The 216,977-nt window shown below is 41.8% G+C and overlaps 6 protein-coding genes across 7 annotated transcripts; 3 read left to right on the plus strand and 3 right to left on the minus strand.

The window, feature by feature from the left end:
* Window positions 1-28,210: 28,210 nt before the first annotated feature.
* tdrd5 (tudor domain containing 5) lies at window positions 28,211-39,583 on the minus strand. Its single transcript, XM_070909272.1, has 17 exons — window positions 39,340-39,583; window positions 38,960-39,168; window positions 38,205-38,487; window positions 37,667-37,842; window positions 37,178-37,261; window positions 36,962-37,018; window positions 36,445-36,607; window positions 35,796-35,935; window positions 35,342-35,556; window positions 34,510-34,719; window positions 34,319-34,385; window positions 33,746-33,946; window positions 33,382-33,516; window positions 31,790-31,855; window positions 31,120-31,305; window positions 30,820-30,973; window positions 28,211-28,278 (listed from the first exon to the last, which is right to left on the minus strand). The coding sequence occupies exons 1-17, from the start codon at window positions 39,581-39,583 to the stop codon at window positions 28,211-28,213; spliced, it is 2,658 nt and encodes an 885-aa protein (XP_070765373.1).
* Window positions 39,584-41,972: 2,389 nt separating this feature from the next.
* On the plus strand, window positions 41,973-44,805 carry nphs2 (NPHS2 stomatin family member, podocin). Its single transcript, XM_070909273.1, has 7 exons — window positions 41,973-42,276; window positions 42,593-42,696; window positions 43,121-43,193; window positions 43,449-43,531; window positions 43,692-43,951; window positions 44,442-44,514; window positions 44,596-44,805. Exons 1-7 carry the CDS (start codon window positions 41,973-41,975, stop codon window positions 44,803-44,805), a joined length of 1,107 nt encoding a protein of 368 aa, XP_070765374.1.
* A 615-nt stretch (window positions 44,806-45,420) lies between these two features.
* axdnd1 (axonemal dynein light chain domain containing 1) lies at window positions 45,421-57,828 on the minus strand. Its single transcript, XM_070909481.1, has 26 exons — window positions 57,759-57,828; window positions 56,940-57,097; window positions 56,740-56,843; window positions 56,537-56,630; window positions 56,108-56,193; window positions 55,957-56,013; window positions 55,663-55,771; window positions 54,780-54,901; window positions 54,426-54,566; window positions 54,126-54,230; window positions 53,712-53,832; window positions 53,187-53,288; window positions 52,900-53,060; window positions 52,609-52,678; window positions 51,862-52,096; window positions 50,659-50,875; window positions 50,156-50,249; window positions 49,178-49,368; window positions 48,781-48,871; window positions 48,197-48,340; window positions 47,573-47,647; window positions 46,787-46,828; window positions 46,306-46,407; window positions 46,110-46,201; window positions 45,643-45,782; window positions 45,421-45,539 (listed from the first exon to the last, which is right to left on the minus strand). Exons 1-26 carry the CDS (start codon window positions 57,826-57,828, stop codon window positions 45,421-45,423), a joined length of 3,042 nt encoding a protein of 1,013 aa, XP_070765582.1.
* An 887-nt stretch (window positions 57,829-58,715) lies between these two features.
* Window positions 58,716-78,271, plus strand: crb1 (crumbs cell polarity complex component 1). The gene is made up of 13 exons (XM_070909098.1): window positions 58,716-58,791; window positions 62,290-62,526; window positions 63,760-63,955; window positions 64,145-64,284; window positions 64,793-64,975; window positions 67,196-68,161; window positions 69,463-70,016; window positions 70,177-70,342; window positions 71,158-72,100; window positions 72,811-72,855; window positions 73,529-73,651; window positions 74,112-74,238; window positions 78,032-78,271. Exons 1-13 carry the CDS (start codon window positions 58,716-58,718, stop codon window positions 78,269-78,271), a joined length of 3,996 nt encoding a protein of 1,331 aa, XP_070765199.1.
* A 5,941-nt stretch (window positions 78,272-84,212) lies between these two features.
* Window positions 84,213-183,167, minus strand: dennd1b (DENN/MADD domain containing 1B). The gene is made up of 23 exons (XM_070909083.1): window positions 183,037-183,167; window positions 182,342-182,406; window positions 162,497-162,540; window positions 143,725-143,774; window positions 142,583-142,702; window positions 137,228-137,297; window positions 135,379-135,459; window positions 134,001-134,060; window positions 130,629-130,682; window positions 129,936-130,046; window positions 122,241-122,341; window positions 120,085-120,130; window positions 118,447-118,548; window positions 109,467-109,592; window positions 105,542-105,643; window positions 99,760-99,850; window positions 98,557-98,597; window positions 97,151-97,186; window positions 96,486-96,542; window positions 94,967-95,056; window positions 86,802-86,887; window positions 86,178-86,400; window positions 84,213-85,207 (listed from the first exon to the last, which is right to left on the minus strand). The coding sequence occupies exons 1-23, from the start codon at window positions 183,051-183,053 to the stop codon at window positions 84,341-84,343; spliced, it is 2,640 nt and encodes an 879-aa protein (XP_070765184.1). The 5' UTR covers window positions 183,054-183,167; the 3' UTR covers window positions 84,213-84,340.
* Window positions 183,168-201,302: 18,135 nt separating this feature from the next.
* On the plus strand, window positions 201,303-211,005 carry lhx9 (LIM homeobox 9). 2 transcript variants are annotated; one of them, XM_070908818.1, is made up of 5 exons: window positions 201,303-201,482; window positions 202,393-202,595; window positions 203,645-204,000; window positions 207,525-207,727; window positions 210,949-211,005. In XM_070908818.1, the coding sequence occupies exons 1-5, from the start codon at window positions 201,303-201,305 to the stop codon at window positions 211,003-211,005; spliced, it is 999 nt and encodes a 332-aa protein (XP_070764919.1). The 2 variants fall into 2 exon arrangements, with proteins under 2 accessions (XP_070764919.1, XP_070764918.1); XM_070908817.1 differs by lacking the exon at window positions 210,949-211,005 and adding an exon at window positions 208,361-208,615.
* The last annotated feature ends 5,972 nt before the right edge of the window (window positions 211,006-216,977 follow it).

Here is a 216,977-nt window from a genome sequence, read left to right on the forward strand (position 1 = left end):
TTAAAAATAGCAAAAAAACAAAACAAAACAAAAACAAACACCGACAAGCATGGATGATGTCTTTGCAGATGAGTAGGTTCTTGTGTCAGGGTTCAGGCATCCTCTTGTTGTCAGTAATCAAGGCATTCAGTTGATCATATGGCCTGTTAGTAGAAACTACAGCCATGTGGAAATTAAGACCTACTGACAAATTATTACCTGTGCTGTGACACAAATTATAGAAACCTGTTAAACCTAAACTATTAACTGCACCTAGCAATCTCCACTGCAGCTTCCTTGTCAAAGACGTTGGCTTGGCAGACACATCCCTTGCTATTGATTGGTTAGGGCAAAATAAAACAAAATGACCCTCCCTCCCAAAAGGAAATCTCCGTAGGGCAGGATGTCAAGCAGAAGGAATGAAGAGAAACAAATCGACACTTTAGTCCAACTAAAAACATTTGTCCAAATTCAGGTGAAAATGGGTTAAATGGGCCTATTCTAGACTGTACTATGCTACACGACACATTTAGTTATGCTGCATTGAATTACACTATATGTCATGCTGTGCTGTAATACCATACACTTCACTGATATATTACATATGATACATGTTATGTTTTCTTTTAATATACTGTAAACTGTTTGCTACACTCCATTATGATAGACTATGTAATGGTATGCTGCAATGCACTGCACTGTGTTCGACTATGTGGCTGTTTAAAAGCTTTTACACCTGCAATCATTGGTCTTTCATATTTTGTGGGTTTTATCAGCCTGTTGCATCAGCCTGTTGGCACTCCATTGTGCCCACTTCCGTTATTGCCTTCCTTTGTCTCTGTCCTGTAGGTTGTTTTGTTTGTGGGATAAAAAAAACCCTTCATGTTGTAAAATTGCAGGTTTCCAATATGCTGTTTTTGGCAAATCAGAGTAATGAGAATATCTCATGAGCGTCCTCCCTCCCTCTCCCTCTCTCTCTCTGTCTGATGGAGTGCTCCTTCTGGAGTCTCGGCCATCAGTCTTCAGGAGCATCTGAAGGACCTTGACTGCCCTGAAGGATATTTTACAAGATTGATTCTTTGGATCTTAAATTGCTCAGACCAGCAGTCAGCCAGTGTCAGTCTCTCCTCCTCCAAACACACAACAAACACCATCATTTCTTGTAACATAAATGCCACATGTTCGATCCCCTCAATGTATCCAACAAAGTGTGTTGGCGCAAGACACAAAACTGCTCACTCATCGGCCAAATGTTCAAAATGGCAAAATGGTCCGATCAGCTGAGGATTTGAATTTTTTTAATTTCAGATGGCGGATTATTAAGTAACTTTCAGTGTGAAAATCCCCAATAAAACCCTCTGGATCGTAAATATGTACTGTAGCTGGTGACATTTTGGAGATGTAAGAGCAGCGTCCCTAACCTGTAACTGCCAAGAAATCTTCAAAATGTCAAATCTTCAGAAATGAATGTAAGTCATTTCTTAGTTATGCTCACGTAGTTCTGAAAACATACAGCTGGATTTTACACTATATTTCCTGTTATACGATTCTCAGGAGCAGCAAGAATGAAAAGGTTACAGAAGTGAATTTGTGACAAATCCTTGAAAAGCCAGACTCCATCTTGAAGGCAATGTTTGGTATCGTTTTGATTTGAGCGATCAGATTCAGATTCTGCTGATTTTGGTTCCTGTTCATATTTCCAGTTCAGAACTAACCCTCAATACCCAACCCTTGTTTGCATCACACAGTTTAAGTCTAGGAAGTAAGAATCAACGGTGCAAACCAGGTACCAAACTAGTGAACACTAGGGAGTGTTCAGATGATGATACTGTCTCACCTGCAGCTGGTGTTATCAATATAAAATGACATATGATTCAGCAACTGTGCGACCTGTTTCTCACCTCAGTGTTATTCAGAAAAGGATTTTGGTAGAGGATTGAAAGAAAAGACTCACAACCACAGTGTTTTTGCAGTATTACAGTAAAACTGCATCAGAGACCACAGACAGCCGGCACTCAGTGTGTGCGTCACGTCAGGTGCGGGAAGAGTTCATGTTGATGCCTGATTGAAGGCGAGAACTGTCAGTCATCCTCTGTACGGTACTTGAAATGCACTTTTGTCCATGGCCTTGTCAGACCACAATGACAGATGAGAAAATAGTGGGCTGCCTTTGCAAGGTTAATATGATAATTAATATGATGAGTCCCCAGAAATATGCATGAGGCAAGTGGAAGACTGACAATCTTCCCTTCCTCAACGCCAATCAACACCCATTCAGGGTTGCTTGGGAATTGAAGGGCTGTTGAGCCATGCCTAACCCTAACCCTAACCCTAACCCTGACAACTTCAGGTGTTGGTCTCAGCTCAGACCCAGAGCCAATCTACCCAGGCAATAAATCATGCAAAATTTCAGCACATTATTATTTTGGAAAATCACCATTTTGTCACAGCTCTATGGCTGCCGTTGTAAGCGGAGAGAAAACAAGTCGCACATCCAAACGGGATTCATGGTCACAGTTGAAATGTAATTTGTCTAATCCTGTTATCTGGCGTTCCAAAGGCTTTCCTCTATCTGTTTCCTCTCTGTCGTCTCTGTTGCGGCCCAGCGTGGGAGTCTGTGTGTGTGTGTCTGCATATGTGTGTGTGCGTGTTTGTTTGTTTGCATGCGTGGGTGTGAAGTAAACACAATTTACGGGGGTGGGTTTAGAAATTGTGGTATTTCTTTTTTCATGAAGATTATTCACCCTAAAAGTAGAATCACGTTTAGAGTGTCAAAACAAAAGGACCCCAATCTGTTAAAGCTGTACGAGGAAACTTTTGGATCATTTGATTTTACTTAATGTTGTAAGGTGACAAGAGCAGATTGTACACCACTCACTCATGTTTGGTGGTTGCAGTGCAGCTCTGACTTTAAAACCAGGGGAAATGTACAGTAACATCTAGCAAAAAATGTCTTTGAACCTCAGCCTCACTCATTAGCACTATATTATATGATATGTTGTGTATTTCACACATTACACATATGACCAGCTGAAAAACATCAGGTGGGCTGCTCTACAAAAAAAAGGAGTGTGCGCTGTCCTTGGTGCTGAAGTGATGTCACTGGAAGCTCAATGTGGATTTCTTTTCTGTCCTAATGTGTGTATGTAATTTTGTCCATGTTGTTTAACCCAGTAAATCTATTGAATGGTGAGTCCTGATGGATTAAACGGTATGGTAGATTACTGTGTGGATTATTGCTTTGGTTTGCAAAAACAAAAATATTCTGTGTTTAATTACTTTACTAGTTAAATGTGTTCCAGAAGTAATAGCACATATGAATGCATATACTTTTCATTTTGTCCATTATTACTTTTGGTTAAGTGGGGTCCTTCACAAGAGCTCCACTCCCCCTCTGCTGATTTACCTGACCATTCATTATGAGGAGAGAATAACATCTCCAGTCTTAAATGGTTCATGTTACATATCAGCTGTTCACAAAAAATGGATCCTTGATAACAAAGAAAAAAGAAGAGGAGCCGCTGAATGCAGAAAAATTTGAGAATTTCATGAGCTCAATATGTGCACAAATACAGGCACTCAATGGCACAAAGAAAACAAAAAGGCCTGGACTGGCAGCTACTCTGTACACTACTACGCTACTTTCTTCTATGTGATGTGACATCAGCTGTTAAAATTGTGGATTTATTTCATTTTTGCACTTTTTTGCTTTTCTTTTGTGGGACTGTCAGAGCCAGTGGGAAACACCCTGTACAAGCAAAACAAACTGAAATGGAAACGATGAAACAACATATACTCATGACCAAGGAATGATTCTAACTTTTGGATCTTTACGCCACTGTGCTAAAATTAAAGACATAAATCGTCTTTCACTTTTACAACTGCATGTTTTTGATAAAATAATGCTCCAGATTAACTTCCAGGATGCAAACACTCACATTTGACCTTGAAAACCTTCCTCATGTACTGAGGGACCTACAGGAGCTCAACCAACCGTTATCCCATCTTCCCTCTAAAGCTGTCGCAGCAGTTACGGCCCAGTAGGCAGAGATTGATGACAGTGAACATTTTAGTTCAATTACTTGATTTTTGCTCGAGGTCATTTGGGGCAAAGAATGCAATGAATGTGAAGAACCACTCCCCAGAATGATCCTCTTGGCCCTATAAAAGCACATGATCGATACAGGCGGTAAAACGCCTTCGTCCCCGTGAAGATGGAGAGAGATAGGACGACAGAGAGCTGGAACACAGCTTCAGTCTTTTTCTCCGTCCAATCTGGACCATGTTCTGATGCCGTATATGCTGCTGGCAGATTTATAACCGGTGTACATTATGCTGTTATGCAGCTCTCCAGGCTACTGTACTCCAGCCTGCCAGCTCCTGATTCAGCCTTTCTACACACTCGCTGTGACTCAAGATGTGGTGATTACCTTTATCACATGGCAAGTGAAAGATTCATTACTCACGGCCCATCTGTAATTTTTATACACACGTCAAATTCAATTTCCTCCGTTTCCATATAGGCCTGTCACCAGATATCCAGGCCAGTGGGATGGCTATGGGTCTCCCAGCTCACTTCTACCCTCTATGGCTCTGCTGCACTTTTACTGCTGTTACAACCACGACACCAGCTGCTAGTAATACTTCTACCATTGTAACTAAAACTGCAACTTCTATGATCACAACTATTACTACTCCATGACTACTTCAAAAACTGTTCAAAAGATGCTTTGTGCATGTCAACAAATTCTCGAATACACCTAAGATGTTCTAGATTCACTGCCAGTATAGCCATATCCACCCACCACAAACTCAGTTTCTCTATTCTCATATATCTTTGTATTTTATAAACCTCTCTCTCACATTTTCATTCTAATTAGACTGCATTGTTTTTTACCTTAACAACTGTTCTCTTATCTAGAAGTATTATATTATGCAAAATGTTTTATTCTTGTTTGTTAGAGAAAACAAAAATGTATAATTTGATGGAAAGTAGCTTAGGGCAACTGTAACCACCTACGACAGTAGATAGAACCAGCTGAACAAATGGCTGCTGGCAACAGAGTGGGGTCAGATAACGCACATGACACAAAACACATAACGACGCTGCATAATTATTTAACATTTTCTCAAAGTCTATCAGCTCAGATCACATCAGTGACAAAGCTACTGGTGTCTGCAAGGGCTTTCTGGTGAGCCCATTAAAAACCACAATGGGCACAAAGCCTGCAGCAGAGAGCTAATAAACTACTGCATGAAGGAGATTTTGCTCAAACACGCGTCACTTAATAACAGTAATGATTAGATCTGATGAGGAGCCTGTCACAACAAATGACAGAAACTCTGGACTGACTGTGAAAGTCTCTGTGCCACACCGAAAGAATAAAACCCTCCTGTAATGCAACAAAAGCTGTGGTTGTGACCTTAGGCAAGGCATCGGACTGGAGTAACTGCTGCAGCTGGAGCCTACAGTAGCAGATTGTGTTCACACCAGTCAGCTCCCGGGTTTGACTGTGCAGACCAGATCGAATGTAAAGCAGGATGGTGTCGGAACAGAAGATGAAGCTCAGCCCATTTCCCCGGGATAAACATCCCCAAACACATTTAGATATTAAACTGATGTATAGACACAGCAGCCTGCAGCAATGCTCAGCAAACACAGAGGGTAGAGCTCCACTCGTGGTTGTTTTGTTCAGACATCGTCTATATCTGTCCGATATTGAAACATTTTTTACCATACCAGGAGAATTTTGTGCTGGTTTGGGTTTATGCTGGTGCAAACAGATATCCAGAACCATCGCTGTTGTTAACAACAACCCAATGAAAAGAAGGAAGAGGAGCACAGAGCAAAAACACGACGCGAGAAGGGCACTGTGTGATGCTATCGCTTTCAGCTAACTAAGTTTTGCAGAATGCTTTTATCCAGCGCAACTGGCTGCAACAGTGGAAACAACTTCAATTCATATATCATCAACATTAAGAACAACATAATGAGGTCAAAGGTCAAACCCACTCAGACATGAAGGTGAATATGGATAATGTTATTGGAATAGCAGTTTTCACACACTAATTGTTCTTAGCAACACTTGTCTTATCATGATTTGATCTGCAATATACATAATCAATCACAAGAGTCCTCTTCAATAAAAAGCTGCACTTTAAAATGATAACCTGAGCCCATTGTCTATAACCACCGGATGTTTATCAGTCACAGGATGAATGTGCAGACAAACATTCAATCACAACCACGGAGTGTGTATGTGCAGGTGTACTCTAGGACTCGGTGGCATCACTTTTGTTTGTGGTTACAGTTGCAACAGAGTACATTTCTGAACACCACCAACCAGTCAGACGTAAAACAGCCTTGAAACCTTCATCCAGAGACAGCAGCCTGGTATGAAGTTACTCTTTAAGATTATTCACAATCTGAACCCACAAACTACTACCTCTGGCTTTGAGGGGACAGCTCTAGCTACTGAGCCACTGATTCGCTCAACTGGAAGGCTTGAATTGATTTTCTAGTTAATTTATGTCCAGGTCAGACAGATTCACAGTGAAGAACTTGAGCAGGCAAAGGACTTGACGTTAAACATGCATACAGCTCTGCGTCTCCCTGCTTTACGAGGTTTGCAGAGGTTTCATTATAGCTGCTCAGCTCCTCCTCTGCTGTCCTGCGATATGCCAGCCTCTCTTTCACACTTGGCAGCAGTGCAGCCTCGTTGAACGCACACCCAGTACAGGGCAGCGGGCAGCTGGGGAAGCTGTAATTACTGTACCTCCATTCTGCTGGTCAGCACGGCAGTCTCGTAAAAGGAAATGAAATGGTCCAGCTTCTATCTTTGAGGGAGTAATGTACCACGAATATTACATTAGCATACATTCACATGGACGTTTTATCTGTGACAGTTAATAAAGTGAGGGAGCGCGGCTGCAGATGGCAGAGCCAGCAGGATGTAGGCAGGGCTGTTGAGGTGCCTTGCTCAGGAGCAAAAGAGCTGGAGTACAGGTTAGGGTTCAATGAGTTGTCAGCTTTCTCTAAAGGACCAGTATATATCCTTGTTTTCCCATGAAGAATTAAACCAGCAACCTTAGAATTAGCCATTTGCCTGTGGACTGATGTTACTGCTGTGACCAACATTTTCAATCCATTGGAAGGAGATTTTCACAGCTTATTTCAACTACATACATTACTGGTGGTTTTTAACATTTAAGCATTTAAAAAAACATATGACCCTAATGACATAGCAGTTATTGTAAAGTAAAGCTACCACTGCTTCCCAGGGTCTAGGGATCAAACAAACATACATACTGTACTTCCAACTTTCTAATTATATCCTGAATGATGTCAAATATGAGGTTGTACTGTAAATATAAAACATGGCCGCCTTGAGCAATATGTCAACAGAGTCTGCGAAGCCGACACAAGACAAGTCTTTGTCAACCTTTGATCCCTACCTTTCCCACAAACCGTCCTGATAATCATATGCTTTGCCACCAGTCTTGCAAAGAATGAGTAGGTGTGAGTTTCAGAGCGCTGCTCAAGGCCATTTCAATACATGGCTGTGCAAAAAACTGAACCAATGACCTTCAGCTTACAGGACTGTAACTGAATCCACTATGTCATCCTGCTAACAGCCAGGCAGACACAGAGAACGGAAAACGCTTCCTGGACAAACAACGACTCAGATCTCCTCTCATCCCTCTGCATTAGTTCTCAGGTTATTGTTTTTATATTTTAAACTTTTACCGATGATTTCAATAGCCCATTGTAAAACTCCAGAGGTAATTCAACAAATCTCACAGTTCGGTTTTAAAGACGTACATAATTGCAATCATTTCTTTTATGCAGCCACAAAAATGTTCTCCTGAGTAAACTACTGACCTGTTGCACATGATATGTCTCCATTCTTTCACCCAAGCAAACATGGCAACTGGAAAGCAAGCAGCTATTGTTGAAAAGACAAAAGACAACCTCCTCATCCACCTTTCATCTTCAGAACATCAGCACCTTTACATGCACAGCAATGGGACTTTAGAGGGACAGATTAAAGGTTTACATTGTTTGAAATAATGTGATTTCTCTAATAATTTGTTTTATATGGATTACTTTAAAAATTGGTCTCCATGTACTTCACTATGTTGTATTCTTTGTGAATAAAATATCTCAATTTTATTGTGATGACCTCTCTGACAGACTTTATGAGGGTATTTACTTGCCCCAGTAATGTCCACAGTATAATTAATATTATGACTTGGAAGTATTTATTTCAGTAAAGGTTTTCTCAAAGATACCTTCTCTTATGAAATGCATGTTATTCAAGTGCCATCTTAAAATACATTTGTTAGATTCCAATAGTTTTTTTAGCTAAGCTTGCTAATGAAATTCATGCTGCAATCATCCTTAGAAATGAAACCCTTATATAGAATTTAAGATACTTTGCAGCCAAAATCATCTGGACAAACGGATTAACTGTAAGAAAAGTGTTGTTGGAATGTGTACAGAAGAAGTTATATCTCATATTAACTGATTTTCATGAAGATTTTTAAATAATGCGCATTATGGTTGAATGAGAGAAGGACCGTGGGTGAAAACTGGTAAGAGAGAGCAGCAGAGTGGACTGAATGAACACAATCATATAACATCATGAATAACTTTATCATTTCCAGATGAAAGTCTTAATGTCAGCAGGATTACAGTTGAATCTCAGCTGTGTGACATGTTTTATTCATACTGAATATATCCTAGCAAATATTTCTTCCATGTTCAACTTAGGTCACAAGAATATTATCTGAGTTCCGTGACCTCCAACCTTTTCTCTCCTTACTATTCACTGCATGTGTGTTGGTGATCTAGGGACTTATTGCAAGCGTAAATGTTTGAATTTCAGCTTCAAGCAATGCTTGCATAAGAGGCCTTCTACACGATCAGTTCTACATTTCAATAAAGATGAATAAAACAGAGTTGGGGAGCTGGTTGACAGGGACGACAAAGGGCTGCAGGTTTATAAAAGAAGACAAAAACAAGGAGGTCTCTGCAAGGAAAGTGAGAGAAGAGCGTTTTCTCAGTGGGAAAAGGTTTAGGATAGACACAAGAGGTAATTCAAAGTAGAAATATGTGGTCAAAGCAAGGGTGTGAAGGTGTAGAAAGTGATCTTAAGCTCAAATGACCCTTGTTCAATTCCCAGTTGAAATTCCCACTTTTACTCGGAGGGAAGGACAAAGGTTGCTGTGCTTGTATCACATTTCCAAATTGTGTTCTTGAGCATAATCTTATTATCAGTCTGTATTACAGGAAATCTGTGGTTCAAAGTTAGGTCATATCACAATATTTTTTGTTGACTGGGAGGAAATGCCACTCTGGCTTACAGTACCAGAAGGCAAAGAATGTGTATATGATATGTGTTTGTGTTTGTCAATGTCCATTGTGTCTCACTATTCAGAGGATTGTATTTGTCTGTTTATGTCTCAAGGCGCACATCTAACTGTGTGCGAGTATGTAAATGTCAAAGAGTATTTTGTGTGCGCTTATGTTTGTCAGTCTGATTATGTCTGGAAGTGTCTCTGTAAGTGTGTATGTCTGTATGTGTGTGTGTGTGTCTGTTTTTGATGAGTCACCACAGATACAGCAGCCAGCAGCAGTAGAGCTACGTTAGCAGATAACAGCGTTTCTGTTCCAGAGGCCTCCGGCTCTGCCAACAAGACTTCCTCTCGCTGGCCTCAACCTCACCCAGCCTGGCTGCGCTTCAGAGCTGCGTTCACATCCACGCGCCACACATCACCTTGTGCAGCGTGCATAGTAAGAGACACAAGTTGTGATCCCAGCCACCTAAGCAACTAAAATGAATGCAAAAATTGACTGAATTGATTTTTGGTGGTTCAAATATTTAAACTTGGCGCTGTCTGGAGATTCCTGTTTCATAATAATGTCTAAATGTCTAGAAAAGCATGGCTACTGTAACTCTAGGCGTTTTGAAAATGAGTAAATGCAGTGGAGCCAAAAAAAACAGTGGGTTTGGAGTAAGGGAGTGAATCATTAATACTACGTGACCACGACATCCACCTCTTCCCCCTTTTTTCTCTTCGTGTTTTTTTTTTATCATTGTCTACTACGAACTAATAACAACAAACTACAATATTTTAAATGAAAAAACGATTACTTTTCCCTGTTAGTCCATGGCAACTGGACAAGTGAGGAGTTATAATTTTCAGGACAGGTAGCCATCTTTGTTTGGGTCAAGCAATGGGGACATTGCATCCTGTGAAATTGGCTCAGATTCTGATTCCTTGTAAACAAGAGGGGATATTTACTGAACCAGCAGGATGGAAAAGTCTTAAAGGATTGTGAACGACTTCAAAAAACGTGGCATGTTTTGATAAACAACCTACTGGGTTTTTAAGTTTATTTTTCATAAACGCAGGGGCTTATTTCATCATGATCTATGCAAAAATCTCAAATGGGAAAATAAGTAATAAGTATATCAGAGACTCTTAGAGCATTACAGACTATTTTGTAAGAACAAAACATAATAATAATCAAAACTAGAATCAACTAAGCAATTATTAGTTGACTAATTCATTATCGACTGACTATTTCTTCACTAGTGACCAGCCATCTTCTGCAATCTGCTCTGAAAACTTGAATGGTTGCAGAGACGGCTGGTGGCACTGGGATGTGAGGTGATTTTGGCGTGGCAGCCACAGTTGGGGAAAAAATCTAAAATGGCTATATAAATCATCATAATTGTCACGGTCAAATGGTTGTCATTTGTCTAGCTGATTGGTTGCCGAACGTCTTATCTAATATCAACCTGTGAAAGCTGGCACGCTGCGGAGTGGGGAGTAACTCCTTTGTTGAGACCATGGAGGACAATAAATAACAACCTCGTCCCTGAAGTATTCTGGTTTGGTTTCTGTTCTGCAAAGGAACTGAAACCAACACAGAGCTGTGAGCAGTCAGTGCCATATTAGCAACGCAAGAAGACACAGAGCACCGCAGGAGACGAGTCGAGCTCACAGGGGTATAGGAGGGCCAGCATCCTTTCTTAGGCAATGGCCTATGTTGAGGCCTATTAGTAGCTATTATCGTCACAAGGCGCAGTGTTGATTAATTGCCCTAGACATGACAACAAATCCTTTCTCCAGTTGAACTGTGTCACAATTTTAACCATTAGGTTTAATGTACAGTATAGTTTAAAGCTGTATCAAGAGCCGTACATACCAACATATTATTTTGGTGTCATTCACATATGGCAATCTGCCAGACTCAGCCAGAGAAACACTAATGTTAACTTGTTATATGCATCTGAGTAGGAAGTGGGAGACATTTTTTATGTGCTATGTGGGCAACTTCTCCTGGAACAAATGGATTCCTTATTCTTTGTTTAACACATCCATGTGTAAAAGTGTCTGATAAGCTATTTTTCTCTGCTAGCCACTTCAGAAACCAGCCATCATCTGGAGATTCAAATCTATTCTCAAATTAAAGCTAGTAGGTCATGGTAGACCTGGAGACGGGCTGGTGTGACTGACGCCAGCGTTACGTTTCCTGTCCTGCTAATGCTGCAGTGCAGTTTGGACACATCTCGTCTCACCTTTAAAGTGTGACTACAGTACACTCGACTCGCAACTGTATGGCAAGAAATACTGATCCAGCAGCCAGAAAAACCTTCAGGGCTTCTCAATAATTCACACACCACTCCTGAAACACTGAAACACTTTCCCAGGGTAGTTTGAGACTCTTCCCACCCACCCCAACCCCAACCCAACAAACACACACACACACACACACATACAGGATATACACCACTACTACAACTTTAAAACACTCTTCCATGCATGTTGTCCCAGAAAATACATTGAGTGGAGTGTCAGCAGCAGGAAGCAAGACATGACTTTGCAACCAAAGGTAGGCTGAGTGCAGTAGTCTTCTTCCAGAAAGCAAGAGACTAAATCAACCATTTCAACCATATGTGCTTCACTAGATGACTTCATTTTGACCAGCCTGCCTTGAACTTCGGTTTGTGGTTCTTTGATGTATTTTTTAGTTGCCCGGCCATGACTCAGATACTTCGAAATGTTGGAGGAACATTTATCCATGCAGACCATAAAACTTTTAAAAAGCAGACGTTTATACGAGGCCAGTTCTCGGTGTCTGCATTAGGACACAGATTAGTACAGCAATAGCATTATCATAGTAGAAATATTTCCAGTGCTTAATAACATATAACATCTGCAGGCCTGTGGCTGAAATCACAACACCAGACAACTGAGTTTGTCCAACAGGTTTTGAAAAGGTTTCATAAGTCTAAACAAGGTCAAATTGTCCCACAATTTCTTTAACTGAAGCAAAGACATGAAAATCACCAAGAAATTGTCTCCCAGCAGAGATAATGATGAACCATGATGATGATTTGTCTGGGTTAATAGGGCAGCTTAGGCTAACTGTTTCCTAAATTAACTGAGGCCGATCAAATATTTAGTTTCCCAGCCAGAGAGGCTGTTAGCGAACAACTTAGCACTGACAGACCAAATGTTGCTGTCACCTGGTTATAATTTCCCTGTGGTTTGAACTGTTGGCACAGCACACAATTATACAACCTGTGTATTAAATACATTTTGTCTGTTGCTGCTGTGTTAGCTGTGACAGCCCTGACTGCAGACTCCTCTGGGAAATCAGTCCACTTCCTGTTGTATCACAGCCAGTGTGTGTGTGTGTGTGTGTGTGTGTGTGTGTGTGTGTGCGTGTGTGTGTGTGTGTGTGTGTGTTTGGGGCAGGGTGGAGACAGGAGGATATAGAGAGGCTGCTCAACAGTTATTTAGTCAAGCTGTATTTTCCAGCTTCCTCTGTGAGAAATGGGTCAGAGCAGCACAGCACCAGCGGCTGGCTGTTGATGTGGGAGATCAATACTCTGCACAGACTGTGCTTTAGCTGCCATGTGCACATAGCGAAGGAGTACTCGACTTGGAGGGTTTTGTTCATGTGCTTAATATGAACATATTTGAGACAGAGACAAACAGATGCAGTGACGACGCCACATACAGCTTCAAGTGTAGTCAGAGAGGTTTTAAACATGTCAATTAGTCTAATTATTATTATTATTTAAAGGAAAATAAAACTCAGGATTAGAGAAATTACATTTTTATTTAATCTTTAGCAGGATGTATATTTATAAGAAGTGCATCCCACTAACAGCCAACAAGAAAACATATGAAACCAATATACAGTATTTGTATCGTTATTGTAAAGTGGGACTAGAGATTTCTCCTAGCCTAAAAGTCTGCATGATATAAATGTATGAACCTTGAAGTTTTATAGCCAGGAAGTGGCTCTGCTTGTTTTGTTGCTATGTTCCATTAATAATAATTTTTCCTCATTTTCTTTTTTACGTATAAGCAATCCTCCATCAAATATTGTCACATTATCAAGATGTATTCAGTGTAAAACATAATGACGCACTTTCAACTGAAGCATTTTCACCAGGAGTGGCTCCAGTGGGACCCCACTGAGACTCAGGACCTTCACCTGTGCCCTCTTCTGTCCAAAATGCTTCACAATTTATTGAATGTAACTTAAATACAGGTGACCCATGTGGGTATTCATCCCCTATAGCCCTGGCAGCCACTGCCTGACTTTGCCCATCATCTTTTCAATTAAAAATGATGCAGTCTTTTCTACCAAATGCCAGCAGCAGCAGGCCACCCAGACCAGACTGAACCAGTGGGAAAGAAGATCACAGCACCAGCAAAATGGCAAAACCCCCAAGACTCCAGCTCCTGCTGAGCTGCTCCACTGTCACTTCCTCTCCTCTGGCAGCCTTAAAGGCACATTTCACGTGGAATTGAAAAGAAATGACGAATGTCTAAGCAAGGCGATGTGAACATTTTCTTCTTCACATCAAGGGTCCGAGTGAAAGAAGCGTCAGCCACCTCTGACATTTGAATCCAGAGCCTGGAGCATTTAAAAAGCTTTTCCTCAGATATAACAAACATCAAATGTGACCCCCCATGTCCCCCTTTTCATCATTGCACATACCTGATCTGGTTACATGGTCCGTTTGTTCAACTCAGGCTAATCCTGTGGAGTTTGACCATGAAAAGCCACCAGCATCCTTCGCAGCAGGAGGAGTGCAGAGACGCGCCGTGCACGGGACTGCGGCGGAACTTCTCCAAGGATGAGCCGGAGCCCAGAGCGCACAACGCCGCCAGGAACACCCAACACCACCCCCGCTGTGGGACCAGCAGACTAGAGGTCAGAGGGACGGCAGCAGAGACAACCACGGCGGGTAGAAACCGAAAAACGGAGCATAGTCACGGTACGCAACCGGAGCAAACAAACAGGTGAGGACGAGGACAACGCTTCGGGATAAGCGCTTTTTACGCGCATGTAACCTGTAAAAAACACTTTAACCTTCACACACAGCAGCGGTCTGCTCAGGACTCCAAGAGAGCAAACAACCACCAGGAAGCTTCAACCCACAGAAATTCAAACGGACACATCCAACAAGTGAGGGACGAGGAGGTGAAATGACGGAGTCCGCTGCTGGGCGGACTGGGAGGAGGCGGTGGGAGGAGAGGAGCCGCCCCGTGGTGTGGTACATTTCAGAGGGGTGCTCCAGAAATATTTCTAATAATAAGGTTGTTGTCAGAGGAAATATGACCAAGATATGGCTGAAGTGAGATCTCTACAAGCTTGAGTTCCACTTCACTGTAGATGCCTGGCACAATATTACAATTGTCACAGATAGAGTATACACATATACAGTATAAAGCATATAATAAAGTACTGTGTGACCGCTTGTAATCCCCCATTGTGTGCCATAGCTACTAGAAATAAACACAATTGTACTAATATAGGCACAGACAGTAGTTGCTACAAGTATTATAGAAACATTTAAATGATAAAATACTATATGAGGAAAAATATATAATATACAATAAATTACCCAAATATTACAAACTACAAGTCCATATATGGGCATAGTAACAACGGAGATTTAAAACACACTGTATGTGTTTTTTCAAATCCTCTATTAGGTGATTAGGGAACATAAGATGATTATAAAGTCACTATTGATCACTAGGGCGGATTATAACCTGAGTATTGTAGTGATGGTTCGTTCAGGATGTTCCCATTAAAGAAGGAAAAGAAGGCTGGGTAATGTGGTTGTGCCCTGCACACAGTAAACGAATGCTACAGTAACCCCCCCCCCCCCAAACACAGACCACTGAGCTCCAGTAATTGATTTGCCCTCAATCACTGGTCCCTTAATCTACTTACTGTTGCAACCAAGTCAACGCAAATATCGACAGAGAGGGAAGGTTTGGCTGACCAAACATGGCTGAGACACTCACAGACTCAGGCTGAACTACAGTTGGGAAGATGAGGGTGGTGGAAGTCAGGGAATCTGGTTTGGGGGGCACACAACGCAGCATGCGGCACTATTTAAAAAGCTTCAACTTTCAGGTTGAGAGGAAAGAGAGCAAATAACACTTTGGTAAGACATGTTGCACAAAAGGAGAATATAAAGTGAATCTCTACACTGAAGATGACCTGATGAAACGTGCTCCTTTTTCTTAATTAGGAACTCTGCACCAACTGAGCTTTCTGATGTCTTCTGAAACTTTTGGCTAATAAATTAAACAACTTCTCTGCGAAAGGCAATGCACAGCTAGTATTCTAGTGAGTTCACTTTCATGCATGCTGATAAGTTGATCTTTACCTCATCAAGGCAGTCATTTCACACTTGAAACTGCTATAAATGTCAAATATTTTACTACTATGACTAAATGATGTTGAAAGGCAACAGCTTATGCATTTTTAATTCATGAGGTTGAGCTGTTGTGACAGGACACGGCAGAATAACTGCTTTTAACCATGTCTGGAGTTACCACAGGAATTTAACTGCTGTCCATCCAAGTATGTTTTTGAAATATCATCTGATTTAAAACTGTCTGGAAGGTACGAACAGGATAGACATTTTTATAAAGCCCATTCTGATTTGATATTTTTCAGAGGCAGATTCCTGCCCCAACAACTGCTATTCAACGTAATGAATAATGAACTGTCATGTGTTCTGAGGCTGATGTTGAGCATGCTGAACTCTTGTCTGCTCATCTTTTCCTTCCTGCTCTTTGTTGCTGGGACTCTAGCCTCACACTCACAGCCACTCCCATCCGACCCTTAGCCTATGACGGCATGAGAAACGAAGGAGAGAAAACTTTCCCCTGAAACAGCAGCTTCTGTTCATGATAGTTCACAGCTACACAGCAGATAAAGCTGCAGGGAGTGCTGGTTGTACGGCGCCATACTTCATCTGTGTTCATTCAGCTAGAAAACTGCCTTCACTGCTGCAGCAAGTGATTTTACCCTTAGTTGCCCAAAATACAGACAAAGATTGGGTCGAGGAGGAATAGCAGGCCTCATTATCTTCAAAATGAGTCACTGGTACAAATGTTGAAGCAACAGGATACATCTAGAGGGAAAAGTGAACACAACATATATGCCTGTACTCTGTCTGCCATTGGGCAAGGCACTCACCGCCAGTCACTCCACTGGAGCTTCCCAGTAGACTCTGGTTATCCTGGACAGCTCCCAGAGTTTATAGAACAGGGTGAAGGTGACGAAGACAGGAGCTTTTAATTCAGCACAGAATAAAGAAAAATACACAGTTTAAGCTGCAGTGGGACCCAAACTTAAAAGAATAATTTTCAGGAAATACAATTATTTGCTTTCTTGCTGAGAGTTATATGACACACATCTGTGTGCTATAAATGAAGCAACAGCCAACAGCTGGTTAGCTTAGCTTAGCATAAAGACTGGAAACGGGGGGAAACAGCTAGCTTGGCTCTACCCAAAGGTAAAAAAACAAGTTATATCTTGTGTGTTTAATCCAAACAAAAACTGTAAAAAAACAAAACAACAACTTTATTTTAGTGTGGATTTAAGAGAAGTTATGTGCCAAACTACTTATTGGCTGGGAGCAGTGACAAATAAGTGTAGAACTATTCACTGAAATGTCAACACAAGTTGTTCATTTCAAGGATTCAATTTCAAGCAACAACAACAAACCGTTTGGCTTAGACCCCAAACTCTCACAGTCTCATCTGAAAGCTACCTGATCCAGCTCATCTGAAGAGCAGGAGAGCATCCACAGTGCAGAACCGGCTGGAGCAGAGGTATTGCCAGTATTTTGGAGGTGTATGATTTAACTGATGGCAGTGCAGTGAACTGCCCAGGTGTGACACTAGATCAGGGCTTCAAATTGCTGGGTCAGTCAGCAATGACCTTCCCTCTTTGCATCCAGGACCAAACTCCTACAGTATTACATTGTAGTCCAACTGGCAGAGGCTTATGCTTGAGTTAGTTGAAACTTAGAAAGGTTATGTACGTTGGGAGAAGTTAAAGTGCTGGTTTGGTATGGTGGTTAACACTGTTGTAGGGACCTGTCAGGAAGCAGGCGAATAGTTTGTGATGAGGATTAATGAGACTGATTTTAACCAAGAGCCGCAGCAGATGAGCTAAACATTGGCTAGTTGCAACTGTTCGATCGGTCTGCCAGACAAGCTATTCATTACAGGTGATGAGCTCGAGCCAGAGGTTTGAGTTTCACGGTCAAGTTGAATATGGAGACGGAAGAGGAGAAACAGGAGACGCTGTTCCGTGTAGGACGATGTGAGATTCTCCTCTGTGCACGTGTTACAATTATTATCTATGTTGTTTTGATTAAACAGAAGAAGAAGAACTGCGTGGTTGGCATGTGATAGTCAGTGATAGTTGCTATGGTTGAACAAAGAAAATCTAAAGTCCCACCCACTGACAAGTGGATTCTGGGAAGTGCAGTGCTGAAACACCATCCAATGAGTACTGGCCCTGAGGGTGGAGCCTCTATAAAATCTAATAAAGCACTGTATCTGGTGCTGCATCCATATGACATATACAATGAACATACAACCATTAAAACTGATGGAAGCTCATACACACATGTATGCACACACACTAGCCTTCACAAGGCCAGCTGTTTGGCAGTGTGTAAAGAGCGAGCAGTATCTCTATGGCAACCTCAGGAGGAAGAGGTCACTGTGTGTGTGTGTGTGTGTGTGTGTGTGTGTGTGTGTGTGTGTGTGCGTGTGTGTGACAACAAAGCTAATGCTATTTCCTGTGCTGTGAGGCAGCTCTGACTTGATGCTTATCGGGACTTGCCCATCCCTGGTATTTTAGTGTACTGACTGTTGTCCTTCTGGCCATGTCCACACAAATGTGAATAGAGATCAGTTTGCATGTCAGATCTTTCCGTCCAAACAAATTTTTTAAGAATACTTGCTAAAAGTTTGCCATCCACACTGAAAAAACACAGTACAAAAGTGCTTAAATGTCTTCTATTGGGCACGTGCCAGGCACTCCTCTAGACGCTTTACTCTACAACAACCAAGCTGCTCTCCACTGTTTAACTGTGATTTGTTTACACAAACAAATCAAGTGTGCCAGCAAGTCAAAACTTCCAAAGATGAATCACATAGCCGTCAATCACCTGACATCATATTAAAATGAACAGAGGAATGAATGGTTTTTACATATTTTCCACATTAAGCTTAATTTAGGCTTGGTCTTACCATAAGGACACTTATTATCACACACTTAACTTTCCCTCATGGATGGGCATGGAAATGAATAGGACTAAAAGCACATGTTTATATTTATGAGGATGAGTCATTTGGATGACTTAAGGGATTCAAAGTGATGCTGTACAAAACCTTTTGGAATTTGGAAATCCCAGTTCCCTCAGCACTGTGGTCCTCATCATGGACCAGGAAGGTGTGGACAGGCTTTGACCTTCCCCTGTTAGTCATGGACTCACCAAAAGCTTCATTTTACCACTCAGCAAAGCGCTTCACCAGTAGTGTAAGCGCTTTTCAGTGAGCTTCCATCTGGTGAGCCTAAAAATGGGTCATGTCTTTACAGTACTTTACTTGCTTTTTCCAGACAACATGCACTCACATACACGAACTGAGTGTACAGCAAAAAAAATGCGGATACTAAACTAAACTGGGAGATGGAGGCAATGCATGACATTGAGCAAAGTTTGGGTTTGATCCAACCATCAACTTCAGAGCAAGGTCTGAAGATTAGCGCTCCATAAGGATTTCTACCAGTTATCATATTGTACTATATACACAGTATCATTTTATTTAAATATAACTTAATAACACAATGATTACTGGTGATGTTTAATTTTCATCTGTCCCTGCAAAGATAAACCTGATAAAGAGAAGAATAGAGGAAGAGGAGAGAGGAAAGGCTGAGAAAAGAGGAGGGGAGGAGAAAAGAGGGTGAGAAAATAAGGGGGCCAAGAAAAGAGGACAAAAAGTAGAGGGGAGGGGAGATGGGACAGAGAGAGAAGGAAAGACGAGAGAAGAAGACGGAACAGAAAAGGAAAAGAGGCAAGAAGAAGAGGAGGTAGGATCCGAGGCATGTGGGAGATGATTGATCGTGACTAAGCATTACGCTGCTGGCTGTAAGTGAAACCATTCATCAGGTGACCTGCTGCTCTGCCTGCTCTTCAGTCAGCGCTGCTTTCTCTAAACACAAAGTTTCATCACTTAACTGAAGACAGACAACATCGGGTTAAGATCGATTACACACAGCCAGTTAACATCAATATCGATCCATGCTAACTCCAGTGCAGATATGCAACTTTTCAAATCACAATAAATGAACAGAGTATATTCTACGTAATCAGTCAGCAGCAATCTAGCATAGTCAGGAACTAGCAGTAACAGAGGGCACTTCTTCAGGGAATACTTCTGAAATACACAAAACAACATCCCTGCAAGAACTGCCCTCAAAGTTCAGAAATTACACATTTTCATTCTGGTTATCATCATGTCCATCCATCAATCAGTCTACATTGATCTACTTTCTCCACCATTATGGGTGGAGGACATTGTGGTTACAAACTAACAAGCACGGTAGCCAGACGTCCTTTTCCCCAGACATGTCCTCCGGCTGGGGTCTCCACCCAGTTAGACATGCCCAGAATAACTCTACAGGGAGGTGTCCAGAAAGCATCCTGATCAGATACCCAAACCACATCGACTGGTTTCTTTCAGCACGATGTCAGAGCGGGTTCAGCTCCAAGCTTATTGAAACTCCTTGTCCTGTTTTCATGGCAATAGGTGAGGGTGGTCTTGACTGATGAATCAAACGCTGTCTCCAGGCTCAACAGTCAATGTTTTCATCTCTGCTGAGGCCACACAAACGTGCCTGTAGTAGATCTAATATTTGTTCAATTTTACCGTCACTCGCAAACAAGACCTAAGGTACTCTTAACTCTTTAACTTGAGGAGGCAACTCGCTCCCAACCCTGAGCAGGCCATCCAACATTTTCTGGCACCAATGGCCTCAGAATTGGCACATTGTCCCTGTATTTAAACAATATCGTATTTTCCCACTCTCTATGACGGCCGGCTTTCACTGCGCCTTCCAGAGTGGCCATTTAGAACAACTATAAACACTTTTGACTTCTGACACGGCCGGACAACATGTCGTCACCAACCTACATGAAGAACACAACCTTTCTGTGTTTTTCAGCAAGACTGTGCAAAATCCTGCATACAGATACCTGAACCAAACAGTAGTGGACAAGGACAGGATCTCTCAGACGCTTTCCACTCAAGAAAACTGACCATCATGTCTAATGAGGTACCCGACCAAGCTTGAAGCACCATTGCTTGGAAGTGAAGCTGGGTCACTGTGGTGGTGGATGACTGCTTTTTACACTTGTATGAACACAATCTTTAGTCCAGTCCAGTATCCCGAGACATTATGTTCATGTCCGACAACTCCGCAGCGCAAGATTTACGTCCAATGACAATATTCAGTGGCAAAGCAGAAAATGGTGTCTTAAATGAAGTGCAGCAGAAAGTAACGGTGTGCAGGCTGCTGTGGTTGGTCACAGATCAGCAATTAATGTTTTTAATTTTTTTCAGTACAATCAAGTGTTTTAACCTAACCATTATTAGTATATTTGCCATCAGCACAATCTGTCCCTAACCTTAACCATACTGCAGTTGCCAATGTGTCTATATTGTAGAAATCTTGTCATTGAATGTAATCCAAGAATTTGCAGACACATCCAATATTGATGTTCTGTCACCCTTGACTCCAACTATTTTGCACTTCTTTAACACTATATAGTTGTCATGTTGATAGTAGTGTGTCCCTCCCAAGGGAACTGTCTTTGGTGCAAAAGCTGCAGAAAGTAGTTTGATGTAATGACAGTTACTGCTCAGCGGCTGTGCTGGTTGCTGACGTTGTCTATATGAATGGGTCTTAGCCTGCTCATCCCAGATATGTTGTACAGCTGAGTGTCTTTTGTTGTACAAAACCCTGTCTAATGCACCAAGGGGACTGACAATGGAGTGAGCAGAGAGGGTTCAACTACAGATTCACAGTACTTACTGGAGGGCAAACATTCATACATAGAGTATATCTTTCTACCTTGCCTGTTTAATGGACATATTTCAATTTCTTCTATAGAATTAAAGATTTTCAGTACAAACTTAAGGGTTTCTTAAAATGGAGGAGCAAGAAAAGACAGAATGAGGGAGGATGGGGTCAAGAAAAGATAGCGATGGAAGAGGAAACACAGGATAAGAGACAGAGAGAGAGGGGGGGGGGGGGGGGGGGGTCTATGGGGACAAACAATACCCAGTGATGGTGTATATTGTCTCTGTTGTCACTGAGCATGGCAGTTTGATGCATTGCACTGCTGGACCAAAGACAATTGTGCGAATGCGGACAGCCTGGCGTATCTGCATATCGATTACTTGTGGCTGCCATAAATACGGTTTAATGGAACTGTCAGTGTGTGCCATCGCATATTAACTGAGCCTGGAGCTCAGCTGCAGCTGGATGCGGCTGGCAAAACAATACTGGCCACATCTGCATCCAGGTGGAGAACAGCAGGAAGTGTAGCAGGTGGTCTGAGGGACCTGTACTGACTTGAATATAAGAAAGACTCACAATTAAAAATGTTTTCATTTCAACAACTATCCTGTATATTTCCACCATGCTGAATAGAAGAATAACAAAGCTGCTTTGGAATTTGCTGTAATTTGGGGGCTTTTCACACTGCATCTGTGAGCAGTTGAGAATGACTGCAGGTGGAAGTGGAGGTGGTGTGGGGTTTTGCTACTGGTCAACAACCATATCAGTCCCCACAGATATACAGGAGATGGACATAATAAAATCAACAACTTGTAAAAAAAAAATAAAAAATAAAATAAAAAAGCCCTGTAATTAATACGTATGTGTAAAGTTAGGTTTCATTTGTTGTTTACAAAATAATACATAGCTAAATAATGTAATCTACAACGACCCCACCCCAGATCAACACCCCGCTGTAAATATTAAAACTTTTTTCAGACTTTGAATTTTATATGGCCACACTGATCCACTGAGGAAGGGGGGCTAAACGGTCACTTCAAGGAGCAAAGTTTAAACTGGGACACCACAACATTTAACAACAATGTGCAATGTTAAGGGGGATCATCGAGGACAAGGGTGAGGTGAAGAAATGGGATTCAGCCCTCAGTTCTTCTTCACCTCTGTCCTTCCAACAGGCAGCGCTCCTCTGCCCCTCAGTGTCTCTTCAAGACCTCCATTAATTCACAGAGCCATAAATTCTGGAATTGGCAGGAGGCAGGGCTGGAAATGATAAGGGCAGGGTCACCAGGTGGCAGGATGACCTTTCTTTAAGTAAAGATCTAAGACATAAAGAGTAAAAAACAAGTTATGTCCAGGAAGTCACTGTGCCCGGCCGCTAGTTGCCAAAAAAATGTACGGCATGCAATTTCAAATAGTCTCTTTGATATTTTTGTTTGTGTTATGAATGAAACAGACAAGATATAACATGTTCATTAGTGCAGTGTAGATGTGTTGGTAGGTGTATTTTTGAAGTACGGACAGAGTCAGGCAGTTGTGATGAGAGTGGTATTGATCTTGTCATCTAACTCTAACTAATTTCTTTAAAGTTGAGGAGGATGTCATTGTTTCAAATATGGGCCTGTGAAGCCCTTTTAGAGTATTCTTTTGATTAAGAGCGACACAAATAATCTTGACAGTTCCAACAAGACAGATTCGTGTTCATGTAGTGGTGATTAAAATGCTGTGTGGAGTTGGTAGAAGGAACAAGGAAACTGTTAACCAAGCATATAAATCCAATGTGTTGAGAGGAAAAGCTGGTGCTGCAGATACATGTATATGCGTGTGTGTATGTGGAAGCAGCAGAACTAGAGGCCTGAGGGATTAGCAGGAGAATGAAGCTTCTCTCAACTCTTCTTTGTATTGTCCTCAAATGAATACAGCAGATAAGAATTTTGACACAGGGATAAAAATAAAGGCGCCTCTCTTCCAGAAATTATGTCTCAGTGGTTGGGTGTGACTTAATAGCCCCACATTTACACACAGCATATAAATTCACACACGCACAGCTGCTCACACACAAACCTCCTCAACACCTTCACATCCTATTAGAACGCACACGTGGACACACTCGCACACATTAACATCCAGAGTCACTCACCACGTAAAAGAAAAGCAAATAAAAAGCTTGTTGCTAACGGAGCTGGGCTGCAGGGAAGACAACGAAACGATGCAATGTGGGAAGGACGGTTGGAAGGAAAGAGCAGATTATGAAGCTAATCATTCCTGAACATTCTGGTGAAAAAGCTGATCCAATAAGCAGCTTGAAAATCCACCACCAACACAGACAGACAAATACAAAACATACAAAACTGTAGATATTCCTGAAAAAAAAAATGCAGTTAAACAAAAAAAAAAGACTGGAGAAGAGAGAAAATACTAGTCTGCTGGCCATCTGAGATATGATGTTTCTGCCCAATACAAAGACAATATCTAATGACATTTTATAAGATCATCATCAAATATTCTGTTACCTCCAGATTTTCTACTTCTCAAAAGACACTACTAATACTATTACTAGTCTACTACCAGCAACTACAATTATGATTGAAACCACATTGTCACAAGACTTGGATATCATTTTACTATAACACAAAGCCATATTTCAAGTAATAAAACACATCTTCTAGCAGTGGAAGATGAAGTATTCAGAAAAACACTGCATTCAAAATCCTACTTAATTAAAAGTACAAAAGTATCATCACTGAAATGTACTTAAAGTACCAAAAGTAAAAGAACTTCTGCAGGGAAATGTCCCTTGACTTGCATTATAAATCACGTGACTACTTTTTTACATGTGCATCAATGTGTAAGTAGCATTTTACTATAGTAGTTGAGGTGGAGCTAGTTTTAACCACTGGACTAAACTACCCAACTTTATACATTTGGCTAGTTTAGACCAGTGATTACCAATCTAGGGGTTGGGACCCCCTAAAGAGTCACAAGATGTTTTTTGTGAAATTTTAGATACTTTTACCTCTTTGAGCCTTTAAATGAAACCACCTGACGAGTTTAGAGGGGAAAAGTCTCTTTGGGAGACCTGCTAACAACTCACAGACTTATCAAACCTGACAAGGAGCCAAAACTGCTTTTTTGTCCGGGGTCACGAGTCAGAAAGGTTGGGAACCACTGGTTTAATCTTTATCAATGAAAACGTATCAGCTTATGTGTTTTTATCAAAAATCTTAATCTGTAAAGTAACTAGTAACTATAACTCTCAGATAAATGCAGTGGCTTCCCCCTGAAATGTAGTGCAGTAGAAGTAAAAAAGAAAAACTAGACCAAAATCTGTCCACAGACATATAAACACCACACGCAGACTCACAAGGTGAAACCAAAAACAGCTACACGCTGTCGCGGCTGGGAAATAGCAGAAAATGAAAATACTCAAGATTGTACTTAAATACAATACTTATTAGTATTAGTAAATGTACTTTACTTTCCACTAGTGCTCCCTGGCGGCCATATTTAAGTTCTTTGTCTTGCACAGTTAACACCTGACTGTCTCAACAGAAGTGGGTAGAAATGGTTAATTTCTGTTGGACTGTGAACTCATCAAGTCATCACGGATCCATCTGATTGATTTTGTCATTAGACTATGGCAGCTTTTTAGCTAGCTCACTGCTCCTGCTCAGGGGGAAATAGTGAAGGATTCACGAACGCGTGAATGGAAAATGGAAAACATCCAGATGATCAGTAGCACCCATCTCATACTCTGCTAATCAGTAAACCAGCGGCTGTGAAACAAAAGCAGTCTTCTTGTCCAGTTCAGGGACTCGACTGTAAATCAAAGCCATCCGATCTTCATGCTTCATTCAGCACGCTGACGCTCTGCTGCTGTTGGCTGCTAATTCAGCTGCAACCACATTACTCTTCCCCTTAATAAGGTTTACTGTGCGTCTGCCTTACCAACCCTCACCCTCCTCCACAGACACACACACACACACACACACACACACACTCTAATGGAGCCTGTATCATGTATTTGTAAAAGCTTTTTGTTGTGTATTGGTGTTGAAAAATTAGTGCTGTTAAAGCATTGTCATTTTATGTTGGCTTGAAAATAAGGACAAGTTGAGTGTGTGAAAGCCATAATGTATGTTATTTTGTAATTGTCCTAAGAGGCAAGAGTGTGTATATGTATTAGATTAGATTAGTAATTAGAGATAAGGTTTGTGTTACAAAACAAAGACAGGTGTGTTTACGCAGTACAACATTTAGTTGTATGCAATATACACGATTTGTTGATCTGTGTTGTAAAAGCAGGAAATGTGTGTGTACAGTATGTAGGTTAATGCTCTTCATTGCGCTGCTGTGTTAGAGTGAGAGGAGGAGCTATTCTCATCAGGAGCCTGTTAGAAAGCTAATTGGTCGAGCCAGTAAAGGTCAGGGAGCCCAGCAGGATGCAGACTAATGATCCAGGACTGCACATTCTGCTTTAACCTTTATGAGTCCGAGCACATTTTGGTAACTGAGCTCTAGTTTCAAGTTCCAGCCTCTCAATCGGTTTCAGAAGGATACATTAGCTTTTTAAGAAAGTAGGTTTGGGAATTGTTGAGAGGCTTTGAATCTATACTGGTTTGTGTGGGCGGCTCTGCTAAATAACACAAAAACATTTTAGCCGTCAGCTCTGCTCAGTAAAGTGCCTTGACTCAGCAATGAGCGTCATTTGAGTTTAGGGATGGTCTCCTTGGTGTTTTGTTTTATTCATTGTTTCTGTGCGCTGATCTTGTCTTTTTAGTCATTCATATTCCCTCAGAGATGCGGTTTTGAGATGCAGCTCTTTGCATGTAGCCTCTTTGGAAGAGCTGAGTCACAGAAGTCAAATGCAGGAAAGCAAATTTGTACAAACAAAATAAGTTTGAGTGACTCAGCAGGATGAGGCAAAGTATGGATTAATTCCCTCGCTGACAGTCACATTGACATTGTCCTGATGAGCTAAGTAAAGCAAGAGAAGAGGAAAGGCACTACAGCTGCAGAACTACTGGACCAGCACAGAAATCACTAAACTGACTGGAGCATTTTCTGCATTAAGTTGGAACTTGCTCTACACTGCAGGATTCAGCAGGGAAACAAGAAAACAAGAAGTCTACAGTAATGTTATCAGCTCTGTGAGACTGTACAACGTTACAGTGCTGCTTTGTGCTACATGCTAATGTTAGCATGCCAACCATGGATACATTATAGGAACTAGATACCGGACTCCAAAATGTCGCGCATTCACTTGGCCAATCACATAAGCCAAAAACATCTGTAGTTTCCAGGTTTACTTCCGTGTTGTGCGGCACACTGCACATGTGCATTAGTGTTCCTCCTGCTGGATTTCACATTGTGATGAAAGCACACAGAAAGCTGCTTTTTGGGCTCGAGGAAAGTTCTACAAACACAAAACCTTCATGGATTAAAATGATTCATGATACCAAAAGTAATCATTTACCTGCGCAGTGTCCTGTCAAAGGTTTTACAGACGTCCCTCTTATAATGGTGGTCTATAGGTAAAACTCTTTCTGGGCCGTAGGGGATTGTTTCGTTGGGACAAATTGGCAGCAAGGCTGACATTTTATATCCAATAGTTGTTGAGACATTTCACAAATGTCCTTATGGTGGTGCTACAGAAAAAGTCAGGGGATTACCAGGTTTCTGCCTCTTAAAAGGAAATTTTTCCTTGCCACTGTCGCCAAAATGCTTGCTCATGGTGGGAACTGTTGGGTCTCTGTAATAACATTATAAAGAGTCGGTCTAGACCTGCTCTATTTTGTTAAGTGTCATGAGATGACTTTGTTGTGATTTGGCGCTATATAAATAAAATTGAATTGAATTGAATTGAATACCAATGTGAGACCAACATCGCCATCCCTGGCAGCACACCGCTAGTATTAACAGACATGTTTTGCACTGCTCCTTTTTTAAGCAATATGTAAAAATTTTCACAGCAAATATAAACCAGAGTTCCACAGAGTTCCACAGGGCATCCTCTGACAAAAAAACACCATCTCTGAGGTGACTTTCATTAGTATTTTCCGTCTGACATTTCCTAGCTGTCGAGTGTTTGAATGCCTATTCATTTACAGCATGTGAAGAAGGAGGAAACAGTGGAAAGAAACTTCCACTACCCACTACTAAGAATTACATGACACAAATTAAAATACTAAAATATTCCATCAAATAAGATTTATTTTCCATGACTTACATGTTTCTGTAATGTCCATTATAACAGCATTTTGAAATGTTACAAAAAAGAAATTGTAAAGAAATGAAAGTATTTAACACATCACAGACATCTTGATGGCTTCTGAGAAAATGAGAAAATGCTTCATACAAAGAAAATTAGTTTTTTTTTTATAAAACAAAAAGCATTCACAAACTTTTTCACATTTAGGGCAGCCATCCATTTCCTGTTTTTTTTTCTTCCAAGACTAAACTGTTAACAATTACATACAATTACACTGATATCAAAATAACAAACAAGCCCTAACATACAATTTAACTAATCTAGAATAGAATAAAATGACATGAAAATTAACTTCTTATAAAAATGCTTTTAGCATTTTTTTTTTTACAAGTCAGTACATAACTCAAGTGCTTGCTGACAAAATGATTTATAAACTGGAATCAATCATTCACTGAAAGAGTGTCAAGATATTTTATCATTTGAGTCGTTATAAAGGAATAAATATTCCTTCCTTTGTGTTTTGACTCATTCAGGCGGTTGGCTTGGATTTGGTTTGGGATGGATGAAGGAGGCTCGACCTACCTGGCCCCAAACAGAGGAAACAGGATGCTAGAGTTTCGCAGATGGAGCGGAGAAACAGGCACACCTGGACAACAGAATAAAACAAAGACATTACTATTACCATAAGGAGGTCTTTAGTGCATATACAAACTAATCTTTATCAAGGAATTGTCAAAGTGAACCGACGATACTGAATCATCATTGTCACTGTACTGTGCTACTGAACTGAGGACTGAATCTGTGCTGAACGCCGCAGCTGTATGAACGGTGATGCGTTCACCTACTGTTGTACAAATAGACGTGCCTTCGAACGGTGATACAACTGCTTGGCTTGGGGGAAAGGGAATGACCTACATAAAATGTGACTATGAATTTTATGAAACTACTTCTACTAAATATTACAATATTACAACACATTCACCATAAATAGCTGCATAAATATATACTCCCTCGACACTTGACTGATAAATGAGATGCGATTCATCATACATAACTCCATAATTAACATTCATTCACTCATTATTTTATTCTTGTGTCACATCAGAATATCTGTTGTGCTACCAAGACATGTTTAAACAAGGTCCTCTGTAGCTCAACCTTCATCATTTAGCACTGCCACCATAACAGCTAATGGGCCATTTTAATGAGGTCCCTGGCTAAAAGTGAGTCGCTGTGAGATGTAGTCAGAGGTGTGCTCTGTTGGATCTGCACCCACACCTGACAGTGATGTATGGGTGTACCGAGAACACCCTGAGTGCACATTTCAGCAGTAAGCGTGAGTAAGAGCTTTAACCACTGGAGGTCAGCAAATGTCATGTTGTAGTTTACATCCAAGTCTGTCCTGACTCATATAATACATGTAGTGAATACTTTTACTTAGTTAATAGAATAAAAAGTTAGAAATATATATATTATATTTCTAACTTTTTATTCAATTCCAATGTGAAAGGTCTGGCCAACTGTAAAATATGGTCACAATCCCCCCTTCTGTTCTTGAGTTATGGTGTTGAATAATGGCCAAAAACTTTCTTGCAGGACATTATGATGTCACAGTGAAGTTGACCTTCATCACTTCATGGTTGTATCCCATTAAACATATGTGAGAGATTCTGAGTTATGAAAAAACGGGTTTTGTGAGGTCACAGTGACCTTTGACCACCACATTCTCATCAGTTCATCCTTGAGTCCAAGTGGGCATTTGTGCCAAATTTGAAGAAATTCCCTCAAGGCGTTCCTGAGATATCGCGTTCACGAAAATGGGACAGACAACCCGAAAACATAATGCCTCTGAAAAAAAATTCTGTTCTGATCTCTGCAAAGACTCCACACTGTGTTTTCTCTGAGGAGCAGCTCTACAACAAGCAGAGTGCTGACCGCTTCGTATGTAACAAATGAGCAGACAAACTCAGCTGTAGATGCATCAAGCGATACAAAAGAAGCGAGGGACAAGCGCCGACTTTCCATTTTCGAGTGGTTGTGTAGATTTTTTTATTTTATTTGAGTCAAGTTTCTGCAATGTCAGGTTTCTGAGGGAAGCCAGCAGACAAGTCTCAGGGCATGCTGGGAGACAAGATACAGAGATGAGATGCAAGTATGAAGGGGAAGAACTGCTATTAGCAGGGAATATTGTCAGCAGATTGTCAAATTGTGTCTGTATGTAGTCACGTTTTCAGAACACACACACACACAATCACACACTCAAATATCATATCTTCTAATCTGTTATGTAGTAATTCTTGTTTCTATCTTGTGTTTTTATCTGTATTTGTGCAGCTGTGTAAAGCACTTTGTAACGCTACAGTTCACAAAAAGCGATTTGTAGATAAATCTGCCTTGACCTACTTTGTTGTGCTTTTTCATTAAAACTGTGAAAGTAGAAGCATGGTGGAGCATCAGTGTATCAATATCAGGACAAATGCCATGCAATGAACGCAGCTTGTTGGGTCAAATAGCTCTGGTAACAGGTCTAATTGAATCTGTGTCAGGTTCTCAGTGCAGGTACATCCACCACTGCAAGCAGCAGGATGGAAATCAATATGTCCTCTCTGCATCCATGGACACAGTCTAATTTCATTGAAGGCTTCTCTCTGTGTGTGTACATGTGCAGGTTAATGAAGGTCATTGTATAATCCTATTAGAAAATGAGAGTGTGTGTGTGCAGGAAACAAAACAAGCCTTTGTGTGTACATTAGGACTTTTGTTCCACAGTGTTATTTTTCTACAATTTGGAGGAAATGCTAACTACTCTTACAAATGATAAAAGCTGTATGTGATGACTTGTAAAAATCAAATGTTTATATATTTGCTATGTAATGAAGCATTTTGCTTAATTTAGCCCTCCAGAATTCATATCTTGATCTATGGTTTACTTGAACACTGGCACACAAGTGCCACATGAAAAGTGGTACCTTCTTTTGTTTATAATGAACAGAAATAAAAAACAACAACAATGTTGCTACATTAACTGAAATAGCTTCATAATAAATCAAACTGACTTATCCTTCTGCAACAACGAGGCAAAGTATTTATTTATATGACTCTGTTGCAGTTACTTATTTGGTTCATGACTTCTGTGCACATCGCGTACTTCTCTCAGAAAAGTAAACTGGTATGCGTGTATATGTACCCTGGCCCAGGACAGGGGTGTGGAGGCTCAGTGTCCTCAGGAACGGAGATGGTCTGACCAATGAGGGGGCGGCGACCTTGGGCCGGTGTTGCTCCTCTTCTGGTGTTCGACAGCAGGAGCTGGATGGAGTTGGTGGAGGAGTCATGCTCAGTGTCTGAGAACAGAGTTTCAAACAAAGTTTCTTTAAAGGACAAAAAACTATCACTTATTATTCTGTTTTTAAAGTGCTTTACAAAAAAACAAAACAAATCAACAGTGACTTTGCTTCCATAAAACCAAACGCAACTTATGTCTTCTCACTTTAAGATCAACTTTACAGTGAGCTGGGGTTGTCTTGGTCTGGATCAAATCTGGCGGGGCTAGAGGGCTGGAGATGAGACTGGAAGGGCTGGTAAGAGCCGATTTATTGGTCAAGGCCCAGCCCAGTTCACTACAGCTGAGGGGTTGGTCATTCGGCAGAGCATTGAATGGGTTGGCATTCTCACCCTGGACGAGACACAGATATAAACAAGACTTCAGTAATGTTTGTTCATAAAATCAATTTTTGTCCACATAGAAACAAACAGCACTATCTGCCATTATCTCTCTTACCCCATTTATCCTTTATTTAAATGAGGTGATTGCATTGGAAAAGCAGTGTGAATCAGCAATCCAAGACAATAACCTGCTTTGTATTCCACAGACAAGTTAAGATTAACATGATAAGCCAGTCTTAACTCTATTAAGGCAAGCCTCATATATTGTAGTATAAACTGTTTGGTTTATCTATGTTCATTAGTGTACACTCACAATCAAATCAAACCACTTGACAAGATTTCTGCTCAATTGCTGCCTTATAGATGTCGAACAAAGAAACCGACAACATGGCGATGTGCCATACAGAAACTGAAATCATCTAACTTTAGCAAATAGATGGAATGAAGGCAGTGGTGGTGTGGATGTGCACAAGGTCAGTGTCAGGTGGCCATACCTGGATGTGGGAGCTGACCTCATTGTCCTCAATATACTCCAGGGCGGGCAGCGCTTCCTCTTTAACCTGAGACACCAAGAAACTTCCCGTTTCCTTCTGATTCATAGTTCATTAACAAATGTAACTGTACAGTGATCTTTTGTTTTTTTACTGCACTTTGATTCATTTGTTCCTAAACCAACATACACTACATCCTGTAATTGTATGTTATATTACACATTCTGTTCATTTATTGCAATAGATTTATGACCATGATAACTCAGATGTGGTTCTAACAACTGCAGGGTTTCCGGAAATACCCACATTAATGTCTGCCTCCATTACCGTCAGAAGAAAATATTACGTATGAAATAAATCATTAACCTTCATGGAAAAGGGGCACTATCTAACACTGCAAAGGTCACATTTTCAATTAAGTTATTTTTAGACCTTCATTTAATATACACATTGTATAGATAAACAATAGGACATACAGGATCTGTCAGACTTAGCAGCTGAATGTGATTAATGGCTTACCCATACAATATTCACATCAAAGTAATTATTCAGAGCAGCATGTTGCAATGTTGGGTTACAAAAAACTCTCTACAAATGGTAAATAAGACAGCTAGGAAAGCACAACTGACTGAGACTAAAGGCCTCCCAAACATGATACAGCAAACAAGCACTTTTCAAAATCAGTTTGGGCGTTATTGTAACTGGTTTATTCATGAGGGTTTACCGTTGTCTTATTGACTTTGTTTCCTTTATCATTTCACTGTTCTGCCATCGTTGTGCTTGTAGAAGTATATTTTTCATTTCATCATTTTGCCTCCAACTTTTAAATCAATATAAATTAAACAATAAACTAAAAACCTCTTGTGCTTTTTTTATGCAGTCATAGATAGTAACACTGTAAAATCTCCTTTCCTATATGTTCAGTTTAACAACCATTCACTCATTAACATAAGAGAGACAATCTTGTAATCCAGCATCCATTAAACAGCCCACTGATTGGCTGTCATCTTATTTATTGGCCAACAACATGCTGTGACCTTCTGAACAGTATGACTATACATTAAGTAGCATTGGACTGTGAGTGTGTACAGTGACACTGTGTGTGTGTGTGTGTGTGTGTGTGTGTCAGTGTGTGTTGATGGTGCGTGGTGCTGCAGTGGGCCTGCAGCACTGACAGTATGGCTGGTAAGATAAGAGCTGTGGACAGCAGAGAACAAAAGCTTTACAGCAACATTAAAAGATTGGGTGAGAAAGAGGAAGTGAGAGCGGGAGGGAGAGAAGAGACAAAGAGAGTGCACTCATAGATAAGAAACAATTGAGACATAAAGCTGCAAATCCAGCCACCACAAACACACACACACACACACACACACACACACACACACACACACACACACACACACACACACACACACACACAAACACACACACACACACACACACACACACACACACACACACACACACACACACACACACACACACACACACACAGTACCCCAGAACTGACACTAATGTTTTAGTGTCAGTTGTACTGAAACCTCAAAGATTTTACATAGAACAGCAGCAGCTAGCTCTGTGTGTGTTTGCAGCACCTCTGGTGAAGCAGACATGGACTGTCCAACCATGTTTGCTGGCTTTAGGGAGGAAATGGTCTCCTCTTCTACCTCTGGCAGGTCAACCATTCCCTCCCCCAGGTAGAGACTCACTGGGCTGACCTGGTCACAAAGCTAAGGAAAGAAAACATAAACATCTCTGCAGTCAGACTGACCAATACTTAGGAATGAACTAATAAATAACCTGAATTATAGTGGGTTAAAAGTTGACTACATACATAGATGTGTGATGTGCGCTGGTATATCTTTAATATATTTTAAAAGACACCTAACAGCCAATCAAAAACTGAAAAAAAACATTTATCATGGCCATGGTACAAATAAGTTTGTGTGTGTGGCTCACTGCTGCACTGGTTGCAGGGCTGCAGGCTGTTCCGTGGCCTTGGCTCAGCAGGACAGTGTGGATGTAGATGTCGTTATCAGTATGTGTGTCACACAGGTAGAGCAGCAGCACATCTCCAGTGTAACAATCCAAAGCGCCCACCAGGGTGCGATCACAGCACAGCTTCTGGAAACAAGCCGTGGCCTTAGCAGTCCAGCTGCCCTGCAAGACGCAAACCAGTCTTATTCATAAAATTTCTACTGCTTCATACTTTTTTAAAACAACATAGCACCAATATTTGAACATAAATAATCTTGAAGGGGTCACTGGAAAAAAGGGAAAATAATTCAACTCTGGCGGCGACTTTACAAATAACCTGTCAAGTCAAAGGCAAATATATACACTAGGACTATCAGTCTGATAACTATGCAGTATAAATGCATGAAGGGACATGAAATTCAAAACTGTCTACAGTACTAATTACAAGATGGATGCCAGATACAGCTGACCACTGTGTCAGTGCAGGCCTCTGCAAGAGACCTCACATTTTCCAGGTAAAGGTGAATATATTATCAGATATACTGTCAGACTCACAGTGGTGGGTTTAATTCCAGTGAGTGATGATGGAACAGCTTGTGCTGGAAGAACCGAATAACATGACCTGAGAAACACAGAGGGATGAACTGTAGAGAGCACAGCAAAACACAGACGCTGATCAGCTTTGTAGCAGCTGTGGTAGTAGTAGTTGTATTGTTTAACTGCTTAAATGTTTGAGATGCCCCTACTTGAGGAATTTGAGGTTGGCAGTCTGTACCACGGTCATGTCGCCAAAGTCAACATAGTACACCTCGACCCGAGTGGGGCTGATGATCTGATGGATCACCACCCGGTAGAACCACATTCCTTTGGGTGACACGCAGCAGACCTGACCCTGTCTGACAAATCGTTCAGGGAGGCGGTAGCGCCTGGACACCTCAGGACAGGTGTAACATCGTCTAGAGGAGACAAGAGAAAAGAGAGCCAAGATGTCATTGCTCATACAGAAGCGTCAGGAAGCACAGTTTATGTTGAGACAGTGTTGACTAAAGTTTGTGATTATTTTAAAATAATGTTTCTATTAACTATCAACCAGTCCCAGCTTCAGCTTTGCAGATGCTGTCAGTGTTTGGTTTTATGCCGTCTTCCAGACAATACAATATCAAGACTGAATAACGGGGCTGATTGTTCGGTATCTTGTTCAGCTTCTTTTCACTTCTTTTTACTTACAGTCTTGCAGAAAATTCTCAAGTCTCAAGAGAAACTAAATTTGGGGGGAAATATTTCAAAGAACTACACAACTAAACTCATGTTGGTCAAGCTAAATGGCTAAGTGTTGGTTCACGTAATGATGAACTTTTAGAAAATATATAAATATTCTCACTGCCTATCAGACAGAGCTATATGGTTTGACAGTGTGTCGGGCATGATGAAATGGTAAATATTGAAGGACATTCTGCATTTCATTGGTGATTATATTGCAATTCCAAAGGGGGCCCATAATAATGCAGCGGGAACAATACATACAGGAAGTGTTAGTACATTATCTTTTGACTAAACTGCCACTAAAATGTCCACCACCTCATCTCAATCATCATGTCCTCCATAGCTCGGGCCTCCTCACTCCCGCTGAAGCGGATGTGGAAATGTCCAGGCGACTCCACCTGTTCCACCATGACTTCCACCAGCTCTCGAGCACTATGGCGTGTCGGCCGTTTGAGACGTTGACTCTGCAGGGCATCGAGGGGCACCGCAGGGGTGCAATGCACCTGAATGGCAGGGTACGTCTCAGACATCTACAGGCGGAAACATAAAAAGCAAAGAGAGAGTGGTGAGCGGTACACAGCAGGGTACACTGACAATGGAGCATTGACACCTGCTTGTTAAGTTCAGTGAAAATTCATGATATGCAAGGGCGTAACACCATGTGATGCTCTAATTACTTAACAAAATCTTTATTAAGGTCCGTCTCTTTTTGATTGTCCTTAGAGCCTTGTAATGTAAAATGATATGATGAAAAAGATCATTGTCTAACCATTTCATGGGTCTTGGAATTGTTGCTGGTCTCAAACTCCTCATTCTCGTCGTCTGCTGTGATATTATTGTCGTCTTTGCATTCCCAAGGAGACTCTTCACAGCTGAAGTAGTAGCTTGTAAACGGCAGCTTGTTTGAGTCTACAAAATAAAAAAAAATAAAATCCTGCTTAGTGGAAAGCCATTGTGCCACAAGAATGCTTTGTCACATGATATCTCACACACCATTTATTACAAGAGGTCATTGATTAAAAAAGCATTGATTACAGAGACGAAAACAGACTGGTGTCCCAATGAGACACCAGAAAAATAACTAAAGAAGGAGGAAAAAGGGGGGGGGGGGTATTCCAATCTCAAGAAAACCTCCATAAACATAACATATAAATTTACAGCAACATTAATTGGTGATAGCACTGAGTGTAACCACCAATTTGTCTGTGTCAGTCTTCAGCCAACCTTATTCCCAGTGCTTGGTTACCCATGCAAAATGTCATGAAAAGTCTGATGATGCAAATGAAAAGCAAATCATTTTCACAGTAATATATTTCCAGTTTTGTTTATCAAACTTATATGAAATACCTGGCATTCCACCAACTGAAGTAAATAGGGTGATATTGACGGCTGGTATTTGAACACATGCACATACACACCTGATTGTGTAATTTCACTGTCTTGTATGTCCATGACTATCCAGTGTTGTCCATCGTCACTCCCTGCAGGTTTCAGGTGGAAGGTGTCACTCATGGCACTGACCAGTTCAGTAACACTGACAAAACCGCTCTGTAGCAGCGGCAAGTCCTCACCAAACAGCCTCTGTGGAGCAAAAACCAACACAGGTGACATTCCCCAGTAAGGTCACCGTACATCTTTCATTATCACCTGAGCTCTGTTTGCTTCATTGCACAGAAACTATTACTAAACTATTAGGGGCAGGGAGGCTAAATGTGAAGGGGTTACTTTGTAGATCAGTAAGGTGCTCAAAAAAAGCAAGAAACAAAACCAAAACAGTGAAGCCAATGCTTTGTATTTAGCTGGATCTGGAAAGACTGAATCCAGTTCCTCAAATGAATGGGTTCTTAAGCTCCCAACCCCATGACTAATTTATCTTAAACTCTCATGTGACACCATGGAGATGAACAGGAACACTGCATGACTACTTTTTTTTACCTTGTACTCAGCAGGCAAATCGTGCACCGATACTCCACCACTGGCCTGACCTACAACCTGCAGAGAGTCAAGAACATGTGAAAGGTTTCATTACAAGACTTGTGTCTTGGTTACATTCTGTACCAAAATAATTCTTACCATGAAAGCAAAGCATGTTAGAGGCTTGAAGTCACTAGTGACACAGACATCAGCTTATAAACCAGCAGGAAGTCTGACCTTTCGTAGCTTGTCCTTCAGCTCCTGACTAATGGTGCCAGCAACTCCATTCTCCAGGATTTGCTGGCGAAGCTCCTCCTCCAGCTGATGTAGAATTTAAGTAGTAAGAACAAAAGATAATTGTACTTAAAACAAATATACACACAATATTTTCCCCACACTTCTTAATGATGTAATTCAGTGATATAGAAGTATTTGTTTTATTTCTGCTGCTGTATATCACAATTCATCCTGACCAATCACATTCTGAATGCTTAACAAAGCTCCATTTGACCAAAAAAGTCTTTAGGTTGTAGCTGCAACACAAAACTAAAGATGTAACAAACACATGCACAATTTTCCAACACCAAATTTCTATTGTTTCTAGTTGTCTGTATTCTGCCATCTCATAAAGTTTTGTCTGTGTATCCAGTTTACACAGTATGACCTGACAATAATGGCATAAATGCTCCTTCAAATAGAAATATTTGTTTTAAAATGAGGACAAACCTTAAGGACACGTTTCTCAAAAAGCTGACCTTCCTGGCAGAGCTCTGGCCCTACTTCCTTGCTCTTCTCAAACATCTCTTCCTTGTTACTGACAGTTATTGACTCTTTATGGACAGGATCCAAGGTAGTCTCAGCAGAGGGCTGGTTCAGAGGACTCTGCTTCACTGGGACTTCAGCTGTAAACCACAAAGGTATTTCAAAAATTAAGATAACAACAAGGCTACAAAACATGAGGAGCCCTGCTCAGTGCTTTTCTGTGCAAATCTTACAATAAAATGGAGTATGGAGTTTGAACAGTGTGTTAGGTTGTTACTGACGTAATAACCCTATTAACATGTAGCCAACCCATGCACATTGGGCAGATTAAATAGCCAATCTCAAAAAAGCAAAGTGTAAATGCAAGCAAAAGACACTGGATATGGGTTGCTTTTAGAGACACCTTCTAGCAAGATGTTCAAAATGTGTAAATGCATCAGCGTCTCCAGGAACTGATGGGTTTACCGCCTGTGTAAACCCACCCACCTCTCCAGTAACACACCTGGGGATACGTATTTTTGGTGTCTGAGCTCTGGTGTCGGAGGCATTTCTGACTTAATTGGTCCAGTCCTCCTTGGTACACTAGACGGTCTGAACACCGGCCTGGGCAGCATCTGTTCCCTCAGAGTCAGAACTGAGCCTAGCCGTCCCTGGTGGACAAGGACCAGATCTGTCGCTGCCTGCAGCATCTCTCCAGTAGAATAGAAGCCATAGTTGTGGACATGCAGCGGGTGGCCGAAGCAGCGCAAGAAGCTGGCCTCCAAATCAGACAACCTGAGTGGACCCTGGGAGAGCGGCCACAACATTACTTGAAACAAAACAACATTTTGCAGTAACAGAGCTACATGATTTTGTTAGAAAAACCAACATTAAAAAACATAAACAGTCAGTCAGGCAGGCAGGACTCTACTTCTCTGATGTAGGAGGGTGTGTTTTAATAGTGCACTGCAAAAGAAAAAAAACAAGAATTCTTCAAAATTGCTCTCATTTTGATTATATTTGTCCCATTTCAAGGGGAAGGAGTGTTGGTTTAGACCAGTGGTTCTTAAACTGGGGGGCATGTAGCCACTGCAGGGGGGGCATGGATGACCAGGGGAAAAATATGGAGAGGAACTAAATTGAATGAACAGGATTTATGCAGGGAAATAAAAAAAACAATTTTGCTGATGCTATTGTGTTGACCTAAATAATTTAATTTATTTCAATCGATTTTGTTGGCTTACAATAAAAACTTCACAGGGTACGTTGAAGTCATACCTGAGAGAGCAGTAGGCGCAGCTGTGCCCTCAGCTGGGCAGGGAGAGCTAGAGGAGCACGACCTCTTCTGGGAAGTACCACAGAGGGGGGCAGGAAACCGTAGCGAGGCGAGAAGTAGCTCACACCTACCCTCCTGACCTTGTCGGCCTTTGATGTGCGCTGCTTAGCTACCAACCCCTCGATGTTTCGGGTGGACTCGTCGCTAACAGCTGCAATGCCGGACATATAAAAGGTGAGCGCATAAAGTATAAGACCGTGTTCAGGTGTTTGATAGGCAGACGTTTGAGAGGACTTATGCATCAGTTTATTTTTATCCTCAATAATTAACTGAAACACTATTAAAACACAAATACATGCTTAAATGAAAAAAGGGACCCTACCCTTTAAGAATATGCTCCCATCTGCCCTGAAGTTAATTGACACCACGTCAGGCATCTCCTTCACCATATCCATGATGTTCCTGAAGCCCAGGAGTTTCAGGGGCATGGGATGTCCCAACATGGCGACATAGTCTCGCCTGAGCTGCTCAGAGTCCAAGCCCATCTTAGATGAAATGAGTAAGGAACGAACATCCTTCTTCAGCTTTGCCAAGACGTCTTCCTGGTTCATCATGCCTGCTGACATCTGGAGAACACAGCAAGAGGACAGACGGAACAAAATATACTGTTCATCCTGAACCCAACCACGTGGTTAGACCAACACAGAAGAGAAATGTAGACAAGTCCACAATGCTGAGATAAAGTTAACACTGGAGTATTAATTACATTGATTCAGTCTTGCTTCCAAAATAAAATGTCTTGAAGTACCAATACAAATCGATGCGGTCGAATTTTGCACTTTAATCACCTAAAATCATCTTTAAAAAATATAAATGTCAGTTGAGGTTATGATGTAAATGCAACCTATTCGCTTTCGTCCATCTTTAATTGTTGCCTTACACTTGTACAGTAGCATGCTACTTGATATTTCATGTCATTACAGGTATAAACGTTTTTAAAGTAACTTAACACGCTCACACCATAAACAAGAAGTTAGCGTGCTAACGCTACTTGAGCTCCGCACAGACACAGCACCGCTCATTGAGCATGACTCAACCGTTAAATTAGCTAAAGTTAAGGCTAACGTTAGCTTCCACCAGCAGGTTGAGCACGGACTCCAGTAATTTAGATGCCGCTGCTGCCTTTTTAAATACGTTAAACAACAATGTCTCGGAGAGAACAGTCTTGTCTTGTTAAAATTGGTCAAAAAGTATTGTGGACACAACGTTACCCCACGTCTTCAATATCTTGGCTGCATCCTTTCATTTCCTCCACTCTCTCTCCTTACCTGTTGCTAGCAGACAACCTGACACGTTGTTGGGTAGAACAGCAAGTGTAAAAAAAAAACCCGGCTTAATGCTTGTATGCGCTTTGTTTGCAACAGGTAACTTATATTCTTTCAATTAGCTTTCTGGCAACTGTCTAACTCATCTTGTTAACTTTCACAGTAACGTTACCTTGGCAGCACAGCGAACACAGATCGTTTATTGTACCAGTGAAGATGACTAGCTCAAACGAAAACCGTGGCTGCTTTTCTGATCATCAGTTACAATTGGACCATACGGCTAAAAATATAATTTCAATATTTTCAAGCCAATACAAACAACAATATTAACACTTTGGTTGCGTTTTGAGATAAATTATATTTAAAATATAAGTTTATGCAGCATGTAAAGAATGTCTGCTTTGCTTGTACATTTGCATTTGGGTTTGCATTTATGCATGTGAAGCATGTATTTTTCACATTATTTGTATGTGCAAATATGTAAATGTATATGACTGAATATGGTTAAATATGGTTGATACTTTGTAGAATGGGTTTGTTCCCATATATCAGGATAACATTATTCAGTTACAGTATACTATCATTTATCCACTTTGAATCAAGTCCCATATACACATTTGGCATGGTCCTGGACCACAAGGAACTTGGCCCCCAGGTCAGCCAAGTCTCACACTGCATCATCTGTGGCCCCTTTGCCTGGGTGCACAGACAATTAGACTTATGACTTCCACAGCAGATGAACATGTGCGTCATTTTCAGTTTAATTAAGGATGCATTAGGGAGGAAACTGTGTGTCTTTTCCTGCAAAAACAGAGAAAAAACAACCTCAGCTCTTTGCAGAGGAGAGGCCCGAGTCTGCACATTCCCACTGAAGACACACTGTGACTCCCTGAGCTCCACTTTACCAACGCAATTCAAACAAATTGACCCAGAGACACAAACATTTAGGGGTATAAAAGTTTTGATGCATGTGCATGTTTTAATTTATATGCATTCAAATAGCATGGCCTATGAATGATTTAGTGGCATAAATGGTCCCTACAGAACACCCACTGGTTACCAAAAATGTGAAACTATGAATTTTGTACTTGAAGATCGGTAAAATGTCGGCTTATCTTTGTTCTCTTTAGAGGAAAATGTGGAAATGCATAGGATTATTGTTGGCTTGGCCTCCAAGCTGTAATATCTTAAAAAAGATAGGATTGCGTGAATAGAACATAAAACCTGATACGGCTGCAATTTTTGTTTTTACCCTTGTAGGACTTTTGGATAAGAATCAGCAAAGAATAATGCAAATATTGCTGAAAGAAACTCATCCAGCAATCCCTGGATGTTTTGATTTTGTCTGCTGAGGCCATTCTGAATCTGGGAAAAAAAAAAGAGAGAGATGACCTTTTTTCTTTTGGAAGACCAAGAGATGACCTGTAAATGAGAAACATCATTATTACAGTATCTTTTTGTTTTTCACTTTATTATCTTGTATTTTAGTTTGCTGCTTTGACAGTAGATGTTGAATAGCATGCTCACACAAGTTCACTGACCTGAAAAACAGAGAGGGTGGTAAGTGGTCCTCCCACTGCTGTCCTACTCCCACATTCAAACAGTCAGCCTGATCTCCACTAACCCATCGAGCAGAAACATCCCAACAGCCATCACTCCTATGCTCTTTACTGCAGAGCCTCCAGCCAGTATGGAGAAGTCCTCCAATGTCCACCACAGATCCAGAACGACGCCCAGGAAGGAGAGGGAGAGGGGAGCCTTGGTGCCTCCCAGAAGTCACCGACAAAGGCCATCGAAGGCAGGCCGGGTCCCCGAGGCATCATCAGGGAGGAAAGAGAGGCTACAGAAGGAGAAGCCAGAGACAAATGAAGGGATGGTGGAGCAGGAGACAGAAGTGAAGGGGAAATCCACTGTGGTGGACATAGACAGCGTGAGAGAGGATGAGGTCAAGGAGGAGAACCTGGGGCTCCTGGAAGCAGCAGAGCAGGAGGACGGTAAGTCGAAGCCTGAAGAAAGATTAACTGTGTTTTTCCCAGTTTATTGTTCTCAGGATAAAGAAATATGTAATTCTGTGACCTGAAATGTTCTTTATGTTGAATTTCTTGAAGCATGCATTCTGGAAAGCAAATTACAGATAATAAAATAAATAGTCATGTAAATTCAGGAATGTGATGATACAAATAAAGTCAATTACAACATTTTTCTTGATATTGACAAATCATAACTCTTAGTCACTTTTGCAAAATTACTTCATAATCCTATTTAATCTTGGTTGGATACCTTCATACTAAGTACTGTGGATCTCTGCAGGTCTGAAGCGCAAGAACCTGGGAGTGTTTGAGTGGCTGCTGATGGTCTTCGTCTTGGTTCTGGTTCTCCTCTTCCTCCCTCTTTCCATCTGGTTCTGTGTCAAAGTACGAACTACACCACAGACCAAACAGAAACCAAACACTGTACAATAATAATAATAATAATAATAATAATAATAATAATAATAATACAGTGGCCATTCAAGCTTAATCAGGTCAAAATGCTGTTTCCACCTTTTCCACCTCAACAAGAAGTAAAATATTTAGAGAACTTAGTAAATATTGGAGATTTTTAGCATGAAAATGGGCTATTTCACCTCATAGCGCTTGTTCAATTTATAGTCCAATGTGCTTAATGTATCCATGTACACAGCCTACGCAACAAGTGTTTCAATGTCCTAATACTTTCTAACTACACTGTATGTTATTGTACAAAAGTATTGAATAACAGCTGGCCTCTGTGTCAATTGGACAGATCACTGTCGTCCTTTCATATGGACTGACTGATGTCCGTCATTGTGATTGACAGGTAGTGAGGGAGCATGAGAGAGCTGTGATCTTCAGACTGGGTCATCTCTTGCGTGGAAGACCCAGAGGACCAGGTTGTCACCGATTGCTGTAATCCTTTATGCTCATCTGTCAGCTGTGATTTAAAAACTTTTTTATTTGTATTTTGACGTTAAGGATGTCTGTCAGTGTTTGAATTGTGCGATACGGAGTCATGAAAAAGCCCACAATTAGTTTAAATGTTTATCTATCTATCTATCACACAAAAGTTATAGCAAAATAAAATAAAAAAACATTAATCATGTTAGAAATCTGTCCTTGGATCAAACCCTTCTCCCTCCTCTCTCCAGGCCTTCTTTTCCACCTCCCACTCCTTGATGTGTGTCACAAGGTCGACATCCGACTGACAATGCTGAGGGTTCCTCCTCACACGGTAGAGAACAATAAGCAAAAACACAACTGACATGTTCACATTTAGCTCCATATGTAAAACTGATAACGAATGAGCTGTTTACTGTATATTCCCTGAACGTACAGTAAATATTTCATTGTCCATAAAGAGATCAAACTTATTTGTCATTTCTCACACCCAGGTGGTGACAAAGGACTTGGTGAGGCCGGAGCTGAGTGCAGTGTGTTATTACCAGATAGAGAACGTGACTTTGTGCAGCGCTGCTGTGTCCAGTCTGAGCACAGTGCTGCAGACTCTGGTCCAGGCAGTGGTCAGAGACATTCTCGCCCAACACACATTCACCAACATCCAGCTGCACAGGAGGAAGATCGGACAGAAAATACAAGCAGCTGTTGACTCGGTTGCTTGCCGCTGGGGCATCAGGGTGGAGAGAGCAGACATGTAAGACTGGACATTTGTTGTAATTTATCTTTTATATTTCAGCTGCATCTACTTCAGTTAGTGAATAACTACATTTCACTGTGAGTCAAGACTAGAAATCACAAATCACACTACATCCTGTGGCAGGAATGCGTGCTGGTCTACCTTTTTCTGATGATGTCCTTCCTACTCTGGGTGCCCATGTATGATTATTGAACAAAACAGACACTTTGATTCTGAGGGCCTGACAGCAAAACCTGATTTAACAACTGGCGCTTTAAATGGATAAAGAGAATCTAGATGATTTTTGAAGAAACCCATCAGCCCAAAAGAAGAGGCTGATTCGAATACGAAGGGGTAGTACTTCTGAGAAATTCACCACTTTCTGTGTGCAAATGATTTTTCCTCTGCAAGCAGTGATTTTTCCTGGTAAACAGCAAAGATGAATGTAGAGATTTGCAGTGGACTGTGGTCTTCCTGCTGACCAGGCTTGCGTTTGATTTTCTGTCAGAGACGAGCTCAGTTTTCCTGTGGAGTTACAGCAGAGTCTAGCTGCCGAGGCCAAGAGACAACACCAGGTCAGAGTGAGTAACTATACCAGCTTTTTATGATCTAAAATGTATTGTTTTATTTTCTAATGCTTCTATGCTTCTATGCTCCTCCAGGTAAAAGCAGCAGAAGGGGAGAGAGATGCCTGGGAGGGGTTCAGGGCTTCCCTCCGTCTCCTCCATCCTGCCCTGGTCCTTCCACTCCCCCCAGATCTCCTCAGCGTGACCCCTGACCTCTCCTCCCTACCACCCCCTCCTCCCCCTGCTGTGGAAGGAGACGGAGAGATGACAGAGGGTGATCCAGAGACAGACTCACCAATGATGTGACAGACGAGACAAAATGTTGTTATAGTTCAATGAGTGAGTGTGAGCCACTAATTCTCAGCTTATGATAGAGTTTCAGGAGATTTTGATCATGATAAAGAAAGTAATATCTGAGACAAATTAAATTATTTATGTGCAATTTAAAACGGAGTAAAGACTTCATGATAAATGTTTTCCTGAGTACACAAAAAAGTCAAACTTTTTGAAATGTCTGCAGAAACTTTATTATTTGGAGGGAAACAAAAACTAACTTGGAGTCAAAGACATGTCACAAGGTTAAACAAAGCCACGGCAAGCCATTATATAAATGGTAACATCATTATATTCCTTCACATACAACAGCCAAGCAGTCTGAATATTGGACAATCTCCTGATACTGGAAATGTTTTACACTACACTGGTAAATCATACTTTTGGTTTATTCTTGTTTTTTATTCCCGTTTCTTTTACTGGTTTTATGGGTGGGACTGTGGTGGAGTGCAGGCAAAGAGCTCCTCTCTGATCTTGTTACAACAGAGAAAAAACATGAAACATAAAAACCTAAAAGTGATAACTGGACGACTGTCCATACACTATACAAACATATAAAGTTGTAACACCATCAGATCACATGTCAGATCATCGTTTCTTGGTCCTTTTGGTGCTGCTTGTTGGTTTGGCTTCAGCAGCAGTGGTTTTCTTTGGAGGAGCAGGGGGTGTTACAGGTGGTGGAGAGGGTGGTGGTGTTTTCTTTTTCTCTGCAACACAAACCAAGGCATGTACCATCTCTATTCTTTAATAATATGTTACTGTCTCTCTGCCTCGGTCATAAGTTTATAGAAGTTTTTGTTCAGTCGGTACCTTCACTACTTTTGGGCTCCAGACTGGGCCGACCCTGCAGTTGTCTCTCCAGGTCCTGAATCTTCTCCAACGCTGCCTGCAGGGCTTCCTCAGCCTTCAGGGCTCGCTGCTCGGCACTCTGAACTTGCAGCTCTGAATCACTGACAAACACATGGAGGGAAATCTAACCTAGATGTCCACCGTCCATTTCTGAACAACCACAGAAACTCGGCTAATGTGTGGACATTCAACTGAACTACATAACTGTATATAAAGTAGTTAAAACTGGCTCCAACTCGAGTAGCTACAACAGTAAAATGCTGCTTGCACAAAAGAGCTAATAGCCAGCAAGTGTTTAAAACAGAACAAACTGGATACACATTGATGTCACTGCCATCCTTTTTTGGAGCAGTCATGAAAGAAACACAGTTTGGGAAAACATAAGGCAAAAACAAGTGTTCCACTCAACAATAAGAAAGTTAACTTACTGCAATTCCTGCTGCAGTAATCCTACTGTGGTCAGATCACTAAAAGCTTTCTGGGCTTCATCTGTCCCTGGAGACACAACCAGCTCCTCAGTCTGACAGACAAAGACAGACAGACGGACGGTCAGAGGGACAGACAGGCAGTTTGTCCAGTTCTATACATCAAAGGCACTGAAAGTGTGTGATAAAATGTTCTGACCCCATTCAGGTGGACACTGCTCTCTCCCAGCTTTCTTTGCGTAATGTCTCCATCATAGCCAATCAGCTTCACCACTGGGCTATCACAAAGCGTTAGCTCCTCCTGCAGGACAATAACAACACTGTTCACTTTTGGCAAGTTAGTCTGGTTACTACTGTTCAATGAACATCCAGGAAACAAGCTGTGTTCCTTTGATAAGACTCAGTTGTAAATGTCCCTGTATCCCTCAAGAGTTTATTTAATTCTTTAAAACCAAATCTCCAAATTCCAAGATACTCCAAAGATCTCCTGACCAAAGGGAACAATTAATATAATGCACAGAAATACTGTACATGTTTATCATGTTGTGTCTTCACAATGAACCATACGTCTAATTTCTCTGTTCCAGACAGGCCCAGGATTTTATTTTTTCAGATCAGACTGCAGACTACAATTTATCGACATACAATCCATTATATTATATTATTCACTTTATTAATACCTGCCCAACCTCTTGTTGTGTTTCATGTCCTTCAGCAGTGCACTGTGGAGAAACAAGAGGACCATCACTGCCCTCATCATAACATTAATTTGGTAACAGTTGTTGCTTACCTTATCTATTGCACATTATTATTATAACAAATTATGATGCATGTTATACAATAAATGGAAACCAAACAGTGCTGGTCAGGAAAATAAAAGTGTCACTATTCAACCTACATAATAGGTATTTTATACTGTAGTCATGGCCACACTAATCAAAAGTGAAAGTGTACCCCTTTCAGACTTCACAAAACAAAACATATTTTAGCAAACAATCATCTGAAAAGAGGCTTAAAGAGACTGACAAAGGGTTCATAGATTTGTTGCTAGACTCACTAAAAGCGCAGATGTCCCACACAGTGGAACCTTAATGGCTCTGGGTCTCAGTGCTTTGCTTAATGAAACTTTCGGAGGGCAGATATTTGCTGAGACAGGAGCTTCAACCATGATCCTTAACCATGAGTTTGTTAAATGACACACTGTGTAACTACTGGAACAGCCTGCTGCTCTTTATCATCAACAGCAATGATGCCTTTTATCTTCCTTCAACCTTTAACTCACTAGAAAATGATTGCTTTCTTTAAATGATTTAAACGTTTGGATAACCTTGTACATCTACAGTGTGTCCAGTACCAACAGACAGACTCCAAAATGACACTGTTCTGTTTTCTAAAGAATAGTCTAAATGGTTGCAGGGTGTCATTGAGCATTTCACTCCCACTCAACAGCTGTGAATATGACTCACTTCTCTTGGTTCTGCCTCAGTCTCATCGTTGACCTCACTGGCTGCTGTTGGCTCTGCAGAAACCTCTTCCTTCACCTGTAAGCACGCACACACACACACACACACACACACACACACACACTCACACACACTCACACACACACACACACACACACACACACACACACACACACACACACACACACACACACACACACAGCAATGGCCATCATCAAAATCACAAAAACAACACTGACTTGCTTTGGTGTCTGTCTCACTTCTCTCACCATTTCCAGATCTCAAACTTTGTGATGAGGTGATCACAATTTCATTACTTGGTTAGTATTGGTTACTGATGGCAGTGTCAGACCTAGACTGCAGTAAAATGGGATACTTGATCAATGGCAATCTCTCTTCTGATGTCAGCTCTACACTGTCATACTACAGTGAAGTCACTGTAGTATCAGTATCATTGTCAGTCACCTGACATCAGGCTTTCAAGCCATTTCTTCAATAATAAAGATATAGCGAAGTTAAAATATATAAGCAAATCAGCACATTTGTTTTAAAGTCATAATTTCATCATTAATGAACTATAACAAATTAGGTCTATCCGTGTGGGTTGTATTTTGCTCATCTCCTCACCACAGTCTCCATGCTGTCTGCTGGAGAGACCGGGACATCACTGTTGGAGGCGGGGTCAGCGTGTTTGACGGGCAGCTCCACAGGGCCACCTTTCAATCCTGAGAGCAGGATTATACAGGTCTCCACACAATCAATGCACTCCCTCTGAGGACGGACACAACAACACACACAAAGCACATGTGTAGGTGGTGCATAGCTTAAGTCTGTAACTGCACTATGGCTCCCTCTTCTGGAGTTTGCTTGGACAAACAAAACAGAGCTGTGTTTTTGGCTTTCATGGGTTAATTAAGCTCTCAAATCAAATCAAACTCTTTATGAACACATGGGTATGTGTACAAGTATTAACCTCAACATGAGATGGTCAAGTGAAATGTTAATGGTATCTTTAAGAAGGCAGTCTGATAAAGAAGAGTTGATAAACACTTGTGTTGGCAGGTAAGCAACCACCATTACAACCCTGCTCTATCCTAAACATATTGTTGTGTGCTAAAAAAGTGGGTGATTGATTTCATTGTTCAGCAGAAAAATGCTGCCAGTTGTACACATGGAAAACACAACAAGCGATTCGGTCTCAAAATGTTTACCTCCAGCTTTCTGCATTCATCCATCTCATTTTCACCCTCAACCTCACGTGGGTTCTGCAGGATCTGCTCCTCCAGAATCAGCTTGCAAGAGCTGGAGTCAAAAGCAAACATTTCCTGATGAGTAAATCCTGGAGAAAGTCCTCCTCTGCTGATCCTCTCCCATCATGTGTACTTTCAATCTTAAAGAAACTAAACATACTTTAGCCATCATTTAATTTATGTGTGTTGTTAGGTAGTATCTGTAGTGTCAAGAGGTTATCATTGCACTCTGTTGTAAAATTCAGTTCGTAACTTGTGTAAGACAACAACAATTGTACTATGCACTAGTTGTTAGTTACTCTGGTTAAGAGCATCTGCATAACTGTTGTTTGTAAAAACGGGTAAAAACTTCTGGTACCTGGTGATGTATCTGGAAAAGTAGTCCAGTTTCTCAGCCAGCATCTTGGCATCCTCATCCAGTGTCTGTAGTGAGATGTTCATAATGTAGTGGTGTTCCTGTTCTTGGTTGTGGTCCTCGCTATGGTCGGGTACCATGAGGAGCAACAGATCCAAAATCCAGTGGGTCAGAGCCTTGTGAATAGAACTGACCTGGTTGGAGAGGAAACACTAAAACTCAAGACAGCAACTTTACAGCAAATCTTTTGAACCAAAGAAGAAGTGAAAAGGGTAACTCAAATGAAAAAAGAAAATCAGTTTCCTCTCCCTCAACAATCATTGAGGACATGTCCCTGATCAAGGAACCACATGGACTGAAACCACAACTGCTCTGGTAAAGCTGCTCAGTGATAAACACTGAAAAGAACAGAAGTCATCATACTGGGCAGTTACATGTTATCAGTAACTGCATGAATGTGAGGCACAGCGTTGTTGGAAAAGCTTAACAACAAATAGGCTATACAAAGAAAAAACAATGAAGCACTAAAGACGGCAGGAGGTACCTGGAATTATGTGGGGTAAATGGCAAAGATCCACAAGAGAAGTGTGATTTAGAGCCAATGCTGCAGAAAGAGGAAGTGAATATGGCAGTAAAAAGGACAGAAAGAGGGAAGAATTGAAAAGTGAAAAAGAAAAGTGGACTGATAGATGATCTTCCACTTCCAACTCAAAATAGTGATACATCAAATTTTAAAGTTTAAAAAATGTAGATATGAAGAACATCTTTGCCCTCATTTGTTGTAGACAAATAATTCTGAAAAATCAATCAACTCATTAAATATTTGATAATGTAGTGTAGGAGGGATCACATTCATGGAGCTGATATGTTTGTTCCAAATACTTGATGGAAATGTACTTAAGTGACTGTAGTTTTTGTAACATTTTCAAAATGTGTGTAAACCTCCGCTGACAGTTTGACTTGAACCTGGTTGGTACTCACCTCCTCACTGAGTCTCTGGTTCTCACCATCAGTGAAGTTGGACAGGCTGGTTATGAACTCCTGTACTTTTTCTAACACCTTTTCTGTGTTCGTACTGTTTGAACAAACACACAAAACAGAAATAAAGAACTACCGGAGAATATTTCAGTTTCAGTATTACAACACATGCAGCCTTGATTTCTCTCTAAGTTGCATCTTTTATCTATGTGTTCATAAAAGCTCAGAGACTTAGATTGTCTAAGAAACTACACATTTTCTTGAGTGTTATTAAATTCAAACAAAAGCCTTTCCCCAAAACGTATTAATGGACAATTATTGCAATTAGAAGTAAAGTAGAAATTAAAGGTAGACTAAAAAGGCAACATGGAAAAATCTGCTTTGATTTTTGTTGATTAAAGACTTTCTCATAATAGGTCATTGCATCCATAAATTTAAACCCTGGAGAGATATAAGTCTTGTGAGAACTCAGGATAACTAGTAATGCCACTGAATGAAAAACTCACTATATGTCAGGCTTGTTTTTGTCCTTTTCGTTCTCTGTCTGCATGCTGAAGTCATCCTTCAAGGCTTCGTCACACAAACTCTGCCAAATGCGCAGTGCCTTCTCCAGCTTCAGCCAATCAGAGACAGACATCATTTCTGGCCGACCAATCACTGCGCCAAGCTTGGAAACCCAGGACTCCATCAACCCGAGCAGTGACGTGATCTGTCTGTGGATCCCTGTAACAGCATGGCTGGAATCAGTTTCAACACTTTAGTCCATATTTCAATGATTATATCCCACAATTAGACCCATTAAAACATGAAGCTAGAATTACCACCCTGCAGTTGTGTGCCTCCACCTACCAGTCAAGTTGCAGTTTACATCCATGCCTAATGAATAATTGGAAGGAATTGAATAAAAGGTATAAAGTGTATTTTTTTTATCTGGAATCACCAAATTAATTCTTAAATTATGGCTAAAAACAGATTTTGAGGTCACAATGACATTTGACCTTTGAGCCAAAAGTGTCACATAACGGTAACGTAATGGTCTCCTCTTCTGTTCCTGAGTTATGGTGTTGAATAATGGCCATAAAAGTGTTTTTCCAGGACATTTTGATGATGATGATGAAGTTGACCTTTGATCTTTTGGGTGACAAATGCCATCGCTTCATTGTTGTATCTCATTAAACATCGGTGTTAAATTTTGTCATAATTACTGCATCAATGTTTGAGTTATGGCCAAAAAAGTGTTTTGAGAGCTCACAGTGACCTTTGACCTTTGGCCACCAAATTCGAATCAGTTCATCCTCAGTCCCTCAAGGCGTCCCTGAGATATCGCGTTTGTGATAATGGGACAAACTGACAACCCTAAAACATAGAGGCTCTGGCCAGACTATCACTGGTGCAGAGGCATAAAAACAAGAGACAGATATTTTAATATCTCGTGTGATTCTGTGTGTGTGTGTGTGTGTGTGTGTGTGTGTGTGTGTGTGTGAGTCAGGACCACACACCGTGACACTCACCAAGGTCCTGATTTTGCAGCTGTCAGCAGTTCTGTTTGTTTACAGATATCCATTTGGACTACAGTCAAGCAAAAACTAAAGCAGTGCCAAGTGGAAGTGTGTACTTTACTTGCCTGTCTGTATGCCTCAAAATCAGTTTTTTGCTTATTTAAAATTTCTCAGAAAAGGATTCAAAATCGTGTTTCTATAATCCCTTACCACCCTCTCCACTGACTTGCGTGTCCAGCTGTTTGAGGAGCTCAGATAAGACCCTGTCCAGCTCTCTTCGGGCCTGCTGGCCTCCAGGTGGTTCACCATCAGGAGAAGGGTGTCTTCTGAACAGCTCAAGGCTCATTTCCAGCCATCTTTCCTGGACACGGCCAAGCTCGGCCAATATCTGCTGGCAGCAAAGCAACTTCTCACCTTGGTAGCGCTCGCACTGGAGGGCCAACGTCTGCAGAGAAACAGAACACAAAGGAAGACTAGTGTGTGACCAACATTTCAACATATCAATCAGATAGTTGGAATACAATGTAAGCTGCCAAAATGGCCCCTACCTTAGGAGACATAAAAATACTTGGTCTAAAGTCTAAAGTGTTCAATTCTCAGCTAAGACCAATGCAGGTAACTTTTCACAGTTAATTCATTTCCAATTACTAAAATATTTTCAAACAGATGACACAGATGAGTGATCAGTGGTAGACAGATATGAGATGTGATGAAAGAGACAGATGACAGAGGTGAGAGACAGCAGGTGTTGAGGTGACAGCAGATCAAACGTGACAAGTGATGATAGATGGAAGTCGTAAGATGATGTGATTAGATCAAAAACACGACGATGATGAGATTATTGTCAGAAACAAGAGACATGAGACAGACGATGAAGGTGAGATAAATCAGGTGGATAACATCAATGAAAACTGATGAGAAAAACAACACACAGAGGAAGTAAATGTACTCTCTTACATTTGACCACTGCTTCAAATCAGCATGAATCTGTTCCAATGAAGCTTTCTCATATTTTGGGTCAGGACACCTTGAAATAGAGAAAGAGCATATTTGGCAGAATACACACACAGAACAATTCAACTCTTTAATAAATTGCTATCAATGACTGTGCTGATCATGGACACCATACTGGGCGTAAAGTCTCAATAAACGTGCTAAATTAGGTTTTCTGTAACTGATGGCGCTTTATAATAATAGATAATCGTAAAACATTAAATAATCTCCTTTGGTATCTTAGCTTTTCCTTACTTGTTTTGTGTGGAACAGAGCCACTTGGCGATGCCTTGCTGGATGGCACTGATCTGTTCACACTGAGCATGCTCAGTCTTCTTCAGCTGGGACATGAAAGCAGTCAGCTGCCCTTTCCAGTAGCCAGTAAGCTCCATGATGATATTCAGGTCCTCTGTGTCCTACAGCAGGATGGTACATTCAGAGTGGAACTGAACCACCAGTGATACTTACAAAGAGCCACCTGGTTTAGTGTTTTCGCCAGGAGCAATACAGAAAATGTTAAGAAATAGGAACTGCATTGTTACCTTTGAAGCGAGGTAAAGGCTGCAGTGCTCTGCTGTCTTGGACCAGCTCTGCTCGCTGATGTGCAGCCGACTGATCAGCTGCAGCTTCTTCACACTGATAACCTAACAATCACAGAGAAATGTACTGAACTTGTTTGGATCAACCTCAATTAATATTGTTTGTTCTGAGCATCTTTAAGTAGAAATTTTATCACTACAACCCACAAATTATAGTGATGATAAATGTGGTGGGGACGGCAAAGTCTTTGTCATACTATCTCCTTCAACACTTTACGTTGTCGGCTGGGGCCTCTGACAAAGCGGGCTATAGCTATCCATATGCTAAAACAATCCATATTAAAAACTTTCTCATTCCTTCTGATTCCACAGCTAAAGCCAGTTGACCTACCATTTCAGAATCAGAATCAGAATAAGAAATACTTAATTGATCCCCGGGGGGAAATTATACTTTATTCAGCACCACCATCACATGAAACTAACACACGAGGTGAGTTGAAAGAAAAAACTACATTATGGCTCACACACCTTGAGGGCGAGGCAGAAGGTGAGCTGGCTCCAGTAGTCTCTCTCCTCAGTCATCTGGAGCAACTGAGCCTCAAGGCGACCCCTCTGCAGCTCATACAGCTCATGGTAACCCTTGACCACACTGAGAAGAGCACATGGACCATTTGAGAAGGAACACCTGGTCACATTTTGTACTTTTGCACTGTTCGCTTACTGAACTCCGGCTCCATCTCCGGAGAAAATGTTTTTTTTCCCCTCTCATAATACTTTGTATTAATAGTTGTCATTTTGTAATCAAGGTGCAAATTGTTTCGCTTGAATAAATCACTCATATCGACCAGATAAATAAGGCTCATAATGCTGGTGATCAACTTGATGAAGATGTGACTTGGACTGAATGAGCAGTAGTTCACTTCAGTCCTACGAGGGACTGACTCTGTGTTGGTGTGAGTCTGATCGAGATCCCCAGCCAGCTGCCGGTGAGCACGCTCCACCTGCTGGGAAACAAGGGCATCATGGTCTCTGATTCTGGACAGTTCCCTGTGAAGAGGACGCACACCCATAAACACACACAGAAATGAGCGCAGACATTTCTCTCATATTCACACATTGTAACGAGTGCTATTATTTTCATTTCTTGTATTTATTATTTCCTCTTTAAATAGAATCACTCTATGAACACGAACAGTATATTCATTCATCATGACCCAGCAGCCTGACCCCAGACCTACGTACGTGCTGAGCAGCTGGATGGATGTCTTGATGCGGTGGATCTCCTCTGTGAGCCGGCGGTCCACAGCCCGCTGCGCCACTGCCTCAGTGTGCAAAGCCTTCAGGTGGCGGGGGATTCGCTCGAGCAGGGACTGGTAGCGCTGTCTGGACACACAAACACAGGAGCTGCTGGGAAAAAAGGCTTCCTGGGGTCATTACTGGAAAAGATTTTCTGAAAATGTCATATTTCTCCCAAACTATGTGTCAAAATATGTTTCAGAATTCACTTGAGGTAACATAAAAGGTAATACAGCTGAAGAATCTTGCTTCATTTTATATGAGTTCTTATTTACATGTCCTAATGTGACAGCTGCTAACCTGAGTTTGGCAAGCAGCTGTCCTCTCTCAGCACAGCTCACGGTGACCTGCCTGATCAGTTCATGGAAAACAATGTTGTAGATGTTCTGCTCAACCTGCACCAGCTCCAGCAAACCCTGCATCTGTAAGACATGTCATTGCACGTGTTTATAACATGTATAGGTGGCTATACTTCTATAAGAATCTCTGAGCTCTTTTGTTTTTCATGCATACATTTTACATCTAAATATGTTGTGGTTATGACAGCAGAAAGTAACACACTCTAACAGTACGCTCTGCACATTGTGTTTTTGATGAGGCAGGAAGTAATACACATAAATATTCAAATCCCTATAAAAGCAGCACAAAAGCCTACTCTTAGTTAGTGTTAATAAAATATCCTCCATCATATTTTCATGGGTTGAGTGTGTGGTCACTACCACAAACATCAGCACTGGTTTATTTTTTATATTCAGGATCGCCCTGGTATTTTGCACATTTTGGTCCATTTAAAAGTTTAAAAGTTGTATCAGTATGTGTTATTCTCTGTACATGAGTGCAGCACAGCAGTAGTGTCAGCCGAGTCTGACTCACCGGATGTAGGATGCTGGGATAAGTCTGCCATTGGCCGACTATTTCAGTCGGAATTCTCCTCCCCTTCCGCTATCTGCGTGTGACCGTTTTACTGCACCGCCGCTGCATCCTGGGCTTAGCGCTGCCCAAGACGATTGTCATTGGTTTAAAGAAATACAAACACGCCAGATTTTTGTCCCCCTATCCCAGAATGATAATGGGTTGAGCCAGACCTTTCTCCGAAGTGTGGAGATAGGTCTGGCTATGCGAAACTAGTGTCAGCCATACAGGCAGAGCGGCCTGTGTACTTCCTGCATGTCTGTCTGCCTACCTGGGAGAGCTCAGTCAGCTCCTCACTCTGCTGATCCACTCCGGCCTTCACCAGCATGTCGTCCATCATCCTCATCAGCTGGACCACTTCCAGTCTGCCACTGGGCTTCCTGGACACACAGAACACACACACAAATCTGTATTACTACACTTTTAAGGACTTTCCTTGACAACAATGTATCTAATCTACTATTAAACTGTACCATTACTAATCCAGACAACAAAATCTCCCAATGAAGACTACTCGAATACAGTTTATATCTGTAATTAGATTAATTCTTATTTTTGAACTCACAGTGAAGGGAAGACCCGCAGCTTCTGCTCGTCATCCTGCAGCTGCACTGTGAAGGCACTGACAGAAAAACGAAATTCCAATTTGACAACGATAATATGAGGGTGCAGAGTTAACATGAATAAAGTGGATGAACATAATGAAGTAGACTCACTCCTCATAGAACTCAAGGCTCCGCAGCCCTTTGTTTTTCACAATGTGATATTCTTCCGGGATCAGATTTTCTGAGACACTCAAGTTCTGAAAGACAGAGTGGCTGTGATTGTCACCTCACACTGTATACTTCTGTACATGTACAGATGAATGGCAATAAACGTTTTAATAATTTGACGTCAGTATTATCGCTGTAAATCACAGTATTTTTTTATTGCTTGCTGAGCTGGGACATCGTCTTCATTTGTCACATTGGGTTGGTTTTGTTATGTTGTAAAGCACTGCTTTTGATTTTGTGTCATACCACATATGCTGCTAAGAAAAAATACTCAATCAGGTAAATTATGACAAATTAAAAATGGAAATTAGGGCACATTCTCAGGCCCCTAAAAGACCTGAAAGTCAAAACAGGTCGGATGTGGCAGCTCACCTGTGTGTCGCCAATGCCACTCCTGTCAGTTAGTGGTGGCAGGGGTGTTGTCTTCCCCTGGGTTGGCATAGCATCACATAGAAACGATATATCCCTGTATGGACACCGTAGGAACATAAAAGAAAGAAACATGCAGTCTAGTCTCCTTAGATCATCTGCACATTGCAGAAAGCCAAATTTAAGACGTTGTTGGTGTAGCTGACCTGCCGGCTCCAGTCAGGGACGTTGGCTGCTCCAGAAAGTATTTGTATTTCTTGCGTCCGAGTGGGTGATGCCAGACTGCATCCGGCCGTCTGATTCCGCAGCCCTGTAAACACACTGAGTCGTCTTAGGAACACCGGTGAAAACTGATTTCAGAACAGAAATATTAACCCTCCTAGATATAAGAGGGGCTTGAATATACCTTGCAGTGCCGATGGTGCGCAGTGTGCCCCAGTGTGCTCCTGTTGCAGACAGTGGAGGTAAGGCTGACCAGCAGTTCATCTGGAATGATCGGGTTGCTGACAGGAGGAAGCTGTTTCTTTCTGCTCTCCACTGGGATGTGAAAATTCAGTTCCGCCACTGAGAAACAAACCAGTTGATGTCTCACAGTTTGATGTTTCCATATATAACAACGTGTCCGTATTGCATCATGCACAAGGAACAAGGAGATATGTTAACGTTACTTCATGCTTCCCATATTTGGTTTATCAGAAAATATTGTGCATCAGATGGAATATTTTTGTTGCAGCTGGAGGAAGAGTGAAAGAGTGTTTGGGGAATCTGGAAAGCAGTGAGTGATAAGACAATCTGCAGAGTATTTCAAACAAGCTGTGACTTATTGGTTATTAGTTTTCCTCAAGAATATATAGTCCCAGACTCTTTCAAATTAAACAAAAACAAGTACATACACAGTCAAATATCATAATTGTACTTTTCAAAAGATTTAATATTCATTCAGCCATCCACCGTTTTTAGTTTACTGATCTGTTCTTTCATTTTATTTCCCAGGATTGTAACTTCCATCTTCCATCATTGTCAGTCAGGTTTGTCTTGTATTTATCTTTGAGGTGGCTGTGTGAGGCTGTTTCTATCTAACTTAAGTTACTGTATGTGTGTGTACGTGTATGAGTAATGTTTTCCAAACATTAGCTAACATCATTTTGTGTGTTTATCATCCACCTGCTAGCTGAGCGCTGTAACGTTAAGCTAGTCTCCCCCACCGACCGCACAGTAACGTCACCTCTGGTGTCCGGTGTTTGCTCCGGCCTCGATGAACTTGGCGCTGAACTGGCTCTCATGGACGCAGACATCCTGGACTCACGGTGGAGACGTTACAACGAGGTTTTGGCAATACTATTCTGAAACTTTGACAAAGTCGAGTGGGCGAGAAGCCGGTTGTATTTGCGAGAAAGAGAAAAAAAAAAAAGAACCGTCACTTCCACTCTCCTCTGGGCTTCAACTTCCTGGTCGCGTTGCCATGGAAACGCCTAGCGCTTGCTGAAGTTTGTTTATGTTGTCTTTATCTTCATCTAGACATCTGTGTCCTTTGTTTTTTTTTTATCCAGTCCATCAGTGCAGCACACTTTTACTTTTATACTGTCTGACGCCTTTGACATATGAGTGTGAGACAGAGGTCAAGCAGTTTATAATACTTTTTCCATATCACTACATTTACCGGAGTCCCAACAGCACAGAGCAATAACAAAGAGCATACAGAGTAATATGGATGAGATCACATCGACAATATTCACTGGACGAAGTCATGTTGAAGACAAGCGCCAAAATTCGAGGCGTTTTGTATTCTGTTCTTTCATTTAAATTTGGAACTACATAATATGGCGAAGATTAAGTGACAGCTGGAAGAGTGTGTGTGTGTGTGTGTGTGTGTGGGGGGGGGGTGACATGCAGCAAAGGGCCCCAGCCGCAGTGAGATTGCTGTAACTCCCTCCCCTGTAGTCCGTCACTGCTCTGTGCGGGAGGGGTGTGCCTGTAGCCTGTTGAGCGCCCCGCTGTAGTCTTTTTTTTTAATTGCATGTGTGATGGAGGCTCTTGATGGCGCTCCAGCAAGAAGAGAAGTGTGCATCAAGTGGATCTGGAGCTGACAACAGATGAGTCGCAGCAGGCAGAGGCAGAAGCAGAGAGATGCGTGTATGACAAGACCTCAGCACAACGAGCAGGATGATTTCCTGTCACGATTATGGATTTAATTCGTTTTCATAATTTTGAATTACTTGCATGCACAATCCTCATCTCATCACTGTTTGTGATAGATGGTAAGTGACTCTTCTCTCGTGGCTCGAAGTTGAGTTTCAGTTTCCAGTCATTGTTTACAATGATGTAGCTATATCATCATCATACATATCTTTTGTTAACTAATAATCAGTCCTGTGTCATTTGTAGTAGTAGACTCACTGGGATTTTTGCAGTTGCATCTCATCATTTCCCCATGCAGGCTGCATTCTCTCAAGCCTGCAAATGCAATAATTAAAAACACGTTTGTTTTATTAATGCTTTTCTTACAAAAGTTTCCTAAAAGACTTGAAATGAAGTAGAACAGTGTTAAAAATTGATGTTTGGAATTTGAGTCCAGTAATTGGCTTGCATTTTAAACAGTCCATGTCTGGAATACCAAATAAGACTGTGAGGTGACATCATTGCTTATAGTGAAAGATGACAAAAAGAGATCTAACAATGGGGGGCAGAGTAGTGACCCAAGGGGGGGGGATTGGGGGTGTGTGGATAAATGATGGGACAAAAGGGGGGAGGCACTGTACGTCTCTGTGGCTCTACAAAACACCCAATAATAACACGTCTTCTTATCACCACTGAAACAAACAGACAGACGCATACACATGCATCAGTCGGGAGGAGATGTCAGGTGTCCCACATGTGCCATTTGAGGGCCTCCAGATAGGACCAAACAAAGACCCTTAGAAGTAATTTGCATATGAAAAAAGCCTTACATGCTGTGGGAGGGGATGTGTGGTTGGCTGGAGCTGTGTCTCAAACCGGCAACAGGCCTGAATCCTCTGAACTCTGCCTCAAGGGAATACTGAAAGACCAGTGGATACAGTAAAGAGCAAATCTTGCAACAGACACCACCTGTCATGGTTTCCTAAAAAATACAAGGGCAGTTACAAGCAATTTCTTTCTCCACGGATAAAAGCTGTTAATTCTGATAAGAGTCTGCCTCTGTGTTTTTGTAGACATTACATATATACCATAGCCTGCTGCAACATGTTCCTCTAATCTGGTCTGAATTTACCGGTTGATCCTCGTAGTAATGAGAGCTAATATAGGCATATGGTCAGAGCATCACCACTGATACCCATGATCTCCATCACACCCCCGGGACACTCTGCCCATACCTCCAAGTCCAAGTCTAGACACATATAAGCTGCTCCTGGAGAACCCTGCCGACTGGCTGTGAAATTGATTGACCTCCCCCAATGACAGAAGATTGGCGCTTGAGTTGGTGAAGATGGAGCACCAAGTGTAATTTCACTCTTCTACGTCTTTGTAGTCTGCACTCTGCCTGATTGCGCTCTTGGGGCATGATTACCGTGCACGATTATCATCTGTGAGGAATATAACTGGAATATCTCTCTTCACATCAGTGTGTCCCCCAGCTTCATAATGATGTTGAATCTTTCTTGCGCCCATCATGCAAAACACTCGTACACACTTTCAAGTGTTGCCATATCCATCCAATATCTTTATATTGTTTTCAAGGCTTTTAGAAAAGCGGCACAATCTGATTATCATCTAATAGAAGCAACACTTTTTCAGCTGATTTGAAGCCTCCTTTTTGTGGCATCATGCCTCTGTGTCCCCTCATGCACATTCCATGGATTACAAGGATCATTGCTTCTGAGATGGTCCCATTTGTTCTGCCTGGAGTACAGCCGTTTTGAGATGCCTCAGTGATAGCTGTTTGCCTTTGATGTTTTCTTGCATGTGTAAGAGCTGTAGGGGGCAAGTCTCAAGGTAGATGTGATATATGATATGAGAGTTAGGAAGAGTGAAGAAATAAGCAATGCGTCATCGTATGGTCGAGGTTCTCAAGAAGTTTGATTTTCAGGTCTCAGTGAAACTGTTTAACCTTTTAAATCTAACCAACTCGGGGTTACATCCTTATTAAATCATGATGTGCCGCCACACACTGCTCAAACCCACAGAACTTTGTGTTAAGATATCAAATATACCAAGTTGGATTTTGAAGAAATGTGACCAAAATAATTCACAAGTGATTTATTACATCATGGGTTTGAATATTTTACTGCCAAATCAATATGTGATATTGTCATACTGCATGGGTGTTTTTTCTAAGTTAAAGAAACTTCATGAAGGTTTAAGAAGTTAAGGACATTTCCCAAAACTATCCTAAAAATGCAGTTTTGATTTGAGAAATCAGCTGTCAAGATGATAGAGAATCCCATCCTACAACTAATATCTATTCCGATGCCTGAGTTGGTGCTCCCATAACTTCCTTATTAAACATACCATTTTCAACATATAACATAAGATAACAACAGTTATACACATCTTAAGGTTTGGAATGACCTTTTTTCCTAGAAATCAACAGCATCAGCTAGTTTATAAAGCTAATATTAACAAACGGCTACTTTTACAAGGGAAGTCTGGTGCAGTCTGCATTTAAAATGAAGTTGTAAACACTGGAACTTGGATCTCACGTGCTGACTCTATTTATTCAGCGTCCTAACAGAGTCTCTTAAAACACATTTCTATTTGTATCAGTGTGAACAATATGGTGCATTAATGCTATGTCTATGATGAGATGAGAGTCCTAGAAATTAAATATTTTAATTAATGAATTAATCTTTTATTTTTGCAAACGTGTGATACAATTTGTGATCATGAAAAAGTTCAAACTAAAATTACAAAAAACACTAAATTTACAACAGAAAAATAGTAAAATGTGATTTAACTTGAATGTGGCTAACATTGCTCTACATAATATTTTTTAGTCTTTAAATAGAAAACAACATTTAAGACACACATGAGAATTATTTCATTGTGGTTACTGGGGAGGATCAAGTGCTGATCCTCTAATTAGTATGTATTGCATGTGTTGACTGAAATGAGACCTAAACCCAGAGCTCTGGCAGCTTGGCATAAATGCCCCGCTGATTAAAACACACCATAGAGTATAGTGGAGTAAATGCCTCAAATCTTCGGTCGGATGCAGTCACCATGGAAATAGATTGAATGCTGAAGCCAAACAGCGGAATTGGTTACCATGGCAGCCAGCCATGACGCCTTGAGAGGCCCTCAAATTTCAAGTCCTTGTACTGTCAACTGCTAGACAGAGAGTTTTTAATCAAAGCTGAATAGAGATAAAGGGGCTTCTTACCAAACATGACCCAACAAGAATAGCAATTGAAAGCACATCTGCCCCATTGATGATCATTGATGTAAACAACTGTTACGTTAATAGAGTCATTCAAGGGATTGTTAAATGTCACATAGCTTCTTGAGGAGTTTGACCTGCTGATAGAAACTGAGCAACTTTCCTAATCTAATACTGAATACTTGTGCAATTTTACATTCATGTAGATACAATCAGATGTTATAAAGTAGAGTGCATTAGATCATATCTGCTCCAAGACTAAAACAATCAATATGAGAAGTAACATATTGCAAATATTTGTTATCATAAGGAATGGAAATGCTGGTTTTGCTTATCTGTAAGTAAGTACCACGAACAGTGATGTTCTGTGCTAATATTTTAAAATGTGATCTGTTCATAGGTGCATCCCCTGACAGGCTGCCTTCAACAGGGGACCAGTGCTCTTCAAACCCCTGCCAAAACAGGGCCATATGCAGAATCCGCGGGGACGGCTACTCGTGCTTCTGTGTGCCGGGGTTCCAGGGTGCTCACTGTCAGATTGATGTGAATGAGTGTGTTTCACAGCCCTGCAGGAACAGAGCAACCTGTGTGGACAGAGTGGGCAGTTTCTCCTGTCTGTGTTCTCCTGGGTTCACTGGTGAGTGGGAAGAACAGTGCTGGGTCTCCCAAGAGTCATTTTCATGTGCTCTGTCCAACCTTTTTAGCCATGGTTGGTCACTCGGTTAGTCCACCACTTTGGTCCAGACTGAAATATCTCTTGCCATTGCCATGACATTTGGTACACACATTCATGGCCCTCAGAGGATGAATCCTACTGACTTTGGTGATTCACTGGCTTCTCCTCTGGCGCCACCATGAAGTTCACATTTGTTGTTTTGAGTGAAATGTCTCAACAACTATTGGATGGATTGCCGTGAAATCTGTCACACAAATTCATGTCCCCCTCAGGATGAATAACTTTGGTGATCCTCTGACTTTTCATCTAGCGCCATCATCAGTTTGTCCAAAACTGATTTATGACCAAATACCTAATCAGCCTCAGCTGTACTTTGTGTTGATTGCTGATTAACAAATGTTAGCATGCTAACACACTATGGTGTTACATGAACATGGTAAACATTATAACTGCTTCACATCAACATGTTAGCGTTGTCATTGTGTCTATGAGCATGTAAGCATGCTGACGTCTAGCATTTAGCTCAAGTACAACCTCACAGAGCTGCTAGTTTGTCTGAGGACTTTTTATTTTCATATACGTCTGGCCATATAATTCATGATTATTTTAAAGTAATCTGAAGTAGTAAAGGGTAACTTCAAAGACCTCAACCCACTACAACTAATGTAGTGATTAATTCAATCTCTCACCTTTATTCTAAATATCTGCCCTGCATCATGCCTTTACCTTATTTTTATTTTATCTTCTTTTATGTTTCAAATCTCACAAAATCTACCAGTTTTAATTAGTTGAACTAGCTAATCCCCAATGAATCTTAAAGATTCAGAGCAAAAAAGATTCAGTGAAGTGTCACCTATTTCATTGCTCATATGGTTTACAACTCTGTCTTGTTTGTTGTATTTATTCATGTTAAACTTTCATTCTCTTCTTTCATCATCTTTCTCCCACGTTACATGAATATATGTATTTCATATATGATTTTTTGTGCATAATACTATAGTGCAGGGATACATTTAAAGAGATATTGTATCAAATGTGCTGCAAGTACAGAAGCCTTGTTGTGAGATAAAAGAGCAGTCCAAACATGATCACAGCCAGTACACATGAAAGCTTTGTTCATTTTTGCCCCCTGCCCTCAGTCTATGTAGCAGGCTCACTCGCCCTCTGACATCTGTACTGCTTTGATGTTCACAGGGGCCACTTGTGAGGTCCAGATTGATGAGTGTCAATCACAGCCATGCCTCAATGGCGGCAGTTGCCATGACTACGCCGGTGGCTTCACTTGCACCTGCCTGCCCGGTTTCCAAGGACAACGGTGCGAAATCAACATTGACGAGTGCCAAGAGCAGCCATGCCAAAATGGGGCTCTTTGTATAGATGGGGTGAATGAGTAAGTAGTCCAGCTCCACTGAGGAGAAGACAGTGTAGCCCTTGCCAAGTTTAGAAAAAGAGCAAAATCATTTTGTACAGTACAGTACAGATTCCTAATAGATCTCAATTTTACACCTGTAAACACAGACTGGAGGAAATACTGTAAATAATCTCCTTCATGTGATTTCTGAATCCTCGACTGTCTCAGCTACAGCTGTGACTGCTCTCACACAGACTTCACTGGCAGACGCTGTGAGACCCCACCACCACCGTGCCACTCTGAACCCTGCTTCAACAGCGCCATCTGTGAGGACAACCAGGGTAACTACACCTGTGAATGCTGGCCAGGTACGTGAAGCACTTTCCTGCCCAGTTAACAGGGAAAATAATATTAGTATATTAGTATAATAGTATTTCTGAGTTACAGGTTATGGTATTAAGGTATTAGTTTAAAGGAGATTGTGAAAGGTCAAGAGACACAGGTATAGCAGAGACACAGATGGATGTACAAGTAAAAGATGAGAAATGAATTTTTGCAAACAGAGAATAAGACAAGTGCTGGTGAATGTGAAATACAAGAGTGAGCAAAGACAGAAGTATACTTCAAATAGTTGTGGACTTGCATACAAATTTGTATACTCACTGCGGTATAAAACTGTTCATACTGTGTATGTTAACGTGTCTAAGTGCATGTGAATGCATCCATAACACGAAGCAGACATTTATAAGAACAACTGATTGGGGCAACAAAACCATAATGCTGACTCTATAAATTCATTTATGTAGGATGTCATGTATGTGCTGTCTATCTTGTACATGATTCCCGTCAGAAACACTGTCTGCGTCCTCATTCCAGGGTTTGAGGGGCGTCAGTGTGATATTGACATCAATGAGTGCGGCAGCAACCCCTGCTTGCATGGAGGCCGCTGCATTGAGAGGTCGTGGCAGGTCCTGTATGGCAGCGAGCCTCTGCTGCCTGAACGCTATGACCAGCAGCATGCCGCAGGCTACATCTGCAGCTGTCCACTAGGAACAAAAGGTAATTTATTCTGATGAACCACATGGAATTCATTATGTCTTACACAGGTCTCTAATGATGGTTATACAGTAGTAAGTAGTTCCCAGTACATTCTGCAGTACGTAGGGACTTGTGTTGTTCGCACTGACACGACTACAAAAACATGCCTAACATGACTAGAACAGTGTGTATAGTCAGACGTCTGTTTGAGCAGTTCCTGATTGGAGCAAAGGCAGTGCGAAAGTATTCATTTAAATGGGAATATTTTGCTATTATATTTAAAATATATATATAAAAAGAATTTACATATTACACACGTGCTGCATATTAACACAGTCTTTTCTCTCTCATCTTTTGAAGAAGTAAAGGCTCACTGAGTTCACCCAAATCACAAATCACCATATCCCTAATGGTGTTTTGTCATGCAAATAGTTTGAGTTGACAGAACACAGTTGGCTGTGGTGTCTGACATTGACTTTGGGATTTTGGTGAACTAACTTTAAAGGCACTCTCTGTCGGGTTTGGCATTTTCTGATTTTAGTACCCCCCCCCCCCCCCCCCCCCCCCCCCAGTGCTAGTATAAAAAAACATAAAAATAATAGATGAAAGGTGCCATTATCACACAAGTACATGTAGTAACTTTAATTTGAGTCACATTGTAAGGCTGTTTTCATCAGAATCAGGTTTATTGCCAAGTAGGTTTTCACATACAAGGAATTTGCCTTGGTATACTGGTGCATAACAATAAACATAGAAATATAAAACAATATAAGTACTGCAGGTCAAGAAGCACAAGTATAGAATATAGAATTGACACTAAAATATGGAAAATGTTTATAATAACATTTCAATATGACTGTTATCTAAAGAGCTGTACAGTTTTGTGCAGGGATGTGCAAAATCCATCTTGTCCCCGTCATCGATGTGTAATGCTTGAATAAGAAGGCTGAGGGACAACTGGCACTAATTGGCTAAAAGAGTAGTTAGGTGTAGGACATTTGGTCTGCAGGTAATATAATTGATAATAATCCATATGATACCATTCACATATTCAGTATACTAATATTATATTGTTGGTGCATTAATGTCCAGAGAAACTTTGTTGCAGGGATGTTACATCAAATTCTACTTTTCATTTGCAAAAGCAGAAAAATTCCTGCTTACACAAGACTTGATCTAGCAATGTAGGTAAGACTGTTAGCTGTTGCCTGCTGAGAGTTGTGTTCTAAAATTGACTCCCTGCCAGTCGCAGTGGCACTGACTCAGTAAGGTGGCCAAATAGCATTAGTTTAATCCCCAGGATCTGGCTTTGCTGGTCTCCTGACTGGAGCCACTCAGCTCTACATGGTTGTAGAGAGGTATACAAGGAGCAGACCTCCACTGGGATGGCATGTACACACACAAACTAATATGGTGCAGTTAGACAAGTTTGGGGCTATCCTGGGGGAAACAGTGACGGCATGATGTGGACACCTGCACCATGGATTTGGGGGATTTTGTTGCTTGGAACAGGTAACATCAGAAGACGTTTTTTGTATAAATAGATATTTAGTATAGGTGTTACATAATAGGTATTTAATTTCTGTGTTCTTTTGTCTTTTATTACTACCAATAGAAAACAAATAAATAACTCAATAGTTGACCGAAGTGCATTGAATCAGCACCTGTTGTTACAGTATTCTGCAATGTGCTGTGTTGTACTATAAAACTTACAGTTGTTGCTCCATAAGACAAAGTGCAGTGTTTCAAATGCTGATAGCATCTAAAGCTCAGCAACACATACAAAGATTTGTGGAGACAAACACAAGCAAACAGACAAACAATGTGACGAGGATAATACAAGGATAAGTAATAGTTCAGTATACTGGTATCTGGGCGGTGTAGAGAGTAAAACACACCACCAGCATAGAGAACTGGGACTAATGCCTGACAGTGTGGCTCCAGGTGGGGCTAACATGACTTGACATGTGGATCAGAGGAGGAACATGGTAGTCCACACTATTTCCAGCTCCATAGAAATTGGAGAAGACAGGAACCATGATACACATAAGAACAGGCGTTGACAAAACATGGAGGAAAATTGGTCCAGTTTGTCCAGTGTTTTTCTCACTTGCCATCATTATGTAACTTGTAACTTGTAAGTATTTTAATGACAGTAGTAACAAAGTTAAGGAGGGCCTTTGTCTTCTCTTGCTAGAAAAATATGAGGAACAGGACTTTATTGTATTTTTCTGCCAACAGGTTCCCTCTGCCAGGAGGTGAAAAACCAGTGTGACCCCAGTCCCTGCCAGAATGGGGGCAGGTGTGAGAGCCATGTTGGAGGCTACATTTGCCACTGCCTCAAACAGAGACATGATGGCTTCCTCCATGGAGGTGTAAACTGTGATGTGAGGCTAGTGGGCTGTGAGGGACATGAATGCCAGAATCAAGGATTCTGCTCTCCTTTCCTGTTGGATGGGACTCACGGATACACCTGTTCCTGCTCACCTGGGTACACCGGACCCCTCTGTGAGACCTCCACCACCTTCTCCTTTGAACGCAGAGGCTACCTGCTGCTGCAGAGTCCACTGGTGGATGCAGAGGTGTCCTGCAACATCACCCTCAGTTTCAAGACTGCTCTTCCCAGAGCGGTGTTGTTCCAGCGAAACAGCAGGGGGCTGCTGCTGAGCCTTGAGCTGGACGAAGGGCAGCTTCGTTTCACACTGAGGAAGGAGGCCTCTGCTACGGCTGCAGCAGAAAGCCCAAGCCAGGTCCTGGAGCTTCCAAACAATGTCACAGATGGAGAGTGGCATTCTGTGGAGGCTGCGCTCGGAAACTGGGTGCTCAGTCTGAAACTCTTGGATGACGCTGGGAGCTGTGGGAGCCAGTCGTGCCACAAAGTGGCCCCAGTCCAAAGAACCCTGGCTGGGCAGGCGTCACCTCCTCAGAACACTTTCATTGGAGGAGTCCCTCAGGACTCAAATGGCCCCAGTGAGGACTCTCCTCTTCCAGCATACATTGGCTGCATGCGGGATGTGTTTGTTGACTGGCAGCTCGTCGTCCCTGAGGAATGGCTGAGCGACTCTGCTGTTAATGTGTCCCCTGGCTGCAGCCACAGGGACCGCTGCCTGGACGTGCCTTGCCAAAATAGAGGACAGTGTGTCAACCTGTGGCAGAGCTACGAGTGCCGATGTCCAAGGCCTTATGAGGGGCAGGACTGTGAGCAGGGTATGTCCACAACTATGAAATAATAGACTTCAACTGGAGAAAATGGATAGTTTAAATAGCAACAACACAGTGTAAAAATTGGGAGAACATTTTAGTTTTCTAAATCTGCTAGTCCCATCAAGCTGTTTTCAAACTGTCAAACAAAAAATGAAAGGAAAAGTTTGGTATAGCTAATCACCAAAACTAGATATGAGACTCACCAGAGCCTTTAAGCTTTAAGCTAACCTGATTAATTGTGATTGGAGTACCAGGTCATTCTCACCAAACTCAGTGACTGATGTGTAACAGACGATGAGGGGGTAGACATGAGGCCAATCAAAAGCCACGGAGATCCTCTTATCTGACGCACTGGATTAAGGATATAAGGGAATCTATTTTGGAAATACACAGAACATGTAAGGAAATTTCACACCATTCAGTAGACGGTGAAATACATCAGAAGCAAACTATTAAGTAGAATGAAAACGTTATAGTTTGTTTCTCCTGAAGTACTGACTCGTTCTGTTTTTCCACCGAGGATATCTATAGCCTCTTGAGTCTATCAAAGCAGATTACTGATCACAGTGTCTGATGGGACACATTTACTCACATGCGCACACATGTACACACTTGAAGTATCCACACACAAACAAATTGAAGCTTTCGTAGGGTTATTATATGACCTGTCATGCACCGTATGTCCTTCCTGCTTTAGCTTTGTGTGTTCTCAATGTCCTGCCTGCCTTATAAGGTGACCAACCCACAGTGGAAAGTGCTGACAGTGGACATAGAACATACAGAACATGAGGGCTGGTGGCTGCTTAAATTTCCTATCCTGTGCCTGTTCTTCTAGGCACCTAAATATAAAATGCTTAAATGTCTTTTCCTCCAGTCAGTTAGCTCTGCAAAAACTCAACTCTATCATAAAGCTCATTTAATAGTAAATGTTTGCTTTCTATGCTCAGCCCAGATGAGAAAAAACACCTCTATCTTGAACATTAGACTTAATAAATAGTATTAAAAGAGAAATCTGATAGTTTTGGGAGTGTAAGCTCATTAGCTTTCTTTTTGTCTTTGGTTGAGTACAATGTTTTTTTCTTCTTCCTTCATGTTTTCACTACAAACACAGGCCTGCAAATAAATTACATTCTCGAACTTATAAAACCCTTTTGAACCCCAGAAATGAATCCCATATTGCATGCTGGCCAAGCTGAAAGGTTTTGAAGATGTTTTCCTGATGTTGACACCCAGCCAACTCACTTTTCTCTGGTCTTTAACCTGTCGAATCATTTTGTTGTCTCACCTTGTTCACCTATTTGCAGAACATGTGACTGCACGCTTTGGGAGCGAGGACTCTCAGAGTTATGCAGCGTTCACTGTCACCGATGATCTGGGTCACGACCTCTTCATCTCCCTCTTCCTGCGTACGCGGAGGCACAATGGACTCTTCCTGGCGCTCGCCAACAGCAGCGGCAGCCAGTACCTGCACATGTGGCTAGAGGACGGCAAGGTCACAGTTCAGCTCAATAACTATGAGAGCCTGAAGGCGGAGAGTGCGATTGACGACGGGGAAGTCCACTTTGTGAGAGTAGAGGTGATGAAGGATCGTATGGCGCTGTATGTAGCAGCTCAGAAACAGGGTGACGTGGAAGTCAGGACAGTCGATGTTCAAGCAGGAGATACTGTGTATGTGGGAGGTCTGTTGGAGAGTAGGACGACATCAGTGTTTGGTGGATATTTTAAAGGCTGTATCCAGGACCTGAGGATCAACGACAGAAGGCTGCAGTTCTTTGGGTTGGAAACCTCAGTGAGATCTTATCCTCTGGACATCATGCACAATGTGACTGCTGGATGCTCTGGAGACAACGCCTGCAGTGTGAGTGTAAAGCCTGTTCACACAAAGTTTCCTTTCATCAATATTTGTTAACATTTACCTTTATCACTACAGTGTCTCTCTGTAGTAGTTTCGGGCATGCTAAAATGGATTACTTAGCATTTGGTAAAAGTAAGCCCCTGTATTCATTTCTCATCCTCAGAGGAACCCTTGTCTGAACGGTGGGATGTGCTTCTCCACGTGGGATGACTTCAGCTGCACCTGCCCTCTTAGGACAGCAGGGCGGCGCTGTGAGGAGGTCAGGTGGTGCGAGCTGTCACCTTGCCCCGCAGACTCAGAGTGCAGGATGCTGAACCAGGGATATGAGTGTAAGTAGCAACCAGGAGGTCATGTCATAAAAATGTGACAATAATAATCTGAAAGTTACATTAACAGTTACATTTAAAGCTTGAATTACATTTTCGACCCCTTAGATGGATCTTTTTGTCCATTATGTTATTACACTACCAGTCACTATTAGCATGCTAATATTTAACAGCATCAGTGAGGTTGGATTTCCCAAAAGCTCACTTCTGTCATTAGTGGTTAAGTTTGCGGCCTTTTTCCCTTGACATAATTTCTTAGTTGCATAAAACCCAGACATGGAATAGTTTACCTCTCAGACTTACAGTATATGTACGCTACTTAATCTTTGACCTTGTTTGGGGAATTGGTCATTATTGGCCACTATGCAACCGAGTGATACAACATGATTACATACTGGCCTCAATCCGTCCACACAGAATACTGTATGTGCTCCGTAAAGCAGGATTGGCTTGAGGCCAGCTTATCCTTTTTTTGCTGGGATTAGTGATGATTTGCCGTGTAGTCCGTCTGCCCTGTTAGTTACCCCATGTTCAGTGATTAACTCACTCTAACACTGAGGATACCTGCTCCTTATGTGTATTTCTGACAATTGACCTCATCCAGTTGCCTAAAAGGATTGTAGCGTTACCAAACAGGTAAATGCCATGCTGTAATAATGCCTGTTGTTTTCGTAATCTTTGAATAAGAAATCAGTGCTCTTGCCTAATGCCCTTGTTGTACTCTCATGCATAAGGCCAGTTCAGTTGTGCGTGTGACAAAGTGAGTGTGTAAATGTGTAAACAAATATACACGACAGATATTTTCTCTTATCTCCTAGGCTACTCCAATGTGACTTTCCTGAATGACAGCACTGTGTTGTCCTACCGGGGAAACGGCCACATATTCCGCAATCTAACTAACCTCTCCCTCAACCTCCGCACACGAAAGCGTAATGCAGCTATACTCCACGCAGAGAAGGGCTCAGCATTCATCACACTCTCTGTCCAGGATGGTGTCCTCTTCATGGAGCTTCAGAGCACCACTGAAGACGACAGAGAGGAGGAGGAGGGGGAGCAGGGTGTGTCTACAGTCAGTCTCAGCAGCAGGACGAGTGTTAGTGATGGTGAATGGCACAGCGTCCACCTGTTCATGGCAGCGCCATGGGCCCAAACCTCCCGCTGGACTCTGGTGCTGGATGAAGAAATAGAGGAAGCCAGCACTTCCAGGAGCCGAGGAGGCAACCTGGATTTCCTCAGGCAGGGGGTGGACATCTTCTTAGGGGGCCTGGCCCCTGATGCTGGCTGGTCCCTGGCTGGGTGCCTGGGCACAGTAGAGCTGGGTGGCATTGCCCTGCCTTACCTCAGCTCCTCCGATGTGAACCTCCCACGCCTACAGGAGGAACAGTTCATCCAAACATCACTGCATCCAGCGCTCCTCGGCTGCAGCGGGGGCCCCGTGTGTGAGCCCAACCCCTGCCTGAACGGAGGGGAGTGCCAGGACCTCTTCAACACCTACAACTGCAGCTGTGCCGAGGGCTGGGCCGGGAGACGATGCGACTTCTTCACTGACACCTGTGCCTCCAGCCCCTGTGTTCGGGGCAACTGCAGCGTGAGCGGGCTGACCTACAAGTGCACCTGTGAGTTTGGTTACGCAGGTGTGGACTGTGATGAAGAGGTGGACATGTGTGAAAACCACCTGTGTGCCCATGGAGGCACCTGTCTGCATGGGCCCGACAGGTACGCCTGCCTCTGCCCTGAGAACTACACTGGACCCGTCTGCAAGTAAGTTGAGGTGTTTGCTGGATAAACATAGAACGGATAGAATAGAATAGTTACTTTCTGGTGCGTGCAAAAGGCTTGTGGAGAATATAGACCAGCAGCAGAGGAGGAAACATTCCCAATATGAATATTTAATGCTCCGAAAATGACTTCTCTCTGCTATGAACAGTTTTGAGAGCTTAGTTAGTTAGTTAGTAAACACAAAATACACAAATAAATGATCCAAATTGCACAAACAAAGGGCCGCACCACAACACAAACAAAGCCCTTCACTGTAAATGTCTCCACATTTCTGCCTCTGTTCAGCATTTCAACCACGCCTGCAGTGAGCGTCTCAGATGCTGCATTTCTATTCTAGTGTCAGCCAGAAAAGGCCTCAGTCTGCTGTGGTGTCTCACTACACAAGGCTCTCTGGTTCAGCGCCAGTTTTCTTTCCCCTGTCATCTACCGTTTGCCTCGGAGAACCAGCAGGGGAACGCCTCCAACCATTTATCCTGTAAACACACAGCCTCTTGCATTTTGCCTCTTTTTTTGCACAAGGAAAACCTTTGCAAGTGTCTCGCTGAGCAAGACACCAGACAAGCTGCACATCTCCCTTTACTGGGAACATCTACGCTGCAAAGTTTTCATCAAAATGACTTCTTTTTGTTTGTGTCTCTTGTTTGTGTCTCTTTCTACCCCCTTTCCCCGTCTTTCTTTCTGTTCCTCTCCAGTGAACGCATTGAAGAAATTCCGTGGTACATTGTTGTCAGAAAAGTGTAAGTTGTTTTGTTTTGTTTTTTCTATTTCTCTAGGTGTTCGCTATTTGTTTCCTGTTAGATATTTGTCTCTCAAATGTCATGTACGATGTCTCCTGTTTTTTTTGTTCAACTGCGTGCAACAAAATGCCAAGCAAAGCTAATATTAACGCTCCCTGTGACATTGTTTGTCTTAAAATGAGACACCCACTGTTTCAAATGAGTGACAGCTGTAGTTCAAAAAGGATTCCTGACATCTAAATTAAAACTTCACCTACTCAAAATTGTACACAAAGTCTACATTTTGTAACCATTGAGGGATGATTTCAAGTTGCCAACACAGAGCTGCTGTGCTTCAGGTAAATACAAGGTTATAGACACCAAAGAGAAATAGTTGGCTTTTTCATTCCCGTACATGTGATTTGACGTCCTCATGGTGAATAGTTGCCAGAGGTCTTTAATCTTATTATCCTGTTCCCCTCCTAAGCCTATTTGTCTCCCCTGTGGGGAGCTGTGAGAAGCCGAACAATACAGCTCCTGCCTGGCTGATTCTTCTGCTTCCGGCGGACGTAAAGACGTCAAACTCTGCTGCACATGACCTACAGCTCAATACCTCTGATAGTACAGCTTAACACAATAAAACACAGACATCGCATGTATTCATCCTCTTACATCTCTGACTGCCTTCTACCAGACGTCCTAAGCTGCCTGTTTCTGTGTGCGGTGACAACACCAGAAACTACACCTGCTTCAATGGAGGCAACTGCACTGACCGAGAGCTGTCCTGTGACTGTCCACCTGGCTTCATTGGACACCGGTAGGAAAGAAAAGGACATGAATGTTAAATTAAATAAAACCTGTAATTAAGTAAAAATGGACCCAGAGCAGACTGAGATACTAAGACAAAATGTACTCATCCCCTGATCATTATCTACGGAGCAAAGCATTAGTTGAGGCAGAACACTTAAGTCACACTTTCATTCGCTGAATGGCATTATATCTCTGCTATTAAACTCATGCAGACGTTGTTGCTGCAGCAGCTTCCTCCACCACCCCAGCCTTCTCCTTATGTGCTACATTTTAAGTATTGACTTAACTAAGATTTAATGTTTATGTATGCTTGCTGGGGGGGGGTTTCTCCCAGCAGAGCTCTGATTCTTTGAGCGCTCCCTCAAAGAGCAGAGCCATTTCTGCCCCCAATGTAGTGTATGACTATTTGTTATAAGTGGTCACTTCCTTGAAGCGTCTCTGACTGATCTGTGATTCTGTGTCTGCAGGTGTGAGCAGGAGGTGGACGAGTGCAAGTCCAACCCCTGTCTGAACGGAGGCTACTGCCGCAACCTCATCAACAAGTTTGTCTGCGTGTGCGACATGAGCTACGCCGGAGACACGTGCCAGACGGACGTAAGCGACATTTACTTTTACGTGGCCGTGCTGCTGTGGCAGAACCTCTTCCAGCTGCTCTCCTACCTCATCCTCAGGCTGGACGATGAGCCAGAAATAGACTGGGGAGGCAACGACTGAATGCGTGCGTGTGTGTGTGTGTGTGTGCACTTGTCTTTGGGACTGTTGGAGGAAGTGGATGCAGAGCGGGGTTTGCAATTTTGGTCATAAAAGATGAGAATGGCCAGGGGTTTCCCACACAAAGCACAGGGGATCAGGTATTTGTGACAGCACGCTGCACACGTCAGGGTTTTCTCTAGTTTGACGTTAGGTTAATGGTACCACAGAGCTGTTTCTGTGCCTTAAAATTATACTTTGATAATCAGGAGCACCTTATTCAATATAGTTATTTATGTATTACCACTCAATTTAATATACTTATTTAAGTAGCTATAGATCACAGATACAATAATCTCCCTAACAGGCAAAATCTGGTTTAGGGTTCCAACTAAAGATCATTTTTTCTATCGATGAATCTGTTGATTATTGGATTATTAATCTATAAAATGTGACCAAATGTTGATATCTCAGGGCCCAGAGTAACACACTCACAATGCAACGCTATGAAATCATCATCATTGTCGGCAATGAATTCCCTGTTGACCGACTAATTGATTAATAAAAGAATAAGCTGCGCAGGATAGATACTGCGACCCAAAGGGAAGGATGGTCTTCAAGCACCTTTTCGATGCAGTAAAGAACATTATAAAATGTGTTATTTATAATGTTTCTCATTGAAGATATCCTGTCAGTCTCGTCTGAACTGGATTTTGGGAGCTCCACGCGGATGAATGTGTGAACTATCAAAGGCAGTGTTGTAGGTACAAAGGCACCTAGAGGGGCTAGAAGACGTCTCACTTTGTTCTTGATGTTCGTTCAGAGCACTGCGGTGACTGACTGACTGACTGACTGCTGTGTGTTGTTTTGTACAAAAGAAGAAGTTTCTGTCTGTCGACCTTCCTGCGTGAGGCGAAGATATTTTAAGCCTAAATTCTCTGCGGCTCCGCTCGAACAACGTTCACCACGCTGTCGTGGTCAACATTTCATAACGCTCTAAATCGCTACACTTGTCTGCTCCTCGTGGACTTGATTGTGTTTTTGTCTGTCTTATAGTCTTGTTGTGCTGACATCATGCTGGATGATCCATGCATGACCATAACTTCTTGTTTGTCTGTCTTTCCTTCATCATATTCTGTCCTCATGTTCTGTCTCGATTTAAATCCAGTCTTTGTTGTTGTCAAATAAAAACAAAAAAAATCTTATCAGCCTTTGTCTGTCTTCTGTCCTCTTTTCATTTCTCTCAACTAATTCTTCACTTCCATCATAACACATTTGATTTCCCTTTCCAATGTCTTTCCTCCATTTTCTCCTCCAAACACTCTTCAGTTAAAGGTTAGCTGCAAAGCCTTTCATTGATTTCCTAACCGTGTATCAGTGTGTGTTTGTTAGTGAAGGAGCGGACATGCTGAAGTCAGGTGGCTACCGTGACACCAAACATAGACACGTAATCTCTCTTAACAAGATGTAGTGTGAGTAGATTCCAGAATAGCCCAAGTTCATAGACACACAGAGCCACACACACACACACACACACACACACACACACACACACACACACACACACACACAGTGAAGACACAGCGCTACAGTGCATGGACGTTTGTGTATTGGTCGGATATTTTACCTTGTCTGGCGTCGGCAACAGTTTGAGGAAGGCTCTTTCCTGTTTTAACGTGGCTATGCCCCTGTGCACAAAGCAAGGTTAAAGGATAGATTCACACATTTCTCAAGTCTGTCTTAAAACAATAGTCAGGTGCCCGAATGAACACTGAACACCTCCTGCTCACACTGGCCATTAAAAGATTCCTGCTTAATACGCTTTCAATGTAAATGACCGCGGACAGAATCTATCGTCCTCGCTTTGAAAAAGTTCATCTGAAGCTGATATGAGATTATAAAAAAATTGTGTATAAGATTCCGTCTTTGTCTTTTCCTGGTCAGTGTTTCCCTGTTGAGCCGCAGTGGAGGGATACTAGCAAAAAGAGGGGATTTTGAACTAAAAAGACGCTTAAATATGCTTTTAAATTTACATTTTTGCACCAAAGGAGGGCTGTAGCTGTGCTGTAGGCTCTCAGCACAGAGCCCTGACCTCAACCTCAGGCCTCCTCGTCACCTGACATCAGTGCCCGACCTCACAAAAGCTCTTGTTGGTGAAGGGGAGCAAATCCCTGCAGCCATGTTCCAAAATCTTATGGAAAACCTTCCCAGAAGAGTGGAGTGTGTTGTAGCAGCAGCAGACTAATGCCCATGGTGTAGATTGAGATGTTCAACAATCACATATGGGTGTAGCGTTTAGGTGTCCACAAACTTTTGACCATGTCGAAAAAAGGCAGTTGCACTTCTCTCTCGTACACCTGCCTCTTCTCTTCCCTCTCGTATTTTTCAAGTGTGTGTTCATGTCTGTGTGTGTGTGTGTGTGTGTGTCTCTCCTTTGCAAGCACAGGTAGCCCTAATGGTGGTGGTGGTGGTGGTGGTGGGGGGTGGTGGAAATGGGAAGCAGTTTTTCAGTGTCGGCACTGATGTGGCCATCCTTTGAGAGCGAGAGAAGCAGCGAGGGAGAAATGTGCTTCGCCAGCGAAAAAGCAGCATCTGGCGCTGAAGTGCAGTTTCAGCAGAGAGCTGGTGGCATTCACAGAAGTTCGGTCTGCTTCACAGAAACATATGAGGGCAGCTTATCTGGCAGGCACACACACACACACACACACACACACACACACACACACACACACACACACACAGCAGGTTGATAGTGCTGACAGCAGGCAAGCATTGCTGCTGTCTGTGTGTGTGGCTTCAGGGTGGCCTTGCTGTGTACCTTAGAGACTGGTTAGTTAGACATCTCTGTGTCTGTGTGTGTGGCAGTCGGTGACTGATGGCGGGTCCTGGCTGCAGGCTGCTCCGGCTCGCTTGTGTCACACTCGCTATGACAGCCAACTGTGCTGCAGTGACAGGTAAGCACTTTCCAGGAGTCAACAAAGAACCTGTAGCGAGGGAAAGAAAGTGTAATGTCTGCAGCGTCGAGCACGAGTGCATAAGTTATTTTTTGCCTCAGGATATGGATGGTTGTATTTTTATTAGAATTACGTTTCCATGTTGATTGCTCAGTGTAAAGTTTGCTGACTTCTGAGATTTTTTTCTTTTTCATAGTCTTGTGTAGCCTGACAGGTTCAGTAAGAGGCTTTAGTTGTGAAGAGGATGGTGTCAGCACAAATTGTAAGTGTAATGGAGTGATACTTACAGCTGTTGTGCTGTTGGTAACCTTGTAGCAGCCACTCTGAGTGTCACGACGATCACAACAACCAGAACTACTGATGTAAGTGCATCCGCTGCTTCGTCCTCTGCTGCTGGTTAATGAACGTTAACAATCATTCACCTGCTGCACTGGAAGCTTTGATTCACCTTGATTCACTGGGTTCATCTGCGTGTTTGCATGCAGGGTAATTGTGTTTCTGGTTGGTCGAGAAGCTGCTTGTGTGTGTTTGGTGTGTGATGATCAAAGGGCCACAGGGCTGCAAGTTAAAAACAAATGTTAGCAGGTTTCACGTCATCAGATGCTTGAATGTAAAGCAGCTTTTCTTCCTGCTAGAAAATAGCTATTTTTGGTGTGTTTCAGGTGGTGTTTGCTGTGTATGTGCTAATGGGATCATCAGGCGGCATCTTGCCTGTGTGTGTGTGTGTGTATGATCCTCTACAGACGGAGCGTGCTCCATACAGCTCGCGGGTGGCTGCCGTGCTGGCACCGTGTCTGGTTGTCTTGGCGATAGTGGTGATGCTGGGGCTGGCACTGGCCGTAGCCAAAGTGCGAGAGAGGCGGCAGACGGAGGGAGGTTTCAGTCTGCGGCAACTCGAGGCTCCTGGTGGTCGCAACCCACCTGCTGAGCTGGGAAACACATCCATCAGCACTTTGGCAGCACGCGTGGAACGCCTGGTGTAGTGTAAAGCAGTGAGGAGAGGAGAAGTGTGTGTGAATGAGAGAAACAGTGTGAGAGAGACAGAAATAAACCTGTGTGTGAACTGCTTTAAACCAAAACATTTGTTTAACATTTCCAGTAAGCACCTTTTGTCTGATTCTGTCTCTTTCCGTCCTTCCCTCCAGTTGACCTCTGAGGGTTTGACCTCTGACCTCTTACTGTCCATCAGTCTGGTGTCTGTCGTCCTGCTGCTGGTTCTCATCCTCACCTCTGTCGGCCTGGTGGTGGCGCTAAATCGGCGCGCCACCCACGGCACCTACAGTCCCAGCCGGCAGGAGAAGGAGGGATCACGGGTGGAGATGTGGAGCATCACCCAGCCGCCACCTATGGAGAGACTCATATGAGAAGCAGGCGGGGGGCTGTGTTGACATGCAGAGTGATAATGTGGTTATTGCAGCAATGGAGGAGCTAATGCTAATGCTAAAAACGCTGCCGAAAAATACCTGCGACCTGCACGTAAACGTGCTCTTCCCCTCACAGTGCCTCCATTTTGAATGACTGCTGTCTTTCTTCATCCTTTCTTCATCCATTCTTCCTGCGATGTTTCGCACCTGGCTTCACCATCCAGCTGTACATCCATCTAAAAGAAAAGATTTGAGTTCAGAACGTATCAAGTCTGTCTGAGTATTTGTGTCTGATCCATATTTTGAGGATTGATGGAGCAGTGAGCATGCAAAGGAAAATGTGATCAGAATTTGGGACACAAAAGCCATTGTCTTAAAGCCTCATCCTCGTTTAAATGATAAGGCTAACGTTATTCTACATTGTTGTCATTGTCAACAAATCCCATGAAAAGATCAAAACCAACAAGGTTTGTCTCTCAAAAAACCCATTGGTTCCTAAAACAGCTGGGCTTTGTAGTTTTTAGCAAACGTTGCTCAAACAGGAGTACATATTGTATTTGTTGGGGACTATTTTCAGATGTGGATGAATACACAAAACTACCCTACAGTGCCTAGAATCACTGGAGTGAAGGAACATGTGTTTTTAACAGTTTTTGGACGACAATGGAGCTCCATGGCACAGAGGAATAAGCTACAGTATGTCAGACTTTGGCTACACACACGATACTTGTAAGGAGAATCAGTTCATTGTTGGTTTTTATCTTTTAATGGGATTTGACAATAAGAAAAATACAGAAGACATCATTTAAGTTGATGAAATTCCCTCCATGTGTATTTATTACAGGAAAACGCCTTTCTAGTTCTATACGTTGAGTCTTGCTGCCAGTATTGATTTTTCTGTTTCATGTTCAGTGAACATTCCCACCGGCCTTTTCATACTGTAGCTCCTTACTGACAGAATAACGTCCTTCAAGTGTCAGGTTTCAGGACAACTAGCGAGTCGAGAACAGTTTCTTAGTTTCTTCTAGGCTGACTTGTATGTTGTTGTGTTGTTCAAGTGTACATACTGGAAGGATGATTTTGCTGATTATTTTTGAAACTGTTCAGTTTTATTTCTACTTTTAATCGTTGGCAACTGTACATAGAGAAATGTGTCGGTTAATTAAAGTGAATTTATTTGTGTTAATTTATTTTATGTCAACAAAATATTAAAGGCTTATTTAGCAACAGAGCGGTTCTACTGTGAGAAAGGATGAGCATTACTTTAGTGTTTGCCAAATCAATAAGCCAATGCACTGATATTCACACCAACACACACACACACACACACACACACACAACTACACAATCCTATTCAACAAGCCCTCCTCTCTGTATGTATATCTATGTTCATACAGACGTTTGGTATAAAAAAATAATGAGTCCAGAGATGCATAAGCATGAAACAGTATAATTTATTTTCAGTTCACAGTGCATACATTGTGTGCAGTTGTACCACGTCACTCATGAATAGCACATTAGATTGACCTCAGTTGTTTTCTCTGCAATGAGAACATGCAAGTGTGCACAGAATCAGGAAATCAGTAAATGGCATATCATCATTACAACACCCCCAAAAATAGAGACTGAAAACAACAAAAAATAAGTTGCTTACTGTAACTTTTCTGAAGTCGTCACTACACTGAGCACACACACTTCTTTAATGTGTGCTTAAGGGGAAGTGATATAATGAAGTTAATAACTTTGTAAAGTTGAACCTGTGTTCTCACTCAGTAAAAGCTGCTACATAATCACCTCCCACTCACTCCAAATCTGTAATTTCAGGACAATTATACATGTATTGATTACACTCTATTGTTAGCATCAGGTATATCTAGTCGTCACAAGCCTGCAGACACTGAAATGCAAATCCCCTGACAATCATTTCTTCATTGTTGTACAACATTAGTGTAAACAGGACCAGAGTTACTGAAGCGTTTCAAATCACCCTCAACAGCAGCTGACTACTCAAGTTTCTTCCCACAAACCTCTACGGTTTAGATTTACAGTAACCAGCAACCAAAGTCAAAAGTTTTCTTCCACATAAAATGCAAGGCAGATGACATTTAACTCTACAATACCCAATGCAAGGCAGAATGAGTGTATTATACGAGATCCAATGTTACTTCCATCATTCTCGATTTGATGGAAGTGCGAAATACTGAAATAATAATTAATACCAACAGAATAGACCACATCTGTAAAACTAAACAAAACGAAATCATAGCATACAACATGCACAGGTACACACATGCAGATACAACAATAAGCATTGTTGCACCATGTACAAGCAAGCGTCAGTCTCTGCTTATTAGAAGGTGTCAAATGCTTCTGGACATGAACGGCTACACCGGACATTTTGTTAATATTCTCTCTACTTTTTTTTCTTCCAAAAATAAAAATCTAAAACATTCAAATATCAGGTGTCATTTTTCTACAACATTCAACACCAATCATATATTATCCATGTAAAATAAACTCAAGCCAGCAAAAATACACATCTATTCAGGTGAAAATAATTTTATCATCAATATGAAATCAACTAGAGGAATTCCTCTGAGAAACTCTTTTTCATTACAGTTAGCTCAGAATAAGTGTTTTTTTGTTGTTGTTTTTTTTTAAAGAGAGAAATCAAAAGAGAGCACAAACTATACAAGTAAATCAACCATTAGTACAACCAAGGAAAGTACCTAATTTACAAAACATCAAATAACCCAGAGAAATTCAGACATCTTCTCTTAAATGCAGGCAGGAAGATTCCCACCGACCACCGCAGCAAAGAAAAACAGTGAGAAACTCCAGCTGGACTGCAGCCGAAACTCAGAAACAAAACAGCTATAAAAACAATGCTAGTACCCAAGTTCATTTCAGGTCAGTTTCTAAAGACCAAAACAGGTTTTGTGTGTGTTTATCATATAAATACCATAAAGTTCAAATGTTCGATTTAAGGTTGTCTGAAAACATTGCATATACCTCCTTTCTGTAATACTGTTACCTTGTTCTGATTATACTGGGTGGTACTCTTATTGTATAAGGCACACCATACACACCATTCTGTCATTAACACCCACAGACACACCTCAGCTCACACACACTTAAATAGACTTTGATATATATTTATTTAGGGACACGTGTGGCTTACTCCCACTAGAAACTACTTTGATTGGGATTATTTTTCAAGTAGACTCGTGCATTATAACGTAATTACTGTTAAAGAAAACTGACCTTTTTTTTTGTTGATCATCTTAAATATTTGCATAGTACAGAAGTTTTTTAAAGTGTTTACAATGAATAAGGCCAGTGCAGAGATTGTTCTGGAGTCTGTTTTTTTCCCTCCTTTTTGGAATTACTAGGACTGATTCCTGGGCTTTTAGAAGCACGCCAAAGACTTTATGAGCAAATCGTTAACGCAGAGCAGCACTCAAAAAGCAGAGAAATAGCTGCTATTAAACTGCCACACCGACTGGCGTCTGGCATAAATCATAAGAACAACGAACCATAAATGCAATAATCCCAACACAAGCACATGAAAAAGCTTTCTTCTTTTCTCGGGGTTTGTGGCGGCGCTGAGAATGATGGGAACCCACCATTGTGTGTCCTGGACGCAGCGTTTCTCTCCACAGGAGAGTCTGTTATAGAAATACTTTTGACTCTGGACACATTACATCCAAGTAGCTACTCTCTGAGGAGAACTGTATTGCTTCATTACAGTACAATCATCAACCACTGCATTGCATTACAGTGTGCGACTCCAACCTACAAGGACAGAGATTTGGATTTCCTCCTGTGAGCAAAGAAAGGGAGACAGACTGAAAGACAAAGACCGCCTTATGCGATAAGTCTGGTGATATTGTGTATTTTTCTTAACATGAACAAATATGAAAACAAAAAGGAATGTATCCCACTAACAGGTAATCTGCGGCTGAAAATAGTCCCCAATAAATGCACTATTCACTCCTGTTTGAGGAACATTTGTTAAAAACTAAAGTTCCTTTTTTAAAACTGAAACTATATATTTGTGACCTATTGTCAGTTTTTAATAGGAACCAATGGTACAGAAGTCTGAAAGCATCGAGGGACTGAGTTATTGCATTGTTTCACGGGATTTGTTGACAATAAGAAAACGTAGAATATCACCAGCCTTATGCTTTAAAGTTCACCTTTTCAACATCCACTCCAAACAACACTAGCTCTGCAACAACTGGCCACCGTCGTTAAGGTCGAGAGTGAAAGTTAGATGTGCTGAAAGGACTTAAAGGCAGGAAATTAGGAGATACAACATGAGGGGAAGAGTGATGATGGTGGAGAAAGGAAAGGACATGGAGCATTGACACTGGCATTTTTAAGATCACCCACTTTAACTTTGAGAGTGACATAGGTGTCCTGAGGAACACAGGAAGAGGACAGAGACAGGTTTCTACATGCACATCTCATTATCTGGAATGCAATTAAAAACAGCAGCTTAAAGCACATCGTGTATATATATATATATATATATATATATATATATATATATATATATATATATATATATATATATATATATATATATATATAGTATATATTAACTATTCTATTAATCCAGAGAAATACAGTGCTGTTTAAGAACTATTAATTGTTGCATTTAAGGTCTAAGAGTATCAGAGATTCGGATTACAAAGTACCTGTTATGGTATCTATAGATTAAGACACCAGAGTATCAAAAACAAATCACATGTCCATTTAAGGCATGGTGATAAAAAAACAACAACATTTATATTACACAGTGTATAATTAGTTTCAAAGGTCCGTGTGGACTTTGTGTCTGAAAAATCCTGTTTCACTTTGTTGTTTTTGCTCAAATGATTTTAGTACCAAGTAGTCAAGACTGAGTACAATTGTTCATCTACACGTGCAAATTACAGGAAAAAAGATTAATTTGATCGTGTGAAATGTTTGGGACACTGTGAATAAAAGACTGACGTAATGGTGTGTCGAGGAGATATCATCCCTTCTTAATCCCGACAAAGTACTGAGTCATTTCTAAATTCCTTAAAGTGAAGATGGAAAATTCCTCCATAACCGGCTGGCTACTTATATTTTACCCCAAATGTAATTCATGGGTCTTTTTTCAGGTAAATACGTTACAAGATGAAAAAGACAGTTATCCATACATTTAGATGATTACAGACAGAAATACTATGATGAGCAGTGAACACACTGCAAGTCTCTTTCCTATTTGTCTTTTTTGTTTGAAATTAAACAAGTGAAAAATCTTGCAGCACCTCAAGCAAACAAGAAAATCTTAATACTATGGCTTCAGTTTGTGTTTTTGAAGTGCTGCTCTCTCAGCTCACAAGATAATTCACTTGTTATAACAAATAACGCACATCTTGTTGTCACTTTAGCAGAGTATCCAATTCACTCAGTTTTGAAGTTTTAATTTCATCATAAATTCCTGTTTTGTTTCAAGACACAAGAAACTTCATATCTTTTGGAAACGGGTTGAAATATTCTTACTACACTGGCAAATTCTTTGACTTGCTTTAAGAAAATAAGTTTGAGGCGGCCATGTTCTCTAAGACTGCGGCTAATAGTAATAGAAGAATTACAGTGAATAGATTTCAGTAGAACCTGTGGCATTTTACAGACACCGAGTCTTTGACGTGCCTACGACTCGTCTGTGGCTTTGCCCTGGACCTGGTGGTGACTGTTGTTGCAGTGAACCTGTGAGAGCTGCAGGCTGTTGTGGAGGACTGAGCCGAGGCAACACATGGACTCAATCTCCTCGAGGAGGCCTTGATCCTGCACCACAGCCGCCCCAGAGCCTTTACCTTGACCCAGACACAGGCCGAGCCCCAGGAGCCCCTCCTTGGACACCTCTTTTTCCCACGGGACCTGCATAGCTGAGTGGCTGTTCCTTGACGGACCCCCCTGACCATCCTGGTGGCCCTTGCTGCCCTGCCTATGGAGGGCCTTTTCCTGGTAGTGCCTCACTGTCTCCTTGGACAGCACCTTCCTCCTCAGGATGGTGGTGGAGGAAGTCTGGTTCTGGGCCTGAGGAGGCTCTGTGCTGGCTTGGGGGTCTGAGATGGTCCGAGACCGGCCCGCTGGTACAGGAGAATAGTTAAGGTGAGAGACGGGTGCTGGAGAACTGTAGGTGTGAGAGAGAATGGGAGATGGTGGTGTAGGTGTAACTCCATAGGACAGTGAGGGCGAGTAGGAGAAGCGGTCTCCTGGTTGTCGCCCTGGAGGTAGAGGGTGGGGGTCAGAGTTGGGTGGATGAGGATGCGACTTGGAGATGTCAGGGTACTGATCCAGGGGTGTAGCTGTGATGATGGACACTGCAGGAGCTGCCGCGGGCTTCTTTGGCACCTTCAGGCTGCTCTTGTTGGGCTGTCTGCGCGGGGACGGGGGAAGGTGTTTTCCGTGGACCGCGCTGTCATCCTGGCCCATATTCCAGCCTCCCTGATCCACGCCTCCACCGCAGCCACTCTCATCTGCAGGTTTAGATTCGCTGGAAGGTGCAGGCTTGCTCTGGAGCAGAAGAAACAAGGAAATACCTTTAAGAAGAGACCTGGGTGCCATCAAATATCTGCCCTCCTGAAAGGGGTGAAAACAATATTTCCTGTGTATCTTAACGCCAGCATGCTGCACACAGTTGAAGTGAGGCTGGCATGCAGCGATTGGTGTATCTCCCTATAAGCTGTTATTCCTTGCGTGTTGTTATGGTGATCTATGCAACATTAAAGTTTGGTTGAGTCCCATTCTACTTCATGGGGGAACGAGTCTGTTAGAGTTTGCTACATAGATGCCCTTGTTCTTTATTGGTTATGATGTTTTCTACAGTATGAAGTCAGAGAGGTTAGTGACGTGTGTGACAAGGTTACTTTGAGTAAAAGTAAGAGTTTCCTATGTCATACATTGGTTATGAGGCTGAGCACTGAGTTTCAGTCAGTTGAACCAAAAACCTTGCAGACTTAACTGATTCTGATTTTCAGATGAATGTTCTGTCTTCATTCTGACATCTTAAGAAGTGTGATAAAAATGCATTTTCAGCCCATCATTTTTCGAGGTGAACCTACACTCTACATGTGAATAATCCATCATAAATCTTGAAGGCAATAACTCAAGTATTTCTTCATCCTGAAAAATAACCGTTCCATATTTGAAGCTAATAAGAGACTTAAGAGGCAGATAAATGGTACCTGTAGCGCCTGTAGAAAAAAACACAAAAACACAGCTTTGGGCCTGGGACTGACAGGGTTAATAGATATAACAGTACAGATGCTGTGCACAAAATGTGAAATTATTTTTAAATAAGACATGAGAGACTGCAGATTTCATGATTGTCTGTCCCATCTATCCTCAATCCATCGATGTATCTTCACCTATCTGGACACATTTCTATACTTTCTATAATATAAACTCATTTTGTTACATCTCCCTGCCCTCTTTCCTTAAGTCCTGAACCTGCACATGATGACAGGCCGTCTCTCTTGCGTACCGGGGCCTTGTAGTCTAAATCTTCCATGGACCTGAAGAAGTCCAGGCTCTTGGCAGCGCTGAGTTTGCCTTGCTCCACCGTTGTGGTGTTCAGAGAGTCCAGGATCTCCTCCAGCAGGTTCATCTGGCCTGAGCGAGAGGAGTTGATGTCGAGTTCTAGTGAGTAGGAATCATCGCTGTCCTCGATGTACGAACGGACATCGCCGCTGTCCTCTGAGGAGATCCTGGGAAGACACAGAGACGGGGTTTTAAGAGAGCATCAAATGCTAATCTACGGTGGGAATTTTTAAACATAATATCTAATATATATTATGTATGACTGTGAGACAACATTTACACTGTGATCACCAGTTCCTTTCGAAGAAGTATGAGTGACATTTCTGTCAACTACTGCTGTTACTAAATATGCCCACTTGGGGGCAGTATTATCATGAGTAAAAAAAGATTGAATCTGTTTTGGGAAAGCAACTTTGAACCAGCTATCAACTTTTTCTTAAAAGAATGAATCAGCCAGCAAAACTTCTCATATCTTAACATACAGGTCATGCATACTTGAAACAACATGAAGATGGCTTCAGTGACTACATGTTGTGAGGCGATAGATCATAAAAATAGGAGTACTTACTTGCTTGCACTGTCCAGCTCATCATCATCGAGGCCGAAGCCGAGCTCTCGAGGGCCCATGCTCATTGGAGACTTGTTGAAGTTTTGCTGTTAATGAGAACAACACAGCAAGTGGATGTAGTTAGACACAAAGAATAACATGATGAAACGACAAAAGTGGACCCGGGGGGTGGGGGGGTCTCAGCTTAAAGATACGAGACAGAATATGGCGTTCTGCTGAGGTGCACCTTTTCATAAAACTACGACTTGGAACCCGATAGAGAAAAAATGCAGGTCTGTGTCTGGTGGGTCCCCATAAGACAGCAGTACAAGCTTGTTTTAATGAGCCTGGGTTGAGACTAAATTTGTCAAATTTGGGTCTAGGGATAAAAATCTTTAAGATCCCCTGCAGTATTTTATCAACTTACACAAGCTACTTACGCACAGTGAGTTAAGACATCAGGAGCTACATTAATCATTTGCATCGCGACACCGGTGCATGTGATTGTATTTGTCATTGCAGGGCGCTGAATGATCAGTGTGTACTGTAGTTGTCTGACACAGTGGGTTTAATAAGCCACCTGTGTACCATATTTAATAGGCGGGTTAAAGAAGAGACAGAAGCTTCACAGAGCAGGGCAGGACTCGCCCCATGGGAGCCCAAATCTGCCCCAGGCCACTTATTAACATGCCTTCCACTCCGACGCACATGTTCCCCTCTCACTGCATGTGCATGTTCACTTATGTTAACACTATCTCTCACTTTCTAATTTACACTCTTTGCATTTTGCCCACACACCTTCTTACACATTACTACACACCTCCTGTGTCTGTTTTTGTTGTTGTAACGTCTCTGTGTTTTTGTACACACACAAGCACGCGACATAAGCTACAGTTAACACGCTAGCACTGCTAACAATCAGTGTGTGTTAGCATTAGGGGGCATTGCAATGTTTTTCCTGTTTTGTTTTTTTCACATGGGCTTAGCTCCACCTCTCTGATTTCTCTGCATTTTTCTCTGTAAACTCACTTTAGCCACAATATCAAAGGGCAGCACAGAGAAAAAGGTTCTTTACCAGCCTAAAACTGAGCGGAGCTCAGGGGGGGGTGTTTAAGAACTGAAGATAGTAGTGTTTGTGTGCTTGTGTTGTGGTTGTGGTAGAGGAACACACGCACACACACACACACACACACACACACACACACACACACACACACACACACACACACACACACACACACACACACACACAAGGTGAGAATAGTAAGAAACACTTATGATGAAAGGCAAAGAAAAACAACAAGACCAAAAGAACATAGGAGGAAGGATATGGATGAAAAAAGGAAGGAAGGAGGTGAGGAGAGATTCCTCCTAGTATTGGAACCGTGAACCAAGCCGGTCTTGATTAGCCGACGCAATGCCAGCCAGACAGGCGGAATGTAACGTGTGGCTGGCCTGGCCTCATTTAGGGTCTGCGTTCGGCCAGGGAAGACACACACACCAACACACACACACTTACATATACACACCGAGTCACATACGCACCCTATTACAAAAAAACACAAAGAGTTAAAGTGCCATTTTCTCCATAAAAGTCAGCGGAGGAGATGTGTGCAGTAGCCACTTAAGCCTCTCAGCCATCGGGCTAAACACGAACACATGTGGTGGCACTGCTGATTGGCCAAGCCGCTCCCCTTCCATGGTAGCTTGGAGCTATAATGAAAGAGATTTCAGAGGGGCTCAGGCCTGGGATCCCTAAACAGCCTTTAATGGATTCCTGTGTCAGGGCAGTAAATCTGGGGCCAGGCCGACATGCCAGCCAGCCAAAGCGGGCTGGCCGAGCGGAGATGCACCTGTGAGACACTTGGCGAGGGTGGGGTTTGTAACACAGTTACACACAAACACTGCAAACACATGCGCTGCATGTTCATGTTATTCTCACTGTGCAATTGTGCAAGAGAGCTGTGTTTAGGGAAGCAGGGCCTCTCTCTGCGTCTAGGTGTTTATTAAAGCAAGGTGAAGCCAAACACAACCAGACACAGGTCATGAAGCCTGGCCCTCTGATCTCTGTTACAGCTTTGGTGCCGTCTACGAAAGGAAGTTCCATAGGGAGCAGTAAATGGATGGTACCTCACTTCACGGCTTTATCAATTTGTCATTCCCTCTCTTCACTGTGACCCTTTAGTGCAGCAGTTAAGATTAAACTATTTAAAACAACCGAGCCTTTTACGATAGAAACTCCAAATTTGGCGCAGGAGTGGGTTTATCACACTTTTTTTTTTTTTTTTTTTTAAATGGCCAACATATTGCATCCATTTCACTGGTAATGTGAGATGCAACGTATGCTTTTGTCAGTTACTTGAACACAATATTACTGCTCCTCAACAGCTGTCAAAACCAAGCACAGCAGTTAAATCTGAGATCTTAAATTAGATGGATTGTGTGTCAATGTAACAACAACAACAACAACAATACAGAGCGACTCTTCAAATTTTTGACATTCACAATGAGATATTCTCAACCAGTGCAAACAGGTCCCGTGTTAAAGCTGTGACAGCTCTGCCACCATCCCATACCTCCCCAGGCCTGACAGAACAGTGGAAAGCATGAAATAGCAGAACAGCAGATTATCATACTGCTCCTTCATTAGCTTCTCGCTGTTGGCTAATGGGAAGCTGAAAGGTGAAAATGAAAAAGCGATTCTCATGCCTTCCTGTCTCCCCGTTTTCTCCCTCCATCATTTTGCTGTCAGTGACAGATGTCACCGTTTCTGTCTGCCTGGCTCTCGCTTCCCTTCCTCTCCGCCACGTCGCCACGAGTGAGACTGTACAGAACGCAGAGAGCGAAGGAGTCAGGAGGAGATGCAGCAGAGGAACAGGAGTCATGAAAATAATAAAAATGGTCAGGTTATTTCAGTAAAACTACTGTAGCTCAATCCAGTATTTTGGAAGAGGGAGAAAATCCTCGTGAAGATTTGACATCTGAGCTTCTCTTGAATGAACTCCTTTTTCTTTTTTTTCTTTTTTACTCTGAAGGAAAGATTTCTTAATTATCTTTATGTGATTTTATAATCTTTTTCACTTTGATCCGAGTCCTTGGCTAAAGAAGTAAGAGAATTCTGATTACCTCCAGTTTCAGACATAAAAATCAACACGTACACTCCTGTCGTCAGTATAGCGTACAAACCTTTACAGTCATGGATTGTGAGCAAATGAGAGTAGACTTGTAAACATGACTAACTTATCCTTCACTCTAACCCTTTATACCCTGAGCTTCCTAATGCAATAAGCGCAGGTATGAATATATATCTAAGGGGCCTGAAAAAACATCTTGAGATTTGATATGACAAATTACATTTCATTTCTGTGGTTATGAGGGGAAAATAGTCATCATCGTCCATTTTAGTAGCTGCATTTGGAGAAACAAACTTTCCCCTCCTCTTCCCTTCCTTCCCTGCATGACCGGTAATGCGGAACAACTATGCCTCTCTGTGACAGGGCCAAACGCTAGTGGACTTTAATAGCCAGTCTTACATTATACATTTCATATGGTATTTCTGAGTGGGCACTGATCTCACAGCTTGGCAGTGTATGTAAAGAGATGCCGGTAAAATGCAAACAAACCTTGGGGAGAGGCAGAGCCTTTGCAGAAGTACGGCCAAGTCTGTGTCTGCCTGTTTAAGAGCTGCTCATTCCAAAGGGGGGAAAAAAACAGCTTTTGAGGCAAGATCTACTGCTTGTCTGTCCAACTGGCTGTTGCTGAAAGCCCTCTTCCCTTTCGCTTGAAACAGGAACCATATAAAAGAAGGAAAATGTGCATTATGCCCATTCTGTTAAACTAAACTAAACTCATCCACTAAAATCACCAGGTGTCTTTCTGTGAATGGGTGCGGTGCGGTGCAGTACTTTGAAGGTGCCAGGAGATGGCACTTTGGTTTCAGCGAGGAGGCCAGTTGGTCTCTGAAGTGGGGAGAAAATAAGCGGAGTGGAGACTACAAACGTATACAAATAACCATGTAAACACACACACACACACACACACACACGCGCATGCAGAGCTCTGGACAGAACTACTGTACTTAAAGTTCATTGTGATGCATCCTAACTATTCATCTAACAATATTTATCCACAATATTAATCTTATAATGAATGTTATGAGCATATTTGAGCTATTTTCCATTTACAATTACATGGAAAATGTCATTATTATGAATTATAACACACACGCACTGTATGGTCTATAATCTAAAGTACATGAATATGCTTTGAAAGAAGTCATTAGCTATTCCGTTTACCCAAAAATAATTGCTTTTGCATATTGTTCACATCATAGCATTTTCAATCATGTACTGAACATAATGCACACACAATGTCTATGTAATGCTGTAATACTTCAAGTTAAGTGTTACTGTAAAAAAAATACACATTAGTATAAGCATGTCTGAACTCAGAGACGAATGATAGTCTTTCATCCTGAAATCAAAACCACACAAAAGTACATTTTCCCCTGTTGTACCACAGACACTTCACAAGTCATGTGTACAGCGCACATATGTGTCCACTGGCCATGAACACATGAGCTGTCTCCCACTGACGGAGCATCCACATCCACCCATGCGCACGCACACACACACGCACGCACGCACGCACGCACACACACACGCACACACACACACACCTTTGTTCCTGTTTTACATCTTTGTTAGCTCCCTGTTTTTCCCCCTCCACCCCGAGCTTTGTGGTGGTGTTTTCCGGGCTGGCATCTCTCCTGCCTCACCAGGTGAAGAGTCCAGAGCCTGGGGCTGAGCCCGGCCACAAGCCTGCTGGCTGTCATTGTCCATAACACTGCCCCAACCTCTCCTCTCCTCTGCTCTCTTAACAGCTGTCATTCTGTTGCCTCAAACCTGAGGAAAACTGATAAATGCATGCATGTTTGTGTACATACACACTCAAATAAATGCTCATGTACAGACGCACTTTCTATTTGCAGATGCTTACAGCACAATACCACATAAAACACACACACACCCCAGATATACTAAATCTAAAAAAATAAAAAAAAAAACCCTCAAAAACAGACGTGGCACTCGCACACAAAACCATACAGGATCCAGAACAATGGCAGTTTTTTTTGTTGTATCAGACAAGAAGTCAGCAGTCCAATTCACTCTTGTTTTTGTCAAACGAAAGGATTACTCCTACATTCTTAATCAACAAGCTCACCAAACATAACAAATCCCCCACACTGCCAGATATGGCTGAAATACGTGCGCAAATGACAGCAGCACTTTCATTTTGGTACATGTGTTGGCTGATCAAATAGAATATGAATTTCATAACTTCTGATTATTTTGCTATGATTAATTAAAAAAGGAGCTACTCCACGATCATTCATTTCATTTCAAGGACAGACAGACGGGTTTGCAAAAAAAAAAAAAAGAAAAAAATGATGAATGATAAAAACGTTGCAGGATTTTTCTTTCGTACAGGAGGATGGAATGTCTTTAATCAGATCACCTTTTTTGGAGCGTCAGATAACAACAACATGTTTGTGAATTTATTAAGCAGCTGAATGAGCCTTTGTTGGTCATTTGGTCATAGGTATGGGCACGTGGGAAGGACACAGGGAGCAGGTTTTGAAGTATATATACTGTAGCTGAGGACACAATCCCAAAAATATGTCATTTGGTGTATGATGCACTAAGTCTTGAAGGAAAATAAATATCTTATGTTTGCTGTCAATGAAACAAGGCAACAGTTTCCTTTCACTTATATCGTTCAATAAGCAGGGATCATTGCACTTCAATATGCACTCAGTTGCCAGTTTATTAGGTACACCTATGGTAGCTACAACTAATGCAATACAGTACTACCTTTATGAAGGTTATAATGTTCAGTTTTTGATTAAGTGTTTTAAAGAGGGGCTGATTCAACTTGCTCATTTTGGAGGCTGTTTTTTGGGGTGCTGTGTTGAATCGTATTGTGTTATACTGAGAGGTGTTTCTAATATTAAGTCCACCCTCACCGATATAAATGGGGTATGAGGATAAAGGTACGTCTTTTTTATTTTTTTCATTTTACTTAACCTTTATTTAACCAGGTTAGTCCCACTGAGAGCAATTTCCTGTGCAAGGAACACCTGGTCAAGACAGTTGTGGGCAAGATTTCATAGGAGCTTATAGCAATCGTAAAAAACAATAAAAAATCAGACATAGAAAGGTGAGAGACGGGGAGATAAGAAAGAGCAGGAACAATAGGTATGTTTTCCTCCAAAATTCTTTTGAACTGTAACTGAAATGCAAATACAGTGTGCTTTAAACAGTCAAGCGAAAGTAAATAAATGGCCAGCATGGAGTGAAAAAACTCCAGAAGCCTAAAAAGAGTGATTTTCCAGTGGTATTTTATAAACATAAAAACATTCTTCCTGAACTGGACATACACACCTTTTTGTGTAAGAATCTGTTATTTTTATCAGCTTCATTTTGAATTTCCAAGTAATGTACAATAAACCAGGCTAATATGACTATCCTAAAAAACAACAAAACATTGAAAGAACCAACAATTTCCTTCTAAATGTTCTGAAGAGTTTCAATCTTTCAGGGGTTACTGCACACTGGCAGGCCATAAATTATCAAGGCTTTCTTGGCTTCTCAATTTTCAGTCTTAGTTTCAGTTGACAGAAAAAAAAATCTTGGGATGTTTTGACTGCACTCTCCTCCTGGGTTTTGTGTGTAGGGGTTTGGGCAATATAATAATATCCCTGGGTTATGAACTATAAGTATTATTAAGAAAGGCAATGTGACAAGAGAAGAATGGGAGGAACATTGTGTATGGCTGAAAATAAAACTAATACACTATATATAAACACAAACACACACTAAAGCAGTGCTGTGGGACATGCTATACTGTGTCCTGTGTGTCCCCCCTCCAGTGGTCTCCAGGGACCCGTTACTGTGGCAATGAACAGGCCGCAATGGCAGGGACAGGGGTTTGAGTGCGTGTGTATCCTGAATACCGTGTGTATGCGTGTTTGTGGGTGTGTGTGCGCACATCTATCGCATGTTAACTCTTAATCTGTGTGTGTTGGGTTTGGCCCGTCTTTGTGTGTGCACTAGCTGGGGGGGGGGGTCCGAGGAGGCCTTTAGAAAAGCCCTAATTGCCGTTCCTCTCCTCTCCCTGGCCGTCACACCTTCCTCTGCGCTAAGACTTTCCAGCCTCATCACACACACAGGAAACACAACGCTAATTAGAGACAGCACAACCTCTCCTAATCACACTCTTACATGACTGTGACCAAAATGTCAGTGTGTGCATGCAGGCATGTTTTTTTTTTTTTGTGTGGGTTGTTTTTTTGTTTTTTTTTAAAGACAGAATTGAGAGTCCACTTGCCGTTTTTTATTCTGCAATAAGAGGTGGAAGATCTCCAGCTGGGAGGAGAGAGGTAAAGATATGAGGTGGGAGATATAACTAGTAACCCTGAGGCTGTATGCATGTGTTTAATACTGTACAGAAGTGTGCAGTTTTAATTACACAAAACTAAACTTTCCTACACCAAGAAATATATGTGCACATTTTCACGACACTGCTGTGCTTTATAATTTCTACCTCTCTTGATATATTTATTGATGAATGTGTGTTTTGTGATCGTGCATGCGCTTGCACATTGAATGCCAGCTCTGCACACAACAAAGACAAAAAAAACAAAAAAAAAAACGTGCTATCCACTTATGGTGCACAAGCAAATTCTTCAGAGGAAATGCTGACCAGCAGATGAGTTGCTTCTACTGTCCGTGCTGTTCAGAGAAAAATACTGAATGTACAACACAAGTGCGTTGAAAGAAAAAAATGCTTATCATTACATTTGGCACCTTGACAAACTACTGCACTTCCAAGTGCTGTTACAAGAGAGGGAGAGAGTGTGTGTGTGTGTGTGTGTGTGTGTGTGTGTGGGGGGGGGGGGGGTTGGAAATAAAAAGAGAGAGAGGAAGATGTGGGGATGAAGGGAGGAAGAAAGGAAGAAGAAGAACTAAAAGTGGACAGAGAGAGTACAGAAGTGGAAGACTGCATCCATGTCGGTCAAGTGAAAACTGAGCTCTGGTGTGATCAGTCAGTGTACATGTAGTTATCTCATTTGTTGATGTGTATCTGTGTGTGTGTGTGTGTGTGTGTGTGTGTGTGTGTCATACCCGTCTCATCTTCTGCAGTCTCCTTGGAGACAGGCTCTTGGTGCTGGTGGGAGACCCCGCACAGACCATCATCCCCTCTTCTTCTTCTTCCTGAGAGAGAAACGATGAGTGTTAAGTTAACTAAGCTGACCGTGTGTCAATGTGCAGTTGCATTCATGTGAAAGAACCACGTCACAACGCATTCAATGCATCGCTCCGTCACCTAATCAAATGAAAGAGATTACTGAACTAAAGCAATCACCATTTTTCAGTGACATTTTTAAAAATTAAAGGATCAGTCTGGTCATATTCTATATTTTTCTTACTGCCAACAAATCCCATGAAATGATGAACTGATCATACTTACAAACACTGTGTATCTAAAGCCTGACACAGCTTATTCATCTGTGCCATAGACCCAAAGTTCAAAAACTATTAATGATGAATGACATATTTCTTCATTACGATGAACAAGGGTACTGTAGTTTACCGGAGTCTATCCCACATACTCCGTACTGTTAGTGTAAATGCTCTGTAGCGCACCATCCGCATCTGAAAATAGTCCCTAACAAAAGCACAATTTACTTGAGTGTTTGAGTAACATTTGCTAAAAACGAGTGTCCAGCCGTTTTAGGAAATTGCTGAGGCTTTTTTAAAGTTTACATTCATACTTTTTGTTTTTTTGTTTTTTTTTACAATTACAGATATATAGAATATCACCATCCTTATCCTTTAAAACAATTACAATGATATATATATATATATAAATATATACATATATATATAAACCACTGCTGATGAGCTTCATTTCCATATGTTTGTGCATTGAGGTCCTTGCGTAGACATCTGTGGCTGGCAGCAACATAAATGCACTGCAGATTAAGGGTGATCCTGAGAAACTTGAATTAATTCATGTGTATTTGTGAATTAATTTATGAAATCTGTTTAGCGTCAAAATCAAATAGATCTCAACTCCTCTATTTACCTCTACTGTGTGTGTGTGTGTGTGTGTGTGTGTGTGTGTGTGTGTGTGTGTGTGTGTGTGTGTGTGTGTGTGCATACACATTGCAGAACACTGCGTTCTCCTCTTGTTCATCATCAGTGCCCTCTCTCCTCAGTTTCCCACTGACAGATCAAACTGCTATTGCCTTATCAAATCCATCAGGCTTATGGAAACATACACCTCGTTACATTAGCTTTGAGGAAATCACAGGCTCACTGATGAAATATGCAGACAATAAAAGAGAAAGAGGGGCCGGGGCTCGGATGACATGACAGGCCATAGCCAGAGGGGCGTTGGTTAAAAATGTACAGCCCTGAACAAAGCGCTAAGCAGGCTTCAACAGTCATTAAAAGGCCCCTGCGTCAGAATCACACTCTCCATGTAAAGCAGCCTTCCTGTCTGTTTCTATGAGGGGGTGTGTGTGTGTCTATCTGCGTGCCACAGAACAGAACTATGTGTACAAGTGTGTGTGTGTATGCATGCTTCCACGAATGTGTGCGTGTGTGTCAGAGAGGTGTGAAGGTCCGGGCTGCTCACCCTCGCTTTAAGTCTGCCCTTAATGTCCCGGATGCCCCTCCTGGCATGACTCTTGGCCTAGGAGGAAAAACAACACGCACACACACACACGCACGCACGCACACACACACACACACACACACACACACACACACACACACACACACACACACACACACACACACACACACACACACACACACACACACACACACACACACACACACACACACACACACACACACACACACACACACACACACACACACACACACACAGATTACTAATCAAAACATGTTGCATTAACATTCTGTTCTGGTTTCATGTAACATCAAGAAATGCTTTGATCCCTGTGGCAAAAACACGGAGACAAAAGGCTGGATAAGAGAGCCTCGCACACTAACAGGAGGCGATAACATGAAAGGGCACCCTGACCACCTATTGTACAGCACATAACGACATGGCACTGCTCATCAAACACAATGTTCCCATTCCTTCCACTGTCAATTCCAAATCAGACACACTTTTAGATTACATTAGATTCAATCTTTTACAAAGCAACCTGCAAAATGTCATCTGAGGTCTGTTTCAATGGAATCTTTCAGGACTTGATGGTTCAAGTTATGTACATATTGAAGACAACAAGCTACACTAATGTGACTGCCTATTAAGCATTAAGAACGTACCTTTGTCACAGCTGTGTTGAAGAGTGCTCCTCCTCTCTGTAATAGACAATTATCAGTCACTTAGAGGCATTTTGGGTGAGTTTCCACACATAAAAACACATTTTTATATTAAATATTCATATATGCACACAGGTAGGGCGACGATCTCCACGAGTGATTCAGTGCAAATTAAAATCTAACAAAAACTGATATATTGAGGAGTGTCAGCTCATGTAAAGCATAACAGGTGAACACTATCCATTGTTTGGACAATCAGTTTGATTCTTTTTTATGTGATTTTTGCATACATTTGTCATACTGTGATGTAAAGTATCCTTATAAATAAGGCGATGATTATTTCTACCATATCACCCGACCCCCACAGTGGTCACACAGGGCTAATTTTCGAAATCAAAAACTCCCTCTGCAGCTGCAAATAGTATTGCAATACAACTTCAGTGTATAAATGGTGACACCAGGCAAAGTATCATATCGCTGAGCCACGATCAACTGCACGATTCATAGCATTCAGGAGGTTTTATTTAGAAGCAGCCTAAAAGCGATGGAAGGGACTGTGCGTGATTGATTTCTACTTTGAGTTCTGCAGACTGACATTATGGCACCCAATATCTCTCTGTGTCTGTCTTCTTTTCTCTCTCCTAGTTGCTGCGTCTCTCTTTGGGCGTCTCACTCTTTTCCTCTGTTTGGTCTTTAGTGTAAGCACAAAGCGTCGGCTAAACGGCTAAACAGAGTAAATGGCAGACGGCGTTTCAGAAGTCGGCAGAGGGAGAGGAGGAGAGGGGCAGAGGTGAAGGCCCCTCTTATAGATCCCTGTCAGTCAGGAAATGTGAACTTTAACAAACCTTTGAAGAGCACTCTAGAGAACTAATTCAGCCTTAGCTGACGGCGTGGGGAGAGAGGGAGGGGTGAGGGAGAGATGCTCAGTGAGAGAGAGAGAGGGAGACAGAGGGGGGGCTGTGACAGAGATGAGAAGAGGGAGAGAGAGAGAGGAAGATATAGAGAGATAGATTGGGGGAAGAAAAGGAGAGGAGGAAAGAGACAGGAGATGAAGAAGGAGGGAGAGATCTATGTTCTTGGGTCGGTTCAGCGGAGTAACGCCTGTGTTTGCTGCCAGATCAACATGTCATGTCGGAGGACGTCTTGTCACGTCAAATCACTTCTGTCTCCCTCCCTGTCTGTCTCCACTGTCCTGTTGCACGCGCCGCTTCACACACCAAACTGCTCTCGAGCTGGATCTGTACATTCAGGCAGCCCCTTCATTCCAGAGGCAACACCAGGACTTCAAACACTGAGTCGTGTCAATCACACTTTCAATTAAATATAACTCGGGAATAAAATGATTGAAACATAAAAAAATACCCACAGATAAAAGCATTTAGGTACGATATGCAGGACTCAGTGAATACCTTTACAGTGTGCATCCATTGCTGGTAAGACCTTGAATTACCTGAAAGGATATATAAAACACAGGAAGTATGAATTAATCATTTTGCACTCGATAGCATTGTATTAGCATCGCAAAGTAAAGGTAACTATGTATATTACACTGTGACACATTTTAAATTGTAGACAAAGCCATTTCTGTATTGAACAGCACAAACAGTGACAGTGACAGGTAATGTGGTCAATAGAAAACTGTAAAATATAAATATATTTAGCCTTAGGCATTATTTGATTTCTTCTTTTGTCCCTTTTGTCATATATCCAATAACGATTCAGTAAAATATTTGCAGTTGAATGTAAATTTAGTATTAGTAACTGGACACAATGGACCTGTGAGGGCAGAATGGAGGACTGTTTTATAGTCGATACTTTTCTATGGTATCCAGGCTTTCCAAATGTTTATAGAACAAATTACAGATGACAGTGTCATGTAAATACGACTCAAACCTGAAGTGTTTTGATCAAATTGATATAATTTGTCTGAGCACTCGTGTGGGATTTCACTTCTGATGTCTTGTGTTGTCTCCACATGTAATAATGCTCAATCTTTCGTCAATCTTCTTTTGCCACATTTAATCAGATTAACCAGTAACCTGGGTATCGGTTCCAATAAAGATTTTTTTTCTTTTTCTTTTTTTTTACAATAAATGACACTCAAGATGCATGTCAAATATAAAAAATGAACCAATTCATCATGATAGGATGATGTTAGAATGGATCACTTGAGTGACTTCATTCAAAGCATAATGTTGTAGTTCTTCCAAACAATACAGTTCCTTAGTGCTTTAGTATTTAAAGAGCTTTATGTGGTCGCAGGTGTGTTCAATTTGACACCATCCTTCAAACATGACTTAAACAATAAAGGAGTTAAGGACCAGAAATGTTTTAAACTTAACATGTTATAAAAGATGTACAAGAACACTACAGTATGCTATGTAAATCACTTTTTCTACATTTGATTGTTTGAGAGTTTTGAGAGACATTGTATTTAGGCAGTGGAAGGCTCTTAGTGCCTCTTATTTTCCTTTTCATAACTTTAAAGGTTTCTCCTTGTTTTGTTCGCTGCTATTACTTCTTACTTTTGCACAGTAACTACTTCCTAGTGCATGAAATATGGCAAATAAATATAATGTGGCTAATTGATAGACAGGCCTAGCACTACTCACTTCCACAGAAGCCCCCCTCTGTGATCTCTTCTTCAAACACGTCGGAGAAGCCGCGGCCTGCGTTCAATTTGGCCAGCCGTCCGTCGATGAACTACAACCATAAATTACAACGTGCTTATTAAAGAAGGGAGGGGGGTGGGGGTGGGCGGCGTGGACACACTTAAACAGATATACATACACTTACACACAGATCCAAACACTCAGGCCACAGTGGGGTGTTATTAATCCTACCTGACAGAAACTACATCCCAAGATTAGGTGGGTTGCAGGTAATAGGGATTTGGTAATGTGGAGCAGGTGAGGGATTAGGGCAGCAGACTACATGCTGCACACTGTCTGAGACATGAGGAAGTTTCATTTCCTCCCTTTGTAACATGGAGCGCATAAAACTCCATCTCATAAACATGAGACCTAATAGCCAAGACAGCTACACATTTCATGAGCACAGTCACGCAGATATGTTACGCAAGTACAAGCAATCACAAAGCTCAACATTTGTGATTAACACAATAAAAAATAACAGCATTCTTTAGACATTTTAAAGCATGATTTTTTACAGGCCACGACCAAGTAAAAGCAGGGATGAGAGGGGAAGGAAAAAGAACACAAAATGGTGTTAACACACTTCTTATCTATTAGCCCATTGTAAAGCCTCTGGTGCCTCCTCCGAGCAGTTTACAGCCGTTGTATTGTAGTTTTTGTAGAAATGTTTTTTCTAAATATTGAATGTACATCACTCAATCGCACATATGGCGTACTGTTTTCTGTTAGCTAAATCCAACCACACTGACCCCCGAGTTGCTGTTTGTTTCGTGTCCCATCGCTTATAATATCAGCAAATCTCTGCGTGGAAATAAAACTTTGTAATCTTTGGGCTAATCTAAAAGTTAAAAAGCTTAACGTTTCTGGTGTAAAAAAACAAACAGAATGCAATATAGTACTTTTCTTTCATTGTCATGATGTGGGGCCATGGTCTGCTGATGTCCTGAAAAGCTGTCTACTTTTGTTTGTGGGTGTGTTTTTTTTTTTTTAACCTGTTCAGAGTGTATATGTGTAAAGGTAGGAGGGAAAAGCAGCTAACAATCAGTAATTGTGTCATTCAAAATAATTAGTATATATAAAGCATTTGGATTTGAAGCTAAAATGTATTTTGACTGATAATTGCATTAATTAAAAATACAAAAGAGTGCTTGAAAGGTAGGAGGTGTTGATCGTTAAGAACAACAACAACAAATGGTACACTATTCTTTTTAATAAAAATACTTGACAGCAACATATTGTCGGATATTTTTTTAACTGTAGCAAGCCTACTCCCACCTCTGCAAGTGTGTCCAAAGTGTAACAACAGTGTAGGTTGTTTTAGGGCGCGTGTCCTCAGGGACAGCCTGCTAACTAGCGACCGACACGGCCACCCGCTCCTCTGGTCAGAAGAGCTGGAAACTCATCATTAGATCATTTTAATGAGAGGTGAGACTGCAGGCTCCAACCACTGCTCCGCTACTTGGCTGGCCCAATTAGTGCACATAATCAACCCAAATCATCACCTAGCCAAAGCCTCCACTTATCTACCCCCGTCTCCCTCCACACACCCCGGCCAGATTACCTGCCTCACTCTGGGCCTTAATTAGACATTACTCAACAATGGCAGACTGTGATCACCACACACTCATTCACATTCACACACACACACACACACACACACACACACACACATGCAAACCAACACTTAAAAACAACTAGCTCATACACATGCAAGCAGATACACGTACACAATCACATGAACACAAACACAAGAGCTCATTTTCTTTGTTTTGAGAAAGACACCACAACAACAAAAAAAGCTGTCTCAAAGAAACCAAAAATAATTTCAGGTAAATTAAACTGAATACATTTTTAAAAAGCATTCAGATTTTGTCAATATTACACCAATGACATGAAACACAAATTTACATTAAACATTCAAATAATGCTTAAATGGTTTTTGGCTTTTACAAAACAAACTCAACCCAAACTACATGCGTAAGTAAAGTCCAGGCAAAGCATGCAGAACAGATTCAGGCACACTGACATTTCCACATGTCATTTTGTTTCTTGTTGCTGTTGAAGCCGCAGACAGTAGAGAGGGAGAGTTATTCCATCTGGCTTCCAGCACATTGACTCACTCACGGGTCGGTCACAGTGGTCTACATTTATTTAAACTCTGGAATTGTGGAGCCAGAAATTGGGATTAGGACTCTACAGGGGTTCATTTACAGAGATATACATGGAGAGCTTAAAGGAAATGTAATTTTTTTTCCCAACCTGGGTCTCATTTGTGGAGTTTTAGCCCATAAACTGTAGATACTCAGGGATCTAGCGGAAATCCTGTCACTCATAGGTTTCTGAGGGGAGGTTTGGAAGGTTGGATTTGGGTTTACAGCTCACCACCATCTTTGCTAGTTATTACAGCATGGAAATCCAAATTTGGCCAGAAGGAAGGAAGGAAGGAAGCCTAGAGAGCGAGTGGCAACCACTATCACCGTTTGATAGGCTGCGACGCATGTCAATCAAACGTAGGCATAGCAAAACATACTTCTTTTTATTTTTAAGCCTTAATATCTATTAACAAATTAATCAAAATTGGCACAGAGACACACATCTGACAACTTCAAAAGTAGGAAAAACTGATTTTGTATTTTAGTAAAGAAGTACAGAAAGAGAGTAGACGGAGCAACCACACAATCACATTTTAAATCAAATAATTTGGTTTTGCAAGTGCACACCTTTCCCACTTTTCGATAAATGGCTCGGCTTTTGCATTCATATACACAGAGAATGACAGATGATTATTGATTGATGGGACGCAGATTGTCTGCAAAGGCTCCTGGCAGTAAATCATCAGAGCACGAGTCCCCCTACAGACTCAATAAAACTGTGTATGGCTTAGTTTAGTCAATAAGAGGAAGAGACTTCATTGAATCCGTCCACACTGTCATGTGTGTGTATTGTGAGTATGTAAGTGTGTAGGAGCTGAGGATGGTTGATAGGAAGCAGGTTAATGTCAACAGGCTTTCCCCCGCATTCTTTCGGAAGACTTCTCCCACTTGTTCTGTTCTGAACACAGGATGGGCTGATGGACCGAGCAGAGAAGACAACGTCCAGGAACAGAACAGAAGTGTGATAGAAGGTGAAACTGTGACTTGTTAAGAGAAGTGTATGTGTATATTCATTTTAGGGTTGGCTTCGAGTCTATATTTAGTGGAGGCACCAGATAATAGGACTTTCGTTTCTGCTTTTCGTCTTCTACACATATAACTCAAACATACTTAGCTTAGATCTGTGTGGATTAGAAAAAGGAAAATATTTAACCTAGGATTATTTTAAGATTGAAGATTTAGAAGGTATGCTTATCGAAAACAACTTAAGAGTAAGTAATTTGTTACAAGAACACATTTCAATAGGGCTATTGAAAGTTATTGGTGGCCCTCAATGTCATGTGACAGCACACAATAGTTTCTCTGTACACTTGGCCATTCAGCTCCCAAAGTAGTAATAATGTTTTGCTGAATTTGCATGAGCAACTCTGTGCTGTTCCCGCTAAAAAACTGGAATCACTTGTGGCTGATCTTGAAGCGAAAGAGCTGCTTTACAAGGAATGAAAACAAAATCACCTGTAGAAAAGCAATTTCCTGCTGCAATGGTAACACCTCAAACTCAGGTAACACCTCGACATTATGCATGTGTGATTCACCGTGTGTGTAATGTGTGTTGTGGTCTACCAATTCCAATAATGTGGTTTGAATTTGGCTCAAGTTTGACCTACTATTGTTGACATATGGGTGACAGTGACAAATCCCACACTTTGGCCATTGTGTGGAAGTGAATAAATGATATATAATCATTGAATGTATTGTATTAGACATGTTGTTTCAGTCGAGTCTAGCACTAATGATGGGTTGCTTGATAAATGAGCAAACCAACCTGTTTGTTTACACTACCCAAGCTTAAAAATGGCAGCGACTGTATGACGCCCTGTGGTTCCCCCCTGTCTACAATCCCATTGGGAAATAAAGCAGAAACTGTTTACTTTAGAGAGTAGGGAAAACAAACAAGCTAAATAATTAACTACATTTAAAAAGTAAATGTAAAAGTTTCGAAAGTATGTTACTGTATTTGTGAATTTTAATATATTTTTTTATATATGACATAGCAGCCAAGGTTTATTACTCACTGTATGTGGCCAAATGCTATTTATGTTTTTTAATTAGAAGGAACACCAATAAGACACTTACAGGCCTTTAAATGATGTGCAATATACTGACAATGAAGACAATATATGTAACAGTTGGTAAAGAAACAATCAATAACAAAACAAGGCGCAGAAGAACATCTCCAGTCCCAGAGTGTGCACTTATGTATATAAAAATGAATGTGTGCATGTGTGTGGCCACGCAAGTTGAGTATTGTCTGCGTGTTTGCGAGCGGATATGGGTCATGGCCAGAGCAGAGCTGGGGCGGACCGCTGGCCCCTCTCACTTTAGTCGAAAGAGGAGTGGAGGAGATAAGCTCAACCCCATCCCCCGTGCTGGAGAGGAGGAGGAGGAGATAAGGGCCTGTTTCCCAATGCTACCGCTGAGGCAGGAGCCAGCCGGGAGGATGCTTTGAACTGCTGCTCGCTATCTGCTCTGCCTGGGAAAATTATAGACGGGGCAGAGTGTCCAGAGAAACAAAAGGCTGATTGAGGGCCGCTGTGCTGTAACTCTCAGGGGTAAATCACACTACTATCACGGGTCAGAGAGCACAAAGAAAAATTCAAGGGGTGAGAGGAAATTTTCTTTCGGAGCCAGAGGTGTCTCTCCACTCGACTCTGGCTCGGGTAAGTTTAGTGCTGCTGAAGGGATTTGGGGGGGAAAACATATTAAGAATACATGAGTGATTTTAAGGGAGACTCGTGTAACTACACATGAATAAAGGATACCTGCTCACACACTCAGAAACACACAATGCACATAGATACACACATAACCACAGTGGAGTTGACAATACTGTAGCTACTAGTGGTGGATATTCAATTTTCTGAGGACCAAGTCAAAATTCTAATTTGCTTTTACAGGCTTGTGCATTCACATTAAAGACAGAAGACAACCTTGATATGATTTTATACAGTAAAAACACTTTTAACAGGCCTGACCTTTTTTTGCACATGAGGCAAAATTGAGCAAACTGAGACATTAAGACGTGTGTTAAAGGAGATAACCACAGTAAACAGTTTCTCGGGGTCAATAACCGTGTATAATCCCAGGCCTCTCTCTCCTCCATTTTTTCTCCCTCTGAACAACTGAACTGTCAAGATACTAAATGCTAACTTTACCCGGCTGACAGTTTGCTGAGCACAAGGGGTGCTGAGAAACTTTCATCTGTAAAAATGAAGACTTTCACCCTTCTAAATAAAAAATCAGCTCAAAAAATAAACAGCTCAAAAATAACCTGACATTGATGGGAGAGGACAGAGTAACCTACCATATAAGCACTCAGTCATCTTTTTCTATTTGTGCTTCTCTATAGCTTACAGGACAGAGCTGTGCATCTGTCAATGTACCCATGAAGGTGACAGCAGATTTTTTATATATAATTATGATCTCAGGGTGAGTGAAGGTTCTGTTTTTATGCATGAAGTGAAATATCGTGTCCAGTATTGAAACATTTTCTAGGGTCAGATCAATTTTACTGGTTAGGGGTTCATGTTGGTTAAAAGAAACTCTAACACCCACAGTCACACACATATGCTGACAGCTGCTTGTACCTGTTTGAAGAGCTGCAGGTTGACAGCCATGGACAGGAAGTTCCTCATGGTGCTCGAGCGATGGTTCACAAAGCTCTCCTCACAGAAAGTGATTGGCTCCCCCTGAGGAGTCCACAGAGACATTATTGGCAAAAATTTAAATTTAACAATTAATACTAATTCAATTTGGCTCACTTTTCTTTATACCAATCTGTTTTTCACCATGTTTACTTAGTTCGGAAATGAGCCACAGGAACGAAGGCAGATGCGTCTGGTGCCTTGAAAGGCAGGGGGTCTACACTAAACAATGTTGTTGATAATATGATTCATAGCACGGAGACGCTCACATCATGTCTATTACCATTATGCACTGTAAAAAAGTCTTCTCTAATCAAGGAGTATTTCAATTGATTTCTTCATTAGTGAGCTAAGTGGGCCTGAAAACAGAAAATGGGTCTAAAAGAGAGTCAGGAAGGAAAGAGGAAGGAAGAGGAAGAGTATTGAAAAAGAAAAAGAAAAAGAAAAAAAAGAAAAAAACAAAACCCAGAAAATAGTTCCCCTGGCACAATCTCCCCTAGACCAGAAGACAGTGTCCCAGTAAACTCCCCAGTACTCCACATTAACACATTATCCCATTATTACTATTTCTTACATCATGTCTGTTGGCCTGTGAGCTACAGACACAGAGGATGACAACAGAACCACTGCAGGCCAATCACACGCAGCCCCACAGTCATTTCCAATTCATGTTTTCTCATAATTAACATAATTCTCACATATTTCAATGGTGCTCTAAATTCTTGTGGTGTAAAACAATGTGCTTTGTCTGTTTGAGGCTGTGAGCACAGTGTGGCACATAAAAACAACTTAACAACACCGGAGACTAACCCCATTTCTGAGGATGGGCGGATGATACCAGTGGCCCAAATTACATCACAGGAATACTGTTCCACTTACATCACTAAAAGTTTTTAAGGCGTATTCTCTCGTAAAAGCAGAGTTGAAATGAGCTTGTTGTAGTTTAATCAGCTTTGCAGTCTCCATCTTGCTGCTTCAGCCTCGGACTGCAGCTAACAAAACTGAATAGCATGCTGAGACTAACAACTAACTGCTACTGAAAAAACCCTCCGAAGTCAACTTTAAGACTGGGTCTGTGTACACACCAGTATCCAACAAAATCCTTTGGTTCACAGAGACCTGCACTGAATGCCAACTGCTACTGCCGCTGAAATCTACTATAAAAGACTAAAGGAGAGCCACATTCATTTTATCTATTTTAAGAGGGTGTTCCCAGCACAAGAAAGACCGACAACTTCCAGCTTAAGCGCAAAAAATGATGTCTTTTAGTGGATTTGGTGAAATGACATGGGCTGCTACTGTAACTGCATGCAACTCACACCTTTTACCTCCATAGTACAAACACAATATCACTCCAACACATTTCTTTGGATACACGGAAGGATTTGGTGCCTTGCTTAAGGTTAAGGAAATTTTACAGTAAATGCAGAGTGATGAGGGAGCACTTGTTAAGATCCAACGCTGCTATAATCAGAACTGGCATTGTAAATCATGTGTGTCATGTACATATTGCCCAACAGTTCTGGTGATGAAGATAATACAGACATGACACATGACATGTGACACATACATTCAGTGCCAAATGAAGGACTCCAGACTATAACAATGGATCACACACCATATATGTGAGCGTGAAACTCATCTTATTTTATCTTTTCTTAGTTTTTTTCAAAACTAACACTGGAAAAAACAGAAGACCCTACTTTACAGATGTGGAAAGAATCTATAAAATGTTATTTGGTCATCTATGAAGACAAAACAAAGGGGAACAATATTCTGATCTAGGAGGAACTGAAGTCGCAGTAAGTGGAAATCTATGAATAAGATATTTGGTGTGTTACGTGTAGGTTGTTTTATGACTGAATCAAACAAAAACAAAACAAAAGGAGCTGTCAATTAATATTTGAATATACTGTGCATGTTTTTTTATATTATTTGGGCATTTTTGCCTTTATTGGATAGAGATAGCTTGGAGAGTGACAGGAAATGGGGGGGGGGGGGGGTCCAAAATTATCCTTTTCCAAAAGACCATTGATACAGACCTGCATGTTCTTGTGCAGGACTCCTACTGCATGTGGACACTTTACATCGATCTGCTATACGTGAGAATATGCAAGGTGTAAGATTTTGGGTCTAAAATAGTCTTCACTACTTCTGAATATGTGATCGCACCCCGACCTCGTCTTCCCAGAGTTTTCACATCTGGTTGGATGATACGAACAGGTTACATGCCTACTTGAGTAGAACTTTGGCTAATTCTGCCCCTAAATAGTACACACAGCCATGGAATAAGCACACCCACCCACCCGACTTGGCTTCATCAATTGTGGTGAAAACTAATTTGAATTGCTATTTCAGGTTCTTTTCCAGACACGTGTGATGCTCTGAGCTGGTGAGAAGTACCTGGGGGAGCATCAACGTGAACTGGAACTGATGACCTAAGAAATGCTGCTCTAATCAGCTGATTGCTTTTCAACTCATTATCATTTTCCAGTATTGTTTCATTTACAACTCAGCAAGACTCCCACCAAGCATCCACACCCCTCCTTCTGTCGAGGCATATGGGCCTGTGAACCTCAGTGCTCGGCTCAGCTCTGTCTATGAAGATCTTTGCCTCAGCTCAGAAAAATAACTGGCAGAGTGATATTCCACAAATATCAGAACACAGGGAGTATTATCAGTATCTTCATGAAGGCAGATGTGCAGTTTGAGCATGCATGTTATCTCCATGGCTTTTATACAGAGCCTGTCTAAAAGATAACACGGTGTGAGCGTGAGGGAACTGAGAAATTACTGCATGTTGTGCTCACACATATACAAACACACATACACACACACCGAGTCTCGGTGCTTGTGTCAGAGGGGAGGCAGTTTGTTCGTATACTGTCTGTATACAGAGAAAAGAGAGACAGCATCAATAATGTAGCATCTTGACTCCGGGAGTCCACAAAGTCCAATTAATCTCAAAGCCAAAGGAACAAAGGCTTCGCTATTTGACAAACAGGACATGCTGTAGTTTGCTCTGCTCTGACTCAGACTTGATAAGCAGAAAAGATCCAGAAAAGAAATGTTAGGGGGGCTTAGTAAAGGAGAGTAAAACACCAAAGGTGGCTAAAAGGGATCTTCAAAGGGAACGTCCTGACTCTTTTCAGCTCCTCTGACATTTCACTGCCTCAGACAGGCCCACCTTAGCTCTGCACTCCAGCTGAAAAGTACACCTTTTTACCTTCAGTCAAATCTGCCCCAGTCTAACCAGACTCCAGTGAAATTTGACTCAACTCACACAAACTGAGATTTCTGCTGCATGCTACCCATTCTGAAGAGCAAATTTATTATATCATATTTCTGCTTATGAATGAAAATACAATCTGTGGCCTTTATACTCTTAATATTTTTTATATGCCATCCAACAGAGCATGATCATTGTTGAAACATGGTCTGAGATGTGTTTAGATGGTCAATTCAACCAAATTACAAAAGAAAAAAGCCCAATCTCTCTTACTTACCATGAGGTGCAGATAGTTTTGGTTTCAAGTGTTGAGATATCCATCAGTGAGATTTCTGCTGCCACACGGTATTGAAAAAACAACAACCTTTATTTGGATAATTCGAAGAACTCACTGTGAACAGCTCTCTTTGGAAATATTACTAAAAAGAGATGTTGCTGTTGAATTCTTAAATTATTTACCACAAACAAATTCCATTTACATCCATTGTATTGGCGTAGATGCAAAAATCCTAGGGACGGATATCTCAAAACTATTAAAACCAAAACTCTGTGTGTATGGCTAATACCAACAGGATGTACAGTATATAAGACACTCTTACACAAGATGATTGGTAATGATTGATGACACTGGATCCTTACAGGTTTATATCTGAGGGCATCTCGGTAGGATCCAAAAAGAGCAGCCTGCCCTCTCAGGAAGGCCCTCGCCACACCACTTCCTGTTGCTGTTGACTGCTTCTTCAGCTTGCTCTTCAGAGAGGACACCTGGTGGAAAACATAAAAGAGAGAATGCAGGAGAGAGAGACAGAGACAGAGAGAGACAGAGAGAGAGAGGGAGAGAGAGGTGGGAGGGGGAAAAGGGAGAGATGGAGGGGTAAAAGTTAAATTATCACCTCTGAAATTGGTGGAGGAAACAGCTAGCCCATTCGGGGTGTGAAGTATCACATTTGCAGGTCATCTCAAAAAAGGAAAGAAAAGAATAGAAAAAGCTTCAGCCTTTCCTCAAAGCTTATCTGTTGTGCTGCTGGGAGCACCTGCTGCTTTGCTAATTGAGCAGAGGACGGGGGGCGGCGAGAGGGAGGGGACAGCAAAGAGGAAATGGAAACTTGCATCCTCGCTCTTCCTCTCTCACCCTCTCTCTCCATGCTGCCAACCCCGCTCTCCTCCCACCACCTTCTTGCTTTTTTTGCTTCTCCCTCCATTTCTTACTCTCCTCCTCTTTCTTTCCAGTCCTCCTGTTTTCCCCTCCCTTGTTGGCTCTCCCGAACTCCCTCTAGAAAGGGACTCTTGACATAAAATGTCTTTAATTATTTTCCCCTCTCCTGGCTCTGTCTCCAGGACTCCAGGCGAGAGTGGAGGAGCAGCAGGCCCGGGCTTGTTTTAGGATGACAAAAGATTCACCCTGGCCACCGGGCCCTGGGGAGTCGGGAAAGGAAGTTGTCAAGAGGCTCTCTTCACCTGCTCAGCAGTAGTCTGACTGTGTTGTGGCAGAGCGAGGAGGAGGCAGAGATAGCGAGGGACTGGCGCTCTCTGTGTGGGCTGTGCCAGCTTAGCACAAAAGCACAACGATTGATTGGGTTGCACAGGAGGTCTAGATTACTGTAATGCAGTTTGGTGTGGGCTGTTAGCAGTAGTACGGGCTTAAATCACGATTATAAAGAAAAACCTATAAGTTTAACCTTCAACCTCAACTAGTAAAAAAAAAAAAAAAAAAGATTAATTGGAATTCATCACTGAATAACTGTGCACTGTTTTATCTTATATTCTCTACTGTATACCAACATATAATAAACTCTCTGTATAGACAAGTGTCGCCCACAGAACTGTGTCTGTGGGCGGTAAGGGTTTGGTGTTTTGCTCATGGGCAATACAACAGGGCAGATTAAATCAAAGCTTTCCAGGTAAGGATATTCTATCTTCTTACATCACCACTCTGCTGTCTGAATATGGGCCGAGAAAACTGACAGCAGTCAGATATTCTTGTGTTAAGCAACACAGAACGTTTACAACAAATTCTTTATAACAATGTAATACGTTTTAATGCTGCCATTGGTAGCGGCAGTATTTGTGGGCAGAGAAGAAAGAAGATGAAAGGAGGAATAAATTTGAGGTTGTGTCTCCCATTAAATGACCCCAGTTCTTCTGTAATGTGATAAAATTTTCATCAGGTCTATTTCAATCAGAGGTGGCCAGAGAGATCATGCTGTGTAGCTGCAGCGTGAGAGGGATATCGTGGTCTGGCGTCTGCAATTAGCCTATCTGGAAAACTTCAGGGAGGAGAAGCGAAGTGTTAGCACAGCTCGTACAAAGGACGGGCAGAAAGAAACAGAGAGGCTGAGAGAGAAGGAGAGAAAGCGAGACAGAGAGAGTGGCAGTCTTAAACTGGGACAAAGACAAAATGAACAGCGTCGATTCCTCTCCCCTGGGCTTTCTCACTCTCCACAACGTCCCCGTGCTGCCATTGCAAATGCTCCCAGGCATCAAACAGGAAGTTTATCACGGATAAATTAACAAGTGTCATCTCCATATTCACTCATTGTGCTAAATGCTTTTATGTTTATGTAAAGCCCTTTCTGGAATTAATATTTCATGCTTATGTGCGTTTTCACAGATTTTTTTCATCCTTGCAAATCATTAAACTGTCTTTTTTTCGGGGGGAGAATCAAAGTGAACACAATGTCAGTCTAAATGGGGGAGGCATACCCCAAAGACTGTCAGAGAAGACGGGATAGCGGAGTTTACTCTGCACACAGAGTTCTGTACAGCAGCTTTGAACGGGTGAGAGCATTGCAGTGGCAAACACTTTTTAATGAGGTGGGGACACCACTTCACTTGTGTTTTGTTTCCCAGTGTTGGAGAAAAATGGGTGATAAAGCACTAAGTTCAAAGTTTCACATTTATTCACAAGTAAAATTCAGCATGATGAAAAATATTCGTCTTCAGTCACATGTGGCGATTAATTAAATTGTCACATATAACAAATATAGTGGTAGTGCATAAGAAATACCAGGATATTGTTTTGGTTAATAGAAAAATGAAGCAGAGCCTACAGTACGTTCCTTCACATATCTGACACAAAAAAAAATAAATGTGTGTTTAGTAGTTGGATTTTGAATATGGCGCCTACGCCACAATCATCAGGTATGCCTCCACGGTAATGGCTCTGTCAAACTAATTAACTTCTACAGTTTGAGTGAAGCTAACGAGATGCGTACAGGCATCAGAGGAAGGCCAGGCTCTACAGGTGATAACCCAATTTGGCAGTGACATTTTTTAGTGTAAAGTCACAGTGGCGGTGATGAGATCAAAGGCAGAGAGTCCCCCAATGGGTCCAATTAGAACTATAGCATTGTACAAGGGAGGGGTGGCAGGAGGAGAGAGGGGAGTGGGTGGTTGGGAGAGAGGGAGAAAAAAAAACTGTTGAGTTATGATATTCATAATCTATGCAGAGGGGCCTTTCCAGTACAGGTCTTCTCCCCATAGCTGTGATCTTTTCAATTTACATCAAGGGAAGATGGTCGGGGATGAAAGCGGGGCATCCAAAGCGCACAGCCACAGAGGGCAGACATGGGGCCTCATTAAGGCCCAGCCCAACCAGGCCCAAACAGGGTTTGAAGTGCGTCACATAAAGAGCATAGGGTCAAAGGTCAGACATAGAACAGATCTCCATTTAACTCTCCAGCTGGAGATGGTAATTAGCAGGTGCAATGATGATCCCTGCCTGACTGTAAGGGATGATACCACTGTAGGTGACACCAGGCATCTGTGTGAATGTGTGTGTGTGTGTGTGTGTCCGTCCAAGCATGTGTACACACAGACACAAAAGATGCAGTCATACGAACACAAACATGCATGTGAATACTCAGGTACTGCATATATAGTATATTTACACCTACACCAGCTTTTGGAGAATTTCAAAATAAATAACAATTCTGATGGTGAGTTTGAATAAAAACACAAACCCTCGATGTCTTTTAAAGACACGGGGTAGATACAACTGCTACTGCTTTACTCTACCTGATAAAATGATTTGAAGATAAAGTTTTATCACTATTGTGCATGACAACAAGCAATATTTTTATGCAAAGTGCTGATATAATCAAGACAGCCCACACAACATATGAAACCTAGTCATTGCTGTTAATTAACTATTGGACATATCATTATCTTCCACTTTCAGTTAACAAAAAACAAACAAACAAAAAAAAAAAACATGGCAAAAGGTAGGAACCTGGCTGACAATGGTATATGAAAAAAAAAGGTTTCGCACAAAATTCTTAAAATATATTTAGAATTTCTCTCTAAATTTTCACTTAAGCATAAAAAACCCTCCCAAATAACAACCCTGACACTTGTCTTGGTGTTAAAAAAAATAAATAAATAAATAAAAGTTGGATTTTCTTCTCACAAAAAAAAAAGAATGTTTTGTTTAAGATTCTGTCCAGGGAAAGAAAGCCATGGGGACGCAATTAAAGAACTACAAAGAAAAAAAATAGTTATGAAAATCTCCCACTTTCTTTTGATGTGCTGCAGTCTGAACTGTACACACAAACACACACACACACACAAATCTGAACAAAGACACAGAGAACCGGCATATACTCTCAAACATGCACACACGCACACACGCACACACGCACACACACACACACACACACACACACACACACACACACACACACACACAATGAGCATGCAACTTGGAATCTATGAAATTCATTAATTCGTTCAATTTAAAACAAATATTAGATATTTTATGATTCCTTATAAATGAACCTCTATTTTCAGTCTTACAGTAAAACTGCACAATAATGGAGATATTACTTAAGTTGATGGGGTGGAGCCAACTACAATCTCCACTAACCACATAAGATCACTAACTTCTAGTCTTCTAGTCAAAATTAACTTCAGTGAATATTACAGTGATGTGATGAAATAAATATGTAAAAACGGAGAAAGACTATTAAAGCACCAGTGAGACTTATAATTCTTAGTTATTCAGTATGTTGATCTGCTGTTGAGTACATGCCACACAATACATTAGTCAGGCGAAATGAGAAAGAGTGAGAAAGCAAGGGGGAAAAAAAGTGTGTATTTGTGTGTGTGTGTACGTGTGTGTGTGTGTGTTTTAATAGGGCTATCTCATTGCCATGAGACTCTCCCCGGTGTGGGGTTACTTTGTCAAGCTGACCTCTTATAGCAGCTGAGCGGCTGAGTTTTGCATACATAATTAACTACAGCTAAATGTCATCTCTCACTTCAATAACTAACGCAGTGGGTGATGCTCCTCTCCCTTTTTGACTTCCAATCCAGAGTGAACCGCCGGCAGAGCGAGTATGTGAAAATGAAGTGCAGCTTTTAAACTCCACATGAGTAAATGAAGGGCTGCTAACATTGCAGAGAGAGTGTATGCACAGTTCAGCGCCGTTTAAAACAATCGCAACCTTTTACATGTTTTAAATGAGCAGATCTCATTTGGCAAAGTACGGACTCGACAACAACAACAAAAACAAAATACTGTGGAGGTTGTTTTTATATGTTGTAGACACCGAGACTGTTTCTGGTAAAGTACAGTATGTAACTGAGGTGGAGCAACTACATTCCCAGCACTGAGCTACCATCTAGTTAGTACAGCATATGAGGGGCTTTACTGTAGGTGGCTCCGCTGTACTGAGAAGACACCACTGAAATGAAACACACATGGCTGCATCTGAACTGAAAATGGGGGAAATCTGGTGGACAAACCAAAAATCTGTGAGTAGCAAAAGTTTACTCCTGAACTAGATCTTAATGTCATAGATGAACATTCCTGGCCGACAATGTGTAGGTGTCTCTGTGCGAGTCTGAGCATCTGCATGTGTGAGTGTTTGCCTGCTGTCGGCTGTACTCTGTTGTAGATGATGATGTAGATGTTGTTTTCTGGGAGCATCGAAAACTGAACACCAAATTAAAGCCGCAATGTTTGATTAAGTGTGCCAGGTGATCTCAGGAGAGGCGTGCAGACACAACCGCAACCCCCTCATTCATTTGTAAACCTCCAAATGCAGGCTTGAAATACAGGAAGTAGGAGTGTACGCTGTAAATTTCCCCCTTTATTGGGAATACAAATGATCAAATGTATGAAGGCTACGAATGTATGGGTACACGGTGTCAGCAAAGTAGCGAGAGGCAGAGAGGAGGAGAATAGAAGGAATTAGGCTGTGATGTGAGAGAGAGCATCTGAAAATAAAGATGTAAGCTGCATTGTAGCACCTCACCTTGAATATGTGGCACAGAAAGAATAATACATGAAAAAATTCTTCCGTCATTGGTTTGAGATCAATTGCCGGGATCAAATAAAAATCAGATTCAGTCACACACTGTTTGTTTTCAGAATTAACAGACTCCTAATTTGCTATTCTTGGATACTTTTAATGACTAGCGCGGTAAACAGCTGCTCCGCCAACCAAAAGCCAATTATAACTTTATCAGCACAATTTCTGTGCAGAAGAGGAACTGTGGATCTCAGAAAAAGAAACAAAAATACCTTGATCTTCCAGGGAAAAACTACAGGTTTCTTTTTACTTAGTATTTCTTTTCAGTGTGCTTGTCAACATATTGATTTTACTGACACAAGCACAGTCTCTCTGAGATTACTATGATTTATTAATGTGTAAAAACTATTGAAACTTTCAGTTCAACTTAGGAAATCTTAAAATATATAATAAAATCCCACTAAAAATAATACTACAATGTTTACATAAAAAAGAAAACAAATGAAAAGCACCAACTCAAATAAAACAACAAAAAAGTTCCTTGATGTGCATTATTTTTATACAAAGATACCAAAATGTACTGGTTAAAATAGGACATATTTAGATCGACTTTCAATAAATATAAGAGCATGTTACAACTGAAAAATGATAAAAGGGAAAAAAAAAATCTAAAAACAAAAATTTAAAGATGTGTTAATTTATTTCCACTGTCAAAATGTGCGTTTAAATGGCAAATCCAGAACAAAAGTACAATTAATGTTGGACCTTTGATTCACATGACGTTTCCAATTTAAAAAATGTCAAAAGCTTTTGTCAAAAGATTGTTGCATCCTTTTTTGACCCGATACCAATTACTCTCTTATTCAGATCTTTCCTTTTTCTGCTAAACGGAACCGCTACTGGCATGGTAGCATTTGTAATAGTCAATAAATCTAAAATATTATGTGTGAAGTGAAGACCATTAAGGGGCGGGCACTAGTGGAGCCGGTGTAGGGGTCCTGTCTGAAAGAGGGCGGCTAATTCAGGACAACTGTGAACTCTGAACCTGCTAAAAGCACGGCCACTGGTCAGCCGAGCCACATAATAGAGTCCACATGTGCTCACAGCCTGCGTTGCCATAATTAGACGGATCTCTAAAGGTTTGCTTAAATCAACATCAGAGTGCTTTGTTTTCCCTCTTAGTTAGACCTAGAAAATATGCAGCAAAATTGCCTGTGGCCTTTACCTTTTAATCCATTTCATGCTTTATATATTCATACAAAGTGATGCTGGGCTTTTAAAGAATAATCATTACTTCATAGGTTGCAGGGCTTCTGTTTCACACTGAATATAGCCTGAGTGTTAAGTAGCCAGTGTTACAGTGAGAATTAGAGAAATGAAGAGTGGTTTTAATAGCTCAGACACAACGCGCGGCAGCTCAGCCCAGGCAGAGAATCGCTCAGCATTAATCAAGATTTCAGGCCTCTGTTTGACAAACTGCACAATGCCTCAAACATCTCCTTGTGTGTAAACACAAACATCAAATGCCATGTGGCATGTCCTCATCACTAACAAGCAAACTAACAAGAGACCTGGAATTCCACTCAATTAGTACCTGCTCGCTTCCTTATTAATCTACTAGCCCCGGTGAAAAGATGAGAGGAGACAGGAAAAAAATATCAATAGGAATAAAAACAACAACAACAATTTGTTGCAATAAATATATTAATGCCAGTGAAGTTTCCGTTTCAGGTGGTGTAATTTGACATGATATGCGGGCTATGTTCTGTCATTAGTCAGGAAAAATGGTGAGTAGGGGATCAAAGCAAAAAGGCTCTGAGCCTGCCACTTAATTTATCACACGGCAAAGACAAAGGCTTTTCTCTCTGCTTCTGTCGCTTTTCAAAAGCCCTGACTCCTTTTTATGACAAACTCAGTTTGCAATTTAATTTGGGGCTTAAGTCCCTGGGTGCAGAAAAGCAAGCAGGGAGGAAGTGAGAAGAAGGTAGTGTAGCCAGACAGGCACACAGGCAAAGAAGCATGAGACGCAAACAGCGGGTGCGGGAAACGTCCAGGCTGGCGGTACTGTGAGAGAGAGACAAGAAGGCAGACAGGTGTCATGAAACTCGAGCAGCCAGGCAGCCAGGCAGGCGATAAGACAGGCAGGCAGGCAGGCAAACAGGCTAAAAAGTAGGCAGGTAATTGAATAAATGTAGGAAAGATTGCATCATTGCAGGTAGTAAGGAGGCACTGATGCACACTAGCAGTCTTAGTAGGCTGAGCAGTGCTAAATCAGGAGAACCAGAGAAGAGGGGGAGTGTAAGCAGGTCTGGAGTCTGCTGGGCAGCGGATTGAATTATATACTGCTGGTAGGGCAGGAGTCCGGTAGGCGGTGGAACCTGAGAATATACTTTTAGCAGTGTGGGTAATAATGCGTCCGCAGCCTCAGCGGGGCCTCAGTGCCTCACAGAGGAGCTTTAATACACACACCCAGAAAAACAGCTAAACAAACAGATTCCTGCTTCGACAAAGACAGAGAAGACAAACATGTGTGTTGTTCTCCAGGTCTGTGAGTATATAAGAGTGTGTGTGTGTGTGTGTGTGTGTGTGTGTGTGTGTGTGTGAGAAAGCGTGTGAATGTGTGTAAATGTGCGAGTGACCCTGACGCTGTGGTGATGCTTCCTGTAGCACTGACCAGCGTCAGTGCTCCATTAATTAAAGAGACGATGCACTGGCAGGTGGCTTCACTGCCCACACTGGTAATTGGCCCCCTTCTTCCCACTCTCTCCCCCTAGAAAATCACCCATCTCTGCCTTTTCTTTTCTTTTCTCTGCCTCGTTCCCTCCTCCTATCTCTCGTTCTCAGAAACGTGCCAGTGGGCAGGCAGAAATGCAAGACTTTGTGAAATAATGATTAGAATGGATGGAGATGAAGGGAAGGGAGTTGCACATTTTCCCACAAGCCTCTGATGGTCGGGGAATGCTGTTCGCCTTCAAGCGTCATACGACGCGACGGGAGTTTACTTTAGACAGCCACAATCTGAGGAGCCAGTACTGCAGTCATTAATGATGTGGGGAGGGGACAGAGCTACACTTTGACAAGTTTCTGCATGTGTATGTGTTTGTCTGTGTGCATGTGTGTGCACGTGGGTGTGAGTGCGAGTATCTGAGTATGAGAGTACATTGGAGGACAAGAAAATGTGTGTTTATGCAAGTGAGACTCGACGTGAAAGAGGAAAAACGAACCTTCTGTGTGTCATGTGTAATGAGACAATAAAGGTTGAGAAGCTCTGCCGAGGTGTGTGTGTGTGTGTGTGTGTGTGTGTGTGTGTGTGTGTGTGTGTGTGTGTGTGTGTGTGTGTTTGTGCATTTGTGTGTGTTTCTCACCACGTCACTGGGCAGGTTGTGCAGGTCATCAAAGGGGCTCTCCAGGGTGTTGGTGTCCACATTTAGAATGACCACATCCTCCAGTGATCGACTGCGTACTCTCTAAAAGGAGGAAATGTCCAGTGTTATCAGCAACAACGCACAAACTGCCTCAGTCATTTAAAACAATTCTAATCACTATCTCACAATATTGAACAAATCTCCACCTGTAAATATAATTACATGTCAAGTTCGGCACGCAGAAATTCTTGTAATATTGATAATCTAAAAAATGTTTACTGCTTTTATATAAAAGAATTAAAGCATATTTGTTTTTCCTATCTTACATCTCATGGCGTTTAATTGTGTTTACTTTTGAACAAGTATGTTTGACATATTTTAAATAATAAAGAACCTGAAAATATAGTTTTTTGGTTAATCATTAAATCATGAAATTAAGTTAACGTTTGAAATTCTTAGTGTGGCCCAGTTGTGTTTCCCAGCAGACAAAGTCAATTCTGTCCTGAAGCTTCAGGAAGGAGAAAACACAGCGGCCACATTTAAAACTGTCATCACACTCCTTTACGATGAATGGTGAAAAATGGTGTGTAGGGAAAAAAAATATCAGAACATCTTTACTATAACACAAAATGAAGAATGCCACTGAGAAGAACATTTGGATGGCACAAAGATTTTCCACAGCACCAAAAGCTCATGCATCAACAACAACACAGTGATACTGTGCTGTGCTGTGTGCATCCTGATGGCGACAAATTCAACAATTATTTCAGTGTGGTGCAGGATGCAGGCAGGTGTGGGGGGGAGGCGGCATAGTGTGTGAATTTCTAGTTTGTCACTTTTGTGACAGCCTGTGCAGTGGAGGCTCACATGCTGATCTGGACTAATTATGTAGTGGCGGAAAGGGGGTCTGTCACGGATGCAGAGTGTGATAAATACTGCCACTGCCGCAACTGTCAGACAAATATCACACACAAACACACACACACACACAAACACACATGTGCATTACAACATATGCATTTGCACAATTACACACACACACGCAGACAAACACTTACATACTAACACTTACACACAAGTGCAAATGTGCACGTGCTTGCAACATGTATTCACACACAACAGCAGTGCTGGTGACGGCCTGCCCCCCAAACCAACACACATGGTTTAACAATGAAGTGGAAAAGCTCTTTGTTTGCAGATACTTTTTCTCCATTTCTCTCCCTGTCTTTTGTACTTCTGGTTAAGAATGCACACAAGCAAAGACAGGGAGATAAAGAGGAAAAAACATTCTGTCCATTTTTTTTGATTCAATGTGTTGAAGATGCCAAACATTGCCTCACTGAAATTTCAAACACCAAAATTAAGAGCACAATTCACCAAACCAGGTGACCATATATACAGAGAAGAAAAACTAGGAGTTTACAACATAAATCTACCGCATCCTCCCTGAATGTAATTTGGTTAGAAAATCCACTGACAAGGACACTGAAATTCATTATATATATCTGACGCAAATTAGGAAACATCAACACTTGACTTTTGATAAACAGTACAGAGTTTGCAAATATATACATCAATCTGCAGCAGCATATATAATTATGCACATTTATATGCATACACACAGATCAGCTAACGTACCTCCAGCAGACTAAGATGAACTCCCACAAAGTATGGCATGGGGGCACTGTGGATGGAGAGAAGAAAAGATGTGAGCAATATCAACATCAGATGGTAAAGAAATATTCATGGGGGCCACAGTAGCACAGACCATTTCACACATCCACATACTGTTGTGGATATTCTTTGATTAACTGATTAGCTGATCTACAGAAATGTATTCAATTACTATTTTGATACTTGATTAATGTTTAGTTATTTATCAAGCTATGCACTAGCTATACACTAGCATACATCACAGCTTCTTCAATGTGAGCATTTGCTGATTTTCTCTGTATTTCTTTATAATTGTAAACTGAATGCTGTGAAGGTTTTGGACTGTTTGGTCAGAGAAAATAAGCACTTTGAAGAGAGGACCAGAGTGTAATATAGCTTGCTAAAATAATCACAAATGCCATCACATCTTATAGACTAAATTATTAATCTGATAAAAACAAAAATTCAATAGATCATTAATAAAACATTAAATACCCCAAAATGATAAAATATAAGAACAAAGAGTAAAACCTATTTTATCAACTGCTAGAAATTATGCAAAAACTACTGTACTGCAACAGCTGTGCAACATCAGATTAACTGGTGTGTGTGTGTTACAAGGCAAACAGACTTTTTTTAAAAAAACATTACCAGTTGACTTGAATTCAAATGTGATTTGTCTAAAACTGCCACACTCAGCTATCAGTAAGCATTAATTTGCCTTGAAAGACATTTGCCTTGAAAAATACTGAGAAATGTATACTAATGCTACAACTTTACTATATTACTGCTACTATTACTACCGCTGTCTATTATTATGATAAAATAATATTAACCATAACAACACTAAATGCTTCTGCAGGACATTTAATGGAGTTTTTCCCACGACCAAGATGGTAGAGACAGAAAGTATAGAAATACTTGGAACACTTCCTAGAAAGCTGAAGGGTAGATGTGTCAAATGTTTTCTTTTTACTCTACAAAAATATGCTTTGCATGGTTATTATCATGTCATTCTTATTTTATGTGATAGTTATCTTCACATTGAAAGTCAGTGGCAAGGAAAGGTTGAATCATAGAGTATGTTTCCCATCCACCAACATGAATAAAATCAACAAAAACAGTCAAATAATAGAAACCATTTTTATGATGAGGTTTGCAGAGGCAGCAATAATCGGATAGCTTTGGGTCAGTGTATTCCTGGTCCGAATGATTCAGAAGCCACAGGCTTGTAATCAACTTAAAGCAACAGCAAAACAAACAGCAGGCCTCTAGCTTTGCACTTTGGCCACTGTCTTCTCCGTTTCATGAATATACAGTACTGACTTGCATCAACATCTACACGCATACATGCACATACACACACAGAGCATCTAATATAATTTAGTTATCTAATCAGAGCATGGAGGACACCCCTGTGATTAAATAAGATAATGATGAGTCTTCACAGAGTGTTGAAAATCACATTTTACTGTCAGTGATGAATAGCTTTTTGAAGCTGATGTGTCCCTTATGGTAAAGAGCTGTACTGTATGAGCTATCAGCACTGATTCGACAAAAAACAGCTCCTTTTACATAAGCTGACGTCCCCACTCTGCAGGGTTTTTTTTTGTTTTTTTGTTTTTTAAAAAATTTAAACATATCTGAAGTTGACCTGAACACATGTAGATTTGTAGATGAGCTGTTTCTTCTGCTCTCCATTCAGTTTCAATCAAGTCCATTCAGATTTGTTGGATTTGTGTTGGATGGGAGGTAATGAACCCCTGAGAGGGCTAAGATGATGAGAGCGTGGTGCTAGCACTGGCATGAAATATGGAGCAAGGTGATCCAAGCCGTTCATTATGTTGAGGGGCCACACAGGAGAGGGAATCGTGAGAACAACTCAAAGAACGGGTGGGAGAATGTGTGAACATGTGTGTCTGCACTTTTACACCGAAGTTTTAGCGGCAGCGCTCGATTCATGACCAGCGCACATGCCGTGGTGTGTGTTTATGTGTCTATGTGTCAGGTGTGGATGAGCGTGCATGTGTTGGAAGGTGGCTGAAAACTGAGAGAAAGGAAAAGGAGGGGGTGTAAACATATATTATGATGATCCTGATGGTGTTCATGTATGTGTGCGTTTCAGAGGAGGTCAGCCTTACCAGCAGTAGTCCAGAAGATGTGGGGGCAGCACAGGGATGAAGATGTGCTGCCAGTACATAGGAAAGAGCAGAGCAGCCGCACCGTGGACACATGCAGTTAACTGCAGAGAGAGAAAGGAGGGAGAGGACAATCTCAACACAACTTTACGGCGACACCAGAACAAAAATACCCTTCTATGCTGTATGTTTATTGGTAGTTTCAATTTTCTTTAACTTAAGGTTTATGTGATTTCAGTCTCACGAATTGCCCCAAGGAAAGAACTGCAACAACTTAAAAAATACAACAACTTACTCAACTAAGATTTCTGCACTGCCAAAGTCTATAAAAGAAGACCATTCCCTCCAAACAATATCCTGTTAATATCCTGTTTTAAAAATCTAGAAGTCTGATCAAGGTTGCTGCCATGGTGATGCTTTGTGTTGATGTGTCGATGTACTGTATGTTTGATGTCATTGAGTTGGCCTTTAATCTTGCTCACAAATAAAAGCCTTTGGAAAGAACATGGAGCACTGACATGTCTGGTGTTGTTGTGATGAACACGAGACCTGCAAGCTATTGTTGGAGGAAGAGAAGAACAGACTGAAAGCTGCAGATCAGCCAGCTGACAGGAGCCTGGTCTTAAACTAATCACAGAAACACTGTAGAGGAGAGAAAGATTGACGAGGAGGTGAAAAGAAAAGTATTGAAAAGACACTTGCTTTACACACAGAGTGCATGAAACCAAAGTTTCCTCCATATTGATTTGTTTGTGGTGCAATAATATTGCTACTATTGCCCTTGGCATTAAGAAATTGAAATACAAAAATAATTCAACACAAAAATGAGAAAATACAAGCCCAGTGTTCATAATTAACTGCTTTTCAATTCAATGTCAAAGTGAGAATTGTGCTGCGACCTGCACAAAAGGAGCCCAAAACAGTGCTGACAGTTACCATAAAAATCAAAATTATCCCAACCACTATGACCTAGAAATTAAAGAGAAAATAACCTCTTTTTTAACAAATAATGAGAAGCAATCACATGAAGATGACATTCCTTTTCAAAGGAGCTCTCTCCATTGTCAAACCAACATTACACATAAAATTAAAGTCATTGTCTCCCATTGTCTTAAAGCCAGCATCCCCCTCTTGACATCACATCTCATGGAAACCCAGCTATAGTAATGACCTGCAACACACAGGCACACACACATGCACGCACACACACACACACACACAGACATACACACACACAGACACACACACACACACACACACACAGACACACACACACACACGGCAGGAGAAAGAGGCGTTAGCTCATCCCCCAGATTAAAATAACATGATTAAATATGGAAAGAGAACAGAGGTCTGAGGGGCTCCTGCGGGACTTCATTAGGGCAAATTGCCAAAGAATGAAACATGAGTTAGCCAAGAGAGACTGCGGGCTAGGCCAATACCGCCGGGACCCCGGAGCAGCAGCCGCTGTTATACTGCTGCAGCTTCACAGTCAATGTGTGAAGCGGACACACACTATCACACACACGCGCACAACTATCAGGAGACCCCCTGCTCACTGACACACACAGTGTCACAATTGACCGGCCAAAAGCGGGCGAGCTTGGCGGCTGAAAACCACCGTTGCCAGAGAAAGAGTAAGGGCCCCACCCTCTGAATCCACCCGAACATCAAGCCCGGACATCTGAAAAGCTTACAACAAAAAGTGTGTGTGCTTGCGTGTGTCCATGTGGCTCCCACCCTGCATGTTTGTTTTAACTGCTTTCATTTTTCATATTGGCTGGAAAAAAAGCAATGATCCTTTTTTTTTATTGTCTCCGTGCAGTCTCTCTTACACCCAGTCCCACAATAGTTAGGACTTAATCAACATTTAATTGGTGTCTTGCTCTGTGTATCTGCATATGCATATTTCCGCTGCCTGCCGTCTTCAAATAAAACACAACAATGCCACGCTCCTGTCAGGATTAATTCCCTGGCAAACAGTTTGTTTTTTTGTTAATTCTGAAAATAAATCAATGCTATGAATATTAATGTGTGAAAGTGAAGCACTTGGTGGAAGAGCTACTATCAAAACCATCACACCCTTCTCCCTTTTCCAAAGCGATGACGGTAAGGGGCCATTAAATTGTGATGAAGAGAGGTCAGCGATCCGGCTGTGGATATACATACACACATACGTACACGAGTCACACGCGCACGCACGCACGCACACACTAAGTGGAGAGCCAACAGGCGAGTGTGTTCCTCCTCTGGGAGTGCGAGACAAGCCCCAGCCATTCGCTGGTACCAGGAGGTAATGGCACAGAACACCTCGCTAACCAACTCCAATTATCTCCACCAGGCCTCAAGGTGAGCCCCCCAACTGGCATGATTTACTCTCAGGTTGAAAGGGAAAACAGGAGTCTCTCTCTCTCTGCTTCTCTTCTTCTCAGGCTGGGTGGCTGGCTTGGGGGAGTTGGCTGTGAGGGGAGGGGGGTTAAGATAAGAAGATAATGATTTATAAAGCAGATCTAGATTTCTGTTTTCTTTTATTTGCTATCTCCAAAGCGATAGAGATGGCAGTGTGCCTGAGATAAGGAAACTTGGAGGGAACTCCAGAGGAATAGTTCACATATTTGCTTCTCTAATTCAGCTGAATACAAATCCCCGTGTCCTTGTTCAGGTTTTAGAACGAATGAGGCAAAAAGTAAAAGGAAGATAAGTGGAAAAAAAAGAGAAATCGTACCACTCTTTTTTTTCTTCATTTATGGAGGGGGGGCTTCACATGAGAGTGGGTCATGAGAGGCTAAGGCTGATAAAATATTTGCCAGGCTGATAAATAATAGATGAGTGGAGCCAAATGGCTTACACGCTCCACAAAAGACCTGGGTGCTTAATATTCCATTCAATGGAGAATCACAGATACAGTCCCCAAGAACAAATACAGGATTAGGTGCTGGGTCCAGTCCTCAGGGACCAGGGCTCTGCCCGGTAATGAGGGGCTGCCTGCCTCTCACACTGTGTGTGTGTGTGTGTGTGTGTGTGTGTGTGTGTGTGTTGCCCCTTCCTCTGAGAGAAGCTAACCGATTATACAACGACAGCCTGCTTCAAAAAGCAGTCAAGGTCTTTGGTTCTGCCCTGAGAGCTTTCTTAGTGCGCTGTAGCCGAGACAGAAAGTGTCCACAGTAACACTGGTTTTCCCAGATCCATTCAACGGGACTAAAGGAAGCAGAGACAGACAGAGAGAGACAGAGAGACATCTAGAGATGGAGAGGAGGAGGTGAAAGTGGGAGAGGAAGAAAGTTATGTTAAGAGATAAACTTGTTAAGAGATGAAACTTTGAAGTAGCAAAACGATAAGCTAAGAGGTCACACACCAGTTTTGTCAATAATGGGGTCTGCGTGTGTCCCATTCCATACTACATACTAACAGTATACAGTAAGCACCACATGTACTAAATGTCTTAGTATACTGTTTTTGCAGTTGGTTAAAATTTACAGAAATTAAACCATGTGTGTGCCACTGATGTCAATCAAGCTGTGACTTTGGAATCAAACGTCACTACCAATTAAACTCCACAAACAGACATCAAAATATTTTGCAAAGCTTTAGTAGTTCTTTTTTGTTTTCTGCTGTGTTCGCAAAGCTGTTTTACCACCATCAACAATTTGTTTTAATATTTTCCAGCTGTGAGCAGCTCCTAATGTCCATCAACAGCTCACTAAAAGCTCTAGTGGTTTGTTTTGTTTTTTGCACACACACTTGTTTGATATACTTAGATGTGTCACTTTTGCACTATGGAATAGGGATACAGCAAATGTGTTTTTTTCTGCAGGAAATTAACCAAAAGGCTGTATTATGACACATAGTTTCACACAGTTAACAAAAACATTGTGAATTACAAAACATTGGGAAGCTACCCCAATTCTTCTGACAGCTCTCCATATTCATACATCATCATATTCAGATGAGCTCGTCCCTCTACATCCTTGAACAGCAACACAACCTTTCAACAGTGATGTTTCCTTAAAGAGCTGGACCCGACAGAGACCTCAGATGTGTTTCCACCCACACCATCCCTCTTTACCTGAGCAACTGGACATGTTCAAGTGAAACACAGACAGAGAACGGAGAAACTGCTGGTGTGGGGGTGGGGGGGGCTACATGGACCTCTTTCACATATTAACAATGGCAGTGTAACAGAGATTTAGATTTTCCTGGACTCACAACATAACACTCATTCCCTCTGCTCACATACTCTAAGATGAGGGAGCCTATCGCACATGTTAAATTACAGCGAGAGCGGAGTGTGAGACAAATAGCTGCTGCTGCAGGCAATGTGATTCAATTTGACAGGAGGAATGGTATCAACAGAGTCGCTCTTGACCTCTTCACACCAGCCTCAAACACTCATTTCCCCTCCCCTAGCCTTTTCTTCCAACTCTGTCCCTACACACTCTCCAAATCCAAATACTCTCTTCTGCTTTCCCAGCCTCATTTTCATCATAATTCTTCATTTCTTATTCTGTTTTTCCGCCTCTCCTCCTGCTGTCCTTCTGTCCATTGCCGCTTCTCCTGTTGGTTTATTGCTGTGTTAGCCTTTCCCTCTCCCCTCCCCTGCACAGGGTAAGTCACCAATTACCCGCGCTCTGCTTCTCCCTCTGTTGACAAACACTGGTGTCAGGCCCGGCACAACGCAGGTGTGCCACAAACAAGTAGGTGGCACAGGGAGAGAGAGAGAGGGCACACAGGACGACACAGGAAACAGCTAACGCCAGGCCTCCCACACATGCACGCACAGTCAGTGACTCTCTCACAGAAAGACATAGGACATAAGGTACAAACACCTGTGAGAGCAGAAGACACACAAACAGATGCATGCAGAAGAGACACAAACACCCACAACATGCACATATGCACATCGGCACATACACGGTCACATCGGCACAACGCACGTGTTAAGTCAGACACATGGCATGGGGCTGAGATAAGTCTATTGAGGGGAAGGAGGGGAGGGAGGGAGATGGGTGTCCCGATGGTCGGCAGATGCCCAACAACAGAGAGACGCATTAAGACAACCAGGAACAGGGAGGCAAAGTCAGAGAGAAAGAGAGGTGTAGCCAGCGTGAGTGAGAGACAGATGGACAAAAAATAATATGTCAGTGAGGAAGAATAACTAAGATAGAGAGAAAGTGGCGAGACAGAGAGAAGTCCGGGTAAGAGAGGAGAAGAACAACAGAGGATAAGGCAGGAAACAGAGAGACAGCTGGCACTCTAGGGCATGGTGGATGGATAGCTCCTTGTTAGCATAGGCCTGACAGGCTGATGAGAGGGCTGCTGTCAGCCGGTGCTGGGGCCGGGGCTGTGTGAGTTTGGGCGATAGGCAGGGCAGAGGCTGGGCTCGAGAGCTGGGGGGCCTCGGCAGATGAAAGACACGGAGGGTGGTGGGGCGATGGCTGTGGTGGTGGTGGTGGTGGGGGTCCTCCCAACTGACTAGTTAGAGGAAGGGCCGATGCAGCCCTATTATACGGCCCTATGACAAGGCTGCACGCTCGGCTGGCTCCCGCCCCTGCGCCACCGCCGACCGGCCTTTTAAAACAGTGGTACGATTCACCTCCGGTCACGAAACAGCAATAAGTCAACTGACGCATTGTTGTAAGATCATGATTTATTCCTTTGCTGTTGGCTGCTTGCGAGACGCGCCGGCCATGTACCGGCAGACTGACACACTGGGTTCACCGGGGGCTTTAACACAGGCAGCACCTAGAGCAGGCAGAATAAATGCAGTACGTGCATGTGTGTGTGTGTGTGTGTGTGTGTGTGTGTATGTCTTTCTCCCTCTGTTTCCACTTTCTATTCCCTGTTTCTCTTTGCTTGGCTGAGAGGCTGGACAGGCGGAGGTGGTGAAAAGCAGCTGGATGGTACTAACGATGTTACTAACAATACCTTCTCTCATACATCCTCTATCTGTGGCAAGCAGACTATAGAAATATTACCTGTCCATCCAGTGACTGCTAACACTGACTTAAACAAACATTTTGACAAAGTCTGACGTTAATTATATATTTCCCAGCCTTTAAGATATTTGATCACAAGACAGTGGTGTGGATAATGAGCTGGGCTCTTTGCAGTTAAATATGTATACACTTAGATGGCTGGCTCCAAGAATCATGGCAGCCATTTCCATTTGAACCAGAAGGTCAATCTGCCTAAAAGCAAAAAATAACGCATCACAGGAGCAGTAATAACATCAGGCCTGCTAGTAATCCCAGTGGAGATGTGAAAATACCTTTGTACTACAGTGCCTGACATATATCGCTACCAAACCAAAACACATCTCCCTGAGGAAGATGGATGGATAGACAGATGAGTGGATGAAGGATTGCAGAGGATAAAAGGCTTACAGAGGTAAAGGTCTGACGTGCAAGCTCTTAAAAAATCCTGTCGGCATAAATTTGCTGGAGAAAAAAAAACAACAAGGCAACATTAGTCTCTGAGCCGCTGAAAACTGTAAATCACAGACAAAAATCACCTCCACCCCCTCTTCCTGCTAAAAAGAAAAACACCTTCACCCCAGAGTGTGATAATTTACATCGTGTAACCCTTGTGTCACAGCAGTGTGTGCAGCCTAGACCCTGGGTGGAGGTGCCGCTGGTCTGAGGAGCTGAGGGGAGACAGGTGAAACTCTCTGAGGGCTGGGTAATTTTTTACAGCTCTTCCTGATTATAGCTCCTATGGGAGACCTTGGGTACCGTTCCCTGCAGCACCCGTCACCACCACAGGCCCCTCCGGCTGTTCAGTGTTCTGCAGCCTTGTAGATACCGAGGCAGGACCAGCTACACTACAGATACAGATAGGACTTGGATGACATCACTTCCCTCTCCCATCTCATCTGTCATAAACATTTGGCTCTGCCTCATCAGCCACAAAGATAGCGGGGGGAGGATGGAATGAGGAACAGAGGGAGGAAGAAGGGGAGAAAAACAGAGAGAGAGATTTCCTCCCTTATACAGACAGACAGAAGGGACTTTAAATCATGTGAGAGAGTTAAGACATGTAATAACGGATAATTTAAGGCTTTTTGGCCATTAATATGTTGCAGTTATAAGACAAACAGTCAAATATAATCCAGCTTTAGTGTGGATTTCACAGCTTGTCAGAGCATGGTGATTGCGCGGCTGTCTGACTGCAGGCCGCCTGGGCAAAGAGGTGTGGGGGGGCCGAGAGATCAGTTCAGCTCTCTCTGCACAAGTAGCGTAGCCATGTCAGATAAATATTCTCATCGTACTACTTAGGGTTTGATATCCTGCTGGAATATTGATGAAGAGGATCATGTTCAATCTAGGAAACAGTCCCAAGATTTGAGCTATATACTTTTTTAAGAGGGCAAATCGGTATCTGAATTTGATATGAAGCCAAAAATAGCAAGCGTGACTCTCTATGAGAGTCTCTGTGTAAATTTGCAACATTTTCTCATATTATATTATTTCTTGGATGAAAGTGAGATAGCCCACAAGAATCCTACATTATCTAACATGACGTACTTAACTTAAGCTAACATTTTATGACTAAAAGCTTCACCTCAACTTGAATTAAATATTTAGGAAACTCATCCTTCAACTGGCTGAAGTGTTTTCTAACCTATTTTCTCGTTGTGCCTGACAGCAGAGCTGATAACTGACTGCAGCTGAGAGAATAACTTGGAGGGAATGGACTCACAGTGCTAAGCTTGCTTGAGGTAATGATGATGCGCCGTTCATGCAGCATACTGGCGTAGAGCTGGAGCATGTTGTTGACATCCACAGCCACAAAGTACTCTGTCAGGTTCCTCTGGAGATAGACAGGAACAGAAGAATATGCAGGTACATTACAAACTGTCCTTGCACAACTTGCTAACAATAATGCTACAGACTGGTCAGAGTGTCAGAGTGTGACATAAAGAGAGACACAGTACTCGCTGAAAAAGGACTTGGACTACCATCTCTGCACAGTAAAAATACATGGATAAGAAACACAGATTTAAAAGACATTCATGCCTTCATCTGACAGTCATGTTTGGAAAAACGATCACGCATCAATCAATGTTGCTTAAATTTGTCCGATTATTGTTTCCGGTGTAGCTTGCCATAAAGACTTTGGCTGCTCGACTTGAGCTACAATTTGAATTCAAAATCAACAAAGAACATGTGTTCAGTTTGAATCCTCTAATACCTATAGCAATCACTGAACTTCGACATTAAAAGTACAAGCGCCACAGGAGATAAAACTGAAACAAGAGGATGATGCAATCATTTCAAAAGGTGACAAATGTATCTGATCAAAAACGATTAGAGGCAGACATGTTTCGAGAAGAGAGGGATCTCTCTTTACCTCCTTCTGTCTCTTTTCTTTTCTTTTTCCATGAATACTTACGCTCTCAGGGATCGTCGGCAGTCCATTGATATCCGGGGCGATGAAGTAGGAGTGCTGCGAAAACACAAACATGCAGGAGAAAGCAGAGGGAAGGTCACAAGTGAAGCATACCACTCACACAGAAGAGAATGAGGGGAAGAGGGGGGAAAAAGGCCGTTCACTTTGTTCTATGATTTATGGCTCATCTTCAGCTCTGTCTATATGAATTGCTGAGCTGGTGTCTGAACTGTGGCAATGCTTTTATCAGGCCTACAGAACAGAGAGAGCTCAGTAGCAGCTCGGCTCCCCATAGACACAGACTGGGGTGATGTCTCCGGTGGAAAACTGAGTCTTTATTTAAGCATTAAATAGGCCTGCGGAGCACCAACACACAGACAAAAGCATACGTGCACATGTGCGTACGTGTGTATCCACACACACACACACACACACACACACACACACACACACACACAGGTTGTTTAAAGGATCACAAGGCTGCCTGTCTCACTTTGGGAGAGCAGGGCAGGTTCAGTGTTCAGATCAAAGGGGCCTGAGAGAGGTGCTGTTTGGAGACAGGTAGACAAACCACCAACTGAAACACACTATTGTGCCTCTCACACACACTCTCCTGTATCCTTGGTACACCTGCGTTTCTCTAGGCCTTCACTCGACCATCTGTTGCAGGTATTCACTTAAATCCACTGTAGCATCTACAGTAGTCTCTCACACTGCGAGCACAGTATTTAAAGTCAAATAATAAAGTTAATTTAAGACTTCAGTGTTTAAACTTGTGACTACTTTTTAGATGTTACGCAAATCATCTGACAAATAATGTCAGGCTAATACACAGTTGTGGCCTCTGTGGCAGGAAGAATGACATCTAACACCCGAGCAATGCAATGCAAAACAGCATTGCATTCGAGGCCTAAGTCTGATACAGTCTTCACTTTGAAAGGAAGAAATAATACATAGAAAAAAAAAAGGAACTGCCGAATAAATTCCATAACAGTGATACATTATATAACAAGCAACATAATTAAAAGTATGCAAACATAAGAGGAGCCATTCAATATCAGCAACCACAGCGAAAGTACCACCACCAAGAAAGAAAAGTGTCTCTGATTATAGAGACATGAGAACACGAGAGAAGGGAGGAAGCCTGTCACACACTGTCACACAGTAAAAATACGGAATTTAAAAACATCAGTTTTATGTGTCGAGCAGGGTCGTGACAGTTCGTTTAGATGTGACATGATACAAGTCCAAACAACGTGGCTTGATTTTGTGTCATTTTGAACCCGAACCCATCACATTATTTATCTAACTGATTCAACATTGTTCAATAACTACAATGTTTAGCCGCGAGCACATTTCACTACATAAGGAGCTGCGGGTCGGTATTGTTCTGGCACCTGACACTGAAATTTGCTGTTATATTCAGACAGCAGTGGGAAATCCATTACCACCAGTAAAAAGACTGATGCTAATTAGTGTTAAGTGACAGTGTTTGAGGATATAAAACATTAATAGACTGTAATGATGAAGAAAAATAAATGGCAGCACATAACCACTCACTTTTTGTCTGTGGTTGACGTCGGAAGATTTGGTTTAATGTACAACAAACTAAATAATTTCACTCTCGAAGTACGTAAGTGTGAAAAATGTGAAAACAATTATCATGAGTAAACTAATCATCATATTCCCAGAGGAGGGTCATTGTTGTAGTTGAGCGAAGTTTAGAGGAGATGAATATACAGCACAAACAAACACTCAACTGGGACCAACATCCAAGGCTTTGCCTTTTGAGTTTTCTTTTTTTCATAGGCAAAAGATACAGTACCTGAGCATAAGCAGATGATTTGTCAACTCCTACGCCCTTCTTTATGGTAAGTGACTTCGTTTAAATGTTCGTATTACTACAGCCGTATTTATATGTATATTTTGCACAGCTACCATTACTCTACATGGATCTTTGCAATAAAGGAAAGTAGGAACATTCGTTAAAAAAAAAAAATGTTAGAATTGAGAAGAGGCTCTCTTCCACCCTGTTTCCAGCAGCAGCAAGCTGCATATGAAAGTTAAATATATAAGTACATTTTATGTTGAAAGTATGAATGTTTGGCAACAACAACAGACAACTAATTGTTGTATTTACGGTGTGCTTTTTGCCAGTAAACCAGACAGAAACAACATGGCCAGGTTTTTCTGCCCTGGAAGGATGTGCAAAGGGAAATAGCAAAGTACTATTTCATGTTTTTAATGTGCTTATTCTGATGACAGTTACTGTGCGTTGGGTGGTGATAAATGTGAATTCTGGTGCAGTGCAACACATCTTTTTGCTTTTTAAGGAAATGCTGCTGGTTAGTTTGTGGTTCTACTGTAGCTGAGAAGCAGAGGTAGGCTAGTTTAAGCTAATGGTTTACTGTCAAACAATTACTGCTGTTACACAAATAATTACAAAAATCATTACACACAAATAACCACCCAGCACAGAAGATGGCTGGACAGTTAGCTAGTTTAAGTGGTTGGCCGTCGACTTTATAAAACACAAATACACTGAACAGATATGGACATAAAACGCTTGTGAGAGAAAGTATATTTGAATTTGCGAATTTAAATGATTTACACTCGAATGAAGTCAAACTTTTCACAGTAAACCTCACTAATATTTGCCTCCTTTCTGGAATACGCACTTTCCTGAAACATTATCAGCCAAATTCTTTTAATCCGCTCAATTTACAAGTGGCTTTCCAGTGGCACTTGTAGGACTGCTTAGTTTTTATAAAATCATTAAAAGAAGATCATAAAACTATAGATTTGAATAACATATAATATCAACCCTATATACAGTAACTACAGGATACTGTATATCTCTCCGTCTTTCTTTTCCTGAGCTCTGTGTGCTAAATAATGTTGGTCTATTAATTCATGGCAGTGTGATAATCACAAGCCATGCTCCTCAACTCAACCCAGGCTTTCATTGGCTGTTTGCTTGCTTATCTGCTTTTTTCTTGTTCTTTCGAAGACATGTTTATATAAAAACATTGAAAGTGGGTTAACTGGAAAGGCATCAAGGAGATTTTTTGAGCACAATTGCCTTTGCTTTAAACATAGAGAGGGGGAAAAAACTTTTGATATTCAGAGAGAGAATATAGCAGTGTGGAATGGCATTAATCATTTACAAAGTTTGATTGTTTTCCAGAAGAGAAGAAACATACACCAAGGCCCAGGATAGTTTGTTTTTGTTATATTTAAAAAGATAGCGCAGCTTATTTGGCCAAATTGGAAAGCCGTGGCTCCCATGCGATTAGTACAGCAGCGGTTTCATATTTCACAGCAGCCTCCTTCCCTCCTCCCGTTTCTGCCGTTCACTCATTCCCCTCCACTCACCGGCTCCTTGCTTCGCCGATCTCTCAGTACTTGCCCAGTGGCAATATACAACTGCTCATTCTTGCACAATGAGAGAGGGAGAGAGAGAACAAAACAGGGTTCACACATGAAAGGGGACAATGATCCTTCTTCTTGGCTGCCACGATAAAACAAAAATCACTCTTTTAGGGAATAATTCTGCTTCATCAATTAAATATCAAACTAGTGGCTTCTCCAGAAAAGAGATGAAGCTATCACCTCTGTTCTCCGGGGCTTCTTTTCCAATGAAGCTCTGAGATTCAGATGAAAAGATTTCGTTCACATATTCAGCTGATAAAAAAATAAAAATAACAGACACAAAGAAAAAATAAATCACAAGGAATCTTAATTGACCTTGTTAACCTTCATAGGAATATATTGATTACCTCATATTAGTCTTGTTATGTTGTAAATTCATCTGTGTAATTAGAGGCGTATCCTTCTGAGACCTATGCTGCAGAAAAGACCCAGAGTTGCTTGTTTAATTGGTCCCAAAAAAAAAAAAAAAAGGAGTGGTGGTCCTCAAGGACAAAGGCTAATGCTGAAACTCTTTTGATCCCATTACGGTGTGGAGTCTGAGCAACTCAAAAAACACAGATATTAGTGAACAAAACACTACGAGTTTAGCAGTCCCACTGAAAACCATTACATTCTACTTATATAGGCCAGGTTTAAAAGTGTTTAAAAGTGAGTGTTTTATGTAGGAGCTGGAAACACACGAGGAGAGATTGTGTCAGAGTTAACACAAACACAGGCTGACTTTGAGGAACCTGGGCTCGTTAAGCCATTTCAAATTTTTGATAAGCAGGAGACATGACGAGTTGTGAAAGGACCCTTCAAGTTTAAACATGTCCAGCTCGGGCTTATCACACAAAAACCTGTTAGCGCCACTTCTTGTTTCCAAACAGTGTCAGTCCTGGGCCCTCTGTGTCTCTCTGTTCCTACCTAGTGCATCTTAACCTCCTCCCGCTCTCTACTGTCTGTCTGCTCTGCTGTTCCCTCATTTATCTCGTCCATTTCAACCTCTACACTTTGTCGACCTCTCCCTGTTTCTGCCCGTCTGCTCTATTTTCTTTCAGTCTGTTTTTATGCCATCTTCGTCTCCTCCTCTCGCCTTTGTGTCAATTTCATTTTACATCTCATTATTCCTCCCTCTTTGTCTCCACTTTTTTCTATTATACACTTTGTCTTAAGTGTCTCTCGCTCACTTTTAACTGCTTCAGCCATCTCTTCCTTTCTGCAGTCTCCTTCCTGATGCAACACGCTGCTGCAGTAACCTACCTGTCCCTCTCTCCCCCCTTCTACCTCTACTCTCAGCTGTCTTGCCTCTGATAAGGGGGAATATGAGATCTATACCTACCACACTCAGGTTGACTGGCGTGAAGGGCTTTGGCACAGGCAGATCATAGAGAGAATTCAGCATGTCATTCAAGTCATTTTCCTGGGGGAGGGAAACAAACAACAAAAGAAAAAAAAAACATGAAAACATAGGACACATGAATTTTATTTACTTGTTTTGTTGATTTCACGAGTTATGTGTCAATCTTAACAACAGTGCTGGGACAGGCGCTGCTGCAGACCAGAGGGCAATCCTGCAGCAAGGCCTGAAGGGCTCCAAAACATCCGACTGACATATGTTTAACGAGCAATGGTGAGGTTAAAAGACGGCTGAGTGTGGGGCTGCAGACGCTTATTATCCAGCAGCGTTGATTTACGGCCGAAAGCAGGCTGTCAGTAATTAAGCAGGGGTCCCCGCTCCAAAGGCAGGGCTTTAAGAAGCCGTCAGAGAGCTAGCTTGACCACAGAACAGGCCCCGAGATTATTCTTCCAGCATTTATGAGCTCCACGACATGACTGCTATTTACACTCTCGGGCCTCTAGCTGGAGAACTGATGGGGACGACACTTTGCAACATGTACTTAAACTAAACTAACTAATGTGAAGACAAAAATTGAGCATTGTTGTTTGTTTTAGATTCTTTTTCTACTTGCCCTCTCATGGAACTTTGTTTTGGTTTTGGCTACGAGCCGCTGCTTATTTGAGGAAATGTGCACGTGTGAGTGTGTATGTATGTGCATGTGCGAGACGGAGAGAAATAGAAACTCGAGAGGAATGGGCGGCAATATACAGTAAGAGAAGGAGAAGGGTGGGAGGGAGGGGGTGTTAGGGTGTGTGCAATCGAACAGCCTCCTGTCATGAGAGGCTCAATGCTCACACGCATGGTCAGCAACACGGCCTGGGGAAACAGTTCATTTACCCCTCGCCTTAAACCCTCATCGCTCTTCTGTCTTCCCTCGTCTGTCAACATCTCCCTCTCGCCTGGAACGGACAGCGGGGTAAATAGAAACCAAATCATGCACACTAACACTTCAGTCACCCAGGATTTCCAGCAATCTTTCTGTCTCTCTCTTCCTCACTCTTTCTCACACACAAACTGTCCTATTCTACTCGTCTGTCTCTCTCTATATTAGATTATTCTGCTGAATTCCGTTCAATCACAGAAATATGTGTGTATGTTAAACGTTTATGTCATGTGTTTGCGATTGTCTGCTCTAGCTAGGCTCTCTGTCCTGATCATTGCTCTCTAAGGGTCTTGGAAGAAACAGTGACTACATGACAATTGAAATAGGGTCCCAAAGCTCTCTGCATCTCTCCCTTGCTCTGCCTCCTTCCATCCTTCTTCCTCTCTCTTCAGTCAAAACATGGGAACATCACCTACACCCTCTGCGCCAGACGCTGCACATCTCCCCAGTTTGTTGCATATTTTACATTTCCCTCCCTTTGCTAGTACAATGCAGTGAATAGTCAGGGGAAAAAGACTTTATGTGAAGAGCGCAAGAGAACATTTGTGTGTATGTTTGTGTGTGAGTGTGTGGTTTCTTTTTTTTCTTAACGATTTGTTTTCCAGTAAATCATCAGGAATAACTTCCATTGTCAGATCAGCGTTTGGTCTGTGAAATGTCAACATTGTTGCTGCTAACAACAGGAGCCAAGTCGAGCCCAAGACGGCGAACAAAACTTGCACACAAAAGACAACATGCAGCATGCGGAGGAACAGAATGGAGGAAAATATCTTACCACAGCACACTAAACTGTGCGCTTGTTTCTCAGTCAACTCAAACCACAATATCTTATTTTTCACGTTATGTACTTACACTGCATACTGTATACATACAATTATAGTTGATACATCCAAGAGAGACGGTTACCTGTTGTTTTGTTAGGTAGTCTGCCAGAGTATTTAGCAACTTGTAGTAGATTTCAAACCATGGTAGATAACTGCAAGAGTCAGAGAGACAAACGTATTAATGGAAAATACATTATCTTCTACAATAAACAATTAGAAGGTACTGAATTAAAACAGATCAGTATGTTATCATCACAGGGTCTGCATTTCTGCTATATTTAAAAATACAACAAATGTAGAGAGATTCAGTCTTCTGACAACAATGCCAATGTCTATAAACAATTTCACCATCTGCTGGACAGTACATATTCAAACAGCAGTGAGATTGATGTAATATTACTGCGTGTATGTGCTGGCTATTGTCAGTGACCTATTGCTTAAAGATCAAATGCATACAGGACATTGATAATTGATTGTGTTCCCAGCTGCTCCAAAGCACAGAGTCATTGTTACCCTGAAAAATAGTAAATGATATCTAGTCCTTATTATGACATTCTTCGTACCCAGGGCCCTCCGCATGCCAAGAATTCCTGTCATGGCTGCTCTTTAAACCAATACAAAGGGAAGGTAGGAGGAAAAAAACAAAACAATGGATTTTAGATTCTTTAACAAAGAACCACCATAGCTTTCATGTGATGCGGAGGGATGCTATGGTTTACAAGCATGCTGCTCACAGATGCACAGGCTTAACAAAAATGCAGCCCAAGATGCCTCCTGCCCCCCCCCCCTCCACCTCCTCCTTCTGCCCCTCTCGGAGCTTCTTTTTATGCCCTTCACATTTAAAAAAAATCTTTTGCCTTATGCAATTAATGTAAAATAAATAAATTCATTAACAAGCTCACAATAATTTATACTGCAGTGTTTGTGTTAAAGCTAATCACTAAGTACACCCACCATAAGCTAAAAGCATCTGCAGCATGGCTTTCTTTACAAAGTTGACATATTCTTGGCCAAGTCGACTTGCTTTCTAGGTGGAAGATGGCCAACATTTTCTTTTGGCATAAAAGCTGCGAGGAATCAGTTCATTTAATGTTATGCAATCAAATAATAAAAACATGGTGTCCTATCAAGGTATTGAATTTTTATTTAGTTTGGGGTTTAAACATGCAGTTTTGAACACTGCATGAATAATGATTCTAGATAAGGACTTCTTAGCATGGCGATGAAATAAACAGAAACTCCCATTAATGCTTCATTAACTTGCCTGGACGCAGGGGTTGAAAAATAAATTAGTGAGCCAATGAGCCAATCAATCAAAAGTGGATTCTTATTTGCTCACCAAATTCAGAGTTTGTCTTAATGTCAATAAGTGAACACAGTGGTAAATACAAGTCATTAAGACAATAATTTATTCACATTTAAAAGCTTAAATCTGCAGTTTCTTAGTTATATAATTATACATTCGGAAGAGTGAAGCCTTGATAGTGTGTGAGTTTATAAGCCAGTGGAGTCCTGCTCAGGCAGTTGGCTAGAAGACTGAGGAGTTTCCAGGGCATGGGTCACTGGCTGCTCTGTAGACTGGAATTAACAGACAACAAGAAAACAATAAAGTGAACCTAATGCAAATTTTCATATCACTAAATCCGCAAGGGGCCAATGACAGGCCGGGTTCCCGGAGAAGTGCAGCCAAGCGCACCAATCAGAGAGGTTGAGTGACCATTAGTCTGAAACAATCAGCCTCTTAACATGCCAATATTTTGACGTCTGTGTGAAGATTTACCGCAATCAGGTCATACTCACAGGAGAAACTAAATCAAACATGCGTATGTTAATTCACATGCTGACCGGATATCATCCTGAAGACCTATTTCTGCCACGTCAAAAAGCAAATGTCTGTATACGGGGTCAGTTTTACCATTACACAAAAAGTTCTGTCTGATATAATGACTTAGGGGGAGAACAAAGGCTTTGTATTATCTGCGTCCTGTCTGCCTTGTGTTTAAAAAGCCAGGCTTCTGGACAGTAATCCTTCATTTTTCACAGTTGAAGGGGATGTAAATAGGACTCTCACTGTCAGAGCAGCCGTCAGGCCTCACAGATCTCATAGTCATTACACTCCTACACCAAGGTGCTGTAAATCCTTTGTTTTAGAGGAAAACGCATGATCGCTGGTGAAATCAGCCAACCACAAATTATCAATATTCTTCTAACATCTTCCTAGAATAGGCCATGGGCTTTTATGCTTTATTGAAATGCAATAGAATGAATATAACTTAAAGATGTATTGTTTTGTTCTGCTTACCCCCCCCCCGCTCTGCTCTCTCTGTTGATGCAAAGTTAGAGTTTGGAAAGCTTAGAGAGATACTCCTACTCGTCACAGTTCATTGCTCAGATCTGTTTGTGCCTCACAAATCCTCCGATAGAGAGAGAGGCATCCATCACTAGAGTGCTCAGCGCGTGGGGGCCCCGCAATCTCTCCTGCCATTTTAAACACATGTCTTCTCAAAGTGCCATGTACTCAAAGAATGAACCGGTTAATCTGTGGCCCACTCACAGCCCGTCGTGCTCTCCATCGCCAGGCTCAGACCACCTAACAGCACGGAAATATTTAACAGAAGACAGGGCCATGGAAGTGCCTTTGGAACTTACAATTACGCTGTTACGAATAGGTTCACACACAAAAACAAAATGTAGCTGGGAGATAAAGAAAATCTAATTGAAATAAAACCATTGACAAAATAATACTCCAAATATTGTGGACACTCATGCTTCTACAGTTTATCTATATACCTCAAGAGTTACGCTGTTTGATTAACCCTTTATATTGGAGCACTTACGTCAGCCCTTTTTGCTGCCATAAACTACCTGTTGGGTGCTAAGCACGACACTTATTCCTGTTCCTTAGATGAGTTTTAAATCTCCTTTAATGCTCAGGCACCTGTAATCATAAGTCATCTTACAGTTTGTAGACGGCTCCGTGGAAGATTTCATTACATCTTTACTTTCTCGGGTTAAGGGTTAAGTACAGGGAAGGAAGTGTCCTCCGGCGACCCACTAAGTGACCACTAACTGGAGCAACACAGTCCCTAAAATGTATCGTAAAGCCTAAAGACATTTTTCATCTCCAAATTACTCACATTTTCAACAGAAAATCCTTCAAATGTGAGAGACAAAGAATGAGAGGAGATGGAGAATCACAATATGAAATCGAACAAGTTATATTTTCCGTGTGCGTGAGTCGTTTCTTTCTTTTTTTGTTTGAAGGTTTTGCCTGAAGGGAGCATAGCCCTTACGGCCACGGCTTTAGCAATGAGACTACAAAGGGCTGTCCACATAAAACTGTCCTTCTCATTAAGACACTTCCTCCTGTAAGCTGAGGTGACAATTTTACAGTCCCAGCACTTCAACAATCACAGGGACGCAAATTGTTTTAATTAATTTTAGTTTATATCTTTTGGAAATTCTAGATTAAATGAAAATAAACTAGTGGGCCTAGGCTTTCCTGCTTTAGATTTAAACTAGACATATTTTAACTGATAATTCTTAACTTACATTATCTTTATTTTCTCCATTTTTCTTTGGTTATCATTTTTTTAACACAAGCAATCTGCTGTTATTTCCTTAATACTGTCTTGCATAACTAATATGGTTAAATGAAAAACAGTTGAAAGAATAATAAACAAAGAACATAAACCAAGGACTTTGAGCGCAGGAACTTAATTTACACATTTCTCACATTTCTTCGATGAGACATCTATAATGTATTTTAAGCTTTACAATATTTTCACTTATCTTCACTCAACACATTGGGGTTAGTTAGGATAAGAAAATAAAAAAGATCAGGACAAAAAAAACATAACTGGGGAGCACACAAACAATTTTAAATTAACAAAAAAAACGTTCTATACATTATTTTATTATAAATGAAGCGAGCCATGCAAACTACTCAGAATGCATAATGAATTTTATACATCATATGTCAAATGAATTAGCATGTCTAACTCAGCGAGAGGGACAGGGGAACCTCTGCTAATTGGCAGTGAAGCTTCATGCATAATTATGGGCCAAGCGTCTTTGCTGTCGCACTGTGGCAGTAGTCGAATAACGAGGAGAAAAGAGAGAGAGAGACAGAGAGAGAGGAAGAGAGGGAGAGAGAAAAGAAAAGAAAAACAAAGGCCATGGAAGCTGGCCGGGAAGGGTGGGTGGTGTGGGGAGGAGGGACACTGTTCTTCACAGCAGCTCATCAGGGCAGCGACAAACCCACGACTGTCCATCAACAGCCACACACACACACACACACACACACACACACACACACACACACACACACACACACACACACACACACACACACACACACACACACACACACACACACACCCCCAACACACACGCACGTACAGAGGCGAGAGCAGCACTTACAGGAGTGCTGCTTTACACTAGCAGAGAAAAAGAAAAGGCTTTGTGCTCCTTTTCCAGTTTGCTGTTTGTTAAACTGTGTAATACATTAATTAAAAATGGATTTATTTTGTACATTTTCCTCAGTTTATTCTAAAGTGAATAAGCCTGTCCACTGAGACAGACTCCTTCTTTGTATTGGTAAGGTAATTACATCTGTAAAAACATTGTGTCAACATGCAATTACATGAGAATTAAATGATAATAGCCTTTGTTGGAGAGTAATTATGCGAAGAAAATGCAATTTTCCTGGGTTTGGTGTCCTCATTTATGTACGCTGTGATAGGATAAATCCACCTATGAAATATCAAAAACTTTTGGATAATTATAGGCACATCACTAACATATTTGTGTGGGTAGATGAGAATATAAATTTGTTATTCTGGCATAGTGCAGCTCAGTGTGAAGTGTGAGAATGAATGGAAATGCTGTCTCAAAAATCTGTGTTCACATCTAAGATCTGGTAAATTAATTTTTTCATCACACTTGAGAAATGAATGCAGATAAAAAAAAAAAAAAAACAGTTCTGAGACTGATCCATAGATGATTTGAAGAAGGGCAGAACAGACCAAATCTTGCTTATTTGAAAAGTAAATAAAGACCCTGGTGAAGTCTTTTCCCACACATTCTCTTGATTCTGATTCAGAAAGTAAAATGTGGAAGGCTGACTTTAATCTGTTTGGATTTTGGAGTGCGGCATATCTTTAAGCACATCCAGTTGTCTCTCTTTTGACATTTGTTTAATTTATAATTAATTTAAGTTGGATATGTTTATTCTTTTAAAAATTACAAAGGCTATTATACCAAGTGTTAAAGACTGCAGTAAGATTCAGTTCATTAGGACAGCATGATTTTGAAGGAAGAATCCAGAGGAAATATATGCACCTTGGAGTATTAATTTCACAAAAAAAGTGCATAACAAGATTCAGTGAGCATCTGGATGTATGTGTGCGTCTGTGTGCGCATGTGTGTGTGTTACCTGAGCAGACATATGCAGACCCGGCATCCTTGAGTGAGTCGGCAGAAACCAAACCTCTGTTTGCCGTCAATGTCAGTCAGCACAAAGGTGAAATTCTGCCCCACCTGACTCTGGGAAACCCTGGGGCCGGACACAAGACACACACACACTCAAAAATGGCCAAAACCACATGACTTAACAATCAACTGAATACGAAAGCGTGCAGTAAATCTATGAAATCTTGTAAATTTAAAATACAATATAACAAAACACAATTTGGTCCAACTGGATCAGAAACAAACAAAATCTCCAGTCAAGGTCCAAATCTGAAGTCACATATTTCCACTACGGCTGCTCAAAAAACTGTAAAAAGCTTTCTGACCCCAAGGTACATTTCAGAGAAGCTCGGTACATCCCTTCACCACTAGATGGCAGCAGCTCAGCTTCAGTAAAAGACTGCACAGCCCCCCCCCCCTCTGTTTTTACAATGGGAATTTTAACATGTCATTTTCCATGCTGAAAATAAGAGGCCGGTACTTTTAAGAGAGCTGCTGGCCTGATCGGACCTATATCATATAGAAGAAAACACGCTCCCTTAGACTCAGGACTCTTTCACATGCACTCATATACATGCAACTGTGCAGGTCACTGATGACCTCATCAGCATCATCCTTAATTAAACTTGTTATCATCATCATCATCATCATCATCATCATCATCATCGAGTGTCCTCACCAACACAGCATTTACATTTATAGGGATATTTTGCCAACAGCTGTGTGATTTCCAGGTATAGTCAATACAGACTGTATGCAGGAACATGATATTTTGGGGTTCAGGACCAAAGGGGCTACTTGTAATCACACCCACAAAGACACTTATCATTACACTTTGACAGTTAATAAATCATCATGTGACTGTGCCTAGGAATTATGATAATATCACAATAACTGTGTGATGCACAAAATACACATCATCTCATTTCTTTTTTCAAATGCATATGTGTCTCTATAAGTGGGAGGAGAGCTAGCTGTACATATTTGTGTGTGTGTGTGTGTGTGTGTGTGTGTGTGTGTGTGTGTGTGTGTGTGTGTTACGTGAAGGAGGGGAAAGTGAGCTGCAGTGCTAAAAAACAGGGAAGCAGAGAGGGAGAGGAATCGTACCTTTCCACGTCAAAGGGAAAGCAGAACTTTGGTATCGTCTGAAGGACCTCCTGAGAAACCAGAACAGAGAGAGACACACACACACACACACCTTTTTAGAGAAACACACATCACAGGGAAAACAAATAATAACTGTGCATTTCAATACAAAAATCTCTTGGGCTTCCACTAAGTGGGTGCTATCAACTGGCTGAACAAAATGAGGATTAATGTTAAATGCTGCTGATAGCAATCTGACAAAGTCTTCACATCCCAAACACTGCACCCTAAATGCACTTAATCCAAATGAATGGGCAATATAAAGCACTTCATTTGGCAGAACAGAGTGGAAAGGTTCCCTTTTTTTTTTTTCAAGGATGGGGAGGGATCCTCGATCCACAGCTTGAATAATTAGCAGTTAATAAGTTCATCGATTATCGGGTGCCAAGGGGAGATGAAAAGATAAAGGAAGAGGGAGAAAGAAAGAGAGAGAGAAGGAGAGAGAGGGGACATACAACACCAAGGCTATGGTGGCAGATTGTAGTGACAATGGGCTAAGCAGCTCTGAGGGGTTAAGAGGTAGGAGGGGGGTACAAGCCTTCAGGGCTTTACCTCCCAACACCTCCCTTGTGGGTTGGGGGAGTGTGGGGAGGGTGCGGGTCTGCATGCTCTTGAAGCGAGGTGGGAGGGGGGGGGCACCTTTCCACCAGCAGCATATGGATTTAGACAGGGAGCAGGAACAGAGCGGAGCACCATATGGGTGAGCCACTCCAGACCAGCCACACAGCCACCGAGTACTGTCGCTCTGTCTCCTCGTCTCTCTGGCTGCTAACCTGGCCCAGAGTAGGCGCCAGGCACCAGGTCCTTTTTGCCGTCTGTCTTTCTGCTACCTCTCTCTCAGTTCTGGCTAGGCTCTGCCAACCCCACAGACTAATCCTGGAGACTGGGTGGCTGTCTGCTCTGCTCTGGCCTCTCGCACTGTCTCTCTCTTTCTCTTGGTTTGCCTGCCAAGCTCGGCCACTGAGCCCAAGGTCTGTCTCTTCTTTCTGATTGGAGATGTCCAAGCTGAGAGCGATGCTGCCGCTCCCCCATCTCTCTACCTCTGTCTCTGCCTCCCCCAGGGACTGATCCGGACGACAGGCTGGGTGTCTTCTGCTTCTGCTGCCTACTGTTGCTAAGACCTCGCCGCGGGGAACATCCCCCCGCCCCCCTCCACCCCTCCTTATCAAAACTTAAAGCTGCCACCCCAGCACAACACAACCATCGCCACAGAGCAAGCAACAGCAACAATGAGCTATGACAGAAGGGGGATGAGGGTATGTGTGTGTGTGTGTGTATAGTGCATTTGAGTGCATGTATGTGAGTGCCTGCCTGCTTCAAGGACTTTGTGCATTCAGTGTGAAAGGGTGGTTAACCATGTACATTTGTATGTGTTTGTGTGTGTGTGGGTGGCTGAGTTTGACTCGGCTATATGTTTGTGTGTGTGAATGTGCCCACATATGGAGCATACGGGAGGCGAGGCGAGGCGGGGTGGGGTGGGTGGGAAGTGGTTGTTTTTACTTATCAGGATCTGTGATAAAATTGAGAACTCAACAAAGACGGGGGGCTCGGTGGCAGAGGAGGTCTCTGTCTCTGCTGTGGGAGTGTGCGTGTGTGTGTGTACATGTGTGTGACTGTGTCTTGGCATGTGCGGCTGTAAAACTGTCACACACATCAGAGCTGCCATCGCTGTATGCGTTTGCTACTATTATTAACCACCATGGTACGCACACCAATATGTTCCAGAGAGCCCTCCCTGGCGCACTGCATATGGCACACAAACCCAAACAGACACTCACACACACACACACACACACACACACACACACACACACACACACACACACACACACACACACACACACATTCGCTTTCCCTGCAAATAAAAACATTTGACTTGCCAGATTTGAGAGTTGTCACAGCCCCGCCCACATCAGTTGTCTGTGTTTGAGTGACAGTCTATGGGCTGTAGAGACTCTGATCTCATACAGGACCAGTGGGAAGTGATGTGTTTGTATGTGTGTATAATGTGACATGGAAACAGCACACATGTTTTATATATATACACATTCTAAGCACCATATATATACCTCAGGTACACTAACGCCATACAATCTGTCTATTTAAAGGCTAAAGACAGCCGAATAAAGACGTCCAGGCTGTTTCTTAAATCAGATCTACCTTCTTTATCTACCAATTTATGGAAATATATATGTATTAGGCTTATCGAACAATCTATTGATTATTTTCTCAATCCATCAATTTGTTTTTTAGTTTACAAAATGTAACAAAATAGTGAAAAAATACCCATCACGAGTCTTAAAATTGTTTTCTGACTAGCAGTCCAAAACCTACAGATAATCCGTTTACAATGATATCAAGCAGAGAAAAGCAGTAAACTCTCACATTGGGGAAAGTAGACTAAGTAAATGTTTGGCATGTTTGCTTGAAAAATGACAATCCGATGTCTGTCAAAATAGTTGCAGATGAACTGATGAACTGATTAATAGAAAAATTGGTCCAGCTCTAATATATTTACATCAATATGACAACTGCTCTTCTTTTCAGACGATGGGATGAAGCCTGCATATCTGATCACTATATGTAATGTTGTTTGTACATAGAAACTCTATACAAACTTTGAAGGGAATCTGCTGAAGAGGAACAACACCCCAAAACATAACTAAACTAACTGTTGTAATTATACAATAAAGCACCATTAACAGCAAATACTTTGACTGAAAATCGGTCTTGGTCTACAGAAAATCAACTGCACTTTTAACAACAGTGTTAAGGGAGTCAGTTCACCTAAGTTACAAAAAACAATTTCTCACTTAGTGGTATCGTACCATGCAGATAATTTTGGTCTAAGGTTTTGGTCAAGGTTTTGAGATACCCCTCTTTGAGATTTATGCCTCCACCCCAATACAACGAAGTCTAGCAGAATTGATTTTGTAGTGCTCACACAATAGAAAAAATGACATTTCATTCACAGCATGTCTTCTTGGAATCAGTGTCTCCAACATTACTCTGGATTGTCTACAGACTACAAAAGTAGTTCCATATGCAAAGAGATGTAAAAAGACCAATATCTAAAAACATAAAAAAAACCTGTTTCCTGTTTCCTACATCACACCTGTATTACTGATAACTCCTCTTCGCATCTGTAGCTCTCTTTCCACTTCCCTCCCTCCATGACTGGGCCCTATACCATGGGGATATCTAAACAGGAATGGCACAAAGGGGGGTGTTCTTCCACAGTCTCTTAGTACAGTAAGCCCCCCCACCGCTACAACCACACACACACAAGCACACACTCCCCCTGCTTGCCATTTTCCCAAGACAAAAGAAAAAGAGGCAGCTAATATATTTGCAGCTTTGCGAGCAAGGTGGTGGGGGGGGGGGTCTGCTGCTAGGCTGGGCTTGGCAGACACTGCTGTATGTGTGTATGTGTGCGCGCGCTGTTTATCGTGAGTGGAGACAGGGGTATCACTCAGTGAGACAGAATACTCTGGGTTCCCCCAGCGGACGATCCTGCCATCACTGCACCACAACACTACAACAGCACGCAGCAGCACACAGCAGCTTTGCGCCGTACCCCTGCAGAATAGCATGGTACAGCAGGGAAGAGCAACAAACTTTGCAGCACAGCGCGACAATCTTGCTTTTCTACTCTTAGGAAATAGGCCTAAACTTCACTTTTATTCCGGCTCTACCCTGATTCTTTTAGAAGTAATTGTGGTGGGTTAAAGTTATATATGGTTGAAGCATACAGCAGGTTCTAGGGGGATCTGACACGTGATAGTTAATATTCTGTAGGCTAGGCTTGACTGTCTACAGCACATATATGCATGCACCTCCCCTCTTGGCCACCCACCATCACCAGAAAGGGGAAAACCAGCTTTTAAGATCACAGCAAGTGGACAGAATGATGTTAACCAGTTAAAAGAAAAAAAAGTGTCCTTTATAAACGGATTAAATGCTAAACTCAGCATCAGCCATGGTGTTTCATTTTGGGTGTGAACTTTATGAGCAATATTCATTTTCCCATATGCTTGAGAGAGGCAGAGGAGTGTGTTGTAGAGAAATGTGGATGCAAAGAGGGACGGTATGTGGATGGAGTAAAAGGGCAAAATGCTGAAAATAACAAACTACGAGACAAAAAAAGAAAAAGAGGAGGAGAGAAAGACAGAAGCAGACAGAGAGACTGACAAGAGTGAATGTCAGAAGGAAGGAGAGATGGAAAAGGTATTCGATGGACGGACACAACAGCAGAAGGAGGGAGGGAGGGAGGAAGGGAGGGAGAGGCAGCTCAGTTCATGCCCCTCTCCCCATGCAGCGAGGACTCATCCCTGGGGGGACTCAGACTTTAAGCTCCTGCCCTGCTTTATATTCCCATGGCTACTGCAGCCAGATCAATCTAGCTAGCTACCCGGTGTAACTCAACCCAGTTCAGTGCAGCCTGGCCCCCAGAGCCCTCTATACAGGGTGTAGTTTTGGGAGGAGTGGAGGCTGGTGGCAGGCAAATTTGTAAATGTACCACTGGTATACCCATATTAGAAGCAGACTTTAAAAAGGTCTGTATCAGTGTTTTTGCATGTGTTAGCCCATTACTACAATTCACATACACTTTACATTACTGTCAGCTGTTTTCAAAACATGCTGTACTGCTTTAGATTTCTGAATGCGTTTTTTACTGTATAATCCATCACACTGCACATCGTGCCTGCTTTTATTTTTTTGTCAAAGTTAATTTATTATTTCCTGGTAATGCAATTGTAAGTGCAGACTGATTTGAAAAGCCTGCACTGCATTACCACACAAAAATAACATAACTCAAAATAATGCAGACAAGATGTTCACTGTGATGGATAACTCAAGTTAAGCTTTTGCAAGATGAGTTTTTATGCCACATGGAAATGAATAGAAATCAATTAAAGCCGGGAAGGTAGTAAAACACATTCAAACACCTAAAAACTGCATGGTATGCTGCACATGTGCACGTCTCCATGAGGATTCAACCATGAACTCTGCTCAGCTCTGGAGCAGTGTGTTACACGTGGTCAGCTAATGTGTACAAGTCATCAAAGGGCTGGGGAAACAAACCAGATCTGAATTATTTTGTTCTTCCTACAGGGTAACAACCCCTCTCCAGCCATGTAAACAGTTTAACTCACTCTCACTGTGTGCTGACATCATTAATGTCACTGCATAAAATATTATAAGGGTAAGACCAGAGCATTACACATTCGCTCATGATTCAAACTGGTGACCTTTAGGCTCAGATTTGGTGAACCACGGCGGGTCCTTCATGGAAATCTTAGAAAAAGGGGTCACAATAATCAAACTACTAGCAAATACTATTGTAACTACTATCAGGATGCTTTATGTTTACTACTACAAACAGAGCAAAACCTGTTAAAAATAAACATAACTTAGGCAACAACACATGGTCAAATTAATTATCCATTAAGCTAAATGTTGGGTCCCTGGGAGCGAGGATGTTTCTGCCCTTCTGAATCCCTAAACTGCGACAACTGAGCAAACTCCAGCCACTGAGGAAGACCGCTAGATGTGCTTGAAAGCCCAAAAGAAAGCTAGTGCATGGACCTTGATTTAAGATTGTTTTGTCAAGCTGCTTATTTTTAGTTTCAGTTGGCACACACAGTAGTTCAAGTCCACATAACGTAGATAATTTTTAGGAATGCTGAAAGTCACACACCTTGTTACACAAACATACAATCTTTGAAACAGCCCAGCTGGTTCCTGCTCACAACTCTAATATATATATATGTATATTTCCATTTATTTCCATGTTTGTTTTTATCGTGATCCAATATGTAATGGCAACTCCATATTGCAATTCTATCGCTGTGCTCTGGGCAGTTGACTTCATAAATACTTCACATTAATGATCACACCTCTCAGGATTTGTTTTTTGCTCAAACTAGACATGTATGCAAGAGTATTCCCCAACTGATCCCTGCTCTGTTTGAATCTAAAGCATGCTTTGAGACTTGGAAGTAAAACTTGAGAGAGACCAGTTCCTCTGTCAATATGTTTAATAACTGCAAGAAAATCGGTTTGTGCAAATCTATCTTTTCCATATGTGTCATAGGTCGTGCAGTATAATGGAATTTTAAGGCTACAGTGGTTTGCAGCAGGCAGGGATCCTGGTTATCCAGCCAGCGCTGCAACAGTATAATGACATAGTCAGCAGGGCTACTAACACATCAGCACTGGAAACCACAGTGTCTCCACTCACCCTTCCTCACCTCTTCCTCCCGCACGATCTTGTGCCCTCTTCATCACCTCCTCTCTTCCTTCCCTTCTCTCTCGCTCCCTCCATCCCCCACACTCCGTCCTCTTTCACCTCCCTCCTAAACCCCCTGTCGTCATCTTGGATTCCCCCCTTCCTGCATACCCCACCTTTTCCTCACCCTTACCAACACCCCTCGTCCCCCCTCTCGCCCCCCTTTTCCCAATTAGTCTGTCTGTGTGCAGCTACCCAGCCGATCTCTGCCCATCCTGCCGGTGCTGGTTCGCTCACCCAGCCCCTCTGGCGAACATGACAAAGAGAGATCCTCAGTATTCAAACAGACACACTGCTTTCAAATGCCGAATGGCAGGGTCGACCTGGGTGCAGCTTTAAGCAAAATATTCAAATTCTCAGCCTTTCTTTTTTAAGAATTTGCATGGATATGCATTCATTTGCAATGTGTAAAGGCACAAGGACAGCTGAGCCTTGGTTTTAGAGAGAGAGGGGGGAAAAATAAATAATGCAGAATAAAAATGTATGATGTATGATTGGGTAGACTGGTGGATTAAAACTAGGTTCAAAACTGATAAAAACACAAAGTCACAAACAAATGACTCATGTACATTTTTGGCACCAAATAACTGATGAACTGATTATCAGTACTTTCACTTGGAAAGGGGAGTGAGTTAGTCTGTGATCTAATATACTGTAAACAACAAACTTCCTGAACAACATCCTGTTTCTTTAGTCATCTCCAAACTGCACCAGATACCGAAAGGTTACCAGATTTGATACTATAATGAGAAAGAAAGACAGAGAGAAAGAGACTGAGAGAAACACAGAGGCAAAGATATCAAGACAGAGAGAAAGACAGAACGAAAGGGGGAAAAAAGCAAGAGGGTGACAGAGAAGAGAAACTGGCGAAATCTCAATGTTTAATGTCTTAATAGAACTTGAAAACATAAAAAAAGACATTAACATTGTAAATCCTAAAGAAAAGGTAGCATTGGTCATGACATGATGAGCAGTTTTTGTTCGTCTCAGGCAAACAAAACAAGGGGCTGAATCATATACTCTTTGTTGATTTTCGTACCTCTGATACTAGCACCTTCGTGCATTCAAATACGTTGTGAAATCAATATGATTTCACTGATTAATATGGAAAAGGCACAAGAGATTAATCTACTGTCATGATATAGTCTACAGCATATTAATATAGCAGCAAACAATCTATATGAGCAATTTATTCCAATAATGTTTACTAGCCCACTACATCTTCCTGAACAATGCCATTACTTTCTAAGCCAAAGAAATAAATGCAGGTTACTGGAAAGTGTTGCATGAGTCATATTATAGTTATGAACTGCTTGACCAAAGACAGGCATGCATACCAATGTAAAACACACTTTGAAAATGCTAATTTGTTTTCAGAGTGCATGCTACATGTTAATCTTCCTATGATAAAAAAGTGCCAAGCAGAGCTACTGTAGTTCACCAAGACAGGATATTTAGAGAGTGAGAACCAGGATTTAATCCCCTATGTCAGGACATATCCATGTCCTGGGCAGGACACTCTCTTGGATCAGACTTCTGTAGGTGAACCTGACCTCTGGCCTTCCTGTCCAGGGGGCATAAATGAAGACAATTCTCCAGTGTGGACCAATGTGGCAAATTAATTTTCTTCAATTAATATCACCGTGATTCCTGCATAGATGGTTATAAGACGATCAAGTGGGAACATATGTTGAAAAAGAACATATATTTATTTCAAAAGGCAGTATATTTAACAACATGCAATGGCAACAATACAGACACTTAAGCCTTGTCTTTGGGGCAGCTGAATAAATTTATAAGAGTGAAAACATCGTCTGATGCAGACGCAGGTAGAGTGGAACTTAAAGATTAAGTAAGAGAGAGAACAAGACAAGAGAAAGACAGGGAATAACTGAGAGGGACAAGAGAGAAGCCAGATTTAGAGATAGAGACACTATTCTGTAGAAATAAAAAAACTATAGTGAGGAGAGGAGCAGAAGAACAATGGGCAGAGGCACAGCCTCCTCTGGCCACCGCAGACCTCAGACCCTGCAGAGATTTCTTTCATTAGGCTTTAATAGTATGCTGCCGGCTTGCCATTCTGACCTGCGCTCTGTGCCAGTAATAAGAACGGCCTTCAAAGCCGGACCAAAGCAACAGAGCTGCTTGGGAGGGGGAAGGTGGAGAGGGGGGTGATGGAGGGAGGTGGAGGGGCACATGAGCCGATGAGGTGCACTTTCAAATTGACACGGGGGCGTTACATTTTCACATTCTTGCTCACTCTGCCCAGGCTGATAGGAGAGGGAGATGGGGGAAGAGGGAGTTTTGTCTTTCTGGAATTTTTTTAACCCCCTCCACAAGTTTCTGTTCCCAGTGACCCCTCTGCTGCAGAGTGTCTGTGTTAAGGGAGGTTATTTTGGTTAACAACGGTCCGTGTTACCACAGCTCTTCCCCAGGAGATGTTGAAGGTGGCAGATTGATCTTCTGGCCTCTTCAAGCACTTGCCAACACCTGACAGGTATATGTGTTTTTATATATTCATGTGTGTATGCGTCACCCCTATAACGTCAAGAAACCCTGCTCGCTAAAAATATCTGTCATTTTCAAATCTGCACTTCCGGACCCTTAAGGACATCACAGATGTCTAAACCAAGGACAAAATAAAGGCCTTAGTTTGGCTCTCCTGTGAACCGCAACAGCATATATTTCCACTGGCCTACACCTTACACCGCCCTCTTGAATGGAAAAGTCACTGGAAAATTAGCGTCCCAGAAGCCATTGCATTTACCCTCAGAGTTGTCCTTGCTCAAGTTTAACAAGGGTAGGTAAAATGTTGGATTCTTTTTTTTCCTCTTTAGGCTATAATGCATATGTCGGATGAAGCTGTGTTTACAAGAGGGATAACATCCCTTTAACCCCCCACTGTCCAGCCCCAATCTCATTCCGTGTCCATCAGCTGTTAATGAGTCACCTCCAATATAACAACATTCCACTGGGGTAGTATACATGCCATCCATTGCATTGCACTCATTTATTTCCTGCTTTTTCTACAATGGATGTATTTATGTTATGGGGTGAGGGGGCATATTGCTTGGAGAATAAGTATGTGGCGTCAACAATAACAGTGTGCATTATTCCACTGCTAATAACCTGTCCTGCTGATGTCCTTTCTACATATCACAGATGGGCTCAGACAGGGGAGAGCGGCAGTATTATGCCTCTGCAGAGATCTTCCACTGAATATATTACCATGTGATAGGGGGAGATGTCTCACTCCCTAGCGCACACACACACACACACACACACACACACACACACACACACGTAGTGTTGGGCCAAGAGAGCTGCATATGCCCCAAACATACAAGCATGGGCTTCATTAATGACGTGCCAGGAGGAGAGGGAGAGGGATAGAGAGATAGAGATAGAGCGTGTGTGTGTGTGTGCGTGTGCGTGTGCGTGTGTCTGTCTGTCTGTCTCTGTGTGTGCGCGTGTGCACCAAGCAGCCGGGGGGGGTTTCCTTCTTTAAGCTTTCAGCTCCCACTGGGCTTAGCTCGACTGTATGAACCCTGATGTGGGCCTGCCTCTAACACATGGCGTCACACACTCACACATATACACCCTTACACACACATACACACAAAGAATGTATACGTTGAAGCTCGGCAGGGGAGCAACAGTGCAACACTGGCTCCTAAACATTTGGCTGTGGACGTCTCATTGACAGATGTACATGGAATCTAGCAGAGGGGGTCAGGTCATCGCTGCACCCTCCTCTTCCTCCTTTCCTTCCCCTACCGCTCTCTCCATCCTTCCCTCCCTTTAAACAACACCGTATTTGTTCTTCCCTTGCTTCCATCTCTGTCTCTGGAAGTGTAGTTAAGGAAAAAATGCACGCCAATTAAGCCACATCGTTATATGTGTGATAGCTCGGTTGGCAACAGCAGCATGTGGTTAGGGTAAGTCTGGCATCTGATACCGTAAATACAAGTTTCCTGGTTGACAGGGACAACCAAAGTGTAGATGCACTCTTTCTTCCTCTGTCACTGCAGCCATAATACTGAGGGAGTTTGGCAGCATTCAAAAATGTAACATACCACATTTTGGAGAACACGTACACTAATCCAGCTTGCATATGTTAAACCCAACAAGGAGCTCTTCATTATGAAACAACACAAGGTGGAACAATGTTTTACCACATGACTAACAATCTCCCTGTTCCCTATTCTGAAATCTCTGTTCCCTTACTGTTGCCATATGTGCATAAAATAGTTTCAAACAGGATGCAACAGTGGTTACATATTTGTATGTTTAAAATCTCTGAGAAAGTAGAAGTGCTTTGAATGAAGCTAGATTATGCTTAGGGCTCAAACAGGGTCCATGCAAGTACGCGAGACTCTTCGAGCTACGCAAGATCAATTTTGCAAGTTGTTGCAAAGCGTCACCTGAAAAATCTTAACGCAAGACAAGTGAGCTGCAGTCTGAGCATTGCAGCTAGGGGGCGCTATAGCACGAAACAACCAGAGAAAGTTTAGCTTGGGGTCAGTTCTGCTCAAAACAACCATGGCTGACCAGTTTGACGACGCTCTAGCTGAACATGTCCGTATCATGGATTAACTGAGGAGAACCGTATGCATAGGCATATTCATGGCGCATCGTCACCTCTTCATTCAGACAGGAATGCAATTTCAAACTGTGGTCATGGAAACACCCGCTCTATATCGCCCCCATGAGGACTGAGGTTTGCTGCCAGAGTGCATGTTGAGTATGTTCACCAGGGTCACGAGATTGTTGCTGGCTGGGCAAGGCGCTGTCATTTGCGTTGGCGTACTTGTGTGGACCATGTAGATCTAATTTCATTAACTTTTGAACATTGTAGTTTCATCTTTATCTATCTTCCATTATGGTCGTCCCAACTGCAATGTACAAACACCAGTAAATCTTTTGCATCACCACCTGTTAACCATCTCACAGCATGCTGAATGGTCTAAAATCCTCAGGATCAGCTACATGAGGTTTACACTTGTAAAGCTTTTTACGACAGTCTCTTTTAAATAGCCTCTTTTCATATTGCACTTATCTAATGAGTAGTTGATCAGGTAGGCGCTAGTTGCACGTTCACCATCCATTTCGTCCTGGGAGTGGAATGGCAGCGCAGCCAAAATGCAGCTAGCTCGTAAGACTGAATCCACTACTGTCCACCTGCAGCTTGGGAAACACAAGCAGCCAACAGCTCTTTACCCCACTGCCAAAACATACCACCGCTTTCTTTTCGCCAGTCACTGGTGATTCTGGAGAGATGTGAGCAACGGGGCGTAAAAACACTTCCCCTGCTCTACTCTTCCCTCTCCACCACCCTGCTTCTCCCAGGAAGCCAGCCCAGAGGTCAGCGCAATCAGGACCCATGAGCAACAAAGGGCCCTAGTTAGGCGTCCAGCTCAGTGCCCGTGCCAAAGGCCAGCTTAGTGGGGCGAGACTGTCCATTAGGCAAGACCCTGGAACACCCGAGGGATCTGAGGTGAAAAGGGTTAGAAAGAAGAATAAAAACACCATCAACCCAGACACATACACACACATATTCTCAAAGACATACACAGATCATATGAGGCCTTGTTTGACACTGCTGTCAGGGTGCAGTGAAGGGGAAAGACGAGACTCTGTGACACACCAAGACATCACACACCTACATGTACACAAATACATGCACGCTCACATTTAGGCCTATACCTCTCCACACACACACACACACACGGTATAAATTTCCATCTTTTTCATCTCACAGTTTCCGCACAAGTTGCGCCCTGCTGTTACAGCTTCACAAAACTGGCTGTAACAGCACCCAAAGAGCTGACAAAATATGCTCATTCTCAACAGCTCGCCACAAAATATCACTACTTTTCTCCGATCTTTTCGGTGGATGGGTGGGGAAGTTGGCTTTGTCCTTGTGAAAAGATTCTGGTCTGACAGAGGTGCTGTGTTTTTCTCTCCAGCATCATCTCCTTCACTGCAATCAACCATCCAACGCACAAACTTTATGATGTGGTGTATTACTACAGCATGTCATTGATATCAGGATATCACCTATATCACTTATTGCTAGTGTTTCACATCTAAATTCAGCAACTGTGAAACAAACAAACTCATCATTGGAGTGAGGACAACATCTTATGTTGGGTTCATGTTATGTACATTTTTGGATTTCGGAAAACGCAACATTGCATTCCTAAAACTTTCACGCTACCAACTCTCCTATCCGCCAAATTAACTCACTCTGTCTCTCTGCTTTTCACTGTCCTCCATCTTTTCTCAATTTCTTTCTCATTTGGTTCCTCCACACACCTCTCACCTTGCCTTCACCCTTCTACCTCCCTATCCCTCCAATCTCATGACTTCTTCACACCGTTCCAACTTTTCCTGTTACCCTTTTTGTCATAAATAAATATAGTCATAAATCTCCTTTTAAATTCTTCCCATTCTCCACTTCCTTTTTTACATCTACCTGTTCTCCAATATAACTGTTGCTTTTCTATATCACTCCCTCCTTTGGGTGCTGTACAAGGTCTCAAGGGTCACATATCATTGTCTTCAAGTTAGCATCACCTCCGCACACCCACCTTGACTCCTCCACCACCTCTCTCACCCACCATCTCCTCCTCCCCTCAGGGTCAACACTCAGCTCCCTCAGGGCTGAAGCCACCAATCATGTCCACCATCTCCTCTCCTTTACCTCAATCCCTCAGACCACTGCTACCTCACCCACCCAATCTCTCTTCCAAAGAGCCCCCTTCCTGCCTCCTCCACCCGGGGCTGGTCCAGAGTTGTGGCCACCAATCACAGCATGTCAGGCAGCCTGTCCTGATGGAGCACGGTGTCAGAGCAACACTCAGAGTTGCCGAGGTTGAAGCCTCGAGAGACCCTCCGCCCCTCTTCTTTTCTCTCTCTTTGTCTGTCCCTCCCTCTCTTCCTGTCTGGCTGATGACACAGTGAGCTTTTGAACAGAGATGGATATACTGGACTACGTGAACAGAAAATAAGTCAAGTTTAGCCTGAAGTCATGGCATCTCAAAAAGTTTGACAGTGGTTAAAACTAAATAAGTACAAAGACGGGAACATTTGAATAACATATTTATAAAAGAGACAAAAGAAAATCAGGCTGAAAACTATTTCAAGCAGTTAAAAACACGGCTACAGGCAGAACGACTGGTACATTTTGAAGATTTGCCTTATTGCCATGTCTAATTTGCCAAAAGCAGATGACATGACATTAGGTTAAGACACTGGCTGTTCTGCTAAAGTGTGACACAAGGAAATATTTTTACAATCTAAAACACCAGTTTTAAACATCTTGTATTGCTCCAATCTGATTGTTAGTCCAACTGGCCCAAAGGGCAAGAGTTTTTTCTGGGTTCCTTGTTTTGTACCAAATTGTAAAAATTAAACACAGAAATCTCCATCATCGAAGAAGCAAAGATACCACTCACTCAACCTTAGCTAATTAGTCCAAAACGCTATGTAGCATTAATACATGATAAGTTTAAAATAAGCTCTGTGACTCAGTTTTTCTCAACTGGGGAAACTCCTTCTTTGCTACAGTGAATGCTCTCTTCACCACCTACATGTTCCAAATGCATCAAGCTCATAAAAAAGGCCTACTAGGAAACGTAGGAAGTCACACGAAAATTGCTCATGTAGGTGAGAGGGGAAAAGTACATGACTACATTTTTCACAACAGAAGTCGTGGAATGCAATAAATATCACTAATTGATTGTACATAGCAACATATATGTCCACATCACAGCATAGATATTTTGTTTTAGAACTGAATCACACCTACTGTAGCCTTGGCATAAATGAAAAACAGCATGTTATATGGTCAAATCCATGCAGTATGCAGCAGGAAGATCAAAGATTTCCTATTAAAATGGGTGGAATGGCCATAGAGAGTTAACATCAACTTTAGTTCATAGCTGAGAGAAGGCCTTGCAGTTAAATCTATACATAATTCAATATTTCCTTTATTTCTCTCTGGATATTACGCTGCAACCAGGCTGGCAAAAAATGTGGTTTATGCAGTGTTTATGTAATTTGCAATTTCCTGCAACAGAATCTTCTGAGGGGAAATATGAGATAAGGTGTTTGGAAACGAGAAGGCTGATGAACCGGCAGAGATACAATGGGACAGAAGGGGTGGAAGGATACTGCAAGAAAAAAAAAAGAAAAAGAAAAATGGGCATTAAGACAGTTATGAAGGTGGAGAAAGAAAAAGACAGGACTGGAGACAGATGTGAAAAAAAGGGAAAAGATTAAAAGGAGCACCAAGTTGAACTAGAATGACGCATAACACTGATATGCCAAGAAAGCAAACACAAAGTTATCTCTGTGTATGCATGTGAGTGCATGTATGTGTATGATATTCAAGTAAACTGGGGGAAGAAAGCCAACTCTAAACTGTAAGGAAGGAATGTACAAGAGAGCACAATAGAGAGACAAAGAGATGAGGAGAAGTGCTAGAAGATGAAGTGTAACCAGAGTATAAACAGGAGATGTGTACGACTAGAGTGCAAGCACAATCTAGAGTAATCTATTTGCGGAGTGTAACAATCCCATTTCATCCATTTCCATGGAGCATAGATAGGTGACACTGTCCATAGTAGGGAGGGGGGATTCTTCTGGGCTTGCAGCAATAAGGATCTGCAGGAGGTAGATATCACTTTCACACAAACCAAAACATATAGCTAGAAACAAAACATCTAAAACCTAATATCATTGACATTAAATGCCCCACTTTCTCTCAAAACGTACGGACAATACCAAAATATGTGGCCATGGTTGACCAGTGTTGATCCACACTCCCTCCAGCAGGAGCACTGGGTCCCAGTTAATATGTATTTCTGCTTAGGAGTTATAAAAACTCTGTTTTTTTTCCAAACGTATCTCTCCAGGTAAGGGAATTGGTAGAAGTACACTGAGTTTCACAGGCTTGTAGTCACACCCCCTCAGGTATTTCCATTCTATTCTTTCATCCTGACAATGTTTTATATAATGTGAATATAGACTAGATCAGGTGAGAGTGAGATCTAATCTAAAGGACGTTTCCGTATGTTCCATTAGGGTTCGACTAAATGATTCGTGATTTACATTAGACCTGAATACTTATGTGTTAGACCCTTTAATTCCATGGTGGGCTAACAGCTGTTCGAGCTAAATGCATGAAAATGACATCATGGACAGCAAAAAGCTAGCTAAATAAATGAACAGAAAGGCTACCATTGCATTTATTAACTTTTATTTTCTGATATACAACTTGTACATTAGAAAATAAAAGATAATAAATAAAACGGTAGTGTTGGAGCATGACAACCTTAAAAAAATGTTTTTGCCCTGTAGTGTTAGGCAAGGAAGTACAGCAATTTGCAGAAGGGTGTACTGTATCCATGTGAGGAACTTAACATTTTTAAATACAGTGGGGAGTTGCTCACAGTCTCTATAAGATTTCAAATGGTCGTCTGTTTATGGAACTTGCTGAGTGTTTATCATATTATCCTCTGTTCTCTACAGAGGAGGGGGCCTTCTATACACCACACTGTGGTTAGCTAGAATTAACTGGCAGAACCATTTTCTGTATGTGTGTGTGTGTGTGTGTGTGTTCTGTCTGCTGTGTTTTTTCCACAACTTTGGGATGAGATCTGAGAGGAAACGGACAGATTTCCATCTGTCTGCTTCATTTGCAAAAAAAAAAAAAAAAAGCCCTTCTTGCGATTCAAATATATGCTTTAGCCACCTCTCTCTTGCACTCCCTCCCTCTCTCTCTCTCTCTTCCATCTCTCCATCTCTCCCTCTCTATCCAAGTGGCATCTGCGGATGACCAGGGCATCAAGAGTCTCAGGGGCTGAGGGAGGAACCGGGGGAGCAGGAGGGAAAAAGAAAAAGAGAGGGGAGAGAGAGAGAGAAAGAGGGAGCAAGCGCCTCTCACTTCACATTTCCCCAGCACCACCCCGGTGTGCCAGCCAGCCTGCAGTCTGTTCTCCTTTGAGCTTTCTATTCTACCACGGCACAGAAAAAAAAATCAATTCATATTTCCATAATCCACACTCCTGTCTGTCTACATGTCTTTGCCTCTTCCCCCTCCTTCCATCCCTCTCTCTTTCTCCCTCTTTCTGTCTCCCTCTATCTCCCCCTCTCCCCTGGGGTAGACTAACCCCTCCACCCCGATCCTACGGCCTACAAATGTCATTACGCTGAGCAACAATAACAGCCTAAACAAAAGGAGGCCTTGCTCTGAGCTCTGAGCCCCTCTGTGGAGACTGTTGGCCGCTGCTGCCATATGCTGGCCAGCTCGGGCCACAGAAAGAGACAGAGACTGTCGCTACAGAGGACTCCAGCCTTCAGCCCCACAAAGGAGGAAAGGAGCCCTAATCCTGGTAATGAGGCCCGTGAATACTGCCTTTATGTATACGGGGGAAAGGGCCAATCCCTCTGTACACAGCACGCTAACTAGCCATCTTAAGGGCCATCTTATCCACACAAACGATCTGGTCGACAACAGAATGAAAGAAAAGTAAGGTTGTGGGGGGGCTAAAAAGAGAAACATGTTGGAGAGGAAAGATGAGACAGGCCCATGTCAACACATACACTATGTTTACACTACGATTTCATCTCTCTTGGATTCAGCTGCTCTTTTTACTCCTTTTACATCTCTTCCAGTGCCTACCTCTGCAAGTCTGTAATTTCTTGTTCACACTCTTGTTCCCTCACTCCCTCTACCTCTTACTCTGATAGCACGCTCTGGTTCTTGTGGGGCAGGCAGACATCGCCTGAAGCATCTTTCTACAAGCCCGTTTATTCCTCAAAGTGGATCAGAGAGGCAGGAGAGCCGTTTAAACTCACTGGCTTGGCTGCTGTGTTGAGAAATAGTTAGCCTACGCACATATTGTTGTCTTTCTCTCTAGTATTTTTTTTTTGTTTTGTCCATTTTTCCTCTCAGTCCATTGACAGGCTGCTGCAGTCATCTGTCCAAGGATTTGCTCCAGGTCCTGTTGTGTGCTGTGGACACTTTTTGAACGGAAACAATATGTTGCATGTCTTGTTTTTCTCCTGTCAAATGTCTGTCTTCTGTCATTCTTAGACTAACTAAGTGTAAAAATCACACACACACACACACACACACACACACACACACACTGCCTGAGAAGCCACAGCGGCAGAGAGCAGGAGTCATGGAGTCATCACATGTTGTAGCAACAACAGGAGAATGACTCGACCGAATCTACTTACAGAGTGATGTGCACAACATAGAGATTAACACACATATTATTACAAGCTGTGTGATCGTTTTGATCAAGTTGGATTTAGACTGTTGTTCTTTGAAGGTGAAGCCAGAGAGAAATAACAAAGACGCCCTGCTGAGGTGGTGGATTTTGCTAAGGCTTTTAAATAAACGGGATATTGAATCAATATAAATTATGCCAAAGATTTATGTGCATATATGTGTGCATGTAGTCCCCCTGAGAGGATTTGCGACTTGGGTCATTTTTTCGTAGTTTTGGCCATCAGTAACAACAACAATGTACTCACCAAGTTAATTACGGGGCAAAAAACAGTGAATAAGCATTTAGATAACAGACCCCCAGGTTAGCCAAACTTATTTGGAAGAGAAAAGTACGGATGCACCGATCTAACTTTTTATCTCCTGGTACCAATTTCAATACTTCAGCTCAGGTTATCAAACAGTCTGATAGCGGAAAAACTGAATTTTACTTATCTTATTAACAAAGAGACAAAAATAAGACCCAAGTAAACCATGTCCTCATCAAAAAATATGACTTGTGGGAGACAGTGAGGTGTGTATAACCCTGCAATACTTACCTCTGACTGGTTTAGGAAGAACATGGGTGTGCCAAAAAAGTATGGCAAAACAGCTGCAGGTTTTTCTTTCAGATTGAAAATGAACCCAATAATGGTATAAATGTGAAACAATAGGAAGCAGACGCAGTAGCACAATGAGAGAGAAAGCAAGAGGCACAAACAGAGAGAGAGAGAGCGGAAAACAGAGGTGTGCATTCCTGTCACGGTTGCATGATAATTACTGATTCGTCGGTTATTGAAGACCTGCTCACTGCTTTTCATTACCAGCAACAGACGTACAATGAGACAGAGAAGAAGAGGAGGAGGAGGAGGGGGAGGGGGATAGAGAGAGAAGGAGAGGAAGTAGTGATAGGGATGAGGAGGAGAGTGGTAGCAGTGGTGGTGGTGGTGGTGGTGGTGATAGTGGTTGGGGGGGGTTACCACAGGATGGCAGGGTGAGTGAGGGCATTAGGCAAGGAAGGGAGATGGGAGAGGAGACGGAGGAGGAGGTAGAGGATGTCTGTAACAGTGAACGAGTGAGAGAGAGAGATTGGGGGAGAGAGAGAGCGAGAGAGGAAGAGAGTGAGAGAAGAATGAAAAAGCAGAGTCTGTTCCAACCTGGTCTGTGTGGTCCTGGGGGAAGCTCCACAGCACGGTTGGATCTAGAGGTAATTGACAGACAGCATTAATCAGCGGGTGAGAAACACACCGTCTTCGCTAGCTGCCTCAGAACACATACATATTAATGAGAGGGGTGGGGGCAAGGGTGGCTGCTGCGAGTCTGTGCACACGCACACACACTCACACTCTTACACTTATATACTCACTTACACGCACACACACAGAACAGCGCACAGTGAAAGACAAGAGAGAGAGCGTCTAGGCTGTATGTGCTGTAAATATGCTAATCTATATTCTCAGTGTAGATATGATAGCTTATATTATACACCAAATCATGCACGTTTAAGAAAGCCATACCAGCACATACTCTAGTTTATTTGCTTAATTATTCCTACATTGATACAAGCCTAGCTGTTTGCTGGAGAGATGTTAAACCTAAGCTGAAAGGTTTATCATTATAGCAGGGGTTTGTGAATTTCTTTTGCTGTAAATAACATTAGTGCTGAGAGATTAATGTGATTAATCGATTTTTAGATCTACAGGAAATTAATACAGTGAAGGGTAAATACAGATAATTTGCTGATCAGACTAAATAAGAAATCTTAAGATAAAACTTTTTGCTTTGGTAAGTTGTGATGGGCATTTTCATTCTTTTTGACATTTTATAGACTACATGCTAATTTATTTAATTTCGATTAATCAAATAAAACTGAAATAGAAAAAAAGAACTGAGAGATTAATCAACAGTAAAATCATTAGTTGCAGTCCTAGACAACCTCGGATGGTCATTCTTGTTTAAAGAGTGTGCTTCAAAGACATTCAGAATTTACAAAAGGTTATTAATGTTTCATATAAATAACAAAGACTTAGAAATATATCAGCATTATTCTCTGAAATCTTAATATTATAGCAGAGAAGATGAGTATTGTTCATCAAAGATGGGGTAGGACACAGGGAAAATATACCAAACTGCACAAAATAACCATTTACTTTGCCTTAATAAGCTGCTGGCCTACTGTTGCCTTAGTATCACTCTTGCAACATGTTTGCATCTCTCTTAAACCTAGCTTCCAAAGCTTCTCACAGGCTTATGCCATGTGGTTGAAAGGAAGTAGCCATAGCCTGAACACAGGGGTCTCTGGTAAACATGGCTTCCACAGCTCCAAGGTCACCCTGTGACCTCGGCAGCAACAGCAAGGGTCTGAAGAGACGAGCTCTCACATGCCAGGTTCACTGTCATGGACATACAAAAGGCCTACAGGCTCATGAACACACCCCCACCTCTGCCTAAACAAAGCTGCCTGAGAGAAAGTGAATCTGGAAGCCCCAAATCTTTTGATAACATAGATAATTCAGTCAGAAAAACAATAATTGTGAGTTCAACAGGTATAAACTATGAGGTTGATTAAGTCCCTAAATCGAAAGATGTATTAACAAGGACTATATTCGTGTATGATCCTGCCCTACGCATATTCATGTAGACATTTATGAAGCCAGAGGAGAGAACCACTACTGCAATAACACAATGTGCAGAGTAGCTTCATGGCTAACACACCAGGCCGCCTGAGAGAGAGAAGGATACAATGGACAAACGGATGACAGGACGCAGCAGAATCCATCATGCCTTACATAATCCTGTTGGATAATTTCATGGGCCCCATCTTGAAAAGAGTGGTACAGAAAGAAAAAAAAAAAGCAGCAGAGCTCCAACTCAGATTGCCCCCCCCTTCTCCCTACCCTGTGATCTGCCACAGTTAGGGCTATTTTATGCTGATTTACTGGGTGAGAGGATGGGAACCGCTGCTGGAGTGTGATACAAGACTGAGGAAAAGGGACAGGAGTTACAGATGAGAAGAGGGTAAGGGGGTCCAGTGTAACTTTTGTCCGCCCTGCCTACTTTCCACAGTGGTTGCCCAGGTGTGTATAGGTATGAAAACAGGGGGGGGGGGGGGGCTTCTACAGCACTGCAAAAAACTGCAAATCCCTACTTTGCCAGTGTCCTTGTTCACGGCTAAACCAATGGACGGGAAGAGGAGTATGTCAGAATTCGAGATCAAGTTCTGATAGCGGCTGCAACACAGATGTGCCAAAAGACCCTTTTCACAGCAGATATGTTGACTTGTCAGGTGGGAAAAGCACAGGTGGAGCAAATTTCGTTAACGATGGCTTAACTCCATCAAGTGTCCCAGGAAGCAACGCCAGTGAGCCAGCATGCACAGTACCAGGACCCTGGAACTGGGTCACCTAAATGGAATGCAGTCATTTTTAAGGTTATTGATTACACCTGTGCTGTTCCCGCTATGACAAGCCAAAATGTCTGCTGTGAAAAAGGTTTCTAAATGGATTCCATTCAACACACACTAGAAAATGTAGTATGTAGCTGTATGCTACCTGTAAATGCAATCATTCATTTCTGGGGCCTTTCATTTATCTCTTGTAGCAGCAAATACTAGCTTTTAATATCCCCTCAGTATGATGAATAGCTTAATGCCCAACATTTAAGGGTAGCCGCTCTAATAAAGTATTCACTACTAAGCTTTTCTGAAATGGTGAGACCACAAGATACAAAATAAAGGCAAACAAAAGGGTGGACGGAAGGAGGGAGCTTAGCGTAGTACTAACATGATTAGTTGAACAATTAAAAAATAATAGATGACAATCTTATAAACAATTATCCCAACATTTGCTGGTTAAACTGAGGGTGTGTTGCTATACTATGTTTCGTATTTCTTTAAATTGAATACTTCAGGGTTTTTGACTGTTGTTAAAACTAAATAACAAAATAACGTTTTTAGTTTTGGCTGAGATGGCTTTCCGGCAATTGACAAAAGTATGGATACATGGACAGAAACCTATGTTACCTAAATGTTACAGTCCTTCTGTGGGGCTTGTATGACATGTATAAAAGCTCTAAATTAGACTGATGCAAGATCATTTCACCAAATGAACTTCAAATCAGCACTCCTTTTCAGAAAACAGTTTATATGTGTGTACGTTCAATTCAGTATGGAGTCACAGAGGGGGAGAGGTGTACAGCGAGAGAGAGGCATGAATAAAGAGAGCACAGGAGGCAGAAAACAGTGAGCTGTAACAACACACAGAAATACTTTTCTCGTGCAGCTAAGGACATGTGAGAACTTCAGAACACTACCAAACACCTTCCTTCATGGTTCATATCTCCTCTTTCCTCTGCATCCTGTGTGCACTTTCCTTTCTATCATACAGCCTCTTATTCTTTCTGTTCTGCTCCACCTCCACATTTCTCTGCCAATCATTTTGCCTCTTGCTTCTCTTTTCTGCTGTCGTTTCTTTTCTATATTCCTCTCCTTTTCCCCATTTCTGCCTAATTTCCAGACCTTCTTCTCACCTCTCTCTGTTTCCCATGCTTGCCTCATTTTTTCTATTTCTTCCTTAACCTTTCTTTCTCTTCATCCCGCCCTTCCCTGCAGCTCTCTGTCCTCTTCACTTCTGCACCCCCCCCCCCCCCTCTATTTTTCTCACTCCCTTGCATTCGTATACCCCTCCCTTCGGACGTGCTGGGCGTGTGGTGGACACAAGAGGGGGCCTGAAGGGGGTTAAGGCTGAAAGTTGAAGGTTACAGAGGTGAAGAGGACCCCTGCTGCTCCGCCAGGGGACACAAATGTCACCATGACAGATCCTACACCGGTTAATCCACCCTCCCCTTCTTCAAAAACACACACACCCACACTACAGCTCCATGACACTGACCAAAAAAATACGACATTTCATTTCTTTCTGAATACTGCAATACCAATGTCAACTGTGAAATATGCAACAACAAAAAAAAGCCTGTCTAAACCATTTTCTTTTCAGCACATAAAAAAATATTTGTGATGCAAATGACATGCTCGTAATTTGCGCTGTTTAAATGTCATCAAAAATTTTCATTACTTGATTTGCAAGGCAGGGATTCTGGACAGCCATAAATTTCTGTCTGCAGCCTCTGTGGACTTGGACTCTTTGGGGATCTTGCATTTTCAAAATACAGGCTGTGGATTTTACAAGTGCATTGTAGAAATGTTTTGGCTTGCTCACAAGGTCATAAAACATTCTCTGCATGCAATAGACAATGGTAGCTGTCAGTTACAATACAATTTGACAAAGTTAGAGACACATGGGCTCTGGAGGACACCAGCAATGGCATATGCAAGCATGAGCACACACATACACACAGTTAATAACAACCGCATCCCTACAAAGGGTAGACATGCAGTGCCTTGTTCATGGGCACCTAAGTCATTGTAGCTTTTGCCATTTGACTGGACTAATTATTGCTGAGACAAATCAATCACTTCCTGCTCATACACTGCCTGTTTGTCCATACATCTGTCTTACAAACATGCTCTGTTTGGCCTGCCTGCATAATCCATTGATTTTAGACACCAGCCTCTCCATCACCCACCTCCGTCAAAGCCAAAAATGCAAAGGATTCAAAATGTGTTTATTGCATTTCCTACAGTTGACAAAATCTACGAAGAGCTGTTGCAAACAGTATAAAAACAGTCCATTTGATGTGACACCGGTGGCAGCTGCAGTGACAAGGGGAAAACAACCTATAGCATATTTCACCCTGGTGGAGCGTAAACAGATCCAGTGGGTGAGAATTGAATTGAAATCACCTATCCAGAGTTAGATTCCTCCATTCACACCCCAGGAAATGGAGGTGGGCAAATGTGACGGAGGAGTGACCATTGGTCTCTGTTTACAAAGTGCATGCGTGTCTGTGTGCAAATGTGTACAGTACAAGTACATGTGTGTTTACAGATAGATAGCAAGCTCAGGAGTGAATATTTACTGTACAGTAGCATGTCCATCGATCTCTGAGGGCTTCAAGCGTGGCTGACCTCCAACAGTCACGACGGGGGCAACATGCAGGAAGCCCCTGAGCCGTGACACAGATACTGGGGATGGGGGGGTGGGTGGTGGTAGAGATGGTCAAAAATCAATGTTTTGGCTATTCCTGAGACGCCTGTCTTTAAAAGTCAGAGGAGAAGAGTGAGGGAGGAGAAAGGAGGGTTAATAGGTGAAGGGTGTTGGGAACTGAGAACGGGGGAAAAGGGAAAGAGTGGGAGGAGGAAGGATGAGGTGAGGGAAGAAATGGATGGATTGCCTAAGAGTGGGAGGTAGACCTCTGCCTCTCTCAACGGACACCACTTCCTTCCTACCTCCTCATGTGGATCATTAAACGTGGCAGGATTAAACAGAATAAATTAGCAAGATATACGTACACTGAAACATGAGAGAAACAAGAAATAAGCCTACCCCTTCATCTCTTATTTCTTCTATTCTCTGCATAAATCTATGTCTACTGGCACCTCCAAGTAGGCTAAAAATGAAAAATGCTGGCATCTTCATCTTGGCATAAATCTATGCTTCTTGGGATTTCCAAGTAGGCTAAAAAGAAGCTGTTGGCAGAGGATGTCATTCCTAATGCTGCCCTAATGCTGCTGGCTGGAAGAAAAAGTTGGCGCATAACACCAGCGTGTCAGAAACCTCACACTGCCCAGCACTGCACAGCAAGTTATTCAACTTGAAGTCATTTTGTCACTAAACTAAAAGTAAACCCCAACTTACTTTGAATAACAAAGCTTTATAAAAATAGCCTTTGCAAACTTTCCGTGAAACTGGAAAAAGCATATGATAAAGATGAAATACAGCCACAGTGCAGAAGCCTATGTTTGTGTTTCTATAGGGTCACCTTAGCAGCTCAATAATAGTGGCCTGAATGCATGGTTCTGGCTTTAAGACTGAGAGAGATTCCAGTAAAACACAAAAAAGACCTAACCCTAAATCCAGTGTGAATACACATTTAGATGAAAGCCTCTAGTTTATAATTCTCTATACTATGTGAATCAAACACAGACTTAGAGCCCTCATGGCCATCCAGTGTTCTAAAGGCATAAGAAATGCACTATTTTCACCTTATTCCATGAACGACTGAATGTGTGTTGTGAGTGAATAGGGGGCCTGTTTGTTAAGAGAGGCCAAATCCCATATGGTGAACAGCAGCTCCTCTGGTGAGAAGAGAGGCTGTGAAAGCCACCGGCAGCCCCTCTCCTCCATCCGTGCTCCGGAGATGAAGGGATGTAGCGCCTGCCTCTCCTTGTTCCTCCTTTCTCTCGCTCCCTTTGCCTCCTCTCCTCCCTCTTTCTTGGCCAGGGGTTAAACTGCTGCACTCTAACCTCCTTGGCAATGATTTCATTCACTCCAGTTCTCTCGCTCACTCTCTCATCTCTGAGAGAGATTTATTTCACAGTATGTAGTGGATTAGGCCCCCCTCGTATGCCCTCGGACAAAAGCATTGTTTTAGCACTAGCCTGTTCGCTGTAACGGGAGGAAGCTACCGCTACTAAGCGTCCACAATGCGGCCATTGTGGACACAGGGCTGGAAGGACCCTGCCTCGGAGGCCGTCTAGACTTTGAGCCTGGGCCGATTGGAGAAACAGAGGGAGAAAATCCCATCAGGCAGTGGAGTGAAAGTTAACTAAGGTAACCTGCTGTGAACCTGATGAAGATGTCAAGCCAACATATGGCAAAAAATGTCTATTGTCAGAACAAGGAGCTTTCTTCCCTCTGAGGGAGGGTATAGTGGAGGAGGAGGAGTAGAAGAGTGGCTAAAGAAGACTAGGGGGGTATGCACAACCTAAAGGAAGGAATAACTGTGGTGGTCATCGTTTTACTTCTGGATCAGTAGCCTTATTCTGGCCAGGGGGAGGCCCAACCCCTACACTCACAATTAAAGGAGTAAGCAGATTAACTGGCATCTTTCAAAGGCCAGCAGAAAGAAAAACACACTCACAGACGTTTAAAACATTTTTTTCCCTTTTGCCTATCAGGTCTCAGACTGCACACTGCAAATGGCATTACATTTCATGCTGATTTAGTGAGCATAGGTTTTCAGAAAAGAGAAACTTCTTAAACGATGATATGGTCCTTAAGTTTACTAATACTGATTGGTCACACTGTGTTGTTACAAGTGAGGACTGGGGACGGATAGAAATGGTGAAAGCCAGAGTCAAAAACTACCTGGATTAAATTAGAACAGATTTGTTTGATTTTAAAATGGTACTTAGAAACTGCAACAGAAAATGCAGATAGGAAACACTCTAAAAAGGGTATATCATTTCTTGTAAAAGGCACCAACAAATATATCATCATATTGGTCTAGATTAGGTCTAGAAATAGGTCTACATTTGCAAAAAAAAAAAAAAAGATGCATTTGAATTCCAATGCTTGAAAAAACAAAAAGAAAACAACCTCTAAGGTAGAGCCTGCTTTACCAGCCAAAAAAATCAACTGGCAGGCTTCACATGTGAGAGATGCTGGCCTGGGGGATTTCTAAGCCATTTCTACAGCTACATCTGAAAAAGATAAACAACAGCCTCAGCCACTGGAAGAAGAAGAAAGAAAGAGCTGCATGGAGATGATGTGACCCTATTAATGCCACATTAGTTGTTCCGTCTTCCCAGAAAAATGCTTCAGTGGGATGAGCTGAGAGAGGGAGAGAAGAGGTGGAGGGAGAGAGAGAGAGAGACAGAAAGAGAGAAGTGAAAGCGATACTGTCTCCAGGCTAGTTGGGATGCAACCCAATTTCACAGCTTCACGAATGAGTGGCGCAGCATATGGATGCAACCTTTGTGACAGCCTCTGTGTATCACCACATATCACCGTTGATATTCCCAGTCAGATTCCATACTGGTCCAACATTATGTCAAACACCGGCTCTGCATGACTGCATCTTCAACACAACACACAGACAGCGTGTTTGTTGGGGGACTGTTAGCCGCCTAAGCTAAGAAAAACAAACCAGTATCTCCCTCGACAGACTACTCTCCAACTCTTTCTACACTGTATGATGTTCAGTTGCTGCAAAATGTGCTTACATTAAAGCAGTAATGTGCCCTAAAATCTGAGGTATAACCTGTAATCTGAGATATGACCCAGATATTTATTTCCAAATAGATGGGGGAGAGGAGGGTAGACTGCACAGTTTGGATTGCAACAGCACCGGTTAATGGTGATGATTGCATCCCTGGTTGTTGGCTGGTTGAATTAAGAACCAACACTACTTCACATAATCACATACTTCTCTCCATATGGTTCAACCATCTGCCACAGTCAAAAAACTTCTATATCAGCACAGTAAATTAACAACTGTATTATCAAGCTAATAAGAATAAAAAGACACTCACTTTATATAATATAACTCACTTTGCAAGGTAGGTTCGCTTTAACTGTATCACAAACCATGTTGAATGAAATCAATCACTGTTTGTTATTACCAAGGGGTATTGATTATGGTTGCTCATATTTATACACTGTAAAGGAAGCTTTGCTGCCAAATAGGAATCCATGTTTTTGGTGTAGTCTCATGTGAAAGAGTCTGACAAAATGTAGTTTTTGGGCGTATAACTTGTTTAAAGTTTAAGAACCCTGGTGAACAGGTCATTGTCACTCAATTACACATGCTTAGGGGAGAGTTCCTTTTCTAGTCTTTGCGGTGGTGGTTGCAGCATCAGAGAAAACACTGTGTAGCACAGCAGCTCCTTGAGGTGTGGAGAGGATCGATCTCAGTTAATGTCATATGGCACAGCACCCAGAGGCAGCTGCGTGGTGCTGATGACAGTGTAAAGCCTTGCCTTTGGCGGCTACATGCTTGGTGGTGCCGAGTTGTGATTTGAAGTTCACATGCAAAGGCTGACAGACAGACAGCTCTCAGTCAGGCAGTCAGACAGTCAGTCAGCCAATCCTTCCACAGGGATGACAATACATCTGTATCTGTTAAAAGCGTACAATAGTGCCTAATCCTAAACACATTCACAGGGGTCTCAATGCTCTGCAGGACTGATGAACGAAATACTGACAGAAAAATACAAGGCAAACGCTACCCAACCACCGAAACTTGAACATTTCCCCAAAATGTAACTTCAGCATAAAAAACGCCAGATTTTTGAGAACCATAACTTCTCAGGGAATTATCTGAGATGGCCATTTGGAGAAAAAGGGCCTTTCAATTCAACCGTTGTTCATCCACTATCCTATAATTCCTTGCAATTTTATTGTTGCTATCGTAAAATGTATAATAATATATCTATGTTCACATAAGCTGGTTGGTTGAAGACGTTTTTACTGCAAACCAAGAACAAGAAACAACTTTGCAACTAAGATATTGGATGTTCAATTATCTTTGCTGCCATCATGGACTTAAGCTCACCCTTGACCATGTCAGTAAGCACATGTTCTTCAGTAAAAGCCACTAACATTGCCAGTGCTGACAATTGTGATTGGAAGCGATTGAAAATTGCATCCGTAGTACTCACAGTGCATTATCATTTCACTTTGCTTCATCAGCATGCTTGCCCTGAATCTCATAGGAATCGGAGAAGTGGGCTTAGCCAACAAGTGACTCAGCAGACAGGACTAAGACTAAGACATGTCAATAAAACTACACCCACTTTCACATTCTACCCGCATTGGACCCATTAATGTCAGACTGTTGTCACAGCTTTAATTCCTTGTCATCCATATTCACACAGGACCCAGATCTACAACTGCAGTTTCATAGAGATCACCGCTAAATCATTAATTACAATTACCTAATTAGAGCTGAAACTGACAACGATTTCTATTATCTATTTCTTTGGTAAATCGATAGTGTATAAAATATCAGAAAGCAGTGAAAACTGCCCGTCATACTGAGAAGCTGGACTTGTTGATGTTTTTTGCATTTTTGCTTGATAAATGATCTTAAAAATGAATCAATCATCAACATTTTTGTCAATTAATTTACTGTCAATAGACCAAAACATTTCCGCACAAGACTTAATATAAACTGTATATTTGTCATTGTTGTTTGTAGAGTTGTTGAAATTCAGTAGTTGTTGTTATACTGGAGCTTCAAGTAACTTTAAGTATCTCTGAGATTTAGAAGAGCAGAATTTATGACTCAAAGAGCTATTAGTTGACATCAATATCTACTATAAGGTTGATAATCCTGCAGTAATTCCTGTACTTCTCACAGAGACACATGTTTAAGTTTCCATACCAAAGACCAGAGTCTGAAGACAGAGGTGTCATATGCTGCACAGATTGTAAAGCCCCTTGAGGCAAATTTGGGATTTGTAATTTTGCCGAGCAACACCAGACCAGTTAAACCCAGTCAGAAGCAGGTCCTGAGGCCCGGTTGAAAACGCATGTTAACCTTTTCATTCTGACCACAAACACGGGTTAATCCTGCATCATTGTGTTTGTCTAAAATGGGTATTTGAGGTTTATACAACTCCGAGCCTCATCTTAACCAGCTCCAATCGAGCGAGATAACCAGGATTATTCCACATTCAAGAAATACACTCAACAATAGCAGTCAACATGAAGGTTAGATGAAGTATTGGAAGGTGAGGGAAGCATAAATGTGTGTATGTATGTATGTGTGTGTGTGTGTGCGTGTGTCTGTCCGTCTATATGAAAACAAAGACCTTGCAGATGAATTACATGATTTGCAATGATAAATGGTCTCAGACATTCACAAAGACATCAAGATTGACCTATATATTCCGTCTTGGAAAATAGGCCAGAACCCAAATTAAGGGCCAGTAGGGCTACTACATGCATGTAAACGCCATCATCTTCACAGTAATTGTGTGGTGTTAGGCAACATAGGAGCAGCCTTGAATGAAGAGACATAGCCTAAGGGCATAGCTGTTGACATGTAAATAGTGAGGATAGAAGCTGAAATGACAGCACAGACAGTGGGCTTGTACTACTAGTTCTGCTTGACTTGGGTTTGGCCTGGGCCACAAAATTAAGGTCTAAAGGACAACAGTCTAGATGTCAGGATACCAGTGCTCATATCATGTCAATAAGTAGGTTGATTTCCTTAATGGCCAGGGAAAACACATTTCTGTCTTTTCATCGTTCATCTTTTAGATCACTTTACATCACTCTACATGGCAGCAGCCCCGTGAGACCAGAAAAACAAACTACATCCTTTGTAACAACCTCTGCCTTTATCTGCTTCTTCCATTCGTATAAAAGTGGGGTTTGCAGAATGCTGGAGACTCCCCTGCAAAAAGGAATACTCATCATTTTACATCATACGTTATTTGCCAACAAAAGACATACCTATGGCAGCCACGCATGCATATTTGTGCTAAAACTTAAACAATGCACAGAGTTGATGGTTCCTGTGGGGAAATCTCAGTGTCTCTTGTTTAATATGTTAGGAATTCTTCATAAGAGCTTTACGGCTATCATTTCCACTGCACACGACAAGAGAAGTGGGCCGGTTGATGTAGCCACGAGAAGTGAGTCAACCCCAAATCCTGTTAAAATGCTGTCATCGCAAAATCAGCTCAACATGACAGTCACGAAAGTCAACATATTTTTGAGCACAGCTTTATTATGAAATCCAATTTGGCAGACTAGGACAGATTAACATCACCAAAGCTACATTAAAGCAGGAGCTGCACTAATCCTGTTCATTTGTGGGCTAAACTAGGCCACATTGGTATTACATGCATAAGAACCAGCCAATCATTGTTCTTTGACTCACAATAATTGGTTGTGTGTGTTTGTGGGGGCGTGCATATATGCCTGTTTGGTTGTACATGCTTGGGCCATCTGCTGTGCTGAACATACCTACTCCTGGCCTATCTATTGTCATCCTTGATCCTTTACATGATACATGTAAAGGAGAGCTTAGCTTCAAGATGACATTAGCGTTTTTTGGAAGCTAAACTCAGCTGGACGTTATCCTAGCCTTTGCTTCAAGGTTTTTATTTTTAAACACATAAAATTCCCACAGCTCTCTGGAGCATAACTTAAGAATGGTCACAAGGGAATAAATTCATCTGCCATCACACAAAGATGCACAGCACATGCACTAAGGCACAGACACAAACAAAAAAACAAGCCCCCGACAACAGTGCTGTGAGGCTGCAAGTCAGGGTGATGTGATGAAACTCTTCTGCATTCATCAAAATCATCTCATTTTAAATCATTGATCGGGTCCCTACTTTACCCCACTTTTTCGCCGTGGAAAGGGGAAGTCTAAAAATAGCCTGTGAGCGTCAGTGCCTAGAAGTCTTTCCATGTTCTCCCAGTCTGGCAGCATTAGTGAATTCAGATGAGCCTCCTGCAGCTCTCACCGCTTCTGTCTCTCTTTCTCATGCACAGTCGCACACATCCGTGCAGCAGTGCACATGACATAGACAGCCATATATGCACAACACACACTATACACTTAAACATGTACCTGCTATCACACACACACACAAAAACAGTTTGCCCCTGGAGTTTCAGCACTGCGTCAGTGAGTGGGAAGGCTCAGCCAGCAACCCACACCTCAGTTTATAGACTACTGCCATCAGCATATCCACCACCCCCTTCATCCTCTCTCCCCCATCTCTCTCGCTTCCTCCCTGCCCCACCCAGTCTCATTTTACCCCAGTTCTTCATGCTTTGGCCAATGATAATCTGTGCTCTGAAGAAACTACAAAGAAGTCCACTCACAGCTGTCCTGATGGTGGTGGATGCATGTGTGTGTGTTTGCCAAAACATGAGTGTAGTGAGATCACATGGCACCACCTGAAAAGTCCCAGTGACGTGTTCCCTCTCTCCATGCACAAAGGGGAGCAGGAAGGATTGCGCCTTGTTTGTGACTATGCAAACAACGTATGATCCCAAAGAAAACGTTGCAAGAGGATGAACAGGTAGAGACAGAAGATACGAGATGCGAGTAAAATGGATGCGTCAAGAAAAGGCAGCTGTTCCTGGACAGAGTGAATGAACAGGGACTAGCAACAGTGAGTTTTGTGTCTACACAAACAGACTCCTTCAAACCCTGCTGCCAGACCAACAAAACCAGATTAACCAGTGCACATTAATTTGCATTACTTTTTGCAGGCAATGTTGAATTCTCCTGCATTAAAAGTGGAGGAAATCATAAAAATGCTCTATTTGTAGGTTATCATTATTGCCAAATACATCTTAACCCAAAATATAAAGGTTGCAAAAAAAATCTATTCTTCTGGCTTGGGATTTCATTGGTAGCTACCCTTACCTGGGGAACACTTCACTTGTCATGTGTCTGCACTGGCCAAAAGCTAACTCCAAAAGTGTTGAAAGTTAAATATTTTTAGTTTGAGCGTCACCATATAATCAGAAACAAAACATGCTGGGGTGAAATGTGAGGACAAAACTTGCTTCCATCTCTTTTAAATAAGAAAAGAGCTGGAACTAAACCCAGTAAGCAGCAGGCCACTACACAGTTATTGAATGGATGAGTGACCGCGAGTAGGGAGCTACAAATGACTCCAGACACGAACAAAAGAGCAAGGCTGTAGAGCACTGAGGAAAGCAGTAACACTAGCTGGCCAACTTTGTCATCTGGCTAACCAAAATCTAAATATCTTGTTATATCTTACTATGTAGCACACAGCGAAAACTGTGGTGAAACTGTGATGAAAAACAGCATTGAAAAGGGAGACTCTAACTCGAAGACTGAGTTCAAATTGCTAATCAAAATGAACAACAGTCTAGTCTTGCTTTGTGAACATGTAATTATTCCACAAATGTATTGTCAAGTTTTGTCTCTCAATTACACATTTTGCTTTTCTTTCAGGAATGTAACATCATCCATACATAAATACTCACATTAGCAGGGCACTTTGGACACCAAATGTCTAATGTTTCAGTAGGTCATGCCATTAATAGTGTTCACAAAAGAAAAGGGCATTAGCACACAAACAAAGCCCCAAATATCCACCTACCTCCACCATGAATGCAGACAAAAAAAAGAGGTTAGGCCGCTAAAAGTTGGACAGTGGGGTCAGGCATGATCCTATAGACACTCAGAGAGCATATAGTGGGAGGGGATTTCTCAAAGTTCACTCACACTGTGGCCATCACCATAGCAGGGAAGTTAAGAGACTTCCTCAATTCGCTTCAGAGGAAAAACAGATGAAAGACAACAAAGACTTGGGTGATATCTGATTCTGTGTAAAGCCAATTTAGCAAAGTCATATGGGCAAGACAAAAGAGAAAGGCAGAAGGGTTGTGCGATAAACAAAGTGTGAGACCCTGGGGTCCTCTCAGGAGTGTGAGTGGAGGAGTGTGGCCTCTCTAATGACCAATCAACACCCTCCTTGCTGCCATGGCATCTGTTAGTACTCCAATGGCCTCCCGTCTGAGTGTGAGCCCGCCGAGAACTCAACACGCAGCCGGAATCCAATCAGACTGCAGAAACGACAAAGCTTGGGTCAAGGAGCAATTCTGACATTTTGCAGAATGTCAACGTTCAACCTTTTCTAAAAGTTCTACTACACGGGAGTTTTGCTCTACGAATACGAAGGGTGGAAATGGGAAGGGGTGAAAGCCAAAGGAAAAAAAAATGGAACATCACAGTTCTGCTTGAGGGGGCTACAGCAGAGAAGGAAGCAGATTGATAACTAACTAGTGAACAGTAGGTGACACTGTGAGACCTCCAGGTCTCAGCTAAAATGTTCTTAGGATACAGAACAAAAGTAACTTTTCATAGTTGGACAAAGTGAACCTATAAGGCCACGTGAATCAAAGGGCAAAATGTGTCTACTCTGTACTTTTGCATTCTGGTTTTCTTTATGTATATCTGAAGGAGGAGTCCCAAAACCTATGCAAGTACACTTATATTTTAACAGTTAAACCTCAGGCAACGTATCCTAATACTGGTGAGAAGCTATCTTGAGATACTGAAGCAGACGATACACCTGCCACTTATCTAAGACAAAAAAGACACATGCTCAATGGTATACAACTGACAGGTACAAACATGAGATGGAAACACGATAGATAACAACTGCTTTCATCCATCTTCTAAGGATGGAGGGTGCGAATGTGTTGTGCATATTGTAAAGAATGTCAGTCTATCGCAAGGCATGGAAAAACATTAATTCATACGTTTATTGAGAGAATTTAGAGCTCCCAATTCATCTGACCTGCATGTCTGAGCTGAGGTACGCAGAAAGAGCATGGAAAGCAAACCACATAGACAAACCAGGGCCAGGTTTCAAACCTGAGACCATAGCCTTGTGAGGCATCAGTGCTAACCAAGCTGCCCTCATTGAGGTTGTTTTTTTTTTTTTTATAAACAGTAAATCGTTCCCCTAATTGCAGCATGAATGTTGCTATAAAATTGATATGCTGATCTATTAAGTTTATTGCTTTGTTACTGGGAACAATCTGGCTGGAGGGAGCGGGCGAGGACAGGTAGCATCTGTCCCCACCTACTGCCTTGGCAGCGTTAGCGTCATCTGCTAGCTTTGGCAGCATCTTGGAAGCACATCAATATGGCTTTATGTAGCCAGGGCCGCTAGTAGCTAGCATGCCAGTCACGCTCTCAGGCAACACTCACTCACAGCCTGAGCATCCACAGAGCACTGAGCCAACAGAGCTAAGCGGAACTGAGCTCAGGCTGAACAGGGAGGCCAGGTCTCCATGGACCCGCATGAGGAAAAAGGGCTAGTGTCTGTCATCTATCCACACATCCATGGTTATAAGTGTGGGGCCAAGTCCAGATATATACACTGCCACCATTGTAGCTGTGAGCTTTAATTTCTTGTTTTTCTCCCGAGCAACAATTCTGTTGTGGAATGCTGATGCTCTCATCAAGTCTCATCACTACTATAGTATAATCAAATCTGTAAGGTGATGGACTTTTCTGTTCTTACCTGCACCACTGATGTTATGTTGTTACCACAAGCGTTTGCCAAAATGACAGGAAAAATCAAACCTACCCATGGGAGTATTAATTGGGACTTTGCCCAACAGGAACAAACTCCCAACACTGGCAGACTTAATTATTCTAAATGACGTGTTTTTAGCTACACACTTACAAATAGTATTCTCCTTGACCACAGTAAAACTATAACTTGATCTGCCTGTGAATCAGACTTGGTGTTAGGGCTAAAAGGCCATACATCAATGGCAGCAAAGCCCAAGTCATTCAGAGTAGTTGAATGGCCCTGTTGGCTGAACATCACAGATCTTCAGCAATCTTATGGGACCTCCCTAACAGCAGTTAGTTACATCGCAGTGAAGTCTATACAGTGTGAGCCCTCCGCAACAAAGTACAAAATACAACAAAACAGAGTTTGTGGCAGTGGAACTGATTTTAGATAGGACCATTGTTAGGTTTTCATTACTGGAAATACGAAGTGACAAAATGCGCTGCATTGGCGACTGCATCTTTAGACAACTCCACAGAGGACCTTTAATCAATTGTCAACCATAATAACATCAATCATGATTATCGATTTAAAATTGATTGATTGACTAATTATTACAGGCTTATAAAAACACAAACACAATGATATGCTATTGACATGATATTGGATTTTTTTGCTGCACAACATTGCTAAATGTTTGAATAAAGTTAAATAGGGATGGGTTGTGCGCTGCTTAGTGTAATTCAACTTCCAAAAAAAGGGAGACCTGGTAAAGGAGGAGGCAGCCACAGTCAACTGGCTTACTTCAGTTTGGGTCAAGTCACACTCTAACAAGTATTCAAGGTAAGCAAAATCTTTTAATGTGCTGTTCCTGTTGTCACACCATGCCCGCATCACTGGTTCAGACAACGGTTCTTTATGGTGTACACACAGTTATCCCTACTGCATGGAAAGTCAGCATAGCTCCAGCCATTGAAGCCACCCCCACAGATGAAACCGGTTTCCCAGGCCAATCATTGTCAGTTGATATATTTTAGAGTCAAACTCTTCGCAGTGATTCTTATTGATCATTAGCATTAGTATTAATGACTTAATTCAGTACTCAGGTGTAGGATTAAGTGAGCCTGTCACATAGAGAAATATTAAGTTTTGGACTTGAGCTTGGCACTGTCTCTAGGCCAAAAGGTTAACTTTATAATGAGTGAGCAATATATGTTGAGATCAGCGGTTAAACAAAGGTCACCATGAAACAACTTAAAAAAATATAAAAAACAGGTTTATTTCAGGCCCGCCTGTAAACATGTGTGTGTGGTCTGCATGCATAGCGCTGACTACAGAAGATGTGAAATCCAGTTAACACAGGAAGTTGAGGGACAGGTGTACTGGCCATCTACAAAGGGCTAAACTATTTCCGTCTGACCACAGTATATGTTTCTCTGCACTCTGGTCATGACGACTATCAACAAAGGGACCTATCCTCTACACTACAATGGTATCATGTCAAACTATCACACACAGATCTAGTTTCACACCTGCAGGACCAGGATGTGGTGAGGGTGGCAGTGCGGCATCAGCAAAACGCTGCACACACCAAGCTTTGCAGTCACTCAAAGAGGACTCCCTTTCAGTCAATTTAAAGCATGGTATTACAAGCTGCATTGCTGGTAGAGGTAGTACACAACAACTGAAATGCAGCCAAAATCAATCTTAAATTAAACTTGTGTTCCCTAAGCTGTTAGGAGGAGATGTGAGAAACATGAGCAAGCTGAAACCTTCCACCACTTCTCCAAATGCTCAAATAGTCTACGCCATGTTGCTATGACAATTTAATTATAGTCTATCATGGTTGCACTATTGTTTGTTTGCCTCTGTGAGGTAGTGGGATGATAATGTGTGAATGTGAAGTGGTGCTTTTTGGCCAAGTACCTAATGTTTGGCTGTAGGAGAAACAGCCCTAGTTTGTGGTGACTGACTGTGGAGGTTTCATAGCTGGCCAAAGCAGTTCTGCTATGACTCATAGCATTAACCCTTTCAGCTCATAATAAAAATATGCACCACAGAATTGAGACAAATGCATACATTACAATGAGACAGGTCAAATTTTGGGGGTTAACGTATGTATAAATATACAATATTCGCACACAATCGATCCATTCAGGCCTAGTAAAATGATATCAGTCCCTTCAGCACAGTATTATCATTCAAAAGAAGCATTTCATTTCATACAGACGTCAGCTAAAGCCAAGTCAAAGAAAAGGAAACTGATGGGATTCAGAGAGAAGTGGTTCATTCCTCATATGGTTATCTGAAACCACTCCTTTAAAAAACAATCCAACACAACTGAAAGCCCCCGCTGGCAGATAATATACATCTACATCATGACGACGTCCTCAACAGAGACATTCTTATATCCAATCAGGGCTCGGCACAGGGCAGAGAGAGCACTGTGGTGAAATGACTGAGCAGAATGCGTACGTTCCAATTGACCTGAGGGGTGCGCAAACGTTGCTCTGAAGCTGTGCTCCAGGGAGCAGGAGTCCGGATATGAGTCTGACCCTGGATCATACATGGGGGAAGTCAGTTATTGCAGCGCAGGCCGGTGGTTTATGAGTTTGGTTTAAAATCCAATATCAGAACTACATCCAAGGACAACTTTCAGTCTACTCTGGTCAGCTCAGCAGCTGCACAAGTGAACCGTCCACATAACACCTCTTTAACGTCAAAACTGAGCGGGCAAAATAAGACAGCTGGTGTAATGTGCAGTGAAAATGTTTTTACATGATATTTGACTTATGGGCGACACTGGATATTGATGTGAAATATAGGTTACATTATTTCCCATATTCATAAAGGGTAGAATATGGTGTTGTTCTTCATTGGCCACAGTCATTTCCCGGGCTAGTCTGAACACTTTCTGTACTGACCACCACTGCTGGAATGTTTGACCACTGCAAACAGCAGAACAGTTAATGCAGCTTGCTGACCCAAGTGTAATCTTTCTAAAACAACATCTTTGTGGGGTCATGGTTACAAAAGAAATGCCTGCACTGGTTAACTTCTGGTCAGGCTTAATAGCAGAACAGTGCAGACTGAAAAATCAGTCAAATAAATAAAGAATCCACAACACTAATAAACATCTTAAAGCAGCTAACATCTCAATGTTGACCTCCTCTAGTCCTTAGGAGTACACTCTGGAGCACACATAATAACACCACAGACATGATGATTGCTCCCATTGTGTAAGACTGAACTCAGTCATGCAGTGTAGTTCTGTGACACTCGCTGTCTGACTTAAAATGCTGTGCAAGTGCATTTGGTAAACACTGCTGCCAACGTTACATGACATCTTGGCTGTACAGCCTTACAATTACTGTAATTACACTACATTCTTTCAAACACATGGCACACAAAAAGGTACGACGGGCAAAAACCCATACACCTCTTTATCAAGATGGATAGGGCCACGAGTAACAATTAGTTTCACTGTCAAAAACTATGTCACCTATTTTTCTTTCATTTATCGATTCTTTATTTATTTGTTCAGCAAAATGTAGGAAATTTGAGAGAAATGTCCCATTAAATGATTGACAGGTTATTAAAACAATTAAAATTTTGATTCATTTTATGCCAACCAACTAATAATTTCAGCACTGATAGATGTAACAATCAATTAAAATGAATATGCTCTATTTAGGGCTGCAATTAACAATTATTTTCATTATTGATTAATCTGCCAATTAGTTTCTTGATTAATCAATTAACCTTTTGGTCTATAAAATGTTAGAAAATAGTGAAAAATGCCCATCACACTTTTCCAGAGCCCAAGGTGGTGTCTTCAAATACCTTGTTTGATTGAACAACAGGCCAAAATCCAAAGATATTTAATTTATAATGATACATTGATGGAATAAGTGAATTAAGGGCATATGTGGCTTAAAAAATGCAGATCAAAACTAATTCTCTGTCAAAATAATCAATTCACTGACCAACTGTTTCAGCTCAAGCTCCATTAGTTATGCATGCAATGTACAGGTTCAGAAACGTTTTTGTTTTACTTGCCTCCACCAAGCAGCTTACAGACTGACAGTTCGTTATTAATGGAAATAATGATATCACCTACCCTCATTTTCAGATGTTGGACATGCCACCTGCACAATCAGATCAAATGTTCTTTCTGGATTCTCCCTGAAAGGAACAAAACACTGTTTACTCAGGGGAAATAAGGGGCAGATGTTATTACACACAATCGTGGGCAACAAGTGTGTATTCCGCATTAGCACACATAACAACTGGGTTTAATTCCATTGAATGTACCTTAGTATAATATTTGTAATCATACCGTGGACCTGTCCTACTTTTCATGAGTCACACTGTCAATAGCCGACAATGTCAACAACGGCAGGTTAGCTAACGCTGATTGCATTAGTCTGAATGTAAGAATGAGAAGTTTTTTTTACATCTGACAACACATCAGGACAAACTTGGGTCACTGGACCCGGGTCGCTCGGTGTCGTGTCCACATGTAACCTATTTAAAGCTGTCGGCTTGGCTAGCGGAGCTGCTAATTGGTGGTCAGCTAGTAAGAGACAGAGCAACAGACTGACCCAAATGCTGTCGAGCCAGCTGGCCTGGCTATTAAATCCACTGCTGGAGATGGCTCAAATTACGCCAAACATTCCTTCGTATTTCACATTCAGCTCCGAGTTAAGGCTACGTGCCTGGACCGCACGTTAGCCGTTAGCTCGACAGTACTAGTTATATCAAGAAGCGACAGGGAGGGGGGGGGGGGGGCACCACAAAACTCAGAGGTCTTACTTTATTCTGCTGTCCATGGTTTAGCTACAACATCGCGACAACTCCGTGCTGTCGGCGGCTCTGCTTTGCTCTGCTGGCTGTCCGAGAATATTTCCACCCCGTCCGTCCTCACTCTCAACCGCCACTTCTTCTGTCTTATCTGAGACCGGTCGAAAGCTGCCGTGACCGCATGCTTGGAGGTGGGGTAGTGTAAATAGTTTGTGCCGTCCTTCTCCCGTTAATGTAGCCTGAATCCCCAGTTCAGCACCACGGCGTTTATTTCCCACAACAAACACCACTCCAGGAAGTGCTGTCAAAGATTTGGTGACGTCAGCGCGTCAGACCAGCACCTTGCTGCTGCCTCTGCCTGCAACAAGCATCTTTTCTTCCACTTTAGATGAGTAACAAGCATGACACGCACAGCAGACCTGAGCCGTGTGATTCATGCTTCTGATAAAAACAACGTGTTTCCCTATGAGACTGTATTATTAGTTCAATAATTGTGGCAACGGTAGCCTTCAGCAGTGGCTCCCAAAGTGGGGTCCTGGGACCATCAGGGGTCCTTGTGAGGGCTTCCAAACTGAGAAGTAGGCCTAGTTTAAACTAGTATTAATAGATTTATTTTGGCTGCTTGGGGGCTGAACACATCATAACACAGCATATCATAACTTAAGTTGTATATTCTCTCTCTTTTTAGCTTTAGCTGCTAAATGTTCCTCAGCGTTCACCAGCTAGTTGCTAAATGTGTCTGCTGTTTGGTGCTGGGCAGGCGTTTATCAGCTGCCTAGTGCATCTGGGAACAAAGCTGATGGCAGCGGTGCGAGTGAATCAAAGCAGTAACATTGAGTGAGTGAAAATATTAAGAATATGTGACAATTTTATTTGAAATTGAAAGTGTTGCTGAAATCCCTTTACCAGTTTACCAGCCGTAACTGCTGGTCCTAGACCCCCAGGGGCCCAAACTCCCATGTTCACTGCGAGATAATTGGTTGTGGAAAAGCTCGATTATATATTAAATGCAAATATGTTAGGAAATGTGCACCATTAAAGTACCATATTGATTAACGTGGGTCCTGCATCATCACCCTCTTGTAGAAGGCCCCTGTGTCAAAATACACACAGAAAACCTGGTAGTATTATTCCAGCAAAGGAGTCCTCTGGGTCTCTCAGCAAATAGGGAAGCTGCCATGTTTTGTCTGCTGTGTGCACTTGAAGGTGAAAGGGTACATACACAATGCACAGAGGGCAGTATTTGGGTTTGGAGGTCAATAGGGGCCTAACAGCAAATTCATTTTTGACCATAACAGGTTAAGCCGGCCAAGACTACAGCTTATCAAACATGGGTCACTCGCATAAAAAAACAAGCATAGAGTTTGTGCAGAGTTTGACCAGAGAGATGGTTAAAATCCTTTAATCAGAGGATTGGAATATTGACATAAATTATCTCATATTTCTTAACCAGCGTCAAGTTACACTTGAGCAAGGCACTTCATGTCCAACTGGTGTACTGGTGGCCTAAAGGTTCGAGAAGCAAGCTTATAACTAGAGGGTTGTCAGCTTAATCTGCGTGGGGGAAGTGAAAAGTAGCCCCTCACTGAATGCCACCACTGAAGTGCCTTTGAGCCCCAACTGCTTCAGTGGAGCTGCTCGGCAGCCAACAGATCAGACTGTGGTGGACAGTAGAAGACTGGTGAAGACTGGCATGATTACTTGACTTTAGCCTGCATAATTATAGTGCATCATGTGCAAATGCTACTTACAGTAACCATGTTAGACGACAGTAGTCCATGCATGAAATACATGCTGAAACTGCAATACATAACTCAGTTACATAAGCTTTTAAATTATGAAAAACTGTCTGTGTCATACACACAAACCGTGTATAGAATGAGCCTACTGTATGTGACTATTAGAATCTGCTTTAGGACTCTACATTAAACATATTGCCCATGAATCAGCTGAGTCACCCCCCTTTTTAGAAATCTTAGAAATCCACCCTAAAATAAATGTATTCTTATAATTTTGTACACCTCAGGAATTTAATTTGGGAATTTGAATGAGACAACTCCTTGTTTCGTGGGCACATGCTGATTCACAGCTGTAAATCGTTAAGTTCAAACTTATTTAGGTGTGATATCTCAGCCAGAGATATATGAGACAGTAACAAATTCATTATTGGTGGACTAGCTCCCTATAGGGACACCTGATTTCCCTCTTAAGGGAAAAGTTTGTCTTTTTATTGATGTTGACTTTACTGGCCAAAATCACTGAAATTCGGTGCAATGTAAATTCTGTTTTAGGGTGGACTTTCCTTTTATTGTTTGCATGTTTAAGCAATATTTGTCCCATGGTAAATTGAAACCAATGGCTTAGAAGTACTTCTCTCTCCTCTCCAGAGAGTCTGCCTGGATCAGAGCCAGATTTCTTCAGGCTGACTGGAAGGTAATTAAGTGGCAGCAGACTGGGGCATGCTGTTTCAGGCATCCGTATGAAATGATAATGGCAGGGCTGCTGCCTTAACATAAAAAAAAAATATGACACACAAACACACAAAGAGACACATACATAAAGCTCTTATGAGTCTTGGGCACTGGGAACCAGTGAGGTTTCACATTTCAGAGAACTGTAAACAGTAAACGATCCCAGATTATATTCATTTAAGAGAGTAACACTGAAAAAAGAACAATGCAGTGTCCCATTGTCCTTCTGAGGCCCTGAAAATACATTTCAGAATGGCTTCAAACATTTGACCTAGCTGAGGTGCACATGATTTATCTTGCCGAATTGAAATGTCACTCACAAGAAAATATACAACAAGGGCTCCCTGAGCCTTTTCAGTTTATGAAAATGCAGCCTAGCCTAAATGTAGCCGGCAGTAGAGTTAATACAAACTCTTGAATTGCTTCTGTGGGTCTATTTCACTGTAAAACAATATAAACTTCTTTTACACATCTAGCACTATTTGTGTGCACACTGTTTCTCATTGTAAGCATGCATATATTTTTACCAGTGATGTGTAATTTGTCTGTGGGTAAATTGACCCCACAATGTCAGTCAAAAGACACTTGTCAGGTTTCATTACCCAGAATTCTGTAGTAGACACATCATCAGAGGTGGCTTACAGCGGTGGATAACCTTGAAAGGACTCATTAATGTCCACTCATCAACCTTGCAGTGCTTTATCCAAGTCACTGTATCACTTATATATATATATACTATATGTTATGGGAAGCTGTCTTTGTTTGCACTGCAGTGTCATTGCTGCCAAAGAGAGCAAAGCATTTATACGGATACTGTAGGTTTACCTGCTTTAGCTCAATGTATCCACATGTATCTGCAATCAATCCATACAAGCTACAATACCAGTGAAGTGCTGTTTGTACAATATATACATATTTATATATCATGTTAATGGGTCACAGAACAAACAAAACCAACACTATCTGCACGTCTCTAGATAACTACTACTGGGTGGAAATGAGATTTGTTTTTCTCAATTTGGGTGAACAGACCCTTTAATTTGTATCAAACTGGTGCAACATTTCTTTTCAGAAGAAAATAATGCACCCGTAAATGCCTAAAAGCATGGACTGATGTCTCTGTTGGTAACTGGTGGTCACAATTTATTTCATTCTATATCACTTTAGTCGCTTAATAAAATGTGATAATGAATGTAATATTATGACTCTCCCTAATTCTGTGGGGTTTGTGATTTTTTTTCTATGTGTCTTCAGTGACGTGAAGTTCTCCTCATGTCACCAGGGGCTCCTTGTAGCTGCTGTGGAACAGCAGGGGCGCTGTGTGCGCCGGTGGATCAGTGTTAGGAGTTGGTCACATGTCACCAATGTGACGAGGCAAAGCAGGAAGGACAACGCTCTCCTGTGCGGGGAAAATCTGTGAGGAGGAGGAGGAGGAAGAGGCAAAAAGTAAACATGCAACAATCTTTGATAAGATCAGTCGTGTTCAATTAAAAGTTGCTGTGTTTTCCCGGAACTGTCTATCATTTTGCACACACTCGCAAGGCGAGAAGCAAATTTTAAAGTAGTCCAACTTTTATCCCGTTTCTAAATCCGACACATAGTTTTACAGAGCATGTTTCACCAAAGCCGCCCGGGTAAAGCGTTTGTCCGCACATTGATTCTCCTCCATGTCCAGTTTAATAAACGACGTGTAACAATGTCGATACCAAACCTCTCAGAAGAAAACTCGAAGCGACAGAGAAGCAGAAGCAGGTTGCAGATCAATGCAGACAGGAGTGAAGCAGGCTTCAATGGCGCGGTGACAAGCAGCATGGGGGGTGGAAACGCTGGAAGAAAGTTCACAGAGGAAGAGATGGCCATCCATAGAGCCCACAGAGACGCATGCGAGGTAAGATGAATCACTCCAAAGACCTGAAATCCAATGATGTCATGTAGTTCAATCTGGTTACTGCAATAACGCATGATTAATTACGACCAGGCGTCCCCACATGGTTTTTGTTGGTTGTAGTTTTGTACTGAATTGCATTAACTGCAGAGGTGGAGAAGGGATTCAGATCCTTCCCTTTAAAGTAGCAATACCACAATATATAAATACTCCAAGCACAAATCTATCATTCAAAATATTACTGAAGTCAAAGTACAGTATGTGGTATCAGCAAAATGTAAAAAGTTTAAAAAGTAAAACTACTCATGCAGAATGGCCTCTTTCAGAATGTTAATTATTATATACTGTTGGTATATTATAACACTGGTTCATTAACATGTAGGCAGCATACTGATGTTGTATTGTTAATCTTGTCATGGTGAGCTGATATCACCCAGTTTACTTAGTGTTGGATACTATGATCTATAACATTTGATCAGTTTGAATCTACAAAGTAACTACAGCTGTCAAATGATTGTATTTGAGTCAAAAGTAATATTTCTCATTCAGATATAGTGGATTAGATGTACTGTGTAAAGTAAATGTTATCTCAGAACTGCACTTTAGTACAGTACTTGAGTGAATGTACTTAGTTTATATAAGGCTATAGCTGAGCACAGTTAAACCATATGAACACAATAATACTGATGCATTCTGTCATTAGTGATTAATTATTTACAGAAGAACTGTAGCGCTACAGTGGAAATGGAAATGACTCCACTAATTCAACATATGTGAGGTCAGTCGTAAGGAATTTTGGAGCTAATGCCAATATTCAATATTTTCTCTACCATATTTACCAGTGTTGCCTGTCAATGCATGATTTTTGAGGATCTCAGTACAAAACAGGATAATCATGTCACCTACCTTGATGTAATTAAGACCACCATATTTACATTTTCATTTCTAGTAAGTCACAAGCAAACCCAGTGTCAGTGTTAGTTCATCAGTAGGCCAAATATCATCAGTACAAATAATACCGGACCAATAAGACCATTGTTTATTGAAGCTTTAAGCTATATCAGTCGTAGTATGATAATATGCCAGTTGTGGTGCATCTCCAGGGCCCGCCTGTCCCCAGGGCAGGGTTCTCTGGGGGTCCCTGGCAGACTGAACTCATTTTAGTTACCAAAAGTGAGCATCATGGTGGAAGATTTTTACTTTGATACAAGGTTTCACTCTTTCTGTTCTTACCTCCCTAACTATAATATCTATCCCTTTCTGAATCATTTAACAGAGATTCTGGGTACATTAAGCATATGTGGTGGGAAAAAAAACCCTGTCAAATGGTAGCCTGAAGATATTTTAGGAAGATCCAGTTTTTTTTAAAACAGTTTTATTTAAATTTTACTTACATACCCAGTGCTTTAAAGACATAACATGTCATGTAAGTAATGATGACCGTTGTTTCTGTCAGATCCATCATATTCACCAAATCTTACTTGCTCTTCCATCAAACAGAGCCAGTGAGCACTGTGGTGATGGCAGTAGTGAATAGGTGTCATCCGCATGCCTTTAGGCTTATCTGTTGTAAATATTGTGCTTCTGAGTGTGGATGAAATTGAGGCAAGTTGGCCGCGACCTGAGGAGAGTGGTAGGGCCTGGGTGGGAAAAGCACAATACAGAGGGGGCCCAGCTATGCCAGCTTCACTATGTGCCCCTGCCATGCCATGTGAAATGACAGGCCGTGTCACCAAAAGGCCTGGGGCCTTTTTCCCTTTGTGGCCTGTCAAAGCTCACCAACTAGTGGGCTCTCAGTTTGAAACAGACTGAGAGATGACATTTTCTAACTTCCTAAGGGATGACAGAGGAGTTCAGTGTTTTTTCGCACACAGGAGGTGTTTGTGTGTCTGTACATGATGAGTGATCGGTCCCAATAAAAGAATGATTGTGTCTAAAATATGTTTTTTGAGCATCTTGCACACATGCAGTGAATGTTAAAGTTATTACAGTGCTACCAGTTCACAGTCGTTGCAGATTCTCACCCACTGAATTGCACACAAAAGGACAACACTAATTAATTAGTAACGTCACAACAGTTAGACTGTCTTACATCTGTTTCTATTCATAGAGGTCATCCACTCCCTCTTTTCCTCCACCCAAAGCAATCTGTTTCTATGTATACGTTCATATTCAGTATTATGCTTGCGTGTGCCTTTGTGTTTGGGTGTGTATATGTACTGTATATGGTTATGTATGCGGGGGTCACACACCAGCACACGCATTTGTATGTCATGCTAATTAAATAATAATATCTTCATTATGTTCAGGCAAAGAAGCAGATGTATGTCGACCCTTCCAGTGGGTACAAGGTGTTCACAGAGTATGCCCACCTTCAGAGAGGGAAATGCTGTGGCAGCGCCTGCAGACATGTGAGCTCTTTGTTTTCTCAGGTTGTGTGTTTCTCCACTTCGCTCTGTTTTCTTCAGTGCATGGTTTTTCCTCTTCATCTGGCCGCAGCTGTTTAGTTTTGTATTCCATGTATGCATGGTTCAGCTGTCCATGGTGCTGAAAAGGATGATGAATTCATATAATTAAGAACTAGGGCTAATTCTGCTGTATATTTTTCGTTTCCTAAACAACACAAATGCTTATAAATCACTTCACTTAGTGTGACAATGAACCTTAATGTTCAGTCAACACCCTGAGCTTCCAGCTTGCTGTGTTCTGTATGATACATGTTACTTGGTGGAAGTAAGTGTAAGAAAGTATACTTTTTGTACTTTGATTGATCTGCGTGCTGCTGAAGGCAGATGTTGCCTATAAGCACACATTGAAAAATAGCTTCAAATCTCGAAGTGATGATTCTTAAAGTTCCTGAATGAAAGCAATATCACCTTTTCATGCAGGTGTTGACATTCTGTTGTCAAATTAACCTTCCTGTATTAGAATCCTGTTAACAACATTGTCAATTCTATAACTTTCTCTAACAAAGCAACACAACAGGAACAAACAAAATATGATAGCAGAAATATGGAAGTGGAAAAATCAAGAAAAGTGGCATTTTGGCCAGATGTGATGCCCAATATAATGTTAAAATAAGTATATTTACTGAAAGGGCACACTAACAAGGTTAAAACCTTAAAAGTACAGGATCAGCTCGATAGTCCAGTAGATGGCTGTATGTAAATCACTGCTGCCTTGGCGACGACACCCTTACACGATTGAGAGAAGGAGGAGGAGGAGGATGGTGACAGATCAGCCGATGTAAACCAGGTGTCATTGTGCTGAACACACCACGTTTATTCACAGAGAGAATTTCTGGTTTAAAGTTTACTGGTAATGATATTGGCTCAAAGATCAATGGAAGAAACAGCTTTTAAATGAACCACATAGTTCACAGTTAATCCTACAGGTGTTCAGACTTTGTAAGATGCTTCTGGCTTTTTACAAGTTGACAGGAATTGATCTTTCGTTACGACGTCTTGAGTTACAACCGTTTTTGTAAGCACCCTGTAAATGGATGTGGATATAGACGCAGGAAGGGTTTCATGATCACATTAGCCTCAAGATACTTTGGGAAACAGGGGCCCTGTTCTGCTCACGTCACTTCTGTTGTGTCCTGGTGACATTTGTTCTGGTCTGTCTAGTCCACATCCTGCCCCATCCCTCCCTGTCCTTTGCCATCCCGTCCTCTCCAGTCCTGCCGTACCCCATCCCGTCCCGTTCTGTCTTCCCCCCGTTCTGTCCTCTCTTGTGAGGTTCAGTCCTGATTTGAATGTGCCTCATCCTGTTCTCCTTTGTTTTAAGCTTTGCTCCTCTGCTATGCTTTGCTCTGCACACATGTCCGTGTCTTGTTCTCTCTGTGTGACTGAAGTTCTTCACCACATGCAGCCGTTTAGCACCATTTAATTATTTCATTTTCTCCTCTAGTGTCCATATGGCCAAGTCAACGTGAAGAACCCTGCGATGAAGAAACAATTTAATTCTCTGTTTTATGTATAGGCCTAACATGACAAAGGTAAAGTGCCGGCGTAGAATGGGACCCACCACACGTCGCTTGTCTTCTGCCTGTCGTTATTTGGACTAGTTGAGTCATTTTTTAGCAGTGGTACTAAATGATGAAATTTGGTTAGTGTCGGTGCAAGACCTACCTCCTATGCATCACAACTATTCTCAGGATTATTTTCATTCTCACAATACAGGAGCAGGAGAAAGGATTTGTTCACTAGAACCTCATGTAAAATAGTCTTTTATCACATTTTGGCTTTTGCTACATTTTTCTGTTATTTTTCTCAAATGTCCAATGAAATGCCTTGAGCTTCATTTTTTCGTTTCTCTTTAAGGGTATTTAATATTTTGTGGTATTCTGCTCCTCTGATGCATTTACAAGGGTTGTGGGAGTGGAGATGAAAACTGAAAGAGCATTTTAGATCTTCGCCCTCAAGATAAAGGGCATATAAGCGAAAGTAACTGTAGCTAGTCAGATGGAGTCTTGTGCTCTTTTGCTTTGCATCTCTTGTTATTTTTTCTCCCAAATGTATGACTGCATGAATATTAGCATCATTTACACTCCACAAGTGCTCCACTGAACTGCCTATCTTTGACTGAAACACTGTGTTGTTAAAAATAGGCAGGGGCCAAGGGTCAGCCCTTACACTTGGCTGCGCTGCTTTTACACCACTTGATGGAATCAGGCTGTTAACAAACATGCCGTGGACATCAACAGCAGCCCTCCCCACCGGACTCGCAGCTCAGCCTCCTGGCAACACTTGGCTACAGCGCAGCTCCCTGCGGCTGCTCTCCTGAGCTGCAGCCTAATGAACTCCTGGGCCCTCTTATCCCAGCCCTGCAATAGATCAGCTCATGTTCACGGGCATGCTTAGGCGCACACATGCATAGGCAGGCTTACTCCATCAGAACACCCTGTGGCTCCTAATAGGCCAATATAGAATAAAGGTTGCGCTAAACAGCGCACTTGGTAGCCCACAGTGGTAGTACAAGGTAAGGTCAAGCGCTCATGCAGCTACAACTACCTGTGCGTGCAAGAGATGTTGAGGAAAGATGTGCCACTTGATTTGTGATTTGTGAGTGCATGTGGGTAGGCAGCGCGATGCCTTCAGGCGCTGGCTCTGAACCTGCCACACACACTCGCCCGTCTCCGCCTGATTGGGCAAACAGCGTCGGGATGAGAGGATGTGTCTGCCGCGGAATTCTGTTGCAGCCGCCTACTGGCGCGGCCGCAATTTTCCTCGGCAGGTGGGTCCCAAAGGCAAGTGCTTAGTGATCGGAGCAAAGCCCTGTGAGCGGCTACAAGGAGATTCATGATCCCAACAGTGCTGGGGAGGACAGGTTCTTGGGGACGCGTCGTCAGGCGGGATGAGAGGCGAATTTATTTGGCGTTATTCTAAACCGAGGCAGCGGAGCGTGCGGCAGCAACATTTCTACAGCGGGACGGTGAAGGTGTCACACTCATCAAGTACCTGGGCCCGCTTGCTTGCCGCGGCTCTGCGGGTTTTGCCTAGGGACTTGTCTGTCACATTAAAGTAGATGCATTGCCATTCAGGGCCTCGGCGGTCCCGCAGCCTGACCATGAAATAGGCCAACTTTCATGTCTGCCTCATCCCTCCACGTCTTCCCAATGCAGTGATGGCACAGTTTGAAATGTTTTTTTTTTTTTTTTTTTTTTTTCTAAGTCATGTTCTAGCCGAGCAGTTGGTGACTGAGACACAAACAGCACAGCAACCCCTTCGACAGATTTATGGAGGAATTTACTTGAAAATAGAGCCCGCCTTCTACCAGCAGACTGGCCAATCATCCGATTAAAGTATGTCTACAAACCGTAAGCCTTGTCTAAGTACATGTTCTTCAGTTATGCCCTTGAGTACTTCATCAATGACAGAGCATTTAACTAAAAGTCTGTTTTTCCTATTTCCTGTGTCTCGTTCTTGTTTGTGATACCTAGTCTTTAATTAATTGTAGCTAATTGAATTTGATTTGACATCAACATTAATGCCATTTCTCAGAAAATTCCTTAATCAACCTTATTCATGAATTAATTCATTTTGTTGAATTTGGCTGTATTATGCAATACCAGTGGAGTGATGAAAAATTGGGAAATTTTAAAAGTTTTATTTCTCAATATAAGCAAATACTCACACACAAGAGACACGCACACTTGTATTCCCCCAGTGCAGATGTGCTCCCTAGTTACAACAGCCAACCAGACATGTGAGGTGTTTATTTCAGGCATTTTGGACTGAACATCTCTGACCTTCAGCCGGAGCATATGCTGTGCTGGAGCAGAGTGGCAGCTATATACCGTGTGCCTTTCTACAGGACGGTGGCACTAGCCGCAGAGAAAGAGAGAGCTGTCCAGTTTGGAACTGTGACCAGACAGGCTCCAGTCACAACCAGTTGACAGGCCAAGCAGCCCCTCCTCTCTCAAACCCCCCCCCCTCTCCTCCATCTCAAACAGGCACAGCAGCCCTGCGGCCAATGGCCCCAACCACAGTCGGTTACAGTGTCTCCATCACTGTTGGCCAGACCAGCCAGGAACTGACATCGGCTTGGCGGGGGAAAAAAACAACTTGAGTGTCAGCCGTATGATGGCTGAAAGGAACATCAGTCTCAGCGATTGGCCAGGCACTGCTTTGTTTGTGTGTGTGTGCGTGCACATGTGGATATAACGTGCACGTGTGTCTTGATATTCAAGCAGCATTTGAGCAGCCCCTACATCAACGTCTGGTCGTTGTACACAGACAATGTCAGCTCGCCTCGGGGCAGCAGCCTCCACAGTGGTCATATGGACAACCGGATCCCTGTGGTAGAATTAGTGATAAAAAACACACATGGCCACTGAGTGACAGTCAGCGCACCAGATTCCTTTGGACAGACAGGGCTGCAAATAGCACAGAGGAGCAGTTTCTCCCTCAGACCGCAACTGGTGGTCAGGCTCATGCCAGGCCAAGTAGTGGCCGCCAGATGAGCCCAGATAAAAGGAGAGTCAGGGGCACCTAAGTGCCCAAGGAGCACTTTGGCCTGTTTATTTCCCTCCTGGTTTTACATTGATGAAGTCATATCTGTGATTTCTTGTCTGCACTTAAAAGACAAGTGATATAATTTTACACTGTTTAACCTGTAACATATTTATTACCTTCCCTTCTGACTGACTTCAATGAATGGTTGAAGTAGGAAGAAAGAGAGTGTTTCACAATATAACACCAGAAACAAGCAACACCTACACCAGTGTGTCTCCTCCGAAAAGATGCTTTGCCCCATAAGGTTATATAGCGATAAAGAACATCCATCTATTATGTTTCCATGTCCTTTCTAGTGTGGCCAGATATGGACTAATATGCGCACCATTCCCCAGGAGGATACTCTGTCCCCAGAGGAGATGGAGGGGGGTGGTGGGTGGAGGTGGCGGTGTGCTGTTGGAGCTGTTCTGGAGGCAGGGAGGGGAGGCAGGCAGCAGTTGGTGTGCAGAGAGCAGAGGCTCAGGCTGGCTAGTTAAGAGCTTCTCTCTCCTATCCTCCATCTGCCAGGGACCGGGGTTGTGATTTGAGCTCCAGCAGAGCAGAGCAGGGAGGAGATCGAAGGAGGGGTGGAGGGAGGGAGGTAGGGGATGGGGTGGGGGTGTGTGGTGGTGGTGCGAGGTAGTGGTGGGGGGAGGGGGGGGGTGAAGGGAGGGGGAGGGTTGGTTGGAAGAGACAGAAAAGAGAAAGTGGAAGAAGCGGGGAGTTGGAGGAGGAGAGGGGAAAAAGTGAGGGAGAAAGACCTGGAGAGAGAAAACAAGGATGGAAATGAAAAACAGGATACGTGGGGATTTAGACGCCTCAAAAATCTATTTATAGGCTTATTCTTGTCTATCATTATTTTTCTAAATCACCGTTAGACATTTTAATACTAAGCATCAGCTATAAAAACAGAGCTTTGGTCATATTTCACCCATGCTTGTATTGTGATATTTCCTTTCCTCCAGTAATTGTGAAGCCTTGATGTCCACTGTGTGTTTGTAAATATTTCCAGGATGTCTCACCATCCTCTCACCCACCCACCCTGGCTCATGTGACTGGGATACATGTGACTGGGATACAGCTCTACAGTGCTTCACTCCTCCCTCTGTTCCTCCTCCTCCTCCCCCTCAAACCCCCTCTCTCCCTTCCCTTCCCACTCCTCTCCTTCATTCTGTCAGTGTTTAGCCTGTGGTTCCCTGCACCACAGTGGATCCTGGGAGAGCCTTCCCACCTCCCCTCCTTCCTCTCCTCCTTCCTTGCCTCCTTGCCTCCTCGCCTCCGCCTCTCCTCCGCTCCTTTTCTGGCCATGCTCTGCTGGGAGAGCTCCCTCTGCGAGACCGAGTGTCACTTGAGGTGACCCAGAAATGATAACTCCAGATGAACCCTGGATGTGTGGTAATCTAACCACCATGCCCAGGGAGCCATGCAGCCAGGGAGGCAGGCAGGCAGGCAGGCAGGCAGGCAGGCAGGCAGGCAGGCAGGCAGGCAGGCAGGCAGGCAGGCAGGCAGGCAGGCAGGCAGGCAGGCAGGCAGGCAGTCATCCTGGGCTGATGCTGTATCTGTGGTTTCACTGTTGAACCAACCACGCTGCAGAGGCTGTCTGGGTATCATGCTCGGAGAGCGCTGTGTGCACGGTACGCGTTGTGGTACACAGTGAAATGGATCTCAGTGCCGTTGCATTATTGATGAGATACATTGTGATGTCAGCCCAGGCGGAAGGAGCAAAGCAAAATGACTGTTAGCAGTATGGCACATTATCATTTATGCAAGCAGTACAGAGGTGTAATTAATTGTCACCCTTTGCTCTCGTCCCCAGTGCTCACTCACACAATATTCTTTTCCCTTGTTGTCAGTTGAAATCAATCTATCTGCGTGTTGTCCTCCAAGTGGCCAGTGTGTGCAGGTTTAGGACATCCTGCCTCCTGGTTGACCTCTCTTTGTCATGTTAACAGTAAATATAAAATTCAAGTGGAGGCGCCATGCACTTTATATTCTGTTATTACTGTTATTATTATTTTTTAATGGCTTGTTGTCATATTGTTTATCCTGCCGGGTGAATAATAATCCAATAATGCACAAGGAAATTACACCAATACAATGAAAAGAGAACATTATATAATAAGGTAATGAATATTTGTTTTACCATCTAAATTGATCAAATACAATCTCATATGGGGGGGGGGGGGGGGGGATAACCATCTTCAAAGCATAAACAATATCAATATTTACCAAAGACTTGACATTATTAAACAGTGGTACATTTTTCATTAACAAATATGTCTTTATTCATTAGATGTTGCAACATGAGGCCAAATGTGTGTGCAGTGGTTCCAGGCTAAATACACTCAATAACAGCATTGAATTTCTATGAAGTTTGTCAGCTCTTTTTCTCCAGGTGAGACAGAATGAGAGACATACATCACAGGTCATGGGAAATTAAAAATTATTTTAATATTGTTGCTATTTATGGAGTGAAAAAACAGAGAAATAGACCAGAGGTTGGGCATGCTGATAAAATCTACCTTTGAATTAATTAATTTTTCATTTTAATTTTTTAACATCTGTACTGTTTTTATGACATTGACATGGAAGAAATTATCTTAACAATTTGCCTACCTCTGCTTGGTTTAGACTATTAAATCCACATGATTCATTCATACGTAAAATGCACTTTTATTTCGAAAAAGATTTCGATTTGGTATCAGTGTGAAAGCAGGCTTTGTGTTGCTGTGCTCAGGTTGATTGATGTAGTTTGACTATAGACCCATCTAATTATTTATTCACACATACCGCGCTTATTGGACTTGACTCTCACACACACTGATCTCGTGCATATGCGATAAGTGATTGTAATTCTAATTTTTAAGAGCTCTATGTGCTCGAACCGACCCACAACTTTGTTTGCAAAATGCGGTTTCCTCGTCTGTTTGGGTTGAAATGAAACTTCAGGGTCTGAATTCAGACATTATAGATGTAAAAGTAGAAGCCAAATGAAGACGTGGCGTTTAAAGGAGGGGGGAAAAAAAAGCATCTGATTTTACTGAATAGTCCTAAATCGTGTTGTATTTAATGGTAGTTTGCCATTTGGCGAGCAGCGACTCCGGACTCTGCAGTTATCCTTTCATTTACATCACACGTTATAACCTGCATGCTGAGGAGGCCATTGGCTCGTGGCTTCACCATTTTCTGTGCGTTTGTGTGCGTGCTGTGCTGTGTTGAGGGCTGCCTGCATACGGGAGAGGAATATTTAAATGTCTTGTGTTTTAATTGACGCTCGAACTAGAGGTGTAAGCTCAGAAACGAGGAACAGCCCCCATCTACCGGCAGCGTCTCCTCTGTCTCCTCTGCACTCTGCGCACAGTCCGGAGCTGCTCCGCCTGCACGCTGCACAGGGATCCCACACAGCACAGCCTCAGGTAAGACCCTTTCTCTCTGTCTGCTTGGGGAAATAATAATACAAGGTCGGCTTTTTAACAACAACAACAACAACAACAACAACAGAAACAAAAAAAGACGGAGGAGAGCGTGTGAAGCAATGCGCGGCAGATCTGATGGATGATAAATACAGTGACATGGGTAATATTCAGCGGGATAAGCAGGGATGTGGTGGAAGGTAAACCCATCTAAACTCTCTCTACCTGTATTTTTATTTACGGGGTGTTGAAGAGAAATTTTTTTACCCTGGCAGTGATCTTAATTATGTAAATATATAGTGGAGTTTGGAAGTGGTGTCAAAACCATGCAAGTTGAGCGCTGCTGGGAAAACATAAATACATGACGCCCTTATTAAAATATAGGCTAAGTCATTTTGTTTGTGTTGTCATTTTGTTTTATTTTCTTTAGTTATATGACAGACCTCAGTGGCCCACTGAGCCACCCTGCATGGGTTTACACGCCATTTTAAACATGGTTGTTAACACTGTTTTTATTTCTTTTTTTTTTTTTTTTTTTAAAGCGCCAAAGGTTTTAAACGGAGCTCAATACAGTGCACGAGACAGCATTTTTTTTTTAATGTGTTTTTAAAGCGCTCGTTTGGTCAAACAAGATCACAAATCTTAAATTAGGGCAAATCATTCTCAGCAACTCAACGACAAATGACACAGAATCGCCCAGATGAATCGTCTTGAGTTTATTTAAAGCCAGTGATGAATTATGATAGCTAACATACATTGTTAGATTGCTTAATTCATATGATATATTTAGAAAATGTTTCAAAGGAGAACTGTTATTTCAAAATCAAGTAAATAATGTCGCATTTCGTTTTTTTGTTTTTGTAAAAGCGTGATTTCGTGAATTGGCTTTGGTTTATCTCTGCAGACTTTTCTCCAAATGACACACTGTGAATTTAAATGAACAAAAACGTGTTATTAGTATATATTTAGTCGCAGGTAATATCCTAATTAGATACAAAGAAAAGGGGACGAAACAAAACAAAACGACAACACAAAAGACATTATTCCCTCAGCCCCTTGCTGTTCACTGACACATTGTTAAACCCTCTTCAGTCAAATGAAATGTCACTGCTGGAGGCAACGGGTCAAAACAGCATTCTTTATGGACATTAACGATATGACACATGTACATTCTGTATTTAGATTGCATTGTGTGAGGGGGGCAGTTTTTATAAAAAAAAAGAAAGAAAAAAAAAGTCACCTTTAATTGAATTGTTGGAGAGGAAGGAGAAGTTAAAAGAAAAAGAAAAATATCACACAGAGCTGAGTTGAGCACTCCTCTCAGGGTGTCTTTGTCCAGGTGAAATGAAACCCGCGTGTCCCTTTTTCAGTGTCTTTTCTCCTCTCTGAGACACTGACAGAGCGCAAATGAACGTTCTGCTTTCCAGAACAGCTGCAGGTCCGGCCAGTCCAGGAGGGTTCAAGCCTCGTCTTATAGCGCTGTTATCAAGGGGCCTCCAATTAAAGTCAACACAACTTCATGGTGGTGGGGGTGGGGGAGGCGGGCTGGGGGGTACACATGATAATGTAACACGTCTTGAGATGAAGCATCCACACCTGCAAACCCCCCTGAGCCTCAGTAAATCTATTAATGGGACTGAAGCCGAGTCCCAGATTCAGCCAGTGTGTCCATTGTTTTTATGGAGACATTTTTCAGTCGTCGACCTTGCAGAGACCAAAGAGCTCGATCCGGATTTCAGCTGTAAAAGGCCTGCGTTGTGTAAGTCAAAATACAGAGCTTGAGCTGCCTCGTTTTGGTTTGTTGCCACCATATGGCCTGTGTGCTGGACACTGAAGCCATTCAGTCTGCCTTGTTTTTATTCGCGTTAACAGAGTTTTCACACCCTTTTAAAGAGCTTTATTGTCGCTCCACAGTCGCCTCCATAACGTAGATTGTATCAAGTAAGCTGTGTGGAATTTAAAATAAAGCTCGTCCACCTCCATATCACTGCTTGTTGCATAGCCTGTGCGATAAATGACATGTGTTTATAGTTGCGGTCCTGTTTCTGTGATCATCAGATCAACTCTCCTGCAGGTAAACAAGATTTTTTTTTTTTGGCCTCATTCAAGAGACAGAGAAAAGACAAGGGCCGTGTTAATGGATGCTCGGCAGTGGATCACTCCTGACTCAAATGAGCGTTTAATGGAGACAAAATCGATCTTGCACTGAGAAGACAAACATATAGTGACTATATGAAGAATTTGCTTCGTCGCCTCAACAAATGAAGTCTATTATCTATTAGAGCGTCAATATGTGCAGGAGAGCTGATGTGTGATCACCGCGAGGCACGCGTTTATACCTTTAACCCAAATCTCATTCAGTTGTGTTAAAAAAAAAAAAATTCCTCGTCTTTCAAATTGTTTAATTCAATCTGTCCCCGCCCTCTAGCCTATCACTGATCACTGCCCCGCCCCAAACAATACATTTATACCACGCACACACACACACACACACACACACACACACTTAGTATGTTATTTTGGGACAACAAAACACCTGATAAATAATGAATTAAAACCCTAAAACTGTGAAGTTAAAAAAAAAAACCTCAATCTCAAAATTAAACCAAATAAATAGTCATATAAGAGAGATCAGTTATCTCCAACTCTGACTCTTTTAATAAAACTCCTTTTATTGTAGGATACTTCGGATGCATATTATTATTTGTTTAAGACATGTTAAATGAATAAAATTTTAACAACTCAAATTGCTCTTAAGCCCATTTCAGTTTATGCATCTTATGACTACACTCCAGCATCCTCTCCTGTAAATGGGGGAATAAAAGTAATGAAAATGTCAATACCATAAAATAGTGGTCCTTCGCGCAGCCAGAATCGGGAGTTTTTGAGGGAAGAGTGACAGCTCTTTGTTGGTGAATAGAAATCAGTGGCGGTGGAGAGAGAGAGAGCGAGAGAGGGAGAGAGAGGGAGAGAGGAGAGAGAGAGAGAGAGAGGGGAACTCCTCCTACCAAATTATTCAGACTGGGCAGGCTTTGCGGGCTCTTCACAAATAGGACACGGCTCTCAAATCCAGGCAGTCCCAACCTGACCTCCAAGCACCAAGGAACCCCTGACTGGGAAATCGGGAGAGAGAAATCACCAAAAAGAAACAACAAAAACTTTGTGTCATTATTTTTGGCGAGTGTTCACACTGTAGCCCCCCTCCCCTCCTCCCTCCCCACCACCACTACCACTTCCACACCGGTTTGTCGCATCACTTGGACTATATATTTTTTTCTGGAGGAGAGACATTCACGGGAAGAAGGAAAAAGCTGGTGCACCACCACCACTCCTCCTGTCCCACCCATGTTGTAGTTTCTTCGTTCTTCTTTTCTTCCAGTTGCCTTTGCACTCTGGCGAGGAGGTGATCTGAATCTCTGGGGTTGTGCTGTTGTTTTGTGTGCCTCTCTCAGAGCCTCAGAGCCCATTTGGATGCGCTGAGAGAGCGGGGCGCAGCGCTGCAGTACAGTATATGGAAGTTGTGGGCTGCAAGGCAGAGGCAGGCAGTTGCACGTTGCGTCCAGGACCGGGAGCCATGCTTTTCCACGGGATCTCCGGGGATCACATCCAAGGGATCATGGAGGAGATGGAGAGAAGGTCGAAAACGGAGTCGCGCCTGGCGAAGGGCATGCAGCTCAACGGGAGAGAGTCGGTAAGAGCCTGGCCGACCTGTGTTTGAATTAATGTTGAAACGGTTACGACTGTGGCACCGTTAACCTGCAAGGAAATGTTGCAGTCGTTCTGGGGTAAGTAGGAGACCAGTGAGGAGGATTTGTCAGTTACTTGTACGTGTTCAATTATGGTAAAAATATTTTAGGCTAAATATTGATCTAAAGTTCATTTTCTCCTGGGTAGTGGTTTTGTTATTGATAGTTTAAATGTGCAGTTATTCCACTAGCTGCTCAATTATAAATATCAAAATGAAAACAAACTGGCTGCAACTTTACATGCAGTTGCCTCTAAATATATTTGAAACACACACTTGACATCAATTAAAACATTGTACATAATATTTTTTTTATTTTTAATTCTGGAAATTATATATCTACAAATAACTTGACAAAAACATGGTCAGCTATTATTATTATTATTGTTATTATTGTATATATATATTATATATATTTGAGTTTTTTATTTGAACTGGGAATTTTGAATAGGCCTATATTCAGTATTTTGAATATATGTTTACCCCCAAAAACGGTTACAGTGCATTTGTTGTTTGCTTGTCTGCAAAGAAAGGGGAGATTAAACTAATAAAATGTTAGGTTAGCAATACTAATATCTGTCATTCTCCTCGATATTCAGTGAATTTCAGAGACACAGTTGTTTCATGGCTGGTGGTTATTCCTGCAGGGGAGCCCATGAACACACCGAGCATGCATTTGTTTAGCAGCGTGTTTAAAAGGCCTTGCCTTGGTAGATGAAAAATGTTTAATTTCGTGGCCAGAAAGCTACTAAAGGCCTTCTGTTACTGCTTTTGCATTATATATGCTGCATACGATTTCCCCAGCCGTCTCTTGAAGGAAGTAGTTGCCATGAGCCTCTCTCTCTCTCTGACTTAGACCATGCCTTCTATGAGCCCGGAGAAGCCTGCTCTGTGTGCCGGCTGTGGCGGCAAGATTTCGGATAGATACTACCTCCTGGCCGTGGACAAACAGTGGCACCTGCGGTGTCTCAAATGCTGTGAATGTAAACTAGCGCTGGAGTCGGAGCTAACGTGTTTTGCCAAGGATGGGAGTATCTATTGCAAGGAGGATTACTACAGGTAAGAAAAATGAAGGTTAATTATTTACATCGTTTTAGCTTTTAGTCTAAAATGTAGCCTCCGTGTCTGTCGCGCACGCGCGTGCACCCAGCCACCCTTGCACCCAGTGGTCCATTTATGCTCCTGGCTTCATAGGAAAATGCATTTTAAACTCTTAAATGAACAAATAACGACTTATTTTTTTGTGTACAGCCACTGTTAGCCCTGATTCAACAGGCGGTGGCTGTTCACTTGGAATTATTGTGATGCCTTTTTGGTCCAATCAGGCCTCCTTCTTGTCTGAATAAAATCACAATAGTGTCAATTAGAAATAGGTTATGATATGACATTGTTCTTTTATTCCTTTGTGGTTCAGCTGCCATCGTTTCTATGGCTCTGAGTGTAATGTAAACTACATTAACTTAATGTATGAGTCACCCTCTCAGAAACAAAGGAGTAGGCCTACACTACTGTACATTTCTCTCGTTGTTTGAAAATAATCTACCTTACAGAGGCTTTTTGTCAGCATGTACAGTGACTCAGCGTGCTCGAGTGTGGAAAATAACCAATGAAAAAAAAAAAAAAATCTGTTGTGGGTCAGGCATGTTGTCCCATATTTTAACATACATTTATAAAGCCATGCACATGCCAGGGTGTTATTTACAGGGTACTATAATAGTGAAATAACCCATGAAAGAAAATACGTTAGCTGTCTCACCAGCTGTGCCTACCTGTAGCCCTTTGTGTTTAATGTCCACTGTAGGTTTTATCACTGAAGCTTTTTTTTTTCTTCTTTTTTTTCTTTTTTTTACTTATTTAAGAGATAAAATATTCGCACATACAAACTATTTTTACACAAAACAAAATGTGGCCTATTGACCAGCCGTGCCTCAGGTGTAGGCCAGACGTGGCTATATTAGCTCAGAATGTATGTGTAATGTACAGGCCTGTTACAGTAGAGTGTTTTGGCCCTTGGCAGTGCAGGTTGTGTTTCTGCCGGCGCTTCTGTCCTTGTGTTTGTCCCATTTGGCCTCTAAGCACGAGGAGTCTTGACGATGTGTCTGTTCCAGAAGGTTCTCCGTGCAGAGGTGCGCGCGCTGCCACCTCGGGATATCGGCCTCGGAGATGGTGATGCGGGCGCGCGACTCCGTGTACCACCTGAGCTGCTTCACGTGCACCACTTGCAACAAGACGCTGACCACGGGCGACCACTTCGGCATGAAGGACAGCCTGGTGTACTGCCGGCTCCACTTCGAGACGCTGGTGCAGGGACCGGACTACCACCCCCAGCTCAACTTCGCCGAGCTGGCAGCCAAGGGCGGCGGCCTCACCTTACCCTACTTCAACGGCACCGGCACGGCACAGAAGGGAAGGCCGCGCAAGAGGAAGAGCCCGGCCATGGGCATAGATATACCCAGCTACACAGGTGAGGCAGCAGGCTGCTCGCAGCAGGGCCTCGAGCCAAGAACACGCACACACGCTCACGTGCGTGAATAGACCACCTACACCCTTCGTTGTTAGTTTTGGTGCAAAAGTAGCTATAACTGTTAGCCCTGTATACGATACGGGCAGGCCCAGGAGTGGTGAGCACGACGAGCCTTTTCCCGAACTGTAATCAGCTCCATGACATGAAACACCGAGCTATTCCTCATGTAGGTTAAGACCCCGGTTGGTCCACTGACCCTCATTTTGGAACCTTTTGCTGCATTGTGGTTTATGTAATCTTCACTAAAATCTACATGGTTCTCGGAAGTTTCGTCGTATCAATTTTTTTAAATTTTACTTTACTTTTTAAAAATATGGCATCAGAAATAATTAAAGTCAATAAATAAAGTGAAAATGTAAATAAAAAGAATAAATTCAGGGCCCCTTTTTTTCCATAAGACCCTCGCTTTTTTAATCCAGGCGGTTCCTGGATGCCCCAGCTGTAACAGCCGTAGGTCTACATGTCAGATATGAATACATCTGTCCTGCAGGCAATGCAAATTTAGGTGAACGTTGCCTGCGTGAAACGGCGCCCGCAGCCGTGGGCTAATTGATCTGCAGCTTTCTGTCCACGCGTCTTTAACGCACGGTTTTTGTGCTTTAAACTGTGGCGTGTGTTGCACGGAGAATGATCGAAATTTGACCTCGCCGTCAACTTTGCTCATCGACTTATAATTAAGACTAATTTGGGTCAAAATAAATGTGTAGAATGCGTGTGACGGAGGTAAACTCAGTTTGGGACTGTTGCGTAAAAATCGTGGCCAAAATCACGTTTTTGCATGCCTTTGACTTTTGTTGGAAGACAGAAAAAACTGTAAACAGAGTCAACATCAAGCTACTGTTAAACGTAGGTTTCATCTACAATCTTGCATTGAATCGCTGAATGTTATAACCCGACCCCCACCCCCCCCCACCCCTGCAGCGTCCCCATTTTGTTGTCGCTTTCTGCGAATTAGTGTGCGGTTGAGAAAGTTTGTCATTGTGCGCAAAGTTTCCTCTGTTCCTGGTGAATAGGGAGGAATAAGGGTAATCTGCGCGTTAATTGTTCTCCGTTAATTGAAGGTGACGTTGGAATCCCTGGCCTCCTGCGCGGCGGTCAGCACAGTTCTCAGGGACACAGCAGCGCCGTGCAGAGGGGCCTGCTGCAGGGAGAGGCCAGGGGCTCCAAACACAACACTGTACACTCAGCGCTCCGGTTGAAAGGGCTTCGGTTTGTTATTCGCTAACACAATTCCAAGAGATTATGCAAATGCTAAAGTTCTCATGGATGCCTTAATCGGAAAATAACTATTGTAGGGCGGTGATTGTTTTTTCTTTATTAAGAGGACACCACAACAAAGCGTTAAAATATAATGCAGCCACGACAGGTAAAAAGAAATACCACAGAGAAAAACACAATATACAGTAAGATGACATCCCTGTGAACTCATTATCAAGCACCACAGACACAGTAAAGGTCCCAGTGGGGATATTAAGTTTTTCATTTGGGATATTTAAATAGAACAAAATCGAATAGAATATTTTCTAATTTAAAAAGAGGCTTATTGGCCTCGTTAAGGTTAAGTGGCATGTCTTTTTTGGACTGGTTTTGACATTTTGAATGTCAAAATCTAATTATGTGATGAATTTATGACCATACAACATTCAAATTAGCCCATAAACTAAACATTTTTTTTTAAATAGAAAATAAAAATTTAGATAAATTAAATGAGGGAACAACTGAAAGATTTAGTCTTGACATGTTCTCTTTTCCAAAGTGTTCTTTCTCCTGTGTTGTGCTATAAACACACAAACTCACCTATTGTTCCTTCTCATTATAGTCTCAGACTGTTCAGGTTAATATATCGCTCTGCAGATCAGGAGACTCGTATTCATGACAAATAGGATGAGGTTTTGTTTGAGGTTTTGTTTCTGCTTTAGCGAGCACATTCATGTTCGTTCTCACCAGGGAAAGGTGTAGGTCTACAGAGTATTCCACACCACTCTGTAAAGTTTGGTCTTGTTTGGATATAGAGACCCCTAGTGGGTAATATCTAGTGAAACACAATCCAGTGAAGGCTGGAACAGAAGAACATAGATGTCAATGATTGTCATATTAATGGTGCATATAAGTGTCATAAGAAGAAGTCTCATGAAACAAAAAACATCACTCACGCCGTAACATGCAGCATAACATAATGCCACACATTTAAAAACATGTATCCCATAGTTTATTAAATCTGTATCTGCCTTTTTCAAATTTTACATTTTACATTACATACATTTTTGAGAAAGTGTTTGCACTGCATCCTTATGATGAAATGTTAGTTTAATTAATTTGATGTTTTATCAGCCACTGAGAAAAACAGCTGGTCAGCATTTTCGCTACAAGGAGACAAGAAATCAATACAACCTACTATATAAAAGAAATCCTATGCTTATCCTCTGCAGGCTAGGTTCCCTCTGCTTTTGCAGTAAAGTAAGAGATGAGAACTTATTAACTTAAGACCGGCTCTAACATAAATACTAGATTCTGTAGTATTCATTAATTGTATTTTGTTGCTAATTCTGCTTGCAATCAAATAAATGTCAGTCAAATGCTAATTTGTCACAATAGTGTAGAATTGTGCTAAAATATCATTTGTAAAACAATGTAATAATGAAATAAAGTGTTTAGATTTTTTTTCTTAATGCAGTGATAAAGGTTTCGGCAGCATGGTTTAGCCAAACATACGTTTAATTTAGTGGATCCGTTTATGCATTTCTTCATCTCTAAGTATTTTTACACATTCAGTGCCAAGCTATTGACAAATGAGGCCCATTAGGCCTATTAGTCTTTGCAAACACAAGCAGAAATAAATTAGCCCGGTCCCAGTGTATCGTTAAAATATATTATTTTGCCTTTTTTTTTTTTTTTTTAATTCTAATAACAGAACAATAACAAGATTCTATTAGAACCACAATAATCACAACTTCCAATGCATTATAATATGTAGAGGTTACGTTAATTTCACTTAGTTTCTTGACTGTTACCTATTCACATATTCTAATTGTTTGTTAAAAATGGTATAAATATAACAAACTTGAATTATTCACCATGATGGCATATTATAGATCTGTTAACATAACAAGTCAATGAAAATGTATGAACTTTCCACAATCAAGTCCATATGTGATAGCATGAATCTAATTCACTTAATTGGGTCTTTTCTTTCCCTGCACAACCTGACCACGTAACAAGATATTCAATTTAATATTGAGCCTTAAAATGTTTTTTATTAGTGACCATTGCCAATAACTGGATTCAGGCAGTTTTCTGATTTTAATAACGTCATCTTGGTAGTAGCGGAGTGATCTGCTTTATTACCAGTCACTTGTTGAGCACAGAGACTAGTTTTTCAGAAAACAAAATCACTGGCTGAGTTGAACATTTTTTGCGTATATCGGACTCTGAGCCGCCTCTGTGCTCTGCTCTCTGCCCTGCAGGCTGTAACGAGAACGACGCCGATCACTTGGACCGGGACCAGCAGTCCTATCCTTCAACACAGAAGACCAAACGCATGCGGACCTCCTTCAAGCACCATCAGCTGCGGACAATGAAATCCTACTTTGCCATCAACCACAACCCAGATGCCAAGGACTTAAAGCAGCTGGCCCAGAAAACAGGCCTCACTAAGAGAGTTCTACAGGTAAGCAGAGAGCCATTCTTCTAACTGATCTGATCACCCCATATCTGTGTCTGCACCCCACTCCTCCTCCATGTCCCTCTCATTTCATACCAGTATTATCATTGAAGCCATCTCTTTGATTTTGTTTGTTTGGTTGGTCCATTTAGTCATTAGATGTATATCCTGGGTTTTTTTTTATCTGAAATTTTGTAGATTCTTAAATGTTATTTTTTTTGGGAAAGAAAGGAGAAAAAGTCGTTCTTAAGTGTAGAGCCTTAAGTGTAAAACTGTAGCTGATATTATTAATAATGAGAGTGCACATGTTATTTTTATCTGTGGAACAGAAAAGGGTGTAATTCAACTCTCACAGATGAAAAATTTAAAAGGATAGGATTAATGTTTTGATTTGCTATTAAAATCCACATTCTTATATTCAGTGTTCAGGAGCTAACTGGTTCATTGTTATCTGCCCCATAAGCTCAAAATAATGTATGGAAATTGCCATATAAAGATTTATATACATAAGGAAAGGGCAACTTGATACAGTAATAGCTGTGATTACTTGATATGTAAACTACTGTACAAATGATACTTTCTTTTTAAAAATTAATCCTAAACACAAAAAGTAAAAGCCACATTGGGATTGGTTTGCAGGTTTGGTTCCAAAACGCAAGAGCCAAATTCAGAAGGAACGTTTTGCGACAGGAGAATGGAGGTGTTGATAAGGCTGATGGCACCTCACTCCCTCCACCCTCATCTGACAGTGGGGCCCTGACCCCCCCCTCCAGCGCGGCCACACTAACAGACCTGACAAACCCCTCTATCACTGTAGTGACCTCCGTCACCTCTAGTTTGGACAGCCATGATTCGGGGAGCCCTTCGCAAACTACCTTGACAAATCTTTTCTAACAAGCTATCTTTAGCAGACTGATTTTTTTTTTATCTGATTTTATTTGTTTTTTTGTTTTTTCTTTTATTTTATTTCCTCAATTTACATTTTATTTTTTTAAGTGACACCTTTAAATCTACCAGAGACAGCTCCTTGGAACAGAAAGTGCTGTACTGTGTACACAAACAAGAACAACAAGAGCAAGAACAGCAGCAACCACATTAAAACACAAGGAAATCATTTTAATGTGTAGCATTTGAAACCGCATGGCAGCGGTGCCTGTAGTTCACTTACAGTATGCAGAGATTGATTTTGAACGGGACATTTTGAGTTGAAGGCATTACAAAATTGTCATGGATTCCATAATTTATTGGAAAAAATAACTAAACATGAAGCTTGTCTGGAAAACTAGATTTTCTACTTGATTTGACTTTATTTGTACATTTGTATTGAATTATGATAAAATGAGCCCTTCCTAATTTATGCTTAATTGGTAAATTTAAAAATAATATGAATATTTTGCTCTCAGAAACCTGTAAATGTATGCACTGTGTTCGCACTATCCAATTTAAAGATTTTTTTTTTCTGTTTTGGAATAATTTGGGAAATAAACTTGTAGAATGTTCTGTATATGGGTAACTCCAGAAAACAGGCTTTAATTATTTCCGAATGTTTCAGTCTCTAAGACTGATTTGGATGGAATCAGACACTGAAATATCTCACAGAGCTACATGTAAAACATCTAAATTGCATTATAAGCACCTAACCATTGCAGCTTATATGGCAGGTAGATGCTGAAACCACATACATTTTTGTCTTGATTCACAAATCTACTGTGATAAAGAGAAAAGAAGCAAATTCCACAATCTGTACAGTGGTAACTGTTCAACATGTAATGCAGTCACATAATAATTATAAATCAGCGAGAGAAATTCAGATTGGAGAACAGTTTATGGACGCTGTTGTAATGGATTGTTTTCATGACAGAGCACTTTTTCTCGGATTTGTTGGCCTCATAGATTAACCGTAGTCAAATGGATAATTCCTCGTAAACATATCCATACATCCACAGCTAAACTCAATTGCACAGTGACAATATACTGCCCAGTGAAAAGTGCATTATTGTTTTTATCATGTTGCTCAGGGTAACGATGTGATTTTAAAAGGGAAAAAGGAGTAGGGGTGAGAAATTAAGCGGTTGCAACGTTGCAGACTAGATTTGTAGAGCTGACATGAACATTCAAATGACCTCAGATAGGTGGAGTCGTCAGAGGCAGCCAGTGGGAAATCATTGTCCATGTGTTCTCCTTTTTGGCCATATTTATACTTTCTTTAATGACACTTGCCACTGAACAGACCAAAAACATGTTTCTTCTGGCTGAAAGATAGAGCGAAAAGAAAGACAGAGCAAATCTTCAATGGAGTTGATACATTTCATTGTGAGCGTCACAATTTGTTCTATTGTAGAACAAAGTGGTACTCTAAATCTACTTAATGAAGTAGATGCCTAACTCAGTTCTACTATGTGCCTTATGCTATAACTTGGGAGAAAGTTTGTGAAATTCAGGATATATGTGTTCTTTGTTAACTGATTCACATCCTTTTGACGCCTCACTAGTTTTGTACTGTTTTGCATCTTATTTCCGAAGATCTTTTTATGGTGTATCCTGTTAAAAAGGGGGCAGCGATGTCATAGAAAGCATTTGTGCACTCTTTCAGATATAGTTGGGTAATCCAAGAACCTTATATATTGATCTTCGTGTTAATAGTTGAGTACAGTAAGTGTTCTATCAAGATTGTCCATGTTTCCCTGTTTCTTGATAAAGATGGTGTATAGAAACTATTTCCCCTTAAATATTTATGGACCAAACGGTTGTTATATATCTTATTAAATTTGTGTGAATAAAAATACTTTGCTTTAAATGGGTTTTATTTTTCATTACACTTGCCATTTTTTGTGTTCTATCTTGAAAACAATTTTCGTTTATCACATCAACAAATGAGAAAGCATTCAGTTATTAATGACCAGTTAAACGTCCTCATTTTTGCTTCCATTTTTAATTTCTATTTCCTATTTTATGATGTTTATGGTTTTTAACGTAATGCCCCATGGATTTGCATCTAAACCCTGCAGTCAAAAATATGAAATTGCTTTTTAATGCATGAACATGGCTTTAAAATTTAAATCAAAGGAATGCTGCAAAGCATATATTGATTTATATCTATATACATATATAGTATATATTTATGCATAACATATTGGTAAATCTAAAATGAAATAAGAGTAAATGCAGACCCCGTAAAGCCAGGTTGCTCTGTAGTTAATATATTCTTACTCTATCATTTCTTTCAGGGAGAACAAATCTTGGGGCATTACAGCCATACATCCCGACGTTTGAAAATTCCCTAAAGTATTAACAGAAGGGGGAAAACTTTGATGGGAATTCCTCACCATTGAAGACAAAGACAATATTAGGATAAGATGATAGCATATTGAGAACAAATAAACAACCAACATAAAACCTGTTTCAGTTGCAAATGTAACAGTATATGTTTCAAACAAAAGTTTGTCCTGAATGTTTGAATCCATCAACGGAGGAGACCCCACAATGTATGATATTTATGATATCAATGTGAAAAAAAAAACTTTCTGTATTGGAATGGTAAATGCACAAAAATGATAATAAAATGTATTGTAACATAGTATAAAAAAAACAAACAGAAAGTCACAGGATGTGATTAAAAGACAGCAGGCATCCAACATGACAACAGTGTGAAACAGAGATGGTATGGATGTTACTGGTACGAACACACACACACACACACACACACACACACACACACACACACACACACACACACACACACACACACACACACACACACATATATATACCACACACAACCTTTCTCCCACTGCCTTGCTCCTATGTAAGCACAATATATACCCACAATCTTTGTTTTTCCACCATACACACTGTTACACACACACATGCACAAATGCACACAAGCTGCTGCCCCCATGCACCCCACCCAAGACTCAGCTTGCTAAATAGAAGTTTTCTTTTGTCACAAGTGTCATTTCGTAAACACATGGCCTCCTTGAAACTCGGCAGCAGGATGCCCATCAAATGTGATGAGTGTATGAAGAGGACTGCAGAGCTGGAGCTTTGCCATCTGGCTGTACCGAGGGAAGGGAAGTGAAAAAACAAAGCAGATAAAGAAGAGATACTCATTTTGCATGCGCCTCATCATCTTGTTAACATTTTCCTTGAGATGTATATTATTTCCTTTGATTCACTGTATGATTCATTGTCAGCTGCAAAATAAAGCATATGAAAACGATGTCCCTGATGCCCATATAGTACCTCACAGTGGAAAAAACACTCCTATAGATATATTATATCTGGTTTAAAAAAAAAAAAATACATTTATAGTATCCAACAATTCTTTTCAGCTCAGCTATGTCACTCGAACTTAAAAGTACAGTCAAACATTTGCACATATAAATGTTTTTGTGATAAAGGCTAAAAACACTAAAACCAGTTTCAGTCATATGTGACTGTAATATACAAACTGAAAAATGGTTAAAACATGATTGCTTCAGTGAGTTGTTCTGCAGTGTACTTTCTCATTACTTAGTATGACTGCTGGGTATGTATGTCATGTAAAGAAGGTGTGTTGTGGAAAGAGAAAAAAAAAGAAAGAAAGAGGAAGGAGTGAGACAGACTGAAGCCACATGGGGACCAGTAAACAGGCTGGTGTTGAATTCCAACAATGTGGGAAACAGCAAACACTTCAGTCAGTCCAAGAGGAAACCTCAGTCGCTGGGGTGCCTGTGCACGGTGGCAGCAGGGCTGTGTTCCCCGGGTCTGATGGGAGGACGGTGGGCGGGTTGACACCACAGAGCTACAGGAAGCAGGGCTGGAGCAGAAACACAAACAAACACAGCCAGCCTTGCTCAGTTTGGGAGCTGCAGGATGAGAATTCTGGACAACGTCATGGCCCTGTGTTGACAAGAATTTCAGGAGTTTGCTGTGGCGCTGTTGGTGACTGGAATGCATCTTATCGGTAACATTTGTGTGTGTTTGTATAAGCAATGCCAGATCAGCCACCTTCATGCCAATAGGATTGCTTCACCCTATTCCAGGTATTTTGTTCTTTATATCCTAAAAATATATTAAAAGATAGGAAGAATGCAAAATGATGGTCTTTTAACTTACTTAACCATAAAATCCGGCTGATATCATAGAGCGATGAACCTAATTTCAACCTGCGGCCCTTACTTTTGCATTGATCTCAATGTAAAAGGATAAGTATAGTGTTGTCTGTCTGTGTAGAGACCTCAACAGGTAAGAAAGGAAAGGCTTCTGGCAACTGACATCCTCCTCCACCTCTCTCATCTCCTCCTCCTGTTAAATGACAACCTGAGTACCATGATTGTGCATAAACTATGCTGGCAGTGCTCTATGTTTTCTGTCATACAAGCAGTCTGTTCATAAAGCTTGGGTGACTCTGATATATGTGACACTTAAAAATAAAGAAAAAGACCATTCAAGCTCAAACACCCCTGTAAAACCTGAAACTCTGAATATACACCATTGCAATTTATGTGTAACACACAAGCAACAAAGTCAATGAAAGTCACAAGGGGTTTAAAAAATACTCAGCGGGGGTTGACAACATTTAAGACTGCACAGACCAACCACCTATTGCTGCAGAAATGCAATTTCCCAGAGGTTTGGCTCTTTGTTGGCGACCCATGCAATCCAAGTATGAGACCCAGATACATGCCAGCTTATCAGCGTTGGGTTTTTACAAACCTGCCAAATTTGTGACATTTGCAACTGAGGCCTGCGTTCCATGTAAAGGTCAACTAAGAAACCAACTACAAGGATAAGCACTTTACTCTGCCTGTCATCACAAAAAATAGCCAGTGTCCATTAATCATGTTGACATCAGATATTAACAACCAATCAACAATACAGTCACATCCTACAGTGTCCAACATTTTGTCTGTATCAAAGTTATTCTCATCATGCACCAGGCTGTAGATGGTGAACTGAATCCGGGTGTGAAGCAACACGTGTGAGGATATTTTCAGGATAGGTCCCTACTGAGTGATCAGTAAACTCCAGGAAAGTGTGTCTCTGCAGGAACACACACACACACACACACACACACACACACACACACACACACACACACATACATGGTCTCACAGACATTACCACTTATTATACACATACAGTGACATGCGACAGGGTCAAAACAAAGCATGGAATGATCACTGAGGCATAGGCCACACCTGCAGCTTACATGTTGCTCTGATAGCGTTGTTTCTATTGCCACCGCACCACTGCCTGTATGTGTGTGTGATATTCTGCCAGTTCCGCCTCAGTTCCTTCCTCTCATTGCTAGGCGCCTATTTAACCTCACCTCACACACCAAGCACCCTGCTAACACAAATACACACCGGCACTGGGACACACAGAACACAGACACACACACACAAACAGGTAGATGTCAGAGGGGTGACGATGTGAATGAGACACAGCAAAACTGCGATGTGTGTGTGTGTGTGTGAAACTGAGGCCTGCCCCGCTGGTCGATGCAGAGCAGGTGGAGAGATCCTCTGTGCTGGGTGTTTGCCAATGTGTGCACATGCAAGTACACACAGCACACACACTAAAACACCACACAGACACACATAAACAGCCAGTGAAAAACAGATTTTATAGAGTGATGTAGGCAGAAATAATATGCCAGTTTTGTCCTTCACATTATCAGACTGTCTCTCCTGTGCCTCATTTGCGCAGTGCTCTCCACACGCCTTAAATCCTCTGTTTCTCTGTTGTGCTGTTATTCTATATTTACAGGTATTTGTTATGTGACGGCTCACATCTAGACAACCTTGAAAATGCTGCGATCAAGGCTGATAACTACCGTTTGCAATTGCACTTTGAAGACAAAACAACATTAATTAGGTATAAAATGGAAATGCACGCGTCACATGCATGCTGCCTCCGAGTTCGCCTGGGTATATGAGGAGAGAGACAACATTTTTATACATATTTCCATCTGTAATCCCTTTCTCTTTTCCTCTGATAGCTGTGCTCTGTGAGGTACATAAACAGGAAGCTCGTCTGCATTGATACGGCATGTTTCAGTGTGTGACAGGTCATCTTTGTACTGGTGGAGTGTAACCTCTCAGTTCTTGCTAAACCTTCAGGATGCACGCAGCTCCTCTCCCCTCCATCTGCTGGTCTCTATGAAGTCTGCACCCGATCACAGGAGCTTTGACTGCAGCTTCTGTCTCTACCACATTGCAGTCATACCTAACCCCTGAGCCAGATCAACAACACAGAGGGAAATAAAAAAGACATGAGTGAAAACATCAACATTTTTTTCTTTTTAAGTGTTTAAAATGTGCTTTCAGCCCCTGGGTGAAAAATGTCTGCATATTTAGCACTGAAAAATACAGGTAGAACAGCAGTGAAATGTGTATGTTGAAGAAAACAAGAAGTGAGCTAGTGTGTATGTGTTGTTATAATATTACAGGTCTTGTTCACAATATAGCCATTTAGCAGCTTTAATTATTGGAATACACAGTTTTACAAATGATCTGAAAGTAGCCTTTTTCTCTGTGTTTAACAAAGATCAATTTTGGCCTGAAGTGCTTCTAGATGTTCTCTCTTGGTGTTCGTATTCACAAGCAAAATACATTAGTGGTCAAATTCTTGTAAATTCAACTTGTCATCAGATTTCATTTGTTGGTAATTTTCTTCTGAAAAAGACCGAAGATATGAGCAAGAGTTTGTTCTAACGCATCAGCGTTAAATGTCACGTTTACAGTAAAATGTCGAGAGCATCTCTATAAATCCAGTGATTCAACCTTCGTCATTTCCCCTGGAGGGAGAACCTTTTCCATGCTGGTTACCTGCAAGCGACACCAGAAAGTTTGAAAGGGAAGAGAGTGAAATAGATGACAATACTCCCGTCATGCTAAAAAAATCCCCAAATCAAAAGGACACCCTCTCTGTTAAATAAACAATATCAGCAAAAAGAACACAAAAAGTTTGCTATTGGTTTAAAGCACCAGATCGGTGCAGAGAGCCACTTTTAGAACAATGGAAATTCAACACGATTATTAAACAGTTTTCTACCAAACAGACGTGGAGGCATGCGTGTTGAACTAGAGGATCTCTGGGTGCAGCTCCCCTCGCAGACTGATGCATTACTTTTCATCCATCCATCTAATTATTCCCTCAGAAACCTGAAATTTGAAGATACAAAAGACCGTCCCTATCTGTCACTGAGCGCCATTGATCTTATTGAAAGAAAATGTGGGTGTAGAGGAAACCCAATATAACTCATGCCATTAAATTCCACACAGCATTATTCACATACAGAATTGACAGATTTCTGTGAGACGTTTCTTTTAATCTTCAACTGTTGTTGAAGAAAAAGGGGGAAAAATCCTACACTCCAGGCATCTCTCCCTTTTCCATATTTGCAGTGAGGTTAACAAAAAAGGCTATTGAAGTAGGGAGAAAAAACACAACCCCACCTAACTTGTTGATTATTAACAATGGGGATGGGAAGAAGACAGATGTGTTTCCTGTGTATCAGCAGTGTTTGAATTGTCAGTCTGAAATCAGCGCAGAAGCTTTTATCAAAGCAAAGTAAGCTGATCAATTCCAGATGCTCTCACTGTCCATGCGAGTCAATCTGCAATACCATTTTTGTCAATAAAGTCTCATGATATTCCCAATACAGACGGTGTGTGTGTGTGTGTGTGTGTCATGGGATGTGTGGGCGCATCTGCATGCATGTGTATAATGATAGCTAGCAAGACTGTGTGTGGGTGCATATAATTGTGTGTGTTCAGGAGAATCTATTAAGTCTTGGCTGCCTCCATCTCTCTCTTGCACACATATACAGTCACACGTACTTACACACCCTCAACGAATCGTCATGCGGATTCTAAACGAAGTTAGAATAACACATCTTTTAGTTTTGTTGCAACTTAAAAAGTGGTTGAAAGTAACTGAGTATATTTACTCATCAGTAAAACTTGGAGTACTTATTACCATTACATGCCTATTTATACTTCTACTCCACACCATTTCAGAGGGAAGTATTGGACTTTTTACTCCACTACATTTATTTGACAGCTATAGTTACAAGTTACGATGAAGATTTTACACACAAAACACATGATCAGCTTATAAAATATGATGCAGTTTAATAGATTAAACTACCAAATATCATATAAAGTAGTTTGACTTTGACTGTTTAGTTGTTATCTCCATGACACCGGAGCAAACTGCAACCACTGATGAAGATCGACAGTAAGATAGTCAGTGGAGCTTGGTTTTT

Source organism: Enoplosus armatus, chromosome 7 (assembly GCF_043641665.1).
Source record: "Enoplosus armatus isolate fEnoArm2 chromosome 7, fEnoArm2.hap1, whole genome shotgun sequence".
NCBI classification, from domain to species: Eukaryota; Metazoa; Chordata; class Actinopteri; order Centrarchiformes; family Enoplosidae; genus Enoplosus; species Enoplosus armatus.

Bases quoted from the DNA above. Each gene is read 5' to 3' on its own strand.
- tdrd5 (XM_070909272.1), bottom strand. From the start codon at position 39,583: ATGTCAGCAGGCATGATGAACCAGGAAGACGTCTTGGCAAAGCTGAAG. The intron at 38,488-38,959 runs GTATGACTTCAA...CCGCTCTCCCAG, and splicing joins TGCGCCTACTGCTCTCTCAG to GGTCCACTCAGGTTGTCTGA. The intron at 31,306-31,789 runs GTATGGCCACCT...TGTCTCGTCCAG, and splicing joins AGGTCAGCTCCCACATCCAG to GGTGAGAATGCCAACCCATT.
- nphs2 (XM_070909273.1), top strand. From the start codon at position 41,973: ATGGAGAAGTCCTCCAATGTCCACCACAGATCCAGAACGACGCCCAGG. The intron at 42,697-43,120 runs GTACGAACTACA...TGTGATTGACAG, and splicing joins CCATCTGGTTCTGTGTCAAA to GTAGTGAGGGAGCATGAGAG. The intron at 43,194-43,448 runs GTTGTCACCGAT...TCCTCTCTCCAG, and splicing joins TGGAAGACCCAGAGGACCAG to GCCTTCTTTTCCACCTCCCA.
- axdnd1 (XM_070909481.1), bottom strand. From the start codon at position 57,828: ATGTCTGCGTCCATGAGAGCCAGTTCAGCGCCAAGTTCATCGAGGCCG. The intron at 52,679-52,899 runs GTAAGGAAAAGC...CTCTATTTCAAG, and splicing joins CTCTGTTCCACACAAAACAA to GTGTCCTGACCCAAAATATG. The intron at 46,202-46,305 runs GTCAGAACATTT...TTTGTCTGTCAG, and splicing joins GCAGTGTCCACCTGAATGGG to ACTGAGGAGCTGGTTGTGTC.
- crb1 (XM_070909098.1), top strand. From the start codon at position 58,716: ATGGATTTAATTCGTTTTCATAATTTTGAATTACTTGCATGCACAATC. The intron at 68,162-69,462 runs GTATGTCCACAA...ACCTATTTGCAG, and splicing joins GGGGCAGGACTGTGAGCAGG to AACATGTGACTGCACGCTTT. The intron at 72,101-72,810 runs GTAAGTTGAGGT...GTTCCTCTCCAG, and splicing joins TACACTGGACCCGTCTGCAA to TGAACGCATTGAAGAAATTC.
- dennd1b (XM_070909083.1), bottom strand. The intron at 142,703-143,724 runs GTACGATTCCTC...GTCCGGCCCCAG, and splicing joins TTTCCCTTTGACGTGGAAAG to GGTTTCCCAGAGTCAGGTGG. The intron at 134,061-135,378 runs GTAGGTATAGAT...TCATTGTGCAAG, and splicing joins CGCCAGTCAACCTGAGTGTG to AATGAGCAGTTGTATATTGC.
- lhx9 (XM_070908817.1), top strand. From the start codon at position 201,303: ATGGAAGTTGTGGGCTGCAAGGCAGAGGCAGGCAGTTGCACGTTGCGT. The intron at 201,483-202,392 runs GTAAGAGCCTGG...TCTCTGACTTAG, and splicing joins AGCTCAACGGGAGAGAGTCG to ACCATGCCTTCTATGAGCCC. The intron at 204,001-207,524 runs GTGAGGCAGCAG...TCTGCCCTGCAG, and splicing joins AGATATACCCAGCTACACAG to GCTGTAACGAGAACGACGCC.